Source organism: Eretmochelys imbricata, chromosome 5 (genome assembly GCF_965152235.1).
Source record: "Eretmochelys imbricata isolate rEreImb1 chromosome 5, rEreImb1.hap1, whole genome shotgun sequence".
NCBI classification, from domain to species: Eukaryota; Metazoa; Chordata; order Testudines; family Cheloniidae; genus Eretmochelys; species Eretmochelys imbricata.
Window position 1 is genome coordinate 30,332,345 of NC_135576.1, and position 288,358 is coordinate 30,620,702.

General features: G+C 41.9%; 5 protein-coding genes across 17 annotated transcripts; 2 read left to right on the forward strand and 3 right to left on the reverse strand.

Annotated features, from left to right (window-relative positions):
* Window positions 1-31,519: 31,519 nt before the first annotated feature.
* Window positions 31,520-55,408, reverse strand: TMEM267 (transmembrane protein 267). 5 transcript variants are annotated; one of them, XM_077816817.1, is made up of 4 exons: window positions 55,206-55,408; window positions 43,448-43,607; window positions 40,881-41,268; window positions 31,520-33,480 (listed from the first exon to the last, which is right to left on the reverse strand). In XM_077816817.1, exons 3-4 carry the CDS (start codon window positions 41,202-41,204, stop codon window positions 33,145-33,147), a joined length of 660 nt encoding a protein of 219 aa, XP_077672943.1. In that variant the 5' UTR covers window positions 41,205-41,268; window positions 43,448-43,607; window positions 55,206-55,408; the 3' UTR covers window positions 31,520-33,144. The 5 variants fall into 5 exon arrangements, with proteins under 5 accessions (XP_077672943.1, XP_077672940.1, XP_077672942.1 ...); XM_077816814.1 differs by having other exon boundaries at window positions 43,453-43,607; window positions 55,206-55,406; XM_077816816.1 differs by lacking the exon at window positions 55,206-55,408 and adding an exon at window positions 43,878-47,414 and having other exon boundaries at window positions 43,453-43,607.
* A 4,412-nt stretch (window positions 55,409-59,820) lies between these two features.
* C5H5orf34 (chromosome 5 C5orf34 homolog) lies at window positions 59,821-92,382 on the reverse strand. 3 transcript variants are annotated; one of them, XM_077816819.1, is made up of 14 exons: window positions 92,301-92,382; window positions 91,785-91,835; window positions 80,847-81,074; window positions 80,265-80,354; window positions 77,727-78,391; window positions 76,734-76,835; window positions 73,515-73,638; window positions 71,458-71,549; window positions 71,082-71,151; window positions 66,426-66,596; window positions 64,637-64,731; window positions 62,995-63,075; window positions 61,600-61,640; window positions 59,821-60,885 (listed from the first exon to the last, which is right to left on the reverse strand). In XM_077816819.1, the coding sequence occupies exons 1-14, from the start codon at window positions 92,301-92,303 to the stop codon at window positions 60,695-60,697; spliced, it is 2,004 nt and encodes a 667-aa protein (XP_077672945.1). In that variant the 5' UTR covers window positions 92,304-92,382; the 3' UTR covers window positions 59,821-60,694. The 3 variants fall into 3 exon arrangements, 2 of the variants coding, with proteins under 2 accessions (XP_077672945.1, XP_077672946.1); XM_077816820.1 differs by lacking the exons at window positions 91,785-91,835; window positions 92,301-92,382 and adding an exon at window positions 81,590-81,797; XR_013346123.1 differs by lacking the exon at window positions 64,637-64,731 and having other exon boundaries at window positions 60,875-60,885.
* A 1,966-nt stretch (window positions 92,383-94,348) lies between these two features.
* Window positions 94,349-139,598, reverse strand: PAIP1 (poly(A) binding protein interacting protein 1). 3 transcript variants are annotated; one of them, XM_077816821.1, is made up of 11 exons: window positions 139,239-139,598; window positions 137,185-137,354; window positions 133,055-133,243; window positions 127,487-127,599; window positions 117,489-117,600; window positions 116,159-116,284; window positions 109,182-109,288; window positions 102,865-102,982; window positions 102,641-102,695; window positions 100,709-100,802; window positions 94,349-95,747 (listed from the first exon to the last, which is right to left on the reverse strand). In XM_077816821.1, exons 1-11 carry the CDS (start codon window positions 139,486-139,488, stop codon window positions 95,654-95,656), a joined length of 1,428 nt encoding a protein of 475 aa, XP_077672947.1. In that variant the 5' UTR covers window positions 139,489-139,598; the 3' UTR covers window positions 94,349-95,653. The 3 variants fall into 3 exon arrangements, with proteins under 3 accessions (XP_077672947.1, XP_077672949.1, XP_077672948.1); XM_077816823.1 differs by lacking the exon at window positions 139,239-139,598 and adding an exon at window positions 138,708-138,791; XM_077816822.1 differs by lacking the exon at window positions 139,239-139,598 and adding an exon at window positions 137,594-137,686.
* A 2,152-nt stretch (window positions 139,599-141,750) lies between these two features.
* On the forward strand, window positions 141,751-145,370 carry LOC144264518 (zinc finger MYM-type protein 1-like). 3 transcript variants are annotated; one of them, XM_077816263.1, is made up of 3 exons: window positions 141,751-142,445; window positions 142,700-142,845; window positions 143,786-145,370. In XM_077816263.1, the coding sequence occupies exons 2-3, from the start codon at window positions 142,746-142,748 to the stop codon at window positions 144,244-144,246; spliced, it is 561 nt and encodes a 186-aa protein (XP_077672389.1). In that variant the 5' UTR covers window positions 141,751-142,445; window positions 142,700-142,745; the 3' UTR covers window positions 144,247-145,370. The 3 variants fall into 3 exon arrangements, with proteins under 3 accessions (XP_077672389.1, XP_077672388.1, XP_077672390.1); XM_077816262.1 differs by having other exon boundaries at window positions 141,751-142,845; XM_077816264.1 differs by having other exon boundaries at window positions 141,751-142,845; window positions 143,831-145,370.
* Window positions 145,371-152,400: 7,030 nt separating this feature from the next.
* Window positions 152,401-224,071, forward strand: NNT (nicotinamide nucleotide transhydrogenase). Of its 3 annotated transcripts, none has more exons than XM_077816825.1 (22): window positions 152,401-152,482; window positions 155,817-156,024; window positions 163,198-163,427; window positions 165,055-165,272; window positions 167,670-167,757; window positions 168,467-168,555; window positions 170,605-170,792; window positions 172,544-172,677; window positions 174,821-175,012; window positions 176,944-177,097; window positions 182,963-183,124; window positions 184,365-184,475; window positions 185,458-185,603; window positions 187,197-187,392; window positions 188,464-188,697; window positions 193,404-193,564; window positions 194,703-194,882; window positions 198,489-198,648; window positions 199,995-200,076; window positions 212,844-212,962; window positions 219,630-219,745; window positions 222,174-224,071. In XM_077816825.1, exons 2-22 carry the CDS (start codon window positions 155,874-155,876, stop codon window positions 222,321-222,323), a joined length of 3,261 nt encoding a protein of 1,086 aa, XP_077672951.1. In that variant the 5' UTR covers window positions 152,401-152,482; window positions 155,817-155,873; the 3' UTR covers window positions 222,324-224,071. The 3 variants fall into 3 exon arrangements, with proteins under 3 accessions (XP_077672951.1, XP_077672953.1, XP_077672952.1); XM_077816826.1 differs by having other exon boundaries at window positions 152,459-152,482; window positions 155,821-156,024; XM_077816827.1 differs by lacking the exons at window positions 198,489-198,648; window positions 199,995-200,076; window positions 212,844-212,962; window positions 219,630-219,745; window positions 222,174-224,071 and adding an exon at window positions 197,629-197,951.
* Window positions 224,072-288,358: the final 64,287 nt, after the last annotated feature.

Consider the following 288,358-nt stretch of genomic DNA (forward strand, 5'->3'; position numbering starts at 1 on the left):
TCAAGTGTGCGCTCATTTTTAAAAATTTTATTACAGCTAATGTTAAAAAAATTATATAATACATAGGTTGAGAAAAGACTATCTGTACATCTGGGCATAGTGCTTAGATTATCCACAAATACAAAGTTTGTTTTTAAAAGTCATATGATACATAGAGCACATAATTAGCAATAACCCACATTTAGGTGAATAGATTTAACAATACAGTTTAGATATTAGAATCTGAATACTCGGGTACATCACTCATGAAAAGTTGTATAGAGATTTGGTTGTGGAAAGCAAAATATAAATCAGTGGAGACTGTGCCTCAATAATTGAGAATTAGGTAGGTTGTCCATTTAGAGGAAAAAATAAGTCCATCAGAAAAGTATCTGAGTTACTTTCCAGACTGCGCTTCTCATTGGCACTCCAACTCATCCCTCCTGGTATTGCTGATGTCCACTGATGCATTCTGTGTAGACGTCCCTCGACTTCCTGATGGCGTCCAACATCATGAGTTGCTGCATCAGCCGAACGTAACATTGACCAACTCCACATTCTTTCAGCACTCACTTGTTACTGGGGTCCCATGCGCCCAGGGCTCCAACAATCAGCGCATGAGTTTGGACCTTGTAGTCCCTAGCTCTCAGGGTGTTGGCCAGAGGGGCGTATTTCTCCAGGTTTCAAGCTTGGGTGTCATGGAAGGCTGGAGTCCTGTTTTGAAAAGCACTGTGATGTCTACCATGATGATGATCTTCCGGTCCTTGCTGGTGATGACTATGTCCGGTTGCAGTTGACTGTCGGTTCCAGGGATGGCGGAGTTTACGGCAACCTTCCCCATGTTATACCAATAAAATAAAAAAACAGCAGGATCTTATTAAAGGGGAAAAGGCAAAATGCCACATTTATTGTGAATACAGAAAGAATCATAGTAAGCAGTTAGTTATAGCTAAAACATTCCATTCAATTTCATATTTATTCACACATTCATTCATACACACACACACAGGTTCTGCAAGGTTGTTATCATAGTTAGCAGCCTTAGAGTTGCTTGTGCCAAGCCACTGGCCAGGTGGCCTGGACACGAGGTGGGAGCAGGGCCTTGTCAGATGCTCATCTGATGCTGCTGGAAATTGGTTTGCAGAATCAGACACCAAAGTTCTCAGTTTCTAGAATCCATTTTTATAGGAATTTCTTCCTATGCCAGTCTATGGGAATTGCTTCATCATGCTGTTGCTGAATCAATCAGCAGATGGCACTTTCCTGACAGCTCCGTGCTGCCAGATGTTATCTTGTTCTTCGTTTCTCCCATCCTTGAGGCTGTTGGGTGGATTCCAGTCTGCCCTCCGGGGGAGGTCCTCTGGTTATTTCCACTTGACACCTTCTTCAGCCGAAGGACACTGCATTCTTAGGCTGGCACCTCCCTCATCATTCAGTTATTATCCACACCAAGCATCCATCCACATACATCCTCTATTTCTATTTTAATGTTAACATAGCGAGATAAATACAACAAAAGGGCGGGGAGTCTCTGTGTGCTGTTTCTGTTATTACACAGTATTGCTTTGAGAACAGACTCTGTCTTACGATATACTACCACAATTAGCTGCCAAAAACCAAGAGACCTCCCTCTTAATTAGTAATACCCTGGAATTTAAACTATGGGGAATCAAACTCATTTGTGATTTTAATACAGAACTTCTTTAATATGATCCAACACCCACAGGTGACGGTATGGCTCTGGCCAGGCGATCCTGGGTGGCGTTTTGTCACAGCTGCCAAGCTCTCAAATGGGGCTTGCAGCTACACAGGACATGGGGTATCGTCTCGTTGGTGTAGCTGCACTTCCTGTACCACTTGTCCTAATTACCGTGGCGGATGGCTCCATTCAGCAGGATGCAGTTCAGCTGGGCCCAGTGAATGAACCTCCAGTCAGCAAATTGAGTGCAGCTGCCCCTGGGGAGGAAGTGGTTGCTGGTGTCCCACTTGAATGCCACCTGAAAGGCCTTGCCCTGGTCTGGCTTCCATTTCAGGTTTTCCACGTATTGGCAGCAGATGGCATCCTTCAGGGTCCTCTCCAGCATTGTTCTAGCTCTTGGAGTGATGGTGGTGCGCTCTGTGTTTTTCACCTGTGGCACCAGGACTCCCAGCTCCTGGCATTCCTCGCACCACATCCAGTGGCAGCCGATACGCTTCTCCAGTTGTCGCGTAGCATTGTGGGCACGAGTTCAGAGCGAAGCAAAGTCTCCCCTGTCTCTTTCAAGTTTGCCTTCCAGTGAGCCACTCAAGTAGGTGGAAACATCTTGGTTGGAGAGGGTCCTGGCAATTTGCTTCTTGACGGCATCGTGCAGAGCACTTTCTGCGATGTTTCTCACTATGGCGTCCGGGCACGTCGGAAGGTGTGAGCGATCACTGCAATGTCGCAGAGATCACCCATACGAGGGACGTTGGCACCGCCCTGCCTGTGTAAGATGTACACCAATTTATTGCTGGCCCTCTGGGGAAGAAACATCCACTTCTTCACCAGGTGCCTAGTGGTGTTGTCTGCCTTGTTCAGAGGTACCTTCACCATGGCAGATCCCCTCAGAACAAATGAGATATAGGGGATCAGGAAGGTGTTCAAGGCGTTGATCTTCTGCCGTGGTGTCAGTAGGGAGAAGTTGATCATGGCTACATCTCATAGGAGCTCCGCGATGGTATCCTCAGGTATCTGCTGGACACGGAAACCTGTCGGTGTGCCGAGATGTTGGTACGCTTGCCTGTCCTCAAGGAAGATCATGGGTTCACCCTGGATCTGAAATGGTGTTGCCTGGACCAATTCCCTTCTACTGCCATCGATATGCAGGGATGCGCACTTCCTGGCATTGAAGTGGAGTCCCATCCAGTTGGCAGCCTGGCTAGTGATGTCAAGCATTTGTTGGAGACTCTTGCGGTTGTCTGCGATCAGGACCAGATTGTCTGCATAGACCAGGATATTCACTCTGTTCTACACTCCCACCATACCCTGTAACACTTTTAGTTCCATCCCTTATCTGTCCCATTGTACTAAAAGCCCCATCTGATTGTGGGAAATGCAACACACAGCATCTTTGTCCTTCATACATATTAGTAAGGATGTAAGAGTATTAAAAATCAAACACAAAATACTATCTCAGGCTAACAAACAAACAGCCTTAACCATGAATCCATCCTATCTCTTTTTGCCATCCCCCTGCCTCTTTCATGACACACCTTCCAACTTTTGCATAGAATCATAGAATATCAGGGTTGGAAGGGATCTCAGGAGGTCATCTAGTCCAAACCCCTGCTCAAAGCAGGACCAATCCCCAACTAAATCATCCCAGCCAGGGCTTTGTCAATCCTGACCTTAAAAATATCCAAGGAAGGAGATTCCACCACCTCCCTAGGTAACACATTCCAGAGTTTCACCACCCTCCTAGTGAAAAAGTTTTTCCTAATATCCAACCTAAACCTCCCCCACTGCAACTTGAGACCATTACTCCTTGTTCTGTCATCAGCTACCACTGAGAACAGTCTAGATCCAGACAAATCTGCAACAAATAAAGAGGGGTTCAACAGACAACAGACTACTTTACCTCACAACCTTGATTCATCCCCAGTGTAAGTCCATCCTGTGCACTGAATGAAGCAAGGGACCTGTGGAAAAACTAGTATGTGATCATGCAATTAAAGACTATCATAATGCATATGCACAAAAGGCTAAATTAAAGTTGCACAGCCAATTTTGATTCTGGCATTTTCTAACATTTGAGTGCTTGATGTTACAATCTTAATAATGCTCTTTTAACATAGTTTTTGGGGGTGTGTATATAGCATTTTACAAGCATTAATTAATTATTTCTCAGAGGTCTACTGAGAGCTAGGTAAGTATTATTACCGACCTTTTATAGTGAGAAGCTGAAGCAGAAAGATCAGGTAACTTGGCTGCGACTACGACTACATAGAGAGTTGGTATAAGAGCTGGGATTAGAGCACTGGCTCCCAGTGCCGTACCTCAGAGCACTGGACCATGGTTTCCTATTAATTTGTAGCCAGTGTAATAGACTTCAATAGGAATAGAATCAAGTGGTATGGCTGCTGTTGCTGCTTCACTGGACTGTGGTGTTTCTCACATAGCACTTACAAAACAACTTATTTATGAACATCCAGCTGATTTTCATTCATTCATTTTGCCACACACCTTCCCAGGTTATACGGCTCTATGTGGTACAAAGGACTGGCTTTTTCACAATCATTTATTATACCTCTCAGAGTTTTGGAATAGATGCATACCTCTTTGTATTATTTTCTTTCCAGTCCCTCTCTGAAGTGTTGCAAATCCATATCATACAAATTGGAATATGAATTTGCTACGGTCTCTCAACAACTCTTTACTCCATAGTTTTATCCAAATCTATCATATCAGCTGGTGAGAAGGTGAGAACTTCTGTTCAGGATACACTGGGAGATTGAAGGGATGCAAAAGGTCCTAACATTTGCTAGCAATTTACCTGAAGCTAAACAAAAACTAGCATTGCTTCCTTTGTTTTCAGATACATACACAACACATTTTCTTTTTAAACAGGTACATAGCTCAAGGCCAACCAAATATATTACCATTCTCTTTCAGAGAATTACATGTACCTAGATACAGTTATCCACTTTGTAATATTTACATGTTATAAATAACATTTTACTGTATAACATGTAAATTTTTCTCTTCGAAACTTAAGTGGGCTTTTTGATGGACCTTGGCACCGGGATTAATATTATCTCTTTATATATAAATGTATTGATAATTAATTGCACATTATTTATGTTCAGTATGATAAGGTATCTCCCCAGCTGTAAAAGTTTACACAACTACCAGTTTACATGTTTTACAACCTTAAGCAAAGAATGTCAGACAAGAGGTGAAATGCAAAATTGGTTTGATGTTAATGTGTAGGAAAGAAGATAAGCTTTATGCAAGTTGGTTTTTATTGGTACTTCCAGGGAAACAAAAGTAAAACAGCACTGTAAATACTAAACACCTCAGATCTACACAGCCATGAAAGAATATATCGTCTGATGGTCATGGGGTGAGGGAGGCTGCAAAATAGACCATTAGGAGTGCTAATAATGCCTCAATAGCTCTAGAGTTCACACTTTGGTAGAATATTAACATAAATGACAGTTCACTCTGGTTTATATCAGGAATTACTCAGATATTCTGTGCATCGATTGGAAAGAGACCAGAACCACGTGAGCACTAAACTTGTTCCACCTGAGCACTAAAAACAGTCTGCAGACCACAACTATGGCAGCTTGTCAAAGGGGGTGGAGACTGATCTGAAACCCATTAAAAATAAATGGAACGAGTCCCATTAATTTATCTGGGCTTTAGATCAGACCATGAGGTGGTCTCTCATGTAGGCAGGTCACTGAGCAACAGGGAGTCTTTGATTTCTTGTCTAAAGCTGGTATCTTCAATGATATCAATAAAGTAATTCTTAACAGGGAAACTTCAAAGCTGTCCAGAATGAGGAAATGTCACCAGGGAAATAACCTACTCTCTCCCTAAAGTATAAAAACACTCTCCATTTTGAGATACTTCCTTGTTTACCTTGCAGCAGTGGTATCAAGTGCCAACCAGCAGCTCATTAACAGAGCTTGCCTATAAGGATTTTGTAACTGTTCTGTGCTTTTGCACTTGATCATCTGAAACCTTTAATCTTTAGTGTAAGCAATTTACACTATGTGGTAAAGCAAGCAATCTAACTAAGAAGCCCTTCAGCAAATTGGGAATGTAGAACAAATGGACAAAGAAAAAAGAGAGACGAATCTCTGTTCTTAATACCGGATTGGATGAAACCCCTCTTTATAGTATCATTTGTCTTTTCCTAGACAAGGTATACCTATAGCCTACTGCATATGCTTTTTAAACGGATACTGACGTGCTACCCAGTATCTGCTTAGTGTGATATTTAAATAATAACCGTGTCACCCTATTGTGAGAATGGTTTCAAGAACATGTCAGAAATTTTTCTTCTTTGCAAAAGAGTGCCCCAAAATCATCCAGCATACGCACAGAGTGAGATACACTATAACTGCTGACTACACAAGAATTCTGGGGAAAATGCACTCACAGGAGACAGTCTTGGTGACTAAGGAGTCCCAGTTTATTAGATGGATATGAAACCAAACCAAGAACTAATTAAAAGAAAAAAAGATCCTGCGGCATTTATCAGAATACATTTGAGACATAAACAGGTAGAACCTGCTTCCTCTTAATCCAACCACAGCAGGATTGATCTATACATATTAGAATCAGTTTTTCATAGTAATTGACCACTCATCTTACTCCATCCAGACATTGCTTCAGCTGCAGAAAAAAGTCACAGGGAAAAAAAACCACTGACCTTTGGGTTAAAATCCTTTTCACAGGATTTATTGTCAATACAGCATCTTTTAATACTCCAAAGACCTTTCTTAGCTTCATAGACTCAAAGGCCAGAAGGTTCCATTGTAATCACAAAAGTGGGTGACTGGGTGGCAAAATGGCTGATAAAAATCAGATAAATGCAAAGTAATGCATACTGGAAAACATAATCCCAACTATATATACAGAATGATGGAGTCTAAATTAGCTGTTAGCACTCAAGAAAGAGACCTTTGAGTCATTGTGGCTAGTTTTCTCAAAACATCTGCTCAGTATGCAGTGGCAGTTAAAAAAGCTAAGTGTTAGGAATCATTAGGAAAGGGATCTATAATAAGACAGTAGGAATCATAATACCACAGTATAAATCCATGGTATGCCCACATCTTGAATAACGTGTGCAGTTCTGGTCACTCCATCTCAAAAAGGATATATTAGAATTGGAAAAAGTCCAAAGCTGGGGATGCCGCTAACCGTGTCACAGGTGGGGTTGGACCTATCTCCCCTTAAAGGGTCAATCACCCAGTGACAATTAGGAAAAAAGGGTAACCTATCTTTCGTTAGCTGTTGTTCTTCGAAATGTGTTGCTCATGTCCTTTCCATGGTAGGTGTGTATGCCCACGTGCACAGCTGCTGGAGATTTTTCCCTTAGTAGTATCCATAGGGCCAGCTCCAATGCCCCCTGGAGCTCTGTGCTCATGTGCCAGTATATGGGGCACCACTGGTCCCAGGCCCTCTCAGTTCCTTCTTGCCGTCAACTCTGACAGAGGGACAGGAGGGTGGGTAATGGAATGGACATGATCAACTCATCTCAAAGAACAGCAGCTATGAAAGGTAGGTAACTGTTTTTTCTTCTTCGACTGCTTGCTCATGTCAATTCCATGTTAAGTGACTCACAAGCAGCATCCCTGGAGGTGGGCTTGGAGCTCAAGGACATGCTGTTTGCAATACTGCTCTACCAAAGCTGGTGCCATCCTGCGCCTGCTGAATGATGGTGTAATGGGGTGCAAAGGTATGGACTGAAGACCAAATGGCAGCTCTGCAGATGTCCTGGATCGGTACCTGCACAAGGAAGACCACTGACGAAGCTTGCGCTCTGGTGGAATGGGCAGTCACAGTGGTGACACCCCTGCTTGTTCATAGCAGAACTTGATGCAGGCAGTTATCCACGAGGAGATTCTCTGAGACGACACTGGCAGACCTTTCATCTTATCCGCCACTGTGACGGAGAGCTACGTCGACTTACAGAAGGATTTGGTCCTCTCGATGTAGAAGGACAAGGCCCGCAGAACATCCAGAGAATGTAACTGACACTCCTCATTAGTCTTGTGAGGCTTTGGAAAAAAAGACCAGTAGGAAGATGTCCTGATTATTGTGGAACTGACACCACCTTAGGTAAGAAAGCTGAACCTGGTCCTTGTAAAACACTGTATAACGGGGTTCAGACATCAAAACTCTGATCTCGGAGACCCGTCGGGCTGAAGTGATTGCCTCCAGGAAGGAGACCTTCCATGAGAGGAGCAGCAGAGAACAAGATGACAGCAGCTCAAAGGGGGGACCTGTGAGCCTTGACAGCACCAGGTTTAGGTCCCAAGTAGGGATAGGGTCAAAAACTTGCAAGTATAGCCTTTCCAGACCTTTCAGGAGCCTGATCATCATGTCATGAGAGAAGACTGATCTACCTTGGACTGGAGGGTGGAAGACTGAGCTGCCAAGTGAACTTGATTGACAAAAGGGCCAGGCTTTGGTGCTTGAGATGAAGCAGGTAGTCTATGATGGATTATAGCGAGAACCATTGAGGGAGAAAGACTGTGGCCTGAGGCTCAACAGGTGAAGCGTTTCCAGCTAGATAGGTCGCCCTGATGGAGGGCTTCCTGCTACCCAACAGGATGTGCTGGGCTTACACCGAGCAGATCTTCCTCCCATTCCTCTGCATTCAGCCACACAGATGCCACAGAGTCAGGCGCAGGGAAGCTAGGTTTGGGTGAAGACGACAGCCTTGCTTGGTTCTGCGCGAGCAAGTCTGGTAGGAGCAGGAATGCTAACAGGATCGTTATCGAAAGTTCCAGCAGCATGTGGAACCAGAGTTGGTGCAGCCACGCCGCAGCTGTCAGGATTATCTTTGCCTTGTTCCGCCTGACTTTCAGGAGGACTTGTGAACCAGGGGTATCGGCAGGACGGCATATAGTAGTCAGACAGGGAACATCTGGCGAGCCCACAGATCGAGCAAAATAGCTTACATTTTCTGTTCTGTCTGAATAAAAACAGGTCCTCCTGGGGAGTCCCCCACCTCTGCAAAATCACATTGACAACCTCTGGGTGGAGTGACCACTCGTGGAAAGAAGAGAAGGATCTGCTGAGGAGATCTGCCAGCACATTCTGGGCACCCGGGAGGTGCAACGCCACGAGATGAATGGCATGCTGCACACAGAAGTCCTATAACTGGAGAGTCTCTTGACACAGGACTGACGAACAAACTCCGCCTTGCTTGTTGGTGTAGAACATGAGGCAGTATTGTCCATTAAGATCTGCACCACTCTGCCCATCAGGTAGGGAAGAAACGCCTGGGAGGCCAAGAGTATTGCTCTGAGTCCCCCGACATTTATAATAGAGGGAGAGATCCTATTGGGACCAGAGACCCTGCATACTGAGGTTGCCAAGGTGGGCTCCCCACCCCGGATCCGAAGTGTCTGAGACCAACATCACTGATGGGGATGGGGCTACAAAGGGAACCCCTTCCATCGTCGATTGTGAGTCCGCCCACCAAGTCAGGGATGACAGGTCCTATAAACTCTATTCTCTGAACTGGGGTTAGAGTTGATTTCTGTTAGTTTATAAGCAGGCCCAGCTCTTAACAGGTGGCTTGTACTAAGGTGAGGCTGTGCTGGACCTGGGCTCGTGATCTGTCTCTGACAAGCCAGTCAACAAAGTATGGACAGATCTGCATGCTTTGACATCTCAGGTAAGCGGCCACCACCCCCATGCACTTTGTGAAGACTCTCCGAGCGGATGATAGGCTGAAGGGCAGTGCCATGAATTGGTAATGGCACTGACCCATCATGAATTGGAGGAATCTTCCGTGTCCATGGAAAATAGAAACATGGAAATAGGCATCCTTTAAGTCAAAGGTGGCATACCAGTCTCCTGGATCCAGGGAGGGAATGACAAAGGCCAGGGAGACCATGCGAAATTTCCACTTCTTGAGATATTAGTTGAGGTGATGCCGATCTAGGATGAGCCTGAGGCCCCCTTTGGTCTTCGGGATTAGGAAATATCGGGAGTAAAACCCCTTCCCCCTCAGTTCTTGAGGAACTTCCTCTACAACTCCTACCTGTAGGAGGGTTTCCACCTCCTGGATGAGGAGTTGTTCATGAGAGGGGTTCCTGAAGAGGGATGGGGAAAGGGGGTGGGAGGAAGGGGTGGAGGAAAACTGCAGGGTGTAACCAGCTGTTATGCTGTTGAGCACCCAATGGGTTGAGGTAACCTGGGCCCATGCAATGAGGGAAGAAGATAAACAGTTCAGAAATAAATGGGGGGAGGGATCCTGAGGCAAGTCCAGTACACTGTCCTCGGGTGCATCCTCCAAATGCCTGCTGTGGACCACCCAGGTGTCATGTGGAGCCCAACTGGGAGGTTGAGGAGGATGGAGCAGGTCAGCAGAATTTAAAGCCTCTGTCTCTTTTCTTCTACGGTCCTTACCGAGGTGGACCTGAGAATCTAGGCAGTGGTGGTGGATGGAAAGGTCTCCTAGTGTCCAGGCCTAAGGAGCCCTGGTGTCCTTCAGGACATGCAGCTTGGTATCTGTCTACTCTGAAAACAGAACACTGCCCTCAAAAGGGTAGGTCCTGAATAGATTGCTGCACCTCGTAAGAAAGCCCAGAGGACTGCAGCCACAAACTGTGCCACATGGACACAGCTGAGGCCATTGATCTGGACCCCAAATCAACTGCATCCAGTGTTGACTGGTGCCGATATGATGATTACTGGTGCTGAGGAGATGGAGATCAACGTTGTGAAGCCAGGAAAAAGGCTCTGGCTACTGTCTGGAACTCCTCCATAATGGTCAGAAATTCTTGTCTCGAATCCTGAGGCAAGGAATCCTAAAATTTGGCCACATAGTCCCCAATATTATAAATATATCTCCCCAGCAATGTCTGCTAGTTGGAGATCCTGAGTTGGAGGCTGGCTGTCGAAGAAATTTTTCGACCAAACAAGTCCAGCTTCTTTGAATCCTTATTTTTGTGTGTGGTGCTCTGTTTGTCCCGCTCATTCGTGGCAGACACCAACAGAGACCTGGGGGTGGGTGAGAGTACAAGTAGTCATAACCTTTGGCTGGAACATAATACTTCTTTTCTGCCCTTTTCGATTTGGAGACAGAGAAGATGGGGTCTGCCAGAGGGCCTTGACCAATTTCAGCACCCCTTCGTGGACTGGCAGCACAATCTTAGAAGTGGCCCAAGCCGCCAGCATGTCAAAGAAGGTAACTGTAGACTCCTTCAGCTCCTCTGCCTCTAATCCTAAATTTGAGGCAACTCTTTTAAGGAGCTCCTGGTGAGCCCAAAAGTTGTCTGGTGGGAGCGGGTGGGCAGGACCAGCAACCACCTTGTCTGGGGATGATGAGGACAATGGTAATGCCAGGGGAGTGACTGGAACCCCCTCTTCAATCAGGGTAATTTCCCCCGTAGCCGAGGTATGCACCTTGGTACCGGTATCGGAGTCAGGCTCCTGCATCTGGGCAGGCGGGCGGTGCCGTGATCCGCTTCTCAGATGTGGCTGCTGATGACCTATGGGAGTAATTAGAGGAACCCCCCACAGGTTCCAATATTGCCAAATGTGCTGGTCATTGCCCTGGCGGCCAGACTCCCACCGCAGGGCCAGCACCGAAGTCCAGTGCATACAGCGACCAATGCTTCTATGGTTGGGGAGGAGTCCTCCCTTGGAGACCGCTGTGGGGCTGTCGGTGCCTCCCTCTGCTGGCTATGATGGGAGTGGTGCCAGGGTGGGGTGGGGACCTGTGATGTGGCTTTGTGGATTGATACCACGGAGGCAGGGATCGCTGCTGAGATGGTGGAGAGCGTTGAGGAGTCGGGGATTGAGGAGTCGGCACCAGTGCTGGAGTCGGTGACCCATGCCAAGAGGTTGGCAACCAGTGCCAATATGACAGAAATCAACCTTGTGAGGCCAGCAATACGTGTCGTGGAGCCAGATGACTGGGAACGAGGAGTTGGGGATGGGGGCCACAGGGTTGAAGACCGAGGTCATGGTGTAGGAGACCGGTGCCAGAATGCTGGGGACTGCTGCCAGGTGAGTGACCATTGCGACAGGCCCATGGGGGGTTTCTCCTTGGAGGGGGCTGCGTTTGCTGACTCTGAAGTCGAAGAAAGGTCTTGTGATGTGGGCAGCACCAATAGGGCTATCAGGTCCCTGGCCACCTGAAATGCCTCCGGTGTTGAAGGAGATAACAGGCGCAAGGGCCTCCAGGCACTCCCAGGAGTTGGTGGTGGTTCCCTTTTTGGGCTTGGAGCCTTAGGTGGAGATTGTGTCTCTTGAGCTCAGCAGATGGCAAGTGGCCCGGCTCGGGTCCTTCACCTGCCACCCCTTTCTTATCTTTCTTTGGCGTGGGGGAGTGCTCTCGTTCAGCACGCTGCCTCCTGTGTCTCGGCATCGACGATGGTGAATGGTGTGAGCCCAGTGCTGGTGGAGCACTCTGTATCAAGGTCGAAGTGCTCAGCACTGAATTGGAGTGGGATGGCTCCAAGGACAGTCTAAGGGCCACCTCTATTAACAGGGCTTTTAGGTAAATACCCCATCCTTCTGTATGCACTGCCTGAAGCGCCTACAGATCTTGCACTTGTTGACTTGCGTTTCCCACCAGGCACTTTAAGTAACTTGTGGGGCGGGGGGTTGCTCACTGGCATGGGTTTGTGACAGGCAGCACACAATTTGAAATCCGGGGACTGGGGCACGCCCCATCCCTGAAACAACATCCCTGATGGAACCACTATCTATCCTAACTTATCTAACTACTCACACTAAAATATAACTATATATATGAATTGTATAATGAAAAACCACTAGGAGCTCTTGTAAGTCGCAAGAGAGAGAGGCGTTCCAGCAACCATCATGGGCGGTCAGAAAGAACTGAGAGGGTGTGGGCCCGGCGGCACCCCATATAAAGGCGAAGGAGTACAGGGTTCTAGGGGGTGCCAGAGCCGGCCCTACAGATACCACTAAGAGAAAAATCTCCGGCAGCCATGTACATGGGGACACACACCTAACACGGAATCGACATGAGCAAGCACTCTAAGAACAACTATTTTTAGACAGAAAAATGAGTTTTCAGAAAAACAAAAATTTTCCATGAAAAGCAGACACTTCTTGTGAAAACTTTCATTTATTATTTATTTTAAATAAAAAGATCACTCAAAAAATAAAATATTTTGGCCCAAAACTGAAATAGTTTGCTTTAGAAATGCTGCCATGGTGCCTCATGAGAGTTGTAGTTCAATGATGTTACATCTCTATTCTCTATGGGCCACGCTTCCTGGCTGAACTGCATCTACCACTTGCCTTTTCCAAAATGGGACATGTAGTCTGTTCTGGGAGACTGGCCTGCAGAGGAGAATAGCAGCTTGAGGCATCCAAACTACAGCTCCCATGAGGCACCGTTTTCAAGTTGAAATATTTCCGTATTTGAATTTCTGCTCAAAAAGTTAAACTTTTTGTGGAAAAAACCCTCTAACTTTTCAACCATTCTAACCACTATGTATTCACCTCCAAACAAAATCAAAGTGTCTAATAAGTACTCCCAGAAAATAATCTGTGCAAGTTAGTGCAAAAGAAGACCATCAGAATTTTCTAGGTTGCTCAAGATTGAGACAAAGAGCAGTCTCCCTTGACTGGGAGCATTTGCAGATCTACTGTAGTTGCACTGTGGGCCTGATCCAAAGCCCAGAGAAGTCTGTGGGAGTTTTTCCATTGACTTCAGCGAGCTTTGGCTCATGCCCTACAATCTAGCTTTAGCCAGTGTTGTCACTTCTCATTTTGACGAGTGCTACTCGCACGTCTTCACAGGTAAAAAAAAAACACTCATGCAAGCAAACTGACTCTTGTTGAATTTGCATTCACTTTAAAGCACCACAGAGTACATAACCCTTATTCCTTATATTTGAATTTAGTGTTCAGGCTTATAATGCAAACTATAATAATAGGTACAAGGTTATGCGAATGAATCTACATCAATAAAATAGTATTTTAAAAAGTGTTGCATTCTAACTGCAAATTAGCTCAGGTAATCGCCATTTTCAAGAAATATATTCCACCTGTCCCTGTGGGAGCACCAGTACCTACTACCAACAAAGTAAACCCACAGCTTTTTGCAGAGAATAACATTAAATATCAGTACCACATATGCACTGTTGGCCCCATATTGATACAACTTAATATACAAAAAAGCTGTATCTAAAACTTTGGAGTAATGAGATTGTCACATTGTCTTGGCTGGCTCACAAGCACGAGTGCCAACCTTGGGGCAGATTGTTGAGAAATAGGCAGGGGCATGTGCAAGGAAGCTACCCAATCAGTGGTGGCACAGAACTCCTCTGGGCTGGGGTGGGGAAAGCGAGCTTGTCCAGACCCAGGCTGGGGGCATAACAGCTCCACCAGCCCTGGACTAAATCAGCTCCTCTGGCTACGAGGGAGTGGGAGGGGAGGAGAGGGGAGCCAGCTCCTCCAGCCGCAGTGGGGGACGGGGGGGGAAGAGAGGCAGCTCCTCCGGCATGGGTGGGAGGGGAAAAGCAGTTCCTCTGGCTGCAGGGGGCACAGAAAGTGCCCCTCAAAAAGTAGTCAAGTTTTTATTCCTGTCCATGCCCCTGGAAGTAGGGCACAAACCCCAAATTGGTTGCAAGTCCTATACTTAGATTTCACCAACCAAGTAGCAAGTATGAACATCTCATGCACTCATTTTTATTTCCTACCCCCAGAGTTTAAACCGATGGGAGTGTTCACCTGGAGGTCTCTCTTCATAGCTGTGTGGGTGAGGAGCAATCAGAAGTTCATGTTTCACAATGGCTCATTTGCTTTCAATGGGGCCTTCTTGTGTGCAAGACCAGCACTTTACATTAATTAATGCTTCTTTCTTGCTTGGTGTTACACAATTACAGTGGTTTAAACTGCAAACACTCAATATAACTTTATACTATGAGATACAGATAATATAAGTGAGATTATTATATGCAGTGTCCTGCAATCATTTCATAAACACTAACCACATTCTTATAAACACAACATCTATTTTAACAATGCTAACACATGAGAGCCAAACTGTTTTCCAGCTATGCATTTGTCAATGTTCAGTGAGGCCCAGTGGCCTTGGCATGAGCTGCCATCTGGTATGCCCGTGTCACAGAGGTCAATAGACAGTTTCACATTACCAATTGTAATGCACTATAATCCCAGCCTATAGCAGGTTTTACCTTAGTATCATTCATTCATTATATCAAATAGTAATCTAGCAGCTTTACATGAATACTTTACAGATCTACCTTGTGCCACATACAAATATGTCTCCTTTCATCTAATCCCACATTTCAATTTGTCTCTCCAGTATCTGGATGTTTTTGCCATTAAAATAGAAGTTTAACAAGACCAAAACTGAAACTCTTACCTTTCTTCTGAAGCCATGTCCACTCTTCTCATTCTTTGTCGCTTTTGAATGAGTCACCATCATCTCAATCACTCAAGTCAAAACATAAAATCTATCTTTCACTCTTTCCTCTCCCTTGACACAGACAAGCTGTGTTCAAACTTTGATGTTCCTTCCTGCATAAAATTTGTAAGAACAAATGTTTTCTCTATTCACACAACCAGAATGCTTACTCATTATCTGCTGTCTTGATTAGTGTGATTGTCTCCTCTATATCTACAGCCTCCCTATCTCTCACATTGCACCCGCTCTCTTCCCAGTCTATACAAAATGTAAATACCAAATTAATCTTTCTTGCTTGTTGTTCTGACCATGTCTACCCCCTTGTTGAATCCCTCCACTTTCTACCCAACCTACCCTTAAAGCTTTTTGTCTCGACTTCCAAGACCCTTTGTAGCTTTGCCCTTCCGTGAATCTCCATGCTTGTCTCTTCTTGCATTGCTTCTCTGCTCCACCACCAATGCCAGTTTCAACTGCCACTTATCCACACCTCATACAAACATTTTTGGACTTTTTTATTACCACTTATGCTTGAAATGCCTCCACCACAATTTGTAAGAGGGCCTCAAAAATCTCCTTACGACTCATTAATAACTTCTTGTAAGCATTGTAAAAAGAAAACTAATAGTTTGCGGAGGAGTGTTACAAGGTGTCCTGGCCCTGTGAGGAGAAACCGTGACATCACATGAGCCCAGGTCTGACAAGTTAATCCACACCCCGAAAGTACATGTAGTGTAGTTGATGTGTACATAGTCAATTAAAAATATAATGTATATATGCACATTATTGTCGGGGATTCTAACCCAGACGGCACGATTTGTTGTCTGACTGCAGAGAGACAGGCAACACCAGCAAAGTCCAAGTATAAGCTCTTTACTGAAGAGTGCACACAACAATAGAGAGCAGCCCGTCTCCAAAGAGAACCAGCTACCTCTTAGATAAAACTAATAGGTTTTTATAGACAGGTCCGTCGCGTCACAGATTATTCATGAAATAGCCCAAACCCCCTCCCCTTTGTTAGTTAAAAGTTCTTTATCATGCATGCATACCTATCCCCTATTGTATATAGCTTTTTGCAAGTCATTATGCCTCCCCAACTTTCTTATCAATCCAGTTGTCAAACAGGAGACGAGGAGTTAAGAACATACATGAAATAGAAACAGGGAGTGGAGACAGTGTGTCTCCTTCTCATTCTCAGAACATCTGGTACGATAATGCAGGAATGCAGGTCTCCTCCTTAATTCACTCCTTGCAACTTAACAAGCATTCTTTCATCCTACCTATCTCATTCAGGAACTTTCCGAGCATTCCTGCATTGGCCTAACTTTGGTTCGGCTGACATAACTGCTTCATGTTAAAATTTTCCTAACAGTCCCCCCTTTGTCCCCAGAGTGCCGTGCGGAACTCTTGGGACACACTGACTACTGTAAGTGGTGAGATGGAAATATCCACTAGTTGGTAGGACACAGCTTAGTACCCATCCAACAGCCACATCTTAGCATAACATAAAAACTATTGAACCACAAATAGTTACCACAGCACTGCGAAGCAGGTTATGTAGCCAGCCACCTATATCTGGAATTCAGTTGAAAAATTGCTTCACTACGAGTCAACCCGCTCTCCTCCATGGTCTTTTGCAACTTGTATAAGGTGGTTTGCTCTTTTCCAGGTGGCGTTATAAACATCTGGAACATATACACAGCATTCCTGCCCGATTAACGCACATGTTCCTCCCTGAGAGGCCAGCAAAATATCTAACGCCAAGCGGTTCTGGAGAACCATCTGCCTTAGTTTTTTTTTTTTGCTCAGTTGCTAAATCTATCAAGGCCTCAGCAGTAGTATTTGCCATTACCTCCAACACTCCCTGAAGTCTTATGACTCCTTCTCCAATGCGCCAAGTGGCACCTTCCACAGGCGACGACGAATCCCGCACAAGCACCTGTCCAATCGTTTAGGGCACGCCAAGTAAGGGGACGAGAGTCATTAATGTCTTCCTCAGCCCCTCTCACATTTCTGATTTTCCCTTTAGGAAGTCGTGCACGATATACTACAGGTGGTTCTAACCAAGCCAAATAGCAGGAGCCACACCATGAAGGAGGGAGGGCTAGGTATGCCTTGTTACCACACACCCAGTATACTTCAAAGAGAGTAAGAGTGACTTTAGACCAGCTATTATTAATACGTCTGTACCATCCTGTCCAAGATGGGAAGAGGGAGAATTTAGTCGCAGAGGCATTGGAGGAACATAAGCACATAGTATGAGTTGTCAGGTTATACTCAAGTGTGCAATATATAACATAGTGTTCCACCAATTTGTGACCTTGATACAGGAAATGTTCTTCCCCATGTAAGCTGCACTTGTTACCTGTGAAACTGTGCCATGCAGAGGTACTAAAAGTTGCCCCATCCAGGAGAGGGATATTAGGACCTCTCTTACTCCCAAAATGAGTGCCATTAAAGTAAGCTTTGCACTCACTATTACCTAAAGCTATTTTCCCTTCTTTTAAGAGGCACCATTGATCAACTTGTTTCCAAACTATTAGATACCTGCTTTTAGAGATGTCTGTATCAGCCCAGGTAATATTTAAATTGCCTGAGGAATCCTTTCAGGATGGGGTCCAGGTCATATTCATTGCACTAAGGGGAATAGGGACCATGAGAAGACCCTTTTGGCTATTGGCTGGCATTAATGGCACACCCAGCATGAAGTATTTTGTAGGGCTGGCATACGAGCTCTCATTTCTTGGGCAAGGCGTATAAATGTGTTAGCAGATAAACTTTTTCCATTGGGAAACGAACGGAAATGCTTTTAGGAGTACAGGATATTTGGGCATGCAATTTACATAACAAGTTCCTTCCCAGTAGGTTCACTGGACCATTCATTGATAAGAAGGAGTGCTGAACAGAAAAGGGACCTAGAGTGGCCATACAATTTTTGGTCATATAATGTCATTCAGGTTTTCCAGTGACTCCCACTACATATTTTTCCACTTGATTCTTTGGTGCCGCCCCCTTAGGTATAGCTGAATGTGTGGCCCCCATGTCCACCAATAATTCATAAGTTTCTTGTCCTATTTTTAGGGGGACCACTGGAAATCGAGCATCACATTTAAATTGTATCATTCTGGCCTCATAAACCTCAGGGCCCCACGGGAGCGGCGCCTCCCTTCATTTATGGTCTACAAAGAATTGACCTACTATCTCAGGCCTACAGTCAGCCTTTTGCCTATGGGGACATTCTCGTTTCCAGTGTCCTTCCTCACCACAGTAATGGCACCTATCACATTCCGTATCCATACCACCTCCGCGCCCCGCTTGTCCTCTAACGAATCCACCCCTTTCCCTTCCAGTGAGTTCTCCCTGGGAACTGTGATTCCACCCGCGGCCCCTTTCTCTGCCTCCCGACATGGCCACTGCTAACAGCGACACTTGATCCTTCATATCTTTTAGTTTTTCCTTCCTTTTCTCCTTTTTCCTCTTTTCTTCCCTCCCATTATAGATTCGGGTTGCGATACTAACTACTTTAGGTAGGCTTTTTCCTTGCATTCCATTCGGGTTTTCCCTACACTTTTTTGCAATGTCCTTTGCACGCTGTGCCATAAACACTACCTTGATCATTTCCTTTTCAGAGTCTGATTCTAAATCTAGGTTGCTATGTTTCCTCATCTTGTTGGTTAATCGGGTACAAAAATTGGAGGGGTGTTCATTAGGGAGTTGTACGCATGCCGTAACCTTACTCCAATTCGGGGTAGCCTTCCCCGCTGCCCTTAGCCCATGCATAATAGCTTGTCGGTATTGACTCAATCCTTCTCTTCCCCCAGCTGGGTTTGGATCCCAATTAGGCTCAGCGGTGGGCATAGCTCCCCAAGCTTGCTGAGTTTGGTGAAATGCTGCAGCTTTTTCTTTGACTTTTTGACTTTCATCCTCGGTTAGGAGGGTGTCCATCAGTTGATTTACATCTGCCCATGTCGGTAGGTGGATAGAGAAAATAGTTTGGAACATTCTCTCTACCGCTTCGGGGTTATCCCGAAGACGTGGCATAGAATGCTGCCAATTTAATAAATCTGCAGTTGTAAATGGAGTGTGCGTAAGCACCATTTGAGTCTGCCCGCTAACTTGTGGAACAGGGTAAGCCCGCAAAGGAGATTGGAGGAGTTTTGCACTTGCAGGGGACCCAGAACCAAAGGGTCCCCTGAAAGTTCCAACAATTTCTATCAGTGTATCAGAAGGGCCCGCTCCTTGGACATAGCCCTTTTTCTTCCCATCCTCCCCCTTTGTTCATTGGCTCCGCCTCTGCGGTACCCCCATCGGGATATACTCATCTTCTTCTGTCCGAGTTTCTGGGGCGTAGGGCAGGGGAGATTTAGATTCTTCCATACAAACAGCTTCAAAGGCCATACGTCCTTCTTTTGGCTTATAATTATACCATACAAACAGATAATCCATTTGTCCCAGTCTAAGATCGACCAAAATATCCCTTAAGGAATCCATCCCGTCTGCGAAAAAGGTTCCGCAGGCTGGCCAATCTTTAGTCGGGGACAAATGAGTGGTGAAGGCTGGCCATTGAACCTGACACAGATTTTTCATTTTGATTTCTCATTAGTTAAACCAGTGGTTTCAGAGATTCCCTTCCAATCTCTGAGTATTAGAGACAACGGGGCGTCCCCCGGGCATTTACTGCCAAATTGTCCCATCCTAGGTATAAAGGGGACTCAAACCCACAATCCCCAACCCTTATTATCAAGCGATCACTTACCTCTGCGGGGACTCGAACCCCGAAGACCCTCTCCAGGGACTCGAACCCCGAAGACCCGGATCTGGAGCCTACTCAACGGGTAGGTGGATGTTGCTGGATTTCTACGGGCTTCAGCTGGTTCGCAGAACACGCCTTATTGCCGACGCAGGAATCAGATCATCGGTAAGGCTCCTCAAAGCCAGAGGACGCGCTCTGCGTTGCTTTTAGAGTCTGATCCTACGCCGGAGAGTCAGACGGGTCCCGGCGGAGTCACCAATTTGTCGGGGACTCGAACCCCAGATGGCACGATTCGTTGTCTGACCGCAGAGAGACAGGCAACACCAGCAAAGTCCAAGTATAAGCTCTTTATTGAAGAGTGCACAAAACAATAGAGAGCAGCCTGTCTCCGAAGAGAACCAGCTACCTCTTAGGTAAAACTAATAGGTTTTTATAGACAGGTCTGTCGCGTCACAGATTATTCATGAAATAGCCCAAACCCCCTCCCCTTTGTTAGTTAAAAGTTCTTTATCATGCATGCATACCTATCCCCTATTGTATATAGCTTTTTGCAAGTCGTTATGCCTCCCCAACTTTCTTATCAATCCAGTTGTCAAACAGGAGACGAGGAGTAAAGAACATACATGAAACAGAAACAGGGAGTGGAGACAGCGTGTCTCCTTCTCATTCTCAGAACATCTGGTACGATAATGCAGGAATGCAGGTCTCCTCCTTAATTCACTCCTTGCAACTTAACAAGCATTCTTTCATCCTACCTATCTCATTCAGGAACTTTCCGAGCATTCCTGCATTGGCCTAACTTTGGTTCGGTTGACATAAGTGCTTCATGTTAAAATTTTCCTAACATTATTAAAGTGCTACTTGGTTAAAGCTTGCATGTGTTTAGTACAGCAATGGTATTTTTGTTCATTTTAAGTCACTTTTAGGATTAGGAATAAAATGTAAGTATAGCTAAGAATATGTACAGAAATCCATGACAATAACTTTTGTAAACTCCTTTGCTGGCTTCAAATTTGGCCACTGACTACAAAATATACAAGAAATTCACTGTCAGGCTTTTACAAATTAGGAATCAAACATCCTCTCAAAAATGTCAATTGAATGGAAGCCTGCCTCTAGGAAATATGTCTCTCCAGCGACTACAGATGTACAAACACTGAAAGTTTTGCTACCAATAGCACCCTATATCAAAGCCATCAAGAAATCCAGTCATATATTTCAGTCTTGCAGGAAGGATAAGAGTGGCAGATAACCAAATTCCATCTTGTATGACTTACTCTGTGATCTGAATATTTTGTACAAATAGAAGAAAAATATAAATCAGCTAGAAAAATATATTGGGAAACTTTTGTATGAATTGTTACATGGATATTTTACTAGAATCTTACTATAAACAATTTAGTGTCTCCCCCATCACCTTCCTTTCTGTTTCTGCAATAATCTTCATATCATTTACTTCCAAATCATTAGTTTTGTGGGAGCAAATAAATTACAAATTAGAAATGAGGCAGAACCTATTCTTTTCTATTTAGTTTTTTGTACCATGTCCTTCACCTTGGTACCTGAATACATTAAATTCATGGGTGGAGGGTGTGTGTGTCCGTGTCCATCCAGAACCACTGTTTTGATTTAGGACAACATTTTCAAAAGTGATCAGTAATTTTGGGTTTCTCAGTTTTTGGGTGCTCAAGTTTATACGCTTTGAGGGAATCTGATTTTCAGAGCGTGGGTGCTCAGCACATTCTAAAAATCCAGTTCCTCTAGAAGCTCTCAATTTGGACTCCACAAAATTGTGGCACCCAAATTCACTAGCCACTTTTGAAAATCTCAAACTTTGTCCTTTCTGGAACTAGAGGCCAGACATGAAGGTCAGAAATGTGACCTTTCCTAAACTGCAGAGATGTTTGGCTCTGGTTTGGACACACCTCACTTACAAGCCATTAATTATTATAAAGTAATATCTGATACAACCATTTAGAACATTTTGAGAATCAGCATTTTAAGTTTTGACAGCTTCAGTTTGTTACCAATGGTTATGTATCTTAACTGTATGGTTGAAGTTTGTTCTTTAGGTTTTTTTTTTTCTCTCTTGCCCTCAGTGTCAGAGAGTGTATATGTTGTTGAATTGTGTAAAGATGCTTTCATGTTATTAGCTTGAAAGCTGGTTTTAAGTGCTAGCAACTGATATACATAATTATTTGATGCCAGCAATGCTGTTATAGTAAAATAATACCAGAGCAAACAGTAACTTTTGTTTCATAGGCCTCAAGGAACTGTTGAGTTGCCTGCAGGATCTTCACAAAGTGGGTTTTCAATAGGTCCTTGCATCTTACTTGCACAGTTAAACATCACTGGGCAACTGCTTTGATAAGACAAATATTTCTATAAATTAAGGGATGGTTTTAAACTTCTCAAAGGTACAAAATACCATTTTTTCTTAACTAAGGAATCTCACCATAGTGAAATTTTCTTTAGCCTTATGTTGATATGGTAATTGTTACTATTTCAAAGTGTAACCGTAGCACAGTGAGGTTTCCTATTAATTACCACCTCCCTTCCCTTCCCCCAAAATCAATTCAAAAACTGCATTCAAAGAAAACAGATGGAAAGTGACAATGAATTCAGATCGAAAGTGATGATTAAGCATCAAGCCTCCAAGAAATGCAAAAGGACTGAGCGTAATATGCAAGCACAATCATAATTACTTTTGTCAAACATCTTTAATGTTCCAATAGTGTTACAAGTAAAATGAAACGGTCTTGCAGTACAGTATTCACTCTTATGGCCAATTTAGAGGACTTAAAACCAAAGTTGACAACAGTTAACAGATACCAGTGTAATACTTAAAAGAAAATCCTACAATTACAGATTTCCTCCACTTAAAGAATGCAAACAAAGGATTCTGTAAAAAGAAAAGGAGTACTTGTGGCACCTTAGAGACTAACCAATTTATTTGAGCATGAGCTTTCGTGAGCTACAGCTCACTTCATCAGATGCATACCGTGGAAACTGCAGCAGACTTTACATATACACAGAGAATATGAAACAATACCTCCTCCCACCCCACTGTCAGCAGGACAGTGGGGTGGGAGGAGATATTGTTTCATATTCTCTGTGTATATGTAAAGTCTGCTGCAGTTTCCACGGTATGCATCTGATGAAGTGAGCTGTAGCTCACGAAAGCTCATGCTCAAATAAATTGGTTAGTCTCTAAGGTGCCACAAGTACTCCTTTTCTTTTTGCGAATACAGACTAACACGGCTGTTACTCTGAAACAGGATTCTGTAAATGCCATTGGGATGGTGATATAGTGAATGGGAAAAGATGGCAATACATTTAAGAGATTGATTCAGCCCATTTTAACCTGACAAAACTCTACCTTCAGTGGTCCCTTACAATATATGCTAACTACTTATGCTCAACAATCTGTTCCACCTTGCATTTGACTGAGATGTTGGGAATATTTTACCTAGAAGTTAAGAAAAGCTCTGTGTAGTTCAAAAGCTTCTCTCTCTCACCAGCAGAAATTGGTCCAATAAAAGATATTACCTCACCTACTCTCTCTAAAACTCCCACTGACTGTTTTCAATACAAGTTTTGCCTTGAAAAAGGGAGCAAGATCATGCCCTTAAGACCAAAATCTACTCTCCGCTACACAGGTATAAATTCCAAGTAAGGTAATACTAACAGAATAGAATTTGGCTTATGAGGAGTATAATTTACATAAAAAGGAGAATTTTAGGCTGATTCTATTAGCTTCTGTTAACTGAAGACTCTCTTTGATGTATTTATGTTGCTCATAATTTCATTTTTATTTCAGGGAATGATTACAATGCAAATGCACATTTACAAGCTCCAACCAGGGACGTCCTTAAGATTTATGAGGCCCTATGCACTATTATTAAACTGGTGCCCCTATGCCCGATGGCAGTCCGGGCTCACATGTGTATTTTAGATAAGGGTGGTCTTTTGAAGCATTTATTAAAAAAACTATATGTCCGAAGATCCAAGCATTTAAGACTAAAGATGAATACTCAGACTGTACATCTAAAAATCTATGCAAGGATTTTTTAGAGATATGATTTTATAATCTTCAGCAACACATTAACGAAATATTTTTAAAGCACATTTTAAACTCAGGTCCTGTAGACTAACATGTTCTGAGTAAATATTATAGTAATGCACAACTGTTTTTCTCAGTAAATTCAGGTTTCAGAGTAACAGCCGTGTTAGTCTGTATTCGCAAAAAGAAAAGGAGTACTTGTGGCACCTTAGAGACTAACCAATTTATTTGAGCATAAGCTTTCGTGAGCTCACGAAAGCTTATGCTCAAATAAATTGGTTAGTCTCTAAGGTGCCACAAGTACTCCTTTTCTTTTTTCAGTAAATTCAGAAACTGACAGTACATCGTTGGGATTGGCAAATGCCTGTTAAATGGCTTCATTACCACTTGAATGGCTCTTTAACGGTTTCATTGTTGTGCTAATAGGTCTGGCAGACTGGAAGGCTTTTTCACTTTTAAGTACTAGATCCCCTCTAGAGGAAAACTCAACAGGCTACAGCAGCCAGCTGTGGTGGGGGCCTGCAGGAGAACAGGGATAGGAAGAGGCAGGAGGGTGGACACTAAGACACAAGGGTGCCCCAAATTTTCAGGTGCCCTGTGCAGCCGCATATGGCTAAGAATGGCCCTGGCTCCAATCTTGACAATTTCAACACAATTAAATTATCTTTAAAAGTATCTTAACACATGGTTTCCCTCTCCTCAACTGCTTTTTTGTTTCCAGGTAGGAACATGAAGTAGCCTTTTCATAGTCAAACGAAATGTTATTCCAATAACTGGTGAATGCCTTAGCCTGGATAGTTAACAATATACTTAATTCAATTTAACTCAGTATATGAAGACACAGCTTTGGGCAAGGCAATGATCAGTGAACTGTCATAATTTATCACAGATTAATTTAAGGCACAATCAGTATTAAAGTTCTTTAAAGCAAAAACTGTACCAAAACCCATAAAAAATATCAATTGCATTTTAAAATAGAGTAGCAGTGTGATTTTTGTGGGGATGTCTGTCTTATTTTCTAATAAGGCCACTGGACAAGTAAAACAATTTTATGTCCTATTTACACAGTTTTTTTGCATTTTTTTTAAAATAGTTGTAAAACTGAATATATATTTAAACAGAAGAGCAAGTTACCAAAATAGAGAAACAGCATATACCCCCCCAAAACAGTTTATGTGGGGGGAAATAAATGTTTTTGCACTTTAAAAATACAACCAGGAATTTTAGCATTTATGACAACCTGTGATGATTCTTTGTACACTAAAGTAACTGTTAAACTAACACCTCGGAAAACCTTAGTGGTTAGTATCTCACATTTTAAATTAAGCTATAATTCTGCATTTGCTATACTATTTTCAGTGAATTTAAGACTGGTGCACTCTATACATTTATATTTACTCTTACTGTAAAGAGTGCAGTAAATTTCAAATACATTAATTAAGTCACCCACCACGTGTCTAATATTCTGGGACCAACAAGGCTACAACAACACTGCATTCAAATACATTAAGTTACTTATAGAGTGAAAGACTTTCAAATGAGTTAATGCAGTCAGAAAGGCCTTTGTCACCATGTGGCTGGACTACATCACTGCAATCTACCTGCACATAAAGCAGTCAGCCACCAAGAAACGAGGACTAGTACAGAATTGAAGGTGACATCCTGTCTTCTTAGCAGCCTGGCATACCACAAGCACATAACTGTCTTCTTCTCTCTACATTGGCTACCCATAGAATACAATGTCAGATTTAAGGGATTGATCCTTATCTTCAAAGCTTGCAATGGCCTGAGCCCAAGTTACCTAAAAAGTTGCCTAAAGCTTCAGATGAGAAGCATGATTGACAACTCTTTTCCTCAGCAAAAGGGATTTGTCTACCACAAGGGAAAAGCCTGTTTGTGCAGGAGACAGATCTTTCTTGGGAACTGGTCCAAGACTGTGACGCAGACTCCTGCTGGGTCTAAGAACAACTACAATCCCCATCACTTTGTCCAAGTGAAAGGAGTGCTTTTCTGACTTGACCTTTGCTAATACAAAGAGATAGTGATGTGTACATAGGACATATTTAAATTTTAAAAAATTCCTGGGGATAGGGAGACTAGAAAGAGCCACATGTGACAGATGATAGTTATGCTGCTTAATGCACTTTTGCAGCTGTGAAAAAAAGTTCACCATTTTTGAAACATTTAAGATGTTCACAGTTTAACTAAAATGACACTGTTAAGTGATTTCTCTATCTAGCAGTTTAACACAGAAGAAGAGGTTACTCACCCCATGCAGGATGGTTCATTAAGATGCGTCCCCCTATGGGTGTTCCACTCTTGGTGAGCGTGCCTTGATTGGAGATTTTCATTAGCAGTGTCCATTCAGCCCATGCATTCACCATTGGTATCCTTTTGCCCTGCTCCAAGGCTGTATGGGAAACCATTCTCTTAGTTCCTTCTGCACTACTGAATCTCGGAGGAAACTCCAAAGAAGAGGGGAAAGAGGGGAGGAACTGGAGCACTTGTAGGAACAAACATACATCTAGAAGAACCACAGTTACTGAACAGGTGAATAACCTTCGAGTAGTGTCCCTGAGTGCGCCACTCTTGGTGACTCCAAAATAGTGTCTCCAGTAGGAGGGGGACTTCGGAATGGAGTCCATCACAGAAGAGAGAACTGCATTGCCAACTGCAGCATCATATCTGGAGGCACTGACCAGGGCAGTGTCTAGAGAAGGTACGTAGCGAAGACCATGTAGTGACTCTGCAGATTTCTGAAATGGGAACATGTCTAAGGAAAGCCATAGATATAGATCATGATCTAGTCGAGTGCACCAAAAAGCTGATAGGGATGAAACATCTACAACCTGGTAGCAAACTATAATACACTCAGAAATCCATTTATAGAGTAGCTGGGTAGAAATGGCAGAGCCCTTTGACCTACCTGCAATCGAAACAAACTGTCTATTGGATTTACAAAATGGTTCAGTTTTCTCCAGGTAGAAGGATAATGCCCTCCTCACATCTAGAGTGTGGAGAACAGTCTCCTGGTTAGAAGTATGCAGCTTTTGGAAGAAAACTGGCAGGTATATGGTCTGATTCAGGTGAAATTCGGAAGTTACTTCAGGGAGAAACCTGGGATGTGGCCATAAGGACACCCTATTCTTGTGGAATATGGTCAACACTTCTCGGTAAGATTGACCCTTGAGTAGCCTATCCTCGAGGTAAGGAAATATCACAATAGCCTGACGACATAGATAGGGAGCCACTCCTGATAGAACCTTCAAGAACGTTATCGGAGCTGAGCACAGGGAGCAATCAATACTGAAAATGATCCTGGTCTACTCTAATCAGAGGAATCAGTTGTGAGATGGATGCATTGCTATATGGAAGTACTTGTTCTGGGGGTCGAGAGCCAAATAACAATCCCCTGAATCTAGAGAAGGAATTATAGCCTTCAGGTTCAGGGTCACCATCCTGAACTTCTGGGATCTCATGAATTTGTTTAGACATCTAGAATTGGTCACCACCCTCCATTCCTCTTTGGTATAAGGAAATAGTTTGAATAGAAAACCTTTCCCCTGTATTGAGCAGGTACCAGTTCTATTGTGCCTAACAGAAGATTTTATTTCCTGCCTTAGCAGGGGCTTGTGAAGAGGGTCCCTGAAGCGGGAAGGGGAATGAGAAGGGAGGAAGGAAGGAAAGTAATGTGGATGGTGTAGCCCGATGATATTACTTCCAGCACCCATTTGTCTGGGTGATACAGTCCCAGGCATGCTGGAAACGAGAGAGTCTATTTCCAAATGGGGGAAGATGAGCAAAACAATGAAGCTGGCAGGTTAATGAGGGAGGGAATTCGAACCTTCAACTGTCCCATCAAAACTAATGCTTTGATGATGATACCTGTTACAAAGCAATGTCAGATGGATTAGACTGTCTTTTCCTCTGGAACCTGCCTTTCTTCTGGGGGTTCTGCAGGTCTCTGGAATCCGGAGAATTGTACAAGGTGGGATCTTAGTACCTTTTGTGATCTGCTGAACTTACATTTGTTTGCAGGAGTATAGATGCCAAAGTGTAATGTGACCCTGGAAAGTATGTAACAACTCATCTGTGTTCTCTGAAAACAACTTCCATCCATCAAATGGGAGATCCTTGACTGGGAAGCCAGACAACTGTAGTCAGGAAGCCCTGCTCGTCACCACCACCATAGAAATAGAATGGGCTTTGGTGTCTGCAGTATTGAGTGCTGCCTGCAGCAACGTTCTTCCCAATAACTGTCCCTCAGCCATACTGGCCTCAAATTGTTCCCTTTGATCTAGAGGAAGGTGTTCAATAAATGACCATATTTCATGTAGCTGGTGAAGTTGTACTTGGCCATCAATGCTTAGTAATTTGTAATGAGTAATTGCAGCATAGCCAATGAATGGGCCTTCCTTCACAGGAGGTCCAGGGGTTTTTGGTCTCTGTCAGATAGGATGGATTTATGATGGCATTGTTTGCCCCACTCGTTAACCACATCAATGAAAAGAGAATTGGGAGGTGGGTGGGAAAAGAGGAATTCAGAGTTCTTGGTGGGGATATAATATTTCTTGTGGGCCCTTTTACAAGTGGGTGTTAGGTAGCCAGGGTTTGCCAGATAGCATGTTCCAGTAGTCTCATTAACAGAGAGGGCAACTGTAGAGGGTGTCGGAGTGTAGAATGTTCAACAGCTTGTGCTGGGGTTCTCCAACCTCCTCAAGGGGTATCTGCAGAGAGTCTGCCACCTGCTTAACAAGGTCCTGGATTGGCTATTGAAGGAGGAGGCGGCGGCATCAGGGCCTCATCTGGCAAAGAGGATGAGAAGGTGGTTTGAGGCATGGCTTCTTTGTCCACCCTGGCCTCCTGCTCCTCAAATATTTCCTCCTGTTGCTGTGGGGGAAGAAGCTTCGTTCTCCCTATCATCCCAAGGGGATAAGGTCAGGCCCTAGGAAACAGGTGATAATAGGGGTTCTAGCATGGCCATGCAGGGGAAGGGGTGGCATCCAGGGTTGCTCCCACCAGGTATGATGAGATCCCAGAGCATCTTCCCTGCCCCTTTGGGAGAAGGGGTTAGTGTAAGGGCATACTGGAGAACCCTGTGCTGAAATGGAAGCAGCAGAAGGTAGGTCATCATCAACATCCTCTTTTTCTAATGGGGGAATTCCTACAGAAAAGGGGGTCATGTACCGGGGACACAAAAAAGATCCAGAGACCAAGAGGTTCTTGGTAGCAAAAGATATTCACTACCTTCTGGAGACTCTGGTTGAGCTGTCATTGCCAAGTCTTTCTAGTATCTGAAGTCCTGTGGTACTGAATGGTGCTGTTTATCCTTGTCCAATGGTACCAGAAGCTTAAGGGGCTTTGAAGCTGGCATTGAAGAGGTTAGAGGCTTACATGATATTGTGACACTTGGTAAGGGCATCGAGACACGAGTCAGAGTTGACAGCATAGATCTTCTATGTTCGGTGCTGTCCCCAGCCAAGGGTGCCAGGGTCTTCCTAGAGCGCTGTTTAGCCTTAGAGCTGTGTTTTCTAACATCCCCCCCTCAGAGGGGCCTTTCCCCTATACAGTACCGAGCCTCAAGGAAGACCTTTTTGAGGCTATAGATCTGGCTGGAGACCGAGATCTTTTTGAGGGAGAATCCCTGGGAGGGGAACTAGATCTCCTCTTCTGAGAGGATTTGGGAGGAGGGCTCCAAGCATTTCTTCCTGCTAGGAAAATGCTGCACCAAGGTGGATGGGGCACTAGAAACTCTGGAGACTGATGTTCAGAGGGGTCCTGACCTGGTTCCAAAGGAGGGCAGAGGGCACACTTAATCATGAGGAGTTGAAGTTTGACTTCTTAGTTATTCCAAACCCTAGATTTCAGGGCTAGATGGAAGTTGCACTTCTGTGGCACGACTGGCCCAGGCAGTGAATGCCTGTTATCAACTGGGATGGCCTCTTTACACAAGAGGCAGTGTTTAAACTCCAGTGAACCAGGCACATGCCTCACAGGGAGAATTTCCCTGATGAGAACAGAACAAGTCTTCATAACCAAAAGGAGAGGGTTGTTTTATTTTGAACACTAAGCTAACTACAACTAACAAGCCAGTTAACTAAAGAGAAGCTCCATAAACGCCAAAGTAGGTGAGAAATAAACATGCTAGCTCCGTCTCGAGCTGAGGTGGTTGAGAAGGAACCGAGGGGGAGGTTTGCCCACACAGCCTGATATAACCTTAGTGCAGGGCAAAGGATACCAACAGCACATGCCCAGGCCAAGTGGACACTGCTAATGAAAATCTCCAATCAAGGATGCATTAGGCACATGTGCACCAAGAGTGGAGCACTCATAGGGATACTACTCGAAGAACCAAACTTTTTTTATAGTACTAGTCTTAAGGAAAATTGGCAGAAATGTATCTGGTACAAAAATGCTGTGATTACAACCTGAAAATTTAATCATCTTTAAGAATCTTTAGTTCCTCTCCCCCATCAATTTGTGAGAGTTTCATTTTAGTTTTATCATAATAGTCTTTAAATAAAAGTAAGTTATACAGATAATATTGTACTATGAAGCAAGAACAGAAGAAACTTTCCCATATGGATTGTCTTCATGCATGGGTTTTAATTACTAAACATTTGGTAGCCTATATTTTTAAATAAACTTTAAATAAAATCCCTACCCTTTTCGGAGAATAAAAGTTTTTGTTTTCTCCTCTTATTGTTTTAATTAAAAAAAAAAAGAAGAAAAAGAAAGGATAACTATCCAGTTCCCGAAAAAGGACATTATTCAATTTGAAATTCCTGTGGTGTTGCATTCTGGGCAGCAATCCTGGGTGACGGGTGAACCCTGGGCTCAGTGAGGCTAGCCCCCAGCCACTCCTTCTCCCCGAGGCCCCACCCCCCCACTCCCATCCCCACCCCCGGCACATGGGGTGGAGTCCCTGGCTGCAGGCCAGCCACAGCGGAAGAGCCCCACGAACCAGGAGGGGGCCTGGAGGTGGAGCTTGGGCAGGGCCACGCAAGGCTGTTTGCAGAGGCTCAGCCTCCCCCTGCCTTTGATATCCTCCGCCCATTGCAGCATTTGTTGCATGTAAAAGGGAAAGATTCACATGCTGCGCAAAGCACCCCTAAAGAAGCTTCCTCTTTTCATGCCATACTGCTCCCTCAAATTTTCTTTCTAAGGAGGGTACTCACTTTAAGACCTTTAGGTTTCATGCTAAGCAGATTAACTGCATCAACACTCTTCCCATAAGCCTAATTACCATATGATACTCAAGTGGTGCTGAGTCTTCTGCTTCTGAGAGAAAAGACTGGTGGGAAGTAACTCTTTAGAATGGGGTGCAGTAGGCACAGCTGAATAGCACAGGTCTATGCAGCCCCCCATGAGTCAGTAATAGCAGAGGTAAAGTTAGAGAGCTCTAAAATGCACAAAATACAGAAGTTTTTCTTTTCCCTTTGTTCCTATTATTTTAAACAAATCCAACTCTACAGTTTCTCTTCCATAAAAACATCTCCGCAGGCTAGATCTTCAGGTGGTGTAAGTTGGTATAGCTCCACTGAAGTCACTAACTTACACCAGCCAAGAATCTGGATCCTTACTCCTATAAATAAATTGGAATTTGTTGTTTTAAGAGTTTTTAAGAAAGAGGTTGATGCAAATATTTCACAACTTACAATGATATCCACTAAAACCTAACACACACAGTTCTGTTTTGGGGATTTTCTGAGAGATTTCTACAGAATGAAAAAGGTTACTTTGAATAAGCTCATGGTTCACATTCCTGCCATTTTCATGAATTTGCCACACACAAAAGTTGCGTTTTACCAGCATAAAATAATAACATTTCAGTATAATGAGGTGCTTTTGTTTTTAAGTAGAGGAACAATATATTTAGTAGAAGCTGCTGCAGCTAAAAAAGCTTCACAGTAACAGGTAATAGATACAGTAGTAAACTCTTAGTACAATAGCTATATTTCTGGAGACATTTCAATTTTCTTAGGATTTAACTGAAAATTCTTTAAAGCTCATACTTTCCTGCAGCAAATAAGCCTTTAACACAATTGTTTAAATATTAAATTAATATTTATTAGTATTAAATAATGCAAACCTTGGTTAGTCTGTAAAGTGCCACAAGTACTCCTTTTCTTTTTGCAAACCTTCTGTAATGTCACAGACACAGTACTCCTAAACTAATTGTTTTCTCTTTTCTAACCAAAAATCCCAGATAAGAGTTGTTTGGAAATTGAGTATCAGGCAACTATGCAAGAGCAGTACTTGGAAAACATTTTACTAAATAGCAGGTTTCAGAGTAGCAGCCGTGGTAGTCTGTATCTGCAAAAAGAAAAGGAGTACTTGTGGCACCTTAGAGACTAACAAATTTATTTGAGCATAAGCTTTCGTGAGCTACAGCTCACTTCATCGGATGCATTCAGTGGAAAATACAGTGGGGAGATTTATATACACAGAGAACATGAAACAATGGGTATTACCATACACACTGTAACGAGAGTGATCAGGTAAGGTGAGCTATTACCAGCAGGACGCTCACCTTACCTGATCGCTGTAGCTCACGAAAGCTTATGCTCAAATAAATTTGTTAGTCTCTAAGGTGCCACAAGTACTCCTTTTCTTTTTACTAAATAGCAGTCACTGTTCAAACTTAAGTGTTCCCAGACAATCAGTAGCACATCCTGAAAAAACAAACAGCACTATTTTTCCAGCCAGCTGAGTACAAGAAGTTAGACTCAACTGGGGTAAACTAACAAGTTACAAAAAACCGCTGTTAGATATTTCTCAGAAGTGATATACAGCACTGAATTATTACTAATACTTAGCACTTTTGTAGTGCTTTACATCTTCAAAGTGCTGTGCAAATGTTAATTATAGAAAGAAAGTTGGTGCTCAAAGAGAGAGCATATTTCCCAAAGTGGAGGGTGACCAGAGGAATGGCACTACTATAGCAGAGATAATGGCAGGAGGAGGAAATTTAAATATTTAGGAATGACTGAATTTTATATATTAATTAGCTATTACAGAACTGACATTGAACACTACAGATGAGGATGTCTGGAAATTACATCAACACCTTTCAGACAACAGATTTCTGTAGCCACAAATAATCAATTCTGGAATTATAAATGGCTCCGTGGCTTCAGATTGCCTAATTTAGAAATCATGAGGAATGCACAGGGATCAGCTTCTCTGTAATCTTTAAAACAAGTGACTTCCAAGGACTATTATCCTTAGACATCAATGCGAATTCCATGTTTTATAGACATTAGTTCTCCAGTACCTGTTAAATACATAACAAATGAACACAGATGAGGTAAAGATGCTGTGATTGCCACATAAAGCCAGTATGGCAAGGGAGCAGTTTTTCCAAATGGACAGATCCAAAGGCCATGACGAATTCCATCACGGACATGGTGAGAAGTCCAGGATATACACAACATCCAGGGAAGAAAGCACCATGAGTCCTTAAGCCTGAAAAGGTGCATAATAAATTTTAATGTCACAGCCACAACAGGAATCACAGTAGAACAATGAAGAAGTGGTCTTTGTGGAAGAGTCAGAGCAGCCTGTGGAAAGGAAAAAATACAGTTGGCAACCAGCACCATCATGACAAGGTAAAAATGCTTCTTGGATGTTTACAGATAAAATATCAAGTGAACAAAAACCATTTGTTTCCCACAGAAGTGCAAATAAAAGCTGTTTTTCCTATTATCTTTATTAATTTCTCCCTCTCAAGATTTGAGATAACTGTTCTTATCCGTGTTAGTCTGTATTCGCAAAAAGAAAAGGAGTACTTGTGGCACCTTAGAGACTAACCAATGTATTTGAGCATAAGCTTTCGTGAGCATAAGCTTTCGTGAGCTACAGCTATGCATGATGCATCCGATGAAGTGAGCTGTAGCTCACGAAAGCGTATGCTCAAATAAATTGGTTAGTCTCTAAGGTGCCACAAGTACTCCTTTTCTTTTTGTTCTTATCCAATATGCTGCTGTGGTGGAATTCAATATACAGCATATAAAACAAACAGGAAATACACAACTGTACAATATACTATTTAAAAAAACCACCCAAACGCATCTTGCATTAAATTAAATTTACTGTGCTGAAATCTATTAATTTGTCAATATTAGATATACCTTATTTAATCATAGTAATAATTTCTAACAAAGCAAAATGAATAAAATCCAATTAAAAACACCCACCAGCTCATTTTGGCTGTCTTCTTGTCTCAGTATTCCTTGTTTATGGACAAAGAACATTTTCAAATGCTAAAAATTGTTTACATGTATTGTTAAGGTCAACATTACATTTTTTACGATCAATTGTTGGCTAATAACCATCACATTGAATTTGCTTAATATTAACTCAGTTCAGTAACAAGTGGATATTGGCTTCTGTTGAGGTATTTGTCAAGACAGAATAATAAAAGTGTGAGATTTTGCTTAAGGTGAGATCAAGTGGCCTATTTGTCACAAGAGGATCAATAAATGTTCACCATGTATGTATGTACTGGGGAAGACATTGCAAATGTGCCTATTAGAAATACCTAAAACTTTCTCCGTTACGTGTGCAGCCACACATTTCTTTAGCATAGCAATTTTTTAATATTCTAAAAGGGAAAGAAAAATAGCTGTTCAAAAGAACTACTGATCTCTCACGCAATCCGGAAGCAAGGATTTGCATCTTCACTGACTGGCTGCAACATGAATTCAGGTAGAACTTATTAACAAGGCAGGATGTGTTCACTCTAATGGAATGCCTTGTGTATAACCCCTCCGAATTCCTGAAGAGGATTTTGGAACAACTAAAAAAGAAACTACCCACAGAGAATCTTTCCCAAGTTTTGCATAGAGCTCACAGTATGCTGGGATAGGAGTTTGGGAGTTAATCATTGCTTTGTGACTATCCATGTAGGTTAAAACATGATCAATAAAGCTAACACAGATGTACACTTCAATACAGAGTCTCCGTACTTTGATTTAAGGAGCTCTCAAAAATCTATTAATTTTTATAATTGCTTTTATAGAATGTAATTGCACACAAAAGTCCAAGACGGGCACTCAACAAATTTAAATAGAAAATAAAAACGATACTATTCAAGACTTCAGAGCAAGTTAAAAAAATAGAAACTTTGTCTTGCCATGTGACTGTCAGCCCTTCAGTAGCAAGATTATTCTTTTTTCTATATAACAAATGGTAGTGGCAAGGTTCCAAAGAACCTTTGTCCACATGCACACAGACCACTAGCAAAAGCTGATCAGTTATCCTACAATCATAGAAGATTTGGGTTGGAAGAGACCTCAGGAGGTTATCTAGTCCAAACCCCTGCTCCCCCTGCTCAAAGCAGGACCAACACCAAATAAATCATCCCAGCCAGGGCCTTGTCAAGCCAGGTCTTAAAAACCTCTAAGGATGGAGATTCCACCACCTCCCTAGGTAACCCATTCTAGTGCTTCACCACCTTCCTAGTGAAATAGTGTTTCCTAAATCCAACCTAAACCTCCCCCACTGCAACTTGAGACCATTGCTCCTTGTTCTGTCATCTGCCACCACTGAGAATGGCCGAGCTCCATCCTCTTTGGAACCCCCCTTCAGGTAGTTGAAAGCGGATATCAAATCCCCCCTCACTCCTCTCTTGTGCAGACTAAACAAGCCCAGTCTCCTCAGCCTCTCCTCGTAAATCATGTGACCCAGCCCCCTGATCATTTTCGTTGCCCTCCACTGGACTCTCTCCAATTTGTCTACATCCTTTCTGTAGTGGAGGGCTCAAAACTGGACGCAATACTCCAGATGTGGCCTCACCAGTGCCGAATGGAGGGGAATAATCACTTCCCTCGATCTGCTGGCACTGCTCCTATCAAGTTATTTAGTGTTTTGTGGTGATCAAGAAAGAGTAGGCTGTACTGTGTGATCTCATCAACATGACCAGTTTCCTACAGAAGAAGCTTGCATGTGAAGGCATCAGCAGAAGAGGATATAGGGTGGGAAGGGGTGATGAGGAAGGAAACAGCAGGGACCATTGTTGAACAAAGTACCCTTATTACTGCTGATTTTGTTCCCATAAAACCAGACAGAAGCACTAACGGGAATACTAGCAGACATCTTTAGGAAAGAGTGACACAGAGCTGGCAGCAAGCATATTGGGCCTTTCAGGGTGAGGGGGCTTATTTCTTGTTAAGCTAAAGATCCAGAGTAGGTTTGATGGTTATGGAGAACAAAGCTGCAGGATCCGGATTCATACTGATTTAATCCATAAATGATTATACAATGGAATTAACAGAAAAAATTAGGGCTGTCGATTAATCACAGTTTTAATCACACTCTTAAACAATGGAATACCAATTGAAATGTATTAAATATGTTTCTATATTTTCAAAAATATTGGATTTAAATTATAACAGAATATAAAATGTACAGTGCTCAATTTATTATTTTTTGAATACAAATATTTGCACTGTAAAAATGATAAAGAAATAGTATTTTTCTATTCACCTCATACAAGTACTGTAGCGCAACTTACAGATGTAGCGTTTTTTTTGTTACGTTACTGCACTCAAAAACAAAACAATGCAAAACTTTAGCACCAATAAGTCTACTCAGTCCTAGTGACCGTCTGAACAAGAAGTAAGACGAACAAGTTTGTTTACATTTATGGGAAATAAGCTGCCTGGTTCTTATATACAATGTCACCTGAAAGTGAGAACAGTCGTTTGCATGGCACTTCTGTAGCTGGCATTGCAAGGTATTTACGTGCCAGATATGCTAAACATTCGTATGCCCCTTCATGCTTCGGCCACCATTCCAGAGGACATGCTTCTATGCTGATAGGGGGAGAACCGTATGTCTCCTGCTCTGTTTTACATGCATTCTGCTATATATTTCACATTATAATGGCCTCGGATGATGACCCAGCACATGTTGTTCGTTTTAAGAACACTTTCATTGCAGATTTGACAAAACACAAAGAAGGTACCAATGTGAGATTTCTTAAGATAGCTACAGCACTCGACCCAAGGTTTAAGAATCTGAAGTGCTTTCCAAAATCTGAGAGAGATGAGGTGTGGAGCATGCTTTCAGAAGTCTTAAAAGAGCAACACTCTGATGTGGAAACTACAGAACCTGAAACATCAAAAAAATAAAATCAACCTTCTGCTGGTGGCATCTGACTCAGATGATGAAAATGAACATGCGTCGGTCCGCACTACTTTCGTTATTGAGCAGAACCCATCATGAGCATGGATGCATGTCCTCTGGAATGGTGGTCAAAGCATGAAGGGACATATGAATCTTTAGTGCATCTGGCACATAAATATATTGCAATGCCAGCTACAACAGTGCCATTGAACGCCTGTTCTCACTTTCAGGTGACATTGTAAACAAGAAGCAGGCAGCACTATCTCCTGCAAATGTAAACAAACTTGTTTTTCTGAGCAATTGGCTGAAGAAGTAGTATGACTGAGTGGACATGTAGTTGCTAAAGTTTGACACTGTTTTACTTTAGAATGCAGGTTTTTTGTACATAATTCCACATTTGTAAGTCCAACTTTCATGATAAAGAGATTGCACTACAGTACTTGCAATAGGTGAATTGAAAAATAATATTTCTTTTGTTTAGTACAGTGCAAATATTTGTAATAAAAATAACTATAAAGCGAGTACTGTATTCTGTTTTGTGATTGAAATCAGTATATTTGAAAATGTAGAAAACATCTAAAATATTTAAATAACTGGTATTCTATTATTGTTTAATCGCGATTAATTTTTTTAATCGCTTTACAGCCCTAGAAGTAATAAAAGTTTATTTCATATATAATTGTTATAGGCTGGGCTAAGTCTTGTTGAAACTGGTGGTGTAACAGCCACCTTTCATTCATAGATAAGTGTAAAGAACCACTGATCTCATTTATGAAACCAGACAGGTGAAACTATGGGAGCACCACCCAAAACACAGGCACATGGTAAAGTCTGTGTAGAAGCTGAACCGTGTGACCCAAGGGATTTCCCTGGGGACTGATACAGTGAATGCAGGAACTAGGGGATTGACTGGTGGAGCTGGGTGTGAGCATGACAGAAAAATACACAGAAAGACACAGAGAAGGAGCAGACAGCCAAGGAGACATCCAGAACAAGCACTGGGACCATAGCCCTGAGAAAAAGCCTACAGAGAAAACTTTTTGGATACAGTACAGAACATGCTTTTAGAATACAGTGATGGCGGAAACTAGGCTTGGAACTGTAAGTAGAGAAACTCTTTTCTGATTCCTATTGTGTTCAGTGAAACAGGACTTGGTACATTCTTTGTAAATGAACAGAACTGCATCCAAGAAATATATGATTCCATCAACAATTTCTCTTCCTAACAAAAATAACTTGAAAGATCCTGAATTTTGGAAACTGCTCTTGTCAAAAAGGGGATAACAATGCTACACAGAACTGATCCATTCCTAAATGAAAAAATCATGTTTGTAATTTTTGTTGATTCAAATCTTTAGTGTAAAAGGATCTCATACCAGAGTGTGGGCTCATTCCAAGTGCTGACATCACAGTGCTAAAAGTAAAGGCTATTCCATTGTAAGAATTCCTGTCCTACATACGAAATGTTAAACTGAGTAGCTGTCCATCAATAGGCAACCTGGACAGTCTCAACTATCCAAGGCACATTTTAATAGTAGTAAATGATAAACCTACTGAGCAAAATTCTCCATGACTAATCCATTTAACTACAGTTACTCTATTATTAATACTTAACTCATTACTCTGACTTATCTAGAGAATGAAATGTGCTACTTAAAAGTAAAATTTTGTAACAAGAATGAATAAAAGGATTTCTTAGATACTTTTAAGTACTTCAGAAGTGCCCATTTCTAACAGAGAAGAAAATACATTATCATGCTACTGCTGAAGTTAATGGTAAAGTGACCACTGACTTCAAGTGTAGGATTAGGTCCTACAGATTTATGTTGAAGAAAGAAATGAACAATATGACATCTTACTGGTGTCAAAGGATGTTATTCTTTATTCCTTTCTTCATTAGTGCAGGTACTTTTCATTATTCAAATCTTGAGGTGAAAAGTCTTAATATAGTTCCTCTATACCGTAGCTAAAGAAACAATTGTTCTTGTCACAATCCTTTCATAAGCATACTGTTTTTCACTATCTATTGTAACACTGGGTGTTGAATTTTCATAATAATGACTGTCAGAGTTGGAATTTGAAAAAAACATACTATTTTACTAGACTACAAACTAACAGCAAGAAAATTAATGTCCATGTTTAATACAAAATTTCAAACAATAAATGCATTTAAAAAAATAAAGTATAATCATTCACAAAAGTAGGTTCAAGCAGAGTACTGTAGTTGAAAACAGGAATGATAGTACAAGCTGGAGTACTGTACATGCAAATATTATCTTTTTTGCACTGACATACTATTGGTGAAATTTTGCCATCTACTGGAAATAGTTAAGAAAAGGCTTATTTTCAGAATATTCCTGTTGAGAAAAAAAAAGCCTCAGGATAGCGAATAGATTTTAAAAAAAGAAAAAATACTAGGTTTTAAAAATAATTAGTATTTAGTGACTCACATATACAAAGCAGTTTTTTAAAAACAAGTGGATGAACAGATGACAAGTATTCATTAAAATAAATTCTGGTTAAACTTTTTGGGACATGGACAACCTGAAAACTAGTCAGTTTCAAATAATGAGTTAAGTGTCCTCTGGCAATTTTGTGGTTTTAAAATATTTTTCTATTTAAAATTCAAAAGTGTTCTGCCTTTTCTGTTATATGAAAGTCCCACAGAAACAAAAGGGGAAACTGACTATCCAAAGAGTACAGTCAGATGCACAAAGTACACAAACTGAAAAAACTGAGATTTCCCTCTCTAATCTTTCATTTATAGCAATTGTAGGTATATCTTGTAAGAATAGGAGGTACAACACTTTAAATCACAAGTATGATTTTAAAATCTCTGTTACGAATAATAGTGCCTTTTACACAAAAACTTCCTTACAAATTTAATTTAGAAAATTCAATTTTTCCCAAGTTGAAACATTTTTATATTGTTCTTTACTTTTTATTAGCTTTAACTTATGTGTTACACAGAACACTCAAATCTGGTTCTCTCCACGCTGTAGCTCACGAAAGCTTATGCTCAAATAAATTGGTTAGTCTCTAAGGTGCCACTAGTACTCCTTTTCTAACTGCTTCTTGAGTACCTCCTAATGGTAGTTGGCTATGAACATCAAATTGTTAGGAGTGAGATTTTTCAAATGCTGGTCTCCATTTTTCCTCCACAATTTGCAAGCACAAATAATTGCAACACACAAGTGACTTTATATGGCTACAAATAGCTGTGGTCCTAAAATTCGCCTGTAATTATTTACACCTCCCCCCCCACCCCCACACTTCCTTCTGCAGGTGCAAAACAGAGCCCTAGCTAGGCTTAATTTTCAACCTGTCAATGCCTATTCTTATTTCACAGTCAATCTTATTTAAACTAAATAACAGTTGGACGTTCTGTCATCTGGCTGCTTTTACTACTTATTCTAAAAGAAAAAAAGGAACAATCTCATTTAAATAGACACAAAGTGTATGAAGCTACACACAAAAGTGTAACTTGGCTAATAAAGCGAGTGATATACAAATGTTAGGAGCTACATGTAGAGAGTCTCCAGAACTTAAATATCTACATCTGATACTACACTTTTTTTAAAAAGGCAGAAAAAATGCCACATTGGGCCTTTAAACTTAAAAAAAAAATATGCAGTGAGATGTAAATGAATTTTAACATAAAATATAGCTTTTTATATATGTTTTAAAAACATTTTGTAACCAATTAAACACATCAAGACAATGAGACCTCTGACTGCAAAGTTTAGGCTCCAAGAGCTGATAGTGTTTAGAAGTAGGTGGAAATGCAAAAATAATTAAGAAAACAAAGTGAACTTTGATCTATCTTGCTTACCTGTAATGAAAGGGAGTGAGCAAGAAAAAAATGGTCCACATCAATGACAGAAGAGAGGAAACCAGCTAAAATGACTTCACTAAAGTCACTCTTCTTCCTGAGCCCAATCACTATCACCCAGGACCATACTCCCACCACACCGTGCACTCCATTATCAGAGAGAGCTCGGAGCCAGTCGTGTTGCTGAATGAAAGGGAACTGCAGAAGTCGGTCTGCTATGAAGCAGAACATTCCCAATCCTAAACTGGAAATAACTGAAGCTGTGCTGAAAGTTTGGAGAAGAGCATGAGCCTTTTCAGTCTCAGATGCCATAGCAAGTAACATGTCACTGTACACAAGATGCCATCAGGATACACGCAGCCCATTATCCTTTTAATCTTCAGTCATTCTGTAAATTATCAAAGAGAAAAGTCTTAATGAAGAAATGTGGCAACCAGCACTAAATACTTGTTAAACTCAACTATATCTGCAGCTGTAATAAAACATATCCTAATAGCAAACTCATTGCTCAAAATCTAAGATTCTCCAGAAATACTAAGTACAATTAACTTAATTCATTGACCCAAACAGTATGGATCTGAATCAAAAATTGGATCTGAATCAAAAATTGTGTGCTGTTTTAATGAGAACAAACACACACTTTAGTACACTCATGCATTGACTATCTTTTGACATTTCCAATTTCATAAAACAAAATCTGAGAATTATATCCAATCATATACCAGACTTATTCCGAGATTTCCCCTTCCTTTCATATCAGGATTTTCACCACATTAATGCCTCTACTTTGTAGCCAAGTTGTTTTGATTCTGGGGTTGATTAGATCCTCAAAACCTCAGAGCTTTTTATGCTTTGAATTTCACATCACAACTTGCAGTCTTTCACTACTATGGGAAGTTTTTTATGCAGCCTCTTTCACCTCTAGAAATATTTTTATATAATGCACACACACCTGTTTCCCCCCTGCAATTTGTTAGCATACATATATAACAAAACTGCCTCTGAGAACACAGTCTTAGTTCTAAACATCTGATAGTTATGCTCCTGTATTATTTCAAAAATCTGTGGGAACACATTAGTTTCAAAGCATATTTTCTATTTAAAATGCACTCTTTACATGATGGTTGCTATCTCCTTATAATGCAGTAAAGCTTTGATAAGCACAAAGTCCTTTCTTCTACATTATTTTTTTGGTAAATAAATTTTTTTTTAATTGAATAAGACAATTTATTTTCATACTCATGTTAAGTGGTGCCCTTAAAAATGATTTTTGAAAGACATTGTTATGAAATTTTTCATGATTGCAAATAAGTTCTTTATTATAAACCGAACAAAAGTTGAAACTGAAATAAATTTTCTTAACAAATATTTCTTCCATCCTAAGCACATGCAAGTGTATTGTAAGATTGTCCAAAAGTGCTTCATATGCCAGACATTCATTTTTAAAGAAAAAAGTTCATTGAAGCATTCATTTGAAAAAAGAATGAATAATACATGAACTTTGCATAGAGATGAGAAAAAGTAGGTCAAGTTTAGAGCCTGTTAACCATGACTGTACCCCTTCAGAGTAATCATGTAACATGAACTATTTTCTGCAGCATGTCTTTGTACTTTTTTAAAGATTCATAATTTAAAACATCACACTTTGAAGAATTAAATTCCATTTTTTTTTCCAGTTTAAGAAACAAGTGACCCCAGCATCTCCCAAACCTTTTCCTAGCCAACCAAGTAGCAGCACTTATTAAAGAAGTGGTTCGCACAGCGTGGAGGGTAGGGGAGAAGAGCTGGAAAACTGGAGAAATATAGTTAAAAAGACCACTTCTATTTGATTTCCATGTCAGATTGGATGTTGTCTCAGCTCACAATATACCATGCACAGGACTCCTGTTTAGGAAGAGTTCATTAAGAGACATTAAAAGCTCTTTGTACGTACATACATATGCATGCATGCACAGTTGGAGTAAGTGGACATATCTCTATTTACTTCATTGCAGTTGCGTCAACTTACTTCAATAGCAAATTTGGCTTACAGTCCACAGATTATAGCATTTGCACCTGCTTGCTGTACTCAAATCATTTTGGGATATTCACACTCCCTACTTCTGACTACAGAGGTAAGGAAATACATAAACAGTCAAATCCCAGTAAGCACAGACAGCTGGTCCTGTCTTTGCACAAATCAAACCAAGTAACAGTAAGCACTCACATAGCACAGAAGCTTTACAAATGTTTTACAAAATATATATGAGCACAGAACAGAAAATCAAAATATGGAAGAAACCCCAACATCCCCATTCACCAAACTTTTACCTGATAAGTTCCTAAACAAATATGATCACCAAATGAGAAATGACATAAACTAGACCACAGATGACCTGTAAAAGACTCTGGATATCAACAAAACTTAACATTTTTTATAATTGATCGTTAGTTAAAGATAGAAGGCACTCAGGAAAACAGATAACTTGCTACAGAGGAAACCCTCCCATTTAAAACACAAGTGCCCATTTCACACTAATTTGACATTTCATGACATTATATTCAGAACATCCAGAACTGTAAGCTACCTTACCTCAGCAGGTGAGAGCTCTGCTGGAGATTAGACTGTGGGGTAGCCCCACACCAGCAAACTCCAAGATTCTGCTAGTTTAAACCTGGCCTTGTAGGTGATAATCAATGAATACCAGTTCCTGAGAGATGTCTTTCTGCAGTGTCCAGGCCCGCTCACTGTGACACACAGAAAAATAATTAAATTCATTCACTCCAAAGAGACAGTGTACACAACAGCCTGTTAGGTTAGGTGAAGACTCACACCACACTTTAATACACAGCAATGAGACTGTTTTGTAATGAAACTAGAATAAATTTATTAATGAAGAACAGAATTTAAGTGATACTAACCAAGAACAAAAGAGATAGGTCTGGTTACAAACAAAACATGCTTTCTAGTATACAAAATTTAATAGATTATAATCCTGGTCTCAGGCAATTACTCACCGATAGTCAGTTCCCAGAGACTTCAGCCCACATGGTTGAAGGATCCACCTTTCACAGATTCCAAGAACTTTGGGCCTCTTTTGTCCCATAAGTGTTGTATAACTAGAACATCTTTTTGCTTCTTCTTATATTTTCCAGAGTCCATTATCTCTTTGCTTCTTCTTATATTTTCCAGAGTCCATTATCTCTGTCTCAAGAGCCAGGAAGACTTCCTGGAGGTGCAGACTCGGCCCCCGGTCTCAGTAAACTCCTTCCTCCATTTCTTGATAATTTGATTGCTTTGTTTACCTTGTATGTGTAATCCTTCTGCCAGGTGGAGCCAGCAGCAACAAGGGCCGCGTTCAATATCTAAGGGTTCCTCTTGAACAATACAACACAGAACTGGCTCAAGCCCATACCCAGTAACCTGGGAAAATTACACACCACCCCACGGCACCTCTTAGAGGCAATACTTCCGCACTCACAATCACAGAGTCTGAGTGTGGAAAAGAAACTTTTAATGAAAGGAAGGACATCACCTGACATTAATTAGGGAAAATGCCACAAGCAGAATTCATAATCATGAAACTGTGAGGAGGACACTCACCCCAGAGTGCGTAGGGCAGTGCCTTCTGTCTCATGTTCTTGAGTTCTACAACCAAAAGTTCCTTTTCTGTGCCCCTCTCTGATCCCTCACCACACTCCACTCACAGTTGTTGTCCTTGGTCAGTGAGGATCCAGGGTTCAGAGGTGCACCTGTGTGAGTTCACTTCCCACCTGGGAAGAAGGCACCTTGCTTGCTCTGCCATCCGAACACTTGCTCTGGCCAGCCACCTCGCCAGCCGCTCGTTCACCTACCGACTCGCCAGCCGCTCGTTCATTGGCTGATTGTCAGTTATCTTCTGTTGCCTCCTGACTCTCTGCTGTGACCTCTGCATATCAGTCTCTTAGTGATTTTCAGCTCTTTGCAGACTGGACAGAAACACTGCCCCACCAAAAGTGATTTCAGTTCTCATTTGAGCACTTTGACATAACAAAAGGCGCCTAATTAGCTCTATCTTTGAACAGTGGGAAAGAACAGACTGGTGGCCCATAGGAGAGGCCATACCTCCTGGCTGGGACACCTATCCCCACCCCTCTTACTCTCACAGGGGTCTGGCATTCGAGCCCCTGATTTACAAGTTCCGTTCAGCTGAGGATGACATCTCTACTGGGACAAGTTCAGCACAGTTCTGCTCCCCTTTAGTCATACAATGAAGTTAACATTGATAACATTTCTCTACCCCTGCATGCCATACTAAAGTGATTTGTAACCCAACACCAGCCAAAGCTTGGAGCTACACCACTCCTATCTGCTAGATACCTACACAGAGTAGGTGTGTCTGTGTAAATACAGTTTGCTCCTGAAGTCTCTCCCCTTCCCGAACTAGCTGTCAGGGGAGAGCTCATTCAGACCCTGATTACATCTGTAATGTACTTTTTTTGTCCTCTGCCTATAATTAAGACAGACAGGTGAATCCGTATTCTTTTGTCTAGGGCAGGATGGGTTAATGCATTGCCTCCCAAATGCATTTAAAGAACGTATTTCCAGCACACATGCATAACTCTTTGTACTCAACGTGTACATACATCACACAATCATTTCTGGAACCAGCATGTCACCAGTTTACATATGATACCTCACATGCTACATTTTAGACACATAGTATGATACTTATGTTGGGTGTAGTGAATGTGTCAAGCCTGATATGCATTGCAGTATAGTAGGCCTGTGGGCATTTAGGGCTCTTTCATCTGCCATTTTGTTGCCTAGTCACCCAGTTCTGAGAGACCCTTTGGAGCTCTTCGCAGCCTGCCTGGGACCGCAAACGTGAAATTGCAGCACTACTAACTGTAGTCTGTAACCTGTCATTTAAATCAGCTTCTGTACCAAATGACTGGAGGATAGCTAATATAGCTGGACCGCTTAGTAACAGTGATCATAATATAATTAAATTTAACATCCCTGTGGCGGGGAAAACACTACAGCAGCCCAACACTGTAGCATTTAATTTCAGAAAGGGGGACTACACAAAAATGAAAGTTAGTTAAAAAGAAATTAAAAGGTACAGTGCAAAAAGTGAAATCCCTGCAAGCTGCATGGAAACTTTTTAAAGATACCATAATAGAGGCTCAACTTAAATGTATACCACAAATTTAAAAACATAGTAAGAGAACCAAAAAAGTGCCACTGTACTCTTTTTCTTTTTAGGGATCCTACAGAGGCAGGTGATCATGTCACCCGATACTGGAACCCATCTTGAATTCTGTACTTTTCCACAACAAGCCGGGGGGGTGTGTGTGTCAAACTAGGAAACAAAGGACTCCCGCCTTATGCAAATCCTATTTAAGGGTAGGGAGTGAGGTAATCCTGGTGGTCAGTTCTCCCCTGCTACCCCACCCAAGAGGGCTGGAAACAACTAAGGCACCATCTACACTGGCAAGTTTCTGCGCACTGAAGCAGCTTTGAGCGCTGTAACTCCCGAGATGTACACACTGCCAAGCCACTTAGTGCGCAGAAACTGTGCAGTTGCAGCACTATAAAAAACCACCCCGACGAGAGGCGTAGAGCTTTCTGCGCCGGGGCTACAGCGCTGCGGTGCCAGTGTAGACACCATGGCGATTACAGCGCTGTGGTTGGCCTCCGGGAGGTGTCGCAAAATGCCTGTTCTCACCTCTCTGGTCACTGGTTTGAACTCTACTGCTCTGCCCCCAGGTGACCAACCATCAGCCCCACCCTGTACATTCCTTTGCAAATTTGAAAGTCCCCTTCCTCTTTGCTCAGTGATGCATGCAGTGGTCTCAGCACATCTTCCCAGGTTGCCATGCCTCCTCCACGCACTAGGCAATCTCCTGCTTGGAGCAATGCCGAGCTCCTGGACCTCATCAGCATTTGGGGAGAGGAAGCTGTGCAGTCCCAGCTGCGTTCCAGCAGTAGGAATTATGATACTTACGGAGAGATTTCACGATGCATGATAAAAAGGGGCCATGACTGGGACACATTGCAGTGTAGGGTAAAAGTGAAGGAGCTGTGGAACACCTACCACAGGGCACAGGAGACAAATTACCACTCTGGTGCTGTGCCCACAAGTGGCCAGTTCTACAAAGAGCTGGACATGATACTTGGTGGCTACCCCACCTCCACTGCGAAGGCCTCTGTGGATACTTTGTTGGCTGACGTGCCAGTCGAGGAGGAAATCTTGGACGAAGAGGGGGACGGGGACACAGAGGATGACTCGGAAGCCAGAGATGCATGCAGTCAGGAGCTCTTTTCTACCCCGGAGGAGCCTAGCCAGTCACAGCAGTCGGAGCTTGGCAAAGTGCAAACAGGAGAGGAGGCCCCTGGTAAGCGGATCTGATTTTGGGAATTGCTGAAGCGAGTTGTTGGGGGCAGGAGGGTTGCAAGAAACAGGCTTGTCTCCCACCGCATGCCTTGTCTGAGCGGCAGAACAGGCTGTTGATAGACTCCCTCACTTCATGGGAATCTTCCTCAGAGATCTCCAGGAAACTCTCGTGGAGATAGTGGGCAATCTGCTGCTGCTGTTGCAGGTTCCTCAGCAGAGCTGCTTTGTTTCTTGCCCCATTAACAGTAACTTTCTCATGCCACTTTGCCGTGACTGGGGGAGGGGTGGAACCATTGCTGCACACAGGCTAGCCGCATATGCACCAGGGTGGAAGCCGCAGGCTTGGAGAAGACCCTCCCTTGATTCCCTGCTCACCCTCAGCAGCGAAATATTTTCCATAATGATTACCTCCTGTGGAAAGTGTGGGGACAGAAATTATTACCAGAACCACCCTAGAATGCTGGCTGTCCCCAAGAGCCACATGCCAAGTGTACAGCAGGGTCCGGGAAGAGTGTTTTACCCTGCCCCTATGGCTACTCACCATTTGGGGGTCTTGTGGCTCATGTGTGCTTGTTTGGGGTCAGCCAGTTAGTGACAGGTGCGAGAGTACTACCTGTGTTTTAAAGCACTGAATCGCTGTTGCAAACAATACTGCTTCTGTAAAATGTTGCATTTAAAACTTCACAGAGATGACCTTGGGAGGCCAGCCTCCCTTATCAGTGGCAGAACGGCTGCGGAGAATTAGAAAGCGTTCAAGAAGAACTAAGGAGGACTTTCTGCATGAGGTTATGATGCACTCAGCTGCCAAGAAACAGGAACTGAAGGAATGGCGGGACAGCGAGAAGAAGGACCGAAAGGAGAATGCGACACACCAGAAAGAAGCCACGGAGTAGCTCCTAACAGTTACGGAGTGCCAAGTGGACACACTCCAGGTGATACTAGCTCTTCGAACCAAGCAGCTCCGCCCCCGCCCTCTCCTGCAGCCACTGTCGCAAAATTCTTTCCCATGTGCCCCACACACACCGCCAACACACTGTTATCAACCTCCTGGCTCCACTCTCTACGTGCAGAATTCCACTCCTCCCTCCTCACAGTCCAGCAGTGTGGACTCCCACTACCCACTGTACTCAACACCCATCCCTCAGCAGTTTGGCCCTGCTGAAGTACAGCACCGGGTGCATTGTACTCCAAAGGAGAAGGTTGGGTATGATCCCCTGAACATACACAAATCTGTAGCTGTCCCGAGAATCCTCCTCCTCTTGAGAGCTTCCCTTCCGATGAGTTTTTTAATTTGACTCTCTCCTCCGGTTGTTGTCTTTTAATAAAAGAATTGTGTTTGTTTGAAAGCAATCTTTATTCTATTAAGCGAAAGCAAAAACAGCACTGCAAAGCAACATAAAATAATGTTAAGGTCCCTTCTTGCATCATGTGCACAGTCACCTCCTAGCATTACAAACACTGCAATCCCGAGCACAGCAACAAATACTAGTGGCTTTCAGCTTCAAATTTCTGCCTCAAGGCATCCCTGATCCTTATGGCCCCGTGCTATGCCCCTCTAATAGCGCTGGTCTCTGGCTGTTCAAACTCAGCCTCCAGGTGCTAAGCCTCTGCGGTCCAGCCCTGAGTGAAGCTTTCACCCTTCCCTTCACAAATATTACGGCGCGTACAGCATAAGCATAGGAATATTGCCATTGGCCATATCCAGCTTCCCATAGAGGCAGCACTAGCAGGCTTTTAAATGGCCAAATGCACAGTCCACAGTCATTCTGCACTCTCTCAGCCTGTTGTTGAACCGCTCCTTGCTGCTGTCAAGTTGCCCCGTTTATGGCTTCATGAGCCACGGCATTAAGGGTAGGCGAGGTCTCCCAGGATCACAATGGGCATTTCGACTTCCCCTACGGTGATCTTCCGGTCCAGGAAGAAAGTCCCTGCTTGCAGCTTCTTGAACAGGCCAGTGTTCCGAAAGATGCGTGTGTCATGCATCTTTCTGGACCAGCCTGCGTTAATGTCTGTGAAACGCCCACAAGCGCATGGAGAACCATTGAGAAATACCCCTTGCGATTAATGTACTCGGTGGCTAGGTGGTCTGGTGCCAGAATTGGAATGTGCATGCCATCTATTGCCCCTCCACAGTTAGGGAAGCCCATTTGTGCAAAGCCATCCACGTCACACACGTTGCCCAGAGTCACGGTCTGTCGGAGCAGGATGCGATTAACGGCCCTCCACACTTCCATCAACACGACTCCAACGGTCAACTTTCCCACTCCGAACTGGTTAGCGACTGATCAGTAGCAGTCTGGAGTAGCCAGCTTCCACAGCACAATCACCAGGTGCTTCTCCAGTGACAGGGCAGCTCTCATTCTTGTGTCCTTGCGCAGCAGGACTGGGGTGAGCTCATCGCACAGTCCCATGAATGTGGCTTTCCTCATGTGAAAGTTCTGCAGCCACTGCTCATCATCCCAGAGGTGCATCATGATTCGATCCCACCACTCAGTGCTTGTCTCCCAAGCTCAAAAGTGGTGTTCCACTGTGGTCAGCACCTCGGTGAATGCCACAAGCAATCTCTACACTACTATGCGTGGTGAGATCAGTCTCACACTCCTCTTGCCTTTGTAGTTTAAGGAATAACTCCACTGCCACTCGGGACATGTTGGTCAGAGCGACCAGCGTTCTGGTCAGCAGTTTGGGATCTGTTCCTGCAGCCTGAAAGAGGCAGAGTGTGCAGTACACAAACCGTTGAAAGATGGTGCCAAATGCAGACAGAAGCACAGGGATTGATGGGATGCAAAGCAATGCTTCACAGGGCATTGGGACCGGATCCAGAATGTCCCCCAGCCCCCTCCGCCTTCCCACAAGTCTTAGCAGCAAAAGAAAAAGAGGTGCTCTCTGGGATAGCTGCCCAGAGTGCACTGCTCTGAATAGCGCTGCAAGTGTGAACACACTATCGCGCAGGCAGCTGTCAGTGTGAACACACAACAACGGTTTCCCTTCTGTGCTTTCTGAGCAGCGCTGTAACTACTGGCGCTGTAATTTTGCAAGTGTAGATGTGCCTTTAGACTGAACTGGAGGAAGAGAACTGAACCCAGGCTGGAAGGGCATCTGGCCTCTGAAGAAGATTATTAGAACCACATTTAGGATCAGAACTTGCATGTAACCAGTTTCTTTAGTGTATTAAGCTGTTTGAGTACTCATTTTTATTTTCTTAGTAATCTGCCTTGTTCTGTCTGCTACCTCTTTAACTACTTAAAATACACCTGTTATAGTTGTTAAATTTACTTGTGGTTTACAATATAACCTAGTTTATGTGATTTCTAAGCTGGGGGGGGCCAGAAGCTGTGTACACCCTCCTCCACATTGAAGGAAGAGGCACATTTTATATAATTTTGGGTTTGTACTCCAAATGGGGGGGTAGACATCTGGGTGCTGTGGCAAGCACCTTAAGCTGAGCCTTCCCAGAGCGGATCTCTGTCTCTCTGTGAAGCTGGGCGTGTCCCTGTCTGTGTGCTTGGCTGGAAAAGGCTAGGGAGCCAAGCCCAGCAATACTAGGTGAAAGGGTAGAATAGTCTGACTCAGTGGTGTCCCAGCACACCAGATGACACCTTGGGGGTCCAGGCCATCACATGCCCCATCTCAAAAAAGATATATTGGAATTGGAAAAGTTTCAGAAAAGGGCAACAAAAATGATTAGGGGTATGGAATGGCCGCCACATGAGGAGAGATTAATAAGACTGGGACTTTTCAGCTTGGAAAAGAGACTACTAAGGGGGGATATGATAGAGGTCTATAAAATCATGACAGGTGTGGAGAAAGTAAATAAGGAAGTGTTATTTACTTCTTCTCATAACACAAGAACTAGGGATTACCAAATGAAGTTAATAGGCAGAAGATTTAAAACAAACAAAAGGAAGTATTTTTTCACACAACACACAGTTAACCTGTGGAACTCCTTGCCAGAGGATGTTGAAGTCCAAGACTATAACAAGGTTCAAAAAAGAACTAGATAAGTTCATGGAGGATAAGTCCATCAATGGCTATTAGCCAGGATGGGCAGGGATGGTGTCCCTAGCCTCTGTTTGCCAGAAGCTGGGAATGGGCAATGGGATGGATCACTTGAAGATTACCTGTTCTGTTCACTCCCTCTGGGGCACCTGGCATTGGGCACTGTCAGAAGACAGGATACTGGGCTAGATGGACTTTTGGTCTGACCCAGTGTGGCCATTCTTATGTTCATAGGAAGATGATACCAGACACTAGACTAGAGGGTTCTTTAATTCAGCAAAGGCATAACAAAACCCAATGGCTGGAAGCTGAGGCTTGACAAATTGAAACTGGAAATAAGGTACACATGTTTAATAGCAATGATAATTAACAACAGGAATAGATTATAAAGAGATGTGGTAAATTCTCCATCACTAACTTTTAAAATCAAGCCTGGGTATTTTTCTAAACTATCTGCTCTAGTTCAATGACAAGCTATTGGGCTCAATTCAGGAAGTAATGGGTGAAAACTCCATTGTCTGTGTTATGCAAGAAGTCAGACTTGATCATACTCGTCCCTTCTGGCATTAAAATCTATTAAGTCTCAAGCCTAAAAAAACAAATTCTACAAGCTACCCCATTCACATACTATTAATATTCAAGACACTGGAGCAAACTCTCAAGAGATTACCTAGTGGGACAAGAGATCAAAACCCAAAACAATCTAATCTGCTATATTTTTCCACATAAACATTCATCATTAAAAATGTACTTTGCAATCAGAAGTTACAGCAGTAATCGACTTGGGGTGGGATGTATCAGAAATATGCAAAACATAGGTAGGATCTTAGGGGTGTGATCCACGAAGCAATTTAGGTGCCTAAACTCCCAGTTTGTGGCACCACTGCAATTCACGAAACTCTCCCTTAGCTGCTGCCTAACCCTGTAAACACCTACACTCACTTAGAGCCTAATTTTCTGCAGTAAAAATTCCTTAGGCACTTCAGTGCCCTGGGACATGCAATCTGCTGTCTCCCTCTAGGCACCCTGGAGCCTATGTCCTGCCTAAGCCCCAGAACAATTCACGAATAGGGGAAGATACATGTTTGTCCACCTAAGTCACATGCAGGGCCTGATCTGGTAGGCAACCACTAAACATGCCTATCAGATCAAGTCCTATTGAAGATCTGGGAGGTGGAGCGGAAGGAGGTGCCTGTAACAGTTCATGGCAACTGTATTCTCCCTCCATGGTCCAGCAAGAGTGTCCGCTCTTGGGCTTCTGGCTCCCCAGTTGTCACCTCTCTTGGTCAGAGAAGCATGCATCTTTTTGTCTCCTAACCAGGGTATTTCCAGGCTGCACAATTTCCTGCCTATACTGTGAATTTCCCAGCAAAGTCAGACTGACTAAGCAGGCCTGCTCTGATTTTCTCCTCAGAGGCCACAAACAGTATAATTGCCACCGTTGTAAGTTACCACACAGCCCTCTCTAATCAAGTACATTTATTCCTACGGTAAAAGCATTACAGAGAAAATATATTAAAGACAACTAAAGATCCTACATGTGATGCATGCTAATAACCTTACCAGAGATCTCCTCAACTCCAGCAAAGGCTCTGACTGATGAACAGTTGTTCAAACCCCAACAAGGGGTTTTTCTGTGGTCACAAGTTCACAACAGCTGTTAGCTCAGAACATACACACCCATGAATCTTAGGGTCACTCTTCTATCCAGTATAGGGCTCTGACCTCATCCTCACGATACAGGTGATCAGCAAACAATGGGTTTCCTCTCAGGTTGCAACTTCAAATGGATGGATCCAGAGCTGGGTAATTTGCATTCCCCTCCTAAATATTTTCTAGGAAACCCACTGAACTGAAAGTTCAGTCTTATCTGGCCCACTGTTTTAAAAGAGTCCACTGGAGAACTCCTTGGCAAGGAGAAGTGGGAGGTGATGGTGTACATCTTGTAATTTTTAGCCCAATGGTTAAAGCACTCACCAGGGATGTGGGAGATCCAGGTCCAATTTACCCCTCTCTCTGTAGTCCAGTAATTTGGACATGCACCTGGGCGGTGAAAAGACCCTGGGTCCAGTCCTCCTGCTCCTATCACTCTTCCATTATTTATCCATATTGAAAGAGCTTCAACAGTAGTGACAGCAAGAACCCCACATTGGATTATCCAAAAGCACAACGGTTAAAGCTCTCTCCTCAGAGGTGGGAGACCCCTGTTCAAATCCTCTCCACCCCTCTGTCTCCTACATACCAGATGAGTGCTCTAAGTCAAGGCAAAAAGTCAAAACGTGGGTATCACCACCTCCTCCAGCTGTTTTGTGAGGAGTGAGGCAGGTACCTAACTCATTCATGTAAGAAACAGCTTAGGTGCCTAATATGCCTAACTCTAAGCAGGTTTCAGAGTAGCAGCCGTGTTAGTCTGTATTCAGAAAAAGAAAAGGAGTACTTGTGGCACCTTAGAGATGAACCAATTTATTTGAGCGTAAGCTTTCGTGAGCTACAGCTCACTTCATCGGATGCATTCAGTGGAAAATACAGCGAGGCGATTTATATACACACAGAACATGAAAAAATGGGTGTTATCATACACACTATAAGGAGACTGATCACTTAAGATGAGCTATTACCAGCAGGAGAGCGGGGGTGGGGTGGGGAGTAAACCTTCTGTAGTGAAGTCAAGTGTGGGCCATTTCCAGCAGTTAACAAGAACGTCGGAGGAAGGGGTGGGGGAGAATAAACATGGGGAAATAGAGCTGTAGCTCAGGAAAGCTTATGCTCAAATAAATTGATTAGTCGCTAAGGTGCCACAAGTACTCCTTTTCCTTTGTGTAATGACTCATCCACCCCCAGTCTCTATTCAAGCCTCAGTTAATTGTATCCAGTTTTCAAATTAATTCCAATTCAACAGTCTCTCCTTGGAGTCTGTTTTTGAAGTCTTTTTGTTGTAATATTGCAACTTTTAGGTCAGAGATCGAGTGACCAGAGAGATTGAAGTGTTCTCTGACTGGTTTATGAATGTTATGATTCCTGACATCTGATTTGTGTCCATTTATTCTTTTACGTAGAGACTGTCCAGCAGCGACTGGTTCTTGTTTGTGGATAGCTAGCAAAGATAAGCACCTAAATCCAGGCTGCAGGGAGGCACCTATCTTGGAGGGAGAAGCAGGGTATAGGACACGCTCCTGTTGTTGGCATCTCTGATTGGCTAGTTTAGGCAAGTCCCCTTTTAGCATCCTAGCTTTTGTGGATCATATTGTTAGATGCTTCTCTAGCTCTCTCCCCCCGCCACCCCCCCTTGTTTCAGGAGCCTAGGTACTTAACTCAGCTTTATAGATCACAGCGTTGTTCCTATGACTTTTTAGGCACCTAAAGTCAGGTAGCAGAACAAGCAGGGGATGGCCAGGCTGGGCGTGCGGGGGAGGACTCCACATGGAAGAGTTTATCAGCCTGACAGAGGCAGTTCTGAAGAGCAGTCAGTAAATCTACTACTACCTGGCTGCACAGAGCAGAGCTAAAGCCCAGCTGTCCCGGATGCCGCTAGTCTCTAGCGATGACGAAGCAGCAGCTCAGCACTTGCTCTGCCCCAGATCCCTAGACTAGGCGGTCTCGGCTGCTCCGAGCAAAACCTGAGTAGGCTGTGACGGGGTCCCAGCTTTTGGTGTCAAGGGAAGGGGCGTGTGTGAACCCTCCCTCACCCTGCGGCAGGGCGCGTGACACTGGAGCCTAATTAAGGCAGCAGAGGAATCCGCAGCAGCGCTGAGTCTCTGAGGCCACGCAGCCAAGAGAGCGTCTGGGGGGGCGAAGCGCCAGCTCCCCCGGCTGCCCCAGCCGGGACCGACACCAGGGCCTCGGCCCAACCTAGCCTGGACCGACGCCAGGGCCCCTCCACTCCCCCCTCCTAACGCCGGGGTGGGCCGGGACGAGGCCCCGCCCGAACTGACCCCAGCCCCGCTCACGCCGGGGCAGCAGCGCAGACCTTTCTCGTCCCAGCCGCTCCTGATGCTGCCGCCTTTTTCCTCAGACGGCGGCTCCCGCTCCGCGCGGCGCCCCGCGTCAAGGGCTGGCCCGGCTCGGCTCACAGGGAGGCGCTGCCGCCGGCGCCGGCGGCGGCAGTCACGGCGGGGCCCACGTATCCCTATAGCGACGCAGCGGGCGGCCCCTCCCCCCCGCGAAAAGGCACAGAGCACTCTGGGATAGCGGCTAGCGGAGCGACCTGCAGGAGCCGCCCCACCCGGCGCGGTGCCCGGCCTGCGGGTGGCCCCCCGGAAACCCGCTGAGCGTCTCCCCGGACCCCCGCCCCCAGGGGCCCTGGCCGCGCCTGCTCTCGCCGCAGAAGGGGAGGGGCGGCGCCTGTTGCCGCGGCGCGGGAAAACCTGTGGCCAGCTGCCAAGGGAGACAGGGCCTCCGGCCCTCTGGTGGCAACGTCGGATGCCCCCAGGCCAGCCCAGTTAGCGTTGGGGACACACCTAGGTCAGGGACTGTAAACGCATCGCCAGCTGCACCCCCGGGCAGCCAATAGTTAAAAGCCCCCAGAGATGCTTTTTTCTAGCTGAAAAGCAAGAGCAGCTTGTGACAGGGTTAGACAGGCCCCTAAGGCTCAGACAGTCTAACCCTGGCCCCTGCCAAGGTGGAGCCTGTGTTGTGTCTAAACCATCCAAGGGAGAGGGCTCACCCCAGCCTGCTCCTGAGACCCTCCAGGAAAGGAGATTCCCTAACGGCCCGGTGCAGTTTGTTCCATTGTCCTAGCCTACTTAAGAAAAATTTAACTGAGATTTAATCTACATCTGCAAAAACAACAAGGAGGCTGGTGGCACCTTAAAGCCTAACATTTATTTGAGCATAAGCTTTAGTAGGTAAAAACCTCACTTCAGATGCATGGAGAGAAAGTTACAGATGCAGACATAAATATACTGACACATGGAGAAGGGAGTTACCTCACAAGTGGACAATTTGATCAGGGTGGATGTACTCCACTCCCAACAATAGATGAGGTAGTGTCAATTCCAGGAGAGGCAAAGTTGCTTCTGTAAGGAGCCAACCACTCCTAGTCCCTCTTCAAGCCCAAATTAATGGTGTTAAATTTGCAAATGAGTTTTAGTTCTGCTGTTTCTCTTTGAAGTCTGTTTCTGAAGTTTTTTTTGTTAGAGTATATAGCTACTTTCAAATCTGTTTTAGAATGTCTAGGAAGATTGAAGTGTTCTCCCACTGGCTTTTGTGTATGACCATTCCTGATGTCTGATGTGTCCATTTATTATTTTACGTAGGGACTGTCTGGTTTGGGCAACGTACCTGGCAGAGAGGCATTGCTGGCACATGATGGCATTTTTAACATTAGTAGACATGCAGGTGAATGAGCCTCTGATGGCGTGGCTGATGTGGCTGGGTCCTCGGATGGTGTCACTAGAGTAGATATGGGGTCAGCGAGGGAATGAGGTTTGCTACCGGGATTGGTTCCTGGGTTTATGTTTCTGTGGTATGTAGCTGCTGGTGAGTATTTGCTTCAGGTCGGGAGGCTGTCTGTAAGCGAGGACTGGCCTGTCTCCCACAGTCTGAGAGACTCAGGGATCATTTTCCAGGATAGGGTGTAGATCATTGATAATGTGCTGGAGAGGTTTTAGCTGGGGGCTCTACGTGATGGCCAGTGGAGTTCTGTTATTTTCCTTATGGGGCCTGTCCTGTAGTAGATGATTTCTAGGTACCTGTCTCGCTCTGTCAGTCTGTTTCCTCACTTCCTCAGGTGGGTAGTGTAGTTTTAAGAAGGCTTGATAAAGATCTTGTAGGTGTTTGTCTCTGTCTGAGGGATTGGAGCAAATTTGGTTGTATCTTAGGGCTTGGCTGTAGACAATGGATCATGTGATGTATCCTGGATGGAAGCTGGAGGCATGTAGGTAAGTATAGCGGTAAGTAGGTTTCTGGTATAGGGTGGTGGTTATGTGACCATCTCTTATTTGCACTGTAGTGTCCAGGAAGTGGATCTCTTGTGTGGACTGGTCCAGGCTGAGGTTGATGGTGGGGTGGAAATTGTTGAAATCCAGGTGGAATTCTTCAAGGGCCTCCTTCACATGGGTCCACATGATGAAGATGTCATCAATGTAGCACAAGTAGAGGAGGGGCGCTAGGGAACAAGAGCTGAGGAAGCGTTGCTTTAAGTCAGCCATAAAGATGTTGGCATACTGTGGGGCCATGTGGGTACCCATAGCAATGCCACTGTCTTGAAGATATAAGTTGTCCCCAAATCTGAAATGGCTGTAGGTGAGGACAAAGTCACAAAGCTCAGCCACTAGGTGTGCCGTGGCCTCATCAGGGATAATGTTCTTGACAGCTTGTAGTCCATCCTCATGTGGAATATTGGTATAAAAGAGCTTCTACATCCATGGTGGCCAGGATGGTGTTTTCAGGAAGCTCACCAATGCATTGTACTTTCCTCAGAAAGTTGGTGGTGTCTCAAAGATAGCTAGGAGTGCTAGTAGCGTAGGGTCTGAGGAGAGTCCAAATAGCCAGATAATCCTGCTGTAGGAGTGCCGATGCCGAGATGATGGGGCATCCAGGGTTTCCAGGTTTATGGATCTTGGGTAGCGGATATAATACCCATGGTCAGGGCTCCGGGGTTGTGTCCGTGTAGATTTGTTCCCGTGCCGTAGCAGGGAGTTTCTTGAGCTGATGGTGTAGTTACTTTTGCTACTCCTCAGTGGGGTCAGAGGAAAGTGGCCTGTAGAATGTGGTGTTGGAGAGTTGCCTGGCAGCCTCCTGTTCATAATCTGACCTGTTCATTATGACTACAGCACCTCCTTTGTCAGCCCCTTTGATTATAATGTCAGAGTTGTTTCTGAGCCTGTGGATTGCATTGCGTTCTGTACGGCTGAGGTTATGGGGCAAGTGATGCTGTTTGTTCACAATTTCAGCCTGTGCATGTCTGCGGAAGCATTCTATGTAGAAGTCCAGTCTGTCATTTTGACCGTTAGGAGGAGTCCACGCAGAAAATCTAAATCTGCTATGATGCAGTTTGAACCTATTGCCTCTGAGCCTGCATTCTGTAACAAGAGTGAACAATTTTTCTCCATCTTATTTATGGCAGCCTTTTAAGTATTTAAAGACTGATATCTTGTCCCCTCTTCATCTCCTCTTTTTCAAACTCAACATACCCAGTTCCTTCTGCCTTTAGTCATATGGCTTACATTCTATCTCTTTGAGCTTTGTCACTCACCTCTGGATCTTTTCCAGTTTCTTTACATCATCTACAGATGAGCACTATTAGTTTAAAAAAAAAAAAAAACTTCAAGCACCAGGTTTAATATTTCGAAGTTAAGGTTTTTTTTCTTTCTTTCTTGAAATTAAACTAATACTAAAGTTGGTTGCAGGTTGATTCATAGGGCATGACAGGGACTCCCAAATGCCTTTTCAGGAAGATTATGCTCCAAAGTATCAATGCTAAAAAAACAAACAATTTTCAGTATGAACAAGCAGGTTAAGAGTGTTTTATTAATTATTGGAGTGTTGTGGGTTTTGGAAATAATTGGTAGTACAAGCTTCTTTTCATTAGTAATTTAACACAAGACTAGTTAAAGCAGCGGAGAATATCCTGGAGGGAATAATCCTGTAAAGAATCATAGAATATCAGGGTTGGAAGGGACCTCAGGAGGTCATCTAGTCCAACCCCCTGCTCAAAGCAGGACCAATCCTCAATTAAATCATCCCAGCCAGGGCTTTGTCAAGCCTGACCTTAAAAACTTCTGAGGAAGGAGATTCTACCACCTCCCTAGGTAACGCATTCCAGTGTTTCACCACCCTCCAAGTGAAAAAGTTTTTCCTAATATCCAACCTAAACCTCCCTCACTGCAACCTGAGACCATTACTCCTTGTCCTGTCCTCTTCTACCACTGAGAATAGTCTAGAACCATCCTCTCTGGAACCACCTCTCAGGTAGTTGAAAGCAGCTATCAAATCCCCCCTCATTCTTCTCTTCTGCAGAATAAACAATCCCAGTTCCCTCAGCCTCTCCTCATAAGTCATGTGTTCCAGTACCCTAATCATTTTTGTTGCCCATCGCTGGACTCTTTCCAATTTATCCACATCCTTCTTGTAGTGCGGGGCCCAAAACTGGACACAGTACTCCAGATGAGGCCTCACCAATGTCGAATAGAGGGGGACGATCACGTCCCTCGATCTGCTCGCTATGCCCCTACTTATACATCCCAAAATGCCATTGGCCTTCTTGGCAACAAGGGCACACTGCTGACTCATATCCAGCTTCTCGTCCACTGTCACCCCTAGGTCCTTTTCCGCAGAACTGCTGCCTAGCCATTCGGTCCCTAGTCTGTAGCGGTGCATTGGGTTCTTCCGTCCTAAGTGCAGGACACTGCACTTATCCTTATTGAACCTCATCAGATTTCTTTTGGCCCAATCCTCCAATTTGTCTAGGTCCCTCTGTATCCTATCCCTGCCCTCCAGCGTATCTACCACTCCTCCTAGTTTAGTATCATCCGCAAATTTGCTGAGAGTGCAATCCACACCATCCTCCAGATCATTTATGAAGATATTGAACAAAACCGGCCCCAGGACTGACCCCTGGGGCACTCCACTTGACACCGGCTGCCAACTAGACATGGAGCCATTGATCACTACCCGTTGAGCCCACAATCTAGCCAACTTTCTACCCACCTTATAGTGCATTCATCCAGCCCATACTTCTTTAACTTGCTGACAAGAATACTGTGGGAGACCGTGTCAAAAGCTTTGCTAAAGTCAAGAAACAATACATCCACTGCTTTCCCTTCATCCACAGAACCAGTAATCTCATCATAGAAGGCGATTAGATTAGTAGTATTGGCTGATAAGGTTAGGAACAGACAAGATGTTCTAGAAGACTTTCTTTATCTACAGTATGTATAAGTATGATAACTTAAAACTTATTTTCGTTTAAGGTAAGGCACTATAAGGAAATATTCATTAAATAAAAAACAAAACGGTTTATTTTCAGACGTTCTTAAAATAGTATTTTACAGTAAAAGTATAGAGCAGAAATAGTTCAGGGGCCATCTTAAATATTCCTTTGATCTCTTAAAAAAAGAGATTTTCAAATTTAAAAATTGCTTAACCAGATTACGATAGCCTAGTCAGTTATTTGACCAGTAACAACTGCTAAAAACAATTCTGTATGTATGTTGGAATTTACAAACATGCATTGTCATTTAATTTCTATTAAAGAAGGCACTTTTACTCAAGCCCTACCTGTAAATAGAACCAGACTACATAAATATACCTCGTTTCTGTTCTATCCTTTGTATGGCATATTAGAATTCTGTTGTTACAGTAGGACAGAGTCAATTATTCAGAACAAAAACTACAGCTCTTAGGGCCTGACCTTTCACTCCTTGAACACCCAGAAATCCCACTTGATGCACAAGACTGCAGGATAGAGCCCATAAACATTTAAATAAAGCTGTCTTTCAAGTGCTTGCTCCAGTGTCACTTCCCAGAAGAAGCTAGGAGAGATTCAATATCTTGGATGACTTTTGAAGTTTTTTCCAAAGCCTCTGAGATGCTCCGTTCACCAATATCCTCAGGTAAAGTGTTTTCTGGTTGTCTATCAGTAATATGAGATGGATTATTTTTCATAGACGAAGTCTTGTTTGGAACATTGCTGTTCTGCAGTAAGACTAGCAGTTGCGTTGTTAAGGAAATTTCTGTTTTGTCTTCCCTCTAATAATTAAAGAAATTTTAAATATTTTAACTATGGTTCTCAATTGCCAACGCATACTGTAACCAATAAATAAAACTATGAAATCAAATATGTGAAAGTTCTTTAATATGTCCGCATCTTATTTCAATCAAATATCTATATTAAATTAGTATTTTCCTGTATATATCAAAGCGTATTTAAAAGAAAAACCATCAAGGAAGATATCAGATTGTGCAGTCTAAAGGAATTAACAAGGCATGTTAAAAAGCTAAAGTAAATTTAGGGATAATTACATGATGTTTTGAGTATATGAAGTAACAGGTTTTTTTCAGCTGGCTTAACAATGGAGCAAAGTTGAGGCACTTGATAACTTTGTTATCTAGTCCAAGTCTATGCCCAAAAGGCATACACATCACTCCTCTTTACAATAAAAGGTTAATAAAAAGATACAATATAGAAGTTTGAACAACAGAACTATTCCCTTTTGAGGATTTCTGTGTGTTCTGCCAGTTTTTTGGCGTTTCCAGTGGTGTGACACGGGGGCAGGCCTAGGATAAATAACTGGGCAGAAACTTTAAAAAAAATAAAATAGTAACCATTGAAAGCAGAGACCTATACAATAAAAGGAGTAAAGGGACACGGTCATTTAGCACTCAAAATATGCTAAAAGAAATTTTTGTTGAAAGGATACAGTTAAATCTATGTATTTTCTCAAGTTCAGCAACCACAGACCTGTTAAAATAAAATTAAAAAACAAACAAACTTATTTTATATAGCAGGATAGATAATGAAAAATTTCTCATGTGTACTTTCGCCCTTATGATTTTATTTCCTTATGCAGTTTTATAGATGACCTGTGCAAGTAAAAGAATGATTTGCTTTTTCCTCCCCCCACTTCATATTTTTGAGGTCAATGGAACTGCTCACGTGAATAAAGTTAAATATGTGCAATTGTTTACAGGATGAGGGCTCTACTTTGAGACTATTCTCCCCCGCCAATTTTAATTCAATCAATCTAGAGCTTTTTAATGCCAAATTATATAGGTGTACCAGTATTCTTAAATGTCAGCACAGTGCTAGGGAATAGCTTACATATTAATCAAAAAGGACACAGCTAGAAGTCTAGTTAATTTAAAAAGTCAGTTGGAAGTACTACACCTGCCCCTAAAGCCCTCTGCCAGTTACTGTGGGGTTGTGATCACATTTCCCTATTTAAAAAAAAATAAAAATGTTTCCTCTATTGTTGTGTAAGACAGACACACTCACACACACACGGAAAACTGTACATAAACTGCTTGTATAAAATCCTGTGACGTGCACAAAGCAAACAATAAAAGATTTTTTCCTTAACTATCTCTGAGGTAGTAATTTTAGATGTTACTTGTAACAGTTCATAAAAATAAAACTCATTCAGACATAAATATGATTAAATAGTCCCTTTCACTAATGTTGCAGATTCTGTAGAAGCACAAGATGCGTTCCTGTGGCATCAGAATAGTGGTTATTCAAACAAACACTTTAGCAACAGGAAAAGTACAAAGCCAGCACCTATCCTTCAAAGTACATATTTATAATCTGTGTTCTTAGTGCCTATTACCATGCTATCTGAGCACTTCCCAAAATGATGGGAGTGTACACAGAATTTAAATATTCTTCTGATTATAAAATTTTTATAGTAAACTGTCACAAGGAAGCATACATTTTGGGACTAGAATTTTCTGGATTTCCTATGCTATTATGGACGTATTTTATTTTTTAATAAGGATGATTCTCTCATAGCCCAGTTTCTCTGTTTGATCTTGCAACAAAGTCAAAACACTGTTTAATATTTGTCTTCTGCTTTGGCAAGAGCTTCAGCATTATGGCTTCAATACAGAAACAGAAAATAGATATGAGGAAACAAGCCTCTGTTTAAACACAAGCTGCCTGTATAGTTTAAAATATTGTAAGAAAAATTATGTGGAGTCAAAATATAAATGGGTTTAAATTTTTCATCTTTAAAAAAATGCAGTATGTCATATTTAGGGTTTAAAACTTTGGTGGTTTCCTTCTATACTATGAATAGCAAGTTATATGTGATGAGTACCAGTTTCTCTCAGTTGCAGGAAGAGTCTCTCCCTCATCATCATTCAAACTTCTGCACCATGCTACTACTGTTTCAATGTATCTGTATTCAGAAGACAATTCATAAAAAAGAAAAATAATAATTTAGATCAGACAAATACCCCTTAATTAAATTTGAACAGAAAACTGACAGCATTAAACAATAAATCTGGAGTAGGGAATGGAACAGAATAGAGCTAACCTCCAGGATATTCTTATGTGAATTTGATAAAAGAGGAAAACAAGAAACCTTCCAGAATCAGTAAGCGATTACCCAGTGAAGAAATTTTTCCTTTTATTAATCCTGTATATAAATGAAAAGAACCTTACCGTACAACTGAGTACATTTTATGATGTCTAAAAAAACCACAAGGAACATTACTTTCCATTTAATTTGTTGCTTGTGAAGCACAAAGAGTTTCAGGTGATAGAGAGAAGAGGAGATTAGATACTGAAGATAGAAAGAGACAGTTTAGTGGTCTAAAGCATCAGATTGATATGCCCAAACTCACTGGAACCAAAAACCAGAGTTTTGAATGCTATATGGTCAACTCAGCCCTTAAACTTCATAATATAGGAGTTCCATGAATTAAATTCCATTCAGTTTGATATTCATGTGATTTGAATGCAACTTTAAAACTGAGGTATTGTCTTCTCTGCATGGATATTAAAAAGTCCACAGGAATTTTTGTAAGAATACAGGTTGTCCTTGACCACAGTTTCCCCACTCCTATATTGCGAAGTGTGCCAGTTGTCCACTTGGTTGCATCTCTGTGATCAAGTAATTTCTGGTGTGCACGGTTTGTCAAGTTACTTGGATAATCTTTACGATGAGAAGAGCTACGTAAATGTAAGATATTACATAGCAGCATCTGAACACCCTAAGCAGCTGTCCAAGAAACAATGGATAAGGACATAGCATGTTGTTTTTCTAAAAGAAAAACTACATGCTGTTATACTGCATCATTAACACAACTGCCTGCCAATGAGCAAACTAAGGGCTTAAGTCCTGCTTCTCTCGTTTGCATATTCACAACAGCAGTCCCACTAACTTCAGTTAGACTATTTGTGTCATCATGGTGAGTAGAATTGGCCGTAACAAATTTATGGAAGTGATACAAGAAAATTAACATTAAAATAATTCAAGAATTGCTGTCTGATCAAATTTGTGTTAATATTTGTATAAAAATAATTCTTAGAGAATTTAAGTTAAGCAACCTTTTTGAACCCTTTAAGTAGCTGTGGATATCAGGTGTACCTCAGCAAAGAAAAAGTGCTCTCCCTAGCCCTTTTGCTTAGGATATGTTATTTGAGCCCCCCCCCCCAGCAATTAAAAGTAGCATCACAGTTAGACCCCATGGCAGTCCCTCTTGAGTGCTTCCCTCACCTCCTAATAGCTATTATTCAGAATGATGGAAAAATGATTAAATTAATAAGTGAATATCCCATCAAATTAACTGTCTAAAGCCCTGAGCTGTGCAATCTGGATCTTTGCTAGTCAGTCAGGTACAACCTTTTCCACAGTCTGTTTTACAGAAACACATTCAACTATTTACATTTCTTGACACAAAAAACTTTTACTGAATTCCTGAATTTGTTAACTTTGTTCCATGCATCAGCTATACCTTTCATAGAGTCCAGGATGATTTATCTGGATTAGCTGCTGTGCCCCATCAGGACAGATTACTTTACACCATCCTGTGGTAGCACCTTGATTTATCTTGGAAAAAAGACAGACGAAAGAGCATAACTGTTCTGCAGTGGAATCAGAGGTATACCTACTTTAAACAACAGCAACAGCATATGCTAGTTCAAAGAGAAATATCTGCAAATGCTTCATTTAAACTTTTGTATCTGGCTATGGATGTAAGGTGTGGTCTGGTGGCATGATCACAGAAACACCACCAACTGGGAGTTCCTGGTTCCAAGAATTGCCCAAACACCGATTTCAATGTGCTGTCTGAGAATAATGGAAAATTCAACCCCTTCACTTCCCGTCTGACCCCATGTGAAGAAATGTCCAGTCTTTCAGAATTTTTAATTCTTTCTACTCTCATCCGTAGAATGAGGTTATAGATTTGTCTTGATCCTCAAGTTGTTATTGTTAGAGTAGCAACTTCATACAAATGAAACATCATTTCTTAACAAATCTTACTCTGCATGTACTAGTCACATCTGCTAATGCTCCCCCCATCCCCAAGTATTTTTTACTTCAGTTAACATGCTAATGCAACAGAGCTACAGAAGAGTGAGTTGGATTCTTTCCCCAAGCTCAAGCATTATCTGTGGAACTGTTAAACATTCAATGGCAAGTCTTTTATTACCAGCGATGATGCATGAACTAGAAATCACATAGCAACTCTCAGTCTCACCATCAACGCTGAGTTTGCAACTTGACACTCAGGAAAAAAAAAAGCAGTAGTATTTTTTACTTGAAAACTGAATTGATTTACAAAATAAATATGGAATCCCATTTCCACATGTCACTTATCACAGAGGAAGCATATATTGCATTATTATAATATTTGCTGATAAAGGACGTATTCAATGCCAAAAAATAATACAAAAAGGAGCGTCAAACTTTTTAGAAGAAATAAGATAAAAGTGTGCTTGGGAAATGTGTTTATTATTTGTTAATTTCTTAGAGGATGCAAAAGAAGGGCAAGAATGATGCTCTCAGCTAGAACTAACCAGCTACAGCTTACATGCCTTTAGATACGATCAGTACTGGCCTAGTAAGCTTGCTTAAGTATGGCTTGCTAGAGGAAATTAATATGGTTTCCTTGTCCAGTGTAAACAGGACTTCATGTCAGTCTTGGTGATTTACTCATTTTTGTGAAGTTGGTAATATTACATAATTTGTAAATGTAAGTGAAGTTATACCCCATCCTTTTACTTTAACACTTTTTCTGAGAGGAGATGATCGTCTGAGATAAACTCCATTTCAAATTACAAAAAAAAAAAAAAAATTGAGCACTCATATTATCAAGACTTAGTATATTTTTCAAGGATAAACAGTTCCAGCAAAATTCACATAATAGCAAACAAACTTATAAGTACCAGTGCCTCTCTCCTTAGTTATGGTTTGAGACAAGGGCTGCCATTACAGGCTAAAGGAGAAAAAGTTTCCCCCTTGTTAAAATATTGGCAATATATCAATAGTGGCAAATAAGGAAAGGTCAGATTTTTAACTAGATGAAATATCAATTTACCAGCTCGTGACAGTGAACCAGTGTATAACCAATGTGACTTACAAACTCAGGGTAGATGGAGGCTCCCCAACTGCACAATTTGCTTTTTATGCCTATCAGAACCAAATATAAAACTTTCCCTAGACTTCACATTTATTAACTAACACCACCTTCAGATAGAAAGATTTTAAAAACAGCTATTTTCCCTGTTCCTGAGAATTACCTGTGTTCTTCCACAACAAGAGCTGAAATCCCAAACCATATTCAGGGTCATCCCATCACAAAACAGAGCGTGGACTTTATTATCTGAATATGCAACAAGTCTTCCCACATTGGGAATAACTGTTTCATGCAACGGAACTGGCAGCATTTCTCTTCCATCTGTCCCTGGTATCTAATGTGAACCAAGTGTTAAAGAAAAAATAAAATTTACTATATTTAAAATTATGTTATTACTAATATTAAATTTGTACCAGATTCACAGTGCAGCTTTTTTATTGAGACACCAGTAACCTGCTTCCCTGCCTGGTTGTAGCGGGCAAATTAGTTGAAACAATAGTAAAGAAGAAAATTGTCAGACACACAGAAAAACCAAATTGTTGCGCCAAAGTCAACATGGCTTCTGTAAAGGGAGATCATGTCTTACTAATCTATTAGAATTCTTTGAGGGGGTCAAAAACATGTGGACAACGGGGAATCCAGTGGACATAGTGTACTTAGATTTCCAGAAAGCCTTTGACAAGGTCCCTCACCAAAGGCTCTTACATAAAATAAGTAGTCATGGGATAAGAGAGAAGATCCTTTCATGGATTGAGAACTGGTTAAAAGACAGGGAACAAAGAGTAGGAATAAGTGGTAAATTTTCAGAACGTAGAGGGGTAACTAGTGGTGTTCCCCAAGGGTCAGTCCTAGGACCAGTCCTATTCAACTTATTCATAAATGAGAAAGGGAAAAGGGTAAACAATGAAGTGGCAAAGTTTGCAGACGATACTAAACTCCTCAAGATAGTTAAGACCAAAGCAGACTGTGAAGAACTTCAAAAAGATCTCACAAAACTAAGTGATTGGGCAATAAAATGGCAAATGAAATTTCATGTGGATAAATGTCAAGTAATGCACATTGGAAAAAATAACCCCAACTATACATACAATATGATGGGGGCTAATTTAGCTACAACTAATCAGGAGAAAGATGTTGGAGTCATCAGAGAACTATCCATGAAGATGTCCACGTAGTGTGCAGCGGCAGTCAAAAAAGCAAACAGGATGTTTGTAATCATTAAAAAAGGGACAGAGAATAAGACAAAGAGGACCTTATTGCCCTTATATAAATCCATGGTATGCCCACATCTTGAATACGGCGTACAGATGTGGTCCCCTCATCTCAAAAACGTTATACTGGCATTAGAAAAGGTTGAGAAAAGGGCAACTAAAATGATTTGGGGTTTGGAACGGGTCCCTGAAGAGGCTAGGACTTTTCAGCTTGGAAAAGAGAAGACTAAGGGTATGTCTTCACTATCCGCTGGATCGGCGGACAGCAATTGTTCCGACGGGGATCGATTTTACCGTGTCTAATCTAGACACGATAAAATCAATCCACGAGCGCTCTCCCGTCGACTCCTGTACTTCAGTGCCGCGAGAGGCACAGGCAGAGTCGACGGGGGAGTGGCAGCAGTTGACTCACCGCGGCAAGTCGATCTAAGTACGTTGACTTCAGCTACGTTATTCACATAGCTGAAGTTGCATAACTTACATCATTCCCCCCCAGGGTAGACCAGGACTAAAGGGGGATATGATAGGAGTATATAAAATCATGAGTGGTGTGGAGAAAGTGAATTAGGAAAAGTTATTTACTTGTTCCCATAATATAAGAACTAGGGGCCACCAAATGAAATTAATGGGCAGCAGGTTTAAAACAAATAAAAGGAAGTTGTTCTTCACTCAGCGCACAGTCAACCTGTGGAACTCCTTACCTGAGGAGGTTGTGAAGGCTAGGACTATAACAAGGTTTAAAAGAGAACTGGATAAATTTATGGAGGTGAACTCCATTAATGGCTATTAGCCAGGATGGATAAGGAATGGTGTCCCTAGCCTCTGTTTGTCAGAGGGTGGAGATAGATGGCAGGAGAGAGATCACTTGATCATAACCTGTTAGGTTCACTCCCTCTGGGGCACCTGGCATTGGCCACTGTCAGTAGACAGGATACTGGGCTGGATGGACCTTTGGTCTGACCCATTTTGGCCATTCTTATGTTGCTCTCTGACTTGCTGACATCCCCTTATATTCAGAGGGTTCAGGCCCCACCAGCTAGTCCTAGGTCTTTGTTCTTAGCTTATACCCACCTGTAGAATACATGTAACACAAAAGAATTGAAGTTATCTTAAGTTTGGTTACAGGTGTGACTTAACCAACAAAGAAAAGAGAAGCAGAGCACCACTTCACAAATTAGCAATCCAGAAGGTAAAAGATTAGTGCTGATCTCAGGATCATAGATATAGATATCTATGTGTGTCTCTTATAAAAAGCCCCCAAACAGCAAGCAAAAGAAGGCCTTGAGAATAATTAGTATTGTAGTGTGGGAAGGCTGTAGGGCAGGAGTGGGCAAACTACGGCCCACGGTCCGCATTCAGCCTGCCAGCTATTTTAATCTGGCCCTCGAGCTCCCGCTGGGTAGTGGGGTACTGGGGCTTGTCCCGCTCCGGCACTCCAGCTGGGGACCAGAGTCATGGGCCACTCTGCGTGGCTCCCAGAAGCAGCGGCATGTCCTCCCTCCGGCTCCTTTGCATAGGGGCAGCCAGGCCCCTATGCATGCAGCTCCACAAGCTGCCCCGCCCCAAGCGCCGCCCCTACAGCTCCCATTGGCCAGGAACCATGCCCAATGGGAGCTGCAGGGGCAGTGCCTGCGGATGGGGCAGTGCACAGCAGAACTGCCTGGCCGTGCCTCCGCGTAGAAGCTGGAGAGGGGACATGCCACTGCTTCCAGGAACTGCTTGAGGTAAGTGTGTTGGATCATATTAAAGAAGTTCTGTATTAAAATCACAAATGAATTTGATTCCCCATAATTAGTAATACCCTGGAATTTAAACTAAGAAGTCTCTTGGTTTTTGGTACTGGTTCTCTCCCTCTGTGTGTGAAACTTGCAAGCTGCTAATTGCGTTAGTACATTCTAAGACAGAGTCTGTTCTCAAAGCATTTCACATAGAGAGAGACTCAAAGCAATACTCTGTAACAACAGAAACAGCACCCAGAGACTCCCTGCCCTTTTGTTGTATTAACAATTGTGATTAAAATAGAGATAGAGGATGTATGTGGATGGATGCTTAGTGTGGACAATAACTGAATGATCAGGGAGGTGCCAGCCTAAGAATCCAGTGTCCATCGGCTGAAAAAGGCGTCAAGTGGAAATAACTAGAGGACCCCTGGAGGGCAGACTGGAATCCACCCAACAGCCTCAAGAATGGGAGAGCCAAAGAACAAGATAACATCTAGCAGAACGGAGCCGTCAGGAATGTGCTCTCTGCTGATTGATTCAGCAACAGCATGATGAAGCAATTCCCATAGACTGGCATAGGAAGAAATTCCTATAAAAATGGACTGTAGAAAGTGAGAACTTTGGGGTCTGATTCTGCAAACCAACTTCCGGGAGCATATCGATGAGCATCTGACAAGCCCCTGCTCCCTCCTCATGTCCAGGCTACCTGGCCAGTGGCTTGGCACGAGCAACTCTAAGGCTGGTAACTATGATAACAACCTTGCAACCTTGATAACCTCTGTGTGTGTGTGTGTATGAATGAATGTGTGAATAAATATGAGATTGAATGGAATGTTATAACTATAACTGCCTACTATGATTCTTTCTGTATTCACAATAAATGTGGTATTTTGCCTTTTTCCCTTTTAATAAGATCCTGCTGGTTTTTAATGTATTGGTATAACAAGTGCCTCCTGGAGCCGGCACCCCTGAGCCACCCCTCTGCCCCAGCCCTGATCCTCTTCCCACCCTCTGAACTCCTTGGTCCCAGCCTGGAGCACCTTCCTGCACCCCAAACCCTTCATCCCCAGCCCCACCCCTGAGCCTGCACCCCCAGCCGGAGCACTCACCCCCTCCCACACCCCAACCCAAATGTTGTGAGTATTCATGGCCTACCATATAATTTCTATGCACAGATGTGGCCCTCACGCCAAAACGTTTGCCCACCCCAATGTATGGTTTCAAAAGTAACTAATAAAATAAAGAGCTATAGTAACAAGACAAAGAAAAACTATCTTAAAAGAAACAAGTCCAAATCTTCCCACTGTTCTGCTTGGGGGTGGGAGGGAGAAGGTACGAAAGGAAAGGCCTTGGGAAGAAAGGAGGGTCTAATTCTTATCTGGATTAAGACTAGAAATAAGGGGGAATTGTCTCAACTTGGTTTTTAGCTGAAGTCAGTAACTGGCAATGACATTACTTGTTTGTTAAAGAGTATAAAAAGTAAACTCTTACTTCATTGCTAATACCTGCCTGACCACACTGAAGCTGACCAATATGGGTCTAAGCACCCACAAGTTTAGCTCATTTGTAAGTATCTTGATCAAATGCTTATCAATGTTTTGTACTGTTTATAGACATAGTAAGTTGCTTATTAGTTAGGCTTTTTAGGCATGTTTAGAGCAATGGTGTAAATACCATACGGCCTTTGGATTTAATAAAGGAATTTATGGCTAAATTAGTGTTTGGTTGTTAGCCAGATCAATATTATGAATTTCAAATGTTATTACTAATTCCAACACCACCTCTCTTTTACCCAGAAGCTGTCTATAGACCCTACTAAACACATGCTAACCGTTCAAATGTTAACATACTTACAAGTCTACAAGTTACAAGTCTTCAGTTACATACCATTCTCCAGCAGCAGATACTGTAATTATGGGTTAATGAAAGTTTAGTCTTGTAACAGTACTGGAGAATTCTGAGAAGGAAAAAATACATCTCTCATATGCAGAAAACATGCATCACTGCACAATTACTTACTGTAGCTTCATTTACACACAGTTACTATTAAGGGTCTATTTTGTAACCTAATTTCATTATGTTTATATACTTTTCTGATACTGTTGATATAATTTAATTTGCTTTATTTCTTATACTCACAGTTATAGTTGAAGTCTAACTAGAACAACATGGTAATCATTATTTGTCATCTTTGTTACTGAATGCCCTTCCAAAGGGCTAGAGCAATTCATATAACAAAAATAAAACAAAAGGAATAATTCACCTGGTTGCCTGGGTAATAATGGAACAGATGGAGTATGGACTTTCTGGTGTATCCGGAGGCAGACTGTTTGCTGAATACATGTTTTCTTCTCTCTAGAACATAACAGAAAATAGAGGACTTATTTATAGATACTGCGGTATTTAAGAATTAGCAAGATACCAAGTTTGGGGCATTTTTTCGCCCAGTGAACTGTTATAGCAGCATGTTTGTGCTGAAGGACAAATAAGAATATCCTTTCAAAGCTACAGGGCAGTCATATTAATTAGACCATATTCTACACTCAGACATAAGTACAAAAATTGCACAGACTAAATAGGAACGGAGTACTTTTATGAGGGCACATTTTGGCCTATCATCTGTAAATGTGATGCTATTCCAAGTAATGAACCAGTTTTGAGACCTGTTGTGTGGAACCTTACCCTGCTTTAAATTCTTAAACTATCCAAAGTGCTTGAAAGATGGCAAGGGAGTCATTTTCCCTTGTCAACATGTTAAATAAAATATTGAGAGAAAGCAGGGAACAGTCAAAGAAAATGTAAACGGAATGAATGACTATACCTTGACCTGGTGAGGTTACAAAACTATCATGACAATGCACCGAAATCTTAAAGCAATATTGCTTCTATGGAACATCAGAAACTTATTTTGATTGGATAATTTTGATGGAATAAAAAGATTATGAAGGTTGCCGCCCCTATTTTGAATGGTTCTTTTTGAGGCACACCAGACATCTTATTCAGCATGGGAGGAGGCATCACCACCACCACATCAAACAAGCATCCTGTCATGGTCATCCCCTTGGACCAAGGCCTTTCACCAAGGCCCAACTGTGATGCTAAATTCCTATTATCTGATTTTGAAAGATATTCTGACCAGACCAAGTAAGGAGACAGAACCAAACATAACTATTTCTAGGGTTGTGTTCTTAGCAACTCCTAAGACGTGAACTTAAGGTACATGTTATCCACACACCGTGTGAGTCAATTTCCATCCCGCCCCCCTTCAAGTGCCTCATTTTAAGAGCCTGGTTTAGACAGCCAGAACAAGTTACACTTTGCAACACTCTGCTGTGACCATCTTATAAACTGATTCACTGTGGAGGTTTTACTGAGTCTGCAGTTGCCAACTCAGTCATTTGCTATGCCACCTGCGGTCATTTAGCAACTGAACTGCATCCTAGACACACAAGCTGCATTTTCCTGTATTTTCTGTTCTTTTCCACTCACCCCTTTATTATTTATACTATCGCAGCACCAGCAAAAATCAGGATATCCCCAAACACATTGTGCTAGGCACTGTACTTGAGATAGGCTCTGCCCCAAAGAATATAAAATAAATATAGATAAGAAAGGGTGAGAGGGAAAACAGAGACAGAGAGGTGAAGTGACTTGTCCAAACATAAGTAGGTCAGTCACAGAACAAGGAGTAGAACCCAGGTCTGCTAGGTCCTGTCCACTGCCCCACACTGCCTCTTTTATTTGTCTTGTTTTAATAAAGGAGATCAAAATTTAGTAAGAGAGCTTAAGAACTGAGAGCTACCACTTAAAATTGACACTCTGGACATTTGATGCTATTTAAAAAAAAATAAATTCAAGAATGAAGTTTTTAAACGGGAAAAATCTTAACAGAGGAAAAAAAATGGAGAATATGGGATCACAATACCTACTTTTTTGAGTTTGAGATAAATGTTCTAACCAGATTTTTCTCTAATTCACAAGTGATAAAAATACATTATTGAAAAATCTTCAGTGTAACTTTCATGCAAAATACTAAAGTGTGACTTAAACTAGAACAATGTCTTAGTACAAATTGTCCATGCATCCGATGAAGTGAGCTGTAGCTCAAGAAAGCTTATGCTCAAATAAATTTGTTAGTCTCTAAGGTGCCACAAGTACTCCTTTTCTTTTTGCGAATACAGACTAACACGGCTGCTACTCAAACCTGTCCTGTTATAGCAGTTTCTTAACGTGAAATATGCTGATAACATTGAATGGAAAATTAGGAGTAGTATTCAAGTAGTAAAACAGTTTGATTTTTTTAAGTAGTGCGATTCCTACCTGTCTTGTTTCTTTGTGAACTGAATAATGTGTAAAATAGTTTCCCAAAAATGCTCCTTCTGACTTGAAAACTGATCCATCTCCAGGATAAATTTCTATAAAGTTTTCAATACCATGGATAAGCCTATGAGATCAGAAGACAGAACACAAAAGTCGTTAACTATCAGTATTGCCATTTAAAGGGAATTTTTTTTTTTAAATTTACTAGATGTGAATACACATCCTTTCACCAAAGCCACCACATGAAAAGTTATTTCCTTGTGTCCCCAAACAGTATTCTTATTGCTACTTTTTATTTTCCCCTTTAAAAGGAATCTTAGCTTTATGTTTTTACAAAATTGGAGAGAGCCTTTTTTTAGTTTCTTAAATATAAGTAGCTATCCCATAAAAACGTAATTCATCCACAGGTATTGGAAATGAAATATAGCAATGATGGAGGAGTGAGGTGTACGTCCACATTAGAGGGAAGTTCTGATTAAACCCCGCAAGAGACAGGAAATTCAGATTTAATGCTAACTTAGCAACCTTACCACCTCTTCGTTGCATATAGTTATTTTGATATGATACAGGATTTTTCATTACATGATCACATAACATTATGTGATCTATGACTAGACCAGGGCCCAATTCTCCATCTTAATCTGGGTGTGCAGTGTGCTCTGTCCACAAAAAGCCCCACTGAAGTCCAAATGGCTTTACATGGGTACAGGGAAACACATGTGGAATGAATTGCAGAACTGGGGCCTTAATAGCCAGTCTGCTCATGTAGGGTAAATATTTGGAAAGTTCAGAAATAATTTCACGCTCACTGTTATTTGGCAAACAGATATTCTAGAGAAAGAATGAATCTTTAAAGTATTTCCTTTCCCACTATACTACTGTGAAGGACAAAATACCAAAGTCTCTCATTTCAGTGTCTTGAGGACAACTGAAACTTTTTCAAATAAAGACAGTTAAACAGCAAATGTGAAAGAAGCATTTAAATAATCTTACTTTAAAATTAGGGCTGTCAAGCGATTAAAAAAATGAATCGCGATTCATCACACTTAACAGTATACCATTTATTTAAAAATTTTTAGATGTTTTCTACATTTTCAAATACATTGATTTCAATTACAACACAGAATACAAAGTGTACAGTGCTCACTTTACATTTATTTTTGATTACAAGTATTTGCACGGTCAAAAAAACAAAAGAAATAGGATTTTTCAATTTACCTAATACAAGTACTAAAGTGCAATTTCTTTATTATGAAAGTTGAACTTACAAATGTAGAATTATGTACAAAAAAACTTGCATTCTAAAATAAAACAATGTAAAATTTTAGAGACTGCAAGTCCATTCGGTCCTACTTGTTCAGCCAATTGTTCAAACAAGTTTGTTTATATTTGCAGGAGATAATGCTGCCTTCTTTTTGTTTACGTCACCTGAAAGTGAGAACAGGTGTTCTCATGACACTGTTGTAGCCGGTGTCGCAAGATATTTATGTGCCAGGGATGCTAAAGATTCATATGTCCCTTCATGCTTCAATCACCATTCCAGGGGACATGTGTCCATGCTGAAGATGGGTTCTGCTTCGTAACAATCCAAACCAGTGCAGACCGATGCATGTCCATTTTCATTATCTGAGTCAGAAGACTGATTTTCTTTTTTGATGGTTTGGGTTCTGTAGTTTCCGCATCGGAGTGTTGCTCCTTTAAGACTTCTGAAAGCATGCTCCACACCTTGTCCCTCTCAGATTTTGTAAGGCACCTCAGATTCTTAAATCTTGGGTCAAGTGCTGTAGCTATCTTTAGAAATCTCACACTGGTACCTCCTCTGCATTTTGTCAAATCTGCAGTGAGTGTTTTTAAAATGAAAAACATGTGCTGCTATAACATGAAATATATGGCATAATAGAGCTGGGGACATACAACTCTCCCCCAAAGAGTTCAGTCACAAATTTAATTAAAAAAATGCATTAATGAGCGTCATCAGCAGGGAAGCATGTCCTGTGGAACGGTGACCAAAGCATGAAGGGGGCATATGAACATTTAGCATATCTGGCACATAAATACCTTGCAATGCAGGCTACAAAATTGCCACGCAAATGCTTGTTCTCACTTTCTGGTGACATTGTAAATAATAAGAGGGCAACATTATCTCCTGTAAGTGTAAACAAACTTGTTTGTCTTAGCGATTGGCTGAACAAGAAGTAGTGGGACTGAGTGGACTTGTAGGCTCTGAAGTTCTACATTGTTTTGTTTTTGAATGCAGTTATGTAATAAAAAAATCATTTGTAAATTGCACTTTCACGACAAAGATTGCATTACAGTACTTGTATGAGGTGAATTGAAATTTTTTTTTATCATTTTACAGTGCAAATATTTATAATCAAATATACAATTTGATTTCAATTACAACACAGAATACAATATATATGAAAATGTAGAAAAACATCCAAAATATTTAATAAATTTCAATTGGTATTCTATTGTTTAACAGTGCGATTAAAACTTTAATTAATTACAATTAATTTTTTAATCGCGATTAATTTTTTTGAGTTAGTTTATCACATGAGTTAACTGTGATTAATTGACAGCCCTATTTTAAATGATTTGCATATAAATCTATACAATTAGTCCATATTAAAGTTTGGCTGATTGCTAAATCTGGATTCATTTAGAAACTGAGACCAGCATATTAAAACTTGGTTGCCTGAAATTAGCCCTAATCAAGGAGCATGATTTTCAGAGGAGCCAAACTCCGGCAGATGTCCATAGGACCTACAGGAGCGCAATACTCCCCTGCCCCCACCCGACTCCAAAAAAAAAAAAAAAATCCACCAGTCCTCTTATTTAGGGGTTTTAAATGTGGCTTCAGAGTCCTAACTTTATTTGTAAAATACGTACCCAGCCCAGAATTTTCAAGCACAAGAAATTCTGAAGCACCTTTTTAAAAGTTCATATAATTAAAAAATGACTGAATAAAACATTTTTCAATTCAGTGACAAATGTTTACTCCCAAGCTAATACCACAATGGCCACAGTCACAGTCTACAAAGTTTTATTTCAGAGTAATGAACTCTGATAAACACAGCAGAAACATGATCAGAACATTAAATGTAACTCCTCAGTAAGTAAAATAGGGATTTGAATCTGGAAATTTCATCTTTTAAAATCCTAATTCCCATAGAAGTGCACAAGCTTCCAAAAGTGAACAAATTATTTGTTTCTTACCTGTAAACAATACCCTGGCACCAAACAATTTTTATTAGTAGAGGGTGTGAATTATGTTCACTGTCTTGCTTCCTCTGTAGAAAGAAGTCACAGAAACTCCATCTGTGCAAAAGTCAAAGACAGAAAAGCTGCAGTAAGTTTGTAGTTTATCAGTATTATTACTAATATTTTGCACTGTTCTAAGAAGCCAGGGAAATCTTTGCTTAACTTGCTTAATTTTTGATAAAAATTATATACATATATATATAAAAATGCAATACTCAACTCACTTAAAGAAGCAGCGCATATTCAGGAACTGCAAATGGATGAATTGAGAAACACCCTACTAGCTAAGAAATTATTCTTCAGGTCAATGAAAGGTCTCAGAGTAAATTGGCATGAGACAGTGTTCAAACTTTGTGACCCATAAAAAAATTGTTTCAAGGACACTCAGTCTGCTCAATTACCACCATTTAATCTGACTTTCTAAGTTACAGCTCTACTTTCCCGCTCATCCTTTATATGGAAAAAAAGTTACTTATAATCAAATATGAATCATGTTTTTGTGAACCACCAACAACACCCCTCCCATCCTCTTGCTTTTTCTGAAAATAAAGTTTAAAAAAAAAAAAAAAAGTAGTCCATGCCGCTGGCAAACTTCCCAAGCATTATTTTCCCAAAACCTAAAGTGGTTGTAATGTATTTTTTCAATATCCCCATTATTAATTGCATATTTGTTTAAGTAGAGCTTCTCTCTCCATAACAAACCAACTATTAAAGCTTAGCATTTTTCTTCAGATTGATATTACAATTTCTTACACCGGTTTAAGTATTGTTGGTCTTATGAATACCACATTTCATGAAGTTTGTAAGAAAAGGGTGTTTGTTACATGTTTTATTTTAAATAGACATTTATGATGGTTAATATTCAACCAGGCTGTTGAAGATCTGCTGTTCAGATCTAGGGAACTGTAATATATTACACAAAATTAAAAAGCAAACATTTCCAGTTACCTGTGTAGATGTGGTGCACTACAGCTGAGTGGCAAAGCTCTAGGCAGATGAGAAACTGCCTTTGTTTTTTCACTTTGCTTTAAAACATCAGATCCCACAGTTCTATCTCTAGTGCATTTATTCTTCACATATGTTTTATGTATGTTATCAGTGTGCAACTGATAGAACATTAATGCCAAGGACAAAGGGTATTTCCATTCTTCTGGATATGAGGAAACAGACCAGCGCTGCATAACCCACATGTATTCAGATGAACAGCATGTAAGAGACAATGGGGCCTCATCTTGTCCCTTTATTTGGTTTAAATAGTCCTTTGATTTGTCCAGTTCCCTGTATTTGTTTACAGTCCAGCAACGTTCCCCTTTCTTATTCTCCATTCTCATCTGTTTAGGAAACATTTCTGAGATAAAACTTCGGCTTGATTTTCCATGCTGACCTTTGTTTTCATTATTGCTGTTTTTTTCAGAGAAAGATGAAGACACTGCATACTTTTGGCTTACTTTGCATAAAAACTGCACTGTAAATTCTTGTTGCAGTTCTGACATGCAGAGATAAGCATGACCATCTAAGGATGAGATTGTTACACTGCCATTATCCATACATTCTGCTGCATTAGTAGCATTGGGGCTCGGCCAATTGATTTCTGAGATATCAGAGAGAAAAATCTAAAAAGAAGAAAATGAACAGAAGGTAGTAAAATCTATTTTAAGTGAATTTAGTTCTTCTAAAGGTGACAGTGGTGAAGAGTGAAGGTTCCTATTTATCTATAAAATAAGACTTCTCACTTCACTTCTCAAATGTACCTCTTCCTGTTGTAGCGGAACTATACCCAGTGCTAAAGGAGTAATTTAGTTACTATGCTCATGCTCATTTAATTGTTGACCTCTCTGTTGAGACTGCCAATAAGTAGGCTTCGCAGAATTTGAATTTTTTTTAAATAATTTCAGTGGCTAGAGTTAGTTTATTTTTAAGCATTTTTTTATTTTTATCCATTTAAATTTTCACAGTTGCGCAAAATCATGGAGGGAGGTCAGACAATAGTTATTTAATGACAGTAGATGCTGGAACTCAAAAATTAAAGCTTTTTAACTGTTAAAAACACAATTTGTCAACATCACATGTCAAAATATACAAAGTAATTATCCTTTAATTAAAAAGGAAGAAGTTCTCAAGTGGCATTTTTTTTTAAAACTTTGCCCATCTGTAAATTTCAATTATGATAGATTGAAATATGTTTATTTCAGTTTGTGTACAGTGAAAACAACGTTTAAAAAATAAATCTAATCCTTCCAAGCCTACCAACAGGGCAGCAGCTGTGGTGATTTAGTGAGGTGGATCTCTTTTGAAGTGCCTAGAATATGTTTCCGAAGGAAATTTTAAAATATAATAATGAATTTAGACCTTTTGTGGTATCACATTTCAGAGGTACCTGAAAATGTAGTTGTTAAACCTATTTGCAAAAAAGGTGTCAAAATCTGACGTTAGATCAGTTACACCTCAACTACCTAGCTACATCCACGTACAGATTATTGCTTCAACTTACATTCTTGTATAACTTTTTCTACTGTGCCCATCATTTTAATATTCGGTGCTTTTACCAAACTAAATAACGTTAAATAAAACAGTTTCCAATATCTTACACAAATTAAACCAAATCCTGTATCTACCTCAACCCCCAGATATATGCCAAAATGAAGATATACTATGTACTGCAACAAGTCTTGGATTTTATTCTTACTGGTAAATTGAACTAAAAAAAAAAAAGTTAAGTGATATCTTTATTATTCAGCAGTAGAGACCATGCATACAATACATCTAAGTTGAAGCTTGAAACATTTTAATCGTTTTTCAAGTTTCAATTAATAATGTAATTCAGCCTGGAAAAAGAGATGACTAAGGGGGAATATGATAGAGGTCTATAAAATCATGACTGGTGTGGAGAAAGTAAATAAGAAAGTGTTCTTTACTTTCTCTCATAACATAAGAACTGGGGGTCACCAAATGAAATTAATAGGCAGCAGGTTTAAAACAACCAAAGGTTTCTTCAACGCACAGGCAACCTGTGGAACTCTTTGCCAGAGGATGTTGTGAAGGCCAAGACTATAATAGAATTCAAAAAAGAACTAGATAAATTCATGAAGGATATGTCCATCAATGGCTAATAGCCAGGATGGGTAGGGATGCAAAACCATGCTCTGAAGTGTCACTAGCCTCTGCTTGGAGGAAGCTGGGAATGGGTGACACAGGATGGATTACTTGATGATTACTTGTTCTATTCATTCCCTCTGAAGCACCTGGCATTGGCCACTGTCGGAAGACAGGATATTGGGCTAGATGGACCATTGGTCTGACCCAGTATGGCCATTCTGATGTTCTTCTTATGTAACTTAAAATCAATTTTTTCCAAACCTAATTTACCAAACTTAAAATAAACACATACTATGAAAGTAAAACAAACTAAAAGAAAAAAAAAATCACTGAATCAGACTCCCACTGAAGTTTACTTTACAAAAATATTATTAGGTATGCAAAACTTACATTTTTCCTTTCAGAAGGTATGATACTTGAAGGTAAATACAAGGAAGTACAAAACTGGTTCCGGAAATCTAGTGCTCGTAGGAGTTGCTCCTGAGGAAAAAGTATGAGACACGTTATCATGGAACTGGCTATGCAGTGGGAACATTTCAGTGGTTGCTTTATCTCCTCTTTTTGGGAGGAAAATAGTGATTAAGAATTCAGCATTATTTGTACACTGATAACCAACAATGCCATCACAATTTCTCTACAATGCAAAAGCACTGTGTGAACTACCAATCAACATTAAGCTATCTACCTAGACTTTCGGAATAGTAAGGGCCAGATATATCATCCACCCACAATGGGCTTCTATACATTTGAGAAGAACATGTCAGCTGACTGACAATGTTTACTTTGATTGCTAACACTGGCAGTTCATTCAGTATTTCGACTACCTTTTTAAAGAACATTTTTATGTGGTTTGCTGCTATAATGGAAGGAATAAAAATGTGCCATGGTACTACCTTCTTATCCCACCTGCTCTTCTCCTTTATTTCTGCTCTATTTGGAGATAGCATAGAAAAAGAAATTTAACTCACGTACTCGGTAGGTACTAATAACAAACTGAGTCCTTTGGCGAATCCTTTCAGCTGGCTGCAGAGGATGGGCAGAGTCAGGAAGTGCCTTTTCAAACAGGAATTCAGAGCCACAGGGGGAAAGAAGCAGTCTGGATCCATCTATATAGTGCACTTCTACAGAGTCATCCTCATAAAGAGTCATGAGACTTTCAGTCTTCATTGCAGTAAAAGGAAAATGTTTGTCGAAAAGAGTCTACATTAAGAGACGACAGACTTAGACTATAAGGGTAATCTTCCTAATGCACATGTACAAATAATGAAACAGGAGCAGATCTACAAAAAAGGATTACAGTACAGTCCTAGATCCACAAGTAACAAATTTATCATGTCATGGGGTGGTGGAGCAAGTTTTTACTTTACATAGCATGCACAGACCAAACAAACAGCATAAGCTCCTTTTTATATGTATGAATACACATAAACCTACTCCTTATTAAAGCTTCGTTTACAGATTCAGTATGTCCCAGGGCAAATATCAACAGTTCTGGAGGAAAGTAAATATCGAAACTTCTATTAATTCTGCTGACTGTCAAGGCTGAAACGCTCAGTGCAGGCTTAAGTTAAGGTGCCTTTTGCTTCACCACACTGATCATTTGCTTATTAACAATCATCAGGACAACAGATGAGCACGGACGATGCTCCTGACCTACACTGTGTCTTTTCCGCAGACAGACACTATACCGGGGTACTGGGGGGATTATCACCCACCTTTCTACAGGAGCCAGACCTTGGGGGAGGGTAGCTGCGTCGTGCCCCGTGCAGCACACAGAGTCAACGGCAGTTCCGCACAAGCACGGCCCAGGCCAGCCACAACCCTGCCCCCGGCGCGCGCCGCTCCGCACCCGGGCGCCGCCCGCGGCGGGTCAGACACCGCAGCCGGAGCAGAGCGGGAAGCGCCGCGCCGCCAGGTTCCAGCGAGCCTGGCTCAGCGCCTCCCGCTTCAGCGGCGCCGGCTCTGGCGGGCTGTAGCCGGGGCCCAATGAGAAGAGGAGTGGGTGGGGCTTCGTGTAGCGGGGTGGGGCTTGCCGACACCGCGGGGGCGGCGAGATTCTCGCGCTCCTGGAGGCTGTCCCAGCCCGGCGTGCCTGGCGCGCGCAGCATGGCTGGGCGCGCGCGCGCGCAGGGAGAAGGCCGGCGAGCCCGCCGCGGCGGCCCGGCCTCCCCTTGTGGTCTGTTCAGGCGCTGGGGCGTTGCCCATCCCTTCGCCGGGGGGGGTCATTTCATTGTGCACTTTCCAGTGTTTGGCACCTGCTCGTTCCCCTGGCGTCTTCTTCTGAGGAGCCGCTGGGAAGGGGCGGCCCTCGCTGTTTGAAAGGGGGGGGCAGAGGGTAATGCTCACCCCTTGGCTTGAGGCGATTTGAGTTAGGTACAGAGTTTACAGTTTGGTTCAGTGGCTTTCAGCACCCCCAGTGTAACAATTGTTCCAGCACGCTGGGGAGGGCTCTGCAAAGCAGGGTTGGGCATGCTCGTCACCAGAGAGCTGCCTTGCTTGGTGCAAGGGGCTGAGGCCTGGCCCTGCGGGAGCTGTTCTAGAGCTGACTGTGAGGGAGCATATATAGCAGGAGCAGGGAATGGGACACAGTCAGGGGTGGCAGGTTTGTAGAAATTTTGGTGGTGCCCAGAACCCACCCTGCCCCAAACTCCATTACCCATACCCCAAATCTGCCTAAGACTCTGGGATGGAGTTTGGGTGGGGGAAGGAGGTCTGGGGTGCAGGCCCTGGGCTGCGGAGTGGGGTGCAGGCTCTGGGAGGGAGTTTGGGTGGGGGAGGGGGTGCAGGAGGGAGTGAGGGGTGCAGGCTCTGGAAGATAGTTTTGGGGGTGGAGGGGGTGCGGGCTCTGGGAGGGAGTTTGGGGATAGGAGGGGGTAAGTGAGGGCTGAGGATGAGAGGTTTGGGGTGTGGGAGGGGCTCAGGGCTAGGGCAGAGAATTGGGGTGTGGGAGGATGAGGGCTCTGGCTGGGGTTGAGGGGTTTGAAGCATTGGAGAGGCTCAGGGCTAGGGGCATTAGTGAATGGGGGGGGGGTACTAGGACCCTGCAGCAGCAGTTGATGCGGGGAGCCCGCAGAGCAGGCACCGAAGGCAGGGGAGATGAGTGGGGGTTGGGGGACATTTGGGGAAGGTGCGGGGGAAAGCAGGCAGGGCCAGGGGAGAGACCCGGCCCCAAACATTGGTGGAGCTGGGCCCCCAGGCCCTGAATATTGCTGGAGCCTGGGCACCATGACTGTATATAACTCGCTGCCCCTGAACCTGGTTGCAGTGGAAATGCAGAGGTTTGAGGGTCCTACATCTCTTTGCTCACCCTACCGCTCTTATACTATCACACGCCGGTCGACAGTGGACACCCCATAAGGCTCTTTACCCATGTAAGAAAACACTGATCTTGAAGACATCAGCATGGGACATGTGTGTATAATGATACTGTACCAAGTCCACCCATTGGTAGAAATACCATTCCTAAAACTAGTTTTCATGGTCTGGCTGTTTTACATATGTGCAATGGATATGGAGATCTGGTGATGGGTTACTGTGAACTAATCAAAATAGTTTTAAAGAGTGCACAATAATAGAAGCTGTCACTGCAGAAATGTCAAAAGAGAAAACTGAAATGGTAGGCTTTCAACCACTGCCTAACCTATGCAAACAATTGTGCTAAATCTGCATTTTTGAAATAAAATAAGTTACTGGGGATACATGAACTGAACCAGTTTCCACATCAGCTTTTCAGTAATGGATGTGACATCACTGCATTATTCTAATATTCAGTGTATTTCTTACAGCCCCAGCTCCTGGAGGCATGTGACTATAGGATTTCATTATTTTATAAAATAATAATCTTCTATCCCTCATGGTTGCACAGGAAAGCTTAAAAATATGATCTGAGTGTTAAAAAACAGAATACCAGTAAAAACTATATATATTTAAAAATCATGATTTTTAAAGCGTATTATTTTGGGCAGCCTGATTTTTGAGCACTCATGGTTGGCAATATTGTCAGTGATCAACATGTTCTCTAGGTCTCTGCTAGGGATTGGATGGTAACTAACCATCACAATCGTTACAGGAGGAGTTACAGAACCATCTTTTAGTCATAGATTCTAAGCCCAGAAGGGACCACATTGTGATAATCTAGTCTGGACCTGTGTAGCACAGGCCCTAGAACTTTCCCAAAATATTTTCTCGAGCATATTTAAAAAAAAAAATCCAAGCTTGATTTTAATGTAGTCAGTGATATAAATTCCACCACCACCCTTGATAAATCATTCCAATGATTACTCTCACAATTAAAAATTTACATCTTATTTCCAGTTGAATTTGTCTAGTTTCAAATTCCAGGATCAGGATATCTTTCTCTGCTAGACTTAAGAGCCCACTGTTAAATATTTGTTCCCAATACAGGTACTTATAGATTGTAATCAAGTCTCCACTTAACCTTTGCTTTGTTAAAGTAAATAGATTGAGCTTGTATCTATCACTATAAGACTTGTTGTCTAATCCTTTAATCATTCTTGTGGCTCTTCTCTTAACCCTGTCCAATTTATCAATATCTTTCTTGAATTTATCTCTATTTCCATCATTTTAAATGGTGGTTAGATCATAGAATATCAGGGTTGGAAGGGACCTCAGGAGGTCATCTAGTCCAACCCCCTGCTCAAAGCAGGACCAATCGCCAACTAAATCATCCCAGCCAGGGCTTTGTCAAGCCTGACCTTAAAAATATCTAAGGAAGGAGTGACACATCACAGGGGTTTGCTAAGGTTGGGAGGGGGAAACCTTAGTTTCTGGATCAGTTACAGACCTGCAAATCAAATCAGCAAATAGGGGGAGTTATTTCTTAAGCACCCGTCTAATGTGTAGAAAGCAAAATTGTGCTATTATGGACAAAACTTCAATTTGGGAGACATATACAAGAGGTTTCATGCAACCAGTAGTAAAATATTCTTAGTTTCTAAAACTTATACATACATACACATATAGATAGATATAGATATATATAGGGACTAATGATCATGACCCGATTACACGGAATATGGCCAAACTGAAAAAAGTCACAAGGAGTAACATATATATCCTGATGCTTCAAAAAGCTAATTTCTCAAAGCTAGGGAAAATGATGAGTCAAATTGAGTGGAAGAAAAAAATGTAGACAGAAAAACTGCGAATGAAAATTGGGAGTTCTTAAAGAAGAGTTTATGAGAGGGCTCCAAACCTACAATTCCATAATCAAGGGCAACTCTGGCTAAAAGCCCATGCTCGTTCAGAAGGCAGCAATTAGAAACAAAAAAGCAATATTGTATATTACAAATGAAAAACAGGAGAATAGAATTAGAATACAATCAATATAAATTGGAAGTTATGACATAAAAAATGATAAGAGAAGGTAAAGACGTTGGGGGGAGAGAATGTCTGGCTGATCTAAGCACAATAAAATAGTGTAAGTACATTAGGAACAAACAGCAAAACCCCCAACCAAACAAAAAAAATTGTATAGGTCCATTACTAAGTGGAGATGGTAAAATTGTTAATAATGATACTGAAAAGGTAAACATGTTCAATACGTTTTTATTAGGGCTGTTGATTAATCGCAGTTAACTCACATGATTACTCAAAAATTAATCGCGATTAATTGCACTGTTAAAAACAATAGAATACCAACTGAAATTTATTAAATATTTTTGGATGTTTTTCTGCATTTTCAAATATACTGATTTCTATTACAACACAGTATGCAAAGTGTAGCGCTCACTTGATATTTTTTATTACAAATATTTGCACTTTAAAAATGATAAAAGAAATAGTATTTTTCAGTTCACCTCACACAAGTACTGTGGTGCAATCTCTTTATTGTGAAAATGTAACTTACAAATGTAGATATTTTTTGTTACATAACTGCACTCAAAAACAAAACAATGTAAAAGTTTAGAGCCTACAAGTACACTCAGTCCTACTTCTTGTTCAGCCAATCGCTAAGACAAACAGGTTTGTTATTTATGGCAGATACTACTGCCTGCTTCTTATTTACAATGTCACCAGAAAGTGAGAACAGGCATTTGTGTGGCACTTGTGTATCTGGCATTGCAAGAGATTTACATGCCAGATATGCTAAACATTTGTATGCCCCTTCATGCTTTGGTCACCACTCCAGAGGACATGCTTCCATGCTCATGATGCTCGTTAAAAAAAAAAAAGCATTAATTCAATTTGGGACTGAACTCTTTGGGGGAGAATTATATGTTTCTTATTCTGTTTTACCCGCCTTCTGCCATATATTTCATGTTATAGCAGTCTCGGGTGATGACCCAGCACATGTTCGTTTTAAGAACACTTTCACAGCAGATTTGACAAAATGCAAAGAAGGTACCAATGTGAGATTTCTAAAGATATCTACAGCATTTGACCTAAGGTTTAAGAATCTGAAGTGCCATCCAAAATCTGAGAGAGATGAGGTGTGGAATGCTTTCAGAAGTCTTAAAAGAGCAACGCTTTGATGGGGAAACTACAGAACCCGAACCACCAAAAAAGAAAATTAACCTTCTGCTGGTGGCATCTGTCTCAGATGATGAAAATGAACATTTGTCGGTCCGCTCTGCTTTGGATTGTTATTGAGCAGAACCCGTCATTAGCATGGATGCATGACCTCTGGAATGGTGGTTGAAGCATGAAGAGACATATGAATCTTTAGCGGATCTGGCAAGTAAATATCTTGTGACGCAGGCTACAACAGTGCCATGCAAACACCCTGTGATGTTGCACCCCATAATGCTTTATGGAAATATGCTTATGAATGTATATATGACATAACTGGAATATGTTTTATGCTATATATGCCATGTAACATATCTCTGTAAAGGTTATGATCTACTGAATATATTCATCCTATTTGTATGCATGCATGTATCATTTTTGTATTCAAAGTTATGAATATTGGCTTTGTATTTGTTTGATTTTAAGTAGCCTTAGTAAGGCATTTGGTCAGCTTCTTAAGAAAAGAATTTGTGAGTTAAGTACCCAGTCAAGAAACACTTAACAGACAATGGAACCTTGGAAGACTTCAATACACATAAGAAGTCTACCTGGGGACTTTCAAGGTAGCATGTGAGCAATGGCTGCCGCCTGTAAAGTTCTGAGTCATGCATGGACATGTGACTTGCCCATGTGACTCCAAAACTCCAGCTTGCAGCTGGATTCTGCATAGGAGAGAGGAGGGGGTCTCCACCCACAAGAGAAAGTCTATTTAAGCCCCTGGGAGACCCCTCCATTTGGTCTCACTCAAGAGGTGGCCTCTCCACCCTTAAAGGATACCTGAAAGAAACTGGAACAAAGGACAGTAACCACGTGGGTGTGAGTGATTGCTGGACCCAGACTAGAAGGAGACTAGTCTGTAAAAGAAGCTTACTGGAACATCTCTGAGGGTGAGATTTCATCTGTAATCACTTTCTTACTGTATTTGGTTTAGACTTGCATGTTTTATTTTATTTTGCTTGGTAATTCACTTTGTTCTGTCTGTTATTACTTGGAACCACTTAAACCTACTTTTTGTATTTAATAAAATCACTTTTTACTTAATACATACTTTGGGTTAATGAATAATACCAGAGGGAGGGGGAAAACAGCTGTGCATATCACTCTATCAGTGTTATAGAGGGCGAACAATTTATGAGTTTACCCTGTATAAGCTTTATACAGGGTAAAATGGATTTATTTGGGGGTTTGGACCCCATTGGGAGCTGGGCATCTGAGTGTTGAAGACAGGAACACTTCTTAAACTGTTTTCAGGTAAGCCTGCAGCGTTTGGGGGATGTTGTTCAGACCTGGGTCTGTTTGTAGCGGGCTAGAGTGTCCGGCTCGAACCAGGTATGGCACTGAAATCCCAAGCCACCAGTGAAAATGGGCTCAGAGGTAGTCTCAGTACATCAGTTGGCAGTTCCCAAGGGGTTTTCTGTGATCCAACCCGGCACATACCCATTCTCACTTTCAGGTGACACTGTAAACAAGAATCAGGCACCATTATCTCCTGCAAATTGTAACCAAACTTGTTTGTCTGAGCAATTGGATGAAGTAGGACTGAGTGGACTTGTAGGTTTTTCCATTGTTTCATTTTTGAATGCAGTTATTTTTTGTACATAATTCTACATTTGTAAGTTCAACTTTCATGATAAAGAGACCACAGTACAGTACTTGTATTAGGTGAATTGAAAAATACTATTTATTTTGCTTTTTACAATGCAAATCTTTGTAATTAAAAATAAATATAAAGTGAGCACTATACACTTTGTGTTCTGTGTTGTAACTATAATCAACACATTTGAAAATGTAGAAAACATCCATATTTAAATATATGGTATACTGTTATTAACAGCACGATTAATTGTTTTAATCGCTTGACAGTCCTAGGTTTTTTGTTCTGTATTTTAAAGGATGTAGGATGATTAACTTGTAGCATATGAAGATGAAGTACTTTCTGGTTCTTTAGTAACTGAAGAGGATGTTAACATCTACCAGGGATAAAGATTTTTAAAGCAGAAGGCCCAGATAACTTGCACCCAAGAGTCCTAAAAGAGATGGTTGAGAAGAGCTCTGGACCACTTACGTTATTTTTAATAAATCTTGGAATACCAGGGAAATTCCAGAAGACTGTAAGCATGCTAATATTGTGCCAATATTCTACAAAAGGCAAGTGGAATGATTTGGGTACCTATAAACTGGCTAGCCTGACATCAATCTTGGGCAAAATAATAGAAAAACTGAAAAGAGACTCAACTACTAGAGAAGTAAAGGTCAGGAATATAACTAATGCCATTCAACCTGGAAAGCAGGTCTTGTCAAAAAACCCAGTTTCATTAGTTGATGAGATTACTTCTCTGCGGTTACCAAACTTGTAATGTACTTAGACATTTGCAAAGCATTTGACTTAGTACCCACACAACATTCTGATTTTTTAAAAAAAACAGCTCTATACAATATCAGTAAAGCACATGTTAAAAGGATTAAGAATTGGGTAACAGCTCAAAAATTAGCAGTCAATGGGGAATCATCATCAAATAGGGGGCATTTCTAGTGGATTTCTGCAGGGGCTGGTATGAGGCCGTATGCTATTCAACATTTTCATAAAATGATCTGGAAGTAAATATAAAATCACTGCTGTTAAAATTTGTAGATGAAATAAAAATTAGCTGAATGGTAAATTATGAAGACATGACAGTTGTACAGAGGGATGTGGATTGATTGGTACTCTGAATCTATTCAAACAAAATGCAAAGCCAAATGCAAAGTTCTATATCTAGGAACAAGGAACGAAGGCCATACTTATAGAATGAGGGTCTTTATCCTGGAAAGCAGTGACACTGAAAAAAGAAATAAGGGTTATAGTGGAGAAGCAACTGAACATAAGCACCTGGTGTGTGCTGTCACAAAAGGGGCTAGTGTATCGTTTGTTGCAGAAGCAGGAGTAGTAGAGTAGTAGGGATGCGATTTTACCTCTGTACAATGCCATGGCAAGACATACTAAATTACTATGTACAGTTCTGGGGTCCACATTTTAAAAAGGATGCTAAAAAAATGGAGAGGGTGCAGAAGAGCCACAAAAATGATTCAAGGGCTGGAGAAAATTCTTTACACTAAGAGACTTAAAGAGCCTGTTTAGTTTATCAAAAAAGATTGAGAGGTGACTTGATTACAATATATAGGTACCTTCACAGGGAGAAAATACTGGGTACTACACGGCTTTTTTAATCTAGCAGAGAAAGGCATCTCAAGAAATTGGCATTCAGTGGATGACTGGAAGCTGAAGCTAGACAAATTCAAATTAGAAGTAAGGAACAAATTTTTAAGAATGGGTGTGATTTACCATGGGAATAGACTACCAAGGAAAATAGTGGATACTGCATTTCTTGCTGTCTTTAGATCAAGACTGGATGCTTTTTTTGTAAGGTCTGCTTTATCCAAACAAGTTACTGTGCTCAATAACTGGGTGAAACTGAATGATGCATAATACAGAGGAGATAAAACGGTTACTCACCTCCTCGTAACTGTTGTTCTTCGAGATGTGTTGTTCATGTCCATTCCAATCAGGTGTGTGTGTGCTGCGTGCATGCCAGCCGGAAGATTCTTCCCTTAGCAGCGTCCACAGAGTCGGCCTGGGCGCCCACTGGAGTCACGCCTTCATGGCGCCCAATATAGGGCCCTGCTAACCACCCACCCCCTCCTTCTTGCCAGCTGCTCCGACAGAGGGGTAGGACAGGTGGGTATTGGAATGGACATGATCACCACATCTCGAAGAACAACAGTCACGAGAAGGTGAGTAATCGATTTTTCTTCTTCGAGGGCTTGTTCATGTCCATTCCAATGAGGTGACTCACAAGCCAAAGTTCAGGAGGTGGGGATGAAGTCATCCACTGATTGGAGCACAGCTCATCTGAAGGCTGTGTCGTCTCTGGCCTGTTGAGTGATCGCACAGTGCCTGGTGAAAGTGTGTATATCAAGGATCACGTTGCTGCCCTGCAGATTTCCTGTATGGGGACCTGTGTCCGGAACGCTGCTGAGGAGGCCTGAGCCCTGGTGGAGTGCGCGGTGATCGGAGGAGCGGGCACCTTTGCCAAGTCATAGCACTACCGAATGCATGATATGATCCACAATGAGATACGCTGCAATGAGACAGAGAGGCCATTCATTCTATCGGCCACCGCTGCGAATAACTGGACGGACTTTCGGAACAGCTTAGTTCTCTCGATATCGAAGGCTAGCGCCCTGCGGACATCTAATGAGTGAAGCCTCTCCTCCCTGCCACTGGAATGCGGCTTAGGATAGAATACTGGGAGGAAGATGTCCTGGTTGATGTGAAACTGGGAGACAACCTTAGGGAAAAAAGCCAGGTGAGGTCTGAGCTGAACCTTGTCCTTATGGAATACGGTGTAAGGGGGCTCTGATGTAAGGGCCCTGAGCTCCGACATTCTCCTAGCTGAGGTCATTGCCACCAGAAACGCCATCTTCTACAAGAGATAAAGCAGGGAGCACATCGCCAGTGGCTCAAAGGGTGGGCCCCTAAGTCTGGAAAGGACCAGATTAAGGTCCCAAGCCGGGATAGGTTGTCGTACTTGCAGGTATAGTCTGTAAAGACCTTTAAGGAAACGGCTGACGATTGGATTTGCGAAGATTGAGTAGCCATCTGCGCCCAGATGGAAAGCAGAGATGGCAGCCAAGTGAATCCTTATCAACGAGATGGATAGTGCCTGTTGTTTAAGATGGAGGAGGTAGTCCAGTATAAATGGCACCAAAGCAAGCGTTGGAGACTGATTGTGCTGCTCTGACCAGATGGAGAACCTCTTCCACTTGGCAAGGTACGTTGCCCTTGTGGAGGGTTTCCTACTGCCAGGGAGAACCTGCCTGACTTGATCAGAACAGGACAGCTCCACTGCGTTCAACCATGGAGCTTCCATGCTGTGAGGTGGAGTGACTTGAGGATCGGATGCCGGAGGCAGCCGTGATCCTGCGTGATTAGGTCCGGGATGAGTGGTAGGGTGACCGGAGTTGCAATAGACATTTCCAGGAGCAATGTGTACCAGTGCTGGCACAGCCAGGCTGTAGCTAGCAATACCACTAGAACCAGGGCTTCAGGGCTGAAAGGTCACTGCATTGCAGCAGCAGCTCTGGGAACCATGCTGGAGCCTGTTAGACTTCTCTGGGCTATTAGACTTCATTCATTTTCAAGTGCAAGTGCTGAAAATACTGAATATATTTTCCTCAAGTTCCCCTCCACCCCCTGAATGCCATTATCTGCTTCTTCACCACCTTTTGTTTCCCAAGAGACACCATGCCTACAAAAGCACTGCCAGCTGATAGGAGCTAGACAGGTGATCATTTATGACTACTGCATTCTATACAAAATATGCTCATTTTCATTGTTACCTCATGCCCCCTTCCTCCTCTCACACACCTGTTTTGTCCACCTACTGAGATCTGTAAAATAAAGAGTCAAGAGTGTTAGCTCTCTGGGGGTAAGGACTATCTTTTTATTTTATATTTCTACAGTGCCCAGTGCACTGAAGCCTTAATTCCTGATAAGGATTATTTATTTGTAATATAAATAATCACATCATTTATAGTATCAAATCCATAATTCTGGACATGCCTTCCTCACATACAAAGAATCATTCATATAAATCTTGTAAAATATAGTCTTAAAATTTAGATCTGGCATTTAGGAATGAAACCAATTTTTTCCAAGTACTTTTAAATAAAATTATTTACCAATTTCCACTTCCTGCTTGTGTAAGCAGTGGCTGTGGAGGGGCTTAGTGACCTTATCAGCAAAAGAGTGCAGGCAGTGTCCCAGTGAGCAGGACAGGGCACCGTTAAATTAAAATACCCTTTACAGATTGTTAAGTCTCCCAGTTCGACTGCAAGTCACTTGATTTTTGTTACCATCTGTTCGACTCCTGAGCAGCTGTTTCATTCTTTCAGGAATCTTTCTTAGGAAATCTGTGGACCTCAAGGAGAGGCACATTAGGTAGGCTCTCTATACTTGGCTTCTTCCAAGTAGGGTCTCTATGGATAGAGCACGGGAGGATTAACCATATAAATACCGACATGGGAAGACTCTACCAATAGGCATCTAGATCTCAGCCACCAAGCTACTGCAGTTACACACAAACATGAAAGAAATGCGACATAGAAGAGCCAAACCAGGAGAATAAGCAACATTTGATTGTGGAAGCTAGAGAGAGAAAGTCATACACATATACAGACACTGAGGAGTGGGGAGGAGAGCCAGAAAACAGAGCCAATGTCAGGTGCTCAAGAGTCTTGACCAGCAGCTCTAGAGAATCAGTGACTGTGGTTGGGGTGGCTTTCTTGAGCCAACTCTTTAGTGGCAGTGGCAGCAACAGATTCTTCTCTTACTGTACAGTCACATGCTAGAAGAGCAGCCAGGGACCAAGAAAACATTGTTGTTGCTGGATAAAACAACAACATAGTGAAGAATGTGGTATAAAACTTACATAGAAACAGGCAGCTCAAGATAAAGGCCCTTCCTTCACCACTCATTGTGGTCCTAAAGAAATAAGTCTTCCAAGCAACACTACTGCATAGCTTCCTCCAACCTCTGAAGAAAATAGGTAGGTTTTGAATTCTCCAAAATTAATTGATAGGGCTCTGCTACCCCTTGTTCTCACTCCCCAGCTGGCCTATTTAAAAAGAAAAAAAAAAAAGTAGCAGACAGGAATTTTGACAGACTGGTTAGTGAGTTAGGCTAGCAACTGGAACACTACTCAGCTGCCTGCTGGTTTCTACCAGTGAAGTCATCAGCTTGGAAGCCTCCTGCTTACATCCAGTAGCAGGGACAGGGACAAGAGAAAACAGGAAAATCAGTTTAAAACTTACTTTAACCCTCCCCATGTGAGAGACTATTATTGTGACAGATATAACAAATAAGATAAACACTTGAATTAAGTTTGGGGTTTCCTGTATTAAAAATGTAATTGTGTATACGTTATTGTGGAATTGTACATAACGTCTCTCGGAGACTGACTAATGCAATCTCTGGAAAGGATCAGGAATGTCAAAGGACTTTTTAGGACAATATGTGTTGAAGTGGATTTCCTAGGAAATACTGGGGGACAGGGGAATGCAATGACCTAGCTCTGAGTCCATCCTTTTGAAGCTTGCGCCTTGAGAAAAACCCATTGTCTATTGATTACCTTTTCCTGGAAAACTCCAGATCAAAGACCCCTGAACTGTATAAAGAATGGACTAAACTTTTCTTGACAGAGAAGCCTGCTTAGGCAGCCGATCTTTAGTTGAGAATAACTCAGTGAAGGCAGGGAACAGTTCAGCCTGGGAATACCCTGGTCAGAAGGGAGAGAGAGACAGGTCTCCATCCAAGAGAGGCAGCAGCCAGGGAAACAGGAAGCCTGAGAGTGGATACCCTTGCTGGACCATTAAGGGGAAAATACAGGTGCAATTTGCCCCAAACTGAGACCATGATAAAGGTCTGATTTAAAAAAATAATTGGGGGAGAGGTGTTAAAACAAACTGGTTTTGGATGAAATGTTCTTTTCAAGAAAACTGCTTTGATGGATCTAGTTATATTTCTATGGTGATGTACTTGTACCTGAAAATGTGCAGAACAGATGTGTAAGGGAAATTTAATTTACTCTTACCTACAAATTCCAGATTGTGTATGGACATTTTTAAATGCAAATACTGTACCTGTATATATGTATTTTCCTTTTATGAATTTGCTTTTCAAATCTGTATTACAGAAAAAAATTCTCAGTCCAGTTGTGTAATCAAAAAATGTTAATTTGCTGCTTTCTTGAAAGTATAATTTGATAAATGCTTGAATATGAGATAGTAAGTTGTTTCAGCATTAGGCACTGGGTACACAGATACTGTTAAAATAAACTGGGGAAACAAAAAATTCTAATCAAATTTTTTTTTGAAACCAGGAAAAGAAAAGCACAATGAAAATATTCCAAAGGAAACAAAGCTAGTTAAATTTTATTTTTCAAAACTTAATCTAAACTAATATGCTAAACAAACAGCAAGAAAATGTAGTCAATGTTAACAGTATTAGCTGACACAAATTATTGTACCAAATGTATTACAGTGCAATATTAACAGAACTATTTACATGCATATTTACAACATGTGTTTTCTTTACATAAGCTATTTTACTTACTTCTTGGGAAGTTGGAAACATATGCATTTTGAGTTGGTAATGGGTTCTACTTCATCTATCCAATACCAAATAGCATGAACCACTACAACTGAATTATAGGCAATAATAAGAATTGTCTTTGGGTATTTCAGAAAAACTACAAAACAAATTATTAGATTGGAGACAAGCAGCAGTTGACTTCATAATTTGTTAATATATCTGAAATATAAAAATTGATACAAACCAAACTACGGAATCAACACAATAAATTGTATAAATTAATTAGAGGAATAAGAAGTGTCCTGGGGCTCTCTCAGAAGGGTAGACATGTTAATCATGTTAATCACATTCAAGAATACATAGATTCAAAGCTGCACACGTTGTAGAGCATGGGCTAAAACCTAGTTACATTAATGTATTCTTGTAGAAGAATGCAAAAATATTTAGCAGAAGCTTCTGCTTGTAACAGTTGAAAATAGGCAAGTGTCCTTAAAGCACCTGGCTTCCAAAGCAGTGCTTGCGTATTAATGATGTCACATATTAAAAATGTTTATTCCAGAAACGAACCCCAAATACCGCCACACACGTTGGAAAAAAAAAATCACTAGCTTTTTTCATGATTGTGATACACATTTAAAAAAATCTACCCATCTGCAGTTGAGTTTCCTAACCTAAAAATATGTAATATCAGAAAACTCCTGTATGATAAAAAGGGTGAGGCAATCCTAGTGTATACTAAAATAAGTGAGCAATTTATTTTTAACTCAAGGTTTTCATTTCTTCCAAGGTAAATTTAGCATTTTAAATGGGACATTTCCCAGTTAGTAAAATTTTATTTCCATGTGATACTTCTCAAAACAATTTTATTGCAGCCAAAACATTGTTCATTTAACTGTACATAAAATAAACTATGATATATACACAACATTTTAAGTTACAGGGCATAAGTTTACAATTTTTGGCAGATTCAGTTTAACAAAATGGAAATTGCATAACTTTAATACTCAGAGAAACTCAACATCCTTAATTTGGTATACATGTGACAAGTTCTCTTGGTTTTCCCTGTTTACTAATCATACCTAAACTGCTTTATTATGCTAATATCGTGCATAACATCTCATTGTTTTCTCTTACGTTCCGATTCTAAGCAGAATTTTTCATATGCTTCTTCAATTTCTGGATCCATCTCATCATCAATGTCATCAAAGTACCTACAAAAATTTTTTTTAAAAAAATTTGCTGTTAGGCTATATTTGTACTGTTTTCTTTTACGAAAAAGAAAAAGTGAAGGTCACCAGACAATACACTGCCATGTTGGGACTATGTTTGGTAACAAAGTGGGTAGTGAATAAACAAAACTATTTCCTGTAGTGCTTAGGAGATCCTTGGAGGTTTGACATGTCTGTTCAGTTTATAAGATTCAGTACAGGCACTGCCCACCCCCCCAAACTCCCATTGGCTGGGAACCGGGAACTGTGGCCAATGGGAGCTTCGGGGGAGGTACCCAGAGGCGGGGGCAGCATGTGGAGCCCTCTGCCCCCCTCCCCCAGGGGCTGCAGGGACATGGTGCCGGCTGCTTCCGAGAGCAGCACGGGGCCAGGGCAAGCAGGGAGCCTGTCTGAGCCCCACTGCGTGCTGCTGCCACCCTGGAGCCGCTCCAGGTAAGCGGCGCCGGGCCGGAGCCCGCACCTTGAACCCCTCCTGCACTAACTCCCTGCTGCACTCCTCCTGCACCCCAACCCCCTGCCCTGAGCCTCCTGCTGCACCCCGCACCTCTCCTGCACCCCAACCCCTGCCCTGAGCCCCCTCCCACACTCCTCCTTGCACCCCTGCCATGAGCCCCTCCTGCACCCCAACCCCCTGCCCCGAGCCCCATCCTGCACTCTGCACCCCCTCCTGCACCCAACCCCCTTCCCTAAGCCCCCTCATACACCCTGCACCCCTCCTCTGCCAACACCCCTTGCTCTGAGCCCCTTCCTGCTCACCACATCCCCTTCCACAGCCCACACTCCCTCCTGCACCCTAACCCCCTGCCCCAGCCCTAGCCCTACATTTATGGCCCTGCATGCATTTCCCCACCCAGACGTGGCCCTTGGGCCAAAAGGTTTGCCCACCCCGATCTATATGCATAACTAACAAAATGACAGGTTACAGAGTAGCAGCCGTGTTAGTCTGTATCCATAAAAAGAAAAGGAGGACTTGTGGCACCTTAGAGACTAACACATTTTTTAGAGCATAAGCTTTTGTGAGTTGCATCCGATGAAGTAAGCTGTAGCTTACAAAAGCTTATGCTCTAATAAATTTGTTAGTCTCTAAGGTAACAAAATGACATGTCAATTTCCCAGCTCAAATACTGTATCTAACTTTTATTCATATATCATGACAAATTAATTTGTCCCATTAGGAGTCTAGAAAGCCGATTATTAGGTCTTGTGTACTCAGATTCCACAGCTTCAAAATTTGCTACTTAAACCAACTACTGATGCAATATTGTTCAGTATAATCTAAGACCCTGGTCCTGCAACACAGACCATGCAGGTGGAGCTGTGTACCCATTAAGGGTAGGTCGACCCAGCAAAGAAAACCCTGTGCCTGGCCCCTTCCAGCCAACATGGGCTCACGGGACTCAGACTGCAGGGTTGTTTCATTGCTGTGCAGACTTCGGGGCTCGGGATGGAGACCAAGCTCTAGGATTCTCCCACCCCACAGGTCCGAGAGCCCAAGCTCCAGCCTGAGCCCGGAAGCCTATCCAGCAATGAAGAGCCTGCGGCCCGAGCCCCACGAGCCTGAATCGGGTGGCACAGGCCAGGCACAGGGTTTTCTTTGCTGTGTAGACATACCCTTAGAGCCCCACTGAGGTCAGTGGGCCTCAGGGCAGCCAACAGTTCTCAATGCAGAATCAGCGTTTAAGCTGTCATTTCTAGCCTTTTGGGTTGTGAAAAAACCTTCCAAATGCAAACTGAATTGAAAGGAATTCAGTGTTGTCTCCCCAAGCCTGCAGAGAGTTTGTAACAATGTATTTGAGACACATGACATTCATTGAAATCAGTGGGTAAAGCCCTGAAACCTGATGACAAAGTCAAGACTTAATTATTTCACTGTTTCTCATTGTAATAAAAACTTCCAGCTAATGGCCATGTCTATCAGTTTCATTCAGTAGTGGTTACTGCTGTGAGGGCAGCGGAGTGGCTGGCTGCTGTTAAGTACTGGATGTATCCCTTTTTTCTAGAAGGAAAGCACGGAGACTAACAACCAAACCCTACTCCCACACATCCCTGTGTTCCGAAAAGCCTCAACTGTTACCTCATGAATGGAAAAAGCCGCCAGCAACAGTGTAGTAATGCACGGTCATTAACGTTTGTAGAAAACTGAAAATGTAGTGATACCATAAAATTCAGGGTTAAACTAAATTCAAGGGATATTGCACTTATTATTCCTTTCCATGTTAAATTCAATAAAAGCTTTTTTTAAAATTTACCTGAAGTTTACCACAGAATGTAGTGTCCAAGTGTTACAGAAATGGAAGCCAGCTGTGCTACAGAGCTGCAGCCCAACTTGTAGCAGAGTACAAGAGGAGTCTGACCATTATCCATTGACATTGTCTTTCTCAAATACACACCATTTCCCCAAACAAATACTAATTAAACAACCTTATTCAGAAAAAAACAGTACCATATCTACTCGATCATAAGCTGGTTCATTTATAAACCGACCCCCCCGCAAGATGGATAAGTAAAAATGGAAAATTTTTATGACCCATTCATAAGCTGACCCTATAATTCAGGGGTCAGCAAACTCTGGCTCCTAGGCCACCAGGATAAGCCACTGGCAGTCCGAGATGGTTTGTTTACCTCAAGTGTCTGCAGGCACGGAGATAAACCTAAGTAGACAAAGTGTCCTGGAACACCAGCTGCTTACCCTGACGGGCCGGGACAGCAACTGGTGGGGAAATATTTCTAGGGGGAGAAGCTGGGGGTCAGGGGAGTAACCCCTGTGACCACCCCCCCACATGACCCCACCCCTAGCCTGGGACCCCCACCTCTCCTCATCCCATCCCTTCCCACCTTATTGGGGGAGGGCTACAGGAGGATGTGTCTGGCCTGGCTGGAGCTGCTCTGGCAGGCTGTGCAGTGCGGACACAGCCTGCTCCGGTGGGCCAGACCGGGTGGCATGGCTGCAGCATGTTCCAGCGGGCTGGGCCGGGCGGCACGGCTGCAACGTGCTCCAGTGGGCCGGGTGGTGCAGCCACAGCCTGCCCTGGTGGGTGGGGTCGAGCAGCACAGCGGCAGCTGCTTCGGAGGTTGGGGGGAGAACAGCATGGCTAGAAGCGGAGAGACTCTGGCCCCACCTCTTCCCTTCTGGCTCTGCTGCCTCTCCTTGCCCCCTCTGTTGGGGGGAGGGGCTGTGTCCCACCTCTCCCCCTCTCTATACCCATTCATAAGCCAACCCCCTTCTCTGGTGCTTCCCTTTTATACTAAAAAAATTCAGCTTTTGAACGAGTATATAAAGTACATAAGTTTGAGATGGACAAACTGGTCTCCAATTTGCTGACATATGAAAGATTGCAACCTTAATTCAGTTGTCTTGTTCGTTTGCATTATGAGTAGTCTAATAATTACATGAAAACATACTCTTTTTTCCACATGACCCATCTCATTCAGTGCACAAGATAGACTGTGCTCTGGGAATGAATCAAGGTTGTCTGATGGGGGCTACTGACTGTAAGTCTGCCACACCTCATTCATTGCAGAAGCTGAAAGGTGTGTACTGACTGAGGCAATGGCCTGCAGGAAGGCAAAGGATGGTCTGTCTCACTATTAAGGCATTTGAATGCTACCTTGGAGAATTAGATTCTCTCTCTACCTCTACTACAGAGATCCTATGTGAAGCTGGGCAAGTCCCTTAAACCAGATTTTTCACAGGTGGCCACTAACTGTGTGTTCCTCATTTTCTGAGTGTCTGACTTGAGACTGTGGGGTTTGTTTTGTAGAAGTGCCAAGCACTCAAGCTGAAACTGATGTCAACGGGGGCTGTGCTCTGAACAAGTGAAATACTAGAATGCTAAATACTTGAGAGGGTCAGGGGTGGGGGGGAGAATCAGGTCTAGGCATCTCATACTAGGCACCCAAAATTGGTTGGTCTTAGTCTTTCCATGCCTCAGTTCTCCATCTCTAAAATGGGGATAATACCCATACAACTCACAGGAGTGTTGTGAAGAGACATACCTTTGTGAAGCGTTCAGATATTATAGTCATAAGCACTATACAAAAGCCAATGAGAAAGTTAGTAATTCTGTATGCAGAGCAGAGTTTGAACAGCATGCAGTTAATAAGGCATGGGGCTATACTGAACAATGAGGATAAAATGAAATACTGAATGGTAGCTCATTCAGTGAATGTCGTTCAGCCTGTGCATTGAATGAGGCAGGGGTTCTGTGGGAAAAAATAGTATGGGATGATGTAATTAAAGACTATCATAATGCAGACATAGAAGGAGACCAAATTAAGGTTGAACAGGCAACTTTAATTCTGGCATTTCCTAACTTTGGAGTACTTGACTTTGGATCATTAGTGTTCTGTAGTTTTTTGTGTTTAATTAATTATATGTAGTTTGTACAATGCAGCCAAGGTAACACTGCTGTGGAAATAAATACTGATTTTCCAACTTAAGATGTTCAGAACTCCCCACCTTTAGTCTACCATAACCCTCAATACGATGCTTTGTATTTTGTGTAGGGCCTGTATTCTCAAAACTGCAGTGCTCTATTCTGGGCATAAGACTATACTCTTCCATTTTTTTGTAAAATTAGTTCTTGGATGGCTCTAAGAATGCCAGACCTCCATTCCACCTACCCCTCCTCACCTCATCCTTCTCTCTTCTCCCTATTCATGCATGTTTTCTCATATTTTATTACTGTTACCCCCACCCAAACATGTTATGTCTATGTAGTATTGTCTGGTCTTGCAGCTTTGACAAATTGTCAAATTACATAAATCTTTTATAGATCCCATGAAGCTTGTTATATTTGGAAATATATCCAAGCTATAAGGCATGTACCTTTTTGAACTTTTCACTGTGCTTCTTTATGAAAAATCAATAAAAACTTAAACAAAAAACTGAAATGCAACTTAGACATTTTTGAGCAAAAGTATCAGACTAAAACAAAACATACGGATCTCCAGCCCCTGATAAGTCTGTTCCATTTTCTTCATAATCTGGAAAGAAATCCTCTCTGTCAAGCAACTCTTGATATTTCTCTTGATAATCTACAAAAGAAAAAAATATTGTAAGTTTATACATAGTCTACTTTTAACATATGAACGTTTCTCAGAGGTCTTGTAAAATTAGAATGTAATTTAAAATAGAGTAAGATTAGTCCAGCACCCAATGATACAGTATGAACATGGCCTTTTTATTAGACTCTATAAACAATGAGATATGTATACTGCAGGAAAGTGATCTTCCTTTCTAATTTCAAATGTTGCATGCAGTGTTATAGCCGTGTAGGTCCCAAGATATTAATGACAAGGTGGATGAGGTAGTATCATTTACTGGACCAACTTCTGTTGGTGAGACACACAAGCTTCCAAGCTTACACAGAGCTCTTCTTCAGGCCCGGGAAATATACTCAAAATGTCACAGCTAAATACAAAATGGAACACATTGTTTAGCATAGTTGACACATATTTCAAGGGACCATTCAAGACGAAGTGGCCCATTAGCACCCCTCTAGTCACAGGGAGGAAAGGAAGAGGGGGAGGGGGAAGCAGCTGGGGGATTGTTAGTGGGTTATAGATTGTTGTATTAGGCCATAAATTCAGTCTCTCTATACAGTTCCTGATTTTTAGTGTGCAGTGAAGTTATGAATTTAAGCTCCCAAGCTCGTCTTTTGTAAGTGCTCTGCAAGTTTCCTTTGGGGATGAGGATGGATAGAGTGATCCCTTTGTGAAAAGTGTTCACGCACAGGTGATAGGATGTTTTTGTCTTTTATCATTTTCTTGTGTGAATTTATTCAAGACCATAATGACTGTCTGGTTTCACCCACATAGGGGCTATTGGGGCATTTAGTGCGGTGGATGCAGTAGACCACATGTGAAGGACTCATGGATCAAGAAAAGTATGTTGTGGAGGGTGTTGATCATTGTAGCAGTGGTGATATGTCTGCAGGTTTTGCATCTGTTGTTCTGGCAGGGTCAGGTGCTGCTTTGAGTTGATGTGTCCTGGTCTTAGCACCCAGACTCTAAATAGAGACACTGGATTTATAGCTTATTACTACAATCTATAACCCACTAACAACCACCCCCCCACTGCGGCTTGCCTCATCTCTCTTTCAGAGTCGGAGTCATGTCTGCCCAAGCCATAATGGGTTCTTTAGACCTAGTTCAGCTCTTTTCAGGATAAAATTCTCCCAGCGATAACAGATCATGTCACAGGAGAAAGTTGCTGCTAAATTTAGGAGAGGAGAATAAGGAGTGCACATAAAATACAAGATGGCTTTTTTCCTTCTCCATTAGCTAGAAAACAGGAAAAACAACAAAGCAGGATAAGCCAGCTCTCCCCCTTTACAGAGGGAGTGATATAAGAAGAGCTTTGCTTTTTCTCTGGTCCCCATCTGCAGGCACACTGGAAGGATTCAATCACTTGTTTGCTTTACTGTCTTCACGCTACTTGCCATTGAAACTGCACTAATTCCATTATTTAAAAATTGTTTATACTTTGTGCCTATTTGGACAGGGCCTCCTCAACTTAGGCCTGGTCTACATTGCGGGGGGGGGATGAAGGGGGAGATCGACCTAAGGTACGCAGCTTCAGCTACGAGAATAGCATAGCTGAAGTCAACGCATCTTAAGTCAACTTACCACGCATCCTCACGGCGCAGGGTCGACTGCTGCTGCTTCCCCGTCGACTCTGCTTCCGCCTCTCACCGCGGTGGAGTACCGGACTCGACGGCAATTGATTGGGGATCAATTTATCGTGTCTAAACTACATGCGATAAATCGATCCCTGATAGATCGATCACTACCCGCTGCACCGGCGAGTAGTGTAGACGTACCCTTAGCTATATTTTTCTTAGGAAAATGACTATACTAAGCTGGAGACATACCTGGGTCTGCTGCAGTGAAAGGAACACCATCAGAAGTGTAAAATGTTGGTTCATTCTAAAATTGAAATGACACAGTAAATTATACACATATTTAATATAAACAGGATAATTGTTCATTGCCTTTACTACTTCCAGAACATCTATCAAGGTTAACAAAATTTCTATGCATTTCTTTACGAAAATACATCAACTTGAACAATTGATGTTTCTGAGTATATTCATACCATAAAATAGTTGGGGTCATTTTCAGGTGTTGCTTCCCTATATGTTGAGGTTACATGAACTCTACCCCAGTTACTTGAGCGTAGTTCTACTAGTTTCAGAAGCATCTGTTTTACATCTCTGCAAATAGACAAAAAGCACCAAGAACTGCTTAAGTACTTTGTATTAAAATGTAAAAAAAAACCAAACAAGATTCTTTACAATCCAACATCTCTGTAACACTGCATATGCTACAATTTAAGTCAAAGTCCCTTAAAATAATTAAAAGAGAATGTTTCACACACATTTATAGCTAAAGGTAGGGGGAAGAGAAAGGGTTAACAAACCAGTAAGATATCAAAACTCTAGCAGTTACTAAACAAATCTACAGTAAAATGGTTTTAGAAAATCTACCTATTTTGCCACCACAATTGATTTTGAATGAACACATATGCGAGCTAGTTTCTTACCACGGATGCAATGAAGTAATTCTGATTGCATAACGTAATCAATTACAGAAAACAAGTGTGCAAGAGAATCACATTGACATGTTAAATATCGCCCCCCAGGATATTACATTTTCCACTTATGTAGGACTAAACAGTATACATAATATCAATACATTCAAATGATGTTTTACATCTTTACTCGCTTCTTATGCATTGCAAAATACAATTACAAATGCCAAGTTCCCTCCCTATTTTAGCTAGCACATCCACTCATACGTGCAATATGAAACAAATAACAAAAAACTATTACATTTATAAGTAAGTAGCTATTTATAAAATTAGAGGATGTACTGTTCTTGGGGAATGAGAAAGTGTGACATGCCCAAACTGTCTTCGTTCCATACAACCTGTCTCAGAAAAATCCTCCGTATCTTTTGGCCCAGAACAATCTCAAACCAAGATCTATTGACACAGTGCAGCCACGAGGATCTGAGCACCATCATTGCCAGGAGGCATTGGAGATGGATCGGTCATGTGCTTCGGATGGAAACTGATTCCATCACCAGAGTAGCAAGAAGATGGACACCTGAAGGCAAGTGAAACGAGGCTGCCTGAAAACAACATGGCGAAGCGCTGTGGAAGCCGAGCTGAAAAATCTGGGGCACAGCTGGGGAACAACTGAAAGACTTGCCAGAAACAGACAGGAGTGGAGGAGCTTCATCACTGCCCTAAATGCCGTAATAGGAGGCGTAATAGGAACATGATGATAAGAGAATACGAGAACAGTCATCATCATCATCATCATCCTGTTCCCATTACGCTTCTTATGAGTAACATGAAATTTTCCCAGATGTTTACTGTATGACTGTCTAGGCTGGAGGAATCTTTCCCAAAATTTTAGTTCTTTAACTTAATCATCATCATTTTGGACTTATACCTGAAAGTATCGCTTACAGTCCATTTTTCCCCTTACCTATTTTTGTGAAGGAAGATATTGTAGGTCAATCAATGGCAATGAAATATGTGCAATGACAGAAAAAAATTAAATGTCATATTTCAAAGCTCACTTGTTCTAAAAAAAATTACTGATGAGCATACAGCATGATAAAATCATGAAAAGTAACAACTCACAAATTATTTAAAGTTGAGTGTTAATAATAAGCAAAATCCAAGATACTACAAAGGCTTTTGATTTGCGTGAAGTGGCTCAACAGCCATAAAGTTCGTGCAACAGAACAAAAAAATCCAATTATGTTCAGGAGGTCACAGTACTGGGTAATTGGAGGACATGTTTTTTTTTTAATATACAGTTGAACCTTGAAGACAATAAATCCTTCAGATTTGTTTTGTTCCGGGATTTATTTCGGATAAATTCTCTTTTTCCGTCAGGATCTGGATGCAGTGAGGTGATTTTATACTTTTCTTTATACTTTCTCTCAACTAGATCTACAGAAGGCACAAGATCAGGGATTTGCTGTTCTCCCTCAGAGTTAAATAGATAATTGAAAAGATGATACACAACAGACAATACTTCCGTTTCCAGTAAAATATCAAACCTGCAGCAAGAGTGAATCAAGCAGAGTCTGTAACATTCTCTTTCATGTCAGCATTGCCGTCAGTGATTTTACATCAACAGGGCAATTTCACTCATTATTACCCCTCCCACCGAAAAGCCTGCATAAGAAAGCTGGGGGGATGAAAACTCAACAACATTCACTTATCTGAATTTACCTTTGACTTTTTCCTCTGGTGAGGGAGGCTTTGGTTACCATGGATTTTTGAGGCTGTAGGTCCTCCCATTCCCAGTGATCTTGGGGTATCTACAAAAATGAATCTCCTTCCATGCAAAGCCAGAAGCTCTCAGGTGTAATACCTGCCACAGATGCTACTGAGCAGCAACAAGGTTCCTGCAAGGACAACTACTGATCCACTGGCCTTCCTCCCTCTGACAGGACACCTGCTGCAATTGTCTGGGTCCCACCATGGCTGTGTAATAGCAGCCTTGGAAGAACTCAGAGGGATGGAATAAACTCCTGTCCAGATTTCTCTGTGGAAGTCCTGAAGCTGAATGTAGTAGAGCAGTGGTTCCCAGACTGGGGTTTGCACACCCCTGGGGGTTCGCACCATATTACAGGGGGGTAGCCAGAAAAATTTCTCTAATGGTGGCCAGAGGACGCCGGGCATGGGAGGCAGCAAACGGGACCCAGTTGCAGGGTAGACAGCCCGAGACCCATGGAGTGCTGAGCAGGTAGCCGAGCCCCTGTCAGTGGAGGGACCAGCAGCCCAAGCCTGCGGAAGTTGGAGCCAGCAGCCTGAGCTCTGTGGAGCACACAGCTGAGCCCTGGTTGGCAGGAGCCTGAGCTCCAGTGCTCAATGCAGGGCTGGCAGCCCAAACGCCGCCCCAGTCGGGGGGGGGGGGGGGGGGCAGGGGAGTGGGGGAGGGAGGGCGGCAGCCCAAGCCCCAGTGGTCAGCATGGAGTCGGCAGCCCAAGTCCCATGGAGTGAGGGGCTGGGCAGTTGGGGCTAACAGCCCAAGCCCCAGTGGTCAGCAGGGACTGGCAGCCCGAGCTCAGTGGAGCGCTGAGCGGGCAGCCTGAGTCCCAGTCAATGGGGTCCAGCAGCCCAAGCCCCGTGGAGGGCAGAGCCGGCAGCCCAGACCCCCGAGGAGGGCCAGCAGCCTGGGCCCCATGGTGGGCAGGGCAGCAGCTGGGACCCCAGGCGCGCAGGTGGCAGCTCGAATCCTTGGCCAACAGGGGAACTTGGGCAGCATAAAGGGCAGAGTGAGCACGGGCCATGCTATATGTGGGGGGGTGATCCAGGCTAATTTGTCCCTCATGGGGCACCCCCCTAGGAACGGCCCTAGTGGTGGAAGAAAAGGGGTTTGAGTGCCAAACCAGCTGGAACCACATTGTAGCCAGTGTAGCAGCATTAAGGTGCCTTAGTAATTTGATACTAAGTCATTCTCTCTGGAGAGCTGTTTTGCTTCAGTGAGACATGAGTGAATCTTCTCATTTTCTAGTTTGTTGGTTGTTAGCATTCTATCTGTTATTTTTATTACAACACAATAAATATTTTGTACACAAGTTCAATGGATAAGTGGCTGAAAAAGGAAAGTGTAAAGACACAAGAATCAGCTAGTGTTTCCTCAAGTCCACACTGTGGAAAATCTAAGTCTAATGATCATGATGGTCCTGGAAAGTCACTTACAAAGAAAAGAAAATATGACAATGATTATATAAAATATGGCTTTACTTGCATTGGTGATCAAGAATGTCCAAAACCACTGTGTGTAATTTGTGGTGATGTTCAACAAACAGCAGCCTCAAACCTTCTTTACTTCGGAGCCATTTAGAAACTAGGCATCCTGCACAACTCGACAAGCCTATTGATTTTTTCAAGCGAAAATTAGCTGAGAGGAAAAGTGACATTACCAGTTTTATAACCAAAGCAAGTACTGATAATGCAAATGCACTTGAAGCATCATACTGCATGAGCTACTGAGTAGCAAAAGCATCAGAAGCCCATACCATAGCAGAGAGCTTGATTGGTCCATGTATAAAAGATGTAGTTCATTGCACGCTCAGAGAAAAGGCTGCAAAAAGGATTGACACCTTTGTCCAATAATACATTGTCACGAAGAATTAATGACATCTCAAATAATGTAGAGACTACAATGGTCCATATTATGCTATACAGTTGGATGAATCAACTGATGTAGCTAATCTAGCTATTTTGCTGTGGTTTGTACGTTATGTGAATGAAGCTATGGTTGAAGAAAACTTGTTGTTTTACTGACCATTGGAAGAACGTACAACTGGAAAAGAGATCTTCAATCTGACTTATGCATATTTTCAAGAAAAGGAAATAGATTGGTTTCATTGCCTAGGCATTTACACTGATGGGGCCACATCAGTGACGGGCAAGTATACTAGATTTGTAGATCAAACAAAAAAGGTTGCATCAAAAGTCTCTTGGACTCATTGCAGTAGCCATAGACAAGCCCTTGCAACAAAACACATGCCTGAGGGACTGAAGGAAGTGCTGGATAATGCAGTGAAAATGGTAAATTTCATAAAATGATGGCCAACAGATTCCAGAATATTTCACATACTTTGTGAAGAAATGGGTAATATACACAATTGTCCGTTGACCCCCTCCGAAGTTAGATGGCTCTCATGGGGCAAAATCCTTTTGTGCTTGTTTGAGCTTAGAATGGAAATCCTAGTTTTTTTCAACAGCCACCCTTTCCACCTTGCCAGCTGTATGGAAAATAATATCTGGCTCCAGAACCTAGCTTGTTTCGCAGATATTTTCTCAAGAATTAATTACCTAAATTTATCTCTTCAAGGCCTCAGTATAACAGTTTTCAATGTGCAAGAGCGAGTTGAATCCACGATAAAAAAAAAAGTTGCAGTTCTGGGAAAGTTGTTTGAAAAACAATCAAACTGAGTGTTTCAGTACTCTTCATGACTTCCTGGCAGAACATAAACTTCAGTTGGATCAGTGCACTAAAACCAATATAACTGCACACCTAAAAGGACTTTGCACAACTTTCCAGCTATGTCAGGCGATAATGACTGGATTCATAACCCTTCTGATGATACCACTTTCTCAACACACATATTGAATACTGAGAAAAAGAGAAATTGATTGAGATCTCCTGTGATTACGAACTGAAAAGGAGTTTCAGAAATCTGTCATTGATCAACTTTTGGCTGAGTTTAAGAAACTAGTACCCTCTTCTGGCAGAAAAAGCTATTACAGTTTTGTTACCATTTTCAACAACATACTTATGTGAGAAAACATTTTCCTCATATGCACATCTGAAAACCAAATACAGAAACAGACTTGATGCTGAACCAGACCTGAGACTTTATCTTTCTCCAGTGGTTCCAGACTTGCAAGAGCTATGCAGAGCAAAGCAAGCGCATCCATCACACTGAGGAAATTTAAACTTAAATCCCTGGAAATACTAATTTTTAGGAGAGGGTTCACGAGATTTCACAATTTAATGAAAGGGGTTTACGGGTTGTTAAAGTTTGGGAACCCCTGTATTAGAGTGACGTTTACCCAGCCACTCCTCCATTGTTTCTCCAACCTCTAATCAGATCCATAAGAGACAGAGGAGGTACTGTGGAGGCAGAATAATTATTGGGGATGATCAGCGACACTGAATAAAGTCAATAAATCCTCATACTAGTGAAGTCAATCTCCCTCACAATATCTTTAATGAACATGTTCTATGCAAGATACTCTAGCAGGAATAGTTTTGCCACTTATAACTATAGCATCCAAAATGTTCTCTTAGAAAACTAATCTTAACTCTTCTGCACAACAGTACATTTTGGAAGTGCTGTTGGTTCAAATTAATGAATATACTGAAGAGATATATTAGCAGTGAAATATACAATATTCATGATATTCTATAGTAACCAACCATCGCATATGGTATATAAATTACCAAGGTGGTAAACTGTGAACAAAATCAAGAAATATTGTAACTGACAAAGTTACTTCAACAAAAGCAAAAATTATAAAGTCCACTATAGAAGTATAGCACTGAAAAGGTATTTTAATACCCAAGGTTAAAATCTATATTAAATTGCTTAAAATATCTAATTTATACATGTACAAATTTCCCAGTCATTCTTTAGAAACAGGTTTTACTGTATGGGAATGTTCTAGCATAAAGTATATTACCTCATGGCCCATAAGAACAAAGACCCATTAAGGTTACTATAACTCTGCAAAGAATGCATTCTGTACATTGACATTATTTGAATACAGCAGAAATATTAAGTGACATACAGCTCTGAAGAATAAGTAGAAAAACCCCACACGAGTAAAGAAAAGCAGTGAAGAATTAATGATCAACTAATTTTTCCGCCCACCTGCTGCAATTTGCATCCAGGACAACATTTTCAATTCTCTGGACCATTTCATCCATATCAGTCTTTCCTTTTTCTTTCCATGCATCTTCCAAAACTGATCCGGTCAACTAAAAAAAAAAAAAAAAGGCATATTTTATTAATAAAAAAGCATGTAAGTGCACTACATAAAATAAGTTAAGGTTCATGGAATTCTGTGACAAGTGTAGACACATTATTTGACTACCCTAAAGGAAAAGCTAACCTTGATTTTCTAGATGTCTTTAATTTCATAACAATACAGACCGCATAAGTCGGGGTGGGCAAACTTTTTGGCCTGAGGGCCACATCGAGGTGCGAAACTGTAGGAAAGACTGTGCCCCCCAAAGAGCCTGGCCACTGCCCTTGCCCCCCATTCGCCCCCTCCCACTTCCCGCCCTCTGACTGTCCCTCTCAGAACCCCCGACCCATCTAACCCCCCCTGCTCCTTGTCCCCTGACTGCCCCCTCCTGGGGTCCCCTGTCCCAAACTGCCCGCCCCCGCCCCCCTCCCCCTGGATCCCACCCCTATCCAACCCCCCCACTCCCTGTCCCCTGTCCCTCCCCCGCCCCCACCCCCGACAGGGCCCCTGGTACTCCCACGCCCTGTCCAAACCACCCTGTTTCCTGACCGCCCCATCCAACTGCCCCTTGCTCCCTGACTGCCCCGGGGACCCGCTGTCCCTAACCGTCCCCTGCTCCCTGTCCCGACTACCCCCTGGGACCTTCTACCCAACCCCCCCACCGCCGCGCGCGCCGCCTCCCCCTTACCATGCCGCTCAGAGCGGCAGGATCTCGTAGCCCTGCTGCTCGCGCAGCAGCGTAACTGTGGCGGAGGGGCCGGGGGTAAGCCTCCTGGGCCAGGCAGGACAGTCCTGCGGGCTGCAGTTTGCCCACCTCCGATATAAGTTAATGAATTCTCATTAAATTGTGTTGGTAGTTCATCAACAGCTGGTCTTTGGTTTTTGTAAACAAAGTGAGTTTGGTCACTGAACCTTCCACTTTTTAATGCTACTTAGAAATTGAATGAACAGCCCTGTTGCCATTTATGTTATCTTCAGGACTTTACACTAACCACAACTTGAAAACAGCTCTTCAGTAACCTCACAAGACTTTAAAGCAGCCACGCAAGGTTCACTCTTTAAACATGTGCACAAAACCTGATGGTGTTTTTCCAAGCAATGAAGACTTTTCTATTTTACAATTTTTATGATAATTATTTCCCCTAAAAAGAGAGATATATCACTAGGTTTGCCCAAAAACCCACACATCACTGGGAGATGAGGAGCTCTTCCTAAATTACTTAGTGTAGACATTACCTCATAGGTCTTGCAACTAGGCAAAAATACCATGAGAAGGATAAACTTCAATGTTATTTCAAAACTAAATTCTGAAATAAATGTAGTATTTATTTAGATTTATGACAGAAAGCTAAAAAAACTGGTACTAAGTTCCCAAATTCCATATTTCAAAAAAATTTATTTTTAGGATATCTGAAATTAAAGAAGAGAAAAAGAACACAGTCTGTATGCAAGTTTAGAACTTCTATGAATCACAAAAGACCAATACGGCTACAAGTATGAGAGAAGAAAGCAGCAAGATTAGACCTTACCTGAAATTTTGACTTTTGACTCATTTGAAATTCTGTCCCTTATTACTAAAATGTAATATATCTATTTTTTCCTAATGAAGTTATGACTGATGTGTATGGCAATTGCGAATGTTGGTCTATTGGGTAATATATCATGTATAAAGCTAGACTTAATAAACAGACTTCAAACCCAACCAGACTGATTTGGCCCTTCTTCACTCCCAGGAATATAAATTAAGTACTATGCACGTTACTGTTGACAGTATAAAAAAAAAAAAATAAAAAATCAAGGCCTTCTTGACTGCTGTGTACAGAGATTAACAATATCTTGGCACTCTCAGAAGAGCCAGGATTTGCTTGTGATCTTTGTCAAAATTTTCCCTGCCTCCACTATTGTGTACTGTACACTAGCTGGTTGCTGACCTCCAGCCTCAGAGCTGCTATATTTCACTGGTGCAATATATATTGTTAAACTGTTTTGGGATCCATTGAAATTATAAAAAGAAAAGGAGTACTTGTGGCACCTTAGAGACTAACAGTTTTCCACTGAATGCATCCGATGAAGTGAGTTTTAGCTCACGAAAGCTTATGCTCAAATAAATTTGTTAGTCTCTAAGGTGCCACAAGTACTTCTTTTCTTTTTGCGAATACAGACTAACACGGCTGCTACTCTGAAATTGAAATTATAGTTACTATACACAAAGTCAAATATTTTTAAAGTTATATTGCTATATTTTCTGTAGTTAGAAAATGCCACTTAATTGTTGCCAAGTTAAATCCCATATAATACCCAATTAACAAAAGATAGTAACGTTTCTTTCAAATGATCAGATGAACACAGAACGATTCTACTGGTACCACTGTCTTAGATGAATGGTTTTGAAATGCATGTTTGTCCTGATGACTTCAAAAATAAAAGATAACAAAATACAGTAGATCATTTGATAAGCCAACTACAGTCAAATATCTGATTAGCAGTTTTAACTTGTAACTGAGGGCAGAACTTGTAACCATGGTCACCGTAAGCCAGAGAGTTATTTGTATTACCTTAATGGAAAAGGCCAAACATGTATTTCTACACAGACTTCATGAACTACTCAGGATCTTTCATCAGGTGTAGTAAATATTCAACCACAAATCTATGTAAAACAGATTAAATGCTGTTTGGAAAACAGAATGAATAAAGAAGTGTGAAATACGAAAAAAGCTACAGAAGGAACAGAAGTCTTTGTGCCTATACTCCCTTACTTATTTTTTTTAAATAAGCTGAACTCCCCCAAATCTTAATGCTGCAGACATAAAACAAACCTTCATAAAGAGCGCCACGTTTTTAATTTATATAGTTCTACTGTAGATATTTTCAAAAACTCCAAGCTTGGACATTTAATGAAGATATAAAAGCCTAGATTTAGTTCCTAAAGAAATGAGTTTTCAAAGCGCCAAGCATCTGCAGCACCCAGTCAGCTCATAACTAAATCATAGGGAGCTCAGCACCCGTGAATATCAGGCTGCTTAATTAAATGCCTAAATATGGTTTCAGAAGCCTAAACTTAAATAAAATTCAAATTTGGATATCTATTTGAAGTAGAGGCTGTTTTTGGCTTATTTTTAGCTGCAAAAACCCTGGATGATATCATAGAAGCAGTTCTCAGAACAACATCATGATCTCCTGTTCTCCAACACCAATTATACTTGTGATGTCACAACTACTGCTGTAACTAGGTATCATCCCAAGAGAAAAGGTGAATTTTATTTTTCTTAAATTGCAGTACTTAAAGATGAACTACTTAGACTCTCAATGATTTGCTGAAGTTATGTGCAGACTCAAACAATGCAAATAAATTTTACATTTTAAAACAACCAACCAAAAAACACACAACCAAAACCAACCAACCAATTGCTCCTTTACTTATCTGCCAAAACGTCCAACTGTTCTATGCAGCGTTGTTGTAGCCATGTCAGTCTCAGGATGTTAGAGAGATAAGGTGGGTGAAATAATGTATTTTATGAGACCAACTTCTGTTGATGAGAGAGACAAGCTTTTGAGCTTACAAAGAGCTCTTCATGTCTGGGAAACTTATGCAAGGTCTCCACTACACACTTACTTTGGTATAACTATGTTACTCAGGGGTGTGAAAAATCCAGTGCTATGTTGGCAGGAGAGGGCTTCTCTTGGAGGTGGTGTTATTAAGCCGATGGGAGAGCTCTCTTCTGTCTGCTTAGAGAGTGTCTACGCTGACACTGCATTGACCTAACTACATTGACCTAAGCACTATGCCTCTCATCAAGGTGGAGTTATTAAGTTGGTGTAGTGGGCAAGTTACAGGAGAGGGAGCTACATTTCAGTGTAGGCACTTACAGAGTTAGCTGTGTGACGTTATTGATTTGAACTGGGACCATATAGAACATTGTTGCAACCAAGGTCCTGCAGTGGCACCAAATCTTGTATAAAGGGGGTCAAATAAGGTGTCTAAGACGAGGTTATGGTTTGCTGGTTATGATTATGCGATCTGTTTGCATGTATCATTTTTGTATTTAAAGATATAAGTATTGGGTCTATACTGTCTGTTTTTCAAACTTATGCTATGCTTCTGGGTGACACCACAGACAAGTTGGTGTCAGCTCTGCCTAGCCTGCTTGATGGCCCATTAAGGACCATCAGCTATACAACTGACCCACTGAGAGAAGGCACACACGCCTTGCGACTCAGCAAGGTATGCAGGGACCTGCCTATGGACAGAACTCTGAGGTTTTTCTAGGCCACGTGAGGGACAGCTTTCCCTTGGGACAAAGAAAGCAGAGACCACATGGCAAAAGAATATAAAAAGCTGCTGCAGCTCCTCCGTCTTGTCTTCAATCCTGCTTCTTACCTCTGGAGGGACTTTGCTACACTGAAGCTTTGAACAAATGACTGATGACCCATCCCAGCTGTGGATGTACTCCAGAGACTTAATCTGAACCTGCAGTTTATTCTATCACTGCTGCAAGCCTAAACCAAGAACTTTGCCATTATTGTATGTAATTGATTCCATTTAACCAATTCTAACTCTCATCTATATTTCTTTCCTTTTATGAATAAACCTTTAGATTTTAGATTCTAAAGGATTGGCAACAGTGTGATTTGTGGGTAAGATCTGATTTGTATATTGACCTGGGTCTGGGGCTTGGTCCTTTGGGATCGAGAGAACCTTTTTTCTTTTACTGGGGTATTGGTTTTCATAACCATTTGTCCCCATAACGAGTGGCACTGGTGGTGATACTGGGAAACTGGAGTATCTAAGGGAATTGCCTGTGTGACTTGTGGTTAGCCAGTGGGTCTTCTCTGTTTGGCTGGTTTGGTTTGCCTTAGTGTGCACAGAAACCCCAACGTTGGGCTGCAACTGCCCTGCTTTAAGCAATTTGTCCTGAATTGGCACTCTCAGCTGGGTCCCGCCAGAACCAGCTTCGTTACAAGCTGTAATAAGCTAAAGCTGTAAAATAAGCTGCTTTATATCCAATTAACTCTGTAGTATAGATCAGTCGTCATAGGTAAATACAAGATGGAACAGATTATTTAGCATAAGTAGTTAACGCATATTTAAAAAGGACTATTCAAGGCAAAGTGGCCTGTTAACACCCCTCCAGTCATAGGTAGGAAAGGAAACAGGAGGGGGCAGCAGCAACTGGGCGGGATGAGGTGGGAGGGGGTGTTGTTAGTGGGCTATAGACTGTTGTAATAAGCCATAAATCCAGTGTTTCTATTTAGTCCATGATTTTAGTGTATAGCAAAGTTTTGAATGTAAGCTCCGAGTCTCATCTTTTGAAAGTGTTATGTAGGTCTCCTTTGAAGAGGACGATGGGTAGGAGCTTATATTCATAACTTTGCTAAAAGAAAAGGAGTACTTGTGGCACCTTAGAGACTAAAAAATTTATTTGAGCACAAAGCTGTAGCTCAGAAAAGCTTATGCTCAAATAAATTTGTTAGTCTCTAAGGTGCCACAAGTACTCCTTTTCTTTTTGCGAATACAGACTAACATGGCTGCTACTCTGAAACATAACTTTGCTAGACACTGAAAATCATGGACTGAATAGAGACACTGGATTTATGGCTTATTACAACAGTGGTTCTCAACCTTTTTGGGCTCAGGACCCATTTGTAAATGTTTATGTCCTGTCATGACCCACTAAATAGTCTGGCGGTAGAGGCCCTGGGGTGGTTTCAGTTGAATTCTGCCCTGCACTCACCCAACAGTGATGGCTTCTGCAGCTCTTGTGCTGTGGGGCTGGCTGGGTGTGGCGCTCTGCTCCAGGCATTTCAACTTCCGGGGATGCAGCACAGGTCACGTTTGGACCTGCCTCCTTGACTGGACCAAATTTGTGACCTGGCTCATGGGGTTGCAGTGCCACTCACTCAAATTTGGCATACCCAGACTCCCGTTGTCATGATGACTGGGCCAAACGTGAGGGGCTCTGGGACTCCAGAGGTTGCAGTGCCTGGAATAGGTAGGCAAGCCCAGCCAGCCCCTTGGGACAGGAGCTGCCATGTGATCTTTTGAAACATTCTGGAGACCCAATTTGGGTCCCGACCAGCGGGTTGAGAAACCTGGTCTACACTACCAACTTTTGTCAGTATAGCTACATCGCTCAGGAAAATCCACCCCCCCATGCAATGAAGTTATACCAACCTAACCCTCAGTGTAGACAGCACTATGTTGACAGGAGGGCTTCTCCCTTCGACATAGCTACTGCCGCTGAGGGAGGTGGAGTACCCAGATGGATGGGAGAAAGGCGAAAGCAATGTCTTCACTAAGTGGTGCAGCTGTGCTGCAGCAGCACTGCAAATGTGAACAAACCCTGAGTAAGTTTTCCAGACCTGAAGAAGAGCTTTGTGTGCAAAGGAGGAAATGCTTTTCAAATGTTTTGAAACATGAACATATTTGCATTTGTTATGGCTAAATATAAAATTCTATTAATGATTTCAGCTCTTAATATACTTTTATAGATAGTCTGCAGTTTACCAGCAGAAACTATAGCAACCGCCATATTGTTAATTCCTTCCACTTTGCATCACTAGCAGGCAATGTTTTCTCTCTCTTTATCTCAGAGGCAACTATCCAAAAATATAGCAATCACTTTAAGGAGCTATTTTAACATGAAAATATTAAACTAGCAATTTTCTTTAATATATCTTGGTGTTAACTGATCTCAACGCAGAAGTTATATTTTCATATAAAAAGGTAGTGTTGGTCAAGTACTTACTTTCATACAGCAGGGCAATCTGGTTATATTATGACAAAACCTGCAATATTTCATCAACATTTAAGTTTACAAAAAGTAGCAGTTACAATACACTTTTAAAAGAAAGAAAACACTGAATACTGAACTCTTCCTACCTTCAGTAACTTTACTGCACAGATTAAATTGTTGTCCACAGGATTAGAAAAAAGCGCGTTCAGTAATTCCCGAAGGCCAGTCTGCAGAATCTCTGCTCGCATTACTTGTCCTTTTGTTCCCTTAATCTACAAATGACCAAAAACCATGTCTGAACACTTAAAATAGATTCAGATTATTTCTAAAGTTTGCTATAAAGGTTTCCCCTCTTCAATTCTGTACAGTTCAATGTGATAATACAGCAGTTGGACTTGACAAGTAGAGGAATATGAAAAAGCTTAATAAAAACTCCCCCCAAAAATTCTAAAGTAGGTTTTCTATAAAATTTGACATACAGCATACTTGCTGGATGGTATTGCATAATGATTGTATTAGCACTTGTTTGGGAAGACCTACATAAATGCTTGTTGTGACTTCCCCATTCATGAGTGACAAAGGTCATCCCAAGCTCTTGAGAATAAAAACCTTTCTTCCACACCATTATGTGCCCTGTCTCCCCTCCACCTCACATTTGGAAAGTTCTCTTTGTAATTAGATGTTCTAGAAACTGTTTTTTTAAATAAAGGTTAGATTCTGCAAGAGCTGATGGCTGTCATCTGGGAAAACTGTCTGACTGCCATCAGCAAATGAGCAAATGGCTTTTTTGAGGTCTAGTTATAAACAAATTAATGTGCAATACATACATTTATTTTGTGATTAGGTCTCCAAAACAGCAAAGCACATACTTAACTTATTGGAACATTCAAGAAATTTGAAACACGCATCAAATTTAAAAAATCAATGAAAGGCAATATATACTTTCTAAAAATCACACCACATTTAACCTGTGAAACTCACCAGGGTAAGATTTAAAAAAAACCTCATATATATGGAAAATGAACTGGCATGCTTCAAGGCATAAGACAAGTTCTAACTAATAAGAGTTAGGAAGAAACTTCCCCTATCAGCTGGTTCTTGGATTTGGGTACAATAATATATATTGTGGTGGTTTCACCGGGCAAAAATCTCATTTCAAAACAGAGAAAGGAGACACCTCATGCTGATTAGTCTGCCCTAGCTTAAGAAAGAAAGAGAAAGCATCTGTATCAAATACTGACTTTAAGAAAGCTGCTCTTATTATAATTTATTAGAAGCATTTTTATTCTCTAAATGACTTGTTCTTGTGTTGTTTTCTGAGACTCTGATGACAATGAATCAGTTTTGAAGTTCCTAGATGGTTAAAGGTTCAGTAACATAAAAGATTAATAAAATTTGATTTTAATCTGTTTTTTTTTTTAAAGAAATTTTAAATGAGTAACAAAAAAGGGCCATGATACAGAACTTTTTTCTTACCTCGAGGTTAAGATAAAGTTCAGCTAGGAACAGCACAAAAGCATGAAATTGTTTTCGAGTAGCCTCATCACCTTTTGCTGCTTGATCTCTGTTTTCATACTCCGTTTGACACCTACAAAAACATCCTCAGAATCAAACTGCAGTTACTGCTAGAAATTCTAGTGTTCATAAGAGTTAACTGTTTAACACGCTATAATGCTGTGAACTACTAAACTGAATAGAAAATATCTCAAGGACATTGAATACAGTACATCAATAAAAAAGGGACTAATTCATGAAGGAATGTATAGGACTTCATACACACAATAGGAATTTTCTTCTTTTACATTAATTAAATTAATTGTATGATTTAAAAAAAAAGGCAAATTTTCTAGTGCTGAAAGAATGGAAGCAGACAGCAAAATGGAACAGAACACAATACTTCTTTAAATATATCACTGATATATATTATTTCCCTACATTGTCCCTATACAAGTTAAATATTGGTAAATGGGTCCAAAAAGATGTAACTTCACACAGTAAGTAGAAGTTGAGTAAGGATACTTTAAATGATAGTTTCTCATATCCTCCTGTTAGTGGCTTTGTGTGCAACACCACAGACTATTTTACACCACTTAACATGTATCACCCCTATAACCTTGGCCCATTAGTTATAAATTATTGATATATATGGTTTAATTGTAAATCAAAATGAGATGGTGGACTACAGTTGAATGGAAATACAGAACATAAAAAAGATGAAAGGGAATAAGGGGAAATTTTGTATAGAACTAAGTACCCATACCAAACAAGGTCTTTGGAAATGTGCATACCAGTACACAACAACAGAGAATCTTATGGACCAATCCTTTTCATTATCAAGCACTGTCAGTGATAATTTGATGGAACAGAAAGGGACTTGGTTGTGAAGCTGAGGAGTATGACTGATTTAGGAATATGTTTGGATTGAAGAACATGCAAGTTGAGGTTGGCATAAATATTAATGTTATTTCCTGGATTTTCAGTGTCAACATTGATAAGAAAACCACATGAGCAACCTTAATTCAGTTTTCTAGATGAACTAACAAGGCAAATCTTCCTGAACACACTCATGTTTCTAAGCACAGTTCTAGAGAGCTGACTACGATTGTGGTTTAATGAATTGATTTGGGGACTGGGAACGATAAAATTTTAATCCGAAATACTGAAGTGGACTTGCTATACTGGTCTTGGGCAAATCTTAGGGCATGGCTACACTTGCGAGTTAGAGCGCATTAAAGCAGTCCAGTGCGCTCTAACTCATGATGCGTCCACACTGGCAAGGCATGTAGAGCACTCTGACTCCACGGCTAGAGCGCTCCTGGTACTCCACCTCAGTGAGTGGAATAACATTTGATGAGCCCCCGCTGGAGCGCCGCAGCACCAGTGTGGATGCCCTGGTCTGTTAATGCGCTCTGATCGGCCTCCAGAAGTGTCCCACATTGCCCGTTTTAGCCACTCTCGTCATCACTTTGAACTCTACTGCCCTGCCCTCAGATGACCAACTGTCAGACCCGCCCTTTAAATTCTCTGGGAATTTTGAAAATCCCCTTCCTGTTTGCTCAGCCAGGTGTGGAGTGCTCTCAGCAAATCTTTCCAGGTGATCATGCCTCCACGCGCCAGGCGATCCCCAGTATGGAGCAATGGCAAGGTGCTGGACCTCATCAGTGTTTGGGGGAAGGAAGCTGTCCAGTCCCAGCTGCGCTCCAGCCATAGGAATTATGATACCTTTGGGCAGATATCAAGGGACATGATGGAAAGGGGTCATGACCAGGATGCACTGCAGTACAGGATTAAAGTGAAGAAGGTGGTGAATGCTTACTGCAAAGCTTGCGAGGCAAGCAGCTGCTCCAGTGCTGCTCCCTCTATCTGCCGTTTTTACAAAGAGCTGGACGCGATACTTGGGGGCGACCCCACCTCCACTCCCAGTAGCACCATGGACACTTCAGAGTACAGTCCAACAAGGCTGGAGGAGGAGGAAAAGCAAAGCAGGAGCGAGGGCGCTGAGGAGGAAGATACCCTGGCATCCCTAGATGCATGCAGCCAGGAGCTGTTCTCAAGCCAGGAGGAAGGTGGCCAGCTGCAGCGGCCAATGCTTCGGGAAGGACAAACACCATAGGAGATTCCCGGTAATTGGCTTTTATTTTGGGAAGGAAGTTATTCGGTGAGAGCTCTTGGGGCAAGCAGGGTTAGGGCTGCATGCATGCCTAGATGCGGAATAGGGCATTGATGCGCTCTCACACATAGTGGTAATCTGCCTCAGTGATCCCTTCAAAGATCACAGAACTTGGGCATTGTGGGAGAGCCACTGTGGTCCTTGTCCCAGTCAAGCTAACATGTACGCGCCACTGTGCCGTGAGGGGTGGGGGGGACCATTGCTGTACACAGGCAAGCTGCATATGGGCCAGGGCAGAAGCTGCATTGTGGAAGAAGACCCTCTCTTGCTTCCCAGGTCACCCTCAGCATCGAGGTATCTTCCAGGACGGACTCCTGCGGAAAATGTGGGGACAGTGTTCAGTACAGGGGCCTCCTGTAGCTGTTGGCTCTCCCCACGGCACAGAAACCCAGAGGACAATACAGCCATGAAAGAATCAGTCCCCCTTGACCCTGTGCTTACTCACCATTTTGGGGCTCCTGGGGATTATGTTTGCTTACTTTGGGACAGGCAAATTATGCGATTGTGCAGACTGTGCTTGCCCTCCTTAAGTACGGAGGATCATTGCTCTGTCTGGTGTGAACAATGCTGCCTCTGTTAAGTGTTGCATTTTGCCTTTACAGATCCAACTTTGAGATCTCAGCCGTCCATGTTATCACCGGCTGAGAGGCTGCAAAGAATCAGGAAGAGGCCAAGTAGAAGCAAAGAGGACATGCTGCATGAAGTCATGCAGCACTCCCTTAATGAAAATCAAAAAGTGCTGGAGTGATGGGAGAGTGAAAGGAGGGTCCGCCAGCAGAATGTGGACTGCCGGCACCAAAGCACAGGGTGGCTGATAAGCATCATGGAGCACCAAGCGGACTCGATCCAGGCGCTCGTGGCGGAGCACTACCATGCCCACCCCACCCCCCGCAGCTCTTGTCCCAATACTCTTTCCCTTGTGCCCCCATGTCACCTCCAACCCACTTTCCCCAACATCTGGGTTCTTATTGCCACCAGCTGTCTCCAACACTTGTAGCTTCACCACCCAGCCCTGAAAACTACAACCCTTACCCACTGCACTCAACCCCCATCACCATGCAGTATAGACATCCTGAAGTGCAGCACTCATTGCACAGCACTCCAAACAGGAAGGCTGAGTATGATAACAGGACATACGCAAACCTGTGATTGTACCGTTCCTCACCCCATCCCTTTGCCCTTTGTGTTTCCCAGGCAGTTGTGTTTCTTTTCAACAAATGCATTTTCTTTTCATTAAATGGATTTTTTGGCTTTGAAAACTTTCTTTATTATTGTATAAAGTAAAAGATACCCTCGGAAAGATACCTTGCCCAGGAAAGCAACAGGCACTGGAAGTCAGTGTATCATATGTAGCAAAAACAGATTCCTGCTAACATTGGAACCACTGCACTTCACTCCCGTGCAGGGCACCAAACATTACTGGTGGATTTCAGCCTCAAATTGCTCCTTCAAGGCATCCTAATCCTTGTAGCCTCGCACTTGGCCCCTCTAACAGCCCTGCTCTCTGAGTGTTCAAATTCAGCCTCCAGGTGTTGAACCTCCGAGTTTCATGCCTGAGTGAATCATTCACTCTTCCCTTCACAAATGTTATGGAGGGTATAGCAAGCAGCTATAACCGCGGGGATGCTGTTATCAGCCAGGTCCAGCTTCCCATACAGAGAGCGCCAGGGGCCCTTTAAACGGCCAAAAGCACACTCCACAGTCGTTCTGCACCAGCTCAGCCTGTTGTTGAACCGCTCCTTGTTGCTGTCAAGGCTCCCTGTGTAGGGTTTCTTGAGCCATGGCATTAAAAGGGTAAGTGGGGTCTGCAAGGATCACAATGGGCATTTCGACTTCCCCTATGGTGATCTTCTGATCTGGGAAAGAAGTCCCAGCTTGCAGCTTCCTGAACAGGCTAGTGTTCCAATAGATGCATGCGTCACGCACCTTTCCGGGCCAGCCTGTGTTAATGTCAGTGACACACTCACGGTGATCCACAAGCGCCTGGAGAACCATAGAGAAATACCCCTTCCGATTAACGTACTTGGAGGCTAGGTGGGCTGGAGCCAGAATTGGAATGTGTGTGCCATCTATTGCCGCTCCGCAGTTAGGGAAACCCATTTGTGCAAAGCCATCCACAATGTCAAGCACACTACCCGGAGTCACAGTTCTTCTGAGCAGGATGCGATTAATGGCCCTGCAAACTTGCATCAACACGATTCCAACGTCGACTTCCCCATTCCAAACTGGTTAGCGACCGATTGGTAGCTGTCTGGAGTTGCCAGCTTCCAGATTGCAAAAGCCACCCGCTTCTCCACCATCAGGGCGGCTCTCAATCTCGTGTCCATGCGCTGCAGGGTGGGGGCGAGCTCCTCACACAGTCCCATGAAAGTGGCTTTTCTCATCTGAAAGTTCTGCAGCCACTGCTCGTCATCCCAGACTTGCATGACGATGTGATCCCACCACTCAGTGCTCATTTCCCGGAGCACAAAAGTGCCATTCCACGGTGGTGAGCATGTCCATGAATGCCACAAGCAATCTTGTGTCGTATGCGTTACTTGCGTCGATATCATTGTCGGAGTCCTCACTGTCACTTTGGATTTTAAGGAGTAACTCGACTGCCAAATGCGATGTGCTGGTGAGACTCGTCAGCATATTCCTCAGCAGTTTGGGCTCCATTCCCACAGACCGAAAAGGAAGACAGAGCACGCAGTACAAAAAATGTTGAAAGATGGTGCCAATTGTGGACGGAAGCAGAGGGATTGCTTGGATTCAAACTGATGCATCACGGGGCATTGGGACAGCACCCAGAATGCCCCACACTCCCCGCCCCCTTCCCACAAGCCACAGCGCCAGAATGGGAAGAGGTGCTCTGTGGGATAGCTGCCCACAATGCACTGCTCCCAATGCCACTGCAAGTGCCGCAAATGTGGACATGCCAGTGTGCTTGCAGCTGTCAGCGTGGACAGACTGCAGCGTTTTCCCTACTGCACTCTAAGAAGGCTGGTTTAACTCAAAGTGCTCTACATTTGAAAGTATAGCCATGCCCTTATTCTCCCTGCTTCTGCTTTTTTCAAGCCTAAGCTTCTATAGCTTTTCTTCCAAAGTGCCATCTGTGATGCTGGCAGATGAGGTGCCAGCTCATGCCAAGGTCCCTAAGCCTCACTGAACACAGACACATGCATAGCTGGAAACCAATCTGACTCACCTGTGTGTTACTATTGTTAAAATAGATATTAGAGTTCTAAGAATGTATTTAGTCTTTAGACTTTATGAAATGCTTGTATGATGCTGCATGTATTAATCTTACTAATATTATCCGTATTCCGTATCATCGGGTGATATTTAAGTGTTTGCTCTGTAACTATAAAAAGTTTGCTAAGATTGTATACCCCACAGTCAGGAGAGAAGCATTACCAAGTGCGATGTACTAGTTTACCATATCATTTCCTCCCCCAAAAAAAAGGCCCATAAACACCAGACAAACCATCGTGGAACATCAGTGGACAAAAGACTTTGTTGATTGCTTCCCTCGCACCTATGAAGACAGCAGGGGACTGGACTAGATGACCTTTTGAGGTCCCTTCCAGTCCTACGATTTTGATTCTAGGTGCACAAGCACTCATCCCATCACAGTTTGAACGCTGGGGGAAGGGAATAGAAATCCTCATTAAGGAGAAATCATCATCACTGTGCTGCTTGGAATTGGGAGAGGGCAATATTTCTAAGCATAAGCCAGGGATCCCCAAGTCGCTTAGTTTGGTTAGCCCTAAAAGACATAATGCTTGCATACAGAGCAGCCATCACCTTTTTGGAATTTCAGACTAACTCATTTGTGTGTATGGTTATCTGCTTTAACCTTGTAAAATAACTAATTTCTTTTTCCTAATTAATAAATCTTTATTCAGTTTATTACAGAATTGGCTACAAGCACGGCCTTTGGCGAGAGAGCTAAAGTGACCTGTGGTAAGTGACTGGCTCATTGGGATTTGGAGTAACCAGAATATCATCGTGATTTTTGGTGGAAGGGACCATCTACCACAAAGGCAGGCTTGCATGGGTGGCAAGATAAACTGGAGTGTCCCAGGGGACTGTCTGTTACAGTGCTTGTCAAGTTCACATTTGTTACTTGATTGGTGGAATCTAATACAAAACATTAGGGCTGTTGATTAACTGCAGTTAACTTACATGATTAACTAAAAAAAAATTAATAGCAATTAAAAAAAATTAATCGTGATTAATCGCACTGTTAAACAATAGAATACCAATTGAAATTTATTAAATATTTTTGGAGGTTTCTCTACATTTTCAAATATATTGGATTTAAATTACAACACAGAATACAAAATGTACAGTTCTCACTTTATATTATTTTTATTACAAATATTTGCATTGTAAAATGATAAGATAGTATTTTTCAATTCACCTCATACAAGTATTGCACTGAAATCTCTTTATAGTGAAAGTGTAACTTACAAATGTAGATTTTTTTTAAAACATAACTGCACTCAAAAATAAAACAGTGTAAAACTTTAGAGCCTACAAGTCCATGCAGTCGTTGTACTTCTTGTTCAGCCAATTGCTAAGACAAACAAGTTTGTTTACATTTATGAGAGATACTGCTGCCTGCTTCTTATTTACAATGTCACCAGAAAGTGAGAACAGGCATTTGCATGGCACTTTTGCAGACGGTGTTGCAAGGTATTTACGTGCCAGATATGCTAAACACTCGTATGCCCCTTCATGCATGGGCCACCATTCCAGAGGACATGATTCCATGCTGATTATTCTTGTTAAAAAAATACTGCATAAATTAAATGTGTTACTGAACTCCTTGGGGGAGAATTGTACATTTCCTGTTCTGTTTTACCTGCATTCTGCCATATATTTCATATTATAGTAGTCTCAGACCCAGCACATGTTCGTTTTAAAAATACTTTCACAGCAGATTTGACAAAATGCAAAGAAGGTACCAATGTGAGATTTCTAAAAACAGCTACTGCACTTGACCCAAGGTTTAAGAATCTGAAGTGCTGTCCAAAATCTGAGAAGGATGAGGTTTGGAGCATGCTTTCAGTTGTCTTTAAAAGAGCAACACTCCGATGCAGAAACCACAGAATCCGAACCTCCAAAAAAGAAAAATCAACTTTCTGCTGGAGGCATCTATCTCAGATGATGAAAATGAACATGTGTCTGTCCACTCTGCTTTGGACTTTTATCAAACAGAACCCATCATCAGCATGGAATGGTGGTTGAAGCATGAAGGGACATATGAATCTTTAGCGCATCTCGCACGTAAATATCTTGCAACGCTGGCTACAACAGTGGCATGTGAACACCTGTTCTCACTTTCAGGTGACATTGTAAACAAAAAGCGGGCAGCATTATCTCCTGCAAATTCTAACCAAACTTGTTTGTCTGAGCGATTGGCTGAACAAGAAGTAGGAATGAGTGGACTTGTAAGATTTATTGTTTTGTTTTTGAGTGATGTAACCAAAAAAATAAATTAAAAAATCTACATTTGTAAGTTACGCTTTCACAATAAAGAGACTGCACCCCAGTACTTGTATGAGGTGAACGGAAAAATACTACTTTTAAATAGTTTTTACAGTGCAAGTATTTGTAATAAAAATAACATAAGGTGAGCACTGCACACTTTGTATTGTGTGGTAATTTAAATCAATATATCTGGAAATGTAGAAAAACATCTAAAAATATTTAAATAAATAGTATTCTATTATTGTTTAACAACGCAATTAATCTCTATTAATTTTTTTAATCACTCGACAGCCCTACAAAACATACAACCAGTTTGGGGCTTGTGCCCTGGTTTGTGGCAATCTGCCCTAAGGTTGGCACTCACGTCCATGAGCTTCTTCAGACAGCTTGACACCATCGTTTCAAAAACTGTATTCCACACACAAAGCCATGCAACTTGAGTTCTAACAACAACTGGAAAATGTGGACTAAGAGTGGAAGAATCATGAGATTCCACCCTGAGACAGGAAAGCACAAGAGACCCAACCCCGAAAGGGGACAGAGGTGTAACTAGTCCTGTAATTTTAATAAATATATATTAAATAATGGTTTTCTAAAAGCTATACAAGTTTATTTAACTCACATGGGTGTAACCAAGAGTTTTCCCCAATTTCATTTGTTACAAAATAAAACAGAAACTAACAAACGAACAGAAGAACTAGAAAGGAGGTTGAACAAGTCCTTAATTTGTTTCTAAGAAAATAATTTGCTTTAAATAGCAACTGAACTTTCCATCTCTATCTCAAATCACTTGTGCACTATACTTAGTTTCACAGAGTTGTGGTCAACCTTGCCTTTCCGGCAGGGAAATAAAATACTGCTTAGAATAAAATTATCTGACAACTAGCAAAACAAAAAGTAGAATGTAAGGTATAAGTTTTTAAACAATGAGGGTAATTAACTATTGGGACAATTTACCAAAGGTCACAGTAGACTTTACAAATTAATATTGTCAGTGATAGAAATATAAGTCCTATATTTATTATCTGAGTGTAATATTTAATATTAATAACCTATAATTATGATGCTCACAAATCACTCAGGGAAAGAAGGAAATAAATATTCAACAACATGGTAATGGAACATGCTCCAATGAAGTATTTTATTAATAATGAAATAGAGGAGTGGATCCATTGGAGAGTTCCTCGGAATCCACAGAAGTCAAAAGTTATTTAAAAGAAAGAACATCTATTCAATGTCTAGTATCTTTCCTGGGCGGTCAAAGGGTTAGAAATTCAGACTCCTAAGAAGGGAAAGAATTAGTGCCTCTTATTGCCCAGCAGCAGATTTCTCCCGATTCACTGATATGATGATAGCCTCAATGCTGATTAACATGTGTTTAGCTAGAAATCTACTGATTGCAGTATAAGAAAGATTTAAGAGGAAAAGAACAAATCTTTACAGCTCTGACAATGACCCAAAGGACCCTTAGCAAAAGGAAGAATAATTCTTTTAAAGACTAAATCTTATGAAGAAAAACTGTAAAATTTAAGCATATCTTTCAAGTGCACTAATCTGTCAAGCCTGTTGCCATACAGACTAATAAAAAGTGCTCCCCATAATTTATTAGAGGCCAAAAATACCCCTCTTTCAAAAACAGGATTACCTCAACAGAACTCTTGATTCAAAATAAAGTGCTTTGCCAAAAGAACTCTGAAGAGAGAATCCTATTCTTTTATACTGCATTTAATCTCCCTTAGTCTCATAAGTGTATTTCTCTACAGTTTGAATCAGAAGACATAAAAAACTTGAAAACAAAAAAGTGAAATATCAAAATTCTAAAAATCGTTTTAACACAAACAATTCAGGGAATTTAAGAACTGTTGGTTACAGCAGCAGAGCATATTGACATGCAAGAGAAATTCAGAAGCAATATGATACAGATGCTGCAGAGATATGGCACTCTTGAATTTCAAGGGGAAGGTGCAAGTTACTTCACCGAGGAAGCCCATTTTCCTTTTCAAACAAGAGACTAATTCAGGACACTTTAGAAGTTATGAAAAATTTGAAAAAGATTGTGGGGGATACTATACTGATTTTTGGAGGAACTAGTTTCCAGTCAGCTTTATTAGTAATTTATTAATTCATAAATTCATCAAAAACGAGTATCTTGGTCTCGAATACGTAGCTTTCATTTAAAATGTCAGTCTGAACCTTGCTTTATATTAAATATGTATTTTGACTCCTTTAACTAAGTTTGGGGGGGGGGAAATACAAGAGGAGGAAAACAAGTCATTTTTAAGCATACTAGTTTTTCCTGATCATAAAAATACAGGTAGATACTGACCTCTGAAGTAACAACTGCCGGAAGTTTCCACTTTGTGGATTAATGGTTAGATGATGAGATAGATAATTACACAGCCGTGCTCCCATGTAGGAAAAATTGGGGACAGATGTGGCCTTCCAAAATAAATTCAGAAAAATAAATTATTATTCACAATAAACGAAAATTAGCTCATTAGGAAATAAAGATTATCTTTCAGTAAAAGCACTTGATCAACACCAATGGATTTCTTAAAAGCTGGCTATATCAGAGAGCAGCAGACTAAGCAAAAAGAGAGAACTTCAATAACTTATTTGTAACATGCTTAATTTCAGCAAAGGATTGCTCAGAGTCCAATGGCAATTCAATATCAAACAAGCTTTCCCACACCTTGAAGTTCTGACTTCATAAAAATGCCAACACCCGCCAGCATAAAGGCACTGTAAGAACAGTAAGACAATGGAACAGAGTGCCTAGGGAGGTTGTGAAAGCCCCTTCACTGAAGGTTTTCAAAAGGAGGCTGGACAGCCACGTGTCTTGGATGGATTAGATACAACAAATCCTACATCTTGACTGGGGGTTAGACAAGATGACCCTTGCCGTCCCTTCTAACCCTATGATTCTGTGTCTCCTAATTCCTCCTCCCCTTCACATCCCAATGCCCAGTTTATTTGCCCACTAGTAATTTATTGTTTACCTAAATGTCAATACTTAGATCAAAGTTCAGAAACCTAAGAATGCTGTGAACATAAAAACAGCCAAAACCTCAACTAAAAATGCTTGTGTATCACTCAACAGGCAAAGCACTTAACACGTGAGAAACAGAGTCAAAACCATTATAAACTAGTCAAGGTTGCAAAACCTTTATTTTCTCCCCGTTCTCCTAAAACAGACAGTATTTAATTTTGGGAGGAAGGGAGGTCTATTTTTTGAACATTTATATCACTCCGAATTAAATGAGCAAAATATTTGAAAAGCTGTGTTTTTTAACAGTAGAAACATTTTGATCTGTGAATGAAAATCTATTCTAAAAATTGAAAAAGGAAGGACATCAAGATTTTTGTTATTCCTATTAAGAAGCAATATGAAAATTAAAGAGCCCTCTAGAAGCCTGTGAAGAATGGTAACGGGTAAATAACATTGGTGATTAGAAAGAGGGTCATGGCTAGCAGTTACAATCAACAGTCAGATGCTGAAGAGACGGGATTGGGTACAATTGTGAACTGTTAGGAGGGCTTGGTTTGCTGGAGTCTAAAAACTAAACGGAGGTGTGCTGGGTATTTGATAATGTTGCTCTCTATGAAGGCAGCTAGTTCATTTTAAGTCTTCAGTGATGAATTCACATAGATGGTTGTTTCTCTTTCTGAAAGGCAAAGCTAAATGGAAAAGCTATTGTTCAGTAAAACAAACTGACTGTTTAGTGATTAGCAAACATTTGCTTATGAATTCCTGACTCAACGTGCCTAAAACTGAATGAAGGAAGTGGTACAAAACAAATGACTGGACTGAAATAATTAAAACAAATGTTATCAAGAGTTATTCAGGAATGAATAATGGATTCATGCTCTTCTAGGAAGCCATTTTCTTCTGATTCTTCAAAATCAAACATGTCATTGAAATTTTTTCTATTGAAATGAAATAGCAGAAAATTGATTAGTTTGATGCTGCTGCAAGCAATACATTCTCAATACAGGCATCATAGTCAGAACTTCTAGCAACTCTTCAATTTCAGTTTCTTTCAGAAGAAGCTTGCTTGACTGCAACATCCCAAAAATGGTAAATTCTGTGATTATGCCAGACTTGAACTTGATAGGGAAGATACAAAGTTCCTTTATGCTAATATCACCTTCAATGTAGTACAAAATGAATAAGTTAAAAGACGATTGAAACACTTTTCCCTCGATATACTCCACCAGACAAATTTATACTTGTGACTCCACTGCTAAAGACTGCAAATAAAGAAAGATAGGAAAGAATTAAGAACCCATACTGACAAGGTAAATTGGTTTGTCAAACAGGATAATCGAATAATGGCTATACTCCATAGAAGAAAAATGCATTCCTACTTAATTATTAATTCTACATCTGAAATTAAAACCACACAGCTTTATGTCCAAAATGCAAAAGATACCATTCAAGAAGGATGAGAAAAATACTGACATGGAGATCTTTACCATTTTCTTAATGAAAATAAAATGTATGGGCATTCAGCACACTATTTAAAACCCATTTAGAAAGTAGCACAACTGTGGAAATTACAAAAAACCCAAACCACTAACTGGTGTAATGGTTGGTTGAAAAAGGAGAAATCATGCCTCAACTTCCCTAAGACACTCTAGATCTCTTAGGAAGATTGTGTGTCTATCCAACAGTGATAATATGATTAAATTTGCACTATTCAGGCCATCGAAACAGCACCCATTTGATATAAGAGGGTACTAAAATTACAAACATAATTGAAAGAGGTTTCAGAGGGATTTGAAAGATTACAGGCTGAAGAAAGTGTTGCAGTTTCACTGGAATCTCATCTGATCTAAGTGAAGAACTGGAACCACACAAGAACAAAATTGAAAATTGATTCTATGGAACTTTTTCAATACTTTGCCAACATGACTGATCCAATCAAGGTCAGAAATGGAACCCAAAACAAAACCGCCTCTTCCCATCCTCACACCCAAAATGTAGTTAATGCAATGTAATCCTAAATTTTGTCCTTCTCTGACATTTAAAAATTGAATATTCAGGTTTCAAGCCCAAATTCTATGTTTCCAAAGGACAGTGTGACAACACCATTGCATCAAAATGGTAGAAAGTTGTAGATGTCAAATCATGGAAGACAGAACTGAATTCAGAACTGACAGGTTTTCTGTTGTTTTTTTTTTTAAGAAGATCTGTACTTCTGTCTAGTTAGAACAGCTGCAGTTGAGCAAATGCTCATCACACACCGGAATTTATTTGTCTGAAATTTTTGTAATAGGTCAGATGCTGAAAAAATTAATAAAGTTGGTAAAAGTATAATTTTATCTAGTATGAGATACAAGAATAATTGTGTGCCTAACTAATTTCTAGATTGGGAAATCAAATATTATATTCTTGTGTTTTACATACAGAACTGCAAGCTTTTCAGTGTGGATACTGTAAGTGCCTTATGTTTAAGATGGAGTCATAACGTATACATTATGCACTGTATCACTTTGGGTGGTCTACCTCCACTGGTTCCTCTACCCCATTTGAGGAAATCACAGCAACTCAAAAACACACACTAAAGCAAAACCTGGTTAATTGTTAATTTTAATTTTTTTTTTTTGTCAGACAATTTTACTCTACGTGAAATCTCCTTGTTACTTCCATATTTATACATGGAAAAAAGTTTTACCTATTTCCTCCCTCCCTCCCCCACAATAAATTTGAGTTTCATACACTAGTTCTCTATTCATGGTGCTCCATAGAGAATTAAAATTGGAGAAATAATAGTGATGCTGCCAAATGAAGCACTGATAAAGGAAGGTTGGATGAACTGTTTGCTTAATTGGAATCAGTCTTTTTGGAAAAATATGAGAAATTTTATACAGGCTAGTCTCCCATATGACTGATCAACCATTCATTCAGCTCAATATTCTTCAAATTATCTCACACATCAGATACCAAAACCACTTTATAAACTTACACCGTCCTGAAATATTTTAAGATCGTTCTCAAATTCTATTTTAAATCTGGATACAATTTTTGTTTCAATCAACATTTGTTATTTTTCACTTTCTGTAACAAGTAGCAATTACAAATATTGCATGAAATTAAGCCAAAAGCCCTGAAAGAACAATTGATATTAGCTCATTAGCACAGAAAAATTGTTCTAAACCTCTGAGGATAGGACAAGAAGCAATGGGCTTAAATTGCAGCAAGGGTGGTTTAGGTTGGACATTAGGAAAAACTTCCTAACCAACGGTCAGGGTGGTTAAGCATTAGAATAAGTTACCTAGAGAGGTTGTGGAATCTCCATCATTGGGGATTTTTAAGAGCAAGTTGGACAAACATCTGTCAGGGATGGTCTAGATAATACTTAGTCCTGCCTTGAGTGCAGGGGACTGGACTAGAGGACCTCTCGAGGTCCCTTCCAGTTCTATGATTAGCTTAGCAACACAGCTCTTTCCAATGCCTCCCCAATTAGTACATAGTTCAACTCAAGATCTTCATCCTCATATTCATGGCCATCCATGGAACTGGACCTACCTACCTCAGAGATTAGCTCTTTCTTCAATCATGATCTTCCAAAATAGATACATTCCAATGGAAGCATAGAACCTTCAGCCAGTAGAGAAGCATTTCCCAGTGTCAGGCACACAAAGGGATATGGGCAGATCCCTCAATTGTTTTCCAGTCTCAGCTTTTGTTTTTTAAAAAGTAAATCTCTAACTGTTATTAAGAGGAAAACCTTCAAAAATTGACTCAGTTTTAACTGATGAAGCAACGTCTGTCTGAGTTCACAGAGAATATGCAACAATAGCTCTGGGAAGTGTTAACTTGCTCATTGATTGTGATGAAAGGAGGATTCAAAGGAACCTGATGTCATCTTTCATTAATCTCTATTATATGAACTCCAACATATGCCCCTGGCAGCCCTCAAACGCCAAGAAACTAAAAGTGAGCCTCAGAAGGAGGACTACAAGTATCTTTTTCAGTCCCACATATCAGTGAATCTCAAACTAAAGATATATGTACATGGGGGGGGGAGGGGGAGGAAGGAAGGGAAGACCCGCAGCAATGAGTCTCAGATCCCGGGTCATTGAGCTTGCACTATGAGACTAAAAACAACAGTGAAGACATTTGGGCTCAGGCCAGAACCTGGAGACCCACCCCTTTTGCAGGTTTCAGAACCCGGACTCCAGCCCCAGCCTGTACACTGCTATTTTTAGCCCTGTAGCAGGAACCCTGCAAGCCTGAGTCCATTGACCCAGGCTCTGAGACTCTCTGTTGTGCTTTTTTTTAATTTATTTTTTTTTTGCAGTGTAGAAAAAGTCTATGCCTAAGTTGCAAGACATTATCAGAGAGCAACAGAGAAATGAATACAGCTGGAAATGGCGGTGCAAAACAAACAAGTGATATTTATCCTCCCACTTGCAGCTATGAAAGAGTAACCCACTTCCAGTCACTATTTTCAATTTACAGGGAAAAAGCTTTGCCAGAAACATCAATCTCACGTATGAATGGAAATATACTATAAAAATATTACATGTACACAGAAATGCTAGTTGATATACGGTGACATGCAGCAATCCTAGAAATCCATTTGCTACAGATTAAACAAACAGAATTTGCGTTTTAAAGAGACTCTTTAGTTGTTGCATTTAAAAAAATAAAAACATACACAGCAGAACCCGGTACCACCAGCGCGTGCACAAGAATATGGGAAATTGATACTGTCAGCCCTGGGCAGTGGTGCTCCCGCTGTCCGATTTCATTTTAATTTTGGAGAAACACTGATTATGTTTTTTTATCTGAGAAAACTAGGATTCCTGGTGATATGTATTTTACACATCTTAATAAATTCATGCTCTGTAGCAAAACCCTACAACAGAACAATACACAGGCTACCTGTCGATAGATGAGTTCAACAAGCTCTTGTAATGCTTCATCTGTAGTGACCCAACCATTCAGTGTCTCTGCAAAATGCTCTATTTCAGTTTCAAAACAGCCTGGTTGCTCAGTGAGGTGATTTAAGAAATCCTGTACGTATTCTGTCAGAGTTGGATAGCCATCACCTCCATCTTCAAAAGAGGAATCCTAGAGCAATGAAGTAATACACCTATGGTTAGAGGCTACTTAAAAAGCAATCTAAAATAATACGTGCCAGTATCCTCTCTAACAGTGGCCAGCACCAGATATTTCCAAGGAAAGCGTAAGAACCCTGCCGTGAGCACCTGTGGGATGATTCTCCTCGCACATTAAATCTCATCCTAATCTCTAATAGTTAGACATTGGTTTAAACCAGGAAGCATGAAGGTTAATATCCCCTCCAAAAATTGTTAGCATTAAGTATTATAAGGCTGAATATTCTTATTATCCATATAAATTTCCAAGCCTTTTCTGAATCTTGCTAAGCTCTTGGCCTCAATGACTTCCTATAGCAATGAGTCCCACAAACAACATTTTTTAACAGTCTCCCAAAATCATTTTATGTTTTCCCCTTAACTTGTTTTAAAATTAAATAGAAATATTTATCTGGTTCAATTTTACAGGACTATACATTATCTAAATTAAGTTGACAAATAGTTGATAAGTTATAGACCCTACTGAAGGGACCAAACTGAATCAAGAGTACTTTGGGGAACTGTGACTTTGTAAAGACTCCTTCATAACATATAAGATGACAAATCCCTTCTATAGTGAGTTAACAAAAAATTATTGAAACACAATTGTCAATTTTAAATAATATCTGAGCAACACTAAACTTGACAATGATTTTACACAAATTATTATTATATGTAATGCTTAATTAACAAATCCTTACACTGCTTGCTAGGTATTGTATTTCTACATTAAGAAGTATCGCAGTCTTTAATAATCCAGTAAACTATCATGTGATTATGTGAAAAAAAATTAAGTATTCTAAAATAAAGTAAAATTCTTCTTTCCCATAACTGCTGAGTTACTGCATAGCAACCACCATTCACATTAGGCAGGTACAGAAGAACAGGTGTAGATTCAAGCAGCATCCTTGAAATCTGCTTCCACAGTCAGAGGGGAGTGCAGACACGCAACAAGTAAAAGCAACAGCTGACAATCAGAAGCAGCAGCAGCTGGATGTACTGGACACCCTCATTTGGCAGAAAGATGAAGGACTTGGAGATGGGAGGAAGGTAACAATTCATCTTGGAGAAGTAGGAGGATAAAACTGAATTCATTTTTTGAGGGTGGCCTCAAGCTTCAGTTAGCTTAGACGTGTCCCTGCATTAATACGCCCCCTCTGTATTTTAAAGGATAACTTCTGTACCACATCCATCATATACAGCTCTAGTGTACTATAGTTTTGAGGGAATTATGTCTGAGGACACTGGGTACCAAATGGGAGGGAAAAATGCATTATACGTATTACTACTACCAATATAGGACCAGCATGGTGGCACCTGATACACAAAAGGACCAACTGTTTGTTTTAGAGAGAGATAGAGAAACAGATGAAAAGCTGTGTGTCAAATCCTTGGCTGCAAGTCTGTCCCACCCTTAGTAAGCGGGGGGTTGGAAGAGAGAGAGATAAGGGTTGGGAGGGGAGAGAAAAATGCTTTTGTTCCCTCAGATATAGTGAACACTGTCCCCCACATATTTCATAGAATCATAGGGTTGGAAGGGACCTCAGGAGATCATCTAATACAACCCCCTGCTCAAAGCAGGATCAATCCCCAATTTTTGCCCCAGATCCCTAAATGGCCCCCTCAAGGATTGAACTCAAAACCCTGGGTTTCGCAGGCCAATGCTCAAACCACTGAACTATATTTCTTTGCTTCCCCGCAGAAAAATGACTTTCTGATGGGGAAGCAAAGGGAAGATGCAAGAGTGGTCATATGCCCTACCCCAGCAGTGTGGGTTCCTGCTTTTGGGTTCCCGGAGTAGGCAGTGGAGAGATAAATCACCACTGGGGGCGGGGAGCGGGGCTGAGGACGCCCTGGCTGGTGGCTCCTAGCCTGTGTGGATAGAGCTGGGTTGGGGAAGGACAGAACTTGCTCTTCCCCTGCAAAGAGCAGCTGGGGCTGGGTCAGACCCGCCCCCAGAAACCTCCCCCCGGCTGCAGGAAGCTCTGAACACTCACAAACTTGTTCATCTGGACTCCCCATACAGAAACACCCCACCCACCAAGCTCCTCAAAACCTCCCAACTCCACCGAGCCTCACACCCTCCTGCACCCAGAGCCCCCCTGCACCCAGAAAAAGGCTGTTTCTGATTGTCCCTCTGTAAAACCCATGACCTTTTTTTTAAAAAAAAGAGGAATATAATACAGAAGTACTAACAAAAAGAACACAGTCCAAAAATTAACTCTGGAACTTAGCACACTGAAATAAGCTGCTGATGGCAAATCTCTTACATTCACATAGCATCTTATCCTGAAGGACTCCAAATGGCTTTATAAATTTAAATATAAGCGATACAAGAATCACTTCAGTTATCTCTGAACTACAGCAGCTATTTAACAGTGCACAGCAACACTATGCTGCAGATAAGACTATGAAGCTAATACTGTAAATGAAAGCACTGGGAGACTTTTAGGCACAAAGTAATTATGCAATTTGAATTTGATCTGAATAAGAGTTCAACTGCTTACTTTTGCAAAAAAGTATAAGGGAATCTTTAATGAACTGAAATCAACAATCCTTTGGCTGTAAGTGTCATCTGATCAAATCATTAAACATCTTAAAATTAATTCTCATATGAGAAACACTCACATATATTAAACAGGAGATACACAGTTTTCTATCCTACACCAATTATGCAGTCTGCTTTGAAGTACTGCACCTTTTGATTTACGTATTTCAAATTAATATATCTTTAGAAAGCAAAGTATTCTTGCTTCCATTTATACTTCTGTCCTGGTCCTTATGTCATGCAAAATGGGTACCAGCATTTTAAACAGGAGCATCATATCAAAAAAACATTAACATTAATCAATATGTAGGACATGACAAATTGGAACAAAGAAGGCAACATTTATGTGCCTTCACCATGCTCTGGAGGGACCACTTTTTTCAGGGAAGGTTTAGCTCAATCTCCATCCCTACTCCTTTGTCTTCAGAAACTGACAAACGATACTACTTGCTACCCCTTGTATTCAGCTTACTGGTTATTAGGCAATGGAACGTCTGACAGCAATAGTTGCTCCAAATACAAGCTTCCGATTTAGAGGTGACGGACCCTATACCCATTACAATCAGTTCTCTTTCCCCATATTTTAATATAGCTCGTGTTAAAATTGGAATATGATTAGAAATTGGAAGCTACCAATCACAGATGTCACATAAATTTAGTTTCATCCATGTACAAAAAGTTTTTACCCTGTTAGCCAGTTAAACACATCAGCATTTATATGTTACAAGTGATGTTAAAGGATCATATTTAAAATCCAGTTTTTATTTCTCCACCTATGTTTCTCAAAACATAGTTTCTCAGTATAATATAAAAATAGTTGTCCCACCATTTACAAAATAAAAGCATTGAAGTTTGAGGGTTGGTTGTTCAGACAATGCCATTGGAATGCTAAATGATCTGAGTGATTATCATGGAATAAATGGAAAGAAAGACTCCAAGAATTCTCACATGCCTCCCCAGGACTGGAATTATTACAGAGGTAACACTCAAGACAATAGCGTAGATGGTCAGAGAGGTTCACCTTGCATTATACTTATAAGCTGGTCATGAAGAAGCATTGCAGTCTCAGGAAGAGACTGCCTGCTGGGATATTGGTCAAATCAATTTGTAGTGTAATCAAGAAGGAATGCAGTTATCTGGGACAGAAAATCAACCCACAACAAAGACTTTCGTGTATTCTGTAATATTCATTCAGATCACTTAACATTCCAATTTATTGCCGCAGGAAGTGGACCTCCGGCATGGCTGAAGTTGGTGGGGGTAATCTAGTGCTTTCAAACCTGTAACATCTCACACCAAAAAATTATGAGAAAAAATAAACAGTTTGAACCCAGTTAGATACCAAAGACAGAATATTAAACACTTACTGTAAAACTAGGATTATATCCCGACGGATAAAACTCAGGTGCATTCACTGACAATTTTGACGTTGCCACTGGTGCCACAACCAACTGAGGTTTAGCCATTGCTGATCCACAATCATGAGCTGCAATTTTATCTTGTGATACAGGGGGGACTTTTGTCTGTGGCATATGTTCTGTAAAGATTTTAAAAGCCATCATTATACGTTAACACCTCAATCCTAGAATTTATCAAAGTTCTGTAATTTCACACAAGGAAAAACCATACAATGGAATTCATATTCTTGGGGGATGGAAGAGAAAACAAGATGACTTCAGGAGTTACACATAAAGTAACCTGCAGAGAACTTTTTAAAATTTGTATTGTGCTCTTAAGGCCTAAAAGGTTTTTAGTTTTAAGAGATTTTTTGTTTACCTGGTATTTCTAAGAAATGTCAAGTCTGGTCTTCACTGGTTTTGCTAGAAAACTTGTAAGGATCTCAGATTTTTGTGATTTCTTGTACCTTAACTAAAACAGGAGAAGGCTCTGAATCTTTAGCAAACATTATTTTCTCCCAAATGTTTTAACAAGACACTTCTATACAATTTGACTAAAAATCTCTTCTCTTTTCAATTGCTCAATTTTCAGTTTCTTATGATGTCATAATGTAGGCTTTGATAAAAACACTTATGCACCGGCTTTAAGTTTACTACCATACGTAGGCTTATTTACTGCAATAGGCCTAGTCATGGTAGTAAAGCATATACATAAGTGTTTGCAGGATCCAAGCCTTAAATAGTTCTCTAATCACCACAAAAATTTCCAGAGTAGACAGGATCTGAATTTCTAACCATAAAAACAAAAACAAAACAACACAAAAAAACACTTTGTTTTTAACAAAACACATTTTAGGCCTTTTTTATACTTTGGAAAGAAGCGAAAACCTCTTTTCTTTTTTTGCAGGTCCCCTTTAAGACAATTATACAAAAAATCTGAAACTACAAAAATCATCATTTCTAAATTACAGATGTCTGAAGAAACATTTGGCTAATCTTTTGGATTTCTCAACTTTTTTTAAAGTAATTCTTCTAAGACTGGTTTCAGAGTAACAGCTGTGTTAGTCTGTATTCGCAAAAAGAAAAAAAAAAAAGTGAAGTGAGCTGTAGCTCACGAAAGCTTATGCTCAAATAAATTGGTTAGTCTCTAAGGTGCTACAAGTACTCCTTTTCTTCTAAGACTGTCATTTATTGACAAATACTATGAAAATTGCTGAATTTATATTTTAACAGACACCCCCCTCCCATTCACCCTGTTGTAAGTCATTGCCTGAACAGATCAAGCGATATTTCTTGTTTTAAAAAGTTATCTGCGTTTTCACATGTATTTTTATATCTTTGTTATCTTTAGCTAGCTGAGCTATGGAAGTAAAAAATTTGATACCTAGTATTGCTTCTTGGTTATCTGCTTCAGTAAACTATTTTTACAGAAAAAAATTTGCTTTAGAAGAGAGCTGAGGAGGGAACCATTTATGAAAGGTTGAGCTACAGACCTCACAATCTGCTGCCAAATAAAAGAGACGTGTGGATGGATAGAAAACACAGACGAGGATGGTCAGGGGAAGCCTGTGGCGATAATATAATGCAACATCACATCTAACAACCTGGGTACAGGCGCCAGCGAGATGGTTACAGCGCCCTGGGGGGACCTGGCTCGGTTCTGTTGGGGGTGGGGGGCACTCGGCTGTATCATGGGCTGTTAGGTCGCCGCTCGGTCAGGGCCCCTGGGCGAGGGGCGCAGGGCAGCTCGCCACTGGGACGAGACGTGGGTCTCGGGGCCTCTGCTATGGTGCCCCTAGAAGAGCAGGGCGCGCGGCGGGCAGGACGGCGTCCCAGCAAGCAGGAGAAAGAGCGGGCTCCGGTGACCGGTACGGGAGCGGGTTCCCTGCGGCTCCAGTGCCCACTAGCTGGGGTTTCCCCGGGGCTGCGGCGCCCCAGAGCTGGGGGAGCGGAGTCCCGGTGCCCGGTAACTGAGGAGGAGGAAGGGTTTCCCCGGGGCTCCGTTGCCCGGTGGCGGGCAGTACCTGCGTTTCCGGTGCCCGGCGGCGCTGTCTTAGGCGGCCGAAGCGGCTCCTGCTGCTGCAGGAAGCCCGGCTTGTGCTGCGTTTCGGCGGCCCCCGAGCTGTGGAAGCCGCTGCCTGCGAGACGGGCCCCGCTGCTCCCGCTCTCCGCGGCGCCGGATCCGCTCAGCAGGGCGCCGCCACCTCGGCCCCGGCCCCGGCCCTGGCCCTGGCCTCGGCCGGCACCAGGAGCCCGGTCGAAGCAATCCGACATGCTCGAGCCGGGTCGCTCAAGCGCTGAGGGGAGGGAGCGAGGGGCCGGGCCCGAGGCAGCTCCCGCGGGCCGCTTCCCTCCCTCACGGCGGCTTCGGCAGCCCTGAGCCCTTCACTTTCAGTTTCATCCCACACTCGGCGGCGGCTCACAGCGCCCCCGAGCGGCCGGGAGGCCTCCCACCGCTCCGTCACCATAGTAACCCGGACCCCGCCGAGGGCCGGGGTGCGCGGCTAGGGCGGGCGGGGCAGGGGGAAGCGAGCCCCGACCCGACCCTAGCCCCGACCCGGTGTCCCTAGGAGGAGCGTCTAACGGGCATTAAATAGCTCAGAATTCTCCCCACCTCACGGCACGGGGAATGGGTTGGGGCAGGGTGGTGGCGTGGGAGTGGGGTCCCAACTCTCCTGGGGAGCAGGGGGCAGCTTCAAGGAAGGGCCAGCTCTGTGCCAGCTGAACCCATTCATAAGAACAGGGCTGGATTTAGGGGCATGCCATGCACGCGACCGCCTGTGGTGCAGAGCTTGGGGGTGCCGGGCTTCGGGTGCTGTTTTTGATGTTAGTGACAAAAGGGAAAATAGACTGAGGTAAAATGTTTCAGATCATAGGCGCCAACTTCTGCTGGCGCCGGTGTGTGCTAGACCCCCCCTCCCCCGTTGGGCCCTGCTCGGACTCCAGCCCTGCCCCACCCCCATTCCAACCCCTTCCCCAAAGTCCTCCACCCCCAACCCCGCCCCTATTAGACTCCTTCCCCAAATCCCAGCCCTGCCCCTTCCCCTCCTCCTCCCCTGGGGGCTGTGTTCCCGTTCCTTCCCCCCTCCCTCCCAGAGCTTGTTATGCCCTGAAAATTTCACTGTGGCAAGTGCTGGGAGGAAGGTGAAGGAGCGGGGACGCAGTGCGCTCAGGGGAGGGGGCGGAGGTGAGCTGGTGGGGTAGGGAGTGGAGCTTAGCTGCCTTTATGTGCAGCGCACCCACTAATTTTTCCCCATGGTGCCCCAGCCCTGGAGCACCCACGTGGGCGCCTATGTTCCAGATATTCTGTGTGTGGATTCATTTTCACTACCCTAGACTATTCGGGGCCTTTGTCGAATGTCATGCAACCTTCCAGGCTTTCTGAGAATTACATTTTCCTTGGTGTTGTCAGCCATCCCCCTCGTGACCAGTCAGTGAGAGAGAAGAATGAAGTGATGTGAGAGCCTAGCTATGATATCGTGAACCTTATTTTATTGAGTAATTGTACTGGTGTTTTAAGACTTGAAGAGTGGAAGTAGTGACTAATATAGGACATCTTTAATGAGATGCCAGAGGTATCTATTGAACCCTATCTATGCAACAATATAAAAGAAATACTGTTACTTCTTTTGCCATGCTTAACATATGTTTGATGACTTTGTAAGATTGCAGAACATAGACATTTGCTCTCCCTAAGGGTAAGTAAACTTATAGCGCCCTGGGGAGAACGGGCAGGTGCCTGCTGTGGCCTATAATTACTGCAGTTGTGCATGTCCACACTACCTTCTTTGTGTTGGTGGTGCACTTCCCCCCAGGAGCACTTCCACCAACCTAAGGGGCAGTGTGAGAAGCGGAGAGCCAAAGATCTCTCAGCTCCACTAGCAACTCCCTGCTGGAAGGCTGGCTACTGTGCCCCGTCCCCCTCAGCTCCCTGCTGGGAATAGGGGAAGCCACCTGGAGCTTCTCACCTCCCAGTTCTCCGCTGGGAGTGGGATCTAAGCTTCTTGCCCTGGCTCCCAGCTGGGAGCAGGGTCCATTCTTCCAACTCTCATGAGGAGCAGGGGGTAGCTGGGCTCTATCTGCCCAGCTTTTGTTGGCTAACAGCCAACGTAAGTAACTGTCTATGTAGACACCGCATCGCCCTAACTACACCAACATAAGCCGTACACCTCTTGGGGAGGTAGAATTATTATGTCGGTGTAGTAGGGCACTTACGTCAGCGGGACAAGGCTGTAGTGTAGACACTGACATAATTAAGTGAACATACGCTGCCTTATGTGATTTAACTGTGTGGTGTAAACCAGGCCTACTAGTTTCTGTTTTCCCTTGTAGAAAATAAAAGATGTCTCCAAAGAAGCCTTTAGGAGTTCAGTACAGGAAGTGAAAAGCTCAAGTAAAATCTAGTTTACAGCAAAGGGTAAATTTGATGGGAAAAGATCTGAAACAGAACAACCATGGGTGCCTGGTGAACCCCCTGCCTTTGGGGAGGCTAACCCAACGGCCCCACCCCTTCCACCCAAGGTCCCGCCTGCCAGAGCGCTGAGCCTCCCCACCATGGCCAGAGGAGCCCCAAGCCCCCTTGATCTGTATCTGATCACCAGTAGCAATCCCCCTCCATTCCCCACCCCTCCACCCCCAGATCTGCCAACCAAAGGAAGAGCACTAGGCAATTAATGGGGTGCAAACAATAAGATTTATTAAAATAACTGAGTACAGTAAAAGCTGTTTTATCTGGCACTTTATCAACTGGAAAGCTCTATTAACTGGCATTTCTGATATCTCCCAATACAAATCTTCAGTCTAATAACCAGGACTAGTATACTGCTCAGGAGGTTATGCTATTGTACATTCTGCACTCTACTTTTATGCAAAAGAGGTAGAAGACAAGTAAGCAAGCTATCAGGGATTTATTCAAAAAAGCAGCTTCCAGGGTGAGTCATAGGGTCATTACAGATTCAGCCCAATCTCCTAAACCTTCTACAATAATAAGAATTGATGTTGAGAATGATGACCCTGAGGCACTAGAAGATCCTGAAGTGCCTTCTGAATCATGAAAGATTAAACTATGTTCAGTATAGTTTGTGTATTTTTAATAATCTGGGTGTATGCCATGCGCTGCCCATAGTGATATGTAGTGTCATAAGAACTTACTGTATTGAAAACTTTACCTGTGTACAACTAAGTGCTTCAGAAAACCAACCACTCTCCAGTGCAGTACTACTACTGGATTGGTGAGTACCTGTATACCATTTTATACTTTATTCTTTTTATTGTATTCTAATTCTTTAGAAATTGATATTCTATTGGTAAGTATAACTCTTAGTTAACTGGAATTTTTGACTAACCGGCACCCCCTGTTCCTCCAACATGTTGGATTACAAAGCTTTTACTGTAGTTAACACACAAATTTGACATGAAGCCAGGACCCCTACACTAGAAATGGGTTAACAAGATAAACAGGTAAAACTGTACATCACTATTTCAGAGGGATACCAAGAGGGGAACAAGGATGGCACAACAGGATCAGGACCATGACTGGAACAGGAATGGAAGAGGACCACAACCAGGAACACCACAGACTGGACGATGAGGATCAGGAACAACGACACCAGATCAGGAACTCTCAAACAGGTATGTTGATCTTCTTTCTTGATGTTATTCTGCAGACACTGGGCTGTCTCTGGGATGCCCTGTGAAGCATGCCGGCCTTTTATGCTCTCCTGTTACTAGGCAGGCTATTTCCCACTCTTACTAAAAAAGGGTGGCAACTGACGAACAAGAAGGGTGTCAAACATGAAGGGCAAACAAAATGGCAAAAGCCAAAAACAAACCTTATAATCCCCTCCTTGTCGACTGTGATAACTTAGTTATTACAGTGGACACCACTTAGTTTCCTGTTAGACCATTGGCATGACAGTTTACCTGAGCATCCGTAGGTATGGCTGCTCACAGTTCCCAGTGGCCACGGGTTGCCATTCCCAGCCAATGGGAGCTCCGGGAAATGGTACGGGCCAGGCCACCACTTCCTGCAGCTCCCATTGGATGGGAACAGCGAACCACGACCACTGGGAGCTGCGAGCAGCCCTATCTGCGGACGCTCAGGTAAACAAAGCATTTCGCGGCCTGCCAGGGGCTTACCCTGAACAAGCTGCGAACAAAGTTTGGGAACCCCGGTCTACTCCAAATGGATGGAGGCAGAGTCCAGGCTCAAGCTGACTAAATGCATAGATGCAGAAAACTAGCACATTATTAATGTAGAGAACCAACACTGGAGGAACGTGCTTGATGTCTGATCTCAATTACACTCTTGCAAAGAATAACATGGCTTTCCAGGGCTTGTCAGATAAGTTATTCACAGAACATAATGGTAATTTCCTTGGTTTGGTAGAGCTCCTTGGAAATACGATGTTATGCATGAGCACACACATTGAGTAGTTCATAAAGAAGCTATGAACCATTACTGCAGCAAAACAATTCAAAACAAATTGATTGGTCCCTATGGGAAGGAGGAAGGTGCTTGATAACATATTGATGCGGCTCAGCAAAGCTAATAACTATGCTGTAATAACAGACTGCACTCCCGATATTGGTCACAATGAAAAGATGTCATTTACAGTACGATTTGTTGACGACGAGGATGGCTGTATCCAAGTAAAGGAAAACTTTATCGGTTTCCGGTCTATGGACGACTCTACTGGAAAAGGCCTAACACAACTGTTTCTGAACGTTTTGAATGAGAACAAAATAAAGCTTCAGGACTGCTGCAGCCAAGGCTATGACAATGGTGCAAACATGAAGGGAAGAAAAAGTGGCTTCCAGGCAACAATCCTTGCACTGAATCCAAGAGCTTTCTTCATGCCTTGTGGCTGCCATTCCCTCAGCCTGGTTGTGTCAGATGCAGAGTCATCTTCTTTAGATTCAGTCTCTCTTTGGAATACTGCAAAGGATAAATGTCCTGTTTTCAGCATCAACTATCATGTGGAAGATTCTCACGGACAATGTTACAAATCTGACTGTGAAGCCACTAAATGACACTTGCTGGGTGAGCTGCATTGACAGCATAAGCCCAATGAGGTACCAAGTGACTGAGGTTTACAATGCCCTGATGAACCTGGCACTAAAGCTGAAGCTGGAATCCGACATGAGGCATAAAGCCTGGCAAACCAGATCATTGACTTCAAATTTCTGGTCTCAGTTGTGGTTTGGCACGATATCCTGTTACAAGTAAACATTGCAAGCAAGGCATTACAAACTCAGTCGATGGACATTGTGACTACTACTACTTTGATGAGAAGCTGCCTTGATTTTGTAGTGGCCTACAGAGACAGATTTGAAGATGCCATCACTGCTGCCAAAGAAATGGTGGAAAACTTAGGAGTTGAGCCTGTCTCCAAGGATACTCGTATTCCTTGGAAGAAGAGACAGTTTGGTTATGAGGGCAGAGCTAAGGTGATGGGAAGCTTGGAAAAAAAATTCGAGAGGGAGGTTTTTTGCTTGCTCATTGACGCTGCTTGAGTGTCCATCCAATCCAAGAAAAGTTCAGAGAAATGAAGCACCACGAAAACAGCTGGGTTATTTTTAATGAGCTTAGTAGGATGCCGGTGAATAAGAAAACATTCTTGATCTATTGTACAGACCTTCACCAGATGCTGACACCTGGGGGATGTTCAGAAATTGATGATGAAAAAGACCTTTATATCGAATTGGACAACATCCATCATGTTTTGCAACATGGGAAGCACTCTTCACTCCAAGTTCTCCAATTCATTCATGATGCAGAGCTGAAGGACACTTTTTCTAATGTGTGGATAGCTTTAAAGATTCTGCTCATGCAAAACATATCTTGGTTTGATGATGGCTGATAAGAGACTGACATCACTTGAAAATGCCATTGGCCAGTCTTTGGATCTCTGACACCGTGCTTCAGTTCATGAGGGCAAAGGTGAGAAAAGCAACTATTTGAACTAAACAACTAGGGTTAACATTCTAAGGCTGTCACCTATGCTAACACTATGTAATGCTGATCCACCCAATATTGGTGCACAGTTTAATTTCTAGATGTTAGTACACTTCAGTTATTTTTAAAATTAAAAAGTTTCTATAAGCTTAGAGAAAATGATTTATTTGCTTATGTATGGCATGAATAAATAGAAATTTACAGCTACCAACATGCAAATTTATTGTCTTATATGACAAGGATAAATTATGCACACAAATTGTGCATCAGTCATTGAAAATTTTAACTAATGAAGTGGAAGGGAGAGGTGGGCATCAAAGACGCTCCCCGCCTGGGGTACCATTTGGTCTAGGGTCATCCCTGCATAAAATGGGCTCTGCTTCCCTGGATGAAATAAACTTTGCCTGGCTAGTGCAGTGTGACTCACCCCACATGTTCAAAAATCATCAGCCAGGCTCCCAGACACATTTGAGATTTAAAAAACTCATCAAGAATGTGGACTTATTTTACTTGTCACCCAGCTTTGGAGGCATTCGGGTGTGTATCAGTCACATTTTCAAGCTTTTCTCTGCAACTCTGAGGGCCAGAAACATAGTTCTTTTTTTAATGGACTCAGAGTCTCATATCATCATGTGCCCCCAGGAACAAATGCTGCAAGAGTTGGCAGCACTGTAGCTGCACATCCCAGGAAGCTCCTAGCTGTAGATGCCTCACTCCAAAGGTGTGGCTCTGTGTCATCCTCTAGTAGCTGCACTACATAAGACGTTTATAACTGCTGCTAAGGCTTCATCTGCATGGAAAAGTTTTTTCAATATTATCTAAGGTGTGAATTTAACCAGTATAGTTATATTGGTATAACCAACCCATGGTGAAACTATTACTTTAGTATTAGGCCTGGCCTACAAACAGATTTTCATAGACTCACAAAAGCATAGAAATGTAGGGCTGGAAGGCACCTTTAGAGGTCATTTCATCCAGCCTCTTGCACTGAGGCAGCACCAAGTAATCCTAGATCATTCTTGACAGGTGTTTATCCAACCTGTTCTTAAACTCTTATGACAAGGATTCCACAACCTCCCTTGAAAGCCTGTTCCAGTACTTACCTATCCATATAGTTAGAAAGTTTTTCCTAATTTCTGACCTAAATCTCCCTTGCTTCAGTGGATATAAAGAACAAGTAATCACAGTCCTCTTTATAAAAGTCCTCTTAATGTATCTGAAGACTGTTGTCAGATGCCTCCTCCCCCTCCAGTCTTTATTTCTCAAAATTAAACATGCCCAGTTTTTTTAAAACTTTTCCTCATGGGTCAGGTTTACTAAACCTTTTATCATTTTGATTGCTCTCCTCTGGACTCTCTTCAATTTGTCCACATCCATATTAAAGTGTGGTGCCCAGAACTGGAAGCAGTACTCCTGCTGAGTCCTCCCCAGTACCAAGTATAGCAGGACAATTACTTCTGATGTTTTACATGCAACACTGTTGTTAATACACCAGAGGATTACATTAGCCTTTTTAGAAACTGCATCACATTGTTGGTTCATATTCCATTTTTGATCCACTGTAACCCCCCAGATCCTTTTCAGCAGTACTGCTGCCTACCCAATTATTCCCCATTTTGTATATGGGTATTTGATCTTTTTTCTTCCTAACTGTAGTATGTTGCACTTCTCTTTATTGAATTTAACCTTGTTGATTTCAGACCAATTCTCCTATTTGTCGTGGTTGTTTAGAATTTTAATCCTGTACTCCAAAGTATTTCCGACCCCTTCCAGTTTGGTGTCATCCACAAATTTGTATACGCCTACTCTTCACTCCATTATCCACGTCATTAATGAAAATACTGACTAGCACAAGATCCAGGACCTCTGCCAGACCCCACTAGATATATCTTTCCAGTTTTACAGCAAACCTTGGACAACTACTTTGAGTACTGTCTTTCAACCAGTTCTACACCCACCTTATAGTAAATTGACTGTATTTCCTAGTTTGCTTATAAGAACATCATGTGGGGCTGTGTCAAAAGTCTTAGTAAACTAAAGATGTATCACATCTACAGCTTCCCTCCCGCTAACCGCATCCTGTAGGCCAGTAATCCTGTCCAAAAAGGAAATTAGAGTGGCTTGGCATAATTTCTTTGTGACAAATCCATGTTGGCTGTTTGTTAGCCTATTATCCTTTAGGTACTTACAAACTGATTGCTTAATAATTTGTTCCAGTGTCTTTCGAGGTATTCAAGTTAGGATGATTGTCTATAATTTCCTGAGTCCTCTTTTTTCCCCTGGGTCCTTTTTTGCCCCCTTTTAACTATAGGTACTATATTTGCCCTTCTCAAGATCCCTGGTAATTCACCTGTCCTCCATGAGTTCTCAAAGATAATAGCTAATGGTCATAGGGACCAACTTCTGCTGGTGCCGGTGGGTGCTTGACTCCACTCTGCTCCCGCCCCCATTCCAACCGTTTCCCCAAAGTCCCACCCCAACACCGTCCCCTCCCTGCCCCTATTCCAACCCCTTCCCGAAATCCCCGCCCCGCCTCTTCCCCTGAGCGCACCGTGTCCCTGGTTCTCCTCCCAGCGCTTGCCCCTGCAAAGTAGCTGTTTCATGGCATAACAGGAGCGGGAACGCGGTGCGCTCAGGGGAGGAGGTGGAGGTGAGGTGCGGCGGGGAGGGGAGCTTGGCTGCTGGTGGGTGCAGAGCACCCACTGGAGCACCCACGGAGTCGGCGCCTAGGCTAATGGTTCTAAGATTGTTTCAGCTGGTTCCTTAAGCTCCCTAGGGTGAATTTCATCAGGACCTCTAACTTGAGTACATCTAATTTATCTAAATGTTTTTTAACCTATTCTTTCCCTATTGTGGCTTGCATTCCTTCTCCCCTTTAACATTACTTGTCTTAAGTATCTGATAGCAATTTACCTTTTTAGCAAAGACTGAAGCAAAATAGGCCTTACACACCTCCATTTTCTTGATGTCATTGAGCATTAGCTCTTTTCCCTGCTAAATAAAGGACCTACATTTTCCTTCATTGTCCTCTTGCTCCCAATATATTTATAGAACGTCTTCTTTCTGTAATTCATTTTGTGGCTTACCCTTAGCAAAAATATGTACAGACAAATCGCAATTCTTTTGTACTCCTCCTTAGCAATTTGTCATGTTTCCACCATTTGTAGGATTCCTTTTTGATTTTCACTTCATTAAAGAGCTCCTGATGGAGCCATATTGGCTTTTTTAATTCTTCCTATCTTTCTGTCACATTAGGATAGTTATTTCACTTTGAATATTGTCTCTTGGAGATACTGCCTGATCTCCTGAATTTTTCCCCTGAAGATTTTCTTCCCATGTGACCTTTCTTACTATTTCTGAGTTTGTTAATGTCTGCTTTTTTGAATTCCATTGTCCTTATTCTGCTGCTTTCACTTGTTCCTTTCTTTAGGATCATAAAATCTATCATTTCACGATCTCTTTCATCCAAATTGCTTTCCACTTTCAAACTCACAACCAATTTCTCCCTGATCAGACTCAAATCCGAAATAGCTGTCCCCCTAATTATTTCTTTCACCTTCTGAAACAAGAAGTTGTTCCTAATATATTCCAAAAATTTACTGGAGATTTTGTGTTTTGCTGTATTACTTTTCCAACAGATGTCTGGGCAGTTAACAGCCCGGTGGTGAGGTGGGACTCATCACTCTGGTGACTCCTGCTGGCTGCCATGGGAATTAGCTTTGCTCACCAGGGCACCCTCCTCTGGTGGTGCCTCCCTGCTATCACTTTCGCTCCAGGACCTGCACCAATTCCAGGAATGCGGCATCCTCTTCAGTGACACTGCTATCCAGCTGTGCCACACTGCGTTCTCCCCTTCTGGGGGACTTGCAATCTCCATCCAGCCACTACCTCAGTGGCAATTACAGTCCTTTGTCCTGGGGCCACTTTCTATGTGGCTCCAGCACCCTTTTCTGTCCTTACTTCAGGGCCTCAGCCTGTAGGCCCTAGCAGCCTGCCAGGAGCTCTCTAGATCCCCCGGTACATGCTTGTAGCACTGAAGTGTCCCAGGCACTGGGGGCTTCTTCTTCTGCTAAGAGCCTAATTTTCTCCCCTCAAGTTCCAGTCAGCGACTGAACTTTGCTCTGCAGCCCTTTTTATATGAGCCTGCCTGGCCCAGATTGGGTATTCCTCTCAGCCCCTTTTAAATTGGCTGCCTCTGGCACAACCTCCTTAGGGGTGTTTTTAAACCCTTTTCTGCCAGTGAGGGGCAGCTGCCCCATCACAAGCCCCCATTACTACCAGCTTTTGTGTTTCAGATATTGCTGTTAGTTGTTGTACCTCATCCACCTCCTCCTTCTGATTCAGTGGTCTCTAGTAGACCGCTACTATGACCCCTTTGCCCCCCACCCCTCCTCTTTACCTAGAGACTTTCAACTCATTTGCCCCTCAACCCCTTCTGGCCCCATTACTCATCTTCTTGCTCCTAATAGGTTAGCTATCCTGTTGTAAAATGCTAATGGAGAAAAGGCACTGTAGTTTTTTATCATGAGGTCAGCTACACAAGGTCAGCTATAGGACAGGGTATAGTGCTGACCTTGTGTAGTTGACCTCATGGTAAAAAACTACAGTATCTTGTCTCCATAAAAATTTTACAGCAGGATAGCTAATCCACACTCATTGTCCCATTGTAAAAAAAAAACAAAACATTAAAAAAGCCCTTTTTGCAGTGAAGACATAGCTGCTGAGAGCAACATGTGAGACTCTGCCTATGTAAGCTCCAAAACTGTCAAAACTTGGTCCCCCCAAAAACAATGAGATTGGCCTAAAAATCATGAGTTTTTTTAAAAGTTGAAGTTTCTCTTTATTTGCCTTCTAGCTTTTGACCTGTTAGGGTACACAGCCAGAAGCCTCATTCTCTAAGGTGTTATGTGGGGATTAGATAACTCAGGGCATTGTTTATGGACTTTAGAGCTTTTCACCTCTCAGGCACCAGTGTGAATCCTGCCCATCATTGCAGGGATTAAAAATTATCCCCATCAAATGGATGTTTGATAGACCCTACTTGAGCTGAGTTGGATCCCAGTTTCAGCTCTCACATCATAAACTCACTGCTACATTTTGCACTAGATTGCAAGTTATTCAGGGCAGGGACTTTTTCTTATTGTGTCTGTACAGGGTCTAGCAAAATGGGCCCCAATCTTGGTTGGGGCCCTACCAAGATTTCTCACAGCACGACCTAATACCATAGGCGCTGACTCTGTGGGTGCTCTGGGGCTGGAAAACCCACTGGGGAAAACAGCAGCTCCCCCCACCACTCCCAATGTCTCCCGCCCGCTGGCGGACCCTGCAGATCAGCACCTCCCACCCGCTGCAATCAGCTGTTTCGTGACAGGCAGGAGCAAGGGCACAGCATGCTCAGGGAAGGGGCGGAACTGGGTAGGAAGGGGGTGGAACAAAGGTGGGGCAGGGTCTTGGAGGAAGGGGTGGGGCATGGGTGGGGCCTTGGGGGAAGAGGTGGACTGGGGACAGAGCTGGCAGTCAAGCACCCCCCCAGCACTTTGGAAACTTGGTGCCTGTGCCCAATATAACCATACAAGCTATAAATGTGAGAATTAGCAACACTGTAATTGTCACACACAATTTAGAGACGGGGGGAGGGAGGGGTTTCAAAAATGAGACAGGCCAAAACACAATTTAATCCTTTTAAAATAATCTCATGATTTTTTTTTTTTGGGGGGGGGGGGGTCTGAACTTTTGAGGTTGCTATTTTCAGTACTGTTACTAGACTTCTGAGTACTACTATTGAGCATGACCAGTTGTTCTGATTTAGGGTTAGGGCTTCCCTCATTAAAAATCTCCTTACAAATCACATTCACCTTCGCTCACATCCACTTTATATTTAACATTTTAAAATTTGAAATGAATGCTGTCTTTGGACTTGAAATTACTAGGCAGGGGGTTTAAAACAAACAAAAGTAAGTACTTCTTAACACAGTGCAAGTCAGCCTGTGGAACTCATTGCCATAGCACAAAAGGACGCACTATCTCAGGGGCATCTTGCACTCACAGATAGGTTAAAACTTAAAAAAATGCCTATTCCACTGTAAAATGCCTAAATTGTACCTGTAAATAATACACTAGAGAGGAATTTTGAGACTACAAAAATGGAAGATAAAGTGGGCAAACCGATAAATTGTTCCTTGTGAGCAGTCCTCTGTTAAGCACCATGTTACCTATTTTACTGATATCCTAATAATTAGGATTTATAGTCACTCCTTTTTGTGGTGTATAGGCCACACTAAGATTGTCACACAAAAGAGGATCTTTTGCTACAGCACACACATTTCAAGAACTAATAAAATGTACTATTTATGCAATGCTTTACATGTTCAGACTGCTTCCTGAACAAAACTCAGCTAATTAATTAGTTAAGCAAGATGCCTAAGGCACTTTATACCCCAAACTTTTGCCTTCTTGAATGTGCCTGTCTGCAATCTGCAACACACATATGACAACATATTACACACAGCAAAGGAGATGTAGATACATCTAGCCACCATTAGCCCTAACAATAAGAACAAAGGACACCTCCCCTAGACTCCAGTGGTTTCCAGCTCTGGTGATTTTTAAGACAAATCTCACAATATTTGGAGTTTCTCTTTATGCCTCAGCTGCTGAAATAGGGACACCGCAGGAGGCTCTCAGCTTTCACTAAAGGAGCGTCTATCCTGCAGGGTTCAGAGTAACAGCCGTGTTAGTCTGTATTCGCAAAAAGAAAAGGAGGACTTCTGGCACCTTAGAGACTAACCAATTTATTTGAGCATGAGCTTTCGTGAGCTACAGCTCACTTCATCAGATGCATACCGTGGAAACTGCAGCAGACTTTGGAAACCAGACCTAGAAACACCACAAGGCAAATAAAAAGACCCCGCCATATCTTAGTTTTAAACACTCTTCCCGGCCTTTGACCTCCCCCCACGCGGCTGGCAGCACCAGGACACGGCCCGCGCCAGCCAGCAGAGCAGCCGGCAGACACTCGCCCCACGGCACAGTGCAGCGTGGGAGCGAGCTTGGCGGAACAGTTACAGGCGTACACGCCGGTCCATACTGCAGACGTTCTATGAGCGTCATGTGATGAAATCCGCTATTTAGGTACTCTCCAGATCACGTGACGCGCTTTGCCTGCAGCGCTTGAACTAGATTTCTTCCCAGTACTTCCGGGTTGGAGGACGTTCGCTCCGCCCCTTTGGCTGGGCCCTGGCGCGCGCCGGCTCATGCCCGAAGGTCGGCGCAGTGGGAGCAGGGGTCGGAGGGAGCGCAACGTGGAGGCCGGTGGGTGCTATTGTTTCCTGTAATGGGGCTAGGGAGGCGTCTTATTTATTCTTTAGCAAAAGGATGGGTTAATCAGTTGCGATTGCGTGCAGAGCTAGGGGATAATCAGCTGCTTTTTACCCTGTCTTTCCGTTGCAATTGCAGCTGGTTTTATCCTTCTACTATATGTAGCAGATGCTTGGCATGCAATGGATTAAAGGCTGATTTATTCTCTCTGCTCCCCCCCCTTCTACTGAAATTGCAGTAAGTGCTTGGGGAGCAGGGGAGGGATGAACCAGTAGGTGCTATTCTCTTCACTTTGGAACTGCAACAGGGGGTAAAACAGCTGCTGCCTACTCTATCCCCATTTCACTAAATCACGAGGTGTGGGGTAATACTAAACAAAAACTAAATGAAACTAGATCCTGGGGCTGGAGACTCAGTATAATTTGCTGATTCGAGAGAACTTGGATGCAAGAAGGTTTTCAGGGGGAAAAAAACTTGAACAAAAGGAAGTTTCCATCTTTTACAATAGCAGGACAGTGCTGAGGTATAAACAATGCATGAGAAAATCCCAGTAGTGGTAGTTCAGTTCTCTATCACATTTCAAGATGGGTTTTTACAGTGCAGGCCGGTAGAGTGAGTTAAACGTGGTGATCAAGAAAAGATTTTGGAAAAATCAAGTCTGAAGAATGAAACTTGCAGGAAGCAAGGATTCAATTTCTGTTACTTCACTGTCGTAACGAGGGATAATGTATTGAGTTTGAGGCAACAATAGAGGACAGATCTACAGTAGTAATGGGAGAGATGACCTTGTGCTACCTAGACACAATGTGGCTTTCATGGAAACATAGTTTTGGTAAAGGTTTAGGGGCGGGGCTGTAGAACGGAGAAGGAAGCTGTGAGACTAAGTGAAAAGAAGCTTGCTGCGTGGATGTATGCATGTGTTTTATGTGGAGGGAAAGGAAGATGCAGTGAGTCTGCCTGATGTCATGCTTGCACGGCTGTAGCATTTTTAATTCAACGTTGTAGATCACTTCTTTCCTGTAGGTGTTAGCTCTAAGTTATATATAGACAAATGAAGAGCTGATCGTACCAGCAATTCCCAGTGAAGTAATGGAAATTACATGTGCTAAATAGTTCTTCGATTCAAGGCATTTGGCACAGAATGTAAATATAGATGGACAGAATGAGGCTCAAAGAGCTTTAATGACTTGGCCAAGGTCAAAAAGGTCATTTATGGCAGGAGAAATAAAACTCTGAACTGCTGACTTCCACTCTTGTGCTCCAGTCATCAGATCATGCTGCTTTCATAATGTGCATGTCTTTTCGATTGGCTGGAAGATAGGCGCAGGCTAGGTAGTTAAACGCGCAGAAGTTCTAGGCGAGGAATTTCAAATTATTTCAGTGCTGTTTCAATGAGTGGACTTGGAGACTCCAAGGAGAGAGTGACTGACGAGGTGACGGGCGGTGGCCAATCAGACAAGCCTTGGGGTAAGGCATGAATAGCATTGCTCAATGCAAGCAGCCAATGAGAACCCGCTAATGAGAGCGGCGTCGGGACGCCGGCTGCTTGTGGAGCTTGCAGACGTGGTAGCGCGTTTTTGTGCATTGGTGGGGTTGGGTGAGGATTGCCCTTTAAAGGGGGACCGTTTCGCAGACAAATGTTGCTTGGTAACCTAAGGTGGCACAATTCATGTTTATTTATCCCTACTACGAATGAAGGGGATAGATTTCTTATCCTAAGTGCCTGTCTGAATACGTGGCATGAGGACTTGTAACTTACTGTGCTACAATGTTTTCTATTTATGGTAATTCCTTTAGAAACCATAGCTGCCTACTGAACGCTGTGTGGTGACTGGGTACTTCGGGCAGGGGAGAGGGGGAAAGGGGCTGGAGTTTTTTCAGCTAGGAGAGCTGTGTGTCTTGCCAAAACAGCGGAATTGTCCTAGCATATCTCAGCCTATTGTTGTGTTTTTTAAAAATTAAAATATTGCATGTGAATCAGTGTACTCCGGTAGTTCATGGCTATTGTTTTATTTTGCCAGTTTTTGGTGTAGGCATTCAGAACTGTACTTGGCACTAAAGAGGAGACCAACAAATTAGGGTAGTGAACATGACAGATACATCAGAAAGGCACCATTCATGCAAGATGTTGTATGTGACCAGGTTCTCATTGAAGTCATTGGGCCACACAGAGATGCAGAGGTTCATCTGTGTGCAATGCACTGGCCCCAATCCTTCAAAATTAGCAAATGTTTCTGCTAGCTGTGGTTAGAGTCCAACATTGGAACGGCTGATGCCAAAACTTTCAGTAGAAGGAATTGTTATCTTGACTCTCTTAAGACCTATGCCAAAAGTCTACATGCATCTCTATGCAAGTTGGTTTTTCTCTCTATTTTCTCCTTTTTTAATGTTTTTTATAATTGAAGATTTAGACTTCAGTCTTGATTTATCAGATTTCACAATCTATACTTCTATGGAGTGAACTTCATGTACCCCAGATTTCATAAATCCTGACTAATTGTTTAATTTCAGTAAAATTGACTTAATCCTGAAGGACAGCATCCTGATGACAATAGTGACCTACTTGATAGCTATTGTATAGTGGTGTATACCTTCAAGCTGAACCTTAGGTTCACTAACATAGTCTCTGCTTTTTGATAAGCAACACAAATGTCTGAATTAAGTAATAATTGCATCTTACATGGCAACAGGAAAAGGTAATGTAAAATATTTTATTACAGTCAATTGACTTTCTTATCAGTCTATAGTTAAAATGGATGTAAAAGCAAGTGTGATTTATTGTTGTTGGATTTCTCTGGAGGTGGGGGTCACTGACATCAGTTCTCGCTAGTTGGATCAACATTTGTTTATAACACTTAAAGGTTTAGTTTTAATGGTCAAATATCAATTTACATTGAGGGCTGTAAATGCCTCTTATATTTAAGAGGCAGCATGGCAGTTGATGAAGCATGTGACTGAGTAGGGAAATGGATCTCATACCCACAGTGTCATTGATTTAGTGTGGCTTTTGTCAAGTCACGTACACTTTTTCTGTTTCTCTGTAAAAGGGGACCTATATCTATTCTGCCTATTTGAGTATTATAACTTTGAACTAGTGCTAATAAAATGCTGTGTACATTGACGGTACTGTTATTCCTGCCATCAATCTGTCTATTTTTGATGGTGGTTCAGACTTTTTAGGAAAAAGTGGCCTTTGTTTTCTACTTGGAGGGGACAGATGGGCATTTTGTGTGGTTTTTGTCAATTGAAATAAGCATCTGACTCTACACAGTTCATCTCTCTAGTACCATTAATTGTTAATGCCTCTGTTTGTGATTTCTGTGCACAGCAAGGCTGCAGCAGGGATTCCACACGTGGCAGTCCTTGCTGTTAGATCCCAGGCAACATGGCGAGCCTCCTGCGTACAGCAGTTATCAGCTGCTCAAATCCTCTCTTCAACAATGTGATGTCACGAAAAGTGCAGACTGTGAAGATGCCATGCTTGCGAATGTTCCAAACCCATCAGGTACTCTGGTGTCAGGCACCTGTAAAACCAGGTAAATTAATTTAATAAAACAATTTTGTAGAGCAACTAGGTTTTCCTTTCTAAACATGGAGATTAAACTTCCTAAGTAGGTATATTTTGAAAAGGTACTGCTTAGATGAAAATGTACAAAACTCGCCCCTGAATCATGTGAGTTAATTCTAGTGCATTAGAAGCTGTACAACTTTACATTTGTTTCACAGACCACTGTGTAACAGAGTTTCTCCTTAACCACCTCCTCTCCCAATTCCCAACACCTTGGGGCCAAATTATGCTCCTGAGTATATGTTCAGAGCTCCTACTGAGTATGGCCTTGATTTAGGAAAGTACTTCTGCATATGCTTAGGTTCCATTGCTATCCAAGGCCTGGTTTACACTTAAATTTTGCTTGCATAGCTGTGGGGAAAAAACCTCACCTCTAACAGATGTATGTATCCTATGCCCTAGGATAGATGTAGTTATTCCAACAAGTGTTCTTTTGGGAGTATATCTTATTTAATTCAGGGAATAGTATAAAATATGACATCAAAATAACTCTTGCTGACATAAACTGTGTCTGCATTTAGGGGATTTGCTGGTGTAGCTATATAGGCAAACCCGTTCAACTATAGATGAGGTTTAAGAGACTAAAGCACATATTTAAATGCTTCCCCGAATCTGGATGCGTCCCTGGGCCTAATGGGAATTTAGTGTATTAAAATCTGAAGACAGAATTTAGCCTTTGGCCATAAAAAGACTTTGCTGGTAGTCCACAGACGACACAGACTGCAGTTTGACAGCTTCTTTGGTAGTCAGTAGTAATTGTTTCTACAGATTAGGATGGACATCTTCATGTGATACTTGATGTTATGCCTTAAAGTATTTACTAACTACACAGTACTTCTGTCTTCAGAACTATCAATCCACATGAAATATCATGTGTGTGTGACACTTACTGTTATGCCATCCAGTATTTAACACTGAAAGTAACCAAACTTAATAACCCTGCTAGTTGATGATTCAATTGGACCACTTCTTTGTTTTTGATAATCTGAGCATTGGGATTCAATAAACAAAAAAGGCAAATGAAGGGTAAATTTGTGAACAAAATGTCATGTTCTTCTCTGTTATTGACTAGGTATACTTTTATTTCTGTTGAATACTTTCTTTTGGGTTGGGGATTCTATAAATAAATTCATCAGCATATGAACTAAATTACTAAATTTCACTGTAACCTCAGAATCACAATTTCTAAAAATAAAATTAGTAAATTACTGTGATGTAAATCTGTATTTGATTTAACATTATTTAGCATTCAGAATCAGCTTGTTATAAAGAAGAAGATAATTTGAAAAATGTTAGTACATTTGTTTAGTTATTTAGGCTTGTAGGTGCTACCTCAGATTATATCCCCATATCTCACTTTGTATTGTAGAAGAGGCTTAGCCTTTATTTAAAAAAAAAAATAAAAAGGGAAACTTTGTGCTGATTCCCTTTTTCCATTTGAGATTAAATAGTCTGAGCAAAATGGGGAAGAGATTTACCACTGAGAAATCATTCAATGGAAGATATTTATACTTACATCTATTTAAAGATTGTTTCCACATTGTGTGATGTATAGTGTTTGATGTGTGCTCTGTAAGACTGAGGTTAGTGAAAGGATGTCAGTAGAAAAGTTGAAATTAAAGGTAAAATTGAAGGGTGGATTCTTTCATGTCACTGTTTGTTCTGGTTGCCATTTTCTTCGTCTCTTAGGAACATAAGAATTGCCATACTGGAGCAGACCAATGGTCCATCTAGTCCAGTATCCTGTCTCCATCTATGGCCATTACCAGATGCTTCAGAGGAAGGTGCAAAAACCCTGCAGTAGGCAGTTATGGAGTAACTTGCTCACAAAGAACGTTTCTTCCTACACCCTCCCTTAGAGATTGGTTTATGCCCTGAAGTGTGATGGTGCATATCCCTCCCTAAACTCCTTTTTTTTTTCTTTAAGCTTTTTAAAAATCTTTCCTTTGTAATATTTCATATTCTTGTAACTGTCAATTATTTCTAAATCTTGCTAAGCTCTTAGTGCCAATGAGTTCCACAGGCCAACTGTTTATTGTGTCTATTAAAAAAGAAAGCCCTGAACATTTCCTTTCATTAGTTAAATTTGCTACCTTTCAGTTTCATTGTCCCCTTGTTCTTGTAATAAGATGTGGAATTAGAAGCATCTGATCTACCTTCTCTACACCATTCATTTGTCTTCATCACATCACTGTCCTTCAGAATGTCTCCTCGTCTTACTTCAGAACTCTGAGAACAGGTGAGCAGCTTCCTCTGAAGCTGATGTTAAAGTTGGTAACTAGCTGAGTTTTGTGCCTTCCTTCCCATCCTAAAGACATAGCACATAATCTGATAGTCTCTTTTCCCCAGCAAACTGTCTGATTTTCCTCTCTGATAACATTTATTGGTATCACTCTGTATCACGGCACTCTCTGAAGTTAAAGTACTATGAAAAAAAGGGCTTGTATTTTTCTTTTGATTTCTCTACCCAGTTCTTGTTAACTTTTCCTGTTAGTTTAATATAGTGACTTGTTCAGTATTTAATCTTTTAAGTGGAAGTTAAATGGAGAGTAGACTCCTAATAGGCTCAGTTTCAATTCTTAGATACTTTTAAAAGCTTGGGAATCTAATTTGTCTACCTATTTTGTGTTGGGAGGAGATTTGTTTAAGGCCATGTGCACTTTGAAAGTCTCATCAATGAGCAGCTGAGTTCGTTGTTTACTTTTCACAGCATCACAGCAGCAAGTATGTTGCCTTATTAAAAATATTTCTACTTGTTACAGTTTGTGTATACTGTTCTTGAGGTCAATGGGACTATGCAGTTTTGGAATCCCACCTTAGATACCCAGGTGATAAAAGAAAAGGAGTCCTTGTGGCACCTTAGAGACTAACCAATTTATTTGAGCATGAGCTTTCGTGAGCTACAGCTCACTTCATCAGATGCATACCGTGGAAAGTCTGCTGCAGTTTCCACGGTATGCATCTGATGAAGTGAGCTGTAGCTCACGAAAGCTCATGCTCAAATAAATTGGTTAGTCTCTAAGGTGCCACAAGGACTCCTTTTCTTTTTGCGAATACAGACTAACACGGCTGTTACTCTGAAACCAGGTGATAAAGTGCCTCTCATTACCTAAGCTAGATAGTTGTGCATCAGCAAGCTTTTATGTATCTATTACTTGAATGGAAAATGAGTGAAAAGTTTAATGGCATCTCAGTGCCTGTGCGAGGTTCCAGGAAATTGAATTCCTTTATCCATGGCATGGGAAGCAGTTCAACCGTCACAACATTTCCCCCCCAAGTTACCTCAATTCTGATATGGAGGGTAAGAGGGCAGGTCAGTATCCATGCCTATTCAGTCCTTGGCCCCTCTTGAGTACCAACTGGGTTGGTGGGGGGAAGGGAGGGAGAGACTCTGTGCTGTGAGGTTTGCACATGTCTGATGGGAACAGGATCAAAATAAACCTAATTTCACATAAGCCATCAAAACATCTGCTGTTGCCAGAGGCTGCTCTTGAGCTCGTGACTTACAGTTGAAAGGCTAAGTCTCCACTTGTACTTGAGTCCCTGTAGAATCTTGTTAATGTTACAAACTATGTAGGCTATATGGAATGGGTAGGTTCTGCAGGAAGTGCTGTTGGTATTTCAGTAGGAAATGCCTCACACTCCCCTCCCTGCACAACTTAGGCTACGCTTACACTTGGATCTTGGGGTGTGATTTCCAGCTTCAGTAAACGTCCTCCAGCTAGTGTGCTAAAATAGAGGAGTAGCTGTGGTAGCATGGGCAGTGGCCAGCGGCAGCATGGGCTAGCAGCCTCAAGTATAAACCTGCCTGGACTCTGTGGGTATGCCCTCAGAGAGGCTAGCCTGTGCTGCTGTCCATACTTCCATGGCTACAGCTGTTTTTAGGGAACTAGTTTGATGAGAGCTACCGCGAGTATGTCCACTCAAGTTGGGAATCACAACCGCAGCTCCAGGTGTAAATGTAGCCTGTTATTTAAACCCATGACTCAGAATGAGAGTGGACAATGCACTGCTGGAGATACTTCTGGGTTTTAAATTTCATTTGAAGAGTGATGATAACCCACAAGTTCCAGCTCAACTATATTTAAATTCTGCTTGTGTAAAATATCACCTGCAGAATATCTCATGTAGTTTCCATTGGATGTAGTGATCGTGGTGTCCTGCCCTAACCCGTTAATATAGTTCTTTGCTCTGCATTGTTAAACAGCTGGTCTTTTTTGTTGGGAAATGAAATGCCTGCAGATTGAGATACAGGGCTTGAAAAGCATACTGGATTACTACCAGCTAGATGCTGCTGATGATGATTGTGAGTGGGCAGCACTGTACTGAAGTGGAGTCTTATGGCTGGTGGAAAGCGTGTAGTGCATTTGTGGAGTTGGTGGAGAGCAGGAAAATCACTGGGTATTTCTCAGTGACCTGCTTTCCCTGTTTCTAGGTGAAGGGCAAAACTTTCCATATTGGCGATAGATTGTAGTGTCTGTTAGAAAGGACACTAAATCAGATTAAAACATCCAGAGAAATACATCTTTCATGCAAGTAACATCTAACAGAATGAGTGAAAGAAATGAGAAAACTTTGCAACTGTCACACTGTGGATTTTCCCCTGAGCCTTCCACACAGCATCAGGGGAAAATAAATGGAATAAAAAAGAAAGCTAATAAAACGATCAATTAGCAATGCAACTTGAACATGTAGTAGCAGAAAATGCTTTAAAGTCACTTATTGAAATTGACAGTTGTCTAGATTAAGTTTGTGTTCTTTTGTGTTCTCACTCCCTCCAGTGTCAGAATGATATAAGGGATTGATCACGCTCTTCTCCCTTTGATTTTTCCCTCAGGCTCCCCAGATGCCACTGCACTGTGGAGCTTCCTCTTCCTTCCTTCCTGGCTTTGTAAAAGTGTGTGTGTGTGTTTTCTCCACTCTCTCCCTTCCTTTTGCCATTTTGTGTCCGCTTTCCCCAAATCAGCCTCTGCTGTTCAGAACTTTCCTGAGCCACAGAGTGAAATTGACAATAATCTGCTTAATTTCACTTCTGCTTTCTAAAAAAGCATGTCATTTTCACTGACCTGAATTAGATAGAGTCAGGACTGGGTCCTCCACTACTTGGGTAGCTGGAAAGGCAGGGGAAGAGGTGCCTCTTCCAAGCAGCAAGAGAATAGAATAGAGTGCTGTTGGCACTCCTATTTGTCTGGCAGAGAAAGCTTCCTACTTGCCTACTGTGGGAGTAGTGTTCCAGTTGTATTGTGATGTCTAGGAGGGCTGTATATTGATGAAGCAGATGTTTGTAAAGTACCTCTCAGGTACTTATGTGACTAATTGTTTTAGATACAAATCATGGCTATTACAGTGATGTAGCGTTCTTTAAACACTGCTTATTTTGATAATTCTGTTTTGTCTGGTAATGGGGGAGGAGTTATGTAAAGAACTGTAGATGTACTCTGAGTATGTAGACGTTACATACTGATGTTTTCAAACTGTTCTTCACCATTGCAGCAATTAAATTTTGGGTGAAGACAGTCAATATCAAAGGAAAAGCTGAAATAATTAAATGAAATACACCTCTGGCTGTTGGGCTGTTTCCTCCCCTTTAATTTCTACTACCACTCATGGGTAGGTGTGTTCTGGCGTCAGTTCTAAAGGGTGTGGGCGACTGGCTAATCTAATTAGCTCTTCAAATCCAGATTTTTGTAGCAGCAATGCCAGATAATTATCAAGAATTGAAAAGTTGTGACAGCATGAATATTAACCTAAAAAAAGTGTCTGTTTAGATTAAATATAAACACTTGGTGTTTCAGGTTCATAGCTATAAGATAGTTCTGGGCTCAAGGGTGAGTCAAAACATCCCCTTTAAAAAAAAAAAAAAAAAAGTTGTATAAATAAAGGATGGGAGTGGGATAGCAGAGCAAACACCTAAATCCCCCAAACATACACTTTTTGTATCAAATGTTTACATTGTATAAAGTCTGTTACAAACTCTGTTTACCACCATCTTGTATCAAAGGATGTAACATTCATGGTCAAATTGAAAACCTTGTAAATTAATTTGCAACAAAAGTTCACTTTTACAAAAACAGATTGAGTATGACTGGCACATCTCTCTCATCCATCTTTATGGATGGAATAGGCTACATAAATTGTAAATCTCCATCTCCTTAATGCAAATGGTATGTAGGACCTTCTGCAAATAGCACGACACACATTCTTATTCCTCTGTGGAAATTCCATAGACTTAAGTGGTAACTGTTTGCAGGACTGGGCTGAGATTCGATAGAGCACACATTTTTTAATGTGCTAGTACCAAAATAGTGAGGGTTGACTGACTGTGTGTGATGTATGTGTTATATAAATAAATCTCTATCAGTTTGGAGGATATTTAGACATTCCCAGTTGGATTAGACGGTTTTAAAGTATTTCAGACTTGAGACTCAACAATGGGTCTTTAAATGTGCATAAATCAGAGGTTGATAATTTGAGAACCAAAGTTGTCAGTAATAAACACAACTTCTCAGCTTTTTAGAATACTGAGGTTGGCTTTTTCAGTCCCTTATTTCTCTTGAAAATGACTGTAACTTTCAAACTGAGAAAACTAATAGGCTGTCATCCCAATTTAAAAAAAACAAACAAACATTTAGTCTTTAACAGCTTTTACAGCAACCATCATCCAACATCCCAAAGTGCTTTACAAACCATTATGTTTCACAAGATACCCCTGGAAGGTAAGTAAGTATTATGCTCGTTTGTAAAAAGAGTAGGCTCAAGCACTGATTAGTATGGGTTCAGATCCAGGCTCTATTGTACTTTCATTAAGCCAGTCAAGCCCATAGTATTTTAGTGTAATTTATACCCATCTGAATCTTTAGAGACTTCTTGCTGCCTGTGAGCTGACTTTCCTACTACATTGAACTACTACTGTCACCTGTTGGTAATTAAGGGAAAGTGATGCTTGGGAGTAGAACTGCAAGATGTTACATTTCTGGAAAAAAATTGGTTAGCCTCTTACATCTGTTTTGAGAGCAGAAAATTGTTAATGTGGGATGTATCTATAAGTGTCAATACAAAGTACAGGAAAATGCTGTAACAGAACATCAGATAGTTCTTATTAATGCTAAACTAAATGCCATCTTTTCCTATGCATTTACAGGAATCCCATATAAGCAGTTGACTGTGGGTGTTCCTAAGGAGATATTCCAGAACGAGAAGAGGGTGGCATTGTCACCAGCTGGTGTTCAGGCTTTGATTAAACAAGGATTCAATGTTGTAGTCGAATCAGGTGCTGGAGAAGCTTCCAAATTCTCTGATGACCACTACAGGGAGGCAGGAGCAAAGATCCAAGGGACCAAGGAAGTATTGGCTTCTGATTTAGTACTCAAAGTAATTCTTTTTTCCTCAATATACTGTATTTTAAATGTTTTAGGGCTAATATATGACTTTTCCAAACCATTTCATATAGTCTGCTGAACTTCGAGCTCCCTCTTTTTTTTAAAAAAAAAAAAAAAAAAAAAGCTACTGTTTAATTCACATCTTGCACATTTCAGGTTTTACCTGTGTTTTAATTTTCATCACTTGATTATTTGTTGACTCAAATCTGGGCACTAAAAACTCTACTAAGCTGGAAAATAGAACTAAACCTTTGAACAGAAGTTTTGAAATGGTTTGAGGACAACTTCTTGTTGTTCACACACAGAGTAATGGCATTTCCCAGAGCAAAGTAAGGAGAATGCTGTTCAGAGCACTGAGTAGAAAGGATCCCTGCCCCAAGGAACCTGCACTCTTAAGACTAATAATAGAAAAGAAATCAGTTATTTTTCTCCTGTAATAGCTCTACATGTGGTGCTAGCTTAAGAATAAATGCCACACACCATCCTCCAGTTGTCATTCAAAGACCTTATGGCAGCAGTGTGCTCTGAAGTGGCCATCTTAAAAATATGCTCAAGAGAGGGACTGGCTAGCTAACAGATTTGGACATCTAAGCCCTCTGGGTCTAAGGCAGACGCCAGCAGTGCAAGCTTCGTTGTGTTTTTCAGCCTTTAGAGGTGGTGATATCTTTAAGAGTGGACTGGTTTCCTGATCTCTTGAGGAGTAGGACTGAAACTGCCAGTGTACATGTTAATTACAGTAATGCAAACATGTCCTTCACAAAAACTATTACCAGCTGAATAACTCATTTCACACAGGACCCTTGAATTCTATTTCTATACTGCAGGGCCAGATTAACGCAGGGGCTTTAGGGGCAGCAGCCCAGGCCCCGGGCTAAAGGAGGCCCCAGTGCAGCAGGGCTGAGACAGTCTGTCTGCATGCTGTGGCCCTATGCTGCTCCCAAAAGTGGCCAGCTGCTGGCACGTCTCTGCAGCCCTGGGCGGGGCAGGGAGGGGGCGGCTCTGCTTTCTGCCTCCGGGCCGGAGCCTACACCTTGCACCCCTCCTGCACCCCAACCCCCTGCCTCAGGTCAGAATCCCATCCTGCGCCAAACTTCCTCCAAGAGCCCGCACCCCTCACCCTCTCTTGCACCCTAACACTCTGTTCCAGCCTGGAGCCCCCTCCTGCACCCAAACTCCCTCCCAGAGAGAAACTAATATAACAGCTGTTCTAAGGTCAAAAATAGGCTATTTTGAATTAACTATATTCTACATGTTTTAAGACTGAAATGTAACCACAGAATGGTTTTATGTTAATTAGAAGGCAAGTTTATTAGAGCATTAATATCCTCGATGCCATAATTGTGATCATTTTGTTTTAAATTCTGTAAAAAGACTTGTATACAGGGACCCCACAAAATCTAATAGCCCTGGACCATAGGAGAGTTAATCCGGCCCTGCTGTACTGCCACTAAATTACCTAGGTCTGATTTTAATCAGTGACCTACAAGTGAAAGGCACGTTTCATTAGTTTAGTTGTGTAAACAATCCTTAATAAACCTCTTTGCCTGTTCATATTTTTCCATGGGACATGCAATGATTTGTTTGTATTGATTAATCTAAACCCTTCTTTTTTCCTTCAGGTGAGGGCTCCTATCGTTAACCCTGCACTAGGAGTACATGAGGCAGATCTTTTAAAGACAGCTGCTACCCTGATTAGTTTTATCTACCCAGCTCAAAACCCAGACCTACTGAATAAACTTGTAGAAAGGAAAACTACTGTCTTGGCTATGGATCAGGTTCCACGGGTCACCATTGCTCAGGGATATGATGCTCTCAGCTCCATGGCCAACATTGCAGGGTATGGAACTAACTTTTTTTCACCTTGACTGTAAATATAGCTAGATAAAGGTAACCTAACATTCTGGTATTAATATGTTGTGTCCAAAACAATTCTGCATTGGTTTTCATGCAGCTGTTTCAAGAAGAATCAGTCTATTAGAGTTGTCTAAACTTGTCAGTCTCTTATGGTTAGCCTTGCAGTGTTCAGATTTTTTTTTTTTTTTTATTGGAAAGCAATTCTTAATCTGTGAACTTGTTTGTAGTGCCTCACCCAATGAATTAGATCAGAGTGGGCTTAAGCTATAGTTGAGATAGCGAAAGACTAAGATACACAGAGTGACTAATGCCCAACACAGAGGTTGGGGATAAGACAGTATAGAGCGCTCTAAATGAAACCCACAAGCATGGCAGATGGGACTGAAAGCCTAAACTCCCCTAGGATTTGCGTTCTCAGTAGCTTCTGTGGTGGCAACTTAGTTGGTAAACTGGCTGTCAGCAAGTATTATGAACATTTGCTTTTTTGTACAGGCGTGAAGGTGTCACTCTTCAAAGTAAGAAAACATTTTGTGCCCTTCAAAATGTATTTAGCCTCTTGCTCTAGGCAAATTACCAGCTTGTTTGTGGATGTATACAGCTGATGTTATTTTTTAAATTATACTAGAGAAAACCAGGTAATGGCTTGAATAATTATTCTGCATGTCTTCTCATTCATCTTATATAGTTTTAATAGAATGTGACAGGATGTCATAATATAAATTTTATAACTTTAAAATATAAGTTTTGACCCAAAGAATAGGCATTCTTTTGTGTACAGAACTAGAGATAGTCATAAGACCTCCTAAAGAATATACACTTAAAATTAATGTTTTGGTGAATCCAGAACAATTAGCATGTTTCTTATTGTGTTAAACACCAATATAGCGCAGATACGGAATTGTCGGTATCCCATATCTTACTGTAAAATGTTTGGACTCCTGGTGAGCAGGAAATAAGTCCCAGTTTATTTCCAACAAAACAGAGACCAAAATAAGAGAATTGGGAAATAGGGCATGAAGCATACACCAGAAGAACTTTACTCCCTTAATGAGGCCCCAAGGCTCCTTTGTTTCCTTCTCCACAAGACTAAGCTGCGTTCTACACTGGAGAAGTTAGTAATAATGTTCCTGCACTTAAAAGGACATTTGCTCCTTTTCTTACAGTTTACGCTTTGCAAAATCACTGGAAAAAAAGGAAGATTGAGCACAGTAGGAAACAAGTACGCTAGTCAACACGTTGCTATTTACGGAAATGCAAGTTGGCCAATGAAAAGACCTAATGGGGCAGCATGAAGTGATTAGCATATTACATTACATTACAATCTGCTGTACTAATATTAACTAAGCCTCCAAACACGCCTTTACGGTCAAGTAGGGTATTATCTGTTTTCAGATGGCGCAACCAAGGCACAAAGGTTAAGCAACTTATCCAAAACCACACAAGGATTCATTGATAAACCTGAGATGAGAAAGTTCTTGACTCCCAGCTGTGTGCTTACTCACCCAGACCGTACTACCTTTACATCACAGTTACTGTACTCTGCAGTTTCCCTGTATGCAGATCCTCACATTATGCATACTTAAGAGAGCTGATGCTGCAGAACTTAACTTCCAGGATTGTAAACTGTTAAAGTTAGTTGCTAAGTGTCAATATATTTATCACATTTTAAAACCCCAGGCAAGGGAATGAATGGTTAGAGACATCAGAAATCTTCCACTGCCCCACGAATACATGCTCTTAAGTAGAAAGTGCATTGTAAGGTTTTAAGAAGATTTAAGTACCAATTGTATAGAAAGAAGTAATAAGCATTTTGAGCTACAGGGATGCATACAGACAAACATTTCATTCAGGCTATTTTTTTTTTTTTAGAGATCTGGAACTTTAACTTTTGCAAAAAGACTCAAACTTTTTTAAAGAACATTTATGTTCAGAATAAATATGGGCAAGTTTCAATCAAAATTAGAGGCTCAAAAATAAGTGTTTAGAGTGGCTTGTTATAAGTGATTTGCATCCTTAACTGGCTAGCACTTCTCCATGGCATATGACAAATGCTTGTTTTGACTACATTTTCAAGTGTTTTTTGAGCATAAACGTATAGCTTTTACATCAGTTTGCATGTTTCACTTAAATGCGTGGGTGTTGTTTGGGAGGGGAAAGGAGGGGGGCATTCCCCCCTCCCCCCGCCGACTGCAAGCCGTGGAATTGGTCCCCCCCCACGTGTGGCCCCATTGGCCTTACTGGAGCTGTCATCCCACCCCAAATATAGAAGTCAAACTATGCCTATGCTTAAATGTGTGCCTCTTTGACTGCTGCAATGGCTGGGTGGGAGTTGGACATGGAAAAATAGTGATACTATGTTCTCATCTTTTTCCTTTGACAGTTACAAGGCTGTTGTACTAGCAGCAAATCACTTTGGTCGATTTTTCACTGGTCAGATCACAGCTGCTGGTAAAGTTCCTCCTGCCAAGGTATGTGGACTGAGAAAATTTATTCTGTAGCAGAGGTGATTTCATGAGTAGAGCAAACCCCTGTTGATGGGTGTTAAATATTTTTTGATGGGCTTGGCTTTAGTTTCAGATTTTAGAACCTGTTTATTAATTCTGAGTCACTCCTTATTCAGGCAAAGTTTTCATTGTCTGCAACTCTGCATATAAAGAATGTTGAACTTCAATAAATTTCACTTATGCTTAACTTTTTCAGTTTAAGCTTCTGATATAAAATCAGTTCATGCATTAGCAGGGTGGGGAGGGTTTTGGAAACTATTTGGGATTGTCAGGCTGGAACTTTGGTGTCTTAGAATCCTGATAGAAGTGGCCATTGGTTGGGTTTAGTGGGGGGGAATGAAAGAAAATCAGTTGAGAATGGGAAACCAAAGTTTATGTAAAATGGAGGAAACATATATTCCTTACGTCAGTCTATGTAGACTCTATGCTGTATATGGGCTGACTCCCAAATTATTAGACATTAGAAATGAATTTCATTAAATAATATGATATTATGAACTATACCCTAGTCAATTTGGACCCTGTACTCTAAGGTAAGGTAATCTGTTAAATAGATCTGGTCAATGAGTCACATTCCCTATGGGGAATTCTGTACTATGTCAAACAGAATTGGTGCCACTTTTCCAGATCACTTTGTATGTAGCTTGATCTCTAATAACAAATGTTATTTTAGGTTCTTATAATTGGAGGGGGAGTTGCAGGGCTAGCTTCTGCAGGAGCAGCTAAATCAATGGGAGCAGTGGTTCGAGGATTTGATACCAGGTAAGTGTGAGTGTTTAAAATGTTGTATCTGATGAAGTGAGCTGTAGCTCACGAAAGCTCATGCTCAAATAAATTGGTTAGTCTCTAAGGTGCCACAAGGACTCCTTTTCTTTTTGCGAATACAGACTAACACGGCTGTTACTCTGAAACCTTTAAAATGTTAGTGGCAACTCAAGCTTATCTTTAGCTTTTCATGAAATGGTGGAGTGTAAACAAATCATCCTGCCAAGGATTTTATTTCAGTTCACCCCAAAATAGAAAAATCATATCCTCAGTCATTCACATTGTTCATAAGAAGTGGCTTAGAACCCACTAAAGCCAGAGGATTATACGAGTAAAATGAATGAAAGAGTGTTTACTTGTTCAAACTTTCAGGAGAAACCCCTCAGCACCTTTCAGGTCTCTGCTTATCTGGAAGCTGCAGGGGAGGAAAGAAAGAGAGGAGGCAAGGTTTATATACTCTTATTTCCCAGCATGCCTTGCCTCAGACCAGGACTACTTGGCTACCACAAGGGACTATGTTTCCCAGAAACCCTGCTATCCTGTATCCCAGAGTGAGGCCATCTGGGAATTCCTGAGCAAGGCTTTTTCCTTGCCATTGAATGGGAAGCAGAGATACAACCCACTCAAGCACTGAGTTAGAGAAGCAGAGTCAGCAGTATGAGACATTTTAAATGCTACCATCCTAAGACTGCTTCCTCTGCCTCAGAGATCATTCTCCTGTTCCAAAGGCATTTTTAAGAGGCAAGCCAGGAATAATGGGGTAATGGGGGCCCAGAAAAATTTCCCTCATGAGCCTTAAATGTTTGTTTCTCTCATTAAAGGATTTGCTTTTATTGAATTATTGTGTGCATATCCTAGAATCATAGGACAGAAAGGGACCTCGAGAGGTCATACAGTCCACTCCCCTATACCATGGCATGACTAAGAATTATCTAGACCATCCTGGACACGTGTTTGTCTAACCTGCTCTTAAAAATCTCCAATGATGGAGATTCCACAACCTCCCTAGGCAATTTATTCCAGTGCTTAACCACCCTGACAGTTAGGAAGTTTTTCCTAATGTCCAACCTAAACCTCCCTTACTGCAATTTAAGCCCATTGCTTCTTGTCCTATCCTCTGAGGGTAAGAAGAACAATTTTTCTCTCTCTTCCTTTTAACAACCTTTTATGTACTTGAAAACTGTTATCATGTCCTCTCTGTCTGGAAAAGAGAAGACTAAACAAATCCAATTATTTCAATCTTTTTTCATAGGTCATATTTTCTAGCCCTTATACGTTGTATTGGTAGTAATATTGTGTATCTGGTTATGTTTTCAAGCACCAAAGGCTTGGATATACCTTTTGTCAAATTTGAAGAAATAAAAATGAATACATATCAATTTTTTTATGGAGTGAAATGCTGCAAAAATTCTGACAGAAGCACTCTGATTATGGAAACAGCTTTCAATCCATTACATTTAAAAATAACAATTGATTATATAAAGTGTGTGTGGGATGGGGGAGGAGGAGAAGCAAGCATTCTTCCCAATGGATTGTTTCTCAGATGCAGAAATTAAATTCCACCTTAGACTTTCCAAGTTTTCAAAATACATGTGATCAGCAAGCTGAATATTTTCATCTTGATGTGCAAGGATTTCTGTGGATAATTCCTTGCATGTTGAGATTATATTGAAATTGGAAAGTAGTCTCTGGAAACTTTATATTTTGCACTGTGCTGCCACCTGACGTTAATAAAATCCTGCAATAATAAGATTATGTGAGTGCAGGAACAACTGCAGTCTATCTGGGGTGATTATGTTCTGTATTATAGTATGAGTGCCTCATGATTTTTAATGTATATATCCTCAAACATCTCTGTCATGTACTAAAATGCTGTTATGCCCATTTTACAGAGGAGTAACTGGTCATTGGACCATACTTTCTCTCTGTGCTCTTCCTCTCTCATTGATACTATAAGGGTCTCCAATAAAATCCTGGATGGATTGAATTGTCACTACAAAAGCTGACTTGACTTTTCTGTGGTCTGTGTTTTGTCTAAACCTTTAGAGCTGCAGCTTTGGAGCAATTCAAATCTCTTGGTGCTGAGCCTTTAGAAGTAGATTTAAAGGAATCTGGAGAGGGGCAAGGCGGGTACGCAAAAGAAATGTCCAAAGAGTTTATTGAAGCTGAAATGCAACTTTTTGCCAAACAATGCCAAGAAGTTGACATCATCATCAGTACAGCTCTTATTCCTGGTACGTCACCAATGCAGCAGACACGTTTTCCTCTTCTGCTCTGAATACTTTTAATATTCAATCTCCACTAACCTCAGGTAAGTTTGTGCATCTTTGGGGCTATCTTGACTCCAGTGCAAGGGAGCAGAAGGCTGTTGGTAATTCAGCTTTACATAAATCTGTCCCTCCTCTTCTGTTGATGGGTTCTAGTTCTTGAAGAGGTTGCCATATTTGTCTTTCCCACAGCTGATGCCTTGTGTAAAACAGATGTTCAGTCCAGAGGGGAGTAACCAGCGAATCATGCTGCACTATTCCTCCCTTATCAAGGACTTTCTTGTTAGAGGGGCCTCCTTTGCTGTTGGGGTTCCTGGTCCTTAGACCTTTCAGGGATGGCTCTCTGTCTTTGACCTTGGTGATTCTAATGTACTATTTTGCCACGCACTCAGCACTCTTCCGCAGCCTCAGGACTCTTGATTTTGTGAAGTTCCGTCAGTCTTGCTAGAAAATAATTAGGTATTGGGAAAATGTACAGTTTCTTTTATCAGTCAAAATTTAAAAAACTCTGTGCAGATTAAATTAATTTAAATATTTCTCCTTTTAACACAATCCTCATATTCTTTGTACATATAACATAACTAAAATTATTTTGATTCATTCTATACTATCCAACCTAGATGTTGGTGGCCAAATTATGCTCTGTTACACTGTTGTAAACATGAAGTCTGTTGACTTCTATGTGTACTATCTTTATGCTATTGTAAATATAAAAGGAATTTGCTCTAAATGATGTAAGGCTCTGCAGAACTCCTGCCTAATTGACTCTGGAACATGTGCAGTGAATAAGACAAATCGTTCTGCAATAGTAGCTTGTGATCATGTAATTAAAATTTGAATCGAAACAAGGGGGATCAGAGTTTAAGGTTGCATGGACAAGCAATTTCTGAGTGCTTTGTTTTGCAACCTTAATATTCTTTTAACCGTTTGTGTGTGGCATTGGTAATTGTTGGGTGTGACTTCAGCTGTGAGATCTGAAATTTCTCCTCATAGACCTTCCTTACCTTCATTTCTTGTCAATAGATTATTTCAATATTTGCTTACACAAGAAAAATCCAGAAATAAATGCATTCTCTCACTTAAATAAGCTTGAAGTTGCTCTTTTAAGGGCCCTGTTGCATAAAGAGACTCGCTTGCATAGTTTGATTGGATTTATTGGGATTCCACTGGCTGAATCCCTTTGCAAGATCCAGGCCTAACTTCTGCAGAAACCATACACCTGGAATGAATAGGGATGACAATGCTCCTAGATTCTATTGCTGCTTGTATTTGGAGACCCAGAGGCACTTTAGAAATACTTTTAGTTTATTTTTCGAAGGTAAATTTGCAGGTCATATCCCAAAGATAAATAAAATAAAACGAAATGCAGAATAGCATCTTTTAACATTGTTTTTTACGTAACTAAAAATGTGCTTTTGGGAGAACAGCATTTTATTATTTCTTGAGGGGTCATGAGGAGGTTTTACACTTATTTGGGGAAAAAATTATACTATCTTTTCTCTCTGCAAATACACACAAATGTAGGTCACATATGAGTTTGAAAACATTCAAACTAGAGACCAAATTCCCTCCTTAATGTTCACATACAATTTCTGTTGAGTTGTGTGGTAACTATATGCAGATAGGTATATTTCTCTGAGGGGAGAATTTGGCCCTTGGATATTAGCCACAGGATGTGACACGTAAGTGTAGCCTGCTATGTTTTCTTGTCTTACCAGGTAAAAAAGCTCCTATCTTGTTTCGTAAAGACATGATTGAATCAATGAAAGAAGGTTCAGTTGTTGTGGATTTAGCTTCAGAAGCAGGAGGAAATTTTGAAACTACTAAACCAGGAGAGCTTTATGTACACAAGGTATGGGCTTTCTTATGCAGCTGTTCTGGATTTATAAGAGTGTGTGTAGTCTGAGGACTCCACAGCTTATAAACTAAACACTAAAAATGTGTAGCTTCCTGGTCTACCATATAGGCTTAAAAAAAAAAAAAAAAGATATATGACTAACACTTTGTCACCAGTCATATTTTTAAAAGACAAATGTAATTCAAGGCCTGCTCAAGAAGGATTGCCTTTAAACAGATCATGTTTCTTAGACTTGGTAAAGACTGATCTGCCTCAGCTATGACAAAGGCTATGGCTACACTACAGAGCTTACAGCGGAACTGCTAATGCAGACACTCTATGCCAGTGGGAGAGCTCTCCTGTCAACCTAATTACTTTAGCCCCACAAGTGGCAGTAGCTATGTCGGTAGGAGAAGCCATCCCGCCAACATTACGTTGTCCACACCAGCACTTAAGTTGGTGTAACTTGGGTCGCTCAGGGTGGCTTATTGACATCCCTAAGTGATATAACTTATATCAACATAAGCTGTAAAGTAGCCATAGCCTGATATTTTTTTCTCCTTCTGTATTTAACTTAACTTGTTTTGGGATACCTAATTCAAAAAGACCAAATCTGTCTAATTTGGTAGGTTAAATAATTTGACTATTTCAGTTAAATGTTGTGTTCTGTTGAAAATTGATAGTAACTATTTTTTCTTTTGCTAATGAATATAATTTACATCTCTTTGGCAGACTTCAGTTTCACAGAACAGAAATACGTCTTCATAGTCTTAGAAGTTAAATTATTTTATTTCTTTAGATTTGAACAATAAAATGATACATATAGAAAGTTTCTAAGCACCCTGAAACTAACTTAAACATTGCAACATTTAGTACCACACTTAGGAAGGAAAAATCAAATACACAAATACAAAATGGGAAATAACTGGCCAGGAAGTAGTACTGCAGAAAAAGATCTGGGAGTTATAGTAGATCACAAATTGAACATGAGCTAACAATGAAATGAAGTTGCAAAAAAAGGCTAATATCATTCAGGAGTGAATTAACAAAGATTGTTGTAGCTAAGACATGGGAGGTAATTGTACTGCTTACTAGACATGGTGAGTCTTCTGCTGGAGTATTTTGTCCAGTTTTAGGTGCCACGCTCCAAGAAAAATGTGGATGTACTGAAGGCAGTCCAAAGGAAAGCAAAAAAAAAATTATAAAAGGTTTAGAAAACGTGACCTATGAGGAAAGGTTAAAAAAGAAGAGAGGGGGGCATATTTAGTCTTGAGAAAAGAAGTCTGAAGGGCAACCTTATAATAGTCTAATAGTTTAGTATAATTAGGTATGTTAAACGCTGTCGTAAAGACAATGATGATCAATTGTGCTCCATATCAACTGAAAGTAGGTCAAGAAGTAATCTGCTTAGTCCGCAGCAAGCGAGATTTAGGTTAGATGTTAGGAAAAACTTCCTAACTATAGAATAGTTAAGAACTGGAATAGGTTACGAAAGGAGATTGTGGAATCCCCATTGCTGGAGATTTTTAAGATCATGTTAGACAAACGCTTGTCAGGGATGGTGTAGTTATAGTTGATCCTGCCTCAGCATGGGGGAATGGATTAGATGACCTCTTAAGGTCCTTTCACCCCACAATTTTATGATTGTGATTAAAAAAGCAAATATAGCCAAGGACAAATAACTCGACTCAGCCAGACAACCAACTACAAAAAAGCTCCTTTCCATCCCCTCATCAGTCTGGGAACACACCCTTAACGCTCTCCCAAAAGACTGAAAAGACTTAATAGGCTATTCTGTCCACCTCTCATCTGGCTGCTTAAAGTACCTGAAGTTATAACAGAGTATTTTTGAAATTAGAGATGAAAAAATGCTCAGGTAGTGCATCCCTCTTAACATTCAGGCTTAATCCCAATGGTGTGCAAAGTGGATGGATTTACTCATGTTGTGATATAAACACTGTTGGTAAAAAACACAAACAATAAGTGTAAATCTTAATGCAACAGTTTGTTTTGTAACTCATTAAAATCTATACAAACCTGTACTAAAACTAAACTTGCTACTTGATGTGCATATCCAGAAAGATTTGGGATGTTTAGAAACCCTGTTTCTTTTGAGAATTATACTGGACTTTTAAATATTTCACTTGGTTTTATTTAGGGAGTTACACATATAGGTTACACAGACCTTCCAAGCAGAATGGCTACCCAGGCCAGTACTCTGTACTCCAACAATGTTACCAAACTTCTAAAGGCTATAAGTCCTGATAAGGAAAACTTCTACTTCGATCTGAAGGACCAATTTGACTATGGCACTCTGGACCATGTTGTTAGAGGCACTGTGGTAATGAAGGTAAGTCAGCATACTATGTCTTAATAACATATTTTTGTTTACTTCCCAGACTTATCATTGAAATCTCCTTAAATCCATACTAAGGAGGTAAATATTTTCTGTCTTTTATGTGTAGCTTGTGAAACACAGCCTTGTTCTTGTGTTCATGTTAAACATTCCTCTGGTCTGTGCAATGATTGTGTTATCACTACTTTTTTTTATTAAAGGGCCACCATCAATTTGAAAAAGACATCTATCTGAAAATGCTGTGCCTACTACAGTTAACAGAAAAGCCTAAGATTTCTGTAACTGCAAAAAACAAAAATGTTTTTCTGTATTTTTTGTTTGCTTGCTTTGTGAATTTTGACAATACTTTCTGAGTAAACATTTATGCTGTTTGCATTTATAGTCAGTGTTCCCCTTGCTGAAAAGATCCTTATAAGCATCCTAAAGGGAGCAGAAAAATAAAATAAAAATAAAACTTCTAAAATCTATTTTTAAGGAATTTAAACAAATAAAAATTAGGAGATTCTACTTAAAGGGAGCTCTAGCAGAAATAGAATTTTAACATTACATTTAAAAATAGATCAAGTAGACCGTGTCCTTTCAAGTTGTTTTTTAGCGTAGGTCAAAGCCAAAGGAAACTTGAAGGCCTTAATTTATTCATAGAACAGGTCCAGCATCGGCAATGGTAATGCAAATTTCTCCTCTTTCCATATTAATGTGCCTCGTTTGTGATCTTATGGAACGTTTAAATGAGAGGGATTGTTCATTGTGATATTGGTGTCTGTCCACTAGAACCTGGAATAAGACCTTGGAATATGAGGAAACTAATTCAACTTTAACTGGGAAGGAAATGAGTTATATATAGATACTGTATTGTGCTTTTTTGTCCTAACGTGTGCTTAACAGTACATGTAATCAAGAGAGACTCCTCTGGGCAGGAAATATGTCTGTCTATATGTTTGAGAGGCAACATGGCTTAGATAAGGCACTGGGCCGATAGTCAGGAGACTGTTACCCACTCTACTACTGACATGCTGTATGACCGTGGGCAGGTTGCTTAACCTTTCTGTACTTCTGTTTGCCCTCCTGGCCCTTGTTTGTCTTGTGTATTTAGATTGTAAGTTCTTTAGCAAAGAGCAAAGCTCTTACTGTATGTTGTGCAGTGCCTAGCATAGTGGGGCCCTGATATTGATTGGGAATTCTAGCTGCTAGTATAATATACTCCCTCAGGTGCCTAGCACAATGTTAATTCTGTGAATAAATAATAATGGGGGTGGGGAGATGCTACTGTCAGTGGGGAACGGGAGGTACAAGAGGGGGAGCGAGGGAAGCTACTGAGACTGGATGTGGCGGGGGAACCAGCTCCAGGCTGGCGAGGGATGACCTGGAAATTCCTACTTCTGTTTGTATGGCAGTTCCTGGTGCCCTGGCTCCCCACCCCAGTGGCTGGCACACACATTCCTGCCCTCCCCCAAGCTGAGTGTCTCTTCCAGGACCTGTAGTGGTTGGAAGATAGGGAGAAGAGAATTGTTCCTACCTGCTTCCTGATGGCCGGCCCAATCTCGCGTACCAGCCCCTCCTCTGGGTCAGAAACCTAGCTGGATCCTGCCCTTGCCTCTGAGATATTTGCAGGGGAGGGGAGGGCAGAAACATACATCAGCCCTTTCAATGTTTCCATTGCGGGGGTTCTAGCCCCTGCCCACCTCTGGTTCCACTGTCCTGTACAATAATCTTTAACTTTGTCTAAAAAGATGTTTGTTATGAAGACCATTCTATTCATAATTATGGCTCTTATTTGACAAGCCACAAACCAGATTTTCACCCATCATTCTTTGATTTGGATCTTGACTCTTGTCTAAAGAATTTATTTTTTGAACAAGCAGCAATGACCAGCTGGGCAAGCCATCTGTCATTCTAGCAGTAACTCTAACTTTTTGTATTGTCAGGATGGCAAGGTGATTTTTCCAGCACCTCCACCAAACAACATTCCTCAGGGAGTCCCTGTGAAACAGAAGAGTGTGGCTGAGCTGGAAGCTGAGAAGGTAGCCATGATCACACCTTTTAGAAAAACTATGACTACTGCATCAGCATACACTGCAGGTGAGAGAACTTAGTCACCTAACCCTGGATGTAGTTGCAATGTCAGCGTGTTGTGTGCTAAATTCAGCCTTTTGGAACCTTAGGCTTGTCTACATGGGAAAAGTATTCAGAGTAGCAACTGTGTTAGTCTGTATCCACAAAAAGAAAAGGAGTACTTGTAGCACCTTAGAGACTAACCAATTTATTTGAGCATAAGCTTTCGTGAGCTACAGCTCACTTCATCGGATGCATTCAGTGGAAAATACAGTGGGGAGAGTTATATATATAGAGAACATGAAACAATGGGTGTTACCATACACACTGTAACGAGAGTGATCAGGTAAGGTGAGCTACTACCAGCAGAAGAGCCGGCGGGGGGTTTGGGGGGAGGAGGAACCTTTTGTAGTGATCACTACAAAGGGGGTGAGGTACACTTGCCATTCTTTAAAACCTTTAAACTAGACTATAATCAAAACATCTTGATTTAAACAAAAACCTATCATTAACCTAGGTAGCTGTAGGAGAGAATGGAGGCAGAAGCCCAGCAGCAGAGTGGGGGCTATCCTGTTTATTGCACTCGGTGTAGCGTGTATGATTACCTGTCCTGTGGGCGGCTGGCATATGTGTGCATTCAGTGCAAGGAGCTCCTGGCCCTCTGAGACCGTGTACGGGCTTTGGAGGCCAGGGTGGCGGAACTGGAGGAGCTAAGGGAGGCAGAGAGGTATGTTGATGAGGCGTTCCAGGAGACTGTAGATTTGTCCCGCCTCCGGTCAGACAGCCTCTGCACTGTTAAGGAGGATGAAAGGCCCAGAGAAGGAGAGCAGTCAACAGGAGCAGAGGGAAACCTTCCCATAGTTGGGGCCCTCTTTCCAGATGATGGTGGGATATCCTCTCGCACTGAGGTTACCTATCCGGGGGAGGGAACTCCGGTCATTAGGAAAAGGCAGGTGTTCGTAATGGGAGATTTGATAATTAGAAACATAGATAGCTGGGTTTGTGATGACTGGGAGAACCATATGGTGGCTTGCCTGCCTGGTGTGAAGGTTGAGGATCTCTCAAGGCATCTAGATAGACTTATGTGTAGTGCTGGGGAGGAGCCGGTGGTTGTGGTACATGTAGGTACCAATGATGTAGGGAAGGGTAGGAGAGAAGTCCTGGAGGCCAAATTTAGGCTGCTAGGAAAGAGACTGAAATCCAGGACCTCTATGGTGGCATTCTCAGAAATACTTCCAGTTCCACGGGCAGGGCCAGGTAGGCAGGCAGAGCTTCAGAGTCTCAATGCGTGGATGAGATGATGGTATAGACAGGAGGGGTTTAGGTTTACTAGGAACTGGGGACACTTTTTGGTTTAGGTGGAGCCCATCCTTCCTGTATAGGCTCCCCCTATCCCAAAAGTAGATCCAAACTGCTGGCACTTAACATTAAAAAGGTTGCAGAGCAGTTTTTAAACTAAGAGATGGGAGAAAGCCAATTGCTGCAGAGGTGCACGTGGATTGGACAGAGACTTCTCTTAGAGGAGAGTCTATTGATAGAGATTCTCTAGGTTTTAGTCAGGAGGAGAGGATGGAAGAGGATAAAGAATCTGACACATCAGGAAAGGGCAGACAAATAAACAGTGACAAGTTTTTCAAGTGCTTGTACACAAATGCTAGAAGTCTAAATAATAAGATGGGTGAACTAGAGTGTTTCGTGTTAAAGGAGGATATTGATATAATAGGGATCACAGAAACCTGGTGGAGTGAGGACAATCAATGGGACACAATTGTTAGGGGGCTTATTCCTTCACCCACTTACTTCCCTGGTCCTTCTCACATGAACAGAGAGCAATAATACCCAAAGTCCAAAGGTGCAAACAATTCGGTGTTTATTGGGGGTGAACTTCCAGCAAGCATGATTCCAGTTTCCTTCCTTAGTGTCCCCCTTCCCAGCTCTGACACCACGGGGCCTTACCTGTGTCCCTGTTCCCATTCCTGCCCTTAGCTAAACATGATTCCAATTTCCCCACCCCGTTCCCTGTTCCCATTCCTCTCGCCCCCCACAGTTCCTGATTGACTGCAGACTATACAGTAAAACTTGAGTTTTGCTTAGCTGTACCTTAACCAATCATTTTACTGAAATTTAACTAACCAATCCTAGCATATTGTAACATGATTATTTAATCAATTATATCCCACCACCTTAATTAGTTTACACCCAGCAAAATTAATTATACAGCAGACAGAAACAATCACAGAACCAGACAGAAATTATACAGACAAACAATAGGGAGATGGGGACTACAGTGATAGAACAACAAAGAAATAAGGATTTCACATCCCAGCTATTGTTAAGTGAGTTCTTGCCAGACAGGATGCTATAAAATGAAGTTTCCTTTTACATCTTCTAGGCACTTCCCTTTCTCTGGAGGCGATAGGAATACAATCCTGTCCTGATAATGCCTAACAGCCCAATAGCATCTTATTTCAATGTGACTAATTTGGAATGTGAGGATCTGACCATTTGCTTCCCAGCTTATGGCTGCCTCTGCTGCTTGGCCAAAGATCTTAGCCTAAGCACAGGGCCTCAGACTGTCACAGTAAGAGAAGGCCCTTACACCAGCAGATAGTGATTTTGGTTCTTTCTTTTATTTCTCTATAACTAGCTAAGTGATAAGAATACACCTAAATTCTTAGCGTATAGTCCTTTACAGACAGGCCTGAATATCTATATCCTAACAACAATCATTCCGGGGTACAAAATATATCGGAAGGACAGAACTGGTCATGCTGGGGGGAAGAGTGGCACTATATGTGAAAGAAAATGTAGAATCAAATGAAATAAAAATCTTAAATGAATCCACATTTTCCATAGAATCTCTATGGATAGTAGTTCCATGCTCAAATAAGAATATAACAGTAGGGATCTATTATCGACCACCTGACCAGGACAGTGATAGTGACAATGAAATGCTAAGGGAGATTAGAGAGGCTATCAAAATAAAGAACTAAATAATAGTGGGGGATTTCAATTATCCCCATATTGACTAGGTACATGTCACCTCAGGACGAAATGCAGAGTCAAAATTTCTCGATACTTTAAATGACTGCTTCTTGGAGCAGCTGGTACAGAAACCCACAAGGGGAGAGGCAACTCTCGATCTAGTCCTGAGTGGAGCGCAGGATCTGGTCCAAGAGGTAACTATAATAGGACCATAATATAATAACAATTAACATTCCTGTGGTGGGAAGAACACCTCAATAGCCCAACACTCTGGCATTTAATTTCAGAAAGGGGAACTAGGCAAAAATGAGGAGGTTAGTTAAACAGAAATTAAAAGGTGCAGTGTCTAGAGTGAAATCCCTGCAAGCCTCATGGACACTTTTCAAAGACACCATAAAAGAGGCTCAACTTAATTGTATACCCCATATTAAAAAACACAGTAAAAAAACTAAAAAAGAGACACTGTGGCTTAACAACCATGTAAAAGAAGCAGTGAGAGATAAAATGGCATCTTTTAAAAAGTGGAAGTCAAATCCTGGTGAGGTAAATAGAAAGGAGCATAAAGACTGCCAAATTAAATGTAAAAATTTAATAAGAAAAGCCAAAAAGGAATTTGAAGAACAACTAGCCAAAAACTTAAAAGGTAATAACAAAATGTTTTTTAAGTACATCAGAAGCAGGAAGCCTGCTAAACAACAAGTGGGGCCCCTGGACGATCGAGATACAAAAGGAGTATTTAAAGATGATAAACATTGTGGAGAAACTAAATGAATTCTTTGCTTCAGTTTTCGTGGCTGAGGATGTTAGGGAGATTCCCAAACTTGAGCCGTCTTTTGTAGGTGACAAATCTGAGGAGGTTTGAATGAAGTGTCACTAGAGGAGGTTTTGGAATTAATTGAGAAACTTAAGAGTAACAAGTCACCGGGACCAGATGGCATTCACCCAAGAATTTTGAAAGAACTCAAATGTGAAATTGTGGAACTATTAATTATGGTTTGTAACCTGTCCTTTAAATCAGCTTCTGTACCCAATGACTGGAAGATAGCTAATGTAACGCCAATATTTAAGAAGGGTTCTAGAGGTGATCCCGGCAATTACAGACCGGTAAGTCTAATGTCCATACCAGGCAAATTAGTTGGAACAATAGTAAAGAATAAAATTGTCAGACACATAGAAGAACATAAATTGTTGCACAAAAGTCAACGTGGTTTCTGTAAAGGGAGATCATGTCTTACTAATCTAGAAGAGGTCTTTGAGGGGGTCAACAAACATGTGGACAAGGGTGATCCAGTGGACATAGTGTGCTTAGATTTCCAGAAAGCTTTTGTCAAGGTCCCTCACCAAAGGCTCTTACATAAATTAAGTTGTTATGGGATAAGAGGGAAGATCCTTTCATGGATTGAGAACTGGTTAAAAGACAGGGAACAAAGGGTAAATGGTAAATTTTCAGAACGTAGAGGGGTAACTAGTGGTGTTCCCCAAGGAACTCAATCCTATTCAACTTATTCATAAATGATCTGGAGAAAGGCGTAAACAGTGAGGTGACAAAGTTTGCAGATGATACTAAACTGCTCAAGATAGTTAAGACCAAAGCAGACTGTGAAGAACTTCAAAAAGATCTCACAAAACTAAGTGATTGGGCAACAAAATGGCAAATGAAATGTAATGTGGATAAATGTAAAGTAATGCACATTAGAAAAAATAACACCAACTATACATACAATATGGTGGGGGCTAATTTAGCTACAACTAATCAGGCGAAAGATCTTGGAGTCATTGTGGGTAGTTCTCCAAAGACGTCCATGTAGTGTGCAGCGGCAGTCAAAAAAGCAAACGGGATGTTAGGAATCATTAAAAAAGGGAGAGAGAATAAGATGGAGAATATCTTATTGCCCTTATAAATCCATGGTACGCTCACATCTTGAATACTGTGTACAGATGAGTTCCCCTCATCTCAAAAAAGATATACTGGCATTAGAAAAGGTTCAGAAAAGGGGCAACTAAAATGATTAGGGGTTTGGAATGGGTCCCATATGAGGAGAGATTAAAGAGGCTAGGACTTTTCAGTTTGGAAAAGAGGAGACTAAGGGGGGATATGATAGAGGTATATAAAATCATGAGTGGTGTGGAGAAAGTAAATATGCAAAAGTTATTTACTTGTTCCCATAATATAAGAACTAGGGGCCACCAAATGAAATTAATGGGCAGCAGGTTTAAAACAAATAAAAGGAAGTTGGTCTTCACTCAGCACACAGTCAACCTGTGGAACTCCTTACCTGAGGAGGTTGTGAAGGCTAGGACTATAACAGGGTTTCAAAGAGAACTGGATAAATTCATGGAGGTGAAGTCCATTAATGGCTATTAGCCAGGATGGGTAAGGAATGGTGTCCCTAGCCTCTGTTTGTCAGAGGGTGGAGATGGATGGCAGGAGAGAGATCACTTGATCATTACCTGTTAGGTTCACTCCCTCTGGGGCAACTGGTATTGGCCACTGTTGGCAGACAGGATACTGGGCTGGATGGACCTTTGGTCTGACCAGTATGGCCATTCTTATGTTCTTATGTGTGTGTTCTCAAAGTAGTGTAACGTTGGCATCAGGTGTGCACTACTCATTTGTCCAAGATGATAATGAATTATTGTACAATGCTGTGATGGAGGAAGAGGGAGGGTTTTTAATCCAAGCTGTATCTTCACCATAGTATCTGAGCACCAAGAAGTCTCAAGAAGTAAGAGGTGTTCAACAGTGTACAGTTGGGTACATTCGGGAAATGGGGTGGACACCGGGAAATGCACAGTCATCAACTGCTTAATCTGATTTACATATTCAATGTGTCTTACAGTTTCAGTGGAGCAATGTAAATAAACCATTCAGAGATCACAATTTTGCATTAACCTTGTCCTCCTTAGGTCTGACTAGTTTGCTGGGACTGGGCATTGCAGCTCCTAATTCTGCATTCCCACAGATGGTGACAACGTTTGGTTTAGCTGGAATAGTAGGGTACCACACGGTCTGGGGTGTGACCCCTGCTCTTCACTCTCCACTCATGTCCGTGACTAATGCCATCTCAGGTAGGTGACTGCCCTGCAGCTATGTGTGTTGTCTAGAGGAAATATTGGGTGCAGCTATGATATTTTATGAGCTTTTAGTAGCAGTTTAATCCTCTGTATTTAAGATGCCACGGAGCCAGTTTTGGTGCTATTCCAACTGAACCTTTTGCCATAAATAGCAAAGATAACAGATTTCATGTGTAGTTCTAACTACTGGTAGCATTCTTCAAAGAGAATTAGTTACAAATCTGTATAGGCAAACATACTGCATATTTTTAAAAGCAATTAACCATATAACTGGGTTGTCTTTTGCTTGGGACATGGTAACCTCTTTCCTGCATACCACACCTCTCCCTTCCAATCTATCCAAAATCCTGCAACTAAAATCATCTTCGTCTCCTTCCCTTGTGGCAGGCTTGCTGCTCTCTGCTTCCCTCCCCTTCCACATCACATTCAAGTCTCTTAGTCCTCACCTTTCAGGTCCTAAACAATCTGTGATTACATCTCTGGTTTCACTTCTTCCTACTTCCTCTTTTACTCGCTTCACTCCTCTTAAGCCTCTCTCCTTCTCCTGTTCTCATCTTCATGCCTTCTTCTTCTATGTTACTCTTTTATACTTGGAGTGGCCATCTTTCATGTTCCTCCTCAAAACTCACTTCTGGAAAGTCTCCCACTAATGACCTCCGTGAGGTTTATAACCCACTCCTTGCCCTTAAAAAATTACACCAGCACTTGAGCTAGTCTGAGTCTGAACAGCTTTGTCTGCTTTTCCTGGACTGTAAGATCTTTCAAACGGGCCATCTCCTCTTAATGTTTATACAACACCATACAGAGTTGCAATTACTGCCATTTTAATAATGAAATTAGGATTGACAGTAAACTGGCCATCACTTTGGAAATAACGGCTGTTCTCAGCCCTCATGAACAATAAAACAGGTCACATTTGTGGCCTAATAACTCAGCCTTTCATTTATAGATGTACAGCCAGTGCTGCGTAAGTTAACATTGAATGTGTTATATTCCAAAAATATATTGGTATGTTACTTTTTACTAATGTGTTCTGTAGCACACTGGGATAGTTTTTGCAGTGAAATAAAATTATTGGCAATCTTAATTCAGAGGGATTAAACTACAGTAATGTGTACAGTGTTTGGCAAAACTATAATCAAGTGGTGTCTATTGATTCTTGAATCAGAGATCGCTGCTTGGTATATAATCACCTGTTTATATTCAATAACTTACTTGTATCTTTTTCTAATAGGACTGACTGCAGTTGGTGGGCTGGCATTGATGGGAGGAAACTATTTCCCTGAAAGTACTCCTCAAGGTCTTGCTGTGCTTGCCGCTTTTGTGTCATCTGTCAACATTGCCGGTATGAGCATGTTAACTTTCTATGAACATGAATCAAAATGCACTGTGACCACAATCCATTAATACCTTCCACTTTTGTAGTGGTATAGATTTAAAGGACTCTAATTTATGGATTGGAATCACTTAAAAAGCAAACAAGCGAGTATGGTTGTTGCATTCTTGTGTGCCCCTTCTGTGATGTGACTTTCTGTTGGAGAAAGTCTTAGGACACCAGTGGTCCTTTATAGTTTAATCACTTTAGTGATTACATGGAATACATGTATTCCTCTGCATCGTGAGATGGTATTGTATTTGTCCATCTCCCTTCTTTCCAGTTCAAAATTGTGGCCAATCTACAAAAAGACTCATAATAAAAATAGGGAAAATAAGTCTTTCCACTATGTAACATGGAAGGTCACCTGACTCCTTTGAAGACTGTTCCTGGCTTGGACTGGGAGGGAAGGGAGCAAGCATAATCTCCCTTCTGATACCTCTGTTGGTAAAAGTTTTGACATGTGGTTAGGGTGTTGGTGGCATAAACAGAGGACAACCACTGCAGAATTTTCATTGGAAACTCCAGTGTGTGTCAGTGCATTTCTGTCCCACAGTAGAGAGAAGTACGATACAAGCATGGATGATGAGTGGTGTGATCATCAATGAGCTATGCTGCTGAACAGGTCGACAATTGAGAGTAATGGCAGATGGGTAGGCCACCTTGCAAATCCGTGTGGTGTCCTACAGATCTTGGTATCTGTCTGTGGTTTCCAGCCCACCAACCCCTCCCTCCAATTGGATGAATTTCCTGTGTAGTCTAAAGAAAGTAGTTATATATGACTTTAATTCTAGATACCTGTATACTGGCTGGTACACCAGATTCCAAGTTTTCCAAAGCCCTTACTCATGTCCCAGTGGTTACTAGGATTAACGACATTTTTTCCTAGTAGGTTGGCCAAGGCCTAGTTTCAGCTTTTTTTTTTTTTTTTTTTCTTTTGTACTTTGGCAAGGTGGCTTTCTGGTTACGCAGAGAATGCTGGATATGTTCAAGCGTCCTACTGATCCCCCTGAATACAATTACCTGTACCTGCTCCCTGCTGGTGTCTTTGTAGGGGGATATGCAGCTGCTCTCCAGGGTGGCTATAATATTGAACAGGTAAGAAGATCCTTCATTTTCTGTCATTTGCTGATCCAGCTTTCAGCAGGTCTCTTTCCCATTTGGCAACTGGTCTTAAAGTACACAGTGTTCAAATCACTTTGATCAAACAGGTTTTGAAATAAACCTGCAAAAGGAACTGTATCCCGCTGTCCTTCATCTCCCACCCAACTCTTTCTCAAATTGCCTCTAGTTTTACCTCGCTATTTATACATGTGGTAAGATGACATGGGCAAGGGATCAGAACCAGGCAAGACAAGGTCAAACGACTTTTCTGACATTTTGCAGGTTTGTAAGTAACTTAAATGCCAAAACTATTGTAGCATTAACTTCATTGTGGGAAAGGAAAAAATACACTCTGTCGGTCTTGTTCCCTTTCTCCCCCCACACACTGAATTGCTATTCTTTCAGCATTACTTTCTTCTCTGTGCTTTGCCATGCTTTCCACTTACTGGGAATGCTTCACTCTTCAGTTTACATTATGAATTCCCTCTCCCCTTTACCTGATGGCTGGGATATGGAGCTTGTCTGTACGTCAAGTACAGGCTTTTAGAGCAAGCATCCACTGAGTGCTAGTGACATGTCATACTTTTCTGTTGATAGGCTTTGGAGGGCACAAACTATTAATGGCTTTTCATCCTCTGCTTATTTCCACACAGGCAGCCAAGTGTTAGCTAACTCCATGAGCTAGCTCCAAACCTGCAAATGAACCCTGGACATTGACTTTAGTGTTGCAAAGTTTCTAAATAACAACCTCTTTAAAATATCTTTATATTTCTAAAATAGCAGGAGGGTTTTTTGCATTATGAACAAATCTCTTAAAAACGAATAGCAGAAATAAAGCTTAAATGCTATTGAAATGAGTGCTCTAACAATACCTAAGAACGAAATAGAGAGCGAAGAGTTTTTTGAAAATTTAAAACAAAGGTAGGAGTTCTTTTACCTATGTCTTAAAACTTTACCCCCCAACAAATGTGGTTTACAAGGGACATGTAGAGGGATGGGATTTTGAGCTAAGGCCATGTCTACAAAGATTCAGCCCAGAAGGAATGATAAGAGAGAAGGTCTTAAAAATAATCCCATTTCTCACAAGGTAGAATATCTTATTATAGTGCTGCTTGTTCAGATTCAGATCATACTACTTAAGAAAATGGAAATAAATTACCTTTTATTTTTTGTGGCAGTAACAATCTAAACTAACTTTGTCACGGGGATTTATGACACAGTATTTTACAAACACCAATTTTATGCTATTTAAATTATTATTTAAATGTATCCATGTAAGCTAATTTTTTTTCTTTTGTAAACAGGAAGCCAAATGTATCATAAGTAAACATCAACAATTGTTTCCATGCCCATTAGGACAGTTGAAGCAAAAATCCTCAAATTTGATTTAAATACAAGATTTTAAAATGACCACAATCACATTACAGCAACAAATTTGCACACCACAGGAAAATCTCTAACTCCTCCTCAGGAGCATTGGTTAAGATCAAATTCACCTTTGTGAACCATCAGCACTAAAAAATCTGTCTTTCACATAATGATCAGAAAGATTTTAATGTATATATGTGTGTTTCCATTATTTTAAAGATGATCTATCTGGGCTCAGGCTTGTGTTGTGTTGGTGCTCTGGCTGGTCTGTCCACTCAAGGAACTGCTCGCCTGGGTAATGCTTTGGGTATGATAGGTGTTGCCGGAGGTTTGGCGGCTACTCTTGGAGGCCTTAAACCATCACCAGAATTGTTGGCTCAGATGTCAGGTGCAATGACCCTTGGTGGCACCATAGGTGAGTACAGCACCATGTAAAAGTCAGTTTTATAACTTACAAGTGAAATTAATAGCTCATGGTTACATGGCCACTTTTGATATCTTTACTCTAACTTAGCGCCTATAGAGTGCTTTTATCCTTCTATCAAAGCAGTTTACTCTGGTGGGATGAAAATTGTGATCCCCACTTCTCAGATGAGGAGCTGCCTGCTTACAACAAAGTACATTTTACCCACCCACGTCCCCCTGCCATAGTAACAAGTGGGATACCAGTCCTGCTGCAAAGCTCAATACCAAGGTCATTAATGAAAATATTCAATGAGATCAAGTTCAAAGGCTGATCCTTGAGGAACTCCACTAGTAACCTTCCTGCAGCCCGATAATTTACCTTTCAGCACAACCCTTGGTGTCATGTCTTTAGCCACCCACCTCACAATTACTGTACTAATCCCAATTTTCTCCATTTTAACTAATAATTTCCCATTTATTACTGTATCAAATGCCTTGCTAAAGTCCAAACAGATTAAATTTACTACACTCCCCTTGTCTAAAAAAAACAGTTATCAAAGAAAGATATTGGGGTAGTCTAGTCTGGCACAATCTACCTTTGTTAAACCTTGTTGCATTTTATCCCTTTTTCCGGTTACCACCAGGTCTTTAATTATTATTTCCGTCAAAATTTGTTCTGAAGGCTTGCATACTATTGAGGTCAGACTAATGGATCTGTAGTTGCCCAGCTCGCTCAGTAAGAAAATTAAGGAACAGAGAGACTTAAGTGATTTGCCCAAGCTCACACTGCAGGTTAGTTACTGACTGAGAAACTGAAATCTGGTCTCCTGAGTCTAGTCAGATTTCCTCTCTTTTTAGACTATGCTGCCGCATATAAAAGGAATACTGACTCCAGTGGAAGCTTCTCAGGTGGCTGTTGTCTAATACTAATAAATTTCTGACTTTTTGATTTCCTTATTCGTACAATGTCCCCTAGGTACAAAATTACTGACATTACTCTATTGAACAGAATACACAAGCTCATGATCACATAAAACAGTACCTTATAATATTTTAATTCTTTGTCTCCAACTCTTACCAGGTTTGACAATTGCTAAACGCATCCAGATTTCAGATTTACCTCAGCTAGTGGCTGCTTTCCATAGTTTGGTAGGTTTGGCTGCCGTGCTCACCTGTGTAGCAGAGTACATGATTGAGTATCCTCATTTCGCTACTGATCCAGCTGCAAACCTCACCAAGATTGTGGCGTATCTTGGCACATACATTGGTGGTGTGACTTTCAGTGGCTCTCTCATAGCTTACGGGAAACTGCAAGGTGAGTGTTGTCCATATTGGCTAAAAGCAAATTTTAAAATTTATTTTGTTTTTGTCATTTTTCTTTGACTCTCACACTCATTCAATAAACTGTGTGTGTGGAGTTAAAAAAAATTCTGTTTTACAGAAAGTGTATCAGGTGAGTTAATATAGGCTTAACTTGAGGGGTTTTTTAAATGCTGCCTTGCACTTTTTAAATGTGTTGTGTAGTGCTTTATTTGTGGATGATCTGCGTTCAGTCTCCTTATGGACAGTATTTCTCATGTTAATTAACAAATAATGTAAACAATCCCTAGCCCACATTATCCAAAACTTAGTACTGCTTTGGATTTCTTTATTTCATGTACTGTACATGCTTGCTGTCTGGACATAATTTTCTTTTACTGAAATTTTATTAAAATTAAACGTACATTAATCATCTGGCCAAGCAGACAATTTAGGGTGACATCATGGCCCTATTAAAGTCAATAGGGGTTCTGTCACTGACTTCCATGGGATTTCTCACTTAGAGTACAGATTTCTTTTACTAGATCAATTGACTTCGCAAATGTTACATGACCCTATTTTAAACAGTCAGATTCATTAAAGTAATCTTATTTAGATGCATTTCTGCCTACATACCAAATGAAATCTGTCTCTTCTTTTTACATTTATAAACATTCCTGTGATACATAGGATCTTTAAAGATTCACCAACACCTGATGACATCCTTGTTTCCATTACTGAGCCAGAGATACCAGAATACTCTTCTTTGTTCCTAGCACTGGAAGACTGCCCATTTCTTGCCCTCCCCCGAGAATGGTCCTCCTTCTGAATAAACGGGCCTTGACCTGTGATAGGAGATGCTCATCGCCCGAGTTCCTCTTGTTTGCTGGGTGAGGTGCTGCAGTTTTTCTTGGTTCTGGCACCCCTTGTGGGTTGTTGCCCTTGCTGGATGGGTCTCCAGTGTCTCAGCCCTCTGGTGAAGTCACAGAGTCAAACTTGGGGTAACAGAAGTTCAACACACAGTCTGCCCTTATTAGGGTCTTCAGCACTGTCTTGGGGCCCTTCAAATCTAGCCCCTTTTTTGGGCCTTAGGTAAAGAGTCCAACTGGAACTGTTGGTCTCCCCTCACCATGGTCTTCACTGCTGAGCCCCTTTAAGTCCTGCTCTTCACTTGGGCTTCTCAACTGAGTCTTGTCTCCTTGTCAGGGCTGAGGCCAATTCGCTAATGGCCGGTGCGGGGACCAACCCACTACTCCAGGTCCCAGCCTAGACACCCCTACACACAGCAGCAACGTACTGCTTCCTTTGGTTTGCTGCTGCTATTTCATAGTCCTTTCCCCCTGTAGCTCCTTTCTCTTCACCCTGACCCCTGGGCTGAAGTGCTTAAATCCTTTCTCCTCACTGAATGCAAGTACCACCAGGACCTTTCTTCTGATTCTGTTCTCGAGCTTCATTGATCAGCAACAAACACCCTTCCTTGCTCCTCTGGTCCCAGCCAGGAACTGAACTGCTTAGGCACTGCAGGTCCTTTTAACTGAGCCTCTTGTGTTCTGTCATTAAACATACAGCTAAGGGTAGCATAAAATCCCTCCTTTACCTGTAAGGGGTTAAGAAGCTCAAATAACCTGACTGGCACCTGACCTAAAGGACCAATAAGGGAAGAAGATACTTTCAGATCTGTGGGGGAAGGTTTTGTTTGTGCTCTCCTTGTTCTCTCTCTCTCGGACAGAGAGGGACCAGGGCAGGAAAAAAACATCTCTTAAAACCCTACCTGAAATAAGCATCTAAGATTACAAAAATTGTAAGTAATAGCAAGTAAATGTGTTAGATTATCTTTTGTTTTAGCTTGTGAATTTTCGCTATGCTAAGAGGGACGTTTATTCCTGTTTTTGTAACTTTGAAGTTGAGCCTAGAGGGGAAACCTCTGTGTTTTAAATCTTTTTTATTACCCTGTAAAATTACCTTCCATCCTGATTTTACAGAGGTGCTGCTTTTCATAGAATATCAGGGTTGGAAGGGACCTCAGGAGATCATCTAGTCCAACCCCCTGCTCAGAGCAGGACCCCAATCCCCAATTTTTGCCCCAGATCCCTAAATGGCCCCCTCAAGGATTGAACTCACAACCCTAGGTTTAGCAGGCCAATGCTCAAACCACTGAGCTATCTGTCCCCCACCATTATTATTTTCTTTATTATAAAGTTCTTCTTTTAAAAACCTGATTGATTTTAGTGTCCTAAAGATAAAGGGTCTTTGCTCACTTTGTTAACCTATTTGTTAGTATATATTGTCAAGCCTCCCCAGGAAAGGGGGTGAAGGGGTTTGGGGGAATATTTTTGGGAAACAGGGACTCCAAGTGGCCCTTTTCCCTGAATGTTTGTCTAAATCACTTGGTGGTGGCAGCAATACCATCCAAGGACAAAGAAAGGATTTGTGCCTTGGGGAAGTTTTAACCTAAGCTGGTAGAAATAAGTTTAGGGGGTCTTTTATGCGGGTCCCCACTTCTGTACTCCAGAGTTCAGAGTGGGGAGTGAACGCTGACAGGTTCTGATTGGCTGGCTGCTTCCCTGCAGCCTTTCTAGGTGTGGCGGACCCACCTTCATTGCTCCTTTCCTGGTGTGTGGTAGGACCACAAAGCCTTCAGTAGTCACAGAGCCCTTTTTTGTTACTTTCTGATGAAATATATGTAACCCTTCTGCCCGTCAGAGTTGGCAGCAACAAGGGCTGAGTTCAGTATCTAGGGGTTTCATTCCAATCCAATAACACAATGCAAAACCGGCTCGAGCCCCCACCCAGTGACCTGGGACAAATATATACCTCCCCCGCTGGGCGCCTCCAAGAGGCGATACTTCCCCTCTCGCAAGCACAGAGAAGCCTTTTAATAACCGAGAGAAACAATGTGGTATTATGTTGGGGAAACACCACCAACAGGATTCCTAACACAACCCATGAGCAAAAAACCCAGCCCAAGCAAATTGGGGCATGTCCTTTCCCTTTGGTTCTTGAGTCCAGCAACCCAGAATCACCCAAAGTCCCAAAAATCTCTGTCCCTGGTCAGGGCAGCCCCAGAGTTCAAAAGTTTATCTGCAGAGTTTTACCTCCCAACCTCAGTAGAGATGTGTGTGTGTGTTGGGGGGGGTGGTGGTTAAGGGGCATCTTAAAGTGGTCAAAAGCTGATTGCCCCTCCTCTCCACGGGGCTCCGCTCTGCCAGCTGCCCCCATGAGCTGCTCCAGGCATCCAACAAACTGCTCTGCTCTGCCAGCTGTCCCGCAAACTGCTCTGCTGTATATCTTCAGGCTCCCGCGCTACTTAACACAACACTCAGTGATTTCAGCTCTTAGTAAGTTTAGCTCTTTTGTGATTTCAGATTGAAGTAGGGGAGCCTCAGTGCTGGTGCATCATTAGCCCAAAGTGAATTCAGCTCAGCAGCCTGTAACTAGATTCCTAATGGAATCAAAATTAGCTCTGATATTCCACAGTGGAGAGAGGAGGAAGTGCAATTAGCATGTAAGGTCCTCACCAGGGGGCCTATACCACCAAGTATTAATACTTGTCCCCAGCCTCTCTCTGTTTACTGGGTTTTGGAACCCATGACCCTTGCCTAGTGAGTGCTGTTTAGTTGATGGTGAGTCCCTCCATCATAACAAAAGGCCAAGTACAGTTCCACTGTCCTTGATTCATGTAATCAGGATAATAACAGTTTATTCCTGCCCCAATAACAGAGAAACTGGGGCTCCTACAGCAGCCAAAGTGACCATCTAGGCAGGGGGTGTGTGCCTATGCAAATGAGATCAGCCCCTGAAGTTCTTTTCTACAACCCACCATGACTCACCATCAGAAGTCAGGGTAGAGCTCATCCTGATTCTGCTTACATATATATGAATGTAGAATCTGTACCTAATTGGGGATTGGCATTGTGTGGTACTTCTGGTCCTGCTATAGATAGCACAAGTGAGTCTTCACCTCAGAGCTAGAACTGTATATGTAATGCATGTTCCTTTCTGCCTTCACATTCTCTCTCTCTCTCTCTCTCTCTCTCTAATCCAATCCAATCCAATCCAATCTGCTTGTTTTTATCATGAGAAATTCAGGTCAGGTTTACCTTGGAATATTCTGTGGTGACTGGAGAACTTTAGAAATTAATAAACATCATAAGGCACTAAAAACTGGGCAACTGAGAGGGAGGGATTTTTATTCTGACAGTTTAAACTTTGTTTTTGTTAATACTTATATAATGCCAATGTTTAATTAACACTTCGGGGAAAGGATATATTTGTTCCTTCCTCCTGTTAAAGTCAAAATACTCATCTCTAAGGGCGCCCCCTCCCCTCCACCGCCCAAAAAAAGAAGTCTCAAGCAAGAATAGATTTGATGTTCCTAGGAGTCCCACTTAACTTTGTCTGTCTAGCACATTGTTTCAACGAGTTCTCTAAAGCTCATAACATTTCCCTGGGTATTCATTAGCTATGTCTCCTCCCTAGAGATGTTACGCACAATCCAACGATACATGCTTGCATTTTTAATACAATGAGCTCCTAAGATACTGAAACTTAGTTCAGTAAAGTTTGTCTAGGAAACTGCCATATCTGCCAGTTTCTGCCTTTAACTTTGAATTTCACTTTGTTTTTGGGAGTTTTACTTTCCTTTAATCTCTTGGGGGGGACGGGGGAGTCAGCTGTCACTCATGCATTTTAGGTTTTAAATGTGATAATGTTTGATTCCAGGTGTCCTGAACTCTGCACCACTCCTTCTGCCAGGCCGGCACTTACTGAATGCGGGTTTGCTGGCTGCTAGCATTGGTGGAATGATTCCATATATGATTGATCCTAGTTATACTACAGGACTTACCTGTTTAGGTTCAGTGTCAGCACTCTCTGCTATTATGGTAAGTCAGTGTGTCGCACAATACACAAAGTGAACAGCAATTACTGACACATAGAATTTATTTTGTTGCAATATCTGTTTTGCTGCAATATATGCTGAATGCCCACATAGCAAGGGAGCCCAGGGGAATCAGCATGTACAGAATTGTCAGGTGTTTTTTTGCCACATACCAAAATTGTCCCATCAATCTGTTGTGATGCAGTGGTTATCATGCCATAAACCAGAGCTACTGTATCATGGACCCATGTGAGCAGATGAAGCTAATCTGTAAGAACTCAGGTAAGGTGTGGTTTAGTATATAGCTTTACAAGATGTGTAACTTTTGTATCCCTTTAAAATGTAAAATATTACCTTTTTGCTGAAGTATGCTATATCATAAGCTACTTCCTACCACATATATTGGACACCTCTGCTGTGATGCCCTGGTAAAAACTGTGGTACTGGAGTGGAATGGGAGCTAGCATGGGACTTAAAAGGATCTGAAATTAGGCCTCGGTTCAGCAAAGTACTTACACATATGTTTAGTTTTGCTGAATCTGGGTCTTGGTGAGGACAAAACTAGTTTACTGTGCTGAATTATCCTTCTTGCCTTTGCTATTTTGGGCATTCAGCACCTTACAAATACCTTTTAGTTCACTTTAAAAATAAATTACAGTAGAATTTGAATTCACCTTTTTAACTCAAGTACTGTATCACGAATTAATGGAACTATTCAGAAATAGGATAAAATAAAGACGATCAAGAGAGACCTGTTTAACGATGCCACAACATATTTATAGAGCTTCTACAAGTCTCTTTTTTTTTTCTTGGTACATCAGCAGCATGGTTTCTCTTTGAATTGTAAACCTGTTGCTTTTAGGGATATAATCACTTATTTTTAATCAAGGTCAGTGTTAACAAAAGACCTTATTTGTGAAGCTGTGTAATGTGTTTTTTCTGTCTAATCTTTGAAGGCAGAAATTATCAGAAATCCTATATGTTAATCTCTTTTACGTAGAACATACTTGAGTGTGTGGATCAAATCATTTTGGGATCTAATTTAAAGCTTTTTAGTAAATATCTGCAGTAAAACTCACATCTCTGTTGCTTACAATTTGTAAGGTTATGCTGAAATGTATATATATTTTTTTCATCTTCAGGGTGTCACTTTAACAGCGGCTATAGGAGGTGCTGACATGCCTGTAGTTATTACTGTACTGAACAGTTATTCTGGATGGGCTCTGTGTGCTGAAGGCTTCCTGCTTAACAACAACTTGCTGACCATTGTTGGCGCTCTCATTGGTTCCTCTGGTGCCATCCTCTCTTACATCATGTGTGTGGTAAGAATTAAATAGAAATTGTGTTCATACTTGAAGTTGTATTGCAAAATAACTGGGGAGCCATGCTCAGAATCTGCACTGGGCAGGGAAGGGATGTAGGCAAAACTGCTATGACCTGTTAATGCTGTTTAGAGACTGGTAAATTTCTTTATGGTCTTAATTCAAATTGTTGGATTGGACAGACTGAACCTTTTGTGAAAGTAGAAGAAGCAATTCAAAGATCAAACATGCCTGACTTTTCTGCAGTTCTGAAACACTTCTCCTTTATAAGGCCCCATTTCAACAACCCTTCCCTAAGCAGCAAAGTACTGAAGACTCTGTTTTTAATTCCCATTGACTCAGTGCTCAATTCAAAGTTAAGCATGCTCTTAAATGCTTTGCAGAACTGGAGCCTAGGAATCTGATACAAAATCCATTGAAATCAGGGAGAGTCATTCCATTGACTTCAGTGGGCTAAGGATCACACCATGAATACCTAAGTAGTCTGACTCCTCAGACTTGAACATCTTTGTAATCTTTATCCATTAGCAGTATAAATGAGGCTGAGACTTGTCTGTCTGTGTTCACAGGAAAACCTGTTTTCATGAGTGAACTCAGCTATGAACCTTTACAAAGCCTGTAATGTGTGTGGTTCAATCTGATGATGGCTTTACTTACCATTTGAGTTAGTAATCTACAGTCCTAAGTGATGTTAGATTGGTTTGTTCAGAGTTTGATGAATATGAATCTCCACTGGGTGGCAGCAGATGCACATTAGTCTGTTATTTACAAATCTGGAATAATGTTAAGGGTTTAAGTTTAACCTGTCATGTGTAATCCTATTTTAGTATTAGTAATGGACTGTGCTCCTGGAATGCTTCCACACTAGTCTTTTTTTCTTCTTTTCCTCCAGCCCTTCTCGTTTTCTAAGCGGGATAGATATCAGAAAACTGTGTCCTTACTGTGCAACAACTGCCATTTTTGTCTGTTCCCACTATATAATTTTCAGACCTTTGGTTTCTCCTCCAACTCTTGCCTTCTTTCATATCAATGTTGCCATCTGTTCCCCTCCTGATATTTCCCTGTTACTAACTATGACTGTCTTCCATTACTCTGTTCCTGTTAAATTAGAGTTGGTATTGTGCAAAATGTCCTGTATAATTTAATGTGAACTTTTGTTTAAACTGTTGCTCAAGAAAGATAAGTAAAAAGGTATGGTATGCATGGCCTGATCAGGTCTGTACACAGGGAAGTTTGGAGAGTAGGGGCAATCATGTTATATTTGCAAACTTTGGAGAGTTTAGCTTTTAAGATGATATTCAGTGACTCTTGTACTGTTTTAACCCAGTATAGATAACAGTCAATCAGCATAACTGCAACTGAGTTACTGAAGTGCAATAAACACAATAATGTGGTGATATTTTTCAGCAGGTGTCAGTTTTCTACCTTCCCCTAAGTAATGGACTTTGTTCCATGTTATGAACTGCCTTCCAAAATGTCGTATAAATGCATTACTATAATCCATGGGACTGAACAGCTTTTATTCTTCAGCAGCTCTATAATGAAAAAGAAACTTTACTCCCATGACCTGGTAGGCAAAGTCAGATTTAAGATGATATAAACTCTTATAATGCAAACATGACTCAAACTGTGCCAGTGAAACAACATTCTTCTCAATGTGACTTCCATCCAAAACAATATATTTATTGAAATTTATCTGTTGCAGATGAGGAGGTGTTTGTGGAAATTTCTTAATGGTTGAAAGATTCATTCTACTGGATTTTTAATAACTTTTTTATGATTAAAACTAACTTAATCCCAAGAAACATTCCAGATCTCTTAAAGTTTTTATAAGACATTCATAGATGAATCTGCCTGTTGTGCCTTGGACAGGGTGAGTTAAGGACAAAGTTTTAACCTCCAAACCAAAAAAGAAAAACATCTTGCTGTTAGATCCTTCTTGTTACTTGAATGGTTTCTTTTTCTTTACAACCTTAACACAGGCCTATTTTCTTAGAAAGTTTTTGCTTTGTTAGGAGAACCCCCATCCCCTTTGCTTTTGGTTTATACCTATAGATGGACAGGCTGTTCAACCGTTAACTAATATTTAAGCACTATGCAAATTGCCTGTCTGTGGAATGCACGGTGAAGTTTAGACAATAAGAAGACTTAACTATTCTGGTAATATCTTGGGGCACTGTCTCCTTTTCTGATTTCGTGGTGTTCTTGCACAGTGAGGTATCTCTTTCCTTTTAACTTCACTTGTAAAGACCTACCAAGTAAAGTACAAGTTTTTGGGGTTGGCCTGTGTATCTTTAGAGAGCTGCTGCTTCCCCCTCTCTCCCCCCTCCCCCCAAGCTTCAACAAGACTGGAGGTTGCTCTATATCCTGCAGGATCAGCCCCTGTGTCTTTAAGGCAATTGGGTTTTGTTGGGATCATTCTCCTCTTTCCAGACCACATTACCTGGCAGTTAGCCACTACCGTGCAATTGCCAATAAATTCTATTTTTCTCTTCTTCCCTTGAAACAGGGGGGTATTAAAGCGTCATAGCATACATCCAAAATTGTGTATTACTTATAGGTCTCAGAATGGGTCTGATCCAATGCACATTTAAGTCAAGGGAGGGATTGCCATTGACTCCAGTGGGCTTTGGATCATGCCCAACATCTGTCCTCATGATATGTGAAGTGCTGTTACCACATCACTTGCGAACAAAGGCCTTCCACTTGTAACATCCTTGTCTCCCTTTCTTTGTTCTTCTGACAGGTGTTTGAATTCTCCAGAGTGGCACATCTTCTAAGGCTGTAGCAGATTTTGTTTAAACACTTAATTTGACACTGTACACTTTCTTGTGGGTTTTCCTCTCATTCGTATGTATGCACATTGACATCCGTTCTTATTAAAAGATTTGGTCTGGGCTATAACCTGGCATGGTGCTCACACTCTTAACCTAAGAGCCAAGTTATTTCCCTTTTATTCCCCTTTAAATGTAATGACTGTAATTACAATGAATTTTGCCTATTTCCTGGTAGTACCTGAATATTTTGGGACCCTAGCTATTAAAAAAGCATGCATCATAGTAGTTAGTGTCAGCTAGAGTGTTCTTGTTGTCAGTCCATGAAACTAAATTCTCAGGAGGAACAGCTTTTTCAGCTAAGAGCTCATGCTTTTAGAACTCTCTTTTTGGTGGTCCACCAGTGTCTGGTTTCGGTCCTCTTCAGTTCCCTAATGCATTGTTTGAGTTAGTATTTGGTTAGCTTGGCTTGTGTATTTTGCTTTGTTCTATTTTATTTTTCAGCTTGAAGCTGTGGTGGCAGCGTATCAAGCTACCTATAAGGGCGATTATCATACTATGGTTTAGAGATTCTATGGTGACAGGAAGAACTGGTCAAAAACGAGGAACATCTTTTGCAGAAATTTCATCATTCCCACCCCCAGAGCCCCTTTATTGTTGAAGTGTCCATTTTTGTTGTTGTTGTCGAAATGTTTTAATTTCGGGTAAAAAAAAATTTATTTTTTTTTTAAACCATAAGAGTATTTTCAGAAAAACACGATACAGAAGAAAGTTTGCTTCACAAAACTATGTTTCTGTTATCCTTAGATTTAGTCATCACCTTGTTTTTCAGGCCATGAATCGTTCCCTTGCTAATGTCATACTTGGTGGCTATGGTACCACTTCAACAGCTGGTGGGAAACCTATGGAAATTACTGGTACTCACACAGAGGTCAACTTGGACAATGCAGTTGAAATGATAAGGGAGGCCAATAGCATTATCATTACTCCAGGTAAGAGGCAGTGACAGTGGATATTGTAAGATACTAGAGGGACGTAGTCAGGTTATAAATCTTCATGATTCACAATCGTAAGAGGGGACAATGTGGTTTAGTGGTTAAGGTACTAAACTTGGAGTTGGTAGTCTTTCGTTCTGTTCCCAACTTGGCCACTAGCCAACTGTGCAGCCTCCTTGAGCAAGACACTTCAGTTTTGTGTGTCTTGGTGTCTCTTCCTACCATTTATCTAGTTTATTTAGTTCGTAAACTCTTAATGTCTGAAGCTGTCTCTTACTCTGTACAGCCAACACCTAGCACACAGAGTTATAATCTTGGTTGTGGCTTTTAGGCACTATCATAATACAGCTAGTGGTAGTAATTAAATTTCTGTACCGTGGATTATTAGAACTGGAAGATTTTGTGGTTCTTCTCCAGTAACTCAAGGTTCTATTGTTTGAACTGCTGATAAATATCTAAATCCAACCACTGAGATAATAAAAATCCTGAAAACACTTTACATAGGTTTTATAAAACCTTTTTTATGGCCAAAAACATGTAGGTTTTGTATACTTCTGTAACAGAGTATCCTTTTAAAGAGAAGTTGGTCATTAATTATATTTCAAGATTTGTTTTCATTAAACCACATGATGCCAATGGCTGCATTGGACAGTATCTTACTATTAATTTATAAAACTCCACCAGCACTCTTATTATCCTTGTACATATGCCGTTCAGGCAAATACACTGTTTCATAAGAGTTACCTTTGCTTCAAACAGGCACACAGATGTATTTTTTTGGTGTTTGGCATTTGTTGCTATCATTGGTACTTCCAGCACTATATTACTGGAAGAATGCTGCTTACAATTTATGCCCTTGAGCGTTTTAAGGGTGATGCATGTTGCTCCCATGCATTATTTCTGTACAAAGTTAATGAAAGTAAAAGAATTATATATCCCTAAAGGCTGCATCTGGATTTGCATTGTAGATATCCAAAATTTGGTGGAAGGTACGAGTTAGAAGGTATGACAGTAGCTTCTTCACCAGTTTTTGGCTATTTTTGTGTGAAGCCTCCTGTTCCAGTACAACAAAACAGGATGTATGTTTCTGTAAAACTGAAGTTTACCATTTGTAGATTAGTTGTCCAGACAGATGTATTGATATCACAAATGTAGTTCAGTCTAGAGAGCAAAAAGAAGAAGAAAAAATTAGGTTGTGCTGAAACCCTCATGAGTAGTTGTGATGTTTGAGTGCAGCTTTTTTATGGTTAGAGGTTCTGGTGTCCACAAAAAGTAAATGAAACAACTTTTCCTACTTCGAACTCGAGAAACAATTGTTTAAGTAAGGGGAATATTTCTTTCAGGTTATGGTCTGTGTGCAGCGAAAGCTCAGTACCCCATCGCTGACCTGGTGAAGATGCTGAGAGAACAAGGCAAACATGTCAGGCAAGTACCATTGTGATACTTGTGAGGGGGTGTGTGTGTGTGTGTGTAGAGGGAGACATAACAAAGGATTTTTGATTGTATGAAAACGCCCTAGAAGTCTGTCTTTTTGCTGTCACCAATTATGCTTCCACTGGTATCCGAGAACGAGCTAATTAGAGGAACGTTCTAGTCTTATCAACCTACCAAACAGTCTAATAATTTCATGATACTGTTTAATCACACAGGTATTGGTGCCATTTATTGACTTCAGTGGAGTTGCATCCATTTATGCCAGCAGTTAATTTGGTGTTTGGGTACAGCAGTAACCCTTTATCTTTTTAAGCTTAGTACTACTTTGTTTGGTTTCTCATGCTGGGCTCCATCCTTACAAGCAATGGTGACAACACTCTTTAACCATTTACTACTGTTGCTCAATATAAGTGGTCATGACATCTTTGGGAAGTTGAATCTCTTTTTTTATATTCCCCTTCGCTTGGGAGTATCTCTCAAAGAACAGTCATTTGGTTTTCTAAAGACACAACACATGAAGGAGACTTCTGTGCAGGAACGTCTACTTCACTGAAATATAGTACAGAGTCCTGTTCCCTAACTTTTGCTTCACTCATGCTTCCCTATTGCACAGTCACTGTCTTCTGGGGAGGTTTAAAGTAGGAGAGGATAGGCTCTCTTGGAACTCAGGAGTGGCAGGAAGGAAGGGAAGGGAGAAAGAAGGGGAAGGGACTGCTAGGAGAAATCAATCCAATACCAGATGGAAGGATGTTAAGGTACCTCCCCCTGAGGCAGCAGTCTTCACACCATGAGTACAGGCTTTATTTTCCTCAGGAAACTTAAGAATGAAATCCAGAGTAACTGATTTATACTAATGGAATCAATGTTTACAGTCTGAGGAGCCAATAAAACACACGGTAGTAGCCAGTAAAAACACAAAAGGTGGACAGCTCACCCTGAGTGGCTTTATTTACACTAAAAAGTGGGTAAAAAGGCTTGCATTTAAAATATTGGGTAAATCTCTCTCTCTCTCTCTCTCTCTCTCTCTCTCTCTCTCTCTCTCTCTCTTATGAAGGCTAATACATATAAAAAAATTCTACATTTCAACTTTTTCTCACAACCCACTAAATGTCGTCCGTCATGTCTCCCCCTTCTGCCCCCCCCCCAAAAAAAAACCCAAAAAACCAAAAAACAACATGTTATGAGTTAGCTAAGAATGCAGAGTACTTGATGGCAAATTCATTTTTAAATGCACAAGCGCTAGCAGGCTTTCAGACACTGGGGTCCTTTGGCAACTCTGGCGATGGGGTAGGAGAGGCATACAGAGCAGCAGGAGTGCTTGGAGATCTCTCAGGAGCCCCTTAGTCTACGTCTAACAGTGAAGTGGTATAGCCCTCTCTAAACTGTGGCAACAGGTTTCCTTCTCAAGGACGTCTAATTCTGAGGAGGGCAGATCAGGCAGTCCCCTCTGTTAAGATTAGCTCTCTGGTCTAGCGTGTTCCTAAAAGTCCTCGCAGGGTCTTTCTGTTGTCAGTGGCAGAGACTAACTTGCAAAGGGTACACTGAGAACTCTGCCTAAGCCTTCTAGTCCCTTTGCAGCTCACCATTGGACTCTCCCAAATGACAGTGCTGCATCATTTAGTCTTTTACACCCCATGCCCTTGGGTGTAAAAGCACCTAGCTTCTGATTTATTTAGAACGTTCCTGGTGTCTGCCCAGCCCACAGTGGCTACTTTCTGAAGAGATGGGCTTTTGTTGCCTTTGTAGCTCCAGTCATAAGAATTTGGAGGCCAGGTTTTTTTCCTGAAGTTACTGTTGCAAGTTGGACTATAGATTTTCACATCCATATTTACATCAACTCCTCTAGCTCTACAGGTAAAGGCTGGAAATCAAAACAAGTGTTACTCTATTGGGGTAAATTCTATGGAGTGTATGTTACAGAAAGGGGAAGTAATTCACAATGAAGCTAACAAACATGAAAACTTTTAGTCTTTTCCTCCTTCCTTTCTCATAAGAATTAGCTTTCCCGTGCTTTCAATACCTGCCATGTCTCCATCGCTAATTGTTTTGGAAACTATTTTTTAATTATGGTAATTTAATATCTTAAAAATTAGTCAAGTCTCAGTTGTCATATTGAAAAAAAGATACTCTGACAGATGCTGGTTAACCAAACTCATTCTCTAATTTCTGCATGTTTATTTTAAGTACATGATGACTTTGCTTTGGAGTCAATGTTCTAGCAATTAGTGTGTTTTTTTTCTTCAATATTTTCCACATTCATCGAAATGATATTGATAGTACCTGGCAGTGTTTGTAGTATATAATTTGATGGATAAGAGTACCAGTTAGTAAAATTTGTTCATTAGCAATCACCCAAAATAATGCACTTCTGTGTAGCAGTTTAATCTGCATGTAGGAAAGCTGAATGAGGCCCCTGCTGTCTTTCTTTCCCATGGCAATTCTTTTCATCCCTTATTTTCTCACCACTAGTGGAAGCTGGTTGCATAGCCAAATTGTATTAAAGATACTGAAGGCCCATTAGGCATGTAACAAAAGAACCTCATTTTGGGTAATATGATGACAATATCCTGTTCTTTCTTTGATTTTTCCTTTTATGGCTTCTGTGTGGGCTAGCTTCCTTTTTCATAATGATATAAAGTATTATTGATTTCACCTTGTATGTCAGCTTTGTATGGGAGAAATATGAATGAAGCTTTGTGAAGTAACTGGATTATATTTAAAATGAGTCAATTTCAGGAAGAGATTGCTGCAGTGGTTACCTAGTATTTTAATGAAATAAATCTGTATTTACAGTTTGTGGTAATTTAGGCCTTTCATCACTTTGTGGAGCTCCCACAGTGTTCATTGAGTGCAGCTGCTGTCCCTCTGGTTTCAGTAGGTCAGAAGTGCCTCAGGACCCAAGCACGCCCAGCATCCAGATGCAGTGACACACACACACATCCGCTGTGGCTGAGTGCCAGCCTGGACATACGATTGTCATCAGTTTGTTATGCCCATGCTGTGCCAAGAAAAATTGCATTTGTCATATGGTCTTTTTTTTGCTTCATGGCTCATGATTGATTCAGAGACACTGTTTCCTTAACTTTGCCTGTAGTCATAACACGCTCAGTGAAGAGCATAGATTATGTAACATGATGTATAACATTTTATGACTAAGTCTTAAAGTCAGAAATACAGGAGGGTTTGCAAACTTGAGTCTGCTTTAGTTATTAAAATGTATTGCTAACATCACCACTGACTTGAAATGCTCTTGCAGCATATCGCATATTAAATCTATTAGTAGAATCATGTAAGAAAACTGCATGTTATCCAACCTTCCTGCTGTCTTTTCCTTTCTTGTTATTGACTGGTAGAGCTACAAAAAGTGTCATAGACTGGAAGGTTCCCAGAATCTATTCCCAGAGGGAAGACGCTTGGTCTTCAAGCAGTTTTATTCTCTGTTACTGCCTTTGTAGTACCACAGAGCTGTCATTGAAGGCTCTCCATTTACCATATATCTTGAATGGTTCACTACAATGCATGTAAAGGCGTGATTCTGAATTATCTTAATGCACTTCAGAAATGGATCAAACTAATTCAGAATAAGGCATTCTTAGTCTACAGCAAAAGCATCCACATAGGGAGTTAATCAGGAATAGCTAGTCCACTTTAAATTCATACCCTACCGTAATCTGAATTAAATTCAGTGTAGGCAAGCCCTAAACATCCATCCATAGAATTTTAATCTTTTAAATTATATATTTAATGGTGTGTTTAAAATAAAGAAATTCTCAAATACATAGCATATTGAACACCGTCCGCAGACATTCTAGATTCACTATATTTTGGCCATGATATCAGTTGTGTGACTTTATAGCCATTCTTATAGAATGTATGTATTTAAAATATCTGCTCAAGGTGCAATAGTAACCAATTACAGTAGTTTAAGGAAGTTCCATACAAGTGCTGAAGTAGTCTAAGAAAGTGCACACACTTAATTTTAAATCTGTTGACTAATGCCACAGGCATGTGGGTTCTTTACTTTTTAGCTGCCATAATCAGTGGAATATGCAGTTGTGAGAGAAAATCTAGATTACTTTCTGAATATTTTTCTCAAACTTCAGTCACTAGATGGCTGGTCTTGCCTAATTTTTATAGGTTAATATCTTGGAAGGACTTATGTGCCAGTGTCTCATGACCTCAGGACACAAGGCAAAGCCCCTATCTTCTTTCTTAGGCATTTGAAAATGGGGTAAATTTTAAGGTAAGTGGACTTGAGTTTTTAAATTTACTTTGGTTACAGGTGTTGGGATGTAGTCAAATTGTACTGCTGCATGTAGGATACTAGGTGTTGCATTTTAATTATGCTAAGGGTTTCTGGAGCATATGGAGGGATGCCATCTTTAACTTTTCTTTACATTTAAATAAATAAAACTAATTAGTTTGAATTCTTAAATTATTCTTTCAAATTAAATGAATCTTGCCTTAAAGAGTCATAGAGTTTAATACCAGAAGGGACCCCAGATCATATATTCTGATTTCTTGTATATCACTGGCCACAAACACCAACCAGAGCCCGCACATGAAACCCAACAACAGAAATTAGACCACAGTGTGGTCTCGTATGGTCTGTAATACTGTTATGTGCCACAGGGAAAGAATAAGAGGGAACAAGTTGCATCAATGCCTGATACCCTTGCAATGCCCAGGAATTGCTTAGGTGAGATATAACCACAAAATCCTGGCAAATGACCCACACCCCATGTTGCAGGGGGAGGTCTTACTTTACTAAAAGAAAAACTGGAAGTGTTTTCTTGACTGAAAGGTCTATTTTGTAAAAATGGACAGTTTAAAATCTTTTCCAATCAGGCCTTATGCTTTGCGTAACTCAGATTTTCATGAGCAATAAACAAGTGCTAGAGTATCTGCATGCCCTTTGTACTTTCAATTGTCATTCATGTTATCTCTCCATGAAACTGGAGCGTGTTTTTTAAGAGACTTGGCAGATGTGTATGTACTGGGAACAGAGAAGCTGCATGTGTGGAACAGAGGGCATAGAAAGTTAAAAGGGGAGAAATTGGGCTCTGTTGAGCAAGCTATCCTGTGTGTGTATAACTTCTACAAATGTTCAGAAATTAAAAAAATTTGTTGAGCAAGCTAAAATAGGCATGAAGCAGATGTAACTTACTTAGAGCACCCTATGTCTCATCAACTTTGGCATAGTTACAGAAATCCTATTTTTACATGGATGAAGTGCTCTGGGAGGAAAATTGCCGAACACTGACTCCTGTGTGTTGTGTTTAACGTTAATTCGTAATGCATTCTTTTAGTGCAAACACCAGAGTCACATGACAATGAAATGATCTTGAACCACTTCTGCAATGGGTTAAATATAAATAAGCTTATTCAGGATTGAGGAAAATAGTATTGTTTTCTTTTCATCTGTTTTGAGTAAAAAGATTGACTACATTAACCGCAAATAGTAAATCCTACTCTGAAGTTCTTCAGTCCTCAGTAAGCATTAAAAATAGAATACTACTGCATCTGTAATAACATCCTCGGCAACTGAGTTTAAATTCAACACAGACAAAATTGCACAAATAATTAAAGCTATTTGATCAGTGCAGAAAACTGGTATCCCAGGATTCCTGACATACAGTCCGTTCAGCTGGCGGGGGGTGGGAGGGGTTAATGCATCAGCACTGGTAGTGTCTAGTTTTGTCGTTTGGGAAGGCTTTGTTTCTTCACGATAGGGTGTGTACTGTAGGGGAATGCTTAACATGTGACCGTCTAGATTTATTTATAGGGCTCACATGGCATTTTCAGATTTTACAGAATCTAAACTTTCATTTTTAAAAAGGAAACTTTCTAGCCAATAGGGCTGCGAAGAAGACAGTCCAAATGTGAGCTGATTGTAACAGATTCAGTACCGTCTTCCTGTGTTGGCAGAGAGTCTGAAACAGTAACCCTTTATTCATGTCACTGAGGTGGTGATACTGGGTGCGCATTGTACTGTAAATGCTGGGCCATCTCTACAAGTGGGTTTGACTTCTTCAGCCTAGTGTGCCCCCTCATCCCACTGCTTAATTTTACATATATGCAGAGAATATATAGACAAAGAACAGAAGACATCAGCATGTGTAAACAATTCTACCAATCAATTTTCATGAATCCAAATGCTTCTGACTTGCCCACAGAAACTAGCTTTTTCTAAAAGAAACCCATATAAAGGGCTGGATTTCAAACCAGCTCCCCATTTTATTTTATCTTTTGATATAGTTTTGCTAAAATGTATTCATGTTTTTTTGGTTTTTTTTTTCCTGGTAACTCATATGGGTACAAAGTTTGGGCACAAGGTTATGCCTCTGAAACTAGAGACTTTGAAAATTGGGCCCAGAATTGTACCATCTGACTTATTTGAGGTCCAAAAAGAGAACCTGTGTTTTAGTACAGCACTGAGCCAACCCCTCCGATAAACTAGAGCATGGTCATGAATTTTAGTTCTTTGGGCTGAACTTGTTGTAGCCTACACATTTTGCCAGACACGTATAAGATCAGCAGGAGGAGATGCAAACATTTGCATAATAGAAGGTCCTTTAGTGTTCGACTGAAAAATAAGAAATTTTAAAAACATTTTCCTGCAATTTCTTTTTGAGAAAATCTGATGTTCTTGCAGCACTGATATTAAAGACACTTGAAAAAGAGATACTTCTTAAGCAGTTAAAGATTATTAATAATTCTCCATCTTTTCAATTTTCAATTTCTTCCATAAAGTTTCTCTCCTGTTGTATTTTTAGATATTTCCAGAATGGAATGAATGAGTAGGAAAAAAAATGGGTTTATTTTAAAACTTGTTGTGGGAGAATACGTTTGGCAAATATTTTATGCCCGTAAAAAAGCTTGTTGTTTTCAAGAACTGCTGTTGTAATGTGCAGTGAACAGGACATGTCACACCCATTGCACATGATGGCGGTGAAAACAAGAGGTTGAAATCCCCTCTGTTTATGATAAGTTGAGTGCAAATCTGTAACTATAAAAATAATTCTGCAAGGTTATACAGTGTTCAGATGGGACATTTTTAAAAGTGTCCTCTTTTTCTGGTGTTTCTAGTGTAATCTCTTCCATGTTTGTGAGGAACTTGGTCTGTATTGCTTCTTCTCAGCCTTGCCATGCTCACCTGAATGGCTGGTAGGAGGATCTTCCTTTTTGAGATGAGGGGATAATTTCTCTAACTATCTGTGTAAATGTTGCCTGTATGAAATCTTTATCAACATGATCATGGTGAGTGTCTGTACACACACTCACACACTTTCTCTCTCTCTCTAAATGTATATATTTTATTTAGATTATATTTATTTATTTATTTTATATATATATATAAAAATAAAAAAAATCTGGTTTGACAATTTTGCATGAATTTTTTCCAAGGGGTACTGGCAAGCCACTGTCATATTTGGTCATCAAGACTTTCAGAAACAAACTCCCTTTGGGAGTCATTTAAATGTCTCCTGTCAAATAGATTTTATATAAACAGTTCATAAACCTCCCAAATGTGTAGTGTATGGTTTCTGGCAGTATTTGTCAAAACCTGTGACAGATGATGATCCATACCATAACTCCTCCCATCAAGCAAAAATATTTCTTGCCCCTTCTTTTTCTTCTTCCCCTTGCCTCTGCTGAGGGAAAGTCAAAGGTGAAACTTCATTCACTTGGCAACTTACGTGTTGGTTTGGGGATCAGCCCTGGAAACAAGGTTGTGTTGGAGTATTTAATAAAAACCTCAAGCATATTTTGTTTTTTTTATTTATAAGCCAGCTTTGATCAAAAAGAAGCTCAAATAATTTTATTAGAAACTAAAGAGAATTTTGTTGGGAAATCTTTGTTCCTTGCCAAAATAGTGATGATTTTCTAATATGTTTCAAAATAAGAGTTCTTCTAATGTACTAAAAATCATTGCATTTGGGAGCAGTTTGGAAGCAACTGTGCTGCTCCACATGGTTTACATTACTGAGTGGTTGATGTGAAACTTTAAGCTGTTAATATTTTGTCCTATTTGTTTTGCTGTCCTGTATCTGATTCTAGGTATTTTCCTCTGCACCAGGATCCCAAATATTTGCCAGCTAAATATAATGTATTCTTTTTCCTTCCTGTGCAGCTCTTGTATAAAACTGGCTTCCATTCCACTCTTGAACCAAAGTTTAACGATACTTGCATCTTGTCACAGCATCTAATAGTGCTTAGTGGTGTGATCATTCAATATGTCTGGTTTTGAACTTGGAGTTCAAATTACCTGATATTCAAGTTGCCTTAACTCGACCTTACTACTGGTAGTTGACCAGATTATTCTCATTCTAAATTTATATTTGTACAGCATTAAAATTACTAATCGCTATACATCAGTGATTGTAATAACTGGCATGGTATCACACTTTTATCTGTGCCAAGCAAAATATTGTGTAAGATCATAGTCCAGCGTATATCAGAGGCAGTTGATAGTGTTCTCAGAAAAGAGCAAGCTGGTTTTCGGAAGGGGCATGGATGCACAGACCAGATCTTCACTCTAAGAAACATAATAGTACAATGCTTAGAATGGCAACAGCAACTCTACATAAATTTTATAGACTTTGAAAAGGCTTTTGATAGCATTCACAGGACTAGCCTATGGCGCATTCTGCGGGTATATGGAATTCATTTCCGTATAATCAACATCATCAAAAGCTTCTATTTCAACTTTACATGCAGTGTTGATTACAGCGAGCTCAGTTCTGAATCAAAACAGGAGTACGTCAGGGGTGTGTTATGTCTGCAATCCTCTTCAGCAGTGCCATTGACTGGGTAATGTGGCATACAACAGAAGACATGCCAAGAGGCATTAAATGGACACTCTTCTCATCCCTTGAAGACCTGGACTTCGCAGATGATGTTGCTCTCCTATCGCATACCCAACACCATATACAAGAAAAAACAACTTGACTCACTGCATTCAGCCAGCAAATTGGACTGAAAATCATCCTCAGTAAGACAGATATCATGACCCTTAATATTGTCTCTTCATCACCAGTACGGATAGAGGATTATGTTCTCACCAATGTAGAAACATTCACATACTTGGGCAGCACCATCAACCAGGACGGTGGAACAAGCTGGGACATCCAGAACAAAATCAGTAAAGCCAGGAACATCTTCAGGAGCTTAAATACAGTCTGGAATCATCAACATACAAAACCAAAACCAAACTCAAGATTTATCAGAGCTGCATACTTTCAACACTACTTTATAGTGCAGAATGCTGGGGAATGAGAAAGTACGACATGTCCAAATTGTCTTCATTCCACACAACCTGCCTTAGAAAAATACTCCTTATCTTTTTGGCTCAGAACAATCTCAAACCAAGATCTATTGACACAGTGCAGCCAAGGGGATCTGAGCACCATCATTGCCAGGAAGCATTGGAGATGGATCGGTCACGTGCTTTGGATGGAAACTGATTCTATCACCAGAGTAGCAATAAGATGGACACCTGAAGGCAACCGAAAACTAGGCTGCCCGAAAACAACATGGTGAAGAGCTATGGAAGCCGAGCTGAAAAACATGGGGCACAGCTGGGGAAAGACATGCCAGAAACAGACAGGAATGGAGGAGCTTCGTCACTGCCCTAAACATCAGAGGCATAATAGGAACATGATGATGATGATACATCAGTGGTTCAAAAACTGTAGTTTGTGGACTTTTGGTGGTGTTTATGTGAACTGATTCCATCGTAATGATGAAACATGCACAATTCTCCTGTCCTAGCAAATTTCTATTGCTCAATCATCAGTCTTCAAGCAGAGCTCCTTTATATTTCTTTAAGAGCTCATTTATCACACCTCTGATTCTTTGGTTTGATGTACAGGAACTGAAGTCACTTAATTATCTCTTTGGCATTTCTTTGTGTAAATTCAACCATGATCAAAATTGCCGACTCCAAAACTGGAGGATATCAAAGGTATAGGACAACATAACCCACCTGCAAAGTGGCCTGGAGGAGAGACTAGAGAAGTTGGGGCTGCAGACAAGGTGGTGATTTGGGTCTGATAAATGTAAATACCTGTACCTGTTGAGAAGAAATGCATTAAAATAGTGGGAGGAGTTACAGCTAAGTGGTCATACCCATGAGATTAAAGCAAGTTAGCACCTATCTCCTGAATTTTGTCCTAGTACTACTTTCATGTTCTGATCACCGTTGCTTCTTTGGAGAACATGTTGGCTTATGATTAGTAATGTGGGAAGGAAATGACCATGAGAAAATCTTTTGTAGGCTAATGGTCCTCAGTATGGAAATATTTGAGACTCTCTGCTATATCGGGCTCAAACGTAAGGGTGAAAAGCAGCCTTATAATTAAGACAGTTTTTCAGTTTTACAGAAACAAATCTCTCCATAGTATCTTTGGATTCATAAGCTGGGGAATATCAAGTAGGAGTAGGGAGGTGCTATTAACCTCTGTGTAGCCTTAGTGATGCAGGGAGGAACTGTTCTGTGGAGTTGCCGTCATTTAGATGAGATGAAAAAAACAGAGGTCCTGACCATTTGCCTTCACCAAAAATTCTATGGCTAAAACTCCATCTACTATTCATCCAGAGTAGTGGATATTATCTCTGGTGCCCTGGTTAAATTCCGTTTTCGGAATAACCTTTTGGCTACCTAAACTTGCTCTGCGATGTCATTAGGATATATGGTAGAGACTTCATATTCTGGCCTGCATTATTTGTAGTTTTGCTGCACTACTAGATGTAAGGTACTGGAAAACTTTATATACCTATAACTGTATCCTCTGGTGTTACCTGAATATTTGTTGGAGGCAAGGGAAGAGGTGAACTCTTAAGTAAGGCTTTCTTAGGTAGAAAAAATTGCAATGCTAACTTTGTACCTTTTGTCAATGTTTTGATATGGTAAAGTATTGAGTGGAGAAGAAAAGGAGAACTCTCAACATGTGCACTCTAAGAAAAAAATCAAGCAAAAACTAAATAATCATTAAGGAGAGCAGACTTCTGTTCCTACTGTAAAGACCTTAATTACTTGCATTTTTCTTTTAATGACTACCAGATGAAATGGTCATAATTCTGCCTGACAAAGTTCATTTGTAACAAAGTAGATCTAACTTGTCACCAATCTTACGTTTTTATAGTATCCTGTTTTGTCTGAAAGTTACAGCATAATACATCAAGCAAAGTACAGATGACATTTTACTCTTGCCTTCCTCTCATTGGAATAAAGTTGTTAATAATGTCAGAGTCTGGGGATTAGAGGAATACATGCCATGAGACGGAGTGTCCTCTTTCATTCTAAGGAGATTTTATGTTCTTTGAAAAGATGCAAAGAGCTACCTGCCAACTTCTTAAAAACAGATTTCTAATGCCCCATTTGAGTTCATTGCATGAAGTAAATAAAGTAGAGCACACAGCCTTCTCCCCCTCGCCCCAGTTTAATCTTCCATTTCATGAGAGTAATTTTATGGCAATTACTCTTGTTACCCTGATAAATTCAATGGTTCCCATCTTTCAGAAATTAAAATAATTTTATCCAGAAGCGGCTGAAGTCCTAGATAATTGGGACAAACTTTCATTTAAGGAAACTCTTGTGTTCCAGTCTGAATTCTTGAAAGGATATATTTTATTTGTAACCAACAGAGTAAAGTATTCTCTCTAACTTAGCCTTGAAGATTTTTCTGGAGAAAGTTGGGAGATACCTTTTGGTTGTGGAACACCCCACATCATGTTCCATTTTTCATGGGAGAGTTGTTGATTCTGGTCACACCCCTAACTATATGTAGCATTTGCAGCTCTTGATAACCTAAGGAGCCTTCCCAACATCTGTTTTGGGAGCCAAAGACAAATATGCCGTTCATATGTTTTTAATTCTTCTAGTATTGTTTGGGAGATACACACAAACATTTGGCATATATGTTTCACTTTGGCTGGTGAGAGAAGGATTTGTCAGCCAAAAGGGAGCAGGAAAAAGGCAATTATCTTTAAAATAGTTTTTAAAACCCCACCCTATTGAAGTAGAATATTACCTTGTGGAAACTTTACTTCACTGTTGCTGTGTTGTTCACCAGTGATGTATTTCCTGACACTTCCCATTCACTTACCTTGAAAGCCTCTGCCACTAGTTCCTCTGCTGCTGTAATTGGGAGTGCCTCTGTCATTCTCATTGTTACAGGATCTCCAGAGGCAGCTTCCGTGTGGATCAGCGTACTAAAAGGGCTTGTTCCATTAAATAAATGTTAAAATCTACTCAATTTCCAATTAAAATCTGTCAGAATTGGAAACTTTTTCTCTTGTCCTGGATGCGTCAGTGGTTCTCTAACCTTATAAATGGCCATCTTGTCTCAGGGTAAGAGGCAAATTTAGGGGCTTTTCTTGCCTGTGGTTTCCAACACATGAATTTGGTTTTGGCACAGCTTTATGCTGAAGGATTTAATCTGTGGTCCTTGAGGCTGAAGGGTTGAGATATAAAATCATAATCTAGTGGCTTTATGTGATTTCAAATATCTTCCTCTTCTATAGCTCCTTCCTTCCCACTCTGATCTCCCCAAACTCCCAGGAAATACTGAAAAATACATGTGATTTGTCTTTGGAGATTTAATTTTTTTGTTAGTAATTCTGTATTTGGTATTAGCACATTTAGGAACTAGCATTCCAGCCCACACTTGGCCACATCCTTAAGGTATTAAATGAAACAAGATATATCTGCTAATGGGTATGTTCTTTTTTTTGTTTGTTTGTTTTGTTGCTAGGTTTGGTATTCACCCTGTGGCTGGTCGGATGCCTGGTCAGCTGAATGTGCTCCTGGCAGAAGCAGGTGTGCCATATGATATTGTGCTGGAAATGGATGAGATCAATGAAGATTTCCCAGGTTAGAGAGAGTGATAACTTGAAAACTGTGTTATTTGCTAGTATATGAAACGTGCAGTGGTTATGTTTTTGTTTATTTTTCAAATGAAAATAGAGGCAGATATAATATACTGTGTGTGTTCATTTGTCCGCACACGTCTATAACAATAGGCAACTTCAACGGTAAGCTTTGTTTCCAGCTCTGCTTAATGCTTTCTATTAGAAGACTCTCTTATTATATGCTTTATAAATTTACCAACTTTTAACCATTCAGGCTGAATCTTTTGGAAAGTTTCAGCAAAACCAGTTCAGCTGTTTGTGAACATTGTTAGAGAAAAGTGTTTGTTTTGCCAAGGATTAAAACATTCTTACAGATGCTTCATTAACAAGTTTTAACCTTTCATATTCTGGAGCAGAGACTTGAAATGGGGCAGAGGGGTTACCTTGGAGTCAGAAAGGTGCCTCTTACTGTCCTCATGAATGTTTACACAAATTTGGCCAAGGAATAAGCCTCTGAAAATTGCCATGGCACATGTTCAGTAGAGGTTTGCTAGAGGCTGGCAACTAAATTCTGCAAAGTTCCATCTGCACTAAGCATGCTCCAACTCAAGGCTGCAGGGGTTGAGCAGGACTTTCTCTTGGCTATGGCACCAAGTACGAGACCTGAGGGCAGTGTTCTTCCCCCCCCCCCCCCCCTTTCTGTATTCTCACTGCTTCCCCTGGTGATGCTGAGGGAGCATGGACGAGAGGGAAGACTCATGCTGACTCAAAGGTAGAGGATTAAAGAGCAGAGAGGAGATGTAGACAGGCTAAGGATGGGAAGGAACAGGAACAAGAATAGAAGGGAACAGAAACAGATTGGGATGGGTAGGAATACAGGTGGGTGGGTGGGGAACAGAAATAGTGTGGGGAACATAAGAGCAGAGGGAACAGGCTGGAAGGGATATGCTAAGGGATCGGCTGGGAATGGGCTAAAAGATCTCTAACCACTAGAGAACACTCCTCTCCAGAACCTGAAATTCAGCATAGGATTTCTGATCCATACATTACTTTGCTGTGAAGACCTAATAGCTGTGAAACCAATGGTATGTGGTGTGTCTCATCTCCCTGTAGTGGCTGGTCAACAGGAGATAATGGTACTAGATACTGTCCAGTTTAGCCAGTGTATCTATTCAGGGGACACCATCATAGGGCCTAATCACATCAGCCACACTATCAGAGGCTCGTTCACCTGAGCATCTACCAATGTGATATATGCCGTCATGTGCCAGCAATGCCCCTCTGCCATGTACATTGGCCAAACCGGACAGTCTCTACGTAAAAGAATAAATGGACACAAATCAGACGTCAAGAATTATAACCTTCAAAAGCCAGTTGGAGAACACTTCAATCTCTTTGGTCACTCGATTACAGACCCAAAAGTGGCAATTCTTCAACAAAAAAACTTCAAAAACAGACTCCAACGAGAGACTGCTGAAGTGGAATTAATTTGCAAACTGGATACAGTTAACTTAGGCTTGAATAAAGACTGGGAGTGGATGTGTCATTACACAAAGTAAAACTATTTCCCCTTGTTTATTTCCCCTGCTACTGTCCTTGTAAACTGCTGGAAATCAAGGCCCACCTTGATTATCACTACAAAAGGTTCCCCCTCCGCCCCCCGCTCTCCTGCTGGTAATAGCTCACCTTTCCTGATGACTCTTGTTACCGTTTGTATGGTAACACCCATTGTTTCATGTTCTCTGTGTATATAAAATCTCCCCACTATATTTTCCACTGTATGCATCTGATGAAGTGAGCTGTAGCTCACGAAAGCTTACGCTCTAATAAATTTGTTAGTACCTAAGAGTATGTCTACACTACGAAATTAGGTTGAATTTATAGAAGTCGGTTTTGTAGAAAGCAGTTTTATACAGTCGATTGTGTGTGTCCCCACACAAATGCTCTAAGTGCATGTAGTCAGCGGAGTGTGTCCACAGTACCGAGGCAACCGTCGACTTCTGGAGCACTGCACTGTGGGTAGCTATCCCGCAGTCTCCACCACCCATTTGAATATTGGGTAGAAATCCCAGTGCCTGATAGGGCTAAAACATTGTCGCTGGTGGTTCTGGGTACATATCGTCAGGCCCCCCTCCCTCCCTCCTCCGTGAAAGCAAGGGCTGACAATCATTTTGAGCCTTTTTTTTTCTTGAGTTACCTATGCAGACGCCATACCACGGCAAGCATGGAGCCCGCTCAGCTAACTGTCACCGTATGTCTCTTGGGTGCTGGCAGACGTGGTACTGCATTGCTACACAGCAGCAGTTTATTGCCTTTTGGCAGCAGACAGTGCAGTATGACTGGTAGCCGTCGTCGAAGTCCTGGGTGCTCTTTTAACCGTCCTTGATGAGGTCAGGGGTGCCTGGGCAAACACGGGAGTGACTCAGCCAGGTCACTTCCCTTTTAAGTTTCGTCTCATGGCGATTGAATTCTACCGGCAGTGCACTGTCTTTTAATCAGCAGCCAGCAAAAGATGATGGCCAGCAGTCATACTGCACCGTGTTCTGCTGAGCACCCAGGAGATGACAATGGCCAGCGATCGTACTGCACAGTCTGCTGCCAGCAAGATGTATAAAGATAGATGAAGTGGCTCAAAACAAGAAATAGACCAGATTTGTTTTGTATTCATTTTCTCCTCCCTTCGTCCATGAAATCAACGGCCTGCTAAACCCAGTTTTGAGTTCTATCCTGGAGGGGGCCATTCAGTTTCTCGCAAAGCCACCCCCTTTGTTGATTTTAATTCCCTGTAAGCCAACCCTGTAAGCCATGTTGTCAGTCGCCCCTCCTTCCATGAGAGCAACAGCAGACAATCGTTCTGTGCCTTTTTTCTGTACAGACGCCATACCATGGCAAGCATGGAGCCCGCTCAGATCACTTTGGCAATTAGGAGCACATTAAACACCACACGCATTATCCAGCAGTATATGCAGCACCGGAACCTGACAAAGCAAAAACCAGACAAGTAGGCGACGTCAGCGTGGTGACGAGAGTGATGAGGACATGGACACAGACTTCTCTCAAAGAAGGGCCCTGGCAATGTGGGCATCATGGTGCTAATGGGGCAGGTTCATGCGGTGGAACGCCGATTTTGGGCTCAGGAAACAAGCACAGACTGGTGGGACCACATAGTGTTGCAGGTCTGGGACGATTCCCAGTGGCTGCGAAACTTTCCATGCATAAGGGCACTTTCATGGAACTTTGTGACTTGCTTTCCCCTGCCCTGAAGCGCATGAATACCAAGATGAGAGAAGCCCTCACAGTTGAGAAGCGAATGGCAATAGCCCTGTGGAAGCTTGCAACGCCAGACAGCTACCAGCCAGTCGCGAATCAATTTGGACTGGTCAAATCTAGTGTGGGGGCTGCTGTGATGCAAGTAGCCAACGCTGTCAAAGATCTGTTGATATCAAGGGTAGTGATCCTGGGAAATGTGCAGCTCATAGTGGATGGCTTTGCTGCAATGGGATTCCCTAACTGTGGTGGGGCCATAGACGGAACCCATATCCCTATCTTGGTACCGGAGCACCAAGCCAGCAAGTACATAAACCACAAGGGGTACTTTTCAGTAGTGCTGCAAGCACTGGTGGATCACAAGGGATGTTTCACCAACATCAGCGTGGGATGGCCAGGAAAGGTACATGACGCTCGCATCTTCAGGAACTCTGGTCTGTTTCAAAAGCTTCCGGAAGGGACTTTATTCCCAGACCAGAAAATAACCGTTAGGGATGTGGAAATGCCTATAGTTATCCTTGGGGACCCAGCCTACCCCTTAATGCCATGGCTCATGAAGCTGTACACAGGCAGCCTGGACAGTAGTCAGGAGCTGTTCAACTACAGGCTGAGCAAGTGCAGAATGGTGGTAGAATGTGTATTTGCATGTTTAAAAGCGTGCTGGCGCAGTTTACTGACTCAGTTAGACCTCAGCGAAACCAATATTCCCACTGTTATTACTGCTTGCTGTGCGCTCCACAATATATGTGAGAGTAAGGGGGAGACGTTTATTGCGGGGTGGGAGGTAAGGCAAATCGCCTGGCTGCTGGTTACGCGCAGCCAGACATCAGGGCAGTTAGAAGAGCACAGGAGGGCGCAGTGCGCATCAGAGAAGCTTTGAAAACCAGTTTCATGACTGGCCAGGCTACGGTGTGAAAGTTCTGTTTGTTTCTTCTTGATGAAAATCCCCGCCCCTTGGTTCACTCTACTTCCCTGTAAGCTAACCACCCTCCCCTCCTCCCTTCGATCACCGCTTGCAGAGGCAATAAAGTCATTGTTGCTTCACATTCATGCATTCTTTATTCATTCATCACACAAATAGGGGGATAACTACCAAGGTAGCCCAGGAGGGGTGGTGGAGGAGGGAAGGACAAGGCCACACAGCACTATAAAAGTTTAAAACTTATTGAATGCCAGCCTTCTCTTGCTTGGGCTATCCTGTGGGGTGGAGTGGCTGGAGGCCCCACCACTGTGTTCTTGGGCGTCTGGGTGAGGAGGCTATGGAACTTGGGGAGGAGGGCGGTTGGTTCCATAGGGGCTGTAGCGGTGGTCTGTGCTCCTGCTGCCTTTCCTGCAGCTCAACCATACGCTGGAGCATATTAGTTTGATCCTCCAGCAGCCTCAGCATTGAATCCTGCCTCCTCTCATCATGCTGCCGCCACCTTTCAGCTTCAGCCCTCTCTTCAGCCCGCCACCTACTCTCTTCAGCCCGCCACCTCTCCTCCTGGTCATTTTGTGCTTTCCTGCACTGTGACATTGTCTGCCTCCACGCATTCGTCTGTTGTCTGTCAGTGTGGGAGGACAGCATGAGCTCAGAGAACATTTTATCGCGAGTGTGTTTTTTTTCCGCCTTCTAATCTTCACTAGCCTCTGGGAATGAGAAGATCCTGTGATCCTTGAAACACATGCAGCTGGTGGAGGAAAAAAAAGGGACAGTGGTATTTAAAAAAAGACACATTTTATAAAACAATGGGTACACTCTTTCACGGTAAACCTTGCTGTTAACATTACATACACAGCACATGTGCTTTCGTTCCAAGGTCGCATTTTGCCTCCCCCCACCACTTGGCTAGCCCCTCCCCCCTCCCCGTGGCTAACAGCGGGGAACATTTCTGTTCAGCCACAGGCAAACAGCCCAGCAGGAACGGGCACCTCTGAATGTCCCCTTAAGAAAAGCACCCTATTTCAACCAGGTGACCATGAATGATATCACTCTTCTGAAGATAACACAAAAGAGATAAAGAACAGATGTTGTTTGAATGCCAGCAAACATACACTGCAATGCTTTGTTCTACAATGATTCCCGAATACGTGCTACTGCCCTGGAGTGGTAAAGTGTCCTACCATGGTGGACGGAATAAGGCTGCCCTCCCCAGAAACCTTTTGCAAAGGCTTTGGGAGTACATCCAGGAGAGCTGCGCATACCAGGGCAAATTAATCATTAAACATGCTTTTAAACCATGTATAGTATTTTAAAAGGTACACTCACCAGAGGTTCCTTCTCCGCCTGGCAGATCCGGGAGGCAGCCTTGGTGGGTTCGGGGGTACTGGTTTCAGGTCCAGGATGAGAAACAGTTCCTGGCTGTCAGGAAAACTGGTTTCTCCGCTTGCTTGCTGTGAGCTATCTACAACCTCATCATCATCATCTTCCTCGTCCGCAAAATCTGCTTCCGTGTTGCCTCCATCTCCATTGAAGGAGTCAAACAACACAGCTGGGGTAATGGTGGCTGAACCCCCTAAAATGGCATGCAGCTCATCATAGAAGTGGCATGTTTGGGGCTCTGACCCGGAGCAGCCGTTCGCCTCTCTGGTTTTCTGGTAGGCTTGCCTCAGCTCCTTAATTTTCACGCGGCACTGCTTCGGGTGCCTGTTATGGCCTCTGTCCTTCATGCCCTGGGAAATTTTTGACAAATGTTTTGGCCTTTCGAAAACTGGAACGTAGTTCTGATAGCACGGATTCCTCTCCCGATACAGCGATCAGATCCCGTACCTCCCGTTCGGCCCATGCTGGAGCTCTTTTGCGATTCTGGGACTCCATCATGGTCACCTCTGCTGATGAGCTCTGCACTCACCTGCAGCTTGCCATGCTGGCCAAACAGGAAATTGAAATTCAAAAGTTTGCAGGCCTTTACCTGGCCAGTGCATCTGAATTGAAAGTGCTGTCCATAATGGTCACAGTGAAGCACTCTGGGAGGCCAATACCATCTAATTGTGTCCACAGTACCCCAAATTCGACCCAGGAAGGCCGATTTCAGCGCTAATCCCCTTGTCGGGGGTGGAGTAAGGAAATCAATTTTAAGAGCCTTTTAAGTTGAAAAAAAGTGCTTCGTCGTGTGGACGGGTGCAGGGTTAAATCGATTTAACGCTGCTAAATTCAACCTCAACTCCTAGTGTGGACCAGGGCTAAGGTGCCACAAGTACTCCTTTTCTTTTTATGGATACAGACTAACACTGCTGCTACTCTGAAACCTGTATTTAAGTTGTAAGCTGTTCAGGGTAGGGACTCTTCCAATGAGTTTGGGGCTCCATTGTGTGAGGCACTGTACACTCTCTGTTGGCACTGTAGGTGCTGCTATAATGCAAATCAATATTCATAGTAATTTCTGTATTGTGGTTCCTGATTTTTCAAGTTCTGTTTTTTCCTTTTTATTTTTTTAATGCAGAAACTGACCTGGTCCTTGTTATTGGTGCTAATGATACAGTTAATTCAGCAGCTCAAGAGGATCCTAACTCGATCATTGCTGGAATGCCAGTTCTAGAAGTTTGGAAGTCAAAACAGGTAAGGCGAACAAATAAAACATAGTAGCATCCTCATTTATCCACCTTTTTTTAAAACAGCTTTTGTTTGGAGATGCTAATAGGATTATCCTACTTTTTCTGTTTGCATACGAAGTTTCCCCATCATGTACTGCACTGTGCACAGCAGAATATTCTGTGCTTCAGAAGTGCACTGCAGAGCATTAGTAATGTTGTAATACAATCATATTGCTGTGCTCTGATCCAGTGAAGCTAATGGTGGCTACAACTGATGAGACTAAAGAGTAGAATTAGGTTGGCAAGTATATTTGGCACTGTTGGCCTGGGGAAGGGTGGAGTGGACAGACAGCCATGTCGTTTCCTTATTTGCTGTCATTCCTCAGATAGTGAAACTAATAAAGCAGCCAAAGGAGTTAGTCTGATTTGAAAAATGATCTAGCATGTAGAAAATTCTTAAATGTAACTCTACCTCTTATCCACACCTCACCCCAACAGTATCTGTATCAGTGCAGCAGTACAAATGTTATCAATTATTCCTTGTCACTAGTGTGAATTCTCAGTATTCAGATTTGCCATCCTGAAACACTCAAGTGCTCAGAGTGATGGGGTTATTATTAGTGTTCTCTCAATAGCCCTTTATCATGATTGGAGAAATACATATAACCATGTTTTATCTATGCAGAATGCCTTGTTATGGCCTCATTTCACATTATGCTCCAGTAACTTCCCTACCTCCAAGTCCACTGATTAATCTCCTTAATTGGCTCTAGCATTAATTATCCCAAACATATTTGTTTCTTCTAAACAGTTTCTTCAGAACCGACAACCCATTATTTCACAACGGGTTATCTTGGAAAATAGTTACCAAGAATGTGATCTTATCAACTATTGGTGCAGGACCTTCCCGCAATATTTCTTTTGGTTGTTGTTACCGAGAGGCTGGGTTCTAATAGAAAGCAGTTGCTTTATTTGTATAATAATCTTGAGTGCCAAAGTCTTGCTTTGGTTCCTTTGTGATACAGAAGGTGTAAAAATAATGTAGAGCTATCCTACATCAGATGAAAAGATTGTGGCGAACAAGAGACTTCACTGAAGGTTGGAAAAACCTGTGCTCCTGAAGCTGGCATAGTCTTAAATTGCTCAACTTCTAGAGGATGAAAATCTGTTAAGCTGTAGTGACTAAGAAGGCACCATTTTGCCAAGCTATGCCTGCTTCTTGGAGCTCCACAGCCTGAAACAGTTAACTGTGGATTAGAACTAAGCACCTTTGAGAGCACAGAAGACTCTTGAGGAGAATTGAATCAACTCAATATTACAGCCAACAATGGACTTTAGGTAACTCACGTTTAAAAGATGATCATTCACTTTATCCACTTCCCAGTCATTGCAATCAAACATTAGGGAGTGATGTCAGGGGATTCTTTAATCATGCTTTAAGGGCCTTCCTGACATCTTTCTGCAGTCAGCTTTTTCTGCCCAGTTAATTAAATGTGTTCTTTCCCGTGCAGTAAACTTTAAATGCAGTGGTCAAGAGTAGAGTTTCCATAGGTAACTTGTGTGTGCAATAAGACTTTTTAACTGGATCATTATTACCCAGTCTCAAGTGCTGCGGATCTGAGATGCTACATGCGCTTGCAATTAAGGTGTCACATCCTGCATTTTGTCACATCCATTTTCATTGTATTTTTAACTTCTTTAGTATTTTGTACAGCGTCCAGTGCACCCTTGGGAGTGTTTTAGTATAATAATTCTTCACGCTCCTAGCCGTCGTCAGGGTAAGTCTAGACTGCAGCTCAGCGTGAGACTCTCAGCCTGGGTAGACTGACTTGTGCTAGCTTCATGTGAGCTAACATCCTAAAACTAGTAGTGTGGACCCAGCAGAGGCTTGGGCTAGCTAGTCATGCTCGGACCCAGAGCCTGAGCTGCCACCCAAGTCACAACATTCATATTGCTATTCTTAGCATGCTAGCTCGAGCCGAGCTGGGGTAAGTCTGTCTACCCAGGCTGGGAGGCGCTCTCTCCCAGCTGTAGTGTAGTCATACCCTCAGTGGCTGGAGAGCATTGGGTTAGGGCTTGTGGGTGCCAGTACAGTCCCTAGTCAGCCATTGGTCTTGCTTTTGATTAAAGCAAGCCATTCCTTCCCTGGGTCTAGGAACACACCTTACCTATGCCGGGGGTGAGGTGGAGACTGAGAATCAAACCTATGTTTCCTGCATGGAAATGTGGAACATTACTTGGAGGCCACCTGTCTACCCTGTTCATGTGACAGAGTGACATTGACTTGCAAGTAGTATATTCTGTATATTGGCACCCATAAAGTCATCTATTGCAGGACATAATATCAAATCACTTGTTTTTTTATTTTGTGTATTGAGATTATTTTCAAATCTCCTGCACTGAGGGAGAAGGTTGATATGTGCTATGTTGAATATAAACTCTTCCCTTTGCAGATCATTGTTATGAAGAGATCTCTGGGTGTCGGTTACGCAGCTGTGGACAATCCAATCTTTTACAAACCCAACACCGCTATGCTATTAGGAGATGCCAAGAAGACCTGTGATGCCCTGCAGGCCAAAGTCAGAGAATCCTACCAGATGTAAATACTGATAATCACTTATCAAAGTTAATATTTGGCCAGTATGAAAAACAAAAAGACCATTATTTTGTACATCAGAATATAAGGCAAAGTTATGAGAAAAAAACACGAGTGCATAAATTGGCTTATATAATTTTGACATCTGAAAAAAATCAATACTACGTTAAGTGTCTAGAAAAACCTGAATTGTGTTTCTGTTGTGGGTTTTATGGATGCTATGAATCAGGAACACTTCAGCAGAATGAGTTCATCTTTAGATGAATCCAGTTGGACTGAATTTTTTTCCTTTCCCCTAGTAGTCACCTAGGTAATATAAATTGAAATGTAGGATTTCATGGACCTGTTTCATTAGTTTCCAAGTATGACATGATATAAACATATGCACCTAAAGTGCTGAAATATTTTTCAACAAATGCAACTAATTCAAATCTTTATCCCCTCCTACAGTTGTTGCCATTTCAACTGTTCTGAGAAAACAATGGCCCCAATCCCGCAATCAATTCTATTTGGGCACCAGCAGTTGCTACACTAACCTGATTGCAAAATCTTGTCCACTGCAGGATATTTCAGTTTCGGTTCACTTTTGACTTTTAATTATATTTTGCTATTTTCAAATGTATTTTGATGCATTCTTAATCAACATTTTTGTAATGCTGGAAAAAGGCACTTTCTTAACATATTTAAGATGCTGGAGAAAATGCAAATCAAGAGTTTCTTTATTACCATTTTTTAAAATTAATCAGCTGTCGTTTGGGGACTGTAAAAGCATACCAATCTTACAATCAATGTTTTCAATATTTGACTTTCCCTTAATCTAATTAAGTGCACTATTTAAATTTTCATAATAAGTACGGCTAAGCGGTAAATCAGTTTATGGCATATAGTGCTAATTTATTTTTATTATGTTAAGAGTACTTGAATGGAACTCAAATATTTGCCTAATAAAATGAATTCATCATGTTTGCACAATGATGTAGCAGTTGTCCTCAGTGACAAAAGCTAAATACAAATAGTTATATTTGTGTTAGAAAGCATTAACATCTGGGGAAAACAAACTACTATGAAGCAAGTTTAAAATTGATCCATCCTAACTGTTTATAAAACTGATTTTTTTAATCACATCATGTATTGGGACCTTGCATAACTCAATAGCATTTGAGAAATAATACCACTTAGCTACCTCTGTTTTTATGTAAGGATAACTTAAAACCCATTTTTTGAACAGGTAGTATATCAAGAAATGTAATAATGTATGAAAGTAACTGCCTTTTTAAAAATCTGTCTTTTCTATAAGCTCAAAAATAAAATTAGCATATAAGCATGAATATGTTGTTACACAGCATAGGAATACTTGAGTCATTAAATTCTAACTTAACACACTGGGGCAGCTATGTTTGAATGCAGTATGTATGGCCTCGTAATATAATTGTATTAATAGCTATATTTCTGTTGGGTCTGTGCAAAAAGAAAAAGAGAGAGGGGAGAAAAGGGACTTAAATAGAGGGCAATTTTGTAATCATGGAATATTAATTTTTTTGCTTGACCAAGTCTGATTTGAGTATTATTGGCTGCAGTGTCCAACTTATTTCTGCTTGCATGTAGCTAACTAAAAGTTAGTCTTTTCTTAAAATGCCTTTTTCTTTGTATTTGAAATGAAAAATGTAATTTGTTATGGATCAGAGGTGCCAGGATTAACTTTAGAACTGTGTTTTATCATGAAACATCAGAGAATTATTAAAAAAGTTTAAAGAATGTGGTTTTTGTTCATAATCATTGGTCATCTCCTCTTCAGTATAGCGTAGCCTAAAAAGGTAACTAGCCTGACACTCCACTTTGGGAGTCATAGCATCAACATTATACTGAAGGCAGGGCAGGTTTGTTTTATGCCCTTTGTAGCAAAATCTCTTTGGATGCTTCTATTTTTCACCAATAGTTACCAGTCCTGAGCTGACAAGCTCTTGATTAAAATTTGAATAAAAGTTTGTTTGTTTTTTTAAATCATCTTGATCTTAAGAGGTAAAATTCTTATATTTTTTAGTATGTAGTTCACTATTAGTCCTTTCAGCTGGGGGTCTTAGATTGTTGTAATGGTACCAATAATCTAAGTTAGACATTTCTACACTCGATGACATTTAAAATACAAGTGGATGATGATCTCCCTATATTTGCTTACTTAAGTACACAATCTAACTTGAGGCAATCTTGCAGACAGGTTTCCCAGGGTAAAAAGGAAGCTGTTCTCTTCAAGTTTGGATCTGGTCAGAACTTAGCTCTTTCTTGTAGGTATCCTATCCAGGAGCAGCAGTCAGAGGCCTTGATTCAATAGGTAGCTTTCTCTTCCTCTTGATTGATTACAACTTGGAGCCAGGACCCTTTGTGGTACCAAAATTTGGTTAAATTGTAAGAGTTCCTGCACCTGGATAGTGAATAAAATGTCCATGATTTATTTTTTTAAACTACGTTAATACCATGTCCCAGCCACATTCCAAGTTCAGTAACTAAATTCTGCCTTCCTACATTTCTCCTGCACTTTCTACTATCGAGTATCCCATTCACTTTCTGCCCTAAACTGTGTGTCATTTTGCACTCTACTGTTACTATCTGTTTTGACTTCAGATGTGGCTTGCATTTCAGTGAGGGGTGAAGTGATCCCAGTATATAACTTGAATGAATAAATCGGTAAAGTAATCTGCAATCCTCTGGAATGAAAGCACTTTGCAACACAATAACTTGCATTTCATATTCAACCTTACAAAGTGATGGCATAGTGTAAATTGTATTAACATGGCTCTTAAAAAGGAGTACTTAATGAAACGTTAGCCTGTGACTCCAGGGGTCAAACTTGTGTTTTGTTCTGGTATTTTTAAAATGAGATGATGATGCAATGAATAATTCATTTCCTGCTGTATCAACTGTTAGTTTTTTTTTACCTGGAAAGTATAGTGGGACTCCAATTTCTTCAGAGATGGAAAGTGATGGAAACTCAAGCATCAGAAGAGGCACCATAGGCTGCAATTCCTTTCTTCCAATCCTGCAGATTTACTTTGTAATGACTTAATCATAAACTTTATGCTCCACTGCTGTGTGTATACTTTGAGCAAACTTTCCAATCCCACAGGAGAACTTTTTACATTCAAGAGTTTGAATATTGGGAAAGTTGGGCCGCCTTGTTCGTATATCTAGGCAGAGTGGTTCAAATATTAAATTTATGGAATTTGCCAATTTACTGGGTATTGTTCCAGCAACTGTGATTGGTGTAGGATGGCGAAAAAATTCCTCTGCTAAAATGGCAGTGACTTGCATAATCCAGTTGCTCTGTAGTCACTTATAGAAAATAAATATTACATTAATTAGGTTACAGACTATTCTCATGTGATCCTTAGTGTTGTATAAAAGAAACAGAACATGCTATTGTAGCTGGTTTAAAACTTTCAAAGATGCAAGTTCCTAAAAATGTCTAATTAGATATTTTGCTGCAGCCACCTATCCTAAAATCTTGTTGTGAAAAACTCTGCTTGGAATTAAACGGTTTTAAAATGGAAGAATGGTTGCTCCCAGGACATTGATCTCAGTGGCCTTTTTGGATGCGGGACTTTTATCTCCATAAGCATGGATATGAAACATTTGGATAACAAGAAGTCCGTGAAGAAAAATGTTAAAATGAAACTTTAAATCATTTGGTCTATTAATCTGTCTTTACCTCCCTCTGAACTTTGGAACCTCCAGTCCAGTTTTGCACACAACCTTGATTTAGGACACTGGCATTTTTGGGTCCAACTTATTACCTAATTTAAAGAAACTGTTATGTAAAATCCCCTATCTAATTTTTAAATCCACCCCTCTTGAAATTTTCAAATGGTCCTTTTTATATAGGTTGTATTTTAATCCTTGCATGGCAACTGTAGAAAGAGCAAAGGAAGCAGAATCACTAATAAACCATATTTAACTGCTGTGCTCGTATCAATATTCTTAGTATGCGAACAAGGAGAAAATTAGAACCATGTTGGCTTTGGCTGTATGATTACGTGATGGCTCACATAATAAAGCCAATGTTCTCTCATGAAGAGAACAAGTTGTGTACAAACAAGGTTATTAAAGTAATAAAGTAAACATTGAAGAATGAATGACAGTGGGGCACTGAGATAGCTTTGTGCCTTATACATCTCAGTTTTGTTTATGAAGAGCAGAGGTGTTACATATAGGACAAAAGTCCGTTCTTTGCAGCATATGTACTTTTATTGAATACGCTGATGTGTGAATTAGCTAGCACTGTGGATATTTTGCAATCAGGCTTTAGATCTGTGCTCGTAAAGGTCCTACAAGGTCTCTCTGCTTCTTGACCCTCTTCTCCATCTCCCCAGTTCTATGCTGATTAGACCTGGAGAGCTGGTTTTTGTCCAACCCCATCTCTCTTGTGGGAAGGAAGTCACAGAAGGACAAAAGGGCTGAGAGGGCTTCACAGTCAAAAAGAGATGACTACAAAAAAGATTGTGGTTGTTCTCTAGTTCAGTATAAAATTGTTATTCTGTTAAATAGTGTAACTGATAGTTTCTATGCTCCTGGGAATTTTTTTTAATTAACAGCTAGCACACATTTTGAAAAGCTCTAGCAGATGTTAAAGTTGTCCCATGCAATAATAGCAGTTTCCTGTTTTCTTTATTAAAATATTACAGATGTGGATAGGAAGAACTGTTTGAGAAATGTTAAATCAGAAAATCACAGTTTTATCGTCATTATAGCCTATGAGACAATTAACGTAAATGTTTGGGTTTTTTCTTTTAGGAGGGATTTACTAACATGCAGACACCACAGGAAGATGACTTTTGCCTTTGATTTATAGGCACACCAACTCTTTATTTTAACATCACCGTTCTCTTTTTGAAGTGTCAGTTTAGAACTGGTTTGGTACTACATGCAATTTTAAAAGCTATAATTAATGTATTTACAGTACATGTAAGTGCTAAGTATTGCTAAAATCACCCTTGTATTGCACAGCATGGCCCACAGTGGTCATCAGCAGGAATCTCTCTCTACCCCCTGCTCCCATTTCTTGGCCTTGGGATTTTATGAGGGTTCCAGGGCCATCTCATCCTAATGGACAGGTAGTATGACATTCTGACAACAGTATTAGGTCCATGGTTGAGATTCTGCTAGTCTCCCTGGCTCAGAGGGGCCTCCTAGAAGTACAGGAAGAGCCGTAGGCCACAACTACAAGACAGACTTGTGCCTTTTGTGGTTCGTGCAAGCAAACAGCAAGAGAGGGAGCATTGTGACCATTACGGGCATACTTTAGGGGAGGACAAGGTGCCAGCTTCCCTCAATAAGCACACTCTGTCTCTGGATAGTGACAGCTTTACCACGCACCAGTTATGCCGTGTCTCTAGCATTTCCTAATTCTGAGAAATTGCTGGTTTTGTAGTCATTTGAGTTCCTAGACCTCTTTCAATCTGGTTTTTGGCCTGACTGTGGTATTGACACTTCACTGATTCATTGGTCAATGAATTCCTTGTCAGTAAATGAAGGTTAAGCATCTGTGTTTAGATCTGTGAACAATCATCCATGTGGGTGACCCTGAAGCGGTTGAACTTGCCTGCAGACCATGAGAGTGGATGGAGTTCTGTTTCCCTAGACGATGCTATTGCACAGTTGCCCATCTGCCTGTTGAACCCAGCCTGTTCAATGGGTATTGGAGACCACTATGGAAGATCACATTGCAGCCCAATCTCACTATCATCCGAGACTGAGGGAAAAGAGACCGCTGTGTCTGTGTTCCTAGTGCTTGCCCACAGAGGCATAGATGAGAGTGGGGGTTTGAACCACAAAACAGACAATGACAGTATTGTTGGTACATATAGAGTAGGGGTCAGCACCCTTTCAGAAGTGCCGAGTCTTCATTTATTCACTTTAATTCAAGGTTTTGCGTGCCAGTAATACATTTTAACGTTTTTTAGAAGGTCTCTATAAGTCTATATATTATATAACTAAACCATTGTCATTTGTAAAGTAAACAAGGTTTTCAAAATATTTAAGATGCTTCATTTAAAATTAAATTAAAATGCTGATCTTACGCTGCTAGCCCGCTGCCAGCCTAGGCTTCCATTCACCTAGGCCGGCAGCAGGCTGAGCGGGTCCTGTGGCCGGGACCCCGGCTGGCAAGGGGCCGGCAGCCAGAACCCCAGACCGGCAGTGGGCTGAGCAGGGCCGGCAGCCAGAACTCCAGACTGGCAGTGGGCTGAGCGGCTCAGCCCGCTGCCACTCAGCCCACTGCCAGTCTGGATCCTGGCGCTGCCCACATAGAGTGGGTACCTACCTTCTCCCTGGTTCTAGCCCATTCTCTTCCTCTCTCTCTGCACTGAGCTGAGGGTGGGAGTGCACTGAGCACAGGGCTGGGGGTGAAGGAGCAGGCTGGGGGTCGGGGTGTAGGGTCTGGCCAGGAGCTAGAATGAGGGAGGAGGCTCAGGGTTGGGGCAGGAGGTTTGGGTGTGGAGTGCTTACCTGGGCAGCTTCCATTTGGTGCGAGTGTGCAGGTGCTCCCGTTTGGTGCTCAGGGTGGGGGGTGCAAGAGTCGGGGCTAAGGGTGTGGGGGGCTGGGTATGTGTGGGGGTGCAGGAGTCAGGACTGGGGTCATGGGGGGATGTGGTGATCAGGGCAAAGGGCTGAGGGTGTGTGAGGGGGTGCAGGGGTCAGGGCATGGGGTGTGTGAGGAGGGTGCAGGGGTCAGGGCAGAGGGCTGGGGTTGTGGGGGGGTGCAGGGGTCAGGGCAGAGGGCTGAGGGGGGTGCAGGGGTCAGGGCAGAGGGCTTGGGGTGTGGGCTGGGGTCGTGGGGGTGTGCCCAGCCCCTTGCCCTGAGCGGCTCACGGCAGGGGGCTGGAGGGGATATGCCCTGATTCCACCCCCACTTCCCCAAGGCCCCGTCCCCACCTCTTCTCCGCCTCCTCCCCGGAGCAGCGAGCGCGTGGCTCGGCTTCTCCCCCTCCCTAGCAAGAGCCATCAGCTGACCGGTGACAGAGAGGGAGAGGAGGGGGGGCAGGAACCCAGCACACTGGTGGAAGAGGCGGGGGAGCTTGCCTGCCCTGAGCAGTAGCCGGCAGGAACAAGCTTCTTCACCCTGCCCACACTGGGTGGGGGGGGGCAGAGAAGGGCAGGCAGGACTTTTAATGGCACGCTGCTGCCTGGGCGGCTGGGACCCTGGCAGGCAGCAGCGTGCCATCTTTGGCATGCATGCCATTGGTTGCCAACCCCCGATATAGAGGAAGCATTTAGAGTGTAGTGGGGTAGTATCTGTCCCCTCTGAGTGTGTATCCCATGGGTAGCTCGAGAAGAGTGGAAGGATTTAGTCTCTTGCAGACTGGTGGACCTGTGTTATTGTTGAACACTCTTCTCTCGAATTAGCTTCCACGGTCAGTCTGGATGAGACAATTTGTTGCCTTTCATGACATGTTGTGTCACTGTATCACCATAGTACATAAACCAGTTTGAGGTGATGCTATAAACTTTTCTGTTTACTTTCAGGTCTTTGGCTGAAGAGTGAGCATGGGCTGAATGGAGATCATGAGCAAGGGAACTCTGGCTTCTAGGTGTGTTGGGTTGAAGTAGCTGTATGTGCATTTTATAATGGCTACATCTTTTTAATTAAAAAGTAAATGAGCATCTTGATAAGGAGTCTGAAACCAATGACCCCTTCACCCAATGTGGAAAGCAAAGAGGTTTTTCCCATGGCAATGTGTTCAACAAATTCATTGTTAAGCTGCAAAAGATGGCATTTAAAACATGGGGCTAGATTCACAAAGGGGACTTAGACATTGCAATGTCTAACTTTTAGGTGATCTCCTGCCTTGTGGAATTCACAACCCTGAATTAGGCTCCCAGGCTTCCTATACAATGCACGGGGAGACTTAGGAGTCTAAAAAGGGGATTCACAGAAGCCAGCAAGCAGAGTGGGGTGCTGCCTAGGATAGCCAGTAGGAAATGCGAGGGAAGAGAGTGGCGCTTGGGCTACACCACTCATAATGAGCACTTGTTTCCACTCAGGATTCACAGCCAGGAATTCTCTCCTGAGTTAGGTGTCTAAGTCAGTCCTTTCTCAAGAAAAACTGAAAGATGGTGATACCCCTCCCTTTATATTCTATATCCCAATGTTTGGAGCCCTTAGGATGAGGGACACTCGGGTTGACATTGCTGCTGTGCCTGATTAGAAGCAGAAACTTGAACTCACACACACCCTCAGATCTCCTGCCACCCAAATGTGTGCTCTAACCACTGGGCTATAGCGTATTATGGGGTGGGGTGTTCTCTCTCTCCTATTTGAAGCTGTTACACTTTGTATAAATTCTTAAACATTGGAGCAGGGACTGGAACCGGGGTCTCCTAGGTGAGTATGCTAAACACTAGGCTAGAGTCTCACTCACAATGGCCCATTGAAGCATTTATACGAAATGGAACAGCTTCCACAGGGGAGCTCGAGAGAGTCTTACCTCAGCATAGTCATAGCCCAGTGATAAGGATATTTACTTGGGATGTGGGAGACTAGGAGTCAAGTCCCTGCTCTGAATCAGGCAGAGGAGGGATTTGAATCTGGTTCTTCCACATCTTGGATGAGGGTGCTAACTATTGGGCATAAGTGGGGCATGGGTACCATGACAACAATGTACAAGATCTGGTAAGTGTGCTCTTAGGAAGCCTCTGAGTGTGCCTACTGCATTGGGCCCTGCAGTGAGATAGTTGGGAGAATGCCTGGCTTGTGAATCTTGCTGGGGCTTAGGCGTGAGGTTGGCACCAAACTGCTCAGTGGTGTCAGTTAGGTGGTTGTGCACACGCTCACTGGCAGAAATGTAGGTGCTCTGGGGACTTTCAGTGCCTACAGGGTTAGGCAGCAGCTGAACAGTGGCTTTGTGAACGCCACTGGCATCTAGATGTTGGACTTAGGTGCTTAACTGCCTCTTTAGGTGTTTAAGTCCCCCTTGTGCATCTGGCCTTTGTTGTTTTTTAGGCCTATGATTTTCTAGTCTTCCAAAACTTGTTTGTTTGGGTCACAGCCAAAACTTAAGTAATACTTGGGGAGCAATTTGGGTTTTGATCAGTGTGGCTTGAAGTTAAACAACTCCGGAGCATTATGCTCTTTGCAATGAATATTTGCCAGTGTTTTAAAGTTAATTAGTATTTTTCATTTCCAGACAGAAGTCATCCTATCCCTCTTTGGTCCACTTATTTTCAGGATTTGCTTCCCATGTGGCATGTATTTTTAAGAAAAACTTTAGTATTTGGCTTGGAAAAAATTGGTACAGTTTACTTGGTGGGTGAAAATGGCTTTCAAATGTTTTCTTAATCATCTATACTTTGCTTTGGAAAAAGTGGACATAGATGATGGAATTGATATTATAATGGAGCCAGGGAAACATTAACTTTTTCACGATAACATTTTATGGACATTAAACTGTGAAGAAAACTAAATTAGTACAGTACAGGGGAGACTTTCAAAGGCACAAATAAGAGTCAACTTTTATTAGAAATTGGACACTTAAGTGCACCTTTTTGTCTTTGAAAATCTTTCACTCTGTACCTTAACATTGCATAGGCATGAAGATGAAAGACACTGCAAGATACTTAGTCCAATCTGTATTCTATATGTTCATAATTTACATTGCTACTAATGGGAATTGTGTGTCTGTTTTGATGGGAGAACAGAACCTTTAAATGTACCTCACAAGCTGCTGAAGTTGAAATGAGGAACACAGGATGCAAAGTAAGAAAAGGCAGGATTCTCTGTGAGAATTAATCAACTTTAAACATTTTACTTTGAACTTGAAATTTAAGATCTATAATTTAAAATAAATCAATCTTCCCCTTTCTTGATAGTATTCTTGTGGGTGACAGATACATTTGGACTAAAAGAAGGGACAGGTGATATATATATCTGGAGATTGTTTTCACCGAAAGGTGTAACCCAAGGTAATGTGACACAGGAGGTAGAGCATTTTGAAGAGGAGACTCCTAGCTTGGATCTTGGCTGCCCTGAAGGAACTGCCTATGCTCACAGAAGGGACAGACTCTAAAAGATTGTCACCCCAAATAGTATACACACCTAGACTCTCACAATAGAGGGTGCATGATGTGAGTTATCACAAGATAATTGCCCAGCTTGGCAATGTTAACACTTTACCTTCAGTCATCAGAAAGCATAGTAACAAATGCCACCAAGGCCCAATGATGCTGTATAGCTTGCGTAAGAGCAGTTACAAACATGTATTTTTTTATGCCATTTCCTCTTTGCATCTTCACATTTTGCAGTTAATCACGTAGGTGCCATTCTTTGAAAATTTGGTCCAAAATGTCCTCCCGCAATTAAAGTATATCCTTGTTTTAGCCATAAAAAAGTGTACATCAAATAGTTTGTTATAAAAATAACATTTAATGGGAGGATACATTATCTTCAGAATGTGAAATGGGATTGTTACAGCATAGTTCTTTTGTAAAGGATCTTTCCTTCTCAGGAAAGATTGGCCTGCTCTCCCCAGGTACTGAGGGCTTTCAGTAACATGATGCCAAGCCCATGATGGCTTTTAACTTTTTTTCTAATGAGAAACCTTACTGATTGGTAGTGGTGGGGGTCCTAAAATTCTTCTGTTACTGAATCTCATAGCTGGCATTAGGCTTGCTCATGTTTTTCCTGGAATTGGCACGTTTCTGGCTTCCATAGCTATTTCCCTCTATGGCAACAATGATTTTAACTTTATTTTAAACCCTAAAGTGTTGAAAACCATCATTTGAAAATGTATAATAAAGCGTGAATGTTAACAGTAATACAGCCAAGAGTAAAGCACTATGTTGAAAGCAAGAGGTATAGCAAGAATAAGGAGACTGTATGTGGTGTAAGGTGGAAAAAAGCTATTTAAAAAAAGAATAAAGCAGAAATTAATTTTACAAAAAGGTCTTTAAAATACTTTCACTTAGTTAGGATTTGATGTCTCAGAATTAGAGAGCACTTGTTAGCTCTAGCTCATTGGACTGAATCCACCCTATGTCTGTAGTAGGTAAAAGTCTACCACATAATGAATGCCTACGTCAAATGATTCGTAGTTCTCAGTTAATATGTGCCATCAAACTGGAGACGTTTGCTGGCGGTCATAGTGAAAATGGCTAAGTCTGCTTGTTTGTAGCTTTTTGGCAGGTCAGGACAGGCAACCATGTTCTTTACTTGTCTATGCTTGAACATAATGATTCAGCTTGCAGAGTTTTGACTCCAGGATTTTTCACAAGCACTAAATTCACAACATGTACATTAGAAGATATACCTTAAAAAACAGTTTGAGTTAGAACAATGCTTTTATAAACTGATTTAGACAAGGTACTCATAAACCGCAGTGATAGGCAGGGTATAAGAACCTGAACAGAACAGAAACTAAAGAAACTGATTCAGTTTATTCAATGACGTGAAACGTGAACACGTATACTGTTCTCAACCAGGGAGATCACAGGATTCATTGACAAAGCAGATTGCTCCCATTTATCCAAGACATTTTATAAGTAAGCAGAAATATATAAAAGAGTGTGTCATGTGCCCATATGTTCATATTAGACACCCAAGAAATTACTGAAAGTGTTTTGAGACATTTGTTTTAAATATTATTGGTTAATGAGTTTTAATCTGTAACATAATTACACAGCGTGGAATGCTCATCCATTAGCTAATTGGATTGTTTGTTAAAAATCTAAGCCATTTAATAAATTTCCTTACCAACATTTGTTGATAAGGAACATCCTGTTTTTGGAGATGTTCCTGTTATGTCTCTACCACATAGGCCACGTTAATCTATTTTTCCAGGTACTCACTCTTTACCTCACTCTTTCAGCCACAGAATTTGTCTTGGATTTCTGGAGTGGTTTGGTAATTGTATGTTTGCATATTTGTTCTGTCAGTGTTTAAATGGCATAGGATTTGCTAGGGCTGCTATGAAGAGTCTCAACTACCTGTGTTCTTTCTAAGAAATCTGAGTATCAGACATATCTCAAAAGGAACAACATAAAGATGATAAATTCAGCTCATGCTGTATGAAAATGTTGTCCTATTCCTGAGTCTGCCCTAGGAGATCTACCTTTTGGAATCATTCCAGAATGGCGATGTAGGGAGCCAGGGTGGCTTCCTGCCGAACCAGAGGGTAAAGAGCCACTCGCTCAGCCTGTGTGGGCGGGGCCAGACCAAGCTTACTCCAACCCCCGGAAGGGAAGGGGTGGAACAGGAAATACAAAGGGTGGGGCCCTTAGCCCAGTCAGGGCAGCACCAGAGAGGGAGATAGACACAGATTGCTGGCTTTTCCCTTCAGACCCTTCTGCCGAGCCAGGGGAGGCACTGGACCAGGAGAAACCTGACCTGGAGGAAGGACTGGGGCTACCAGGACTGCCAGCTGCCGAGTACTCGGAGGAACTAGAGGAGCCAGGCAATAACCTGGACCAGCGTGAGCCTGACACAGAGCGGGAGCAGGAGCTGCCAGCAGCTGAATACCCTGACGAGCTGGAGGGACCAGAGGGACCCGCTTGAGAGACCAGGTAGGAAGTAGCCCAGGGGCAGAACTGCACAGCGTGGTGGGTCTATTTGGTCAGCGTGTTGCGGATGGCTCCCCGCTGACCCAGTGGCGGGACTGTCAGGGCTCGGGGCTGGAACGCAGTGGAGTTGTGTGGGCCTGCGTTCACCTACCCCAGCCAACCCGCCTCGGGTAGCAGAATCCTGACAATGCCGCAGACTCTGGCCGGCGCTCCCCCTGCCTGAGGGGCGCCCCACAGACTCTGGCCGGCGCTCCCCCTGCCTGAGGGGCGCCCCACAGACTCTGGCCGGCGCTCCCCCTGCCTGAGGGGCGCCCCACAGACTCTGGCCGGCGCTCCCCCTGCCTGAGGGGCGCCCCACAGACTCTGGCCGGCGCTCCCCCTGCCTGAGGGGCGCCCCACAGACTCTGGCCGGCGCTCCCCCTGCCTGAGGGGCGCCCCACAGACTCTGGCCGGCGCTCCCCCTGCCTGAGGGGCGCCCCACAGACTCTGGCCGGCGCTCCCCCTGCCTGAGGGGCGCCCCACAGACTCTGGCCGGCGCTCCCCCTGCCTGAGGGGCGCCCCACAGACTCTGGCCGGCGCTCCCCCTGCCTGAGGGGCGCCCCACAGACTCTGGCCGGCGCTCCCCCTGCCTGAGGGGCGCCCCACAGACTCTGGCCGGCGCTCCCCCTGCCTGAGGGGCGCCCCACAGACTCTGGCCGGCGCTCCCCCTGCCTGAGGGGCGCCCCACAGACTCTGGCCGGCGCTCCCCCTGCCTGAGGGGCACGCCGCAGACTCTGGCCGGCGCTCCCCCTGCCTGAGGGGCGCGCCGCAGACTCTGGCCGGTGCACCTCCCGCCACTAATTCCCCAGTGACAAAAAGGTGTGACCCAGGCCTGCCAGTGAGGCAGTAGCTCCCCACCCCGCCCCCCAGTGGCTCGGTGGACCAATTGAAACCTGTCACAGGCCAAATTAGAGATCAAACAACTCCTTCCAAATCATGTGATTCTCAGAGGTACCCTGTTAAATTTTTTCTCTCCAACTGAGAAAACAGAGATGGTTTCCCTACCTCTGTAGGCGGCATCCTCGACAGAACTGTCTATTACAGAAATGACTGAGCTCTGGAACCCACAAAAATGTCCCTGAATTTGGTTGCACTTAATTTCAAGTGTTTATAAATATTCCTTGGTGAGAATGCTTACAGCCCCCTCCACAAGGTCTCACCCCTTAACCCCACTTGAGATTACGTAGGCTGATGCTATGCTATGCTATCAATATACTTTTATATTTTTCAGGAGCAAAATATAAATGCTCACAGTCAAGTGCAGCTTTAGATTTTTGTCAAGTGCAGTTATCTCCTTCCTTTCCTTATGACCCAAAGTGCCACGCAGCTCCCTTGGATTTGTGGTTTCATATGGATACAATGAAACCCCTTTTAAAAAACATTGTTAGTGTTGCTTTAAGATTCAGACAGCGTTTGTTGTGACTGACCTGGTGGTCAAATGGTGGTACAGAATTTGGGATTCCAGTTTGTGATAAAGTGAGGTCGTTGCTCCTTTATCTGCCCCCTTAATCCTGGGGTATGTCTTCACTACCCATCGGATTGGCAGGCAGCGATCGATCCAGTGGGGATCGATTTATCACGTCTAGTCTAGACACGATAAATTGACCCCCAAGCGCTCTCCTTTCTACTCCTGTACTCCAGCACTATGAGAGGCACAGGCAGAGTGGATGGGGGAGCGGCAGCAGTCGACTCACCGCGGTGAAGACACCATGGTATGTCGATTTAAGTACGTCGACTTCAGCTACGTTATTCACATAGCTGAAGTTGCTTAACTTAGATCAATTTACCCCCCTCCACCTCACAGTGTAGACCAGGGCCTGGAGTCCCTCTTCAGCATGCCCTCATGGAGCAGTTCTTGAAGGAGCTGTCTAGCTATCTTCAGCCAGAAGGATAGGTTAATATGCTACAGGCCCTTAGCCTAGGCGGGAAGCAGATAAAAGAAGAGAGCAAGGGAAGGATCATCAGACTACCTGGCTCAAAAAGTGAAGGCTTAAATACAAATAGTAATTAACTGAACTAGCCACTGGGTGTCACTTGTTTCACACAAATATACCTGAGAAGTTAATAGTCTGGCAGCAGAGAATTTGTGAGTCTATTCAAGATAGTACGATACAGATAGCTTCAGAGTGAATATCCTCTTTCCCTCCTGTAGCTGTCAAAGTGGGATACCTTGTATCTAAGCGTCAGCTCAAGTGTGAGATATCTACAGCAAATAGTCACCTGTGTGACCCAATTATGAACCCACCCTGCCACACCACTTCTTGAACGGCATGCCAGACTAGCAGCTGCAGGAGGACTCTAAACCTGCCACGCAACTAAGCTAGCTTTTGCCTTGCTGCATGAATATGACTCAGTACATAGACATGGTCACACCAAAGCGTCTGAGTTTTTGTGCAGCTGCAGACCTGGCTGAAACAGAAGGCAGAGACTGAAAGATGTGCAAATAGAGAGAGAGAGAAAGAGAGAGAGAGAGAGAATTCACCCCAAAAGCAAAAACAGGCAGAAAGCCATGAAGAAAAATTAAGACTAAGAGGAGAGATGCAACAAAGAGGATAAAGAAGGGAGAAAAAAAGGAAGGAGAAATGAGTGTCTTCAACCGGCCAGTAACTACATCAGACTTAATTAACTAAACTCCCCATCTTGGAGGGCTGCATGGATGCATTAGATTGAATTGTAATCTCACAGTGGTTTTAAGTGCATTGACATCCATAAAGTTACTCTTGATCTACACCATGGGAAGAGAGAGTGGAATCAAAGCCACTGTTTGTAGCCTGCTTGTTACCACGGTTAAGATGGAACTTTATGCCAGCAGCTCTACCAGATGATCTAAAAGGGGAGAGTCTCGGTTAAGCACTCAGGAGCTGGGTTGAGTTTCTCTTGGGCGGAAGTCAGTATGTGCATATGTAACTCAATTTGTGGTGTGTTTCATTCCCTCTTCTACAGTTTCAAGCTATAGATGTTCATCTTTTTTATCTCAAATTGTATAGGCCCATGCTTTTAGCTCTGGAGATTCCCAGTTCAATCTCCCAGTCATGACCAAGATGATGATTATCTCACACATTTTGCGAGAGGACAAAACAGTTCATAACCAAATAGCTTGACTAATGGTGGAAAATGACTTTCAATTATAACGTTACAGAAGAGAATTAATGTATTCCTGAATTTTCTCTCCATGAATTCCAGGAGCTATAGTTGCTCTGGCTCCCTTACAAGCACTAGAGTAAATGGAACTGGAAGTCCTATGTCACGAGTTGATAAGTGAAAATATCTTCTTCTTGAGCAATATTACTGACCGTTTTATTTTGATAGAATAGCAAGATTATAAATAGCAGGGAAACCTATTTAAGGGGTTTCTAGGGGTTAGCCAGCTTTTTAAAATGGCCATTGGCACTTAGGTACATAAGCTCTGGGGTGAAATCCTGGCATTGATAAAGTCAATGGCCGTATTTCCATTGACTCCAATAACAGCAGGATTTCACCCTTTTCAGTTGTTCTTGAATTTTACAACATTTGATTCATACAAAAATCTAGAAACATTTAGGAAACGAAATCAAAATTCACTTTTTTCATGCATCTAAAACATTAGCCCTCATTTTATTCTGAATCAAACTGTACATGCAAAAATTAGTTATTGCTATATATAGAAGCATGAATCAAATGCATTGGAATTAATTATTATTAAACAGACACATATTCTGAAAAAAATCTTTCCTGAACCCCCTCTTCTGGCCTTCAGACAATTCACTACCTTGCCAAGCTCATCATCAGAAGGAAGCTCCCTGCAGACCAGGATACACCAACTCAAAGCGGCACCAGCCCTTGCAGAACAACAAATGCAAAACCTGCAGACATATCTTGACTGCTATGATGATCAATACCCGTCACAACACACTGTCAAGATCCATTGGTCCTATGCATGCCTGTCACAACATGTGGGGAACCTCATCCGATGTATCAAATGCCCCAGCAACAATGGAGTGGGAGAAACCCGACAATCACTATTCTCTTGAATGAACTCTCACAGAAAAATAGTAAAAGACAAAAATGCCATATCACTCATGGACAAACACTTTTTACGAAATGATCACTGCATATCTGACCTGTCAGTCCACATCCTCAAAGGAAACCTGCACAACACTTTTAAAAGATGAGCCTGGGAACTAAAATTCATAACTCCACAAGACACCAAATAATATGGACTTAATAAAGACACTGGATTTAGGGCTCCTTTATCTCCTGACTGTAGAGGTATAAACTGCTGATTTAATATATGTTGCAAAAGATAATTTAAGATGAATGCTGTATCTATTCCACCCTTGTATTCAGCTGTGATACTCTGAGTACCTTTTCCAGATCTGAAAAACAGTTGTGTTTAAGCTTGAAAGCTTGTGGAGTCTTTGACCAATAGAAGTTGGTCTAATAAAAGATATTACCTCACCCACCTTTTTCTCTCTAATATCCTGGGACCAACACAGCTATAATAACACTGCAAACAACAATTAAATGAGTCATTCTTAATTTAAAGCTATTATTAGTAATTTTTCCCTCTGTTTGCCTTTCATCATCTTGACCCTTTCATAGTATACTAAGGGTATGTCTACACTACAAAATTAGGTTGATTTTATAGAAGTTGATTTTTAGAAATTGATTTTATAGAGTCATTTGTGTATGTCCCCACTAAGCACATTAAGTCGGTGGAGTGTGTCCTCAATATCTTGGCTAGCGTTGACTTACGGAGCGGTGCACTGTGGGTAGCTATCCCACAGTTCCCACAGTCTCCGTTGCCTATTGGAATTCTGGGCTAAGCTCCCAATGCCTGATGGGGCAAAAACATTGTTGAGGGTGGTTTTGGGTACATGTCGTCAGTCGCCCCTCTCTCCCTCCCTCTCTCTGTGAAAGCAACTGCAGACAATCATTTTGCACCTTTTTTCCTGGGTTACCCATGCAGACACCATACCATGGCAAGCATGGAGCCCGCTCAGCTCACCGCTGCTGTTGTGAGCATCGTAAACACCTTGCACATTATCCTGGAGTATGTGCGGAACCGGGCTAAGAGACTCCAGCATGAGGATGATTGTGATGAAGACATGGACACAGATGTTCCTGAAAGCATGGGCTGTGGCAATTGGGACATCATGGTGGCAGTGGGGCTGGTTGATACAGTGGAATGCCGATTCTGGTCCCGGCAAACAAGCACAGACTGGTGGGACTGCATAGTGTTGCAGGTATGGGATGATTCACAGTGGCTGCGAAACTTTCGCATGTGTAAGGCCACTTTCCTTGAACTTTGTGAGTTGCTTTCCCCTGCCCTGAAGCTCAGGAATACCAAGATGAGAGCTGCCCTGACGGTTGAGAAGCGAGTGGCGATAGCCCTGTAGAAGCTTGCAATGCCTGACTGCTACTGGTCAGTTGGGAATCAATTTGGAGTGGGCAAGTCTACTGTGGGGACTGCTGTGACCCAAATAGCCACTGCAATCATGGACATTCTGCTATCAAGGGTAGTGACTCTGGGAAATGTGCAGGTCATACTGGATGGCTTTGCTGCAATGGGTTTCCCTAACTGTGGTGGGGTGATAGATGGAACACGTATCCCTATTTTGGCACCGGACCACCTTGCTAACCAGTATGTGAACCACAAGGGGTACTTCTCAATGGTGCTGCATCACACCATTGGTGGTGGATCACAAGGGACGTTTCACCGACATCAACGTGGGATGGCCAGGAAAAGTGCACGACGCTTGTATCTTTAGGAACTCAGGGCTGTTTGAGCAGTTGCAAGAAGGGACTTACTTCCTAGACCAGAAAATTACCCTTGGGGGTGTTGAAATGCCAATAGTTATCCTTGGGGACCCAGCCTACCCTTGCTACCATGGCTCATGAAACTGTGCACAGGCAGCCTGGACAGTAGAAAGGAGCAGTTCAACTATAGGCTGAGCAAGTGCAGAATGGTGGTAGAATGTGCCTTTGGACGTTTAAAAGCGCACTGGCGCTGTTTGCTGACTAAGTTAGACCTCTGCGCAACCAACATTCCCATTGTTATTGCTGCTTGCTGTGTGCTTCATAATATCTGTGAGAGTAAGCGGGAGATGTTTATGGTGGGGTGGGAGGTTGAGGCAAAATGCCTGGTGGCCAATTTTGAGCAGCCAGACACCAGGGCGATTAGAAGAGCACAGCTACGTGCGCTGTGCATCTGAGAGGCTTTGAAAACCAGTTTCATGACTGGCCAGGCTACAGTGTGACAGCTGTGTGTGTTTCTCCTTGCTGCAAACCTGCTCTCTTTGTTGATTTTAATTCCCTGTAAGCCAACCACCCTCCCCACTTCGATCACAGCTGGCAAAGGAAATAAAGTAACTATTGTTTTGAAACCATGCATTCTTTCTTTATTAATTAAAAAAAAAAGTGAGATAACTGACAAGGTAGCCCGGGTGGGGTGGGGTGTGGAAGGAGGGAAGGACAAGGACACGTTGCTTATGTCGCCACACTACAAATCAAAACTGTTTGAATGACAGCCTTCTGTTGCTTGGGCCATCCTCTGGAGTGGACTGGCTGGGTGCCCAGAGCCTCCCCCCACCACATTCTTGGGCATCTGAGGGAGGAGGATATGGAACTTGGGGAGGAGGGCAGGCGGTTATACAATGGATGCAGCGGGGGTCTGTGCTCTTGTTGGCTTTCCTGCAGCTCCACCAGACGCCTGAGCATGTCCGTTTGCTCCTCCATTAGCCTCAACATCTCCTCCTGCCTCTGCTCTTCGTGCTCACTTAATGCTTTCCTGGTATCTGCCACTGAATGCCTCCATGCAGTAAGCTGTGCCCTATCAGTGTGGGAGGACTGCATGAGATCGGAAAACATGTCATCGTGAGTGCGGTTTTTTTCGCCTTCTAATCTGCGATAACCTCACGGATGGAGATGATAGGGGGAGCATATAAACATTTGCACCTGGGGGAGATAAAAAGGGAGAGTAAAATTTAAGAGGATACATTTCTGAGAACAAAAGGGAGACTCTTTCACAGTGAATCAAGCAATTCACAGCACACAGAACATGTTGCTTTAGGTACAAGGTCTCATTTTGCCTTTTATATTGAGTGCCTGCTGTATGGTGAGACATCACACATGGTTGGGCAACAGAATTCGGTTTCCAGGCAGCCATAGTAAGCCTTTTGATATGCGGGGTTGGCTTCTTCTGCCTTCATAACATGTGGGAATGGTTTCAAACTGCAGCACCATCCTTTCCCATAGCAAGCAATGCCAGTTGGGTTTCACATTTAAAAGGAGGGGGTGCGGTTTTTGGGTGGATATGTAGCATACACCTCCCCTCACCCACCACATGGCTATTCTCCGGGATGATCCCTTTTAGTCAAGCACAAACAACCCAGCATGGATGGGGTCCTTTTACTGTTTCCTTACAAAAATTCCCCTATTTCCACCAGGTGACCATGAATGATATCATTTTCCTGAGGCTAACACAGAAAGATAAAGACCGAATGTTGCTTGAATGCGACCAAAACCCAGGACCTTTCGCTGCCATGTTTTGTGCTGCAATGATTCCAGACTACTTGCTACTGGCTTGGCATGGTAAAGTGTCCTACTGTGGAGGATGAAATAAGGCAGCCCTCCCCAGAAACCTTCTGCAAAGGCTTTCAGAGTACCTCCAGGAGAGCGTCATGGAGATGTCCCTGGAGGATTCCAGCTCCATCCCCAGACACGTTAACAGACTTTTCCAGTAGCTGTACTGGCCACGAATGCATCCCAATTCTTCAGGGCAAATCAAACATTAAACATTATTGCTTTTAAACCCTGTACTGTAGTTACAAATGTGCACTCACCAGAGGTGCCTTCTCTGGCTTCAGGGTCGGGGATCCCATCTTGGGACTGTATTGGCTCCAGGGTGATGAAAAGGTTCTGGCTGCTGGGGAGAACGGATTCACTGCTTGTCTACTGCGCATTCTCCTTCTCTTCCTCATCCACAAAATCCTCCTCACTGTTGTGTGAGACTCCCCCCTTGCAGGTGTCCATGGACTGTGGTGGGGTAGTGGTAGGGTCCCCCCTTAGAATGGCATGCAGCTGATCATAGAAGCAGCATGTATGGGGCTCTGACCCAGAGCGACTGTTTGCCTCCTTTGTCTTTTGGTAGGCTTGCATGAGCTCCTTCACTTTCATGCGGCACTGCAGTGTGTCCCTGTTGTAGCCTCTCTCCACCCTGCCCTGTGCAATTTTGGCATATATATTAGCATTTCTTCTTTTTGATCAGAGTTTGGCCTGCACAGATTCTTCTCCCCATACAGCAATCAGATCCAGTGTCTCCCTTTTGGTCCATGCTGGAGCTCTTTTGATTCTGGGGGGACTGCATGGTCACCTGTGCTGCTGAGCTCGCCATGCTGACCAAACAGAAAATGAATCATTCCAAGCATTTCAGATCTGCTGCTTTATCACACGCTGTTCACAAAAGATGTGAACCTCTTTTTGACTCTCCAGTTTTGTTGTATCTTATAACCCAGAGGTGGGCAAACTACAGCCCGCGGGACCGTCCTAACTGGTCCCTGAGCTCCCGGCCAGGGAGGCTAGCCCCCGGCCCCTCCCCTACATCCCCCCTCCCCCGCAGCCTCAGTTCACCACGCTGCCAGCGCTCTGGCCCGCCGCTCCTGCTGGGCAGGGCAGCGGCGTGGCTGGCTTTGGCCGGGCGGGCGGGCTGAGCGGCAGCTGACATGGTAAGAGAGCAGGGCATTGAATAAGGGACAGGGGCGGTTGGATGGGGCAGAGGTTCCAGCAGGGGGGGCAGTCAGGGGAGAAGGAACAGCGGGAATTGGATGGGTTGGGGTTGGGGGGGCAGTCAGGTGACAGGGAACAGGGGGGTTGGATCGGTGTGGGAGTTCCGGGGGCCTGTCAAGGGGTGTGGGTGTGGATAGGAGTCGGGGCAGTCAGGGGACAAGGAACAGCGGGGGTTGGATAGGGGGTGGAGTCCTAGGGGGGCAGTTAAGGTTGGGGGTGGTCAGGGGACAACGAGTAGGGGGGGTTGGATGGGTCAGGGGTTCTGAGGGGCGCAGTCAGGGGCCGGAAGTGGGAGGGAGTGGATGGGGTTGGGGGCCAGGCTGTTTGGGGAGGCACAGACTTCCCTACCCAGCCCTCCATACAGTTTTGCAACCCCAATGTGGCCCTCGGGCCAAAAAGGTTGCCCACCCGTTATAACCCCACAGCCAGACTCTTGCCCCTGCTCCTCATTACTTTATACAATATTAATTACCCCAGGGTGACATTTGCCTCTCCATGTTAACTATAAAACCAAACTAAATGCTAAGGGGAAAACTGAGCTCATGCACTCTTAATTACGTGCAATCCAAGTACTGTACAACACAAACCTATGCTAATTTTGTTTTAACAGTTAAGCATATTGGTCAAATTTGGGTAAATGATGCCCTAAAGGAATTAGCAACAGATTACAAGGATTATAAACAGTTTTTCTTGTGAAATGTAGTCACTTTATGCACTGAATGTTTTAATTAGCAAATGTAAGTGGAAATATGTTAGCGTTTTCACTGACCACAAGTGTGTGCCTAAGCAATTAAGGATTCATATTTTACTTTTTTTCCACTACCACTGTGCACTTTTCTTCCTCAGCACCATTTTTGTCTTCTAACAAAAGGCCACTGTGAAATTTCAGATTGAACTCTCTCTTCCCCAGGTACGTTCCTGGAAACAGGGGAGAGGAGGGGAAGGGAAGGTCATTCCCACCATGACTGTCATTGAGGGGGCCTTCTATGTGCCAGCCTCTGTCCTTCTTTGCAGAGGAAGCCACCCTTAAAAGTCCTGTCCTACTTTGGATGCTGGGTCTGGACATGGACCTCCATCGTTCCTGGGCTCCACGTGTGAAGGGAAGTGTGTGGGGGCATGTATCATTCCTTCATCTCCAACCCACGTCCAGGAGGTAGAGTAAATTCTACCATAAAGAAAGCCCCAAGTAATATTCCCTTTTCTGCAGTGCCCTTTGTGTGGAATCCCCTTCCACGCTTCATGGACAGGGATTGTGAGGGTAGCAGTAGAGGGAAGGAGCTGGGAATCCTAGAGTCAGTGTGGAGCAAACCTCACCCTCCACAGATTCCCTGCCTGAAATAATTATGATAATGTTGTATGAGAGAACCTCACTGAATATTCCTCCCTCCAGGCTCCCAGCATGTTGGTGAGGGGGTTAATCTGTCTAATCCTTAGGAAATACATGGAAATATAGACATGTAGGATTGGAAGGGACCCTGAGAAGTCATCAAATCCAGCCCCCTGCAATGTAGCTGGACCAAATAATCCTAGACCATCCCCGATATGTGTTTGTCCACCCTGTTCTTAAAGGTTTCAGAGTAACAGCCGTGTTAGTCTGTATTCGCAAAAAGAAAAGGAGTACTTGTGGTACCTTAGAGACTAAATTGGTTAGTCTCTAAGGTGCCACAAGTACTCCTTTCCTGTTCTTAAAGTCTGCCAATGATAGGGATTCCACAACCTCCCTTGGAAGCCTATTCCAGTGCTTAACTACCCTTATGGTCAGAAAGTTTTGCTTAATATCTACCCTAATTCTCCCTTGCTGCAGAATAAGCCCATTACTTCTGGTCTTACCTTAGTGGACATGGAGAACAATTGATCACTATCCTGTTTATAAAAGCCCTTAACATATTTGAAGACTTATCAGATCCCCCCCCTCTGTTTTTTTTTCTCAAGACTAAACGTCTTGAGAAAAACGTGCCCAGTTTTTGTAACCTTTCCTCACAGGACAGGTTTTCTAAACCTTTTATGGTTTTTGTTGCTCTTGTCTGGACTCTTTCCAGTTTGCCCACATCTTTCCTAAAGTTTGGCACCCAGATTGGACATGGTATCCTGTTGAGTCCTCACCAGTGTTGAGTAGAGCAGGACTTTTACTCCCATGTCTTACATATGACACTCCTATTAATACACCCCTATTTGCCTTTTCTGCAGCTGCATCACATTTTTGATTCATATTCAATTTGTGATCTACTGTAACACCCAGACCCTTTTCAGCAGTACTAGCATCTAGCCACTCATTCCCCATTTTGTACTTGTGCATTTGATTTTTTCCTTCCTAAGTGAAGTACTTTTAAATTTATCGTTATTGCATTTCATCCTGTTGATTTCAGACCAATTCTCCAATTTGTCAAGGTCATTTTGAATCCTCTCATTCAAAGTGATAGCAACCCCTCCCAGCTTGTATCATCCACAAATTTTATAAGTATACTCTCCACTCCATTGTCCAAGTCATTAATGAAAATACTGAATAGTACTGAACCGAAGACTGACCCCACTAGATAATGTCCTCCCAATTAGACAGCAAGCCATTGATAACTGCTCTTTGAATACAGTATTTCAACCAGTTATGCACCCACCTTATAGTAATAGATTCATAGAGTTTAAGGCCAGAAAAAACCATTAGATTATCAAGCCTGACCTGTATAGCACATGCCACTAAATTTCATCTGGTGATTCCTGTATTGAGCCCAACGACTTGTGTCTGGTTAAAGCAGAATCTTCCAGAAAATTGTTGTTACAAGGAGGAGGGAGAAAAATTGTTCTGTAACTTCATCTAGACCATTTTCCCCTAGTTTACTTATATGAATATCATGTGGTACTGTATCAAATGCCTTACTAAAAGATCTATCTCAACTACCCTCCATCCCCCACTAGGCCAGTAATTCAGTCAAAGAAGGAAATTAGGGTGTTTTGGCATGATTTGTTCTTGACCAATCTATTCTGGACTATTCCTTATAATCCTTTGTGACCGTGGCTCAGTGGGAGCCAGCTGTGGTCACTCACTTAGGCTGTGGTCACTCACTGCAAAGAACGGGGCAGACAATCCCCAAAAAGCTAGTGGATATTCCAATTTTTATATTTACCAAGCCAGCATAAAAAAAAACTTCTTTATTACCTTACTGGTTACTCAGAAGTCCAAAACCATAGTTCCCTTAAAGTGATCCAGCCTCAGGCCTCCATCCGGTACCTAAGTCAAATATGATGACTTCTGAAAATCTTATTTCATCATATAAAATAGAAGGTTCTACCAATCCCAAAGGATCAGACACATTACCTCCAAGGTTAATGAATGTTTCAGATCTTACCCAAATACACGCTACAGCCAATTCTTATTAACTAAACTAAATTTTATTAAAAAACAAGAGAGAAAGTATGTTAAAAGATCAATATCTATATAGACATGAGTTCAATTCTAAAGATTCAGATTCATAGCAGAGATGGTGAGCTTTGTAGATGCAAGGAGTTCTTTCAGAAATAGTCCAATGTTTATATGTCAGGGCGGTTCAGTTAGAACTGGGATCTCAGTCTTTATGGCGTAGGCCTCCCCTGCATGAAACCTTAAGCAGATCAAGACCCAACTATCTTTTATACAATTTCATGTCCTTTTTGACAAGTTGGAGTTTCTTGGGGGAAAAAACGGTAATTAGGATGACTTTGAAGGAGGTCCATCACCTGGTACTTAGCTGTAGAATTAACATAAGGCAATTTGCTTGTTCCTCCACCATTCACACATTATTTGCTATACATGTCAAAGAGAGATGATTACAGAGATATCCCGTGTTTACAATTCATTTAAATGCTAGGATGTTCTTTTGATCTCTGAATTATCAGAATACAGCATAGACAGGGACTGTTGATTACATTTTTGACCCTATTCATACATATGTAAATACACAAAAACACAACCATTACCTTACCACAAGTCTTTAAGGGTTGAATTTGAGTCATTTATTTTGCAGGATGTTTAACCCTTTCTAGACATGCGTCACACTCTTTTATCCTCCAAATTGGTTAGCAATTTGTTCCAGTATTTTTCCAGGTATTAAAGTTCAGCGGTGACTGGTCTATAATTCTCTTGATCCTCTTTGTTCCCCTTTTTAAAGACAGATACTATGTTTGCCATTCTCAAATCTTTTGAAACCTCACCTGTCCTCCAGGAGTTCTGAAACATAATTGCGAAGGGTTCCAAGATTGCTTTAGCTAGTTCTTTTAGTACCCTAGGATGAACTTCATCAGGCCTTGCCAACTTGAATACTTCCATCTTATCTAAATAGTCTTTAAAAACCAGAGGAAAGGAATGCAATCCAAAATAGTGAAAGAACAAGTTAATGTTAATTGTGTTGAGTAGCTGGTCAGCAATAACCTTTAAGCCCTGGTCTACACTAGAACTTTAGGTCGAATTTAGCTGCGTTAAATCAATGTAAACCTGCACCCGTCCACATGATGAAGCCCTTTATTTCAACTTAAAGGGCTCTTAAAATCGATTTCCTTACTTCACCCCGACAAGTGGATTAGCGCTTAAATTGGCCTTGCCGGGTCAAATTTGGGGTACTATGGACACAATTCAACGGTATTGGCCTCCTGGAGCTATCCCAGAGTGCTCCATTATGACCGCTCTGGACAGCACTCTCAACTCAGATGCACTGGCCAGGAAGATAGGAAAAGAACCGCGAACTTTTGAATCTCATTTCCTGTTTGGCCAGCGTGGCAAGCTGCAGGTGACCATGCACAGCTCATCAGCAGAGGTGACCATGATGGAGTCCCAGAATCGCAAAAGAGCTCCAGCATGGACCGAATGGGAGGTACTGGATCTGATCGCTGTATGGGGAGAGGAATCCGTGCTATCAGAACTACGTTCCAGTTTTCGAAAGGCCAAAACCTTTGTCAAAATCTCCCAGGGCATGAAGGACAGAGGCCATAACAGGGACCTGAAGCAGTGCCGTGTGAAATTTAAGGAGCTGAGGCAAGCCTACCAGAAAACCAGAGAGGTGAACGGCCGCTCCGGGTCAGAGCCCCAAACATGCCGCTTCTATGATGAGCTGCATGCCATTTTAGGGGGTTCAGCCACCACTACTCCAGCCATGTTGTTTGAGTCCTTCAATGGAGATGGAGGCAACACGGTAGCAGGTTTTGGGGACGATGATGATGATGAGGTTGTAGATAGCTCACAGCAAGCAAGCGGAGAAACCGGTTTTCCCGACAGCCAGGAACTGTTTCTCACCCTGGACCTGGAGCCAGTACCCCCCCAGTACCAAGGCTGCCTCCTAGTCCCGGCAGGTGGAGAAGGGACCTCCGATGAGTGTACCTTTTAAAATACTATCCATGGTTTAAAAGCAAGCATCTGAAAGGATTAATTAGCCCTGGCATTCGCGGCTCTCCTGGATGTACTCCCAAAGCCTTTGCAAAAGGTTTCTGGGGAGGGCAGCCTTCTTGCGTCCTCCATGGTAGGACACTTTACCATTCCAGGCCAGTGACACATACTCGGGAATCATTGTACAACAGAGCATTGCAGTGTATGTTTGCTGGCGTTCAAAAAAATCCGTTCTTTATCTCTCTCTGTTATCCTCAGGAGAGTGAGATATCATTCATGGACACCTGGTTGAAATAGGGTGCTTTTCTTCAGGGGACACTCAGAGGTGCCCGTTCCTGCTGGGCTGTTTGCCTGTGGCTGAACAGAAATGTTCCCTGCTGTTAGCCACGGGGAGGGTTGAGCGGGTAGCCACATGGTGAGGGGAGGCAAAATGCGACCTTGTAATGAAAGCACATGTGCTATGTATGTAATGTTAGCAGCAAGGTTTACCCTGAAAGAGTGTAGCCACTGTTTTATAAAATGTGTCTTTTTAAATACCGCTGTCCCTTTTTTTTTCCTCCACCAGCTGCATGTGTTTCAATGATCACAGGATCTTCTCCTTCCCAGAGGCTAGTGAAGATTAGAAAGAAAAAAAAAACGCACTCGTGATGAAATGTTCTCTGAGCTCATGCTGTCCTCCCACACTGACAGAGCACAGACAAATGTTTGGAGGCAAATAATGTCAGAGTGCAGGAAAGCACAAAATGACTGGGAGGAGAGGTGGCGGGGTGAAGAGAGTAAGTGGCAGGCTGAAGACAGGGCTGAAGCTCAAATGTGGCGGCAGCGTGATGAGAGGAAGCAGGATTCAATGCTGAGGCTGCTGGAGGATCAAACCAGTATGCTCCAGTGTATGGTTGAGCTGCAGCAAAGGCAGCTGCAGCAAAGGCAGCTGGAGCACAGACTGCCACTACATCCCCTGTGTAACCAACCACCCTCCTCCCCAAGTTCCATAGCCTCCACACCCAGATGCCCAAGAACATGGTGCGGGGGCCTCCGGCCAACCAGCCACTCCACCACAGAGGATTGCCCAAAAAACAGAAGGCTGGCATTCAATAAATTTTAAAGTTGTAAACTTTTAAAGTGCTGTGTGGCATTTTCCTTCCCTCCTCCACCACCCCTCCTGGGCTACTTTGGTAGTCATCCCCCTATTTGTGTGATGAATGAATAAAGAATGCATGAATGTGAAGCAACAATGACTTTATTGCCTCTGCAAGTGGTGATCGAAGGGAGGGTGGTTAGCTTACAGGGAAGTAGAGTGAACCAAGGGGCGGGGATTTTCATCAAGAAGAAACAAACAGAACTTTCACACCGTAGCCTGGCCAGTCATGAAACTGGTTTTCAAAGCTTCTCTGATGCGCACCGCGCTCTCCTGTGCTCTTCTAACTGCCCTGATGTCTGGCTGCGCATAACCAGCAGCCAGGCGATTTGCCTCAACCTCCCACCCCACCATAAACATCTCCCCCTTACTCTCACATATATTGTGGAGCGCACAGCAAGCAGTAATAACAGTGGGAATATTGGTTTTGCTGAGGTCTAAGTGAGTCAGTAAACTGCGCCAGCGCGCCTTTAAACATCCAAATGCACATTCTACCACCATTCTGCACTTGCTCAGCCTGTAGTTGAACAGCTCCTGACTACTGTCCAGGCTGCCTGTGTACGGCTTCATGAGCCATGGCATTAAGGGGTAGGCTGGATCCCCAAGGATAACTATAGGCATTTCAACATTCCCAACAGTTATTTTCTGGTCTGGGAATAAAGTCCCTTCCTGCAGCTTTTGAAACAGACCAAAGTTTCTGAAGATGCGAGCGTCATGTACCTTTCCCGGCCATCCCACGTTGATGTTGGTGAAACGTCCCTTGTGATCCACCAGAGCTTGAAGCACTATTGAAAAGTACCCCTTGCGGTTTATGTACTTGCTGGCTTGGTGATCCGGTACCAAAATAGGGATATGGGTTCCGTCTATGGCCCCACCACAGTTAGGGAATTCCATTGCAGCAAAGCCATCCACTATGAGCTGCACATTTCCCAGGGTCACTACCCTTGATATCAGCAGATCTTTGATTGTGTGGGCTGCTTGCATCACAGCAGCCCCCACAGTAGATTTGCCCACTCCAAATTGATTCCCAACTGACCGGTAGCTGACTGGCGTTGCAAGCTTCCACAGGGCTATCGCCACTCGCTTCTCAACTGTGAGGGCTGCTCTCATCTTGGTATTCATGTGTTTCAGGGCAGGGGAAAGCAAGTCACAAAGTTCCATGAAAGTGCCCTTACGCATGCGAAAGTTTTGCAGCCACTGGGAATTGTCCCAGACCTGCAACACTATGTGGTCCCACCAATCTGTGCTCGTTTCCCGAGCCCAGAATCGGCGTTCCACCGCATGAACCTGCCCCATTAGCACCATGATGCATGCATTGGCAGGGCCCATGTTTTGAGAGAAATCTGTGTCCATGTCCTGATCACTCACGTGACCGTGCTGACGTCGCCTCCTCGCCCGGTATCGCTCTGCCAGGTTCTGGTGCTGCATATACTGCTGGATAATGCGTGTGGTGTTTAATGTGCTCCTAATTGCCAAAGTGAGCTGAGCGGCCTCCATCCTTGCCTTGGTATGGTGTCCGCACAGAATAAAGGCGCAGAACGATTGTCTGCTGTTGCTCTGACGGAGGGAGGGGCGACTGACGACATGGCTTACAGGGTTGGCTTACAGGAAATTAAAATCAACAAAGGGGGTGGCTTTACATCAAGGAGTATTTCAGGCAGGACTTCACGGAGGGTTCCAATAAGAAATGGTACACCTAAGTAATTGTTCTTATTGGAACAAGCAGGTTGGTCTGGCCTCTGATTGATACATGGCTAGATTTACCTCGCTGTACCTTCTCTGTGAGTGACTGCAGTGTGACCTAGAGGAAAGAGTCCCCTAGACGGGGGAGGGCGGGGAAAGCAAATGAGTACAAAACAAAGCTGGTCTATTTCTTGTTTTGATCCACTCCATCTATCTTTTACATCTTTGGCTGGCAGCAGATGGTGCAGAAGGACTGCAAGCCATCCACATCTCATGGCTGCTTGGCAGAAGATGGTATAATAGGACTGCTAGCCATCCTCATCTCTTGCCTGCCCGGCAGAAGATGGTACACTAGGACTGCTAGCAATCCGTATCACCTGCCTGCTCACCATAAGATGGTTCAATAGGACTGACTGCAGGACTAAAGAGAATGACCTGGTCAAGTCACTTCTAATGTAGTCCCTGCACCCATGTCTGCCCAGGCGCTCCTGGCCAATGTGGCCAGGAGCACCTCGGACATGACGATGACGGCTACCAGTCCTATTGTACCATCTGCTGCCACAAGGCAATGGGTTGCTGCTGCTGTGTAGCAATGCAGTACCACATCTGCCAGCACCCAGGAGACATACGGTGATGGTTACCTGAGCAGGCTCTATGCTTGCCATGGTATGGCGTCTGCACAGGTAACTCAAGAAAAAAGGCGCAAAACGATTGTCTGCTGCTGCTTTCATGGAGGGAGGGAGGGAACGGGGGCCTGACAGTATGTTCCCAGAACCACCCGCGACAATGTTTTAGCCCCATCAGGCATTGGGATCTCAACCCAGAATTCCAATGGGCAGCGGAGACTGCGGGAACTGTGGGATAGCTACCCACAGTGCAACACTCCGGAAGTCGACGCTTGCCTCGGTACTGTGGAAGCACTCCGCCGAGTTAATGCACTTAATGCACTTAGAGCATTTTCTGTGGGGACACACACACTTGAATATATAAAACCGATTTCTGAAAAAAGGACTTCTATAAATTCGACCTAATTTTGTAGTGTAGACTTAAGACTTAAGCAAAATAGGCAGTAAACACCTCAGCTTTTTTAATGCCATCACTTATTAGCTCTCCTTCCCTGCTAAGTAGAGGTCCTACACTTTCCTTTATCTTTCTCTTGCTCTTCATACATTTATAGAACCTCCTTTTATTGCTTTTTATGGCCCGTGATAGGTGTAACTTATTTTATGCCTTAGCTTTTCTGATTTTGTTCCTACATGTCCTTTTGTGCTCCTCCTTAGATATTTGTCCATGATTCCATTTTTTGTTGGATTCCTTTTTGATCTTCAGATCATTAAAGAATGCTTAATGGCGTTACATTGGCCTTTTGCTGTTCTTCCTCTCTTTCCTTGACATCACAATAATTTTCAGTTTTGCCTTTGTTGTCTCCTTGAGAAACTGCCATCTTTCCTGAACTCATTTTTCCCCTTAGATTTTTTCTATTGGGACTTTACCTACCAGTTTTCTGAGTTTGTTAAAGTCTTCTTTTTTGAAGTCCATTGTCCTTATTCTGCTGCTCTCACTCCTTCCTTTGAATCATGAAATCTCTCATTTCATGCTCACTCTCACCCAAATTGCCTTCCACCTTCAGATTTGCTACCAATTCATTCCTATTGGTCAGAATCAAGTCTAAAATGGCCTGATTACTTCCTCCGCTTCCTGGAACAAAAAGTTGTCCCCAATACATTCAAGGACTTATTGGACATATTGTTTTGTCCTATTACTTTTCCAACCGATGTCTGGGCCATTAAAATCCCTCATTACTAGTAGGTATCTACTTTCATAGATAAAGCAAGCAAAGATGAATCAGCTCTACCTATACCAGTATCTTCTAATGAGCTCCTCTGCTAATTCTATAAGATGTCCAACTTTCCCACTCCTTGAACATAATAATGCCTTATTAAATGTTACTCTAATTCAAGTTTATTATTCATGATGCCACAAAGGGTGGTGTCCAACAGAAAATCGTGTTACTGTAAAAAAATCCTCTTAGATCCTTAGGGCAGTTATACGATAATCATGGGATAGCCAGCTGTCATAGTAAAATTTCATGTTTAATCCCCGTTGAGCTTACACACAGGATTTATGAACAGTAAGTGCTAACAAAAAACATTAGGCATGCCAGGGTTTTCTTTTTCTCAGCATTGCAAACAAATCAGAATAGGGTGAATGGAGAGCTATTTAGTATTATACAACATGATATACATAGATGTTTTTAAATGCTGTACATAAGGGACCTACTGGCAAGACCTGAGAAAAGAACAGTGTGTCACAACCTAGTCAATATCACTAACTATGCATACTGTGACACCCATAAAATACTTGACAATGGTTAGGCTGCAGATTTGTGGACACCACTACTTATCATGGTGATCAATATCATCTCATTGTTTACTTGTACTCCACTGTCTATATCCATCTCTTGTTTCTTGGCTTATAGTTAGATTCCAGGTTCTCTGGGGCAAAGGGCTGTCTCTTTGTTCTGTATTTGTATAGGGCCTAGCATAATGGGGTCCTAGATCGGGGTGGGCAAACTTTTTGGCCCAAGGGCCACACTGGGGTTGCGAAACTGTATGGAGGGCTGGGTAGGGAAGGCTGTGTTTTCCCAAACAGCCTGGTCCCCGCCCCTATCTGCCCCCAACTGCCCCCCTCAGAACCTCCGACCCATCCAACCCCCCCTGCTCCTTGTCCCCTGACTGCCCCCTCCTGGCACTCCCTGCCCCTAACCACCACCCTGGGACCCCACCCCCTATCCAACCCCTGCTGCTTCCTGTCCCTGGACTGCCCTGCCCCCTGACAGGCCTCCTGGGACTCCCACACCTATCAAACCACCCCCGTGTTCCCCGTCTCCTGACTGCCCCTCCAGAACCTCCACCCCATCCAACTGCTCCCTGTCCCCTGGACATCCTGCCTCTTATCCACCTCTCCCCCCCCCCGCTCCCTGCCCCCTTACCATGCCACTCAGAGCGGCAGGACTGGTTTATTGGAAAGCCTGAGAGGTGGGCAGGCACAAGCCATGCTGCCCGCATGGTGGCATAGCTGAGGGGGAGGGGGGACAGCAGAGGAAGGGCAGGGGGCGAGCCACCCTGGCCGGGAGCTCAAGGGCCAGGCAGGACGGTCCCGTGGGCTGGATGTGGCCCGGGGTCCATAGTTTGCCCACCTCTGTCCTAGATGCTATGGTAAGACAAATAGTAAATAATAATGCAATTGATAATGGCAGGGTCTTATTCATTTGTTTTTAGTTCTTGTTTTAGAATTCTGTACCCTTTGTTCATAGCAACTCTTTGGAAGCTAGACATTCAAATGTTTTCTCTTACTGAAGATATTTCCTTTGTTATGTAAGCAGAGTCAGGATGAGCTCCACCCTGACATCTGGTGGTGAGGTGTGGCAAGTTGTGGAAAAGAACTTCAGGGCTTGATCTCATTTGCATAGGCACACCCACCCCCGCCTAGAATGAGGCCATAGCTGCCCAAATGGTCACTTTGGCTGCTGTGGGGTCCCCAGTGTCTCTGTTATTGGGGCAGGAAGAATAAATTGTTATTACCCTGATTATGGGAATCAAGGACAGTGGAACTGTACTTGGCCTTTTGTTACGATGGAGGGACTGGCCAGGCAAGGGACATGGGTTCCAAAACTCTGTGAATTGAGAGAGGCTGGGGACAGGTATTAATACTTGGTGGCATGCGACTCCTGGTGAGGGCCTTACATGCTAATTACATTTCCTCCTCTCTCCACTGTGGAATATCAGAGCTAATTTTGATTCCATTAGGAGTCTAGTTACAGGCTTCTGAGCTGAATTCACTTTGGGCTAATGTTGCACCAGCACTGAGGCTCCTGTACTACAAGCTGAAATCACAAAAGAGCTAAACTTACTAAGAGCTGAAATCACTGAGTGTTGTGTTAAGTAGTGGGGGAGTTTGCGGGATGGCGAGCAGAGCAGTTTGAGGGACGGTGAGCAGAACAGAGTGGCTGGTGGAGCAGAGCAGTTTGTTGGATGCCTAGAGCAGCTCATGGGGCGGCTGGCAGAGCGGAGCCCCATGGAGAGGTGGGGCCATCAGCTTTGGACCACGTAAGGTGCCCCTTACTCCCCCTCTCCCCCCCCCCCCAATCTCCACCCAGGTTGGGAGGTAAAACTCTGCAGATAAACTTTTGAACTCTGGGGCTGCCCTGACCAGGGACAGAGACTTTTGGGTTGTTGGACTTTTGGGACTTTGGGTGATTTGGGTTGCTAGACTCAAGAACCAAAGGGAAAGGACATGCCCCAATTTGTTTGGGGTGGGTTTTTTGCTCATGGGTTGTGTTAGGAATCCTATTGGTGGTGTTTCCCCAACATAATGCCACATTGTTTCTCTCTGTTATTAAAAGGCTTTTTGCTACACTCACACTCTGTGCTTGCGAGAGGGGAAGTATTGCCTCTTGGAGGCGCCCAGTGGGGGTGGTATATGTTTGTCCCAGGTCACTGGGTGGGGGCTCGAGCCGGTTTTGCATTGTGTTATTGGATTGGAATGGAACCCCTAGATACTGAACCTGGCCCTTGTTGCTGCCAACTCTGACAGGCAAAAGGGTTACAGTTAGAATCATTCATTTTGTTATCAAAGGGTTGCTCATGAATATTTTTTCCAAACTTCCATTAAAAAAAACACACCCATGCACCCGACAATTTACAAATAAATATATGGAAGAAAGGGGTAAAATATTAGGCACCCTAGTGTTGATAGACTTACTGTAGATAATTATTAGAGCTGGTCAAAAAACTGAATTATTTTGTCAACATTTCAAATTTTAGCCAAAAATGGAGGACAAAACTTGGACAATATTTTTGCATTTTTTTGCCAGTTCTAATAACCAGGGTATATGTGACACTATAATAAATGTGTTGCTGATAATAGATATGGTCAACAGCTAAACTGCGCTTGTGCGGACATGGGGCCAGATCCTCAAAGGTGTTTAGGTGCTGAACTACAGTGTGATTTAGCTACCTAAATACTTTTGAAGATTTGGGCCTAAACGTGCCACTGTCTGCTCAAAAAGTACAGGCCTTCTATGACTTGAGCTTAAGAAGAATTTCTGAAACTAGTCTTAAGATGCAGTAATTTTAAAGAATTTACACTCTTCTGTTTGTCAATCAATAGAGATGAACTTAGTTGCCTACAATTTAAAAAGGGCAGACATTCCATCGAGTAGATGAAACCAATACATTACAATAGGGAAAGTCATGAGTGCAGTGCTTTTTGTAATTAAAAAAATGTTCATATGAATAATCTCTTAGGAAATGGGGGAAGACAAGCAATTTTCCCACACTATGAATCCTAGAATGTGGTTTTCGTAGGGAGAGTTATCTGTGCCAATATGTTTTTGCATGAATGATTTTCTTCAGCTTGACATTTGACACCTTTTCTACCCATCAGTAAATCAAACCAAACGACTGAGGTCTAAAGTGTCAACAAAAGTCAACTGATTTTAAAGGGAAGGTGTGTGGCTGTGAGTGTGTGTAAGGTAATGAGAGGGTGCATTTTTTTCCTTTTAAAAGAGGCTGCTCATTTGCTTAAAGTTTTACAGAATAAAACATTGTTTACACATTTTCCTGTGTTCTGTTTATCTGCCAAGATAATTCTTGCACCATACTAATTCCTGTTTGAGAAACAAATGGCCCCTTTCACATTACAGCTATGCACAGTTTACATGAAATTTTCCAGGACTCCACTTCAGAAGAACTGCAGGAACACATATGCTTCACTCTTCCCTTGGGTTCAAACGATGACCTCTTTATCGAGGACCCCATTATTGTACAAGCCAAATAACTAGTGTGATAACCTATAGGTGTTACGCAAAGTACTCTGGTAAACAGGGGCACTGCAAACTTCTTTAGAGAAAATGCCATCGGTTCTACTATCTCAAAATTTGAGATAGGCAGGCCAGAAATGGGAATGAGGAAAAAGTTTGATGTGAGAGCAGGATTAACTGCTTTATGGAACAGATACATCCAGGGCACTTTCTACCTTTGTTCTGAGTGCAGATATTTCATTAATATTGAGGGGCACACTATGCTTGAAACCAATCACATAAAGTTTGCTAAATTGATAATTCCACTGTGGCAAATGTGATTACAGTAACAACATGTAGCTCAAATAAAACTCTGCTTTCCTTTAACAAAGGAAGCAAAATGACCAAAATGGCAGAAACTTTTATAACATTGGCTTAGTTTGGTAACAGTCTCCAAAGCTTATCAGGGCTATTGGGAGCTATGGCCAAACAGATCCATTCCAGTGTGATGCAAGAAGCTTCCTCTCTCTCTTAGGGGCTGAGGTTAGTGCTGCCTTTTTATCCCAGCAAAGTCATTTCAATTATGTTTAAAAAATATACACGTTAATGACAGGCAAAGGTGGACTCTACTGTACAAATATGTTAATACATATCTTAATCCCTCTTAGTGGTGGTGCTATAATTTGTAAATATTACCATCTCTTCTTTCTTTGGAGTCGAACCCAGGGGCGTTCACTCAGTGCTCTATTCCTCCTGCTAAAAGGACAAGAACAAATCTTGTAAGCTCAACTTTTTCCCAGAGTCTCCTCACACATCCCCAGAAACACTATTACTTGATTTGATGCCAGTTCTAGACATATAAAAATATATTTATATGCTACACATAAAAGACCCAAGAGATCCCAGGATCATGGAAATGCTGTAGATGAGGGTGCTGCCATCTAGCCCATGAGATGGAGGAGGAAAAAGAGGGTACAGACAGAGTGGTCATGAGTGGGAACACCAGGTGGTCTTTGCCCCATAGTAGCTGAGTAGGAGGAATGTGCAGTACCCCCATGTTCCAGTTCATATGACTCTAACTACAAAGTTCTTGTGTCATTCAAAGGAGGAGAAGGGATAATGTGACTGAACAGGCAGCAGAAAGGACACAGGACATGGTAAGGAGGGTGGTGATGAGCCTGATGCTCCATACAAGAAATGAGAATCACCAGCACTGAATATGTTTGAGTTTCTTACATATGATGAATCAAAATGTGGCATGTTCCCCTTCTCCCAAAACACTGTGACACTCCTGATGTAACGTGTCCCCTTTGTTCGCTGTAATGGTGGAAGGTTTACCAGCATATCAATAGAAAATGGCTCTCATAAGCCATCTGCAGAGATGTGGTGTTATGTACAGGTGCCCACCTAGACAGGTTAGATAAAAACTTGACACCCCAGGTCCATATTTGGGTGGCTAGCTTGTGTTGCCACTCATACTGTAACGTCCACACTGATATTTTTAGCGTGCTACCTTGAGTAGAGCTAGGAAGTTATTGCTATGGGAGTTTAGTAAGCTTTTTCCCATCTCACATGTAGCGAGAGAGGGCTTCTACAGAGCAATGGGTAAACCAATTATTATATTGCCAAAGAGCCAAATGGGTCCATGCTATAACAGTTCATAGAATCCTAGAATATCAGGGTTGGAAGGGACCTCAGGAGGTCATCTAGTCCAAAAGCAAAAGCAGGACCCATACCCAATTAAATCATCCCAGCCAGGGCTTTGTCAGGCCTGACCTTAAAAACTTTTAAGGAAGGAGATTCCACCACCTCCCTAGGCAACGCATTCCAGTGTTTCACCACCCTCCTAGTGAAAAAGTTTTTCCTAATATCCAACCTAAACCTCCCCCACTGCAACTTGAGACCATTACTCCTTGTCCTGTCCTCTTCCACCACTGAGAATAGTCTAGGACCATCCTCTCTGGAACTACCTCTCAGGTAGTTTAAAGCAGCTATCAAATCCCCCCCATTCTTCTCTTCCGCAGACTAAACAATCCCAGTTCCCTCAGCCTCTCCTCATAACTCATGTGTTCCAGACCCCTAATCATTTTTGTTGCCCTTCGCTGGACTCTCTCCAATTTATCCACATCCTTCTTGTAGTGTGGGGCCCAAAACTGGACACAGTACTCCAGATGTGGCCTCACCAATGTCGAATAGAGGGGGACGATCACGTCCCTCGATCTGCTCGCTATGCCCCTACTTATACATCCCAAAATGCCATTGGCCTTCTTGGCAACAAGGGCACACTGCTGACTCATATCCAGCTTCTCGTCCACTGTCACCCCTAGGTCCTTTTCCGCAGAACTGCTGCCTAGCCATTCGGTCCCTAGTCTGTAGCTGTGCATTGGGTTCTTCCGTCCTAAGTGCAGGACCCTGCACTTATCCTTATTGAACCTCATCAGATTTCTTTTGGCCCAATACTCCAATCTGTCTAGGTCCCTCTGTATCCTATCCCTGCCCTCCAGCGTATCTACCACTCCTCCCAGTTTAGTATCATCCGCAAATTTGCTGAGAGTGCAATCCACACCATCCTCCAGATCATTTATGAAGATATTGAACAAAACTGGCCCCAGGACCGACCCCTGGGGCACTCCACTTGACACGGGCTGCCAACTAGACATGGAGCCATTGATCACTACCCGTTGAGCCCGACCATCTAGCCAACTTTCTACCCACCTTATACTGCATTCATCCAGCCCATACTTCTTTAACTTGCTGACAAGAATACTGTGGGAGACCGTGTCAAAAGCTTTGCTAAAGTCAAGATACAATACATCCACTGCTTTCCCTTCATCCACAGAACCAGTAATCTCATCATAGAAGGCGATTAGATTAGTCAGGCATGATCTTCCCTTGGTGAATCTGTGCTGACTGTTCCTGATCACTTTCCTCTCATGTAAGTGCTTCAGGATTGATTCTTTGAGGACCTGCTCCATGATTTTTCCGGGGACTGAAGTGAGATTCACTGGCCTGTAGTTCCCAGGATCCTCCTTCTTCCCTTTTTTAAAGATTGGCACTATATTAGCCTTTTTCCAGTCATCCGGGACTTCCCCCGTTCGCCACGAGTTTTCAAAGATAATGGCCAATGGCTCTGCAATCAAAGCCGCCAGTTCCCTTAGCACGCTCGGATGCAACTCGTCCGGCCCCATGGACTTGTGCACGTCCAGCTTTTCTAAATAGTCCCTAACCACCTCTTTCTCCACAGAAGGCTGGCCATCTATTCCTCCTGTTGTGATGCCCAGCACAGCAGTCTGGGAGCTGACCTTGTTCGTGAAGACAGAGGCAAAAAAAGCATTGAGTACATTAGCTTTTTCCACATCCTCTGTCACTAGGTTGCCTCCCTCATTCATTAAGGGGCCCACACTTTCCTTGGTTTTCTTCTTGTTGCCAACATACCTGAAGAAACCCTTCTTGTTACTCTTAACATCTCTCGCTAGCTGCAGCTCCAGGTGCGATTTGGCCCTCCTAATTTCATTCCTACATGCCCGAGCAATATTCTTATACTCTTCCCTGGTCATATGTCCAACCTTCCACTTCTTGTAAGCTTCTTTTTTATGCTTAAGATCCGCTAGGATTTCACCGTTAAGCCAAGCTGGTCGCCTGCCATATTTACTATTCTTTCGACACATCGGGATGGTTTGTCCCTGTAACCTCAACAGGGATTCCTTGAAATACAGCCAGCTCTCCTGGACTCCTTTCCCCTTCATGTTAGTCCCCCAGGGGATCCTACCCATCCGTTCCCTGAGGGAGTCGAAGTCTGCTTTCCTGAAGTCCAGGGTCCGTATCCTGCTGCTTACCTTTCTTCCCTGTGTCATGCCATGGATATGACTGCTGTGCAAAATAGAATTCTCTTAGCAGGACACTCCATTGGATAGTATCAGACCTTCCTGACAGAGAAAAAGACCATTAAAAGCACAATAGAAAAAGGTTTGTCAAGAAATACTGTAGCACCAAACTGAATGAAAGTAGGGTGAGAGGGCATCCTATGGAGCTTGTACCCAAAAGTGAAGGTACCTGTGAGTGGTTTACCTTTTTTCACTTTCTGCTGCCAATGTTGATCCCTACCACCATGGATCTGATTTATCATGTCATTAGGGTTTTTTTTCCTTTATGGAGAATCAAAGGCAGCAGTACAGAAACTGTGCAGGTTATTCCATTACCTGGTTCTCACTCTGGTCTGAAAAATCAGTGTGTCTACTCTGCCCAGCTTGGTCTGATAGCCCCAGCCTTGGCTATAAATACAAGCAGCTGACCATACATGATGAGTACATTTTAACCCAAAGATGATACCCTGTATCTGTGAGCCATCACTTGGGTAGAAGTGATGAAGTGAATGCAACACCTGGAAGCATATTTATCTACGAGAATGGATTCGATGTAGGTGTCTCTGAGCAAAATAGAATTGTACATTTCAAATGCAGGGAGGACCATCCTGGACATCTTGGTAAGACTGCTGAATCACAGAAGAGTGATTATTTACAAACACATGCTCAGACCCTAGTAAATAATTTATCACCTTTTACCAAGGAAATGAGAACCTTCAGAACTTGGCGAAGGACGACAACAGGCATATACCACCATTCCTCACTCACATGAGCATCAATCTCCAAATAACGTTTAAAAGATACCTGATAAATGTGGCCAGCTGCCATAAAGGGAAACTTGCTACTTTTGGCTAAGACTTATTTTGTGTATGCATCTTTGGGAGCAATTTTGTGTATGGATGCCAGCTGTGTCACAGACATTGCTAGCAGTGGCTGGTTTACATAGAAGTAAAGTGGGTGGACATAAGCAGGCAAAAGGAAGTCTAAAGCTAAGGGGCTCTCACCATAGCCACCCTACCCTGAATTTGGCACGAAGCTATTATTTAAATGAAACAATCATCATTCTGATGTGTTTTAAAACTGAGTGAAACATTTTAAAGCATTCAGTGTTAACTTAGCCTCAACCAACATGCTTTTATCATGGAAAACCAAGTGCACAGCCTTCATATTAACCCATCATCTGAGGGTGTAGTACAAGTGATGCTTCTATCTCAGGCAAAAGCAAGAATCTGGGTGGTCCCCTTTGCCCCAGTATCTGAGCACTTCATAACCTTTAATGCTTTTATCCTCACAGCACACCTGTGAGATAGGAAATTGCTGTTATTCCCATTTAGCAGATGGGGAACTGAGAACAAGCAGCTTTTCCAACATCATAGAGGAAGCTTGTGCAGAACAGGGATTTGAACCTAGATCTTCTAAATCCCAGGCTAATACTTTAGCCACTAGGCTATCCTTTCTCAGTACAGTTTCAGATGGGCTGTTTCTGTATTGTTAGTTGCATAAAGGGCTTATGTTCATTTCCTGTTAAAGGAACTGAGAACATCCATGCAAATTTGAATAGACAATCTCTAGATATCTGGTAGTTTTCTGACGATTTAGTGTATGACTAAGAAATAGTCTTCCAGAATCAGGAAGCAGCAGGGAGGGGGACACCCCTCCACAATAACTGATCATAATTAGTGTTTATAGCTGACCAACATCAGTTGGGTGCGCTTCCTCCATCAAGAATGCTCCATAACATTCAAGAAACATATTTTGTAAAATTCATAACTGCTCAGATATTCCCAATCAAAGAAAAACAATCTTTAAAATACCTCTCATATCACTGGGATTAAGCATTATTTGCTTTCAGTGTTCCATGCTTTTGAAGTTATCAGTTGCAGATTTGCTTTTAACCCTAAGCACTACCACTATTTTATTGAATATTATTTGGCAACCATGTTTCCCTGCCAGCAGGTTTCTCATCAGTTGAAACTATTTGCTGCAAGATCTGATGATATTTACCAGCAGAGCAATATTTTCTTAACACGGCTGCATTTTCTGTCCCGTTGTGATAACGTTTTGTTCTTTTTCACTTTACTGCTTTTTTCTCATACATGAGCTCACACAGGCACAATAAAGCAACATATATAGAACCTATGTTCCATAAAACAAATTTCAAATTGAGATATTTATTGTAACAAATATAGATTTCCTCATTAACATATATCCTTGTACTGACTTGAGAAAAATTTGGTCATTGCTTCTTGTGTTTTAATGATCATGAGTATGCCAACAACAGCAACCAGATAAATGGTAGGCCATACATTTGAAAAACAGGTCCTATATTACTACCTTCATTAATAGTTGAAACTCAAGCACTAGGAAAATGCGCTTTCTTTGAAAGGGATACTATCAGGTTATAAATGTCATATTTAAAATTAAGTTTTTGTATGTGTCATTAATAGAACCTTAAATTATTAAAAATTAAAATTCTAAAAATATAATGTACTGTTCACCATTATGTTACTTGGTAGGAAAAATAGGAAGTATAGCAAAAGACCATCTTGGCTTAACCAGGAGATCTTCAATGATCTGAAACTCAAGAAAGAGTCCTACAAAAAGTAGAAACTAGGTCAAATTACAAAGGATCAATATAAACAAATAACATAAGTGTGCAGGGACAAAATTAGAAAGGCCAAGGCAGAAAACAAAATTAAACTATCTAGAGACATAAAGGGTAACAAAAAAACATTCTACAAATACATTAGAAGCAACAGGAAGACCAAGTACAGGGTAGGCTTATTACTCAATGAGGGAGGAAAAACAACAGAAAATGTGGAAGTGGCAGAAGTGCTAAATGACTCTTGTTTTAGTTTTCACCAAAAAGTTCAGTAGCGATTGGACGTTTAACATAGTGAATGTCAGTAAAAATGAGGTAGGATCAGAGGCCAAAATAGGGAATGAACAAGTTAAAAATTATTTAGACAAGTTAGATGTATTCAAGTCACCAGAGCCTGATGAAATACATTCTAGAATACTCAAGGAGTTGACTGAGGAGATAGCTGAATCATTAGTGATTATTTTCGAAACATCATGGAAGGTCGGAGAGATTTCAGAGGACTGGAAAAGGGCAAATATAGTGCCCATCTATAAAAACGGGAAATAAGAACAACCTGGGGTTTTATAGACCAGTCAGCTTAACTTCAGTACCTGGAAAGATAATGGAGCAAATAATAATGCAATCAATTGCAAACACTTAGAAGACAATAAGGTGATAAGTAACAGTCAGTATGGATTTGTCAAGACAAAATCATGTCAAACCAACCTAATAGCTTTCTTTGACAGAGTAACAAGCATTGTGGAGGGTTGGGTGGAAAGTGATAGACGTGGTATATCTTGACTTTAGTAAGGCTTTTGATACCGTCTCCCATGACCTTCTCATACACAAACTAGGGAAATCCAATCTATATGGAAGTATTCTAAGGTGGGTGCATAACAGGTTGGAAAGCGATTCCCCGAGAGTAGTTATCAGTGGTTCACAGTCAAGCTGGAAGGGTATATCAAGTGGGGTCCTGCAGGGATCCGTTCTGGTTCTGTTCAATATCTTTATCAGTGATTTTGATAATGGCATAGAGAGTACACTTATAAAGTTTGCGGACAATACTAAGCTGGGAGGGGTTGCAAATGCTTTGGAGGATAGGATTAAAATTCAAACCGGTCTGGACAAACTGTCTGAAGTAAACAGATGAAATTCAATAAAGACAAATGCAAAGTACTCCACTTAGGAAGGAACAATCAGTTGCACACATACAAAATGGGAAATGACTGCTTAGGAAGGAGTACTAAAGAAAGGGATCTGGGGGTCATAGTGGATCACAAGTTAAATATGAGTCAACAGTGTAACACTGTTGCAAAAAAAGCAAACATCATTCTGGGATATATTAGCAGGAGTGTTGCAAGCAAGACACAAGAAGTAATTCTTCCACTCTACTCTGTGCTGATTAGGCCTCAACTGGAATATTGTGTCCAGTTCTGGGAGCCACATTTCAGGAAAGATGTGGACAAATTGGAGAAAGTCTAGAGAAGAGCAACAAAAGTGATTAAGGGTCTAGAAAACATGACCTATAAGGGAAGATTGAAAAAATTGGGTTTGTTTAGTCTGGAGATGAAAAGTCTGAAAGGGGACACGATAACACTTTTCAAGTACATAAAAGGTTGTTACAAGGAGGAGGGAGAAAAATTGTTCTCTTTAACATCTGAGGATAGGACAAGAAACAGTGGTCTTAAATTGCAGCAAGGGTGGTTTAGGTTGGACATTAGGAAAAACTCTCACCATTAGAGTGGTTAAGCACTGGAATATATTGCCTAGGGAGGTTATGGAATCTCCATCATTGGAGATTTTTAAGAGCAGGTTAGACAAACACCTGTCAGGGATGATCTAGATAATACTTAGTCCTGCCATGAGTGCAATGGACAGGACTAGATAACCTCTTGAGGTCCCATCCAGTCCTATGATTCTATGATTAAAGCTGTTTATTAGTTGCATTTCTCCCTGCTTGGACAATGAAAGTAGACTAATCTGTTTCAGTTTTGTTTCTAGTCAGTTTCATTTCCTGGTTCTTATGTAGTAGTAAAATGAGACATCACATGGAGTTATGAATACTGCAGGGGCCCCTTTAAATACAAACAGCTATTTTCAGCAGAATATTTTTAAAAAATCATGATATATTTTCTATTCATTTTATACTTTGTGAAAGCCTAGCTTTACAAAACCTAAATTTTAGGCATAAATTGATCTGAGACTGTCCATTTAAAGAAATGATTATGTAAAGAAAGCTCTTTGGGTATGCTTTACATTTTATTACTTTAGAGTTGGGGACGAGGGCATTGGACAACTCACACGAGAGGAAAAAAACCTGACAAATTCTTGGGTTGTATCCAATTCCTTAGCTAAGCCACCAACTCCATATTTGGCTTGAAATGAGGAATTTTCTCCCCAACAGCTGCCTCTGGAGTCAATATAAACTGTTCTAGAATATTTAGTAACCAACAGAATGATACTATAGAAAAGCTTTAAAAAGGTTGTGTAGCATTGAACTTCATAGGGAAGTCAAGATTCATGTGCTGTATGTTAGAGAACATTACATAATATTATGGAAATCCATATTCATATTTTCATGTTGTAGTACATTACCTAACAAGAGTATCCTCAGAGTGCTGCAACCCAAAGACATGTGAATAGTTTTTTTATGAGTAAATCGCACTGAGATCAATAAAACTACTTCTGTGAGTAAAGACCAGGCATTTTGTTATATAATAAAATCTCTTTCATTTATTCCTTGTGAGATTTTTAAAATATCCTTGCACACCCTTTTTCTCTAACTATGTTTTTTTAAGATCCATTTCCTGAAGGAAGGATGCTTTCTGGAACAGTATTTGATGATGGCAGCATTCACCACCTTACACCTCAAACAAAGCCCCCTTCTTCCCCACAACTCTGCAAGGAAAGATTTTCCTTGAGTAGAGTTTTACTATTTTAAATCAACTGAACATTCAATCACATTCCCCAGCCACAATTTAGAGAACACCTTCTGAAGTGGATGCTTCTTTTTGTTCTTTCATTTTATGCACCATTATAAAAAAATGAGGCAAATAATTTTTTTTAAAACTTTGTTCACATCCCCAGTTGAGCTGAAATTCTGAACTGGTCCAGAGTAGGAAACCTGGTAATGGAACAGAGCTGTGGTCACCTACTCTAGGTGTCTGATATTTATACCACTGCACAAGCAGCAGCATTACTGTATATTTAAACAGTGTATTAAAAAGAGTGCACACAAATAAAGAATGACAGCTAGATATAAACCAGAACCAGCTGGAGTAAGGGGGCTGTGGTACTGTATCTTCTCTCATGGAACATTTTGCCATCTGCTAAAATCACTGTATATTTTATAATTATCATAGAAGATGAGCACTGTTAAACTCTGAAGTATTGACTTAGAAGATTTGGATGATCTCTAGAAAGAAAATATTACAAAAATGTGTCACAGAAAAAAAGGGGAGATCAAAAGAATACAATAAAAATCAGTTTACTTTGTACAGAAATGCAATAGGATTTTAGCACCATTTTACAAATAAAAAGAAAGAATGGACCCACTTTGGGGACTGATGTGGTGCAATGTTAGGACATTTAATTTGAAGTTTTAAACTCACGTGGTATTATGTTTATGTTTTAAGAAAGATCTGTTCTAAAGGTAACACGCATTTGGACCCAAGCTGTTCTAAATCTGTTTAACCAAATCCAATTAATGAAACTGTAGGAGTCTAAAAAGTACAAAAAAGCTTAAAGCTTATGCTTATTATATTGATAGTATAAAATTTATGACATCCTTAACAGTTCACCTCCTTGCCTTTTAATAAATCAGGATGAGTAAATGACTTGTTAGAAAAATACATTGTTTTAATTTAACTACTTTAAATGCTTTCAGAAAAAAAGTGTGTGTGTGTGTGGAGTCTGGATTGTATTACCACCTTGGTAAAGGCTTTTAGAGTAAGGGGATCCAATTCTGCAATCCTAAATCACATGAGTAACCCTGTTAAAGTCAATGGGACTGCTTGTATGAGTATAAGGATTACAGTTTTGGGTCCATAATTTTAGTGGCCTAAATAAGTCTGGGTCAGATTCTCTGGTCTGCTTAGCCCAGCTAGCACTGAATGGTCATCAGGTGGTGACTGAAGAACCGCCACTCTGCAGGGGAATACGCCATTGGCAGAGGCAGAAACTCTTCTTGCTTCCACCCCACCCTTGGCAAAAGGGGAGGGAGGGAGATGTGTCTAGAGAGTGCTAAGGACATACCATTTCCTTTTTATCAGGAACCTCACGTTAATGGAGAGATGAGCTTAGTGGAATTCTGCTCTTCCACACCCCATTGTCTTCCCTGTCAGGCTCATTTCCCTCTCCCATCATGGAAGTCCCATTTTCCCCTTGTGGACATTAGTACATCAGAGGTGTAAATCAGAGCTGCTCCTGTGTATCTCTAACTTGCACTGTGGCTAGGTGACTGAAAATCCAGGAGCCACAATAAGCTCCCTTCAGTGTTCCCTCTTCACTGTGAGGGAGACAATCTGCCTCATCTGTTTCCAGCAGCTGTATCCATCCTTGAATGTCCCATCTGATCAAAATTTTTCATTACTTTTCATCTCTTTTTCTGCAGGTGGAACAATACCTTTCCCAAACCCTACAACAGCAGCAGCATACCCAGGGTAATATTTTATAACCAAGAATTCATTCTATAACATTATACAAGACAAATCCTTGGATTCCTTTCCCAAGGTTTGATTTGCATATTAACTGATGCCAGATTAAGGCTCAAGAGGACTGCCTATTGACAAATACACAAGGGGTCAGTCCCAGAGCACCCGTTATTAGTGTTAATGCAATTGACATCAACACTTCCCTCTGAAATCCATAACCTCTATGACCAAGCAGTCAAGGAAACTTTTGGAAACAATGGACATGGGCCTATTTTTGTTGTTATTGTTTCCAGGATTAACATGGAGACATTTGTTTTATTGCAGACATTAGTCTGAGTGTTCAGAGATTAACTTCTGAGTCCAAAACTTCTTATGAAGCAACTAATATCACATGATTACAACTTAAAATGGAGGCTACTTTTGGCAATACAACCTTTTCCTGGGATCTCCTCAGATCTCACAGGCTAAATAGGGCCCGGCTTGGACGGGAGTTGGCATGGGTGTCATTAGGCGCCATACTGCCTTTTGATTCAATATTGAACCACTGTCACATAGTAGGGTTAGTATAGTTTACATCTTCCCTGGCCTCATCCTTCAAGGTGACCTTTCATGGCCCAGTGTGAAAGAGGGAATGGGATTCAGGTCATGCGGGGAACACAGGCCAAGTTAAGGAGAGAGGTTCTGGCTGAGGAGAGTGATCCTATCATGGCCTCCCATGGTAGAACCTGCAGGACCTGTAGCAGAGCCAGAGCTCTCTCCAAGACGGAGTTGCCAGTGGCTGCAGTGCTATGCTAGAACTTAAAAGACCTTGGTTCAATTCCCGGGTCTACTACAGACTTCCTGTGTGAGCTTGTGTAAGACAATTAGCCTCTCTATGCCTCAGATGATCCACATCAGCAAAATGGGGATATAGAGTTGCTCTGCCTCACAGGAGTATTAGAGATGGGCAGGAATTTCTGTTAGGAATGATTCCCCCCTTCCCTCCAAAAAACCCCTTTTTTCAAAACCAAAATTTTCCAGAGGCATGCTAGGCAGGCAGCTGAAACATTCTATTTGGCTCTCCCAAAAGGCAGTTTTTCCTGAGATCCCTTCCTGTGAAAAACTTCATATCTTTGATATTTTCTCACACCTTGGGGGAGAATTTGTTTAAAAAAAGAATTTTTTGAGGGGATTTTGATTCTCTGGCCAGCTTTAATAAATACATTAAAGATTGTAAAGCTCTCAGATACTATGGTAACAGGGGTTATATAAGTACAATAGATAATGTATTTCTCTTTACTATGTGGTCTGCGTAATATTTAAGATGTCCTTAAATATTCATTACCTAGATTTTAAATATTTAGGTTTTCTAAATGATGCAATAAGTAAATACATTGTTGTCATTTAGCTAACTTCACTGGTTTTTCATATAGATCTCATTGGGTTTTCATGTCATACAGATAACAGTTGGAACTCTCAATACAACAAGAGGACACTTCTAATCACTACATGCTTGATGTCCATTAGCAAACAAACAAAAAATAACTGGGAGGGCTTGACTGCTGGAAAGTTATTTTCTCTCTTGAATTAAAAAAAAAACAAATAAATTGCAAAGTACTTTTCCATTTTTTTTAATTTTTGCATTTGTCCATCATCAGTATTTCCCAACTTTTTTTCAGTCAAATGCACTCTTTGTATCTGTATAATTGTGTTTGTATTTACATTTTCCCAGGCTCTTGTAGCGCCTCAAGGAGTAATTTATGGGGCTGTAATAATGTGTTATATTATCATGGCCCTGTAAATGACTTCCCAAGGCACTAAGAGAGCCTGGGAAAATGTAAACACAAATATAAACAAGAAACAAATACCTGTGAAACAAAGAAAGCACAAAGAAGGATAATATATGACCCTATGCTCACCTCCGTTTAAAAGGCTCAACCCAGCTCCCATTGAGGTCAGTAGGAGTTTTACCTTTGATTTCAGTGGAAGCAAAACTGTGTCTTAAAACCTCAACTGTAATATTGCAGTTGCTTAGCTTTTATATTTAATGACACTAATTGTATCTATTTAGTGATATAGGGCTATAATTAGTCACTACTAAATTAAAAAAATGTAATTTAGTACTGAATATTTGGAAATACTCCTGTATCTTTATTTTTGATTCATTAGTAAGTTATCTAGGGATTTTTATTCCTTCAGGAAGGAATATAGTCCAGTGGACTGGGAATCAGGGAATCTGGATTCTATCCTCAGCATTACAAATTGCTATGTGACCTTAAGGAAGTCATTTAGGGCCAGACCTCTAATTCCAAGTGTCCAACTTTAGTCACGTTGCACTGACTGATTCTTGCTCTGAGGCTGCAAAGCAGCAGAAAGCTGGCTTAAGTTGGGGCCTGAGGATACCCCTGTGAAAGGGTAATTCTTGGGTGGCAAATAGTTGCCATAGCACCATTTTGCCATCCCTCCTTCTTAGGTTCTTGATTCATGGGATGTTTCCAGGAGGCAAGGAGCATGGCATAGATACGTTGCTTTGCTATCCCCAGCTGCTGGAACAACTTCTTGATTCTGTGGGCAGCTGGGTGTAAGTCAGAGCAGAGATCAGGGTACACTAACATATCCTGGGGTATGGACTGGCACATGGACAACCCCAGGATCCAGGGCATAAAGCCATTTTGGCCCTAGGCATAGGGGGGATTTGTGCTTTCCTGATCAGATAGGCAGTGCAGAAATTAAGGCATGTGATAACCCTCCTTACTTGTCAGGAATTGAAATATAATGAAAAAAACCCAATTTATCTGATAGACACTTCCTTCAGAACAAGGCATGTGCATATGGTACTGGGTTGCCATTCTCTTGTGTCTGAGGTGCATTTAAATAATTACCTCTTTCTTTAGATTGAAAACACTTTTTCATACATGAAATGAATTGCTACTTAAATGCTCACTAAGGGTCTAAGTTCATGGAAGCAAAAAGTCATGGGAGTTGGAGAACAATGAAGAGTTGATTAAAATACTCAGACCTGAAAAACAAAATCAAATTGTTATTTTCCAAATGATAAGCAGCATACATATAAGATGTTGGGGGACAATGCACAACTTGAAGTCCACTTTGCTTAGGTGTGCATAGGGATATCTGTAATGATCGTGAAGGACTAAGTTAAGGAGCTGAATATATTTCAGCCATGCAGAAGAGGGGTGAAGTCAAGTGGTGAAATCATGTAAGCATCACACAGCTGCAGTCCTGTCAGAGTTTAAGAGGAAGGTTGTACGATAAATCTCTTCAGGAATCTTCAGGCCTTGATAGTGTATTCGTATCTTACTGACTTCTATTAGATCTTGGTCCAAGTTGCTGAGGAAGACCCTTTTCAGCCAATGTAATCAGAGGCCAGGTTGGAGATCCCTTACTCACCCTGGTGAGCATTTACTCACTAGCTTGAATGGCTCTGCTTGTGGGGAGTAAATGCTCCACCATATGAGCAAGGGGTGCACAAGCTAGTCCTATATGGTTTGATGATTTAGGCCCAATCTTGTTCCCCTTAGATTCAATAGGAGTTTTGCCAATAATTCCATGGGAATAGGATCAGATCCTGTGTGAGAATATTTAATGCAGTTGAGGCAACCTCCACCTACCTTTTGTCATCATGAGGAAGTATATACCAAATGAAAAATAAATGAAGTAGGGTGAGGTAATGAGGTGGACTTTGTCTACAACACTGATGGTTTGTAGAAGTGGGGGTGTTATCCAATGAATGTCCAATCAACACGGTATGAGCCTCTAATCCCCCCCTCCCCCGGCAGTGAAGTCAGTTCTGAATGACAGATCTTGGCCAAATGCAGCCTGTTATGTTTTCCATCAGTAGAGCTGGATATCTGTGTATCATTCCTGTGGGATTTGAGGATGGTAATGTATACACATAGAAAAAGTTCAATTTCAAGTAGCTGCTAACATCCAATAAACAATGTGTTCCAAAATTCCTTTCAAGGCTCATAGCACACAATGAGTTTTGTTCTAAACACTGCTGTTCTTTGCAATGTCCAAGACTTCTGGTGAGAAGACTTCATACTCTGAAAAGAAAAGAATGAGAGAAAATATGTGACACTGAAACTACTATCAGCAGAAGGCCCTTTTCCTAGCCATAATCCAGGTATTCCTAATGTGCCCATCATTGAGGCATTTAAGCATTTCAGTTCAGCATGTAGAGTCATTTTTAAAGCTGTCTCTGTGTGTGGAGATTATTAAGGGCAATATAAGTTAGGCACGTTTTGTGTAAAAATAATAAAGTTATTTGAATAACTTTAATAAGAAAAATTGGAAGGTGGAAGTGGACACTCACACAGACCCTCATAGTATCATGACCACCCCCAGGGTCCTTCCCCAGCAGTATGTTTCCTTCTTCCCTCCTACCTCAATAAGATTATAAACTCCTCACTCTCCCAACCACCATTCCCTCACTCCTCCTCCTTGCCTGTGTACGCAAGCCCAATTTCTGCACAAGGTTCTGCCTTGATCCTCTGTTGCCTCCAGCAAATATCTCCTCCATGATGAGTCTGTCCCACCCAGATCCCCTCCCGAGCCTGTATCCTCTCCCCCCAAGATCCAACAGCTGCCTTCCTCACGGGTTCTCTCCATGAAGTTATGTGCCCCCAGCTACTACGCATGGTGACCATTGTAACTGGACAGGCAATGGGCACGTCAAAGCTGTCTTATTTACAATTTATTTTTTGAAGTTACTGTACATTCAATTCAGTTGAGAAGAAGATCTCAGAATAGTCTGTGCTGCCCCTGTGAGCTCAATGGTCACTGAAATTCTACAGAATTTCTAAAGAAAATGTCTTTTCAATATATTTTCCAAAAAAGCGTATGTATGTGTTTGTGTATACACACCCACACCCACGCATAACCAGAACAGAACCTTTGCTCAGCCACATGACAACTTGACAACAGCCTATATAATCAACATTGATGCTACAGCAGAAAATTCCTTCGTGTTTAACCCACAGTTTGCTTCTTCACACAGCACAAACCACAGACGTCAACCACTGCAGTTTATCCAAGCGCCACTGAGTTCCACCCCAGCTTCTAGGCCAGAAGTGCACACGTACACGGACACAGCTGCATACATGTACACACAAACGCCTCCCTCTTCCCCCAAATCACCTCACCACAGAAGGTGTGAGTACGGAAGTCAAGCTACTTGAGAGGAAGTCACTTACCTCAGCTTCCCTTAAAGCTATAGGGTCTGTTTTTCTTCGAGGACATGACATCTCATGATTTCAAGAATTGAGTGAGCCCTAAAAATAATCTGTGAGCTTGGCTTTGAAATCATGAAGTTAAAAAAAAAAGAAATGTTGGGTTCTTTACCTCCTGGTTTTGGGCCTTCACAGGGCTCTGAGGTCACATTTTCAAGCTTTACTTTGCTTGAATCTTACATTGAAAAAAAACCCGGAAAGCTGAGGTTCTTATTTAATCACTTGACTCCAAAAGCTGGGGCTTTCTGGAACTTGCCAAATATTGCCAGACTTATGATAAAATCTCAAGAGTTGACAACGCTACTCATGAACACATAACCGTAACACAGAGTGATGGGGCGTCTGCCCCATACTGGCAGAAAAGGGGTAAAAGCAGCCCTCGGGAGGCTGCACAGGAGGCAGCCAATCACAGAAGGGCTTATAGGAGTAGCCAGTCAGGGCCTGGCTAACCAATATAAGAAGGGCTGCAGAACAGAGCAGGGTCAGTCATTCCCTAGAGCTTGAGGAGGGAGTAGGACTGGCTGCCTTGCAGGACGACGACAACGACGACGACGACGACGGCGGCAGCAGCAGCAAGCACCCTGGGCAGAGCAGTTCTGCAAGCAGAGACCATAGGGAGCTAAAGACAGATCCTGGAAGGCTGCAGGGGTCTGCAGACTGAGACCCTGACACAAGGGCAAGGAGGGTGCTGGAGCCACTAAAGGGAGTGGCTGGACCATGGACTGCAGTTTGCCACTGAAGGGAGTGGACAGTAGATTGCAGGTCCCCCTGGAATGGGGGGACAGAGTTTGGCACAGCTGGAGGGCAGTGTCACTGAAGAGGATGCTGCAGTTCTGGGAGTGACATGGGTCCAGAAACAGAAGTGACAGTGGATGAAACATCACCAGAAGAGGGTCCAGTGTTAATTCCCTGGACAGCCAGCAGGAGGCGCTGCAGTGGCGAGGCACGCCCCGTCTCACACAGACAAAGTGATTTTGGTTGGGGTCATGTTAGGGCCATGAATTCCACACAACTGCCATTTTAAGGCCCTCTGCCCCTCAGCCTGCCCTCAGTGCAGTGCCTCTGGTGCTTGCAGTGGGTACAGAGAATGCCCTGTGTGGCTGATCCTTTGTCTCCACTGCTCATGCAATACTGCCATAGGTCCTGAATAATGCAGAGGGCCCTTCTCACCAGGGTGATTTTGAATCATGTAGCATTAGAAGGTCAAACCGATCACCTTAATTTCACTATGGCAGGACACCGCTTGCATTGTCCATACCCCAAAGAAAAATGACTACCTATTCTAATTCTGTAATATAAAGCTGGTTTCACATTCATGTGTTGCTCACTAACATTCGGAAAGTACCTATAAAAATACTGAAGCTGATTCTGTACTGAATTTCCAGGGATAGTCCTATCAAAAAGGCATAGCTCAGAGGCAGGGTGGGAGTGCGGCAAATGTATTTTTATACCACCTAGATTCTGCCTGAACTGGGTGGGGATCATTGTGGCCCCTGATGCACATTGTGGCCCCTGATGCACATTGTGGCCCCAGGGCTGGTCTAATTTATGGCATCATTATCATGGTTGCCTGTGGGCTGCTTTAAAGCCCAGAACCCCTTGTGATGCAGATCACTGTATACCCCTCCTAAAACTAAAACCCTCCTAAAACCCCTGCCCCCTCCTAAAACCAGGGCACACCCAATACTTAGGGCTGTAAATGAGGCAATGTCAGACTACTCCTGTAAATCCTACATTGCTCCTGCACCAGAGGAATTATCCCCAAGTGGTAGTGTCTCCTTTACACCACTGGAACAGCGTGTAGGAGCCTGAGTGGAGGCCATACTAGTCCCCCCCCCTTTTTTTTTTATTGGATTGGAAACTACTAATTTTATGAATTGTTATCTGGTAATGTAATTGTATAATTCATGTATTACTTCCACAAGGAAATTTCTGTGGAAAATCAACACATTGGAAAAAAGTCAAAAGTTTCACAAAATCCATCTTAGCATTCTTGCAAATTTGATGGGTTGGACGTGAAGTTATAATTTCTGCATTGTGATGTTGATGAAAAGGCTGATGATTTTGTTGTACAGGAGCCAACAGTGTTCTGAGTTCCCATTTTATTTGCAAAAGGGCATGGTATGCTTTTGTGATATTGAAAAAACAGGATTATAAATTCCCAGATCAGCCAAGATTTCCAAATGCTTCACAAAAGCGTGACTCTCCCCGCAGAGAGATTTGTATGGGCACAGGCCCATCTATATGCAATTAACCCATCACACCTTTCTAGCTAAACAGTGACAAATTCTACATCAGTAACTCTGTGCTTATCAGTTTGTGCTTTGAGATCTTATTAGCGAATGGGATTATAAACACAGCAGAATGTGGGGTGAGGTATGTTCCTTTCTCACTGAAATGTCTCTATGACTGCCAAAGTCAAACTGAGATGCCTTCAGTTGGAGGCAGACTCCACATAGGAAAGGGTTTAGCGATGATGAAACTCTCTCTCTCTCATGTAATGTAATGCTAGGGAAAGATCGCATAAGTGACAGCACCATCTAGGGTGACCAGATGTCCCGATTTTATAATACAGTTTTATTATACAGTTCTGATATTTGAGGCTTTTTCCTTATATAAAAGCTTATTACCCCTTCACCCCCATCCCAATTTTTCACACTTGCTGTCTGGTCACCCTAGCACCATCTAGCCATAGAACAGTTACAGCACAGATAGTAGTGGAAGCTTCCCCACATTGCCATATCAATATCTGAATCCTAACTAGAGGTTGGAGCATAGATCATTCTCCATACCCATTAATTCTTTTGCACACTCTTGGCAATCCTAGCAAAGAAGCAAATTGGTCATTTCCATTGTGATGTGGACATCTGAGACCACTACCAAACAGCCATCAGACAGGAGCAGCTTTCAGTCTCCGTCTACCTGATTTAGCCAAGGGCCTAGGTTCTGTTAAATAGTAGTTCTCAGACTTTAGAATAGGAAATGATACTACAACACAGTGTCTGAGATAGTGGAAACTGCCAGAAAGTGGTAAAGGTTACTTTTAAAATGGTAACCACTGTATTATTACCAACTTCCTGAGCCATCCAGTCCTGTATTTTGCCCTCTTCTGATGAGCACAAAATTCATAATTCTGTCTAACTGGGAGTGTTGAGTGAGTTACTATACTCAAGAGAGAGCCAACTTAAGCTGATCAATAGCTGAAATTTGAGTATCAAGCAGCCAAAAGCTTCATCTCTGGAACTTGCCCAGGACTTCAATATAGTAGCACACAGCAGTTCCACTGGGCAGCAAGACAGGTTCTATACCCTTATTTCTGAAAAAGAATGTGTTGATCCACTTTACAATTTTAGGTTGAATTTTTAGAAGACACTCCCAATGTTGAAGGGAATTTCCATGCCACTTGCTTAGCCATGAACTGGAAGACAAATAAAGGAGACAAGTTTTCACCCTTTCAAAAACTGTGGATACAACCATTCTGATCGTTGAGCCTAAGCCTCTCCACACTAACACGGTTTTATTTGATGTGCTTTATGTTAGCCTTATTGACAAGTTTAAAAAAACGTGCCTAAAGTGTTCTCAGTTCAGCTAGTGTCATTTGGAATTTTCTTTAAATGATGACTTTGAAGAGAAGCTCAGAAAACACCGCATAAGACAGATGGAAGCAACATTAACACATCTGATAACACTTTGCACTTCAACAGAGCCTGTCATCTGAACATCCCAAAACACTTTACCAACAATAATTAAGCCTGCCCAAATCCCTGTAAGGTAGGTATATCAACTACAAATATACCAATGTTAAAAGAGAGATCACTGAACTACTAAGTGACTTGTCAAAAGTCATATAGTAAGTCATTGCCTGAGCTGAGAATAAAACCTAGTAGGCCCATCTGTCAGGCCACTGCTTTAAATCATTAGACTGCCCATCACTAGAACTCTAAGTAAACTCTCAGCAGTCCTAACACAAATTCCAATGGTGCTTTACTACCTTTGTCAGTATGTTAAGAGCAGGCAATGTTAACCATGTTGAAACTTACTAGAGAATCTGATGTTGGAGCAGTTAGACTTATCACAAAGGCAACTCATTACACCTGATGAGGCTTTATAGGAGAGGGCTCTCCAGTTGGTTGATTCCCACAGAGACATAAATGACACAAATGTTTTGAGAGTGGGGAAATCCCTTTTGGGGAAAGTCAGGTGAGTATTCAGGCTTTATTTACTTATTATTTATATTCAGACTTTATTTACTTATTTATATTTCATGCCTCTGATGAAAGCTGCATGTCTGGTCTAATCTCAGTGTGACAGGGTTCATAAATGTACACTCTACAGTTGATACATTAATGGCCATATTTATGCTCTGCTGTTTGACCTGTTAATTTCTTCAGACACCCAGAGATGAGAGAGAAATGTGCACACTGTACATTGCATATACCAAAAATGTTACCATTTGCAGGCCACTGAATCATAGTTACTGAGGATGCACAGCAGCATATGCAACATAAAAGAAGTCAGGTAGCATGAAAGACCAGCCATTTAGATGAAAATCAGCAAACTTCTGGGAGAAGTAAATGCAGAATAGCAAAAATACTCTACACCGTCCTTACTCACACTGTTGATGCTTTCCATTGAAATCAGTGGACCCAGTTCTGGACCCCATTCCCGTTTGATGCCATCCACATATGGTGCAAATAGGAGAAAAATTGGCAAAACTGCCTCATTGGGAATTCCTCTAGAGCTGGAGGAATCTCTGGGTAGCATAGGGGCAGCACATCAGCATAGTGGGGTGGTTGCCAATACTTCATGATTCTGATGGAAGTGCCACCATGCTTTCATTGTTCTTGCCTGCCACATCAGGACCCTGGGGCCATGGGCAGCTTGGACAAAGTCAGAGCAGTTCATGGGCTGCTCAAGTTTGCACAAGGGAGTGCATTGTGTCCTGTTGGCTCCGTTGAATGCAGTTGTATTTATCTATCTATATAGCACCAAGAGTATGGAAACACTTTACAGACATATCTTCTAGCAATATTGTGAATTATAGAACTCTACAACATTCAGTATTTTAACGGGTGTAATTTGTTTATTGCTCCTCAAGATGAGAATTTCATATGGAAGGGCCAGGATTAACACTTGGTATCTGTGAAATTCATCTCTCTTAGCTTCAGAGTTAAAAAGTTTAATTCCTATTTCATTATTCTTTTATTTAAAAAATAAAACATTGTTCAAAATTTTACTCTACATTTGTAGACAAAATGGTCACATCAGTATTAAAACATATGGCATTCCATTCACTGTTAACTGATCTGCCTCAACCATACCATAGTATAGGAAAATTATGCAGCCTTTTTAAGATTTAATGAGCTCTCTTCTGTCAAAGGTTTAACACCATGAGTCTTAAAAGGCACAGTGTGGTCTGGAACTCAGAAGAGCTGGGTTCTATTCTTCGTTGTGCTGCTGGCCTGCTCTGTGACTTTGCCATTTTGTGCCTCTACTTCCCCGGGCCAGAGATTGTCCATTCCTGTATGTACATATAGTGACCTGTACAATCAAGCTCGGACCTTGACAGGGGCCTCTACACACTACTGTAATACAAATAATATGAGTGATTACTATGTCTTGATAAATTAAATAGAAATCAATGGGCTGGGTTCTGCTGCACACTGCAGCTTGCTTACACTGTTCTGGTGGTATAAAGGTTGGCGAGGGGGTGTAAAATGGCTTTCTATAAAATTCCACTCTCTCCATTGTCCTCAACAGGCGTAGCTGGGTGCCCAGAATGTTTGAAAACCAGGCAGTCAACTGAGTATGGATTTGTGAACCTATCTTTGGACTCCTATCATTGAAAATATTGGGTTTTTTCCTAGCTTTGACTTCCCAAGGGAGCAGAATTCTCTTTGATTTAAACGTATGGCAAGTCTTCACCTTTTTTATGTTGTTGTTAGATGCCAAGGTTTGTATCCTGTTCTTTTTATATGTTGTGATGTACCTATTGCTCATACAATATTTGTATGTTGTTGTCCCTTGTGGCTGCCCCGCAATAGTCCAGGCTGGTACAATAGCCAGGGTTATGAATTTAAACAAAGCTCACCTATGTTTAACAGTGAAGGGATTACAATGGCACCATAAGATTACCTTCAGCTGAATAGGTTACAGCAGTAGATAAGTCATGATGATCTTTACATACACTTCCTACTAGACAAAAATACTCTTTGCATTCTTGTAGCATGCAACAGAGTCCAGGAACCAGCTGGAAAAAATGCTGTCTTCATATGGATTAGTTAATATTCCTGTGATCCCTTTGTGTTGTTTCATCCACCTATTTAGGCACTTACACGCATGGTCTGGTCCTAATGATGTGTAAGCTACTGCATTCTTTGATACAGATTGTCCTCATATGCACTCTATACATCTGGATGTTCTGTCTCGAGATCTATCATATTAGCAAGGTATTTGTGCCGCTTCCTCATGTTTTTAGGAAGTCAGCTGGAAAAAAACAGCTTGCAGCACTTGTTTTCCATTGCTCATGCTTCTACCCCACTGGTGACCCTGAGGCCTTAGTCAGGAGTAAGATGTTTAGCTTTTCTTTTCTAGTGTACAGTCAAACATGTACTTCTGGAGACAGCTCAGCACCCCAGGGATAATGTTGTTTGTCACATGGCACAGTGCAATTTACTACTTGTCCTTAGACTCTCGTTGCTCCCTAGGGAAGCATTCATTTGGAATGCAGTGAAAGCATCACAGTTAGCTTGTGGTGGAATAGGGTGTCTCATAGCCATTTCCAGCCACCTAAGGAGTGAATGTTACCCAGTGGGCTTTGAAGACCTATCTAGTCATTCTTGAAATGAATGTGATGCATCCTCTTGCAGATGGAATGGGAGAAAACGGAGGAGGATCCTCAGAGATCTCTGTAGCCTGTGCAATTTTTCTTCAAGCTTTTATCAGTGATAATATGGAGCACTTTGGCCACAGCTAATTATAATTTGCATTTGATACTGCCTTGCATGACCTTCTCGTAAACAAACTAGGGAAATACAACCTAGATGGAGCTATTATAAGGTGGGTGCATAACCAGGTTGGAAAACCATTCTGAGAGAGAAGTTATCAGTGGTTCACTGTCAAGATGGAAGCGCATAACAAATGGGGTCCCTCTGGGATCAATTCTTGGTCTGGTTCTCATCAATATCTTCAATGGTTTAGATAATGGCACAGAGTACACTTTTAAATTTGCAGATGATAACCAAGAGGGGTTGCAAGTGCTTTGGACAATAGGATTAAAATTCAAAATGATCTGGACTAACTGGAGAAATTCTGTGAAGTAAATAGGGTGAAATTCAATAAAGACAAATGCAAAGTACTCCACTGAGGAAGGAACATCAGTTGCAGACATACAAATTGGGAAATGACTGCCTAGGAAAGAGTATGGTGGAAAGGGATCTGGGGGTCATCATGGAACACAGGCTAAATAGGAGTGAACAGTGTAACACTGTTGCAAAAAAAAAAAAAAAAAAAAGAAAAAGCAAACATTCTGGGATATATTAGCAGGCGTGTTGTAAGCAAGACATGAGAAGTAATTTTCCACACTACTCCCTGCTGATTAGGCCTTAGCTACAGTATTGTATCCAGTTCTGGGTGCCACATTTCAGGAAACATGTGGACAAGCTGGAGAAAATCCAGAGAAGAGCAAGAAAAATGATTAAAAGTCTAGAAAACATGACCTATAAAAGAAGATTGAAAGAATTGGGTTTGTTTAGTCTGGAGAAGAGAAGACAGAGGGGACATGATAACACTTTTCAAGTATAAAAGTTTGTTGTATGGAAGATGGAGAAAATTGTTCTACATAACCTCTGAGGATAGGACAAGAAACAATGGGCTTAAATTGCAGCAAGGGTGGTTTAGATTGGACATTAGGAAAAATTTCCTTACTGTCAGGGTATTTAAGCACTGCAATAAATTGCCTAGGGAGGTGGTGGAATCTCCATCATCGGAGATTTTTAAGAGCAGGTTTAACAAACATCTGTCAGACAGCTGAAGAAGTGGGGTTTTTTACCCACGAAAGTTTATGCCCAAATAAATCTGTTAATCTTTAAGGTGCCACTGGACTCCTTGTTTGTTGTTTTTGTTTTTACCTGTCAGGGATGGTCTAGGTAATACTTAGTCCTGCCATGAATGCAGGGGACTGGACTAGATGACCTTTCGAGGTCCCTTCCAGTTCTATGATTCTATAATATCCATAAACTGTAGTTACAAAACAGAATAAGACACCTTCCTCCCCCAAAGGGGTTATATTACATAAGAATGGCCATATTGGACCAAACGTCCATCTTCCCCAGTACCCTGACTTCTGACAATGGCCAACGCCAGGTGTATCAAAGGGAATGAACAGAACAGGTAATTATCAAGTGATCCGCCCCATTGCCCATTCCCAGCTTCTGGCAAAACCAAGGCTAGGGACACCGCCCCTGCCCATCCTGGCTAGTAGCCATTGATGGACCTATCCTCCATGAACTTATGTAGTTCTTTTTTGAACCCTGTTATAGTCTTGGCCTTCACAACGTCCTCTGGCAAAGTGTTCCACAGGTTGACTGTGCATTGTGGGAAGAAATACTTCCTTTTGTTTGTTTTAAACCTGCTGCCTATTAATTTTGTTTAGTGACCCCTAGTTCTTGTGTTCATGAGAAGGAGTAAATAACACTTCCCTATTTACTTTCTCCACACCAGTTATGATTTTATAGATCTCTATTATATCCCCCCTTAGTTGTCTCTTTTCCAAGTTGAAAAGTCCCAGTCTTATTAATCTTTCCCCATATGGAAGCTGTTCCATACCTCTATTCCAATATCTTTTTTTGAGATGGGGCGATCACATCTGCATGCAGTATTCAAGATGTGGGCGTACCATGGATTTATATAGAATATGATATTCTCTGTCTTATCTATCATCCATTCTTGATGATTCAAGATGAGACAAGACAGGCTTTACTCCTTTGAGCACTTGCCCTTTTGTTTTCAATGGTATAGCTAAAATCACAAATTAAAACTTCTATGTTACAAAATTTACAAAGAAAACATGGAAAAAAATTCACAATGCAAACAACTTTGTGGTTTGGAAGTAACTGAGATAGAGACCTTGAAATTAAAATTAGCAACATATTGGGTAGAATTTGTTACAAACTTCCCAGTGAAGGGAAGCAACATGTACAGTATTTGTGAAAAGGAGAAACTGGCAGCATTAGGCTGGTACTGAGGGCGGGATGGGGATCAGGGCTGGGGTAGGGGGTTGGGGTGTAGGGGGGTGGTGCTTACCTCAAGCGGCTCCCAGAAGCAGTGGCATGTCCCCCCTCTGACTTCTACCTGAGGCGCAGCCAGGCAGCTCTGCTGAGTGCTGCCCTGTCTGCAGGTGCCGCCCCTGCAGCTCCCATTGGCCATGGTTTCCGGCCAATGGGAGATGAGGGGGCAGGGCTTGGGGTGGGGGAAGCGTGTGGAGCTGAGCCTCCTGGCTGCCCCTACACATAGGAGCTGGAGTGGGGACATGCTGCTGCTTCCAGGAGCTGTGTGGAGTGGCCCCTGACCCTGCTCCCCAGTTGGAGTGCTGGAGCAGGGCAAGCCTCAGATCTTGCTCCCCAGTGGGAGCTTGAGGGCCAGATTAAAACAATTGGCAGGCCAGATGTGGCCCACAGGCTGTAGTTTCTCTCTATTCCATAGAACAGGGGTGAGCAGAGATATGGTTTTCTACAGGAAACACTTTGGTTAGAGGAGGGTGTAGTAGGCTTGGAGCCAGAAAACCACAGATTCTAACCATTTGGCTTCTCCAATGACTGCTGTGTGTATTTCTATGCGCTTCAAAACCCTTATGAATATTGAACATGGCCTACCTCAGGTGTGAGGCAAATATTTCCCTATTTTACAAGTAAGTTATGGGAGAAGGTGAATAAGGTCACTGCTTTATACTTGATAAGATGAATGTGTTTGTGTATAAGATAGGTGTTGTGAGTTTCATGATGTCCTCAGCTGTTCAGTTGAAAAACAAAGCACATGAAAGCAAGGAAATGATGTGCTTGGTATGTACCTTAGTATCAGTTAGAACGTTTAACTCATTTATGAATTTAGTCTGTTTGTAATTGTCTGAAGTATGACAAAAGAGGGAAACAAGGATATTGCATCTGAGGGAGGTTTGGAAGCATGAAAGATGTGACAGAATGGGATAAAGCATTTTGAAAGAAAAGAGAAGAAATGGAATGAAAGAGTAATCAATATCAAGAGGATATGCAAAATTGTGTAGGAATACTCTACACCAAATCCTTGATGTGCCACTTGATGTGCACCCTCAATCCGCAGTGACATTAATGGGAGCTCAGCATTTCTAGGTATATGGCTGTCTACAAGCTGTGCCCGTGGACGAAGAACCACAAAGAATAATCCAAGGCAAGGAAGTAATATATATGTGGAAACAAACATTAAATGCTGAGGAGAAACAGAAAAATTAAACAGTGAAGCTGAGAGTGCAAAAAAGATAAGAAAAGCAATGTGAGATTACGACAATTCGAAAGTTTTCATGTACAGTGCGTGAGGGACAAGAGGTAAATGAAGGAAAGAGCAGAACTTCTGACAGTAAATCACCCATGCTGCTCTTAGAAGAGATGGAAGTTGCTAACATCTATATTATTTTCTAGTTATCCTCTGAGACAAAGAGCTATAAAGCTGCACATTTGAATTCAGCATAGGGAGCCTGGAAATACTTAAACAATAGATTTGGCACGACATTAAATGTGGGGGAAAAATTACCTGTATTTTGAACAGGATCTCACAAATTCACCAAGAAAGGGAGTTAACTACCTTAGCAAACAGAGATGCCTGGATATTGAATTTTATAAATGGCTCTGTCTTCCCTCTGGCCAGACACCAATCTGTTGTAAATTGACCCAGATCCTGGGCCCCACCTGCTTCTAAGCCCCTGGGTCAATATTTCTAGCTCTTGGTCTCTCAGGCTCACTCCTATGTCTGACACCCTTCTTGGTCATTGGGACCCTGCTATCTTGTCACCCGAGACCCCCAAACAAATGCCTCAGTCCTCCTGAGCCACTCAATTGCATAGACATATTTCCCCAGAGCCTCCTTGACTGCGGAAGTGTTGGTTATTAATCAAATCCTTCAATGTGTCTGGAGAGGAAGAAACACAGGCTTAGCAAAAGAAGTTCTTAACCACCGTCAATTTTACTTTGGAAAGCACCAGAGAAACACAGATCTTTGAAAGACAACAAAATCCTGAATGCAACCCGCCCTCAACCTTTGGTTTGAGCTAACTCCTCCCTTGAGTCCTGGGGTTAGTCAGTCTCTTTAGGCTACGCAGCTGTTCCTGCCTTCTCTCTTCTTATCCTGGCCTTCTTGTATGTGGCAGTAATCTGGCCTCGTTACTCAGAAAAGCACGCACCTTTAAAATGTCTCTGTTCCTCTTCTGCCCATGTCCTTTAGATGGGGGAATTCCGGGCTCCAATCCCTCTCCCTCCCATTGGCTTCTGTGTCAAAGTCCATGGTGATACCCCTACTAGTAAAAAAACAAACAAAAAAAACCCCATTGTTCCAGTAGGGAAGAGTCATGCTTATGACCCTCTCATTGTTAGCCCTCTCCGAGGTGTCCCATGCCCCAGCATGAGCAGGGCAGTCTCTAGAATAGACTGGCCTCATGAAAATTAGACTGTTTTTTCTAAACAACCCGAAAGTCTTAGGCCATATCTACACTATAGAGCCTATGTCAGCATAGCCCCTAATGTAGATACAGTGTATGTCAACAGAAGGAGGAGTTCTGTCAGTATAGAAACATCACCTCCTTGATGATGATAGCTGTGCCAACAGAAGCACTCTTCTGTTGGCATTGCTGCATCTATGCTGGTAGTTGTCTGTGTGGGTGTGATTTTTTTCACACTCCTAGCCAACACAGCTATACCAGTGTTCAGTGTAGACTAGGCCTTAGTCCATTATAGAGGTTATAATACAAAATGAAGGCTACAATGAGTGTTACAATCAAAATGGCATGCACAAAACAAAATGGAGTTCACAGTTTGACACAACCCTCCCACCTGCCTCTCCGCCCAATCTGTCACACTGAAGATAATATTTATCTTCATATTTATCAGAATTACTAGGCTAAATTAATTTCTAGTGTAACAGACTTTGACTTCAGTGAGTTACTGAATTAGTTCAGTGAGAGATGAATTAGGTCCAGCGAGTGGAACCTACAGACCAAGCAGAGGTCAGTCATCGGACATTGGGGAAGAATACGCTACAGATGTCCACTTTATCTAATCTGCACATTAAATAAAGAGGAATTTAGGTTTTATTGCTGCAAATAATTTTTACCAGCACAAACTTTCACCCACACAACCCATCTGCTCCACCTTCTGCAACCCCCAAAAAGGAAGTTCACAAAAATCACAGCTTGCTAATGTATTTGCAAGTTGTTTTGTGTTAGTCAGCTATGAACCTCTTCCCCAAGACACTGGCTCTTTCTGAGAAAGCAGAATGCCTGAGAAGTCTCCCATTCTTCAGAACTTTACCTATCACACCCAGACTGTGCACTGCAGTCCTTGCCCCGTTTTATTTCTTGCTTCCCACTGTGAGGAGATAAAGTTGCAGAACGGAGATATTAATTCTGTGGCTGATGTGAAATCAGTTTGGTTGTTTCAGTTCAGATGTGTTCACCTCACACGAACCACTGCTACCAGGTTTGGCTTTGGTTTGGACCGTTGTTGGCAGACTGAGGAGAGAGGATTAACTGGGTCTGGAGACTGAACTATCCTCTTACCTCCCCCTAGATTTGGTCTTTATTTAGCAGATAGAGGACTTTATCCAAGGCTATCTATCTGGTACCATTTACAAGCAGCAGATTAACTATATTTTTAAAAAATCAGTTAAAACAGTCTCTCAATTTTCTTATAAAAAAACCACTACAATATTTTACTGGTTGGTCCCAAATGCTACATTTTGCAATAGTGGTTTGGACCAATGGTGTAATTTTCTCCTAGGGGTCATTTCCTAAAATCTCTTTACAGGTAATAATTCATGTTTCTATTTATTATCTATTCTAGTTCCTGATGTTAATCCTGCTAAATTAAAACACAGTCACCAAACTCTGTCACTGTCTGAGATAAAGGAAGAGTGTGATCAAATGTCACTGTTGACCATGGTCCATATGAAATGAAGGAAGTCTGATGTGTGAACATGTGGCTTTGCATGAAAAATGCTGGATTTATTGTGAGAGTTTATGTGTGGGCTATTTTATGCTTTACTGCTGCAGTTTTATAAAGAAAATCTGGGAAAGAAACTTGAGACTGATTGCATCCCATTTAAAAAAAAACAAAACCCAAAACATTTTGCCAGATTTAGTTATCAATTTTGGTGAGTGGCGCCTGTTGGAATGAATGTAGGAATCATCTGAATGTTACATTGTTTCAACACTCAAAAAACACTGCTGTTTCATATGGAGTTGATGAAAATGCCCCAGTATTCTGTCATGCCTGGTAGAAAAATTAGTTACTGCATTTTGGGGAAGTTTCCATATTTTTCAAACAATTGAGTTTTTTCCTGTTTCCATACATGCTGCGGAGTTTAATTTTAGCAGCATGTCCCATCATAAAATATTTTAGATCAAAATGTCTGGAGAATGCAGGAGATGTGTCTATGAGTGGGGTGAGGGGGACAGCATATTTTGGAAAACAGCATATATTATAAATTCTTTTTCAAAGTTATTTCATGTACCTATTAAAATGATTCTCATTCATGACTAGCCCCTGAACTTGTTAATTTTCTGTGATGACATCTAAAATGGATAACTTTTTAATAGCAGCAGTATCAACAAAGATGATCACATTACTCACATCAGAATTATCTGAAATTCAGATTTCCACACTATCCATTCTGTCTATTATTATTTTGAGAATAGCCACCCTGTCTTATTAAGAATTACTTTAAATACTTTGGGTGTTTTTTACAGGAAATATTCTGTCCTGATTTACGTCTCCTGCAACCCTTGACTTATGTGGAGGATAAGACAGTGTCAAACTTGTACCATGGTATATGATGGTCTAGATAATACTTAGTCCTGCCATGAGTGCAGGGGACGGGACTAGATGGCCTCTTGAGGTCTGTTCCAGTCCTATGATTCTATGATATGCAAAGGGCAACTTTCAGCCAAGATAGGCCTAGCATACCCCTTTACTGGATTAGTTGAGGTGAATGATTCCTTTGGTAGCTGTGTTGTCTGTAGCTCAACAAGGCCCCAGTGCTGCTATCTGTAGTAGCATGAACTCTGCCAGTTCACCTATTGGCTAGAAGACTCCACTAAGTACCTGAGATGATGTTTCTAAAGATTTAATCAAAAGCCCATAAATGCTGACAAACAGAGTAGT

What these genes read in the sequence shown, in the direction of transcription:
- TMEM267 (XM_077816818.1), bottom strand. Translation starts at nt 41,204, where the DNA reads ATGTTACTTGCTATGGCATCTGAGACTGAAAAGGCTCATGCTCTTCTC. An exon ending in CTCACTCCCTTTCATTACAG is followed by an intron (nt 33,481 to 40,880) that starts GTAAGCAAGATA and finishes TCCTTTCCACAG; the next exon opens with GCTGCTCTGACTCTTCCACA.
- C5H5orf34 (XM_077816819.1), bottom strand. An exon ending in AGTGCACCACATCTACACAG is followed by an intron (nt 76,836 to 77,726) that starts GTAACTGGAAAT and finishes ACTTTTGCACAG; the next exon opens with ATGGAGTTTCTGTGACTTCT. An exon ending in ATTATTACCCAGGCAACCAG is followed by an intron (nt 71,152 to 71,457) that starts GTGAATTATTCC and finishes TTTCCTTCTCAG; the next exon opens with AATTCTCCAGTACTGTTACA.
- PAIP1 (XM_077816821.1), bottom strand. Translation starts at nt 139,488, where the DNA reads ATGTCGGATTGCTTCGACCGGGCTCCTGGTGCCGGCCGAGGCCAGGGC. An exon ending in AACTTTATCTTAACCTCGAG is followed by an intron (nt 116,285 to 117,488) that starts GTAAGAAAAAAG and finishes GGTCATTTGTAG; the next exon opens with ATTAAGGGAACAAAAGGACA. An exon ending in CTGGATGCAAATTGCAGCAG is followed by an intron (nt 102,983 to 109,181) that starts GTGGGCGGAAAA and finishes GTCTATTTGCAG; the next exon opens with AGATGTAAAACAGATGCTTC.
- LOC144264518 (XM_077816262.1), top strand. Translation starts at nt 142,746, where the DNA reads ATGACTGGAACAGGAATGGAAGAGGACCACAACCAGGAACACCACAGA. An exon ending in GATCAGGAACTCTCAAACAG is followed by an intron (nt 142,846 to 143,785) that starts GTATGTTGATCT and finishes CTGTAATAACAG; the next exon opens with ACTGCACTCCCGATATTGGT.
- NNT (XM_077816825.1), top strand. Translation starts at nt 155,874, where the DNA reads ATGGCGAGCCTCCTGCGTACAGCAGTTATCAGCTGCTCAAATCCTCTC. An exon ending in TCTCTTACATCATGTGTGTG is followed by an intron (nt 194,883 to 198,488) that starts GTAAGAATTAAA and finishes CTTGTTTTTCAG; the next exon opens with GCCATGAATCGTTCCCTTGC. An exon ending in AAGTTTGGAAGTCAAAACAG is followed by an intron (nt 219,746 to 222,173) that starts GTAAGGCGAACA and finishes TTCCCTTTGCAG; the next exon opens with ATCATTGTTATGAAGAGATC.